Source organism: Eschrichtius robustus, chromosome 3 (assembly GCF_028021215.1).
Source record: "Eschrichtius robustus isolate mEscRob2 chromosome 3, mEscRob2.pri, whole genome shotgun sequence".
In the NCBI taxonomy this organism is placed as follows: Eukaryota; Metazoa; Chordata; class Mammalia; order Artiodactyla; family Eschrichtiidae; genus Eschrichtius; species Eschrichtius robustus.
Window position 1 is genome coordinate 8,188,648 of NC_090826.1, and position 283,704 is coordinate 8,472,351.

Genomic DNA, 283,704 nt, shown 5'->3' on the forward strand with positions numbered 1-283,704 from the left:
GAAGTGGGATGCTCGTCTTCCTGCAAAGCACATGACTGCTCCACACAATGAAGAATCATCCCATATCCCACGTGACTTTTTCCCCCTACCTGACTTTTATATGTCATTCTGGATGTTCATAGGGATGAAAACCTCTTCCAAATTAGCCCCAAACCTAATTAATTCTGTTTTATATGTAAATACAAAGTATTTTTTCCGGTTTTAACGTTCCCTGGATCTATCAAGAATGCAGCCACCTTGTAAATGGAGGATAGATGTGTTACTCTGTCCAGAACATCACTGTTTTGGGAAATCCCATTACAAAGGGCAATGCTGCTTGTGGTATTTGAGTTGACAGTCACTACACACCGTGCCTGGCTGCCTCTTAACAAATTCACAGTAATTCAATGGGTAAGTACAAGCATCTGACAGCTTCATCGTGCCTTTCGTATGGTCGTCTCCAGAAAGTGACATACTGAGATACACACCATTTTGCTGGAAATTATTTTCCTTTATTTCTTCTGAAATACTACATTTGGGGGTATTATGTTGATGAAGGTATGCACATAGGTAAGTTATCAGCTCTGGCTTTCATTTAAGGATAATTAAGAAGACATTATAAAATATGCTATTAAAGAAGAAATATTGGGGCTAATAAGTGAGAAGCAAAAGCGTAAGGCATTAGTAAGAGTATGCTGAGTAGGTCTGAGTCCTCCTTGAGGAAGGGCATAGGAGAAGGAAACAGTTCTTTTTGTTCTGTTTGTTTTCTGTACCTCTCCCTCGCCCTAGGACTTACTTATTGTTATATTTCTTTACTTAATAATTAGCCAATGTATCTCTTAATAGCATTCTATTTTCCTCTAAGATGCTTAAAAAGTAAGTCAAATAAGTCAGTAACTAATTATCTTTTCCCTGCAAGAGAGACTGCATTGTAGATTACAAAACCCGAAGAACAAGCGTGTACAGAAACGGGGAATATAAACCAGAAGTCTCTGCTTTGCACCCAGAGAGACCTGGAGTCATATCTTTTTTTTTTTTTTTAAACATCTTTATTGAAGTATAATTGCTTTACAATGGTATGTTTGTTAGTTTCTGCTTTATAACAAAGTGAATCAGTTATACATATACATATGTTCCCGTATCTCTTCCCTCTTGCATCTCCCTCCCTCCCACCCTCCCCATCCCACCCCCCCCATCCCACCCCTCTAGGTGGTCACAAAGCACCGAGCTGATCTCCCTGTGCTATGCGGCTGCTTCCCACTAGCTATCTATTTTACATTTGGTAGTGTATATATGTCCATGACACTCTCTCACCCTGTCACATCTCACCCCTCCCCCTCCCCATATCCTCAAGTCCATTCTCTAGTAGGTCTGTGTCTTTATTCCCGTCTTGCCACTAGGTTCTTCATGGCCTTTTTTTTTTTTCCCTTAGATTCCATATATACGTGTTAGCATACTGTTATTTGTTTTTCTCTTTCTGACTTACTTCACTCGGTATGACAGACTCTAACTCCATCCACCTCATTACAAATACCTCCATTTCATTTCTTTTTATGGCTGAGTAATATTCCATTGTATACATGTGCCACATCGTCTTTATCCATTCATCTGTCGATGGACATTTAGGTTGCTTCCATGTCCTGGCTATTGTAAATAGAGCTGCAATTAACATTTTGGTACATGACTCTTTTTGAACTATGGTTTTCTCAGGGTATATGCCCAGTAGTGGGATTGCTGGGTCGTATGGTAGTTCTATTTGTAGTTTTTTAAGGAACCTCCATACTGTTCTCCATAGTGGCTGTATCAATTTACATTCCCACCAACAGTGCAAGAGTGTTCCCTTTCCTCCACACCCTCTCCAGCATTTATTGTTTCTAGATTTTTTGATGATGGCCATTCTGACCGGTGTGAGATGATATCTCATTGTAGTTTTGATTTGCATTTCTCTAATGATTAATGATGTTGAGCATTCTTTCATGTGTCTGTTGGCAATCTGTATATCTTCTTTGGAGAAATGTCTATTTAGGTCTTCTGCCCATTTTTGGATTGGGTTGTTCGTTTTTTTGTTATTGAGCTGCATGAGCTGCTTGTAAATCTTGGAGATTAATCCTTTGTCAGTTGCTTCATTTGCAAATATTTTCTCCCATTCTGAGGGTTGTCTTTTGGTCTTGTTTATGGTTTCCTTTGCTGTGCAAAAGCTTTTAAGTTTCATTAGGTCCCATTTGTTTATTTGTGTTCTTATTTCCATTTCTCTAGGAGCTGGGTCAAAAAGAATCTTGCTGTGATGTATGTCATAGAGTGTTCTGCCTATGTTTTCCTCTAAGAGTTTGATAGTGTCTGGCCTTACACTTAGGTCTTTAATCCATTTTGAGTTTATTTTTGTGCATGGTGTCAGGGAGTGTTCTAATTTCATACTGGAGTCATATCTTATGGAGATTGATTTAATGACCTTTTTATACCCCCTGCTGATAAAACACATTAGAAAACTGAAAAGTTTCACAGTGGTAATGCATATAATTTCACAATACTGAATTAGATATTAGAAATGGTGAATTACACTCCGTATGTCCCTATGGTCTGCAAATTTAATACGTGCCTTTAAAACAAATGAAAAAATTCCTTAACTTGAGAAACAAGATTGTGGCCATAATCAACACTCTGATATGTCATCTTCTTTACTGTTATTTGTGTTTAAAATTCTACCGTTCCATCTTTAGAATAAGAATAGTGGGTCTATTACTATGATGGTTGCATAGTTCAACAGACTGAATCGTGAAAGAGATATACCATTTATCTGATGTAGAAGAAAAAAAGAGTAAAAAAAAAAAAAAAGAATAGTGGGTCTGAAATATGACAATTTCTCTTCCCTGCCCTTTACAACTACTGTTAGAGAACATAAGAACTTGCAATTAGAGGAGGTGGGATATTGCTGGTGCAGCTCTATGGTTCAAAATAGGTCAGAGAGCCCATGTGGAGATCTGGAATAGCTTTTCTGGAAAGGGTATGAAGCCTGTCTTTCAGCCTGTTCCAGGAGAACATTCTGGAAGGCAGGGGGTAGAGGAGTATGTAGGGAGCTACAAAGATTAGGCTGAAGGTATTTACTGACACTGACACAAAACCTAAGGTTTTCTTTGGCATATTTCTGGCTGCCAGCTATGTGGGGTCTCGTTTGGCTTGTTTGGGATTCTGCACTTCTCCAGGCAGCGAACTCTTCCTTGCTGAAATGCTCCTCAGAGAATACAAGCTCTGTACCTGCTGGAGGCGCAGGCTAAGTTCCTGATTACAGGTCTGTTGAACAGCTTCCGTCTTCTTTATGTCCCAGTTCAAAGCAACAGCCAATGCTTTAGGGTCCTCCTTGGCAACCAACTGCGGCAAGAGTAAGAACCATTAAGAACCAGCACCTCTGCTGCTCTCGTGATTTTCTTTAGGGGGGTGAGAATCGGCAATATCAGTCTATGTCATGTCTTTATGCTGAACTGCCAGGTCTCCTTCATATTCATTTGTCACAGGCCTTGTCTCACCATACAACACCAACAGGAAAGGACCTCTAGAGAGTAGTTTACTTGGAGCAACAATGAAGTCCTCCGCACACAGGAAATTTAGCCAAGCTCAAGTCAGTACAGCTTCTTTCCCTTCTAGCTACACCAAGGAAGTACTGGGAACAGGGACAAGGGTGAAGCATAAGAAGGAGCACCCAGGGACTTCCCTGGCAGTCCAGTGGTTAAGATTCTGCACTCCCACTGCAGGGGGCACAGGTTCGATCCCTGGTCGGGGAACTAAGATCCCACATGCCACTCGGCATGGCCAAAAATAAAATAAAATAACTGTGAAACAACTGATGAAACAAAAACACAAGGTACAGCAAATCCCCCCCCCAAAAAAAGAAAGAAAGAAGGAACACCCACTTTGACGGGTTCCCTTCATCAAGCCTCCAGTTCCCTGGTCTGAGAGTGCAAGACGATCCCCTCGAGTGGGCCTTTCTCAAGGATATTTTATGTGCTTCTATGGCCTATGGATCTTTTTCAACCACTGACAGATGCATCTCAGAAGCCTGAGTCCTGCTATTCCTCCCTGTCGGGGTCAGACACTTCATTACCTACTTTGGACCAGAAAATAATGTTTGATGATCTGAGGGAGTGCACCCATTTTGTTTAAGATTTGGATTAAATGAGATGTTTGCAAATGCTTTGCATATAATACCGGGCAAATTGACAGCTACGATTCAAGGTCTGCAGAGGTGAAAAAGACCTGATACAAGCCTCTCCTTGCAAAGGTCAGGGTCCCTGGTGCTCGCCCACCTCCAAATCTTGACTAGACAAACTCAGCTCTGGAGCGGGTTTCTCCTTCAGCGCAGTAAGGATCTGGCTCGTAAGTGCAATTTCGGAGGAGCTCTCTCCAATACCCGTGCCAACTGCATCCCTCTCATCACTGAGGCCAGCTTTGGACTCTGCAAAGCAGATGTGAGACAGAGATCAGCACACCATGTACACATACAGCCATACCAACATCCAGCCAGAGCAATCAGCTGGGCAGACAGAAGCCGGTCATCTCAAGATGCCAGCAGCTGTGGCTTCACTGTTTTGACCACATGCTAAGCATCTGGCTCTCTCTCAAGGAGAGGCTCTACTGAGTTCTCAGTGTAACTCCCCCAGCCGATGAATCCTACCTTGCTGCTTCAACAGGATGCTGCCCTCCTTCTCCAAAGCCCGGAGGTAAAGCTCCAAGAGCTGCTTGGACTGACGGGCTTCCTCTCTCTGGTCAAGGACCTGCTGGAGGGTGTTCTGGAGCCCCTGGACTGCGACACGACTTTGGCTGAGTTCCTGAGCCAGCTCTGAACATGGGACATCAATAAGCATCTGACAAACAAATACGGACTTTAAGAAATCGGAAAGTACTTTCTAAACGTGATGTTACAGCTCTCAAATACATCAATTTCGCAGACTCATTTCATCTAGTTCCCAAAGTTACCTAATATGGCTGCCTGAAAGTCAGGAAAGAGGCATGTAATTTTTTCAGTTTTCCTCTGGTGAAAAAATTAGGAAAATATTGCCTTAGTGCCTTATTAAAAACAAAACAAACAGAAATAGAGTCACAGATGTAGAAAACAAACTTATGGTTACTGGGGGGGGAGGGGGAAGAGGGATAAATTGGGAGACTGGCATTGACATATACACACTACTATATACAAAATAGATAACTAATAATGACCTACTGTATAGCACAGGGAACTCTACTCAATACTCCGTAATGACCAATTTGGGAAAAGAATCAAAAAAGAGTGGATATATGTATATGTATAACTGATTCACTTTGCTGTACAGCAGAAACTAAAACAATATTGTAAATAACTATACTCCAAATAAAAATTAAAACAAAACAAAATCCTGATATTAAATAACCCATTGTACATTGTACAGAATATAAAGGAGGAGGTGTATGATCACTTGTACAATGAATCAGTATGAGGCTGTTTCAAGCAAAAGTCTTTCTGATGGTTTTAACCTTAAACATTTTTATTATACATGTTCATACTTTGAACGACTATTTTTCAAATATAAACTACTCAGCTTTTAAATGACGTGTTCAGTCTGTGAAATAAGGGAGACCTCACTTATCATACCCTAGATCTTAAGAAGGCTCAATCTTTTGGCATATACAGCACTAGATTAAAAATAGTCTTCAGGGCTTCCCTGGTGGCACAGTGGTTAAGAATCCGCCTGCCAATTCAGGGGACACGGGTTCGAGCCCTTGTCCGGGAAGATCCCACATGCCGTGGAGCAACTAAGCCCGTGCGCCGCAGCTACTGAGCCCTCATGCCACAACTACTGAAGCCCGTGCACCTACAGCCTGTGCTCTGCAACAAGAGAAGCCACCGCAATGAGAAGCCCGTGCATTGCAACGAAGAGTAACCCCCGCTCGCCACAACTAGAGACAGCCCACGTGCAGCAATGAAGACCCAAGGCAGACAAAAATAAATTTAAAAAAATAATAATTAAAAAATAAAAAAATAATAAAAAATAAAAATAGTCTTCATAAGAGAAAAGATCAAACTGTTGAAATTCTTGGAGAGTAAATCTAACTTCAGCTGCAGATTAGAATATGGAGCTTAATAAGAAATACAATAATAAGCGTTTGCATTTCTTGAGCACTTACCATATATCAGTGAGAAAACTGATGTAAAACTCTTAGGACAGAAAGTGATGAGGAGGGCTGCTCTAGATTGGGAAAGGCCTCTTTGAAGAGGTGACTTTATAAGTTATCCTTAACTTTCATATTGCATCAATTTTCGAACAAGTAGTATTAATATACATTCATAAGGTTCAAAATTCAAGAAGTACAAACCTTACGAGGTAAGTACTAGTATTACCACCACCTTACACAGATGAGGAAAGTGAGGCAAGAGCAGTTAATAACGTCCCCAGGATCAGTCAGTCTTAGTTCTAATCCTCAGGACGCTGTGTAATTGACCCCTGTGCTCCTCCCTTCGCTCCCATCTGTTCTCACTCCCCATGGTCCCCGAGATGGTGGTTCCTTTCCTCTACCTGTCGCGTGGCCGGCCTCTGCAAGCTCCTGTCCTAAGCTTCCCCGTGGAGCCTAGCTGTCAGGGCCAGGCTCACTTACATTCTGGTGTCCCTGTTTCGGTAAGGACGGCTGTGCTCCTTATTCTAGGGGTATCATAATATGCTAGTCTGTTGGGATGGGAAGGGATCTCGTGACGCCTTTCTGTTTCTTTTTTTTTGGCCATGGGGCATGTGGGATCTTAGTTCCCCAACCAGGGATCGAACCTACGCCCCCTGCAGTGGAAGCACAGAGTCTTAACCGCTGGATTGCCAGAGAAGTCCCCCCTTTCTGTTTCATAAAACAGGAAAAACAAGAAAGAAAAAAATCAAGCTTGCTCCTGCCCTCCCTCTGCCTGGAACACTCTGGCCCCAGCCTTTCCATGGCAGGCTTCCTCTTGTCCTTCAGGGTCTCCTCTTGGGACCTGCCAATGTTTCTCAACTAAATTCTATGAATTTATTCTATGCACAAGCATGTGTGCAAAATGACACTGATCTAAGCTTTTTGCAGCACTGACTAGAATAGCAAGACTGGTGACAACCCACATGTCCCCCAGTGGGGGAGTCTCATTAAATAAGTCATGGTACAGGCATGAAACGGAATATTATGCAGTGGTGAAAAAGAGGTGAGGATGTCTTTTATAAACTGATCTGGAATACTTTCCAAATCTTTCTTTAAGACAGAGTAGAGGGCTTCCCTGGTGGCACAGTGGTTAAGAATCTGCCTGCCAATGCAGGGGTCACGGGTTCGAGCCCTGGTCTGGGAGGATCCCACATGCTGTGGAGCAACTAAGCCCGTGTGCCACAACTATTGAGCCTGTGCTCTAGAGCCCAGGAGCCACAGCTACTGAGCCCACGTGCCACAGCTACTGAAGCCCGCATGCCTAGAGCCCATGCTCTGCAACAAGAGAAGCCACCGCAATGAGAAGCCCGCGCACCGCAACGAGGAGTGGCCCCCACTCACCGCAACTAGAGAAGGCCTGCGCTCAGCCACGAAGACCCAACACAGCCAAAAATAAATAAATAAAATAAATAAATTAAAAAAAAAATTAAAACAGTAGAGATGCTTCCACTTGTGTGATATAGGGGAGGAGGTGAAAACACTTATGTATTTGTTTGTATATAAAATATCTCTGGAGAGAAGAGATATGGGAACATATGTATATGTATAACTGATTCACTTTGTTTTAAAGCAGGAACTAACACACCACTGTAAAGCAATTATACTTCAATAAAGATGTTAAAAAAAAAAAGTATTTAAGCAGGTAATTTACTCAACAAATTCTCAGGGAATGTAGATTAAAATGAGCTCTTGGATTAACAAAAATTTAAATGTCCTATAATATGCAATGTTAGTGAGGGTGTGGGTCAGTGGGCGCGCATACACTATTGTGATTATGTAAATCAATAAAGTCTTTTTGAAGGGTTAAAAAAAAAAAAAAAAAATCTCTGGAAAGGGAAACTGACAGATTGGTTGTCTCCAGGAAGGGGAAGTTGGGTGAGTAGAGATGCTTCCACTTGTGTGATATAGGGGAGGAGGTGAAAACACTTATGTATTTGTTTGTATATAAAATATCTCTGGAGAGAAGAGATATGGGAACATATGTATATGTATAACTGATTCACTTTGTTTTAAAGCAGGAACTAACACACCATTGTAAAGCAATTATACTTCAATAAAGATGTTAAAAAAAAAAAAAGTATTTAAGCAGGTAATTTACTCAACAAATTCTCAGGGAATGTAGATTAAAATGAGCTCTTGGATTAACAAAAATTTAAATGTCCTATAATATGCAATGTTAGTGAGGGTGTGGGTCAGTGGGCGCGCATACACTATTGTGATTATGTAAATCAATAAAGTCTTTTTGAAGGGTTAAAAAAAAAAAAAAAAAAAATCTCTGGAAAGGGAAACTGACAGATTGGTTGTCTCCAGGAAGGGGAAGTTGGGTGGCTGGGGGCAGGAGTCAGACTTTTCCTGTATATCCTTTTTTTTCTAAACAGCTTAATTGAGGGATTTCCCTGATGGTCCAGTGGTTAAGACTCCATGCTTCCAATGCAGGGGACATGGCTTCGATTCCTGGTCAGGGAACTAAGATCCCACATGCCCCGTGGCCAAAAAAACCCCCCAAAAACCCAGCTTTATCGGGATATAGTTAATATACTATACAATTCACCCATATAAATAAAGTGTATAATTCAGTGGGTTTCAGTATAATTAGTGGTCTTCTTGTGATAGTGCAATCACCACCACAATCAGTCTTAGAACATATTCACCACCCCAGAAAGAACTGTACCCATTAGTAGTTCCTCCTTATTCCTCCTCAAAACTCCCCACCAACCCCATCCCTAGGCAACCACTAATCTACCTTCTATTTCTACGGACTTGTGTATTCTGGCCATTTCATATAAATGCAATCATAAAATATGTGGCCTTTCATGTCTGGCTTCTTTCACTTAGCATAATGTTTTCAAGTTTTATCCATGTTGTTGCATGTATTAATACTCCATTCCTTTTTATGGCTGAATAATATATTCCATTGTTTGGATATACCACATTTTATTTATCTAGTTACCAGCTGATGGACATTTGGGTTGTTTTACTTTCTGGCTACCTGTGTATCCTTCTATACCTATTAGATTTTGAACCATGTTGAAAGTATTAATATGATTTATTCAAAATAAATATACAAGTTTAAAAAATTACCAAAAGGTCACCTCCTTTAGGAGGTTTCCCATCACCCTTGGCACACCGCCCTGTCTGACATGCTGCTTATTTTGTCTGCCTCCTTCCACCAGGACTTTAGTTCCATTAGAGCAGGGACTGTGTCTGGCTTGTTCACCATTGTACCCCTGTGCACAGAACCATGTCAGGCAGAGGACAAGGGCTCAATAAATATTTTTTTGAGTTAACAATACTATTTTTATCCTAATTCTACTGGAGAGGAAACATAAGCAGAGAGGCTAAGTTACCGGTTCAAAGTCATAGAGATGGAGCTAAGATTTAATCTGCATTCTTTAGCAGTACATCCTTGACCCAGGCCTTGGGCCTAAATGGGTCTAGGTGGGGCCTTGGCGTCTGTGTTTTTAAAAAGCTCCACTGGTGATTCTGATGCAGGGTGAGGGGTGAAAATTTCCTACTGTAGGTGAGAGAATTAGAAAATGAAGAACCTTGGTTGTCATCTAAGAATTACTTAAAAATTAAGAAGCGATGAAATTATTATGGCAGGATGCATGGCAACTAAGGCGCTGGGGGCAGCACAGGCCGGAGGAGCGTGGCTATCGGTTGCGGAGGAGGCTTACTTGGAGGTCCTCCTCGGACAGGAGGACGATGCTGGACAGGTCTGCTTTCAGCTGCCTGGCCACATTCTTCCACTTCAACCCTGCCCCGCTGTCTGTTTCATCTCCGTCAAAGGACTCTTGGGTAATCCAAGCCGTACCTCCATCTGATACATGGGAGAAAATGCCGGTCAGAGTCAGATTAACCGGAAGTGCTGTTTTCACTTCCTCCTCCAACTCAGACCTCGAGGATGTGGGCACACCCTTCCGACAGATCACTTATAATAATTTCGATGGTGAAGGAAGCACCTTTTCTCAGGGATTCATGGGAAAGCCAATCCCCATCTAACCTTAATTTTCCCTCTTGTTCCATCTTACATTTCTTTTTTTTTTTTGGCTGCAGCAGGTTTTAGCTGCAGCACGCGGGGATCTTTGTTTGGCATGAGGGATCATTCGCTGTGGCGTGCGGGCTCCAGAGTGCATGGGCTCTGTAATTTGTGGCACGCGGGCTCTCTAATTGTGGCGTGCAGGCTGTTGCTGTGGTGCGAGGGCTTAGTTGCCCCGTGGCATGTGGGATCTTAGTTCCCCGACCAGGGATCGAACCCACATCCCCTTCATTGGAAGGTGGATTTTTTTACCACTGGACCACCGGGGAAGTCCCCATCTTCCATTTATTTCTGTGTGAAACTGCTCTGTATTCTTTTACGGAAGGAAGCCACTTAAATCCAATGTATGCTTAGGCACACCCAGGATACTGTCACACTTCCCTTTAGGTTGGTTTTTGTGTGTGTGGGTGTGTTCTATTTCTGCATCCCAAATCATTCATCCTCATCGGCACTCCTCCTGTGCTGGGCGATGGGGCTTACCCTCGACTGGAGGAGCTGCAGCCACTGTTTGCTGTCCCTTGGGCCCGCGTACAAAGGTGGCTGGGAAAGCCACTGCTGAAGGGTGACTTCCTCACTTTAGTGGCCTAGGGACTTTCCTCAAGACACTTCTTTAGCTCTTTGATCCTTGCCCGTCAATATTAGTTCCCTTTGTATTTCCAGTGAGGACGATGCTAATGATGGTGATAGGTAATTATTTATTCGTCTTACTGTGTACCAGGTGAGATCTAAATGCTTTCTATCAGTGGCTCTCAGCTGGGAGTGATTTTGCCCATCCCACCCCCAGTAGACGTGTGACAATGTCTAGAGGCATTCTTGCTTGTCCCAGTTAGGGTGAGGAGATGCCGCTGACACCTAGTAGGTAAAGGCCAGCGATGCTGCTGAACGCCCTGCGAGACACAGGACAGCAGCCCCACGACAAAGGATTCCCCGGCCCGAAATGTCAGCAGTACTGTTGAGAAGCCCTGGCTTGATATGTACTATGTTCTAGTATCCTCACAACAACGCTAGGAGACAGGTACTGTAATTATTATCTCAATACGGGGCTGAAACGTTAGATAATCTGCTCAAGGTCACACGGCTAGTAAATGGCAGAGCCAGGATTCAGACCAGACAGTCTGACCCCACCCGCGGCACAGATCTCTCTGCCTTGCTGCGTTTTAGTTGCTGTCGGTCTGTGAGTTATTTGAGAACTGAGCCCATCTCATTCATCTTCATCCCCAGACTCAGCACCACTCTGGTATACAGAAGGTGCTCAGTAAATGTTTGCTGCATAAATGCTTAAACAGCCAGCCAAACAGCAACCAGATGCCTATGCAGTAAAATAAATCATGATGGATGGTATATTGTATACACGGCCAGCATTTCTTACCTGAATTGTTGTAAGCCCACTTCTCATTCCCAGCCAGTGCCACAAACTTAGTATTGGCAGGAAGACACAGGAAGTAATCGTCATCATCCACTATGGTGCCATCCTCTGCCAGGACCAGGGTGACTGGTGCCAGGGACTTGTCAATGGCCAGAATGTCACAAGCTGAGAGGAATAAAATATTGGTAATTGACAAGTATCCATAGGGAAATTACATCTGTCCTTGCACTCTCAATATGTATGCCCCGGGACTTCCCTGGTGGCGCAGTGGTTAAGAATCCGTCTGCCAATGCATGGGACACAGGTTTGAGCCCTGGTCCGAGAAGATCCCACATGCCGCGGAGCAACTAAGCCCATGTGCCACAACTACTGAGCCTGCGCTCTAGAGCCTGCGAGCCACAACTGCTGAGCCCACGTGCCGCAACTACTGAAGCCCACACGCCTAGAGCCTGTGCTCCGCAACAAGAGAAGCCACTGCAATGAGAAGCGCACGCACCGCAGCGAAGAGTAGCCCCCGCTTGCCTCAACTAGAGAAAGCCCCCGCGCAGCAACGAAGACCCAGTACAGCCAAAAATAAATTAAAAAAAAAAAAAGTATGCCCCCAGAGCCTAGAAAAATCCCTGGTAATAATAACTGTAATAACTATAATGATGACCACTAGCACTAATATAACACTTACCATGTCCCTGGTACTGTACTAAGTGCTTTTCAGATACAGCATTTAATTTCATAATAATCCTATAACGTAGACACTATTGTTACTCCCATTTTTACGGATGTCAAGCCCAAGGCTCAGAGAAGTTAAGTAATTTGCCCAAGGTCACACAGTAAGTGGCAGAGCCGGCATTTCAACCCACACAGTCTGGCTCTTGAAAATGTGTTTTTCTTTCAGCTACTCTACACCCACATTAGGAGGCACTTGAGCCTTTACTTGGATGAACAACAAACCAAAGTCTGATTTGATTCCTTGAGAACAAGCAGTCTTTCATTCATTTCCTCAGTGGTCTACTCAAATTCTCCTATGTGTCAAATGTCACAAAGAAAAAAGAGAAAAAGAAAAGAAAATTTTAAAAAAGAAAAGAAAAAAAATGACTTTATGTTATCGCAGTATCCTTCTTTGCAGCCTTACTAACCTATAGAAAAGTGTAAGAGAAGCAGAAGGCAGAAGTTTGTAACAGTAGCTTTTCATCTTTATGATCACTGGGCAAGAGGCTTTGTCCAGGGCAGGTCTGTACCATCCCACTGAGTAATGGCAATGCCTAAAATGCTAATGGGACTAGACTAGGCAGAGAAGTAGCCAAGAGACTACAAAGATCATTGGGCAATGCTGTCTTCCACCCAAATAGAACGGCAAGCCTTGCATAGGCCGAGCTCCAGAAACACAAGCACTTACACAAGCCTCTGTGCCAAATGCAACCAGCCACTGCACTGAAGGGGCACTAAAACTTAAGCAACTTCATGCCAAGCAAAAAATATGTAAACACTTATATGGCAAAAGCCATGTCAGTAAAGCATTTAGAGTGCTTTGGCTGTTCCTGCATCTCTGAAAGCCATCTGTCTGATATCTGTTGGGCTTGGTGACTCTGGGGGAAGCCCTGAACATGCTGACACAGACGTCCACTACATGCCCGGGGATGACACACACGTTTAACCAATACAACTTCTTTGAGTAAGCAATTTACTGCTACAGGCCAGCAACGTGTAAGTCGTTTGAATATATCATCTCCTTCCAGACTCCCAATCCTGTGGAGCAGGGCTGGAAATACACCCACTTTGCTGAAGAACAAACTGGGAATGGAGAGATGGTTAAGTGTAAGGTCAGGCAGCTAGTAACAGTATGCTGCTCAGAGTTTCTGTCAACTCGGTTACTCACAACAGACGTGCCTTGTCTGGCCCTCCCGGATGGTCGGTAACAGCTCCCTCTTTACCGCACAGGTACCTGCCAGAGCTGACTGTATTAACCCGCTCCCACCCCGCCGTAGGCTCAGCTGGGGGCCCCAGTACCACCTTAGGGAGCCTGAGTGGCAGGAATACACTGGACTGGGTTCGATCCAAAATCTGAGTCATCTAAGGCGAAGCACCGAAGTAGAGTCTGTCTTAATTCGCATATTGCTTCTCGTCTGCCTCTCCACCATGTGAATCTCACACAAGATAAATTAAGTTAAAGCGCCTGTAAACGCTATGAAACTGCTAAGTCGCCATACCCACTTGAGTCATCTCTGTTCCAAGGCTCCACTCGAGCGACCAGAAGCCCCAAGTCGCCTCTCCTGACCCCGCCTTGCCCCGCCGGACATCCCCACCTCTCCCCGGGTCCCTTCAGCCCGGGCCCCGGGTCCCTTCAGCCCGGGCCCCGGCCCCCCAAGTCCTCGCCCCCGTCCCGTGCCAACCCTTGCTCCTCAGCTCCTCGAGGCAGGAGGCCGCCACGCCGTGCTGTTCCCGGCCGTGGTTGCGGCACAGGAGACACTGCTTTAGAGCCCGGATCTCGCTGGGTTCTGGAACGCTGGGGCCCCCAGCCACCTCCGTCATCTTCAGGGTCTGACCTGACCGACGCGCGGACGTCAGGGGAGCTGGACGCGGGAGTCCTACCCAACTCCACCCCCCGCGGCATGCCGGGAGATGTAGTTCTCGCTGTAGCAAATCAGGCGTGGGACCAAGGCACGCCGGGAGATGTAGTTCTAGTTGCGGCTAATCCCCTGCGGCCCCGGGGGCATGCCGGGAGCTGTAGTCTGTGGGTTCAAAGCTGACTTAGGTCGCGCAATTCAGACCCCGGAGGTGTTTTTTTTTTTCTGCCTCATATTAAGGAGTTGCATTCGCGCGTTCAAAATGAGGTCAATAGGGATTTATTTTGCATTATGAAGGACACGCCTGTATACTCCCTTGAATTGTTAGAGCACTCCTTTCTATATATATAGATAGATGCAAGATATTAATACATAAAGCAGTGTCATTGTACTGTGTTAATTTGTTTTTCCTTTCCAACCTGAACAGATGTATAAAATGTCCCAACCTTCACGCTGACCTGAAGGAAGTCAGTTTTAAAAATTGCTGAGTGTAGTTTTCAGTCTGGCTGAAAACATAACAGAGAAGCATAAGATACTCGCACATTTCCACTCTTTCGATTCCCTGCTTCAGCTCTCCAAATTGGGTTGGGACCTCGGAACTAAATGCTTAAATAACTAGATTAAACATTAAGGTCTCAAAGAAATCAGAGGGAAAAGGGTAAATGCGAACCACATCACTGTTGAGATTGTTCAGATGCTGCTTGACAACATATTTGTCTTTGTTCTAATACTGTTACTTATGGAAAAGTCTGTGTTTTTCACTCCTGAAAAACTAACATTTAAGATTAAAATAATAATTAAAAAATTATCAGAAAGTTTCCTTGCTTAAAAAGGGGGCATTCTATATAAACAAGGAATAATTATCAGCCCGTATTCATTCAGGGTCAATCTCTTTCATATTTTGTTATTAAAGGAAATCAGATATTATGAGAAAAAGACATGTAAAAGTGTTTGGTAGGACGAATTGTTAACTGAGGCAACCCTTTTGAATACACCATCAATGATCAAAAAACAACTGCAATGGAACTGACTGATAGTTCTAATGTATGCAACCCTTTCGTATAATTTCACAATTAGCTTAAAATCTAACAACTCAACCGCTATAAAGTGATAACGGTTCGTAGAAGCCTCTCCTCTCCAAAAAGCCCCCTCTTCTGAGTTCTCCTAATAGACCTGCATACCGTTATCAGACTCCTAGCTCCAAGGTGTAATTGCGCGCGCGCGCGCGCGCGTGTGTGTATTTGGCCTAGACTTGAGAGCAGGGGTTGAGTCTTGGATCTTTTTATTTCTCGCGGCTACCAAAGTGCCTGGCAAATGGTAGGCACCCAACTGAACCATCAGTTAATTAATTAATTAATTTCCAGGTTTCTTCACATTCATTTATTTATTAAATACTTAGGGTGTCCCTACATGTGCCCAATGCACTGTGAAGATGGGCAGAGATTTAATTCAATAAGTATAATATAGATATAAGAAAGCAAAAAGGACAGGCATCGTTCTTGCTGGAAAGCAGAGACCTAACGGAAAGAGTGAGCGGTGTGGGGGACGTGGGCGTTCCCCTCTCCTCCCCGGGTGTCCCCTATCGACAGCTCAGTTCCGGCTACTTTAGTCTGGGCGAGAGAGCGAGAGCGGGGGCGCTTGGGAGAAGCCTCGCCCAGCGGCGATAGACTAGTCAGGCCTCAGAAAGATGGCGTCCTCGGAGCAGGCAGAGCAGCCAAGCCAGGTAAGGGGAGTGGGGCTGCCCCGCCGTACTGGCGGGGACCCCGCTGGAGGGGGCGCTCGGCGGGTGGCTGGGAGCCCGGTGGGGACTCTGAGCCTCGGAAGCCGGGGGCCCCGACCTCTTGCCCTCTCCGGGGCCCCGCCCCTCCCCAGGTCCTCGCCGCCCGGCCCCTCCCCGCGTGACCCCTCCTTGACCACATTCCCGAGCAGGGGCCGGGGGGCGCCCGAGGGCCCCCACTTGCCGCCTGCCGGTCCCTCGGGTCCCACTTGTGTTTGGCCAGGTCGGTGGCGGGATTCTTGAGAAGCCCCCCAGGCTTGAGCTGCGAGGGCCCCTGCTTGAGGAGAGGGATGAGAGGCTGGATCGTTCCCGGCCCTTCCGTGTCGGGATGGGCCTTATTCCATCAGGGTTCCCTCTCTTTCGCAGCCTCAGCCTCCTGGGTGGCCCCGCTGCCAGCCTCTTCGTCTTTAGTCACCTTTGCGCTTCCCCTGCCAAATTGGAGGGTGGGAAATGTACTTGGACCCTCTCAGTGCGTTGGTAGGAAGGGGACTCACTGTAATCAACCGACGCCACCGAGCTTTTGGCTGGTGATCCGTCTTTGCTGCCCAGAGTTAGGTTTTCTTGGCCAGGGGCTCTAGCTTTTCAGCCACAGACTCAGCCAAATCCCACTCCAGTCGGGGGACCTTGAGGACCAGTGCTCATGCCTGTACGTCTGCTGCCAAGAAGCAGTGGATGCTAAGGCCTCTGTAGGCGTTTGTAGTCCAAAGGTGGGGTGGGCTGAGGTGAGGAGGATGGGGTTAGCGGTACCTTACAATTACGGAGTGTGTGCTGTCATGCGGAGGACAAATTGCGCTTATTATCTCGTTTAATGCTCATTACAGCCCTTATGAAGTACGGGCTGTTAACCGCCATTTTGCAGGGTCTGTAACGTGCCCCAGATCATTTGCCTGATTAAGCCTGGATTTGAACCCGGCTGTGTGTGAGTCCACTAGTTAGCCCTACATGTTTAAGTTTAGTTAAGATTAGACAGAGGAGGAAGAAAATGGTTTCAACCTGGACCTCATCACTCATCTCTCACCTGCTTGAATACACCTGTGGACTTCTCAGCGGCCTCCTGGTATTTCAGTTCCTTCCTTGGAAGAATACGGCTTAGTGTTTCTTATTACTCTTTTATTCTTCATGATAATTCTGTTACAGGAATTGCACATAGAGGAGTTGTGAGTTCCCCAGACCAGCTTCCGTTAGCAGAGTGAATGATTCAGAGAGATGTCCAGATTGTAAAATGTGAACAATAACTAGGGCTGATTCTGGTCTTCTCACTGTCGGAAATTGAGGAGTGTGGGGAGTGTCCTGGTGGTGGGGTGGTTCCTCCTTTCCTGCCTTAACCCACTTAGCTTGCTGAAATGCTGAGGCTCCTCAGAATCTAGGTTTCTCTGAGCTGTTACATGTTAGGAATGCCCATAGGCTGGGATTGAAGGATGCCAGCACATATAATTTGCCAGTGCGGTGAAGGTTACTAAAAATTCTGCCACTCGGAGCCTTTGTAGTGCCCAAGGATTCCTTTGGTTCTGGAAATTGGCCTCTCTGTACACGTGCAAGGGATCTAGGTTCGTTAAGGGGGCTGGGCCAGCACTTGTTTGGTTTTCAACTCTGCTTCTTTGCCCTCCTTTACAAAGCTGATAGAGATGGGATTGCATCAGAAAATGCTGGCAGCTTGGGAAAAAACTTGAATGCTTCACGCCAAATTCTGTCACTGACAATAAGCTGCAAATGCACACTTTTTTTTTAAATTAAAAAAAAAAGTTTTATTTTTGGCTGTGTTGGGTCTTCGTTGCTGCACGCAGTCTTTCTCTAGTGCGGCGAGCGGGGGCTACTTGTCGTTGCGGTGCGCGGGCTTCTCATTGCGGTGGCTTCTCTTCTTGCGGAGCACGGGCTCTAGGCACGCAGGCTTCAGTAGTTGTGACTCACGGGCGCAGGCTCAGTATTGTGGCACATGGGCTTAGTTGCTTCGCGGCATGGGGGATCTTCCCAGGCCAGGGATCAAACCTTTGTCCCCTGCATTGGCAGGCAGATTCTTATCCACTGCACCACCAGGGAAGCCCCAAATGCACACATTTAAAGTAAACCAGCTCTCTTTAGCAGTTGCTTCTCATTTCATTTTCTAGTCCTGATCAGTGGGTTTCCCATTTCTCCAGTAAAGCAGAGTGGAACTGAAAGAACGAACTGTTTGGGTGTTTCCTCCAAACCTGGTTTGTGTCTGAGAAGAATGCATCACACCTGTGGGACTGAGGCAGTATTCTGTCTCATAGAAAGTTTGTTAGTTGGCCGTGTGGCATCAATCTCTCATTTTGAAAGATTAAGGGTAAATAACCAACAATTTCTTTCTTTGAAAGGCAGTGTAGAGCAGTGGTTAAAAGTATGGACTCTGAAGCCATCCCCACTGGGCTAGAATCCTAGCCCCACTACTTACCAGCTGTGTGATCTTGGACAAGTTACTTAACTTCTTTGTTAACTTCTCTGGCCTTAGTTTCCCCATCTGTAAAATAAGAATAATACTAGTGCCTATCTCGTAGCTTTGCTCTGAGGATTAAATGAATTAACGTATTTTAGAACAGTGCCTGACACAGTGTGTTACCTATTATTATTCCATTCAATAAACTCTGGAGTTTCACTTACAAACCATCTAAGCCTTTTCTCAATCCCTATTAAAACATTTTTTGGGGTATGAAATTTCATATGTTGACCACCAGTCCACTGAGGTTGGTTTTTTATTTGCTCGGAAGTAATTTCCTTGAAATTTAAAGGAACACGCTGAATGCTGGTGTTTATCCTAGCTGTCCTTTGTGCCTTTTAGATTTCAGCGATATACTTTCTTTTTCATAATGGTATAGTCTTTTTAGGCTGTCTTCAAAACAGTCTGTTGGAATTGCATTTATTGCTTATCCTGTTTACTCCACATTACTCGGTTTTGTATGGCTAATCTCTTATCAAAGTCCCTTCTAGTCTATACATGTTATGGCCCATAGGAACGGGAAATGTCATCCCTATTTTTGTACTTTCCCATCAGTTTTTCTGTCTTTAGTGAAGGGCAGATGCATGGTTCAATCTGATTGTTTAATGGTTGTTGAATATTGAGAATTATTACGGAATGTAGATTTCTAATCTGTTCAGGTTCACCGGATATAATAAATTTTGGACTGAGAAAACACAGAGGCAGGGAAGGGAGAAGAGTACAGCAAAGATGTTACGGAGTGGAAGAGCATGGCCTTGGATCCTGACAGACTTTGGTTTGAACTCCAGCACTCACTTACTATTGGACTTGTCACTCTACCTCTCTGAACCTCAGTTTTCTTCTCTGTAAAATGGGATTAATAATAATCCCATTTGAGGGTTGACTGAAGTCACAGGTGTTAAGAGTGTGTGGTGCATATTAAGTGCTCAGTGAATGTTGGTTTCCTTCTCCAAGTCTCTGTATGCAGTTTTGGAAGATTATTGAACTCTTGAATAACAGTAGTTCAAACAAGATATTTTTCCCCTCACTCTTTATTTTGAAAAGTTTCCAACCTATAGGAAAGTTGAAAGAATAATACAGAGAACTCCTTTAAAACTCCCATAAAAACTTCACCAAGATACACTGTTTACGTTTTGCTGAATTAGCTTTATCTCAGTCTCTTTATATATATATATATATTTTTTGAAGGATTTGATAGTAAGTTACAGACATCATGATATTTCATCCTAGAATACTTCATCTTGTCTCTCATAAGAGTAAGGTTATTCTCCTACATAACCATAATACCATTATCACACAAGAAGTTTGGTATTGATAAAATATTATTTACTAATACAGACCACATTCCGAATTCTCCAATTTAAAAAAAAAATCAGGATCCAGTGAAGAAATAGGGAGTGCATTGATTTGTCTCTTTAGTATGCTTTAATTTAGAATGACTCCCTAGCCTTTAAAATTTTTTTTTAACTTTTTACTGGTGTTTAACATACACCCGGGAAGTACATCAATTATGTGTCCAGCTTGGTGAATTTTCACAGAGTGAGCACACACTTGTGTAACCAGTACTCAGATCAAGAAATCAAGCATTACTGGGACCTCAGAAGCCTCCTTGGCGTCCCTCCCATTACTAGCGAATCCCCCAAAGTTGCCCCTATCCTGACTTAAGATCCATAGATTAATAGCTTTTTGAGTGACCAAGTCTTTGTGGCCAAAAGCTTTACTGTGGAATTCCAATAGATGTGTTGTGGTCAGTTTTGACATGTATATACCTGTGTAACCACCACCACAATCAAGATCAAAACAATTCCAGTATTCCTGAATGTTCCCTTACCCTGCTTCCCAGTAAATCCTAGCCTTTGGCCTCAGGAATACTGAACTGCTTTTTATCACTATAGATTATATTTGTCTCTCCTAGGATTACATACGAATGTATTCATAATGTAAATATTCTTTTCTGTCTCATTTTTGCTCATAATAATGTTTGTGAAATTTATATTGTATGTCTCAGTAATTCATTACTTTTTATTAGTGGGTAATATTCCATTGTATAGCTATACCACAGTTTGTTGATCTGTTCACCACTTGATGGATTTGGATTATATTAATTACCTATTGCGTAACAGTGTTATTATAAATTTAGCAGCTTAAAGCAGCACACGTTTATTGTCTCACAGTGTCTGTGGGTCAGGAGTCAGGACACAGTTCAGCTGAGTCTCACAAGGCAGCAGTCAAGGTGTCTTCCAGGGCTGTGATCTCATCGGAGTCCTGACTGGGGAAGGATCTGCTTCCTAGCTCATGTGGTTATTGACAGCATTTAGTTCCTTATGGACTTCAGACTGAGGACCTCTTTTTGTGACTGGCTGTCACCCAGGAGCCGCCCTCAGTTTCTTGCCACGTGGGTCTTCCCAGGATGGCCACTTGCTTCCTCAAAGGCAAGTGGACATTACAGTCTTAGATATTGTAACCACATGCATGTAATTACATGCATTCTGTCACTGTTACCATACTCTGTTGGCCAGAAGCAAGTCATAGTTCCTTGCCCACACTCAAGGGGACAACACAAGGGCATGAATACAAGGAGGTGGGGATCATGGCAGTCACCTTAGAGTCTTTTCCCCCCATGATTGGTTCTAGTTTGGGGCTACTATAAATATTCAAGTGTGTTTGTGAAGACATATGTTTTCATTTTTCTTGGTAAATACCTATGAGTGTATTTACTGGGTCACATGATAAGTGTATGTTTAGTTCTATAATAAATTGCTTATGTGTTTTGCAAAGTTGTACTATTTTTCATTCCACCAGCAGTGTATGAGCATTCCAGTTGCCCCACATCCATACCAACACTTGGTATTGTCTGTCTGTTTTTTTTTGTGTGTGTGTGTGTGTGTGTCTCTGTCTGTTTTAATTTTAGCCATTCTAGTGAGTATGTAGTGGTATTTCACTGTGGTTTTAATTTGCATTTCTGTGATGACAAATAACATGAAGCAGCTCTTTTCTTGTGCTTATTGGTAAAGGTTGAGGTTAATTTTTTTTTCCCCATATGGGTATCAGTTATTCCAGCATCATTTGTTGAACAGATTACCCTTTCTCCATTGAATTATCTTGCCATGTTTGTCAAAAATAAAAAAATTGTATTGTACAATTGTATATAAATTGTATATAATAGGTTAATTTCTGGACTCTCTTCTGTTCCATTTATCTATGTTTCTCCTAATGTGAAGGAAATGCAGTTGACTCTTGAACAACACGAGTTTGAACTGCCTGGGTCCACTTATACTTGGATTTCTTTTTCAATAAATACATATTATAGTACTACACAATTCATGGTTGGTTGAATCCATAGATATGGAGGGCTAACTGTAAAGTTATATGTGGATTTTTGACTGTGCGGAGGGTCAGCACCCCTAACCACTGTGTTGTTCAAGGGTCAATCGTACTGTCTTGAATGCTGTAGCCTTATAGTAAATCTTGAAATCAGGTAGTGTAAAGTGTTCTGACTTTATTCTTTTAACAATTTTAAATTGTTAAATTTTTAACAATTTTTAACAATTTTAAACAAAATTGTTTTAGCTTTGGTCCATTGCATCTCTATATAAATTTTAGAATCAGTTTATCAGTTATTACAAAAAAGCTTGCTGGGATTTTTACTGGGATTGTGTGAAATCTATAGATCAGTTGCGGGGAGAATTGACATCTTAACAATATTGATCTTCTGATTCCTTAAAATGACACATGCTGTTAAATTTCTCTCTAAATATTTCATTTTTTTGTATTTATGGATTTTATGTTTAAATTTCATTTTTAATTGTTCAGTGCTAGTATATAGAAATAAAATTGAGTTTGTATGTTGGCCTTATATCTGCGGCCTTGTTAAACTTATTTGTAATTCTAATAGTTTTTTGGGTAGATTCCTTATTTCTCTGTAGATGATTATGTCATCTGCAAGTAAAGACAGCTTTACTTCTTGCTTTCCAATTTGTATGCCCTTTTTTTTTCTTGCTTTATTGCACTGTGCAGGACTTTTAGTACAATGTTAAAAGAAATATTGGGAGTAGACATTCTTGCCTTATTCCTGATCTTAGGGAAAATGCACTTAATCTTTCATGTTTAAATATGATGTTAGCTATAGGTTTTTTAATTTCTAAATTTTTTAAATTTTTTATTTTTGGCTGTGTTGGGTCTTCATTGCTGTGCGTGGGCTTTATCTAGCTGTGGCGAGCAGGGGCTACTCTTTGTTGCGGTGCACAGGCTTCTCATTGCGGTGGCTTCTCTTGTTGTGGAGCACGGACTCTAGGCGCACGGGATTCAGTAGTTGCAGCATGCGGGCTCAGTAGTTGCGGCACGTGGGCTCTAGAGCTCAGGCTCAGTAGCTGTGGCGCACGGGCCTAGTTGCTCCATGGCATGTGGGCCTTTCCCAGACCAGGGATCAAACCCATGTCCCCTGCGTTGGCAGGCGGATTCTTAACCACTGCGCCACCAGGGAAGTCCCAGCCATAGGTTTTTTTGAAGGTCCCCTTTATCTAGTAGAGGGGATTCAATTTTTGTTTTTAATTTGCTTAGTTTTTTTTTTTAATCATATGTGTTTTGAATGTTGTCAGGTGCTCTTTTTGCTGTCTGGCTAGTTGATTCTATTGTTTTCCTCCTTTATTCTGTTAATATGTGATTTACGTTGATTGATTTTTCAAATGTTAGGCCACTCTTGCATTTGTTGGATAAATTCCACTTTGTCATGATGTATTACCCTTTTTATTGATATAATGCTGGATTTGATTTGGCAATATTTTGTTAAGGATTTTCACATTTATGTTTATGAGGGATATTGATTTATAGTTTGTGTGTGTGTGTGTGTGTGTGTGTGTGTGAAATCTATGTCTGGTTTTGTTGTCAAGGTAATGCTGGCCTATCAGAATGAATTGGGAATTTTTACCTATTTTTTTGGCTGTGCCACACGTCTTACAGGGTCTCAGTTCCCAGACTGGGGATTGAACCCGGGCCACGGCAGTGAAAGCCTGGAATCCTAGCCACTAGGCCACCAGGGAACCCCCACCCCCCGACCTTTTTTTTTCTACTGTACTTTCTGAAATAGTTTATTATAAGACTGCTATAATTTTTTTCTTAAATGTTTGATAGAATTCACCAGTGAAGCCACCTGGGCCTAGAGTTTTCTTTTAAAATTTTTGTTGTAAACTTAATTTCTTTTTATTATTTATTTATTTATTTTGGCTGCACCAGGTGTTAGTTGCGGCATGTGGACTTCTTAGTTGCGGCATGCATGCAGGATCTAGTTCCCCGGCCAGGGATTGAACCTGGGCCCCCTTCATTGGGAGCATGGAGTCATACTCAGTGGATCTCCAGGGAAGTCCCTTAATTTCTTTTTAAATTAAGTATTTTAAAATTATGTTTTAAATTATTAATTATGTATTTTACAAACAGATATAAGGCTATTAAGCTTTTCTGTTTTTGTCCTAGGGTCAGCTTTGGCATATTGTGTCTCAAGGAATTTGCAGTCATTTGCAGTTGTCAAATTTGTTTGTAAGGTTTTTCATAATATTCCCTTATCTTTTTTTTTTAATTTTTATTTATTTATCTTATGGCTGCGTTGGGTCTTCGTTGCTTCACGTGGGCTTTCTCTCTAGTTGCAGCGAGCAGGGGCTCATGTTTGTTGCGGTGCGCGGGCTTCTCACTGTGGTGGCTTCTCTTTGTTGCAGGCTGTAGTGTGCGAGCTTCAGTAGTTGAGGCACATGGCTCAGTAGTTGTGGCTCGCGGGCTCTAGAGTGCAGGCTCAGTAGTTATGGCACACGGGCCTAGTTGTTCCGTGGCATGTGGGATGTTCCTGGACCAGGGCTCGAACCTGTGTCCCCTGCATTGGCAGGTGGATTCTTAACCACTGCGCCACCAGGGAAGTCCCTCCCTTATCTTTTAAATGTATATAAAATACACAGAGATTTCCCCTTTTTCATTCCTAATATTGGAAATTAATGTCTTTTTTAATTGATCAGTCTGCATACAGATTTATCAATTTTAGTATTCTTCAGAACACCAGTTTTTATTTCATTGATTTTTCTCTGTTGTTTGTAAGTTTTAAATTTTATTTCTTCCTATTTACTTTGGGTTTCATTTGTTCTTATTTTTCTAGCTTCTTTTCTAAAGTGACTAAGTAAAACTGTAAACTTCCTTCTAAGCACGGCTTTAGTTGCATTCCACAAATTTAGATGTGTTGTGTTTTCATTGTCATTCAGTTCAGAATATTTTCTTACTTCCCCTGTAATTTCTTCTTTGACCCATAGATTATGTAGAAGTCTGTTTAATTTCCAAACATTTGAAATTTTTCCGTATTTTTTTCTGTGATTTCTAGTTTAATCCTATTGTGATCAGAGAACATTTTCTATATGATTTCAAGTCTTGTAAATTTATTTTATGGTCTGTCTTGATGAATTTTCCTTATGAACTTGAAAATACATTTTACCGTTGAACAATATAGGTTTGTACTGTGCCGGCCCACTTAAAAGCTTCTTTGATAAATACATTCTTCATTACTACACTGTTTGCAGTTGGTTGAGTCTGTGGATGGGGAACCTTGGATATGGAGGGTCAACTGTAAAGTTATATGTGGATTTCTGACTGTGTGTGGGTCACTCCCCCTCACTCCCTTGTTCAAGGGTCAACTGTAATGTATATCTTGCTGCTGTTGGGTGAAGTGTTCTGCGAATGTTATTAGGCCATGTTGGTTGATAATATTATTTAGGTCTTCTGTATCCTTACTGACTTTTTGATTAAGGTGAGAAGATTATTAAAGTCCCCAACTATAACTATGGATTTGTCTTTTTATGTTTTAAATTTGGTCTGATTTACTTTATGTGTTTTGAAACTATTATGTGTGCATACTTATACAGGATTATTATGTCTTCTTGATTGACTCCTTTATTTTGGAAATGTCCTTGTTTATCATTGGTAATATCTTTTAGTTTGAAGTTGCCTGAGATTAATATTTCCACTACAGCTTTCTTATGATTAGTGTTTGCATGGTATATCATTTTCCATCCTTTGGCTTTTTAGCTATGTGTGTCTTTTTGTTTAAAATGGGATTCTTGGGCTTCCCTGGTGGCGCAGTGGTTGAGAATCTGCCTGCTAATGCAGGGGAAAACGGGTTCGAGCCCTGGTCTGGGAAGATCCCACATGCCGTGGAGCAACTAGGCCCGTGAGCCACAACTACTGAGCCTGCGTGTCTGGAGCCTGTGCTCCGCAGCAAGAGAGGCCGCGACAGTGAGAGGCCCGCACACCGCGATGAAGAGTGGCCCCCGCTTGCCGCAACTAGAGAAAGCCCTCGCACCGAGACGAAGACCCAACACAGTCAAAAATAAATAAATAAATAAATAAATAAAATAAATTAAAAAAAATAAAATAAAAATAAAAAATAAAATGGGATTCTTATAGGCAATATATAGCTTCATCTTGCATTTTCTCCCCACCCAGTCTGACAATCTCTTCCTTTTAATTGGAGTGTTTTAACTTTTCTTGTGGTACAAGTATACTGTTGACAAATTCTAGCTTTTTTTTTTTCCTTTTGAAAAAATCTTTAATTTGTATTCATTTTTGAAAGATATTTTCATTGGATATAGAATTCTAGGTCGACAGTCATGTTGTATCTGCCCACCCCCCCGCCCCGCCCTCTGTGGGCATTTTAAAGATACTATTTTTTTTTGAAATCTCAGATGGGTGAGTTTTTATGTTTTTTTTTGTTTTTTTTTTTTTTTAAACACAGACACAATGTGCACGTGACCTGTCTATTCATTTTCTTTGTTGTGCAGCCTGGCGTTGGGATTGGCGACTCTGATGGCCAGCGGGGCTGCTCTTTCCACAGTGGCTTTGAGTTCTTGGAGTAATCTCAGCACAGTAAGATTTGTTTCACATCAGCAGCCCTTCAAGCTCCTTGAAGTTGTGAACCAGGAACTTCCGGAAGCCACTGGGCAGCATGAGCTTTGTTTTCTTGTTGCTCCCATAACCAATGTTGGGCATCAAGATCTGGCCCTTGAATTTCCTGCGCACCCTGTTGTCAGTGCTTCTGGATGTCTGCCAGTTCCGCTTAATTTTGACATATTGGTCTGACTGGTGTGGGTTGAACTTCTTGGTCTTTTTGACGATCTTGAGCTTCACGAGGGCTTTGAGGACAGCCATGGTGGCCGCCACCTCTGTAGGCAGCGCCAAGGAAGAGCTAAAGATACTGTTCCATTGTATTTTTTTTGGCTTGCACAGTTGCTGATCAGAAGTCTGAAGTCATTCTTAATTTTGATTAATTTTTTTCTGGCTACTTATAGGATTTTCCCCTTTTCATGAATTTTTAGCATTTGATTATGGTGTACCTTAGTCGCTTTTGTGTTTGTTCTGCTTGGAGTGTGTTGAGCTTCTTGGATCTGTGAGTTTGTAGTTTTCATCAAACTTGGAAATTTTTCAGCCATTATTTCTTCAAATATTTTTCTTTTTTTGGTCTTTTTTCCCCCTCTCTGTCCTTCATTTTGCTCAGTTTCTGTTCCTGTGTTTTCAAGTGCACTTACTTATTTTTCTGCAGTATCTAACCTATTGTCATTACCATTCAGTGAAATTTTTATTTCAGATATGTGTTTTCATCTCTGGAACTTCTACTTTCTTCGTATACCTCACATTTCTCTCCTTACTATGACCATGTTTTCCTTTAAATTCTTTTCTTTTTTATTTATTGAGGTTTACTCGACATAGCACGTTATGCTAATTTCAGGTGTACAGCATGATTTGAGATTTGTATTTTTTAAGTGAGTTAAATTCTTGAATAAAGTTATGACACCTGTCTTAATGCTCTTGTTTGCTAATTTTTCTTATTATTATAGGTCACAGTTTCCTGCGTCTTGACACATGTTGAGATTTTTGATGAGGTACTGGGCGCTATGAATTTTACATCGTGGAGGGTCTGGATTGTGATCTTACTTTCAAGAGTGTTGAGTTTTGTTCTGGTGGGTGATTAAGTTCCTTTCGGTTCGTTCTGATTCTTTCAAGTCCTGATCTAGGGTCGCCTTTATCCTAGGGGTGATCTGACCCCCCCCACCAAGACGTGGCCCTTCCAGGTCTCTACCAAAGGCCCTGATCGAGCAGGGAGAATGCTCCACTCGGGTGCTTGGGGCTCGTGAGACCTGTGAGGGTTCTGGGAACTGTTGAGCTTGCAGCTTCTTCAGCAGTCTTTCTTCAGTCTCGTGGAGTGTCATTCTCTGCATGTACAAATTTTAATATTCAGTAGAGACTTAAGGAAAGCGCTGTGCAGATTTCTGGAGCTTCCTTTCTGCAAAGCCCCCTCCTCTCCGGAACCCTGTCCTGCACCTTTCAGCTGACTTAGCCTCCCTGAACTCCAGTCTGTTTCCTCAGTCTGTTGCTGTGGTCTGCTGGGATTCCCCCCTCCCACCACTGCCCCCGCCCTGGCTCCTTGGTCTGACATGTGCAGAAACCTGGCAGAAGCCAGGGTGGTCTTAGGGCTCATACCATTTGTTTCTGTTCTGTCAGGAATCAAAGTCCTGTACTGCCTGCTGTCCAGCGTCTACAAACAGTGGTGCCATTTATTTTGTTTAGTTTTCTGGTTGTTTACAGCGGGAGGGTGAACCTGGTCCCTATTACTTCATCATAGGGCAGACTCTGTTGGTTCATTTTGAGCAGACGAATGATATAACTTCCATGATCCTCATCTCATCCTGAATGTGGGGTGTTGGTATTATTCCCCTTATTCCCGTGGATGAGGAACTGAGGTTCAGAGAGGTTGACCAGTATACCCGCGGCCCCTCAGTGATTAATGCCAAAGGTCATGCACTTGCCACTATACCAGTGCCTCTCCAACAACATTTGTTGAATTGAATCTTATTCTTCCGAGCAAAGAACTATAGGCCATATCTTGCCTAGGGCATACCCAGAGCTACACAGTCGCTGGCAGGTGTAGGATGAGCGCTCCTAGAACTGAGTGTTCTTCTGGTTGCTCAGATCTGAGCTGTGTGTGCAGTTGATCTTTGCTTTGCATCAGGGTCAGCACGTGGGCACACCTCCTGGCTGGGGAAGGTCAATGCCTGGACAGCAGGAGTGGGAGCGCCTTTTGTCTCTACCAAACTGACGCATTTCTCTCCCTGCCACTGTGCCCTTTTTTTGTTTGCCTGTCTGTTTTTTAAAGCATTCTGATGCTTTTTCTCTTCTTCCTGCCCGCTCTCTGCATTCTGGCCCCTGAGGATCCTGACTGCAGATTGCCTTAGAGCCTACTTCTTCTTCCTCAGCTGGTGATTTCTAAACCTTACTATTACTATTATTATTTTTAAAACCATAAACCACCCTGTCAAGATTTTTCAGGATTAAGTTGGAATTTAATTTGTAGGGATTTGTTTCAGGCTGGAAAATAGACTTGACCACTTAAAGGGGGGTCGATGTAGGGGCAGGTGTTTGAGAAGTATTGGACTTTCACAGAAGCTGGCCTGATGAGACTCATGGACCTGTGTGAGCTTAGTTCAGCTTCTGACAAGCAGTTGCCCGCTCAGGCCTTTGCCCTCTTTTGAAGCAGCGTCATGTAAAAGATGGGAGTCTGTCTTCCTCCTCATTATGAGGAAGCGGAATGGTCAGGATTCTCCCAGGGGTCCTGTTGGTGTTTGGATGGAATAGTTCTTCATTGTGTCCATTGCAGGACATTTAGCCTCCCAAGCCTCTGCCCTCTAAATGCCGATGGGACTCCCTGGTCACTGTGACAGCCAGAAACACCTCCACACATTTTTAAATGCCCCTGCGGGGGTGATTGTGCCCCAGGGTTGAGAACCGTTGGGTCGTGACATTGCTTTGAGAGTGGCCAGGTTTGTGGTTTGGTGTAGGTGAAATGTTCCAGGGAAAGACACTGCTATGGTCCTTTGCTCGCTTCATTTTGGCTTATGTATATCAAGTGGTTCCTTTGGTTTAATTTTTTAAATTAAAAAATTAATTAAGCCCATATTTATTGAGTACAAGTGACATTCTAAGTGCTAAAGATACGCCTTCACTAAGGTGGTAAAGTGCCTGCCTTCAAAGAACTTAAAGGATAGACAGATAATAAACTAGTTATATAATGAAGAATTTCAGATGCTATTATCAAGGAAATCAATGTGCAGAGCAGTAAAGAGGAATGAAGTCTGTCTTGGTCATCAAGACATAGTTTTCTAAAGGACACAGACAGGAGATGGGGATGGTCCATTTTAGATTACAGATATTTCAACATGAGCTGGCGAATCATCTAGAATGTAATCATATTGGGCAATTCCCAGATTGGCGAGAAGTCCTCTGTGAGTTCACTGGTAAGGTCTGACTGACCTCAGAGAGTACCGTGAGTTGGAATACGGGTGCGGAAATGCTTGTTCCTTTCTAAGCAGCCTCCGAGATTGAGTTTGGAGGTTGGGCTTTGGTGTGCTGAGACCCCAGAAGGCTCTGTGAAGCCAAGGTTTGAAGAATTTGGAGAGTGTTGCTGTTTAAATTCCTTGGTGGGGATATGCACACACATGTGTGCTCCTTATACGCCTTGAATATCCCTGGAAGAATATATAAGGAGCCAACATCAGTGCTGTGTCCCCAAGGAAGAGGAGGCTGTTGGGATGAAAGGGAAGCTTCCTTTTAAATTTTTTTAGTATTTAATTTTTTAAAGCAGAATATGTTTACATGGCTCACAGTTTAGAAAGGTACAGAAGGGTATACGATGAAAGGGACTTACTTGGTACTGTATATTGCTTAAAGTTTTTCCTCTGGCAGACATTAGCTATTCAGGGGATGAACTAATTTTAAGGGAAGTTCCTTGGAGATAATGACTCAGTGGTTAGTTGTATCTCAGGAAGAAAGTTTTGGTTTAAATCAGAATCAGGCTTCCTAAATATTAAAGCTGTTTGTGTTAGTTTGGTTCATCTAGTCAAATAACCTACATTATTATTTACGGGGTAGCATTAAGGTTGTTGCTTACTAAAATGTAGTCTAAACAAAACTCGATTATTTTGATTAAGTTGGAGGGCTCAAATCATCTTAGTACCAGTTACTACCTGAGTCATCATGGGCAAGTTATTTAACCTCCCTTGCCTCAGTTTCCTCATCAGCAATAATTTCATACATTTATTATGAGAATGAAATGAAGAAGGAGCTAAATAAATGTTAGCGCTTAGTATTTACCAAATGGAGTGAAGGAAGCCCTCAGGAAGGTAGTGAACTTTATATAACCCATTCAGACCAAATCTGTTCTGCTCTTTATTGCCCATTCATTCATTCAGCAAATATCTATGGAAGGCCTAATCTATGCCTGATACTGTCCTAGGCCCCAGGGATACAGTGATGAGCAAACACAGACAGTTTCTGCCCATGTGGAGTTTATAATCTGGCGAGGGACGCAGACATCGATCGGCTATCACACACTTAAAGTTGCAGTTCTGCCCAGCCCTTGAAGGAGAGGTATACGGTGTGAGTGTACATTAGGGAGATTTGACCGTGTCATGGCTGTCAGAGAAGGAATGCTTCCCCAAAGAAGTGACTTAACTGAAATCTGAAGGATGAATCAGATTGTCAGAGGGATGGGAGGGAATACCTGGTGCAAAGTCCCATTGACAGAGGAAGCAAAGGCCAGTATGTCTGTTCTGCGCAGAGCTGGGGCACGTGGTGCCACGCAGACCTGATATGTAGTCAGAGAAGACGCGTGGCCAAGCTGAGAAGGCTTTTCTATATTAGCGTTGTTGTTGTTTACTGGGGTGGGTCAGTGGATGAGATCGGATTATCGTTTTGAAGTGATAGTCTGTTTGCTGTGTGGAAAATGACTTAGAAGAGAGCCAGCATGGATGTGCGTGAGCTGATTAGAAGGCTATTGCAGTGGTCCAGGCAGGAGGTTTTGGAAGCTTGGACCTAAGTGATGGCAGAAGAAATGGAGAGAAGTGGATGATTGATTCCACGGATATTTAGGAAGGCGTATTGGCAGGACTTGCTCTGGCAAGTGAGGGGAAGAGCTGTCAGGGATGGCCTTTTGGATTCTAGTTTGCATATTTTGGTGGAAGGTTGTGACATTCACCCAGACAGGGAACAGTGGAAGCGGACACATGTGGCGGAGGGAGAGGATTATGAATCTGTTATGGGATTTGTTAAGTCCAAGAGGAGGCAGGAAGGCAGTTGGGTGTAGAACTCAGAGGGGTCTGGGCTAGAGATCTGAACGCATGAGCTTATTGATGCCTGGAACCTTAGGAGGGAGGGACAGTGGGGGAGGGAGGAAGGGAAAGCTTGCTCAGGTTCTCTGAGACTTTTTAGTTAGTTTCTACACTTTCTAGTTAGTTTCATGCTGGCTGACCTTCTTGTCCTGGCAGAAGAAGGGGCTCTTGAGACAGGACTTTGGATGAGGAGATAGAGTCCTTCCAGCAGAGTCCTTGCCGCTGTGCCCTGTGCCCACTGTGTGGTAGCAACTGGGCATGAGGAAATCTTTGGGGACCCTCTGTGGACTGGACTTTTTCCTCTTCCACCTTCTATCCTTTTTCCCAGGAGGCTTGGCACTTGCCATCTGACTAGCTGGGAGGAGTTTGGAGGCTGGCTCCTGAGACCCACAGATTGGCTCATTTGTCTGGATATTATCTGTAGATAATTGGAAATTGGTTTGAACATCAGTAACAGTAAACTAATCATAACTCTCTCAAGCTGCTTGTTTCCTTCTCTTGGAGATTTGTAGATTTCCTCCCAGTCTGTCTGTCTCTGTCTCTGTCTCTCCCTTTCTCTGAATTCTGGCCAGATCAACCAAGGGTTGAAGGTAAGTGCGAGGGTGAGGGGAGAGATCCAGAGAAGGAAACAGACTAGGGCCAGGCAAGTGGGCCACGTGCTGCCTGGCTGTGGGTTGCTCTGTTTATCTGTCAGCTTGTCACTAGCTTATTTACAGAAAGGATTTAAACTCGGCTTTCTTTACTGCTGGGTATTGGTATCCTTAGTGACAGGTGATAAATAGGAACCAGTGTCCATAGTTTGCTGCTTCCTTGGCTCCAAATAGATGCCCAGAGAAAATGCTGAGTGTGGGCAACTGGGGCCCCCTTGTGGCTGAATCTGGTTCTCCACTTTTGCTCTGCTCTCGCTGGTCAGTGTGGCAGGGAGACATGGCAAAAGGGAAGTTTGGCTTTCACTTAAAGCCTTTTGTGGACTTTCCTATTGCTGCGGATTTTGTGATGGTCCCCAGCCCCTGCTGCTCAGCTGCCGGGGCCCTCCTAAGCTAAATGCAGCCTTCTTGAGGTGCCGTGACAGTAAACCCAGAAACAGTCTCTTCGTGTTCACTGGCAAATTCAGGCTCTTCGGGCTGCTTCTTACAGGTAACCCACCACAGAGCACTCTGCGGTATGGAAAACTGGTGAGAAATACGAGAAGTAGTTGTTTGTGTGTGTGGCTCGAGAATGGCACACCTTTGGTTTTTTTGATGTCCATTGGGTGGCACTGCGATCTTACTTTTGTTTTTATTTTTCTTTGCAGCCAAGCTCTACTCCAGGAAGTGAAAATGTGGCGCCTCGAGAGCCGCTGGTAAGAAGCCATGATGTATAGTATAATTTTTTAATAATTAAAATACTGAGTTTCAAGAACGTTATGCTCCTGTAGTTTTGCATCAGTAGTGCCCCTTTAGGAGTAGGTGCTCTGTGGAGACAGCCTGCGAGTGACCTCTGACTTCTGATTCCTCTTCTGGCACTCAGGGATTAGCGAGATCTCCCCTTAGTAAAGCCTGGTCTTTTCTGGAACAGAAAGCATCCACCCCAGGTGTGGTGATGCACGATTTTACTTGTTTGAATCAGTGGTAATTAGTGGGATGCCTGAAACCTTTGGAGGCTGAGCTGGAGTGAGGTTGCTGGGCCTGACCAAGTAGCTGCTTGATTGTCTGAAATAGCCATTCTGCTCCTCAGGGTGAGGGCACTTCAGGTGGCCTTTGAAGAACAGATAAGGGAGAGAGTTCCATTTTTGCCTGGTCAGTAATTAGGTTTGTGATACTCATTTCCAACATTATCTGCTTATACTATTGATAGGGAAAAGGCCTACTAAGTACTGAAGATAATTTTCTTTACAAAGTGCTTTTGCTTTGGTGGTCTGAGTGAGAGCACTGCCCGCCCGCCCACCCACCCCATTTTCATTGTATTTTGCATTTCAAGGCCTGCTGCAAATCCTGATGGCTGGGTATTAAGACCTGTTATGTACAGGGAATTCCCTGGTGGTCCACTGGTTAGGACTCTGCGCTTTCACTGCCGAGGGACCGGGTTCAATCCCTGGTCAGGGAACTAAGATCCCACAAGCCGTACGGTGTGGCCAAAAAAAAAAGAAAAAAAAAAAAGACCTGTACAAACCAGATAAGTTTTATGGAGGGGCCAGCTTTAGGTTTAACTTTTCAGAGCTTTTCCTTTCTTTGAATAGTGATAGCAAGCTTAGGGATGTACCGCCCAGCTTTTGTTTCAGCAGGGCCTGTAGTTTCACCTGTTTTTCTTCCCGCTCCTTCTGGCAGTAGTGGGAGGGGATGACGTGAGGCCCTTAGCTGGTATGCACAAATCTGAATTTTAGTCTGTGCTAAGGCTTTCCAAGGCAGAAGGCAAGTTGGATTTGACTGAGCTGGAGGAAAGCCTGGGTGATACCAGCCCGGCCAGGACTGTTTGAGGGGAGCACTGTTGTCCTGCATGTCACCTGCTTTTTCCAAGTGCAGCTCGCTTCCCACCACTCCCGGGTGGCTTCATTTCTCTCTTTTGGTATTGCCTGGGTCCTTCCTTGCCGTCTCAGTGGTGTAAAAGCCAGAGGAGCCTTCGCTTTGCCAGCCCCTTAGGTAGGGAACTGGTTTCCCGTGGGGCCTGCCTCGGTGCCCCTCGGGCCAAAGTTGTGGATGTGGCTTCGGACTGAAGTTCAAGCTGGACACTCCAGTCCTCTTCAGTCCTTTATTCCTCAGTCTCTTTTCACATTTTTATCTACGGATTTAGCTACTGATCACCAGAAGAGTGGCTGGACCCTCTTTTGGGGCATGATTGTATAAACTTCTGGGCATTCTTTCTAGCAACGAGCCCTGGGCAATTGGCAGCGTCGCTGATTTCTGGGTACTTGGAGCCCTGCAGCCCCTTGGCTCTGCTAGTGTTTCTGCGCACTGCTCTTCTCCTGCTGTACTCTGCATCTGCTTGTTGGTTGGTTGTATTTTTCTTTCTTTCTTTTCTGGGAGGCCCTGAGCAGTCTTCAAACCCTAGTAGCCTGCGATCGTCCAGAGTTCAGACTCATTCTCTCAAGGCTAACTCTACAATAACCTTATATTTAATTAATATTTTTTCCCCCTCTTTACGTACTTGCTGCATAATTGCTCAGAGGAAGGAAAACACATAGCAGCAATTTATATATATATAAAAAAACAATAATTAAAAAAAAAACCCGAAATAAACTCTCATCTCATTTGGGTTGATCCTATGAGTTGTGTAATTAGGGCCCTATTAAAAGGTAGACCCTTCCTCCTTCCCGTCTTTTTTTTTTTATTAATTTTTTTATATTAAACTCCCACAGTCTCTCAGTCATGCCCTTATTGCTTTTGGTCAACCATTTGCAGCAGCCTGATTAAATGAGGGCACCAGCCGAGCTGTATGGTCTTGTGTGAGCTACTTCTGCCTCTTGGGAGTGGCAGTGGGAGGGTGCCAGGCAGAGAAGCCTCCGAGGGCTAGTGACGGCTTGTGTGGCAGGTCGGGGGTAGAGGATGAGCCGCTGTGAACTGGCAGCGGGCCGGAGAGAGTCATAGGGTGCCAGAGAAGTGATGGGCTGGGAGTGCCCACCCACAGAAAGCCCCGAGGCACTCAGCCCAAGTCACACCTTCCCAGGGGAGATTCCTCCGGTGGCCGTGTGTGTTAGCTGTCTCCTGGGTGCTCAGGAGGAACAGACAATTGAAGGATAAAGCTAAGCCTTCTTCCCAAGTAATTTATGTATCTTATTTGGGGAAGAAAATGCATTTGTTACACGCGAAACAATTAGCAAACGGCACAAGGCTGTATATAATTTTAGCAAACGGTACAAAATTGTATATAATTTGGTGCAGAATTGCCTGGCTGGGAGTATAAGAGAGCCCTCATTATTCAGAGAAGGAAGAGTTCTCTGGGGGTAGGGGGTGCTTAGGGATGGTTTCTGTGAAACTTGAAGCCAGGTCTGGAGGAATAGGATAGTCCGGTGTTGAGGGAGCACCGTGCTCAGTTAGTTTTGGTTTTGTTTTTAACTGAGTGGGGTGCATATTTTCCACAAAATTCCTTAATGGAAGCTGCCTGTTCTCTACACTAAAAAGGCTAAGCATGGGATGCTGAAGGCAAATAATCTTGGTCTTTGTTTTCAGAACTAGATGAGCACTTCGGAAGAATTTTTCCCTTTATTAAAAAAGTGAGTTACAACAAAAGAGGCTCTACTGATTAGTCAGTACGGTGCAAGTTTCATTGTTCGGTGGATGTATTTGGGTGTCTGCATCATTGTTTTGCTCTATTTGCTAGGGAAGGAGGGCCTGATTTTCATATCTGTCCTCTCTGGGCTATAAAAACTGGCTTGTGATTTTGAGTTGATAAGTATGGTCTTGTGGTCTCTTACTGACACATTTGTGTTCATAGCCACCCCCTGGTCTTGATTCCAGCCGCATAGTGACACTGCACGTACCTTCTCTTGCCCCTTCAATCCTCCTCCGCTCCCAAAAGAACCAACCCAGCAACTCTGGCCACATTAGTGGGATAATTGCTCTATAATGTCATGATGTCCTCAGGGCTGGTGATTGGTAAACAGACTCATTTTGATGAATTCTGTAAACTCCCAGTTGAAATTCTCTGATTGTTAATGACAAAACTCTTTGCCAGAGTTAAAGCGGCTGATTACTTTTTCTTTATACTTTGTTCACTGAACTTTGCCCCCCAGGGCAAGCTCCAGAGTACTGACCTCTAGCTTCTCCCAGACGTGTTCAGAACCTTCTGTCAGTTTCCCACAGACCCGCGATTTCTCATCACCTGTGTGGGCGCGTGCTCGGGCCGTCACAGAGGTTCTGGGTCGGTCCCGGCACTGCTCCGCCAGGATCAAGTCCTGCCTAGTCAATAGATCTGTAAGAACGGGTGGACAGTTGTCTGTGTGGAGTAACTCGGTTCCTCTCTTGCTTGGACACAGAAACAGGGTTTAAGTAATGTCTTGAGAGTCCTTCTAGTCATATGAGTTTAGGGTATTTGAAGCAGCAAAAAATATGCTCCCTTGTTTCAATACAACAAGCTCCTCAATATTCAGCAATACTATTGCTTACCTACTTTATACAACACTTACGGAATTGGGCTAAACTAGAATTTCAGCGTTTTCCTCTTTGACACCAACTTCTTTCTAATGGATGAATCTTCTCTTCCTCTAACCTGTAGGTATAGGTTTTGTTTTTGTTTTTTGTTTTTTTGTTTGTTTTTTGTTTCTATCCTTTTCCCTGCATCCCTCTACCAAAATAATCCCAAACTACAATTAATGTACCTTTATAAATGATGATGGTAATTCTACTTTATCACCTTCCCTAGGATTAGTATTTTTAGTATGCTAAATTCTTTTTTTTTTTTTAAACATTACATTCCTATGACTTATTTATTCTATAACTGGAAGTTTGTTCCTTTTGACCATTTTCACCCATTTCCCCCACCCTCCCCTGAGTTCCATTTTTTTTTTTTTTTTTTAATTTTTAATTTTTTAGGTTTCACATATCTGAAGTAGGGAAGTATCATGTATCCTCAGGTTTCTCCCTGAGGCTAAGACAGAACCTTGAGGCAGGGAGGGGGTGGTTCTGCATCACATGTTTGATCTCCACCCTTCTGGGGAGCTCATCCACCTTATACCTGGAACACCGAAGATTTTCTCTTTGGTTTTTAAGTCAGTTAACCAGAGGCTGGTAATCAAAAGGCCATTAATATCTTGATGAATTCAGGGAGCTAGTCTGTGAGCTTCTCTTTAGGAGAGCTGTGGCTGGTTGCCTGTCTCCTGGAGACCTCTCGCACGTACTTCTGGCACGGTCTCCCCTATATTTGTATCTTTTGTGGGTCAAGTATTGATACTTGGGTATACTTGTTGGTGGGCTCACTGTGGATAGGTGATTCTTATGTTTTTTCCCCACCAAAACATTTCTGAAGAATGACATTCACACGCTCAATGCACTTCTTTGTGTGTACTCACGTACATATGTGTGTATGTGCATATCCAGAACATGTAACACACATATATTTATTTTACAAAGTTCAAAGCACTTGGTGGGGAAATAAAATGATTTTAATAGTGTATTCATGAAAGTGTTTTACAAGCACAGGGGTAATAAAACTGGCCACTTAAGAGATTTCAGGAAATTGTCATTTTTCCAGGAAAAATAAATAAATGTGGCAAATCTAAAGTATTAAGCATTATTATTTAAAGGGTCTGTAGTGGTTGATTTCTGTGGGTGTAGCAGAGTTAGGTTTGCTGAAGTGAACTGTAATCTCCACCTCTTGTTTCCCACTCAGGGTCTGCCTAGAGGCAGTGACCGGGAGTGATATTATAGGGATAATCCTAAGTATGCTCTGTTTATTTATTTGTAAAAAGTGAATCATCTGCAGATTTGGTACTTATGGTACCAAAGCAGGAGGCACCCCTCACGGCTGCTGTGAGAAACTTGGAACCTAAATCGAGTGTCAGCACCCAGAGGGTGGGGCTGTTGGTGCTCCTCCGTTGGGATGCTGCCGTGCGTCCAGGCTCCGGGTGCTGGGCTGGAGGCCTGGGCACCTAGGTAGGAGGAAACGTTGGCTTTCCTCCTTCCCCACTCCCCTCTCATCACCTGTGGAAAACGCTGCTCTTTTAACACTGGCACCCCTTGTCGGGAGGGTGCCTGAGATTCCCGCCTGTCCTGCAGATGCGGGGAGGAAACTGGAGAGAACTAAATGCTGAAATGCATGGACTTGAGAAAAGCCTCATTCCGTCTCTGGGTGGCTTCTCTGTAATCTCTAGGCTACTTACTGATTTTGAAATTACTGCCTCTTCCTACTCCGTCCTTCCTATTACAGACTGAGAAGGTTTATTGAGTAGACGAGGCGGTGCCCTTTCAGTTCTCTCCTCCTTCAGGTAAATGAAGAGGTTGTGTTTTCAGTTTTAAGGTATCCTTATGATTATTAGATGAATCGAAACTCTTAGGAGTAATAATTAGAGAAATGGAATTTGAGATCGTTATTCAGCTTTGTTTATGTTTTGGGTTTCTGGCTTTCGTGGTGACACTTTATATTTGCTGTCGTTTCTGTAATCAGAGGCCCTGACTGTTGGATAACTGAGCAGTGTCCTCAGTCTGGAGTGGGAACCAGGAAGCTGAGCGCTCAAGTGCCTTTTCTCAGAGCCACAGTGATCAGGGGAGTTGGGTTTTTCATCTTGTCACCAGACTCATTCTTTGAGAAGAGGTTTCATTTTCTCCCTTTCGTCCTGGAGGCACAGTCTCAGAGTTCTACCCGGGCGTTGGCTGGGCATGGGATGTATAGAGCTCTTTTTTGGGCAGAGTGACCTTCTGAAAATGTTTTTCTGTTGTTTTAAATCAGTCATTAAGTTATTTGAAAGAATTTTTACTCAAAAGCTGCTTTTAAAGTGTGACCTAAAGGTGGGTATTCCGTGTGGCAAACTCAGCAAATCCCCTACGAGCCCCCAGTTTGTGAAGCACTGAATGTCATACTTAGGGCAGCCGTGTGCCCTCTGCTTTTGAGGATAATTTCAATTTAAAATGTTTTAGCCCATTGTCAAACCATGCAGACCAATTTGGGTTTGAAAAATCCGCTCTTGTAGTTAACCCCACTCTGCGCTGAGAAGCTGCGGGAAGATAAAGTGGTGCTTTGGAGAAGGACGCGATTGCGGCCCTCCCTCCTTCCCTCCCAGCTCTCCTTTCTTTTATGGTTTGTAGTTATAACCAAGATTTATGCCTGTTGCTCCACAAATCTTCTCTCTGCCATTATGAGTTTGTCTGCACAGTCTAGAGACGGGGCCGACGCTGAGTGATGCTTGAAGTAAATCTGCGTGGGGTGCTCCCTGACCCCGAGGCCGACAGGAGCCGACTCCTGGCCCCCCGGATGGGGCTAGATTGCCCCTGTCGGGGAGAAGACGTGCTGCCACCTCTGTGGCCTCTTGCCTCTGGTGGCGCTGGTGGCCCCGGTCTCCTGCTTGTGCTCACAGAGTCTGCGGGGTGGTGCCCTGGGGTAGCACCAAGAGGCCTTTCTCTGTGTGTCCGCTGTGGTCCAGTCAGGCCATGGCAAGAGCATCTTCAGGGGCAGGGCTGCCTTTTCTAGCTTGGAGGGGAGGAGCTGCTGATAGAATCAGGCACACAAGTTGATCATACGTATATACATGGTTTAGGTTTTCCACAGTTTGCTGAAAATGGGTTTTGATGGAGAAGCGGAAGAGTAAACAGCATTCATTAAACATCTTTCTTTTTCCCTTTCCTCATACCTTCTGTTTGCTGTATTCTTTTCTTTGACTCACATCAGATCTCTTGTGAAATGAAGTGGCAGCACCAATAAATACATATTTTTAAGAAAGTGTCAAGAGCTTTCATTAGAAACTGATTCACTGTCATGGTGCCGGGTGCTCTTGACTGGGCAGCTCCTGGCTGGTCACATCCACACCCACACCCCTTCTGCAGACCAGGAGGGTGTCAGCTTGTCTTGAACCCGTGGGCCAGTTGATTTGTTAGCAAATTAGGCAGTTTTGTTAAATATGCTATAAACAGGTGAAATATAATGTGAACAGAGTGATCTATAAATGTAAACACAAATGTAAAAAGAGGGTTCTGTGAAAACTAAGCTGAATGTTTTGGTAAATGCAAACTGCTAAAAAGATTGCTGTCTTTTTAGGTGTGAGTGGGGAAGATCCTAACAATCTAGAAGTATTCTGTACTTCAGTTTGCTTTGCTAATGTCTTTTAAGGGCTCGCTTTGCTTTAGAAATTGTGAAGGGTGTGTTATGGGTGGAGTTTATGCAAGAAAGACGTCTGGGAACTCCAGTCTGTGGGTCCCACACTCAAAGAAAAGGTCTTGGCTCTACATCAAAAGATTAGCAAATAGACTGCAGGTTTGTTTATAGGTTTTAAGTTAATGTGAAACGTTTAAGGTATGTAGATAGACCCCGTTTTTAATGATTCCCTGCTTTAACTGATTTTTCAGTTAACTGACCAATTGCTAGGTCTGATCACATAGGCCAGGAGGACTTCTGCCGTATGATGTGCTGGCCTCCGTGCTGGTTTCCTTTATTTTTGTTATATTGTTTCATCCCAGCAAACCGGCGAGGATCACTCTTCCTCAGTTTACAGTGAGGAAACAAGCCCACGGCAGTCAGGTTCCCAGAGCTAGTCAGCGGCAGGGCTGGGATGTAAACCCTGGCGCCCGCACTGCTGAGCTCTTCTCTCCGTCAGACTTGAGCAGGGTGGGAGAGCAGGCAGGGGCGGCGTGCCCGCCTCGCAGAGCACAGAAGTCTGGGAGAGGGCTTTGGCTCGTTCAGGTGCTGCCTGGTGAGTCTGTGCTTCCTCTGAAGCCTCTGCCTTCACGCGCTCTGGCTGGTTGGAGTCTTTTGTATGCGTCTTAGCTGTTGAAAAGGCACCTATTAATTTATCAGAGGTGATGTGGGCCTCCTCGTGCGTGGAGGAAGCTTCTGCACCCATGTACCTCACTAATGACAGGCTACGGGATGGAGGCGAGATAATAGGATCTTTCATCTCTGTCTGTGGAGCAAGGTGCTATGTCCCTGGTAGCTTCTAGGGGGCAGCAGCCGCTTATCGTTCCCTCTCCTGCTGGCAGAGGGAAGGGTCCACAATTGAGCGCTCGGCTTTTGACTCCACATAAGAAACCACAGTGTTCAGGATCTTCCGTCTCTGCTTTCTCCGCCCCCTCAGATAAATCCTTTATCTGTGTCCCCATCAACATCCACAAATCCTTCACTGTCAGAATTAAGGCGGCAAAAGTCACTTGCTTTGAAGATAGGAGAATGTCTTCAGGAGAGTAAAATCTTCTTGTCACATCTTACTTGTTGCCAATGATAACCCATGCTAATACTGTTTGGATGCTTTGAAACTTTCCCCTGTGGACACGGGTCTTTATTCTGTTGGGAACACCACTGTCATGTGGTTGATCATCTGTCCTTCCTGTCAGCATGTGCCTTAACTTTCCCCACCCCCACTCCCAAGCCGGGCTTACGGAGGTTTCTCTTCAATTCTAAATGACTCATTTCATAAGCACATTAAGGAGGAAACTCTGGATTTGTCAATCCTTTTAGCCTTTGGGGCCCAAGATGCATATGGCCAGCTTGTGCCTTGTTGAAGTGAATGACTGACTACCCCCATCCCAGAAGCACATATTTCACCGTGGCCCTGACTCTCAGGTCTTCTTCCAGTTGTCTGTCTGAAGCAGGGGACAGCAGGGAGAAGGGCTGGTTGCAGGCAGAACCGGAGTTTTGCGGTACACACGGAGAAGTAAATTGGCCGCCACGTTTCAGCCCTGTGGGGTTCATCTAGGACTAGCTGAGACTTCTCAGTCCTGACTCCACCGTGGGAGGAGCTGGTGACCAGTGCTCCCGGGCTCTGCCTTCTTGCAGGCTTTCATCCGAGGACCCTGAGGACCCCGGCATGCTGGGGAAGGGTGGGAGCTTCCATCCCGGCTCCGAGAGTGGCTTTCCTCAGAGACAGAGGCCCGCCTCCTAACCTCACCTCTCCAGCTTGCTCTCTGTTGTCTCTCTGAAAAATGGCGGTTAATAGAATCTGCTAATGAACAGAAGAAATAACTAGAAATAGTGGCAGATCATTTGACAGCAAAGTGGTTTATAATGTCTGTTTATCAAACGATGATGATTATCATTATTGTTATTTCTATTGGATTTTTGAAGAATTCAGCCTGGTCTCCAGAGCCCCATTTATAAGACTCTTTATTTCTTCCTTTGTACTGTCTAGGAATAACTTTATTCCAGTGAAATCCAGGTCTGTGGTTCCGCACGCCTCCCCAGCCCCTCCCAGCTCCATTTTTCTCCCTTCCTCTCTGCTCAGCTTCCATTACCTCAGCGGGCTCCGGCCGGTGGGGTATCCCCTGCTGACCAGACCGGCAGAGCTAATACCGGCTGGAGGAACGCTGCAGCGTTTGTTTTGGCAGTTCCTGGATTTGGTTTAATGTACAATTGATTTTTTTAATGTATTTAATCACTTTTTTCTTACCTCATAAGGATTAACCTGCACAAACCTCATTTTATCCTAACTGTGGCTTTGGGAGGAAGGAAGAAGAAAATTGAGTTTCTCTAGCTTATTTTATTCTTTCACTTTTTATTTTCTGAATGGCTTTTCCTGCCGAAGCAGCTCAGTAAAATACGATGTATTTTAGTGGCCATTACTTACTCATCACTAACTGGTCTCTCCTGCTTCCCTTTGTCTGTGAACTAAATACAGGGGGTCTAACGATAATTGGTAGCTCTATCACAGACTCGCCAATTATAGATCAACGGGGAAAACAGCCCAGTGATGGTTTGTGGTTGGCACTGGCTGCCTACCCAGCAAACGCGAGTTATCGTTCTGCATCTGCCCCTGAGTTGGGCTTGACCAGATCGGTCCTTTCCTAACTTTGTACCTTGGCTTCCCTAATTGCATCACACGGTCTCCCTGATGTACAGATTTCAACTTCATTTTATCCCTATGTGTGGTTTTCAGGTCCACGTTGTCCTTTCTTAGTTCCTGCCTCTTTGTCATGTCTACACAGTATTAACGCAGAGAGGTTTTGTTTCTGTTTTCTTTGCGGCTCCCTGGTGCCTAGAATGGTTAGGTGGCAGGCTACAGATGAAAGATTCTCTTGAAACCAGCGGTTTTCTGTATAGTTTTGTCTGCCGAGTCCAAGTAAAGGCAAGTCTTTGTGGGTGCCCAGTTCAGCCCCCTTTTTGAGCGTTTATCTGATTTGTATTCCAGCTTATCCACTTTGCTCTGGCACAGGATGGGGAGAAGTTGCGTCTCACTGTTAGGCTGCCAAGCTCTTGTGTAGGGCTGCTAGGTGCTGAAGTGGCAAAGGAGTCCCTGTGCTGTATGGCCAAATTTCCAAGCAGAATACATTTTTCGTTTGTTCGTTTCCTGGGTATTTCGCACCTAGGCCCCTTGCTGAACCCTGTATGCAGTGGGCACACATCCTTATCCCTCAGCTCCCAGCAGGAGGTAGGCACTCAGCACATGCTTGTGGCGTGTGTGTGTGTGCGCGTGCGTGTGTGCGTGCCCGCGCGCGCTCACTTATGTAGATGGTGATGGTGAGCCAAGGGGCTGGAGTGCCCAGTTGCTGCCCGCTGGGAACTTAGGGTGCAGCATTCCCACTGGTACGCAGATGTTCAGTGTACCATTGCCACGTAGGCAACATAAAGCGGGCATTTTATGAAAGGGAACATCAGAGGAAACATTATGGCTGAGACCTTTATAGCCTTTCCATTATTATGGTTTAAATCTTGACAGTCTTTATTCACAGTGACGCTGGGACCAGCAAAGACAGTGCTCACTCCCACCTCCCCGTCCTCTCTCTCCACATCCTGTTCTGTAGCTGTGATAGGCATCGTTAAGTGTGCAGGCAGCAGTGCTGCTTTGTAGTTTGTCTAGAAACAGCCCCTTTTGACTCAGAAGTTGGAAACCAGATGACTCACCATTCTGTTTGTTTTATTGCAACTGTCATTTCATAAAATGCCCTGAAACCTTTAAACTGTAAATGCCAACGAAAGGTTTTCGTCTTTCTGTTTTTATTTTGTTACCTCTTCTGTTATCTGTGATCTTTTCTTTCATGTCTCTCTTTTCTCCTTCCCGTTCATAATTATTTTCCCTTTCATTTGTCTCTCTTTCTCCCCTGCACACCCCCCACCCTCCGCCCACCGCTTTGATGATGATCGTGATGGCATCTGTAGTTGAAGTAGTCTCTGCTAACATCATGATGAGTTCTCTCCAGGTTTACTGCCATCAGATTGAGAGTCTACGCCCCCCAGTTTTTGTGTGTGGTTTAGAAATGGAAACATCCACGTACATTGAATTTTATAAAGTACTCACTGGTTTCAGCTCTAGAGGCTAATGCCATGTCAAAGCGTAACAGGAACTCACTTTTTGTGATACTGCATTTTGCAAAATCGTGGGTCTCTCCACATATCCATTTCCTCCCTTGAATGGGTACCAGGATCACAGTGTGACTAAGATTGCTAGGCTTTCCTAAGACGGCCTGTAGGGTTCCTACACAGAATGTTGATTGCCAGGAGAGGGCCTTGATCTTATTAACCTTTTTCTCTCCTAAGATGGCATTTACCTGGAATTCCTGAAGTAAAAGAGAGCATTCTTACGGCTTAGGTGGGGTGTCAGGATCTAAATTTTTAAGGACTTGAGCTCTCAAACTAGGACTTGTCGGATCTTTCTTCCTGCAGTTTCTGACACTGTGGCACTTGACTGAGTCACCTGATTGATGACTTGAACATCATTGGGTGTTAAACACCTGGCCAGGGAAACAGGGACCCTCTGTGGATTTACTCAAAGGACGGCAGACAGATTGTGGAATTTTAATGAAGGTGGGGTGGGTCCCTGATGTTCATCTGCTTTGGAGCATAACCAAATCCCAGCATTAACTTCAGGAGTATTTGTGGGAAACCTGCACTGGTGTCAGTGGTCATATTCCACATTTATCACATTCATAAATCCTACTGAACTAATTTTAGAAGTAGCTAGTTATAATGAAAAAGAACAATTACTTCAGATGCACAGGAGCCTCTCTTAAATGTTCCTTGTTGTTTTTCTTTTTCTTTTTTTTAAAAGGCCTTTGGTCTATTTGGGCCTTCAGAGTGAGCCATCCTCTGAATTCTGTTGCAGTAAAACTTCTTTCCTATATGTCTCTAAGGAAGGAGAGTATTTTCTATGCTGTGAATGGGGGAAAACATGATATCATTACAGTATTTAATAAATTTGATGGCTGTGAGTTTTAAACATGAGTTCTGTTAATCTGCAGGGCAGCTTTCAACATAGAATGCTGTGTTTTCACCCACTTGGCTCAATGTCTGTTTCTGACACAACCACTATTCCTGCTGCTGGAAAATAGAAAACCACAGGCTGTTAACTTAATACTCTTCCCTTCTGGGGCTAGGGTGGGAGCAGGGCGAGGGCAAAGCGGGGGTTCAAATCAAGATACTCTCACTCCCCGCTGGAGAGAGATGTTCCCTCGTTCCAGCTGACAGTTTGAACAAGGATTCTAGAGTTTCTGGCCATATTAATTAAACCTCAGTGAGGGGTGCCCTGCGCGTTTACTCCTTGGGACCAGGAACAGCCTGCCAAGTGTCTCTTCGCAGGCTCCCTCTGGATTGCCTACCTATGGATGCCTTCTCCCTTCCCGGGCAGGGCCTTTTGGAGGAGCAGGAGGATCATTGAGTGCTTGTAGCCTCTTCATTCCTTGGCTTCTCTGCTGAGCCCTCCAGCAGGGGTGCCAATTCTTCCATTTAGCTGACTATTATATAGCCCTTAAAAGGGAAGGGTTTATTTTAGCTGGCTGCTATAGGGACGTTTCTGTTTTCACTGGCTGCTATATTGACTGGGAAAGGGAAAGGGGCCGTATTGCCGGGAGCTGTCATATTGACTGTTACAGAAAAGATCTGTATTTAAGCAGTACCAGTGCACTGGGATCTCCCAGGCAAGATATTAATGCTAATTCATCTGCTCACCCCCTGCTGTGAGTGTTATTTGTTTAAATCTGTAGATTCCCACAGCGCGTTTATATCCTCACTAGAGTGAGCTCGGCTCCCTGTAATTATTTAACATTATATGCTGATATAAATTGTAACAGTTAAAGAATGGTAATGAGTAGCCAAAAAAGAAAAGAAGAAGAAAAAAGAAAGGAAACGGGGAAAAAAAAGAAAAGAAAAGGAGAAAGTATGTTGAAAACCCATGTAGCGTATACATATTATAAGTTTGTCGTGTATGTGTGTGTGTGTATATATCTATGTGACATTTGAAATGGCAGAGTCAGATTCTGAAACAGCAGTGAACTACGTCTGGCATCTTTTCTCCCACTCCAGGTTGATTTGCACAGTGTGGCCGAGTCCACGTATTGTGCATCTGTGTGTGCGCACGTACGCGCGTGCTCACGTCACCCCCCAGAAGGACTGTACTGACGTGTGCTCTGATGTGCTGTTTGTACACACGTGCATGATTACAGACTGTGTGTGTGTTCCATGTAGTGGCAAGAAATTTATCCATTAGCAATTCAGCTTCTTGATGAGTAGCTGATACTTCCTTCTAGCTTCCATGTTGGCACAGGAACTCTGGGCCCGAGACCCACCCTGGGGAGAGCCAGGGGGAATGCTCAGTTGGGATGAACTCATAGGCCATTGGGTGTCACTGTCGCTCTATTGTCTATAGTTGAAAGAGGGCTGTTACGCTGGGGAAACTGGATTTCAAAAGAAAGTTGTTTTTCTGCCTAAATGGAGGTGTCGTTGGTTTGAGATGTTTGCATTTTTAGATCCCCCTTTAAAAGTAGTTGTTTCGTTGGCTGTTTTTGCCGTGCTAAGCTAGGCATTTTGATTGTTCTTGAAAATTGTGTGCTGACCGTGAGCTCTGTTTGGATATCAGCTGGAGCACACCAGAGGAGGGCTTCCGATGAGCAGAAAAGTTCCACCTTAATTGGAAACCCACTTACCAAGGAGAGAGGACCTGGGCAAGAGCTTTAAAAAGGCGGAAGAGAAATCTCCTTGCACGCCCGAAATTCGGCCGCCCTCCCGGACTCGCGGAGGTGGGAAGAGTGCCGAGCGCTGGTGGCAGAGGAGCCAGGCGCGCCTCTCCCGCTGGCGGCTCCCACGGCGTGGGGCCGTGCCAGGCTTCGCCACAGTTCCTACTGTGTCAGTTTAATAAATGCACTACTTAAAGCATGAAATCACAAAAGAAGAAAGAGAATGCACTTATTCAGACTCTTAATACATTAAAAATAAGGCATTAAAACTCGAACTTTTTTTTTTTTTTCTTCCAGAATCGATAATGAACAGGAAGGGTTGTAGACATTAACAGTCATGGACATTCAAACTCTTATACATAAATTATCTTAGAAAAATGCACATAAGACTTGAATAATGTAAATACATTAATGCATTTAATAATTTAAACATTAAAGCGCAAGCAGGAATTTGAGGCAGAGGCTGTTCTGAGGTAAGGAATTGGTCCTAGAACCAGTGTGTCCTAGGATCGATGGGTGATTTCCCCTTGAGACACCCTGGAAAGAGAGTGCCTGGCCGGCTGGTGTGAGCTCCCATGCCAAGACTCCCTGGACATTCCTGAACTCAGCTACCTCCCTGCTCCTTATTTTTGCATATCCTGACCTTCGTCCTCGATTCTGCGTTTTCTCTGGTCCTGTGCTTCCAATTGTTTGTTCGAAAATTAAATGCTTCCACTTCAAAGAACAATGAACTTTGAGAATGTCTTGGTTGGAAAACCAAACCAAATTAAAAAATCCTTCACCCAGCTCTGGCTGCTTGTGGTTTGGAAACACGGAAGCAGTGGCTCCTACAGTCAGTCGGTCAGTCGTGCTCTCAGGCTGGAGCTCTACTGCAGCACCGAGGGCAGTGGATCCAGGCTGGGATATGCTGATGGATTTGGAGCCAGATCTAGTGGGAAAGCAGAGATGGTGTATGGTGTTAGCCTCTGGGGGTTGGCCATCACGATGGCAGGTCGCCGTGCCAGGAAACAAGACAGGCGCTACGGAGTTAGACTCAGCCATCAGTGATCGTGCCTTGCTTTAATCTGAGGGTTTAACCATTGGATAGACTGATGTTACTGTTTTTTTCCCCTTTCTTCCGAAATTGTATTCGCAACGGCAGAAAGTCACTGGAACGTTAAAGCCCCCTTTCCTGGTAGAATACAGAATGATCAAATTTAGTTTTTGACAACTACACTGTAAAGTCCCCTGGGAAGAACTAAGAAGCTAGGACAACACGACTCAAATTTTCATTGATCGACCCCAGTGATGTTCTCCAGTAGCTCCTTAGCCTCCTTTTATAGCCCAAATCACGAATGAGAAACTGGGAAAACCTCAGACCGGGTGTTACTGGGTACATAGTCTGGCAGCTTTACCTGTAGAAGAGGTATGTTTATTTGGTCAGTAAAACAACTGTTGCCCCACTGGGTTTGCTGTGGGCCTGAGGGACCCTTGAGAAACAGTTATCAGATGGTAGTGACTGAACCAAACCTGTTTTTATTATTGCCAAATCCATTGGCATCTTCTACTGGATCTCAGATCTCCTACCTGAAACTTTACCTGGGGTCATCTTGATTTGACCCAGGCCTTGTCTGTTCCGGCATCTGTGGCTTTGTTTGCAACCATTTCCGGTCTTTGTTATAGCCAAAGACAGCCTCCTTTCCAGCGAACACGGTTACAAGCCAGCTTTTAACCACTTTCAGGAGAGTGGCTATAGGCTGTCCTGGCATGTGCAGCAGATACAGACAGCATTAGGCTGTGCTGCCCAGAGCAGCCAGAAGGAAAACCAGTTCTTTAAAAAGTACTGATCGGGTATTGGCTTAGAAAGGAGTAGTATCAAGAATCAGTGAGGACCACCTGGGAACAGCTCTTGAGGTCAGTATATCGTCCTTGGGATGTGCTCAAATTCTTCTCCAGACCTGTGAACAGTATCCTTAATATCCTGACCCCTTTCCACTTGTTTTGCTTTAAAGAGGCAAGGCTTTTCTTACCAGTTTTATTTCAGCTTTGGGATGCATGTCAATCCCAGGCCTGTTGTGTTCATTTCTTTTCCCGAGTGTTCGAAGCCCAGGCTGCTCCCTCTGTTGCTTGTCCAGCCTTGAACAGTGGCTTCTGCCTGCACCCTCTGCTTTTCATCCCGGCAGAGGGAAGAGAGTAAAATCAGGGGAGCATTCGAACCGGGGAGAACCTCGTTCTCTTTGGATTTTGCTGGTCACACCCAGGAAAGCATCATTCTCTTCCCTTAAGTTCCAAGAAATGTCTTATGGCCTTAACTGCATTATGGGCTTGTGCCAGATCGGGTTGTATGGTGGAGGCGGGGTGGGGGCAACTTCGCGCTCCTGTTGGAGGCGCAGTGCCGGCTTATCCGGCAGAGAGAGCAGATAGCACTGATCAGGGGCCAGTTCACCCCTGTGATACATCCCTTATGCAGATTTCCTCGGAAGAGAGAGGAGTCAGGTTCATTAATTAAAGGAGCCTGGCTCGAGCGCCCTGTAATTATAGGTGCTAGAAATCTGAATTTTAAGAGGTCTGTGCAGCTGCATTTTGAAAAATGCAGGGAGGCACCGAGAAGTACAGGCTGTGGGCAAGAATGTGGCTGAACCAGATTTGGGAGGTTTGGGTTTTGGCAGAATTCCCCTTCAAATTCATATTTATTCGTCCTATCTTTCTATCTTTTTTTTTTTTTTTTTTAAATGGGAAGCTGAAGCTCTGATCTTTTTTTTTTTTTTTTTAATGAAGGTTACACCCTGTGACAGAGAGGCTGGCATTGTCAGAGCATGGAGGGCAGAAAGGAGTTGCCGTAAACTGGAAGATGCTTAGTTTTCAAGGAAGCAAAGGATATCTTTGGGCTCTAGGGATGCAGTGTTTGAAACAATTAAATAATTTTTGTTTTGAAATGAGTGAGGGGAACAGGGAGCAGCAGGTTGGTTTGGATGCAGTCCAGGAAGATGAGTCCCGGGCGCATGTGGGGCTCCAGCGTCTTGGTGCCCACTTCCCTTCCCCAGAACAGTGTCTCCTCTGTCGTAAATCACTTTCTGATGTGAACCCAGAGGTGCAAGCAGACAATTTTAGACCTTTTGGGAAGTCCTGACCTGTCCCTTTTCTTTCTCATTTCCTCAGTTATTGGTAGCGTGACCTTTTGCTCTGGATACTTTCTCCCTCTTCTTTTTTATTTTTCTGTATGATTTATAAGATCTCTTTTTATCTTGTTAAAAACCCTTATTTCAGTCCGTGACTGTTTGCATCTCTGTTAATTAACCATGGCTCATTTGGGATGTGGATAGGAGTGGAGAGAGTTAGGATGAGTAGGGATTCCCTCCTTTCCTTTCCGAGGAAGGAAAGAAAAGACTAGTGGTGAACGGGGGCTCATCAAAGGCCTGTGCGCCTGAACGCTCAGGCAGCTGCCCCCAGCCTCCTCGCCCCTGACTGGCTTTGTCTCCTCGGAGGTATTGTAAGCAGCCTCCCATTTCACAGCTTGGACCCTCTGCCCCTCCTCTGGGGTTTGCGAGGGGCTGAAAAAGATTTTTTTATACAATATATATATATTTTAAAGCATTAAAAAATTTATTTATTTATTTTTGGCTGCGTTGGGTCTGCGTTGCTGCGCGCAGGCTTTTCTCTAGTTGCGGCGAATGGGGGCTGCTCTTCATTGCGGTGCGCGGGCTTCTCACTGCGGCGGCTTCTCTTGTTGCGGAGCACGGGCTCTAGGCGCGCGGGCTTCAGTAGTTGCGGCATGCGGGCTCAGTAGTTGTGGCTCGCGGGCTCTACAGCGCAGGCTCAATAGTTGTGGCGCACGGGCTTAGTTGCTCCGCGGCATGTGGGATCTTCCCGGACCAGGCATCGAACCCATGTCCCCTTCATTGGCAGGCGGATTCTTAACCACTGTGCCACCAGGGAAGTCCCTATATATATTTTAAAGGATACTCCTCTGTACTCTTACATTCTTGTATGTATGTTGGGAAATCTACTAATTGTGAACCCATAAACTGTGGAGGAGAACAAAATCTCAAAGACTGTCATTTGGTGCGTTTACAATATGCAGATTGCAGTTCCAATTAGATTGAAACCTCTATTTAGCAGAGTGGTTTTGTGAAATAAATAACTTTTGAAGAAGGCCTACTATATATAATAAATACATATTTTTCCTTCAGTTGCTGGCATGGAGCTTCCTGCCTTCCAAACACTTGCCCTGAAATGCTGATTCAGAAGCAGGCAGCATCCTTGGGCTCTTTACGGAAGAAATGTTTCTCCTTTGCTTTCCTGGCACAGGGATTTCATCCTTGATTTACAGTGCTCAGCTTGTTAGCGCCAGCGAAGGGGAGCTGGTGTGAAGGTCGTCATGTCTGTTTTGTCCTCTCAGAGAGAGAGTGAGGGGGTGTGTGTTTCTCCCTGTGAGCTTGCGGTGGTAGTGGTGGGGTTCAAGTGCCCCCCCCCCCCCGCTTCTGTGCGAGGGAGTTGGTCAAAACTCTGGTGTCTCTCTTTTTCCACCCTCTGTACTACCTGTCATTCAGCAGGGGGTGAACGATTTTGAAAGCCTGATTCAGAATTTCAGGAAGACTAGTGGCACACCTAGTAGAGAGCTTTCTCCCTACACCCCTTCTCATAATCTTCCCCTTCTCAGGCCAGCTGTGACAAACTGACAGAAAATTAACGGATCGGGTCCTCCTATTAGGCGAGTCCCTATGCTGGAAGCCGCTCTGGCTTTATGCAGGTCCTTTAGCAGCTCCGAGCATGTGGGTGGTGGTGCTCTAAGTGGTCCTAGCAGAGAGGGCAGTGAGTGCTGTGGGAAAAGCAAACAGAATGCTCTTTGGAAGAGAGAGTGCTTAAAAGGGAGAGAGGGGCAGTAAGGTGCCCAGCTTGAAAGCACCTGGTGGAAATACTTGGACTTGCAGGGTTGCGGTCCTGAACACCACCGCCTGTCTCAGGGAGCGGTGAGCTGGATTATAATAGGATGCCTGATTACAAAGAACATTTTGAAGGCCACTTAGTCCCAGGTCAGGCTGTGCATTAAGCGTGCTAATCCTTTGCCGTAACACTGGACTGGAATTTGCAAAATTGGAAGTACGCAGTCTGTTGTGTCTCAGCTTTGGCTTTAAATACTTCTATATGATGCTGCCCTGTGTGGCTTTTTCTCAGCTACCCAACTTCTCTTTCTCCAGTGGAAAGAAAAAATACATCATGGGAATATTTTCGTCTACTCACCAGTGACTTTGAAAACTACTTTTCTACTTCTATTATGCGGTCACTTTTCTCATCTTCATGATTTGAAATATTAACATGTAGATAAATATAGTAACATGTAGGGGCTACACATAGGTTTTGGTCCTAGGGCCTGGCATGTTGGAACAGAAAGAAACACCTAATTGCATCAGAACCACTCTAAGTTCATGTATGTGGAGCCCATCAAGCTGAAAGCATCCAGACAGCATCTGCTGTTATCAAATCACTCATGAGTCCAGCTAATTAAAATAAAGCTTCATTTTTCTGAACCATTGTTTGGCAGGAATTCGAAACGGGTCTAACCCAATTTCTGCGTGTTTATGAGCCTTTATTATATCAGAGGTACTTTTCTGTAAATGTACAGGGCAGCGTTAAATGAATTGATCCACGCAGTATCACTGTAGACGCACTGTGGACTTGCTAATGATTTCCCTTCCAGCTTTCTGGTTTCCAGACGTACTCTTTAAAGCTTTATGTTCTCTTTCTCTATCCTCTCTGCTCTTTGTCCTCCGCTTTTTTTTTTTTTAATCAACTTAAAAAAAAATTTAACCTTTTTTTCTTTGAAAACAGGATACACTTTATATTTGTTCCCTAATGAAGTTTTCTTTTCCATTTCTCTTTGTTTTTCTTTTTCTTCCTCTCTTCCTGTTTTTGCTCTTCTTCTAGGGGTTCGGATTTGCCTCTCTTTATTTCTTGCTGCTTTCTATTCCCTTCTTGTCCCCCTTTCTTAAAAATTTTTTTAAAAAATTTGTTTTATTTATTTATCTTCGGCTGCGTTGGGTCTTCCTTGCTGCGCGCGGGCTTTCTCTAGTTGCAGCGAGCCGGGGCTACTCTTCGTTGCGGTGCACGGGCTTCTCACTGCGGTGGCTTCTCTTGTTGCAGAGCACGGGCTCTAGGCACGTGGGCTTCAGTAGTTGTGGCATGCAGGCTCAGTAGTTGTGGCTCGGGGTCTCTAGAGCGCAGGCTCAGCAGTTATGGCGCACGGGCTTAGTTGCTCCGCGGCATTTGGGATCTTCCCAGACCAGGGCTTGAACCCGTCTCCCCTGCATTGGCAGGCAGATTCCTAACCAGTGTGCCACCAGGGAAGCCCCTTGCCCCTTATTTTTCTCTCTTCTTATCTCTCTTCCCTTTTACGTTTTCTTCAGTGCCTCTCCTCTAACCTTCTCTTTCTCCTTTCTCTCTTCTTTCCACCTCCTCCAATTTTCCCAATAAAAGGTTTATACCTTTGTCTCTACATGCAAGTACAGATTAGGGCAGAAAATGGCTGCCTATGGGGGTAAACGGATCTGGCTGTTGGGAGATGAGGTCAGCCTGTTTTGCTTCTCTGAATTTGCTTGCATACTTTATTTTAGGTTTTAAAAAGTTTTCTTCAAACCACGTCTACTCTACTTTATAGTCTAATAATGCTACTTTGAAGATCAAACGTATTATATAAATGCTAACTAATTACTCCTTGTAACACTTCGGTGAGTCCCTGTGCGGTTATAGTTCCATTTTACAGATGAGGAAGCAGAAACAGGAAAGGTAAGCAACTCTGAAAGTTACTGAAGAAGTTAGTGACTGAGTTAGAATTAAGACCAGGTCATCTTTGGCTTTGATTCTTTTTTTTTAAAAAAATAAATTTATTTATTTATTTTTGGTTGTGTTGGGTCTTCATTGCTGTGCGTGGGCTTTCTCTAGTTGCGGCGAGCGGGGGCTACTCTTCATTGCGGTGCGCGGGCTTCTCATTGTGGTGGCTTCTCTTGTTGCGGAGCACGGGCTCTAGGCGCACAGGCTTCAGTAGTTGTGGCGCACAGGCTTCAGTAGTTGTGGCACGCAGGCTCAGTAGTTGTGGCTCGGGGTCTCTAGAGCGCAGGCTCAGCAGTTATGGCGCACGGGCTTAGTTGCTCCGCGGCATGTGGGATCTTCCCACACCAGGGCTTGAACCCGTCTCCCCTGCATTGGCAGGCGGATTCCTAACCAGTGTGCCACCAGGGAAGTCCCTGGCTTTGATTCTTGATTACCACCTTCTGGGAGTTTACTTTTCTCTCCATGAGGATCATATATCTTAAAGATGAGGGTGAGAGAATAGGAGCCCCTCTGCCCTTCTCTTCATGTACTTTTAGCCTTCTGAAGTTTCATTTGTAGTCTTTAGATGTTAAATGAATTTCTAGGTAATTCCTGGGAAAGAAGGATGCCAAACCACTTATGGGCTGGTAAAAACTCTGTCCATTACAGTCTCAAAGCAGAGCGCTCACTTTCTCTTTCCAGCGGCTTCCAGTAAGTGGGCCCATGTCACACGCGCTGGCCCCGGTGATCATAGCATTGTAGGAAGCACTGCCGTATTTGATTGAATTTAGCCATTCTGGAATGACGTGTGTATGAAGTCGTCTCTTGCATTACTGTGGCCTTTATTATTGCTAATGCATTCTGACATTACAGGTGTAGCCTTGGCTCTCCCAGAAAGGGCAAGGCTGCTCTTACCAAGCTTAAGAGCATGAAACTGTTATACAGTGAAACGGGTGTTCACATTTAGTTAATAAGCAGGGTAAAGGAAATGCTTTTATAGAAAAGATAGCCAAGTGACAGAGGCCTATCCTCATTCCTTACCCAGCATTATTTCAAAAAGTGGATCAGTTAGTAGTATTCTCCTACAGAAAACTAGAGTCAATGGATCGAAGGTTCAGGAAAGCAGATTTCAACTCAGTTTAAAGAAGGACTCCTGAAAATGAATTGATCATCTTTTAAGAGAATGAATTCTCTGTTCATTATCAGCATTTGAGTGGAGGCTCACTGATCATTTGTCAAGGTTGTTGAGGACGGGAGTCCTAGGTCATGTATGGAGCCGGATGGCTTTCCTTGTCCTAGATTGTAACTGCAAAAGCAGCATCTTTGCTTGTTCTTCTTGGTTCTTTAAGTGCCTGGTATGCTGTGTGGACCCAGTGAATGCTTAGTAACTATTCGTTATTTAATCTTTGGCTTCCTGCTTCTTAACTAGCTTGAATAAAAACTGTTTTTGTTCAGGTCAGGGAAGCCACCATCTCTGCCACCCTCCTGGAATAAGTCCTTCTGGAGAGCCACATTTTCCAGATGGCCATCGAGAGCCATATGAAAACAAAACAAAACACTTTAAAACTTTTGGCTGGGAATTACATAAAAAGGGTTATATGCTTTCTCGCTTTATTAGGCAGAGTAGACTATAATTTAATCCTGATGACTCAGTATCATCATTTTAGATGTACATGTTTATATTGTGTTGGAAGTGTAGCTCTGTTTTCAAAACCTGTTGAAATATAGATCTGTTGTGTATTTGCCCCTCCTCTGAATGACTCCATCTGTGCCGAATGACCCCGGACTGATAAACTTTTTGAGTTTTCTGTTTGCTTTTCATAGATGATTCTCTCCTGACATTTGTTGCTAGGCTTTTTTCACTATCTGGTCTTTGGTCTGTGAGTATCTCCTGCTAGCTGGCTCAATTCTCCTTTCTCATGTGCAGTTTTTAATCTTCTGTGATTTGGACACCATTTAACTAAGCTTGTATACGAAATAAATAGTAAGTAGTGTGAATAAATCTTTGCTACGTGTAATATATGTGGAATTTGTCGTTTCTTTTTTGGCAACAGCGATTTCTTCTCTCTTTCCCTCTCTCCTTCCCCTTCTTCGTTGGTTTTCTCCTTTTTTTGATTGGGTGAGATTGGAGAGCCGAGCTCCCAAATGGTTGGTTCTGGTCCTTGACCCTTGCCCATTTCCCTGGCCTAGGTATCATAGGCTGCCTGCTGGAGTCAACTGGAAATTATGAAATGATGCAGCTTGGAGGGTCCAGAAGGCCATCTATTTAAGCCCTTATTTTACAGAAATGAAGGACTCTGAGGCACAGAGCGGGGGTGTGAGGGTCCGGGTTTGAGGGCATAGCGTCAGGGTTGGACTCGGTGTGCAGGTTTCTTGAGACCCGGCCCGCTTTCTGCCCTGCCACTCTGCCACGTTCTGTTCCCTGCCAACTTTGAACATTTATTTGTTTGGCTGCGCCGGGTCTTAGTTGTGGCACGCAGGGTCTTTAGTTGTGGCATGCACATGGGATCTAGTTCCCCGACCAGGGATCAAACCCAGGCCCCCTGCATTGGGAGTTCGGAGTCTTAACCACTGGACCACCAGGGAAGTCCCTGTTCCCTACAAACTTTGAGCAAAATGTGTGTGCATGAGGAAATAGAGCGTTTGTGTGAGGTAAAATCATGGAGGAAAATTCTCTGCTGGCTGTGGGCAGGTTTAGGATTAAAGTACATAAACCAGGGCTTCCCTGGTGGCACAGTGGTTAAGAATCCGCCTGCCAATGCAGGGGACACGGGTTTGAGCCCTGGTGCGGCAAGATCCCACATGCCACGGAGCAGCTAAGCCCGTGCGCCACAACTACTGAGCCCGCGAGCCACAAGTGCTGAGCCCACGCACCACAACTAGTGAAGCCCGCGTGCCTAGAGCCCGTGCTCCGCAGTGAGAAGCCCACACACCGCAACTAAGAGTAGCCCCCGCTCGCCGCAACTAGAGAAAGTCCGCGCGCAGCAACGAAGACCGAACGTGGCCAAAAATAAATAAAATAAATAAATTTATTAAAAAAAAATACACATAAACCAAAAAAGGCTTCTGTTTGTTGCAGTGTTTGGCTGTGTTTGCACTCAAGGCTGATATTGATATTGTAGGAGAAGCTTTAATCCTTTCACTCAAATTTACAAGAAATGCTGTTTCCTTTTAGTTTAAAAAAAAAAAGTCCAAGAGAGCATTTGATTTGAGGAACCAAAAGTCTAGAAAATGTATCCGGGAGTCCTCGTCAATTTGGGGCATAATGAAATATAAAAAATACTCAATAAAAGCTCCTTTATTACTTTAACTGTTTAAATGTGGAGTTTTTAGCCATCAGGTTAATGTTTTGGTATCATTTTTTTATTTGATTGTGAGCACTTTTCCAGGTAGCTCTGCCACTAGAGCGCTAATCAGATTCCCACAGATGAATGGTGCTAGCAGCAGCCTGACATCACCGCATTTTTGCTTCGACATTATTTTATTTGGTTTTCCTGTAAAAGTTAATAACTCTGTGTCCATGTGTTTAAACAGGCAAGAAGAGAGAGAGAAAGGACAGTGAACAGAAAACCATGAGTGATGTCTCAGGAAGCTTTTGCCAAATTGAGGAGATGTAGGGATTTTTGTGATCTCAAAGTCTTTCACCCTAGCACAATTGGGGTGTGGAGAATCAAGATTGCAAAGCAGGATGGTGATTCTTAATCCTTCCGATAACAAAAAGTGAACCTCTCTCTGTTTCCCAGACAGAGCTGGAAGGAATTAGAAATGAGTTCCCATTGATTTAGAGGAGGAAGAGGGTGCTCAATAGGACGGATTTGCTTAATGGTGAAAACTGTTTAAGTTTTGCGTTAATGGTAAGTAAAATACATGCTCATTTTAGGTGACCAAGATTGCTAGGAACATCAGATGGAGGGCAGGAAGACCTTCCTTTTTATCTTCCTGTTAGAGGTAGGAGACCTGTACTGAGAGCCTCATGGCCAAGATGGCTCTGCTGTCTAATAGGCCTTTGTTGAACCGTTTATTTTTAAAAGTGTATTTGTTTATTGGAAGCTGTGGTTGTTGATAATAGGAATGTTTATGGTGTTTAGTGAAAGGTTACTGAATGGTTCAAAGCCATGATGATTACCATTTAATTCTTACTGTGTGCAGCGGATTTTTTTGCTGAGCTAAAAACTTCTAAATTGGGGTTTATCAGAGGAGGCGACTGGACTGATATCTCTTGATTCAGATTCTCTTCCAAATTTACATCTTGGTGCTAAAGACAGTCTGTGGGTACAGATCTGACAATGGGTGCAAGAGTCAGTTCCACAGCCCTTATCGCAGTGCCTCCGAAAGATGTGTAAAAAGCGATGACTCACTCATCGTCCGTGTCAGAGGCTTGTCTTGCTTCTCTGTGCGACACTCGTGTGGATGAGTTACTCCTGGCGTCGGCGAGAGAGGCCTGACCCCTGTTAGACGCCCTTTTTTAGACAGTTTAACTGGCCACCGGCTTACTTCATACGGATGTGACCCCACTTGCTGCCAGAGCTGGTTCCCCTGATCTTACTATCTTGGCGGAGGGTCTGTTCCTGTGCACTCCCAGGGGCCAGTGTGCTTGGTGAAGAGGACGCCTTTCCCCTGAGCGGAGCTGATTTCATTTGACTGTTTGAATAGAAACAGTTTCTAGTTCCTGTTACTGTAAGTTTGAAGATTTTTGAGTGCCAGCTTTCTCTCTATTCTGAATCATACTTTTGGAACTCGTACTTCTGGTTTTTCCCTCAGGCCATAGAAAAATCTAAGACAATAGCAGGAACCAGGACTTGGTGGTCTTCTCTTAGTAGCAGATCTTAATTGTTCGCGTTTTTTCTGCTTTCTAGAGGCTCTGAAGACGATTTAAAGGCCACCCACATTTGTCATTTCCAAGTTTTTTCTTGCTATCTTTTTGGATTCGAGCTGTTTCTGGGCTGTGACTACTACTTTTTTGGTATTCAAATCTATTTTTTTTTAACATTTAGTCTTTCTCCAACTTTCTTGTAGGATGTCTGGTAGGAGTGCCATTTAGCGACTCCTCAAAGTTTTAGGTTTTTGCTCTATGTGGGGGGATGCTAGACAGAATTCCCTGATCCAGAGCTTATCTTCCTTGGAATCCAGGAGCCCACCTTGTTGCCCTCAGAGCAGAAGGTGCTCAGCCATCGTGAAGGGACCCCGCCCTGCACCACCTGGTGGTCATCTATTCAGCGTCTAACCCCCAGTGATACCTTGACACGTGAAGGTGTCACTGTCCGTCTTCGTCCCCTTCCTAATCATCCCACATCTCAATAGTGCATGGTCAGAGAGAGCTTTACCAACCTCTGTCTGGCCTGACTTCAGAAGAAGTGGGAACTGAAGCTTCGTCTGCCGAGCATGCGAAAGTGCTGGAGTTTTGGAGAAGTAACCTTCGGAAAGCGTCAGATTCAACTTGCGGTGGAGAGAGAGGGACTAGGAAGTAGAGGCAGTGGTATCATTAGGAAGGTCCTGGGCACTGTCTGCTACGTATTTTTAGTGTTGGAGTCACCAGCCACCGCCACTGAGTGAGCTCACAGTTCTCCTAGGGAGCATCTTGGACACTGAGTCATTACATTCCTTTGGAGTGATTCAGCTCAACAGCTTGACACCTTCATTAATTTTACAACATGAAGCCTGGGTGCTCTCTGCTTCCTCTTTAACAGTGCAGGGGAATTAGAAGAACATGGAAAATACAAAAGCAAGGGAAACTGGAAAAAGGAGCAGTCAACGCGCTGTTGAAAGGCACCGTGTTAGGAAATCGAACTCCTTGCCTTTTCTTGGTATCTCCTGGGACCGAGCGCCCAACTCTTGCCACACAGTGCTGGCACACGTAAACCTTTTTCTTTTTGTTCCTGGCACGCCCGCCACCCCTCCAACTTGCAGCCAGCTCGTTTGCCTTCTCTGCTGAGGTCACTGCTACCGTGATCCGTGTATAATGGCATTTTCCTCCTCTTTTCAGTATGGAGGCTATTACGGTTTCTTCTCTAAACAGGACTTCAAACAATTTGCTGCCAGTTGGATTTCAAAGCTAAGGAAAAGGCAAATGTCATCCTTTTTTTCTCTCCTCTTTGGGTAACTGCTTTGTTGGTTGCATCAAAAATTAGAGGGGCTGCTATCTAAATTCAGGTGGGGATGCATGGGGACAGGCATTTAAATTTGCTTTTCTTTCTCCCTGAAGGAGAAAATCCTTTTCCTTCTCAGCCTTTCCTAAAAAGGAACTTTGATCTTCTCAACCCAGAAACAAGGGTTTTTATTTCCTCTACGGCCAGCATGTGCACTACAGCGCTTTCCGTGGCGTAGTTACGGTTGCCCTCTGCGTCAGCAGCTCTGCTTGTCAGGCTTTGCTACTCAAGCACCAGCTCCTTTGGGCTGCAAGTTGGCGCCCAAAGTACTCTCCAGAGTCACCCTTGTGTCCCTAAAATCACTGTCACTTGATATTAAGTAGTGCCTGTTGGCTTAAGATGCTTTTTATTTCCACATACATTTCTGGAAGAACTAGTTTAATAAGATAACAAAACAATGACATTCTGACAAGTAGTTCATGCAGTATTTTTAACTAGGGCTAAGAAGAAAAATTTACATGCAGAGATAGTTCACTTGGAAAGGTAGTTTTTGTGCATATGACGTTGCCACTCTTCATAAAGGCTTTTACTACATATATCAATGTGTTTTAAGAGAGACTAGGGTCAGTAATGCATGCTGTGGAATTCATGCAGATTTACACAGTAGACCTTAACAAATATTGTGTGTTCTATCATGTCAACTCGTGCACTTCTACCAGAGATATTTTATTTCTTTAATGTGAAAAACAAAAGGACAGAGGAAAGTAAAACAAAGGAAATTAGGGCCCACAGCTTAATTAGTATAGGGTTGTAACCCAAATCAACAATGGGAAGGATACAATGACAAAACCCAGGAAATTCCAAGTTGAAAGAGAGGCTCTTTCCGTTAACTCCTTGAGCGCCAGGGCACTCGCTAGCTCACTGCTCACCCAGGTGCAGGAGGCTGGCTCAAGTACAATAATTCACTGTCTTTATTTTTGAACTTCCTGGCTTTTGTTGACTTTCCCCTCTCCTTTTCCCCCTCTGATGTAAATGAAACATACCTTTGCGTGTGTGTGTGTGTGTGTGTGTGTGTGTGTGTGTGTTAATTGTAGATAAACGGGCGAAAAGTACCTCTTGATTTTGTAACCCTCAGAGAAGGAGAAAGAGGGGGGAAAAATCCCTGTCACTGTCATCTGTTCATTTTTAATGAGCAATTTTAAAAAATTGAAAATAAAAGAGGAAAATGAATAGGTGTTGAACCAGCCCGTGATATGTAAATGCCAACTAGTAATTACCTAAAACCTCAATTTTCATTCTGTTTCATCTTGCAAAACATTTCATTTTCCCCGAGTGAAAACACTTGGTTCGGGCTCGCGCGACGGCTAGGGGGCACTTTGGCTCCGCGCTGCGGCCGCCTCGGAGCGGCCGGCTCAAGGTTATTCCCCTCTTGCCATTCCAGTGGCTGTGCTCCGAGCGGGCGTGGTGCCCTCCCCCCACTCCCACGAGTCTGGTTTCGGGGAGCCTTGTTCCTCCTTGTCCTTGCAGAGGATCGTATTGAATTTTGGCTGATCGAGCCTTCCTCTGCATATTAACTTTCCCCTCTTACCTGCCTGCTAGACCCTCGGCTTCCCTGAGTTGCATTTCACACTCTGAGAGCAGCTTTCTGCCAGACTCCCTTTCCCCCTTGGAGATTTCAAATGCAGCAGTCTCTATATTCTGTTTATTGCTTCCTCTTCTTCCCTTTTTTTTCTTTTCATTTTGGCGGCTAGGGGCAGCTCTCCTTGACTGCAGCTCTCCTGCCACACTTAGAAGGATGATTCTGACATTTCTTTTGCATACTCAGAGGTTTTCTCTTATTCTGCGTTAGGATCTGACACCTTTTGGATGTACTTGTGCAGCATCTTGGAATGTGGCTTGGGGATGCCGCTGTTTCAGGCGGTTGCCCTCCCCAGCCTGTTCCCTACCTAGAAAGAGGGCAGGTAGAAGTGAGAGACCACGGTGAGCCTGGCTGGGACTGTCAGCCGCAGATAAGAAAGAGTTCTGGATGCAGAAAACCAGAATTATGTTGTCCTAGGACCCTGGATCCGAGAGTACTTTGCCTGGAGTCTCAAGGAACACGGCCTCTTTAGTGAGATATGTAGCTTCATAATTAGCCCGTTGCATTTTTTCACGAGTGCTAGCATCAGTGTTCTACGATGTGTTTCTCTGATTAACGGCTGCTTTGCAACTATTTCCTTGTGCCACCGATGACCATATTTGTCAGGGAACTCCTGACAGAGTACTGATTTCTTACTAAAAGGCAGCATTTCTGTTTGAAGAGGGTTCTCTCGTTCTAGGCACTGCCCGGCTTTTATAGTCAGTCCTTGTTAAACCTCAAGTTGGCTTTGGTCTAACGCTTGTTAACGGGATTCTGGGTATCTATCTACTTCAGAGTACGAGCGTAGGAACCTTTCACGGGCAATTGAATCTTCTCAGACGCGCACGTGTGGCGCTGCAGTGTTGGAATGGGGTTTTGGGCCCGCATGTTGGTCATTTTCTTTTGCCCTCTAGTTGTGATCTGTCTGGGTTAAAAAGGACTTGGCTTTGGTTGTTAGTGTCATTAACTTTTGAATATTTTTAATATTTTAAGATGGCTAATGAATGCTCACATTTTTAGGAGATAGATGTGTATGTAGCACACAGGAGTGCCGGAACTGGTGACATTCCAAATATGTGTCACTGGAGACAGTGCATCAGGTTTACGTGTCAGGTGCAAAGTGCCAAGGCTCCCTCCAACCTCAGGTTCGTTATTAGGCAAGCTCTGTTCTCCCGTCCCCCTTGTGCAGAAAATACAGTGTGCATTCTGGAGATTACAGTGTGCAGGTCTTTTGTAGGAGAGTGGAAAACACCTAGGAAGCATCTCTTCAGCGAGGACTGTCAGGAACCTCGCTTCTTCTCACCAGGGATTACTTACCCTACACAACGCGTTTAACAGCACATAGTTCATCGTAGATAGCCCCTGAGTATCCTGTATTCCACTGATTTATACAGTTACAAATCCTGGTCTCTCAAACACAGATCTCTCTCAATTGGCCAATCATCTTGGATCCAAAGGTGTTTTTCAACCTGAAGTCCCCTCCTTTTTTCTTGGGTTACTGGCAGTCACTCCAGTGTAACCACTGCAAAGGCAAGGATTTACTCCTCTTTGCACCTTGATTTTATCTCTAGCTTTAAGTGATGAACGGTGAAAGTTAACAAATTTCCCTAAAATTGCGGAGTTGATGGTGACAGGGTTGTTTTATTTTGCTTTTTGAGGGAGGGAGGCGGAACAGAGGGTCACAGGAATAGGGGTGATGAGAAACTTTGCTTCTGTTTTCTTCTGAGTTCGTCATCTTTGTTTTTATGAAACCAGCTACTGGTAATTCACCGTGCACTCATTAAGAACTCCCTTAGTGCAAGAGAAGGGGAAAGGAAGGCCAATTCCATATTTATCACGGACTCAACAGCAAGTGGCTTCAACAACGGCATCAGGTGCTTTGCACCAGAATTTTCCCTGGCTTGCTGCACTCCCACAACGTGTGCAATAAAGTTCCCGCCTCCGTTTTACATCTTTGACATTGAGGCGGAAGATTTGGCCTGAATTTGTGTAATTTAGTTGGGCACAAATATAACCCATGAATAGTCACATTCATCTCCTAATTAGAAAATCAAACGATAATACAGGACAGGCAGCAGGCACCCCATCATTTCACCCAACAAAAGCGTGTTGTGTGTATTGGACCTCTGCAGAGGGAAGAGTCAGTTGAATGGCTTCATGAAGTTAATGAAAAGTGTCCAACAATAGTCGAGTGAAAGATGCAAACGGAGGGCACTGTCAGTTATCTGGAGTGTTCAGATCGTTGCAGTATGGGGAAAGGTTTTGGGAAATCTTCTACCGTCTATGTGCGAATCATAGGGCTTGTAAAACTCTATGCTGGACGGGCCCTTTTCCGCCCTGTTGAAGTGCCAGGTCCTTACAAGGAGAGAGGAGAAGAGTAAAGAGTAGCTGAAGAAATAATCAGCGGAAGGAGAGGGGTTTTCATATCTGGGTATCTTTCTTATAAAGCACATTATGTTGAGGCTGTTAGTCTGGCTGCTTCATATTTTTGCATCTGGCGTAGTGATATCGGTGCTGTTAAATATGTGATTTGCCTGTCGCCTGCTTTTTCAGACGAAGATCAAGAGGAACGTAAACAAGCCCCAAATATACTTTATGTAGGTGTTCGGCAGTATTATTTTATATGGCTTGAAATTAGTGAATGGAAACTTTAAAAGAAATTGTTCATATCTTTGCAAGTTTGAAGTGTGCCGGGACTTTGTCAAATTCCCGTTAAAATAAATACGTCAATTTCACCTCCCTTCCAAATTCATTTATCTTGCTTTTTAAAAAGGTGTTTTCTACTTTACCTGATGTTTAAATTGGATTCACTCGTTTATGCTGTTCTTCGCTCTATCCCCCACGTTTTTCTTAAATGAATTACTAATGACAGAGCACTCCATCATTCCCTCTCTACAGCCACTTTAAGGAAAGCATGGTGATCTAAACCTTTTAACCTATTAAAGATGATTTTTCCCAATTGAATCAGACCCACCACAGGTGTAATAACTAATCATTTAAACTACACCTGCTATTATGTATTTTTAAGCCATTATGCGTGTTGGATAGATGATAATTCATGTTTATTGCATTGTCCGATGGATCCGTTTTGCCTACACTAGGCTGATTAATGTATTTAAAGAAATAAGAGATGCAATTTTTTTAAAAAATTGATGGAATGCGCCAAGCACTGCATTGAGTGCACCATTAAACCCATCAGAACTTTGCTCTCTGACCAGAAATGCATATACCAAGGACTGTATTAAAAAAGCAAGGTGAAACCTGTGCATTTTAGTGGCGGGATTCTGTTATCTTTCTCTGTCATGGAAAATTTTGGAAGGAGGAAGGAAAGGTTTACGCTTCTACCGGTGAATGTCAGGAGCTGTGCTCTCAGCATCTCTGGCTTAAGACCTGCTTGTCCACAGTTCCTCTGACACCTGGGACACGTACCAGGGCGTGTGGAGCCTGCCGCACGATGCAAATGCCGTCATTGTCTTGTGCATCGAAGGTGTATTTTTTCTCCAGGTGAAGAACGATTAACCCCGAGGCATCTGAGCTGTGCAGATTGGCCTTGACTCCGTGGGGCCTGGGTGGTGTAACTGTGGCTAGGCCTCTCCTCCTCTTGTTTTTCTCCTTCGCTACTTCCCCTTCGCTCTTATCCCCTTTCCGTTTTCTTTCGCTTTCCTTTCTGTTCCATCTCCTCTGCGCGTCCATCTGCCTTCTTCTTCTCCTCCTCTCCCGTTCCCTCCTTCGCCCCACTCCCTTTCCTTTTTCTCTCTTCTTTCTTTCCCCGTTCCCATCTCTTCGTTAGAACACATCTGTTTTGTTGATGTTTGTCAGATTTTTCTTGATTTCGGTGCAACCTGAGGAGATCTGGTCGAGGGGCTCGGGGGTGCGTATATAGTTTTGGGGTTCTAAAATCTTGAACATCGATTTTTCTCTAGTCCAGAACTGGTTGGTTGTCACTGCAGTTCATGATGGTGGGTAATACACTCACAGTGTTGGACAGAGTCTAACCAGTCTCAAGGAGCACTCGTGTGTCTTATCACTGACAGGCCCAAATCTGCCAGTCTGGGTACCTGAGTCCGTCCTTGAGGGAGAGGGTCTGAGGCCAGCCTCCCATGGAGGGATCCCAGGGAAAGTATATAAGGGAATTGTCCCGAAGTTTCTTCTTTCTGCTTTATCCTGTCTTTTGTTACCAGAGAGGTCTGTCTGGTCTCAAGGTGAAATTCATATAAAATATGAAGAGGAGATTTGTGACTGGTGTTCCGTTTATAGTCACGGTACTTTCTGTTTGAATCTCTGTTCAACTGCTGCCCTTAGTTTGAGGGATCTTAGGAAACTTCCTTATATTTGGCCCCTTAGAAATTTTTTCTTTCAACAACTTATGAGTGAGCTGCAGGGCCTGTTGACTTTACCTGTACCTTGAGACTACATCATTCTTTTGGTTTTGATGAGATAAATAATGCCAGTCATTTACAATGACCCCTTTCCTATCGGGGGCAGGTTGGCATTTCTCACCCGTTGGACTTAGTGTCCAGGGTGGAGAGCAGACAGGCGGCGTGCAAGCACACGCTTCGTGTGTGCTGAGTGGTGTGAAGGTTAATACCATCAACAGTTTTCCTTCCATCCCCTACGTGGCTCATTCGTAGGTAGGAAGATTTCATTAAATAATAGCATTACCAGAGGTAGGCAGATAATCTGTCGGTCTGCCAGCTTGTAGCCACGAAGCCCCAAACTTTGTCCTTTGAGGGCTCTTCAGAATTCAGCTCCATTGCATAAGAGGGACCAGTGTGAGTGGCTCTGTGCGTTGGGTCTTACAGAAGCCTTCCCAGCCAGGGTACGCTCAGCGCTTTGCCAGTCTCTGTCTCTACAGCATGGTCTCTTCCTTTCAGACGCTAGCAGCGTAGCTGGGGAAGCAGCCTGGACATAAGAAGACAGCGCAACTGTGTCTTCAGTTACATGGTGCATACTGTAAGCACTGAAGAATTTAAGAGCGTGGGGAGACCAGAGATGGCTTGCTTATTTAGGGAAGGCTTCGAGGAGTGACCGCAGCCTGTGGAAGGGCTGTGCTGCTGCCGCCGTGTGTGTGATGTTTACACAGGTAGAGGCAGGAAAGGGAGGCCTTCGAGAAAAAGGGCACGGTGTGGGCACAGGTGTAGTGACGTGCGTAAGCATGGTCAGGGGAGGGCTGCCTGCGGAGGAGTGTGAAGAATCAGCTCGAACAGGGAGAACGGGAAAAGATTACTGCGGCTCTTAAAAGCTAGGCCGAGGGGATTAGATTTGATAGAACCAGTTACAGGAAGCCGATGAAGGTAGGGAACCAACATAGTCTTTTATTTAAGCAGATTTTAAATGTGAGAAATAAGTGGTTAATTTGACCACAGTATTGTGCTTATTTCTATGGACCTGGGATAAACTTGTAGGATTTTTAATCTTGAAATGCAGACTACTGACGTTTACTTTTCTTCTCTGTTTTATCTCCCCTACCAGATTGCCACGGCAGTGAAGTTTCTACAGAATTCTCGGGTCCGCCATAGCCCACTTGCAACCAGGAGAGCATTCCTTAAGAAGAAAGGTACAGGTTCCCCGTGGCCTTGCACAGTGGCCTGCACAGAGGGGCTGGGGGCAGGGCGGATGGAAGCCACAGTATTGATGAATGATCTCCTATAGCTGTCCCACTGTTGTATGGGTGGGGGTGAGGGGAGCCCCCCGGTGGGGATGCAGCTTCTTCCCTTACAGTAGAGCAGAGGTGATAGGATTCAAATAATTGTGAGCACCAGACGTAGGCCAACAACTTAGCCCAGGACAGCCCGGCACAGGCAGCGTTCAGCAGCAGAAGAGGTCCATGGATAAGCCTGGGGAGGACTCCTGCTTTCTGGTCTGTTCTCCTGATAGTGAATGACTGGCTTTAGGTTAGGAGGTCAGCTGCTTCAGTAAAGAATGAGGAAGAAAGAAATGAAGGACGAGGGAGGTGAGATGACTACACAAGGTCAGGTTAAGGTCAAGCTTGGGGTCAGTCTGATGTACGGATTGAAGTGGTAAATTACTGGTTTTATGGTATTTCTGTAAGCAGGGATTAAATGGATCTTGACAAATTCAATATTGTCCGAAGCAGACAGAATCTATTTTGGTTTTATTGAAATTTAGGACATGTTTCTTTTTTTGCGAAATATAAAAAAAACCCCAAATCAAACAAAAAAAGAAATCTGACTTTTCATTCTTTGAACGTTTAATTTTCTGGAAAGCTAGGAAGTTGTTTAAAGGCCCTTAAACACCGTGAGGGAGGGAAGTGAGTTTTCTCCACCCCCACTGAACAAAACTCTTTTTCCTTAAGGAACTGGAATGTCGGCCTCCAAATTCTGGGTTTTGAGCTTTAAGTCATTAGTGGCTGGAATAGAAGACAGTGTGGTTTGGTGGTATTTCTTAGGTCTGCCCCACGGTATCCCACTGAAGTGATGCCGCAGAACCCGGTCCCAGGGCTGCGCTGGCAGGGTTTGGGCAGAATCAGCCCAAGCATTTCATTCACAGGCAGCTGTTTAGAGGCAGCCTCAAGGCCGGTCCCTGTGACTGAGCTGATGATGAGGGGCGCTGGGCCCTTCGTGGCGGCGTGTTGCTTGCCCCCATCGGTAGGAGATTATTAAAATTTGGAGTGCGTTGGCCGGCCCCCTCCACTCTGCAGCCATCATGCCGTAAAAGAGTTTTTCCTTGAAATATGTGTACCTATGGGGAGTAATTAATCATAAAAGCTTAGGGATTTCAGCTCTCTCATCAAAGCACTGAAGCTGGGGAAAGCTGAGCCTAAAAGCTGTGCTGATTACCCGGGGTAACCTGAGACAAAATCTATGGTTGCCGAGAGATCCTTCGCCCCAGTATATTGTGCAATATTATAACTGCCTGATCTTCTCTTCCACTGACAATGACCAGTTATTCCTCATTTTCTCTCAAACACAGCTGGGTTAGAATTTCATTTGCAGAAGGTATTTAGAGCAATTTAGAGACAAATGTCTCTGGTGTTTGCTCGGCACTTCCCCACTGCAGGCTTTGCTGAGCAGTTTGAGTATCAGGAGCTCCATCTAATCTGTTTAATTTTAATAAATCCCTGACTGGGAGAGGGAGAGAAAAAAAGAAAGAGAGAGAAACTCTGGGCCAAATAATACTTCTTTTGGCTTAGTTGGCTAATAATTACTGTAGAAACTGTTCTGTACAGTTATTATTTGTTGCTCCTTAAAAACAAAAACAAAAAAACAGCAATCAATTAATTAATTCAACTAAGAGTGTTTACGCTGCACTGAGAACAGGACAGACAAGGTCCCTGCCCTCTCAGAGCTTCAGTTCTACCAGGGGAAGGCAGACGCAGCCAGTGCTGTGTGGGAATGGGTTGCACTTCTCAGTGGGGTGATTAGAAGGTGTCCCTCGGGCAGGGTGACATGGGAGCGAAGACCTGAAGGAGATGGGTATCTGTTGGTACAGAGCGGGCAGAATTCCTTCCCGACCCTTAATGTGGTCTAGAGTTTTTAGAATTCTAGGCAGCAGGAAACTGGAGAGACATCCTACCTTTCTTCTTCTAAAGAGAGTTTACCCCACACTCAAACCTGGAGTCACTGGACTTAATCACCCATCTCCATTATCCTCTAAAACGCTGCTTCAGTCAGTAATCATCTGCTTCCGAGTTGCATCCCAATAGGGTAAGTTCTAGCAGGGCCTTTCCTGGGCAGAGAATTCCAAGGTTTGATCGGCATCTGGGGAAGAAGAGCCCTCTGTGGATTTAAACTTCACTTTTCACATTTCCGGCAGTTCCTGGGGTCAGGCATACACGATCCCGGAGCTTGGCACCATCGCTGATGGGTTGAGGGAGGAGGGGCTGTTGTGAAGGAGCGCGTCTGCCCTGTCCCTGACAGCAGTTGGGAAGGAAAGGGAGTTGGCTCACTGGTCTTTGGGGGTACGGAGCGTGTCTTGAGGGGAGGGACCAAGGTTCTGGCATCCTCCGGTCCCGTCTCCCCACAGGACCCGTTGCAGTGGTGGGTTGGAGCGCTGCCTTCGGGCGAGCTCACAGCTACTGTAGTCTCGGCTTTTCCTAGCAAATGTCACTTCGGGGAATTGCATTGGAGCACTGTCTTGAATTATAATCTCGACTTTCTTTCTTTCTTTCTTTTTTTTTTTTTTTTTTAATAAACATCTCTTTCCTGAAAAGGCAAATCCAATTTTGTTTTTCTTTTAATATTATTTAATATTTAATATAGAAATTGAGGCCCCTGTAGTGCATGTCAGTTCAGTGGAAAATGAGGGTTACTTTAGGCGCATCAGCTGAGTTTGTTTTATTGTGAAGCTGCAGCCCCGAGCAGGGGCCTCGTCCCCTCTGTTACTGACAGGTTAAATGTGAGCCCTCTGAGTTTGGGGCTGGGGAGGCCGGGGGCAGTGGATGGGATAGGGGTGGAAGAGCATTGGTTTGCAAGGGTCTTTTGTGTTCGTGTTTTTTTGTTTTTGTTTCTTTGAGATCTCTTTTGGATGCTTTAAAGTCTGAACATGGAGTCATTAATGAGAAACATGACGTTATTAGAATCATTTATCATTTTCTTTGAAGCTTCTACTGCCAGTTTGTGTAATTTACAACATTTCTTTCTTTTATCGGGAATTTTTTGGATGCAAGAGCAAAGCAGCTGTTCACCTTCAGAGTATTAGAATAAGTGTTTTTGTTTTCCTTCCAGCCGCTTGATTCTGCAGATGACATCAACTGCAGAGTCAACCACACATGAAGATAAATGGCCCGTGTGTGGGGTGTAAGCCCTCATAGAACTGGTCTATATATAGAAGCAGTTCTTGCCAGGCAGGGATCACATCTGGGGCTTTAAGCAGGAGGCGATCCAGGAGGTTGGAGTAACTTAAAAACAGCAGTAGGGTCAGTCCGGAAAGCTAGAGGCTTGGACATTGTTGTCAGTAGGCTTATGTTGACTTGACACCCTGTCCGACCACAAAATGCAGGAGGCAGTCTGCTTTGCAGACACGTTTGGCAGGCTGGGTATAAGGTGGGTAGAAACGATGCCTGTTCGTGTCGGGTAAAGAGGTAGATGAGGTGGGGAGAAGACAGAGTCGTCTGTTAGCCCCCTGTAATACATCTGTTGCCAAACGGGATTCTAGAAAAAAGCTGAGCATCATCTGCTTTTTTGTGTAATTCTGCATGGTAGGGCCTGGGTGGTGCTGGCTCACCCTTTGGCTTATTGTGCCCTTCTCAATGTATAAGTAAAGGGCTGTATTCTCCCTCATCTAGTAAGTAGTCCGGGGTGGAGGGAGGGTGAAGGAAAACAAAACAAATAAAACACACCACCATGCTTTCTTATTCTAAAAGGTGAAACAAGATCTTATCTGTCTTCTGTTCCTGGAAGCGGAACCCCCCGTAGCAAAACTGCCTCCTTGCTGGAAATGAGCTTGAGGAAGAAACCTGATGGTCTTCACCTTGGTAGTGGGGTAGAGGTGAAGGGCTTCTGTCACTGGAGTATTTTAAGGGGGAGTGAATTCTTACACAGATTTCAATTTAACTCTCTTTTATTACTTTTCTTTTTTATCATTTACGTCCATTTCATGAGGTAGTTTGCATGTCCTTGAATGGAATCTCGTTACCGTGAAAGCTTTTTTAGCATTGATTTCATAACAGTCTTAATTTAATAGCTCCATCATTACTGAGTAGCTCTGGGAGTGGGGCCTTGGCTTTCCAGGTCACTGACCTTTTAATTACAGACCTTGTTCTGATGGCCAGGTTATCGACTGGACAGCTCCCAGCTTGTGCCCCCAGGATGAAAACGAAAATAACTGTGTTTCCTCCCCCATCTCCAGGAAAAAAAATTGTAACCTCGTGTGTTTCTAAAATTAATTTTCTCCTTCAGCTTTGCTTTATAATTAATTCTTTAATGTGTCTTAGTAAAGCCAGAGTATTTTTATAACGCTGTTTTTTCTAGAGCTTGGGTCCAGCGGGTAGCGGGGAGGGGGCGGGGAAGGGGGACGAAGAGCTTGCCAGCCACCACCCCATGCTTGATCGGGCCGTTTCCTCGTCCTCGGAAACTCCTGCGGCTGAGCTGGAAAGAACAGTGTCAGCTCTGTGAGGGGCTGTGGGGCCCTTCTGATTCTTTGTTAAAGAGATGTGGATTGTGGCATCAAGATGTGGATTCACTCCTGTATTTGCGGGAGTAATTGAGCCTTGTGTATCATGGACATTTTAAAGAGACGTTCCCGTTCTGAGAAGAGAACAGGGTTGGATGAGTTTTCTTACTGTGTCTTAGCTGTCTGCTAGTTTTGGGTGACTGGAGGGAACTGGGACCCTCCACGCGGGGTTTCTGCTCAGTTAGGAGCTTGGGTCGATCTAGGTTCTCTCTCACTGATGATGAAGAGGGAGAGAAAAAGGGAAGGACTGTGGCCTGTAAGTAGGATGACCATCGGTTCTGGTTTACCCAGGACTGTTCTGGTTTTAACACTGGAATTCCTACGTCCTGGGCAGCCCCTCAGGCCATACAAGCCTTACTCAGGAGTGAGAGCTACCGAGAGAGACAAAGCAGGTGTTTTTGGAAGCCGGGGGAAGAAGTCCACTAGCAGTTGGTCCCCGCGAGTTCAGCCTGCCGTCGTCGAGTGGCATCTTCCTCAAACGTTGCCCGCTCGCGCTCCCCCGGCCCGGCCCGGCCCGGCCCTGCCCTGACGTGGGTCCAGTGCAGAGGGTCTCTGGCGGGGGGGGGGGGGGGGGGGGGGCGTGCCCTGCAGGCGAGGGAGGGCTGCCGGAGCCGGCGCAGACAGGGCTGTGTGTGGCAGCCGCACGCGTTCCTGAGGATGATTGAGCATCTCCATCCATCTGTTGTGAACGGAAGTCTTCCTTCCCTGCCAGTCTTGCATCTGCATATCCGTCACCTGCTGTTCTGGACCAGCCTATTCATCACACTGACTGGTGTTCCCCCCATCAATTTTCCTGCTCCCCTTGTTATCCAAACTTGTCTTAACTCCACAGATTTTTCTCAGCATCCAGGATGAGAGCTAGAGCAGCCAGACTAGCTGAACATCGTGGCTTCCCCATTCAGAGGGGGAGCTGGTAGCACTTGCCTCCTGCCAGACGGCTGAGTCAAGTGGGTTTCTACACTTCACCCTGCGATGAGGGGACAGTAGCACTGAGGAGATTGGAGGGGGAACCAGCTCTTTTAGATTTACTGAGTTGTTTTGAGATTTTCTCTGAAAATGAAGAATGACTCTTCCTTGCTTAACTTTTGTGCCTGGAACGATATTACAAAGAAAAGCAAAGCGACACCGTCATGTACAGTAGTATCATTTTTAAAGGTTTGTTTTTTTTTTTTGAAAAGGTGAGATATGTACATGGTTCCAAAAATTCAAACAGTGAAGAAGAAGTCTTCCTGTCATCTCTCCCTCCTGTCTCCCCCACCATCCTCTGTCTCAGAGGATGCTGCTATGAACAGTTTTTGTGTATCATTCCAAAGACCTATCCATATAAGAGCACGTTAATATTTATTAACATAAACACCTTTCAAATACAGTGGTAGCATATTTCACATTTTAGCTTGTGCTTGCCATTGTATCTTGGCACTCATTCCACATTAATACATACAGATTTGCTTCATTCTTATCAGTGGCTGTGTAGTATTCCATTGTATTCCTGTATCATAATTAATGTTTGAGTCAGTCCCAAGTTAGTGGACATTCAGGTTGATTCCTGACTTTTGTTGTTTCAAACAATGCCTCAGTGAATATTCTTGCATATACGTTTTCTTAAAATTTCAGGAGATCATGTTCCCCACCCCCCAAGAAAATAAAACTGTTTTCTAATATAAACATGACTATAGGTAGACAGAAATTAATAAGAGAAAAAAAAACAGTGTAACAAATTATTATTAACACTTAGCACAGATTTGGATTCTGAGGGGACATTCTGGTCACTGGTTACATGAAAAATGCTTTCTTTCTAGAAGAATCCTTTTTTAATCCCATTTTTTGAAGGGATATGGGCTCATAAATTTAATTTTTGATTCAAAATAAACATTCAAAGAAATGGAAAGCTTCAGAAACTTGAAAGTTAGCACCTGTTTTCAAATGAAGTACAGTTCATCAGTATCCATGGGGGATTGGTTCCAGGACCTCCAGGGATATCAAAATCCAAGGATACTCACGTCTCTCATATAAAATGACATAGTATTTGCATATACCCTACACACATCCTCCCATATACTTTAAATCATCTCTAATTTTACTTATAATGCCCAGTACAATGTAAATGATGTAGTTGCCTGTGTTCGGCAAATTCAAGTTTTGTTTTTTGGAACTTTCTGGAATTTTTTTCTCGAATACTTTTGATCCATGGTTGGTTGAATCTGTGGATGTGAAACTGGACACGGAGGGCTGACTGTCATCCCTCAGTATCCAAGCAGGGATTGGTTCCAGGATCTGCCAGGGATACCAGAATCCATGGAAGATCAAGTCCTGTAGTCTGCCCTCTGTATCCAGGTTCAGCATCCGTGGATTCAGCCCTCCTCAGGTTGTGTAGTACTCTAGTATGTATTGACAAAAATACGCATGTAAGTAGACTTGCGCAGTTCAAACCCGTGTTGCTCAAGGGTCCACTGTATGGCTTAGTTTTCTTTTGTCGTAGTTGGATGTGTGTGGGTCCTGGGCCATAGGTTAGGTGGTCAGCCTTTATTCAGTGCCTGGCGTGTGCAGAGTACTCTTTATTACATTAGGGCTTCATGAAAGGAAAATGAGGTACTTGTTTTACAGACGAGAAGCTCCTTGGGAGGTGGGAATGGATGCTGAGTGCTTATCAACCCTCTCCATGTCTGTCCATGAAACATAGCAGTACCTCAGAAGTCAGCAAAATCTGATGAGGGAGCCATGGAGCATAAAGGTCGGTAGGCCCGTGAGCTCCTCAAGGGGGGCGACCACGTCTCACCCTCCTGGTGTCCTCAGCAGTGACACAGCAGCCTGGGTCAGGGGCTCATGAACGAGGGGTTAAGTGACTGGGTGACGAGAGTTAGAAGACACTTACTGGGGAAAGTTTCAAAAGGACGTCAGTTTTCCCTAAGTCTACAGTTTGTTTATTTTGTTCAATCCTACATACCTGTAAAATGGTTTCAGAATTGCTATCCCATAGGCCTTTACCCAATACTCTAGTGTTTATATAAACAGTGTTTGTATGCAGTTCTTTTGTCTTTAGTCTTATTGAATCCAGCGAAAACACTCTTTTTTCGAAGTTACTTAGGTCAGCAGAGCTCAGTTTTGACCTAGACATCGAGGGAGGCAGTGGGTATAGATGGTCAGAGAGGAGCGGGAAGGGCATCGTTAGCGACGGGAGGCTCACGCAGAGACATGTGTGCAGTTAGCTGGGTTGGCCCATGGGGTCCTCGAAAAAGAAGAGAACCGAGGTTGGTGAGATGGGCAGTGAGCGAGGAGCCAGTGTTAGAACTCAGTATTATAAATAACAGTTGAGAACACTTTCTGAACCGGTTGAAACTCTGTGAAACTCTATTTGAGGACGTTACTCTGGGCTCTGTATTTAAACTGAATTGGCCTGCCGATAATAAGACCAGCTACAAGGAAGGTCCTGCCAAGTCCTTTGTTAGGTGTGGAGGGTAGCGGTAGAAATGGAAATAGAAGTGACAACATTTTTATGTAGAGAACTTCGTGGTTTACAAAACACATACATTAGTTAATTTCTTCTTCACTGTAATCTCCGTGATTATAGGCAGGTTAACAGATATTTGTTGAATGAATGAATACATGATTTAAATCTCCCATTTTACAGATGAGGAAACTGAGGCACAGAAAGGTTAAGTAGTGCAAATTAATGGCAGAAATAGAACTAGGACCAAGTCCTCTGACTAGAGTTCTTTGAACTATACAATCTGCTTTCTGGAAAGTAAGGACAGAACCACAGACATGGTAGAAAAAAGGAGTAAGCCACGCTCAGTAGTAGATGGGATGTTTGAGGTGAAGGAGATGGGACTGAAGGTGACCCTCAGGGTTGTTATATTGTGTTAAGAGGCTTTATTGATGTGTAACTGACATACAATAAACTATACATATTTGATTTGTACAATTAAAAAAACTTGACCTATGTATATGTACCTGTGAAACCATTGCTGTAATCAAGAAAATGAATGCACTGGGACTTCCCAGGCGGTCCAGTGGTTAAGACTCCGCGCTTCCACTGCAGGGGGTGCGGGTTCGATCCCTGGTCAGCGACCTAAGATCTTGCATGCCACGTGGTGTGGGGAAAAAAAAAAAAAAAAAAGGACATACTCATCACCCCCCAGATGTTTCCTCATGCTCCTTTGTTTTCTTCTTCCCCCTGCCCCCCAATAACCCTGGTTCCCAGGCAAACACTGATCTGCTTTCTTTCACTGTAGATTAGCTTGCATTTTCTAGAATTTTATATAAATGGACTTGTGTGGTGTGTATCCCCTTTTTGGTCTGGCTTTTTTTTACTCAGCATGATTATTTTGAGATTCATCCATGTTAGTACATGTGTTAGTGGTTCATTCCTTTTTCTTGCTGAATAGCATCCCCTTGTTTGGGTATCCTACAATTTGTCCATTCACCTGTTGATGGACATTTGAGTTGTTTCCAGTTTTTAGCTATCAAAAGTTAAACCTGCTATTAACATTTCTGTATAAATCTTTGTAGGGACATATAATTCCTTTTCTCTTGGGCCAGTACTGAGGGGCAGACTGTCTGGATCATATGGCAGTTATATGTTTAACTCTTTAAGAAACTTCCAAACTGTTTTCAAAAGTGGTTATTCCGTCTTACGGTCTCACCAGTGGTGGATGAGCATACCTAGCGTTTTGAGCCTGGAGAAGAGGAAGCTGCACGTGTTATACTTGTAATTTGTTTTCAATATTAATACCACATGGCTTTGGAAGCATTCTTTTGGAGTGACTAAATAATAGGTCAGGTTTGAAATACTTCAGCTTGGGATGTAATAGGGCATAGACTGCCTGGGTTCAAATCCCAGCTGCACCACTTTCTCACTGTGTGGCCCTGGGTGAAATATTTAACCTCACTGTGCTGTGGTTTCTTTATCTGTAAAGTGGGGTTAATGATAGTATTTACTGTAAAAGCTTATTGTGAGAATTAGATGAAAATAATGTGAAAAGTGCTTAGCAGAGTGCCGGGCACTAAAGTAAGGGCTTAATTACCACTGACAGTGATCAACAGTGTATGTCCTCTTAGAAGGTATATTCTTAATAGGCCATAATCATTTTGCTGTAATGTTATGTTAAAAAGGTAAACTTGTTGGTATCATAAAAATTCATGCAACAGGAGCCTCTAGGAATTCTGAGCAGAGAGGAATTTAATGTAAGAAGTTAGGCATTTACTCCCTTATGAAAGGGCCGGAGGAGTGGACACAAGGCCGGGCCTCCAGGAGTGACTTGCAGAACCCTGAAGGACTAAATTGCTGGGAAAGCTGCTCCCTCTGCTCAGCCAGGAAGGTAGGGAATTTAGGAGGCCACCGCTGGAGCTTCTGAGTTCAAGAGCACTCCCTTTTTGCTGTGTTCCAGAGATCAGGAAGTCACTGCTGCCACCACTGCAGTCATTGTGTCCTGACATCCGTAAAAACAGCGACAGGACTTTGGAATATGAACTTGGCTTCTACCTCTGACAGAATTGCCTCTTGACCCTCATGAACGAAGCTGGAGGCTAGAGATTGGACACTGTAGTAGGAAACCTTGGTGTTTGCAGTATTTGCTTGACAATGTCCTGGTGTTTGCAACCTCAGATGCAGCGGGTACAGGTCTTTTGCCTCATTTCCACTTTCTGAATCACCTGTGAGTGCACCTAACTCCCAGCCAGAGTTCGAGTAGCCGAGGAGTCTGGGAAGTGTTGCTGTTAGTGTTCCAACCTCTGGTATCAGAAGTCCCACTAGAAAGAGGCGGGAGTGGATGCCGAGTGCGATCAGAGGAACCCATAGGAGAAAAAAGGTTCACAAATGCAACATAATTGCCCCCAAACAGGGTGCCAGCACATTCATATCACAAGCCTCTTTCTCACTGAAGGCTTAACTTGGTATTTTTCAAGCCGTTTCGATAACAGCCTACAAAATGAGGGAAGCGTTCATTTTGCTGCACACCATGCTAACAGAAAGAGTCAGCCAAAAGAGAGTTCGTGCTTTCAGTCTGGAAGCAGGTGGCAGTGGTTTATGTGTAAATATGAAGTATTTCATTCAACACAGAGCAAACTGTGTATATGTAGGAGGAAAGGACACTTTTTTAGTTAACTGTTTTTGTTGCTTTCGAGAAGAGCTGGGCCTTTAATTGTTAAGAAAAGCAGTAGTGATGTATCTCCAGTTTGTCCCAGACATAAATATTGACGTGTTCTGTATCACCACTGGCCTTCTGAGATGATTTTAAGAATACTTATCCCTCCTTTCTGGCCTCACTTGGGGATGCGAGTTCTTCTAATGAGATTTGTCTGCTAAGGGTAGGCAAGGGAGTTTTCACCAGAGGGACTACGTGAGACGTGGGTCTGTTGGAGCTGCTGGAAAATGTTGGAAGTAGGGAGGGACTTCTGAAACTTGGCATAAGGTAGAACTTAAGGCCATCTACTGAAACATATTTTATGTTGATTGGACTATAATTAGAAAGATTTTTAATTAACTTTGGATAGTATTCATTCACTAATCCATTGTTACATTAACATTTTTGAGTCTATGCCTTATAAAAATAAATTTGCTGCTGCTGTGTGTGTGTATTAGAGTATGTGATTTGTGGAGCATAAGTTAGCATTAGCGTGCTTTTATTTTAAATGTGTGTGTGTGTGTATTAGAGTATCTGATTTGTGGAGCATAAGTTAGCGTGCTTTTATTTTAAATGTACTTTTCATTGTAGGCTTGCTGGGTTGGTCAGTCAACAGCTTTATGTTCTTTCTATTTTTGGAGTAGAGGTAACTCACTAAAGGTCTTCAGTAAGTAGAGCGATGGGGCTCTCGTTCTCTCTCTCTTTCTCTCTCTTTTTACACACACATGCACACACACACCAGCTTATATTTAAATTGCGCTGAGAACTGAATGACTACTGATTTTTCCATTCCAACTTTAAACAGACCTGTGTTTGGTTTCTAAAACATTCTGATAGGAGCTGGTCTTCTCAGATCTCACCCCTTTCATCAGTCAGAAGACTTGGGAATGCTCTAGTCTCTTACTGTTAATTATTCTTTTTAGTTTTAAAGCCCTTTAAAGTAATCTTTCTGTAATTAGATTGTTGAGTAGATTGTCTTTAGCAGTATGGTGGTCTTTAAATTTTGTGTAGATATTCAGTTTGTTAAATGATTGCAAAGGCTTTCATTCATAAAGTTGAAGTTTACCTTATCATGGCATTTCAGGGGAAAAAAATCATGACCCCCGGTGATAAATTAAATATCACAACCACGTAAATGTCATCTTTTCAGTGAAACCTACAGTGCATAGGAACTGGGACTCTCTTGCACTCTGTTTTTGGCTTCAAGCTGGATCTGTACTCTTAACCAACAAGAAAAATATTTTGCCACCGACAGTGGTGAACCTGTGAAGCTGAAGAACAAAGCCATACCCTCTCCTGCTTTGTGAGTCACAAACAGAATTGTCAATTAAATTATTCTAATTGCAAAATTTGGGGTCTTGGCCGAAAGAACACAGGTTGAGTTTGAAGAAGAGGCAGTTTAAAAAATCAGTTTAACTTTTACAAACGGAGCTAATTTGTACAGAATGTAATTGGAAGAGAGTAAATACGGAGTTTCATGATGACCTCTTTTGAGTTCATTTCTGGTATTTACTTATTTTTTTTCCGAAGGCTGTCCTTTACACAGTCCTGGAAAGAGGAGACTAAGTACTAAAATAGAAATAACAGAAAATAGCACTGTTCTCTGGAAGCCCTTAATACCTGATTTTGAAAGAGTTTTACCATTCATTCGTTCATCCATCCAAGTATTTATTGAGTGCATATTTTTTACTGTGCTGGTCCTGGGACTGAAACTATAATGGTAAATAAAGCAGCATTCTGGGGTGGAGACAGACTCCCCCAGAAATGTGAAATGTGCAAAACTGTTACAAGTAAGCAAGGTGCTATGACAGAGAATATTGGGAGGGCTGAGGAAGGCTTGCTTTGGGGGGGGGGGGTTGCTGAAACTAGAATGTGAAGAACAAAAGCAGAGGGACAGCCAGCTCAAAGACGCCAAGGAAGGAAAGGAGGTTGACTTGATTCAGGAACCCATGGTGGGACTGTAGTGAGTGAAAAGAAGAGGGACCTCTCAGCAGCTTCCATCTGGAGATGCCATTGGAAAAAAAAAAAGGTTCTGTTGGAGTTTCATATCCCCCAATCTGGAATCTTTCATATCATCAGTTACCAAGTTCAGCTGTATTCACCATGCATTCCTAGTCTACTCTCTGCTGAGCGCTATGCTAAGTGCAACTGGGACACAAGTGGTCCATGCCCTCAGAGAACTTGGTGATGAGACAGTAGGAACTACTTAGTAATACAGTTACTGTAATTTATAAGCAAGCCTGGGATGCTAGATACAGACTGTATAATAACCACCAGCATATGTATTCTGCTTTATAATTTAAAAGCATTTTCACATGCATTTGCTCATTTAATCTTCACAGTAACCAAGTTATTTCCTCAAAAAATGTGCATGTGAGCGTGGAGATTTACAGAAGTCCACCAGATTTGAGGAACGGGTCTCTGTCATCACCGAGTCGTTGAATTTCAATGCACCGTCTGCTCATGTGGACCAGGGTGCTCTCCCTGAAGAATCATATTATTAAAAATGAAATTATTTTGCCCACGCCATTTCATATACGTTTCTATTATCAGGAATAGAAGATGAATTTAATTTTAGTTTTATTTAGTTCTGGAGGTTTTCTTCTTCCTGCCTTCCACGAGGGCACGACCCAGAGAGCCCATCCTGATGTTTGAGAAGAGGAAGGCTCGCACTTGCGGAGGACGGTTCTGTTAGAGAATGCCGTTGACTCTGGTGTTCTGTACGGGGCCTTTTATCAGGACAGGAAAGGGTAAATAGGGCTATCTCTGCACCGGCGGAGAGGTCGAATGGTGGTTACATTACACAATCTTCTAGAGCATCTTGCAGCAAATACATGGGTTATATTAAAAATTGCAGTCATATCATTTTTTATAGTAAATTGCTGACCTTATGCAGTAGAATCAGCTTTATTGAATTTCGCCAAAAATGCGTTTATAATTCTGCCATACACACGTGATATTCATGTCCTTGCTGTCCATGTGGAAATGTCCCTTTTTACGATGTTAACCAGATTAAGTCGACTGTCTCCTGAGCTGCCGAGCCCCACCTTTAAGATCCACTCGCAGGAGCCGGACCTCCACGGGGCAGCGCTCGCCTCGCTCAGTTCGGATGTCAGCGCACAGAACGCTGGAGTCTGGCACGTTAGGAAGCCTTGCCCCAGTGGCACAGGTTTGGCCTTGAGATTATTTCCAGGTGGTTCCAGGGCAGTTAATGTATATCGTGTATGCTGAATGCTCACAAGGCCTTACCATAATTACTGTTTGTTTTGAGGGAATGGTAGGTATTTGTTTAAAAGGATTTCATGCTGAACCAAGAGTATACAGGTACAGTTAGTTCTCAGCTATTCACTTGTGAATATTCATTGCAAAAGTTTAATCTTAAACCAGTTTTCCTTTAATTCTCTGTAGCTCTCTGCTCCCTCTCCAACCAGTGTGGGATCACGAGGCAAACTAATTTTAACGTTAGTCTAACAGAAGCACAATCAGGAAGTTGTAATGCACATTTAAAATGAAACGTCAGAGTTCTTAAGTTATCTGCTTTTTAGAATCATTTGCTTTGGAGTTTATCTCTCCTTTTCATATATCTATTATCTACATACCTATACATGTGTTTGTATAAATTGCTGGTTCCCAGACAATTTTGCATACAAGAGGCAATATGATACAGTGGAAAAATCATGCATCCATCCATTTACTGACCATTTATTAAATGTACATTTTCTTCATGTCCCAACATTTATGCTAACACTGAAATTACAAAAATAAAGTTTAACATTAGAAGTCTAGTGAGATTCCATGGTATGCAAACAAGTGTAGGATGGGTGATAAAATGTTACAGGTGCTGTAATAGGTATTGGTATGGAGGCCCAGAAGAGGGAGTGATCAGTTTCGTGGTGGGTGAGGAGGACTAGCAGGGAAGGGTTAAAAAACGAGGAGGTTACCCTTACAGGAGTCCTCCCAGGGGGTTAGTAGTCTTCAGGCTTTGGGGAGTGGTGGTGACTTTAATCCATGCCAGGGTGGGATGGGAACGTAATCTCCAAGGAAGAAGTGATCCGGAGAATCAGGAAGGAGGCTGGTAAGTTGGAGAGGTAGGCAAGGGTCAGAACTTACATGTGTTAACGCAAGGGTTTGGATTTTATTGTGTGGACAGTGGGGAAGCCATTGAAGAGTTTTATGTGGCGTAGTAACGGATCCTATTTGTGTTTCAGGAAGCTTGCTCTTCGGGTAGGGTGGGCAGTTAGGAGTTCACCGCAAGAATCCAGGTGAGAAGGGCAGTTGTGGGGATGGAGAGGATGATGAATTAGGGAGAGTGAGGAAGTAGAATCTGCAGGAATTGGTGGCTGAATGGAATCAAGGAGTGAAGGAGAGAAAGGAATCCGGGCCTGGGGAGCTGGCCTGGAGGAGAGCAAGTGAAGGCCCGGGAAGAGTGCTGGACCCAGAGTCAGATGGCATGAGGGAAGGAGGCCTGGAAGGGAAGTCCTCTAGACCCCTGTGATGTGGCCAGGGATCCTGCGGCCGGAGCACCACAGTCAGTCTGTGTCACTGTCATCGTCAAGCTATGCAGTGTAGGTGCCCTGGCTCTCAGAGTTGCTTCCACAGGGTGACTGGCAGGCTTACTCTCTCCACATAGACATTGTTCAGTGGTTTCACTGAAATCTGAGGCTCTCTAAAGAAAGAGAAGATGGCATTTGTGAAGCAAGTGTTACTTTATCTGGAAGTGGCTTCTCGGTGAGAAGCCTGTCACTGCTTCCTGGTGAAACCTGCCTCTCCTGCCAAGAAGAGGTTCCCACTGAATTGGACCGTGGTCGTCGTGGGCTGCTGCTCCCACTTGCCCCTGAAAACATCCTCCCGAAAGCCCCTTCTCCCCCCCGTCACCTACTCCTTGTTTGCTCTTCTCTGAGTTCGTCCATTTCTCTCATGTTTGTATGTATTCCCTCTGATCTTTTCGTTCGTGACAGGTGGCTTTGCTGATGTGGCCTCCAGGGGCTCCCCGCACACTGGATGACATGGTGGTTACAATGACCTGACCCTGCAGGCGCCTTGGTTTTCTGGTAGCAGGTGGCCTTCTCGGTACCTTAACTCTTACAGATCGATGAGTCAGAGGGGTAGAAAGGTGTGGAGCTAAGGCAGAGAGCCCAGCGGTCAGAAGCTCCAGCAGGAGTGAGGGTGAAAAAGATCTGGTCAGTACATGAAACGACTTCCTGGGAGATGATACTAATTTCCAGGTCACCTGTAAGAGGGATGGAGGAGAGTGTTTTGCTTCTTCAGGCTCCTCCTCTGGCGCTGGTCCAGCTCTCCGATAGGGCTCTCAGGCACTGTAGGTGGAGAAGTCTTCCTTCCCAAGGGCTGCGGCGTTAGACGCCCTTGCAGCTCCATCCGGTTCCATGCCTGGGGCCAAAGTCTACTTGTGTTGGCACTGAATTGTGATCTGCAGTTTCGAAAAGCATGTAGGTTGTATACTTTTAAGTATATCTGAAAGCAGATTTCTTCTCTGTAGGCGCCTTGCTCATTTGTCTAGCCTTTCCACGGAAAACAGCCTCCTTGCTTGATTTGGGGCTGCTTTAAAGCACATGCTGGGCATCTCTGGGTCTCACCCCTCCCGCCTCCTCATTAAAACCACCTGCAGGACTGACCGCCTCCCCCAACAACTTACACCAGCCCTACCTCGTCTCTCATTGACCATTTCTGTCTGAGACCCTCGCTATAGCAGTTCGCTTTGGTGGCTTTCGCCTCTTCCTTCTGCTTTTTTTTTTTTTTTAATTAAAAACTGTAAATAAATATTAAATTTAAAAAATTTTAAATGAATGGTTTGGACCTTTGGTATTGTTATCCATTCACCTCTGGTAGAGTCTTGAAGACATTGACCTAAAGAGCCTTCCTCCTTCCTCCTTCCCTATGTACATAGTGGGGAGAAGGATGGGGAAAATTACAGAGAAAAACATGTTAAAAATGATTTTCAGTGTAAAACAAGACAGGGAAAAATCAATCTTTAAGGAAACCCCAAAAAAGCACCTCTCATTACAGTAATTAAACGGCAGCATTTAACCTATCAGAATATGCTGTATGTGTGAGACAAGCCAGGGAGCTGTGTGTTTGAAATTAGAGCTCTAATCCTCAGGGAAGAGAATAGTTAAATAATTTGTTTTCGAGGTGCGAGAGCAGAGCTGGGAAGGTGTGAGTGTGTGCCTGTGCGTGTGCGTGTGTATGTGTGTGTGCGTGCGCTTGTGCTCGTGTGGGTGCAGGGCTGGGGCTGTGTTTACCGGGAATACCCTGGAGGTCGATATTTATCAGCACCTGTGTGCTGTCAAGAAGCACACAAGCTGCCGTTGCCCGTTCATTAGGTTTTCAGAAGAGCCCGGCGTCACCTGTGGCTGGGCATTGCATCAGAACAGTAGAACTTGCTTCATTCTGGCCCTCTGGGACTCACAGGAATAGATTTGAGAGACAGACGGAGAAAGAGAGACACAGGAATTAGGGGAAGGAAGAAAGCGGAATAATTTTCGAGAATGCACGGCACAGACTCTCCAGGACAAAGCATTACAGCTTGTTGGGCTGGCACTTGGGAAGGGTGGACATTTCGCAGAGCACTGGGCAAAAGGGATGGCTTACAGGCAACCTTCTCCATACAGGGGTCCCCTGCCAGTGTTCACTGCTGTTGGCAGGGTCCCTTTTGTGCCGTGAGGCAGTGTTGGGGTTTATGTGAATGACAGAGATTGGCACTGTGTCCTGTCTGCCCGCTTTAGTGGCTTAACCTCTGTCTTTCTGTACCCCTGGCTGGCGTATGGGGCATTGTTCATGCCCTGCCCCTCTGGAAGCTGCTGCAATTCTCTCTAGATATTCTCAGAGCTTGGCGGCTGCAGTCAGAATTCCACAGGACAGGCTGCCGCGTGGCAGAGGGGAGCCTGCCCATCTGTTCCTGCACCCCTCATTAGGGGATGTGCTCTTTGGTGACCTGGGGTGTGGGGGAGTGCTGAGACACATGTGATCCTTTTAGGCTCCCAGTCTCTGTGGTCCCTGTGACAGCAGGAAGGGTTTCTATTATACTAATAAGGAGCCCTGGGGATGCCGGTTACAGTGTGATAATCGTCCCCTTGGAGGGCCAGAGGCGTGGTGTGCACTAACCTCATCCTGGGGGAGTGCTGATGAAACCTGGACTCTGCCTCAGCGCCTGAGTCGGGGCCGGGGGAGCGGGGGAGGTTGTGCCAGTGTTTCTCCTGGTTCATTATTACCAGGCTTGCTTGTCTTTGGGGGCATTTCATCAAAACTTTAGTTTTCCTTAAGAACTTAAAGAGCTGATGAGCCTGATGGAAAATTTTCTGTAATAGCTCAGTACAGCAGCACCCTTCACAGATACCAGCCGATTTATCCTCAGAGAGCCCTGGGGGCAGTGGAGGGGATGATAGTGGTTCTGGTGTTTTTTATCCCCATTTTATAGACTGAGAGACTGAGTCACCTGGAAGAGACTGTGACTTGGGCCAGAGGGAAGGCGCAAATCTGGAAGCTGAGGTTTAGAGCTCCCTACCTTTTGGCTTCTGTTGGAACTACCTTAAGTCATTTAGGAAATCACCCTGGGTTTTGCCTTCCCATCCTTTTTGTTTTTTCCACTTGCTGCTGTGTCTTAGACATAACTTCATATCCATAAGTATAGATCTCTATCATCAGTTTTGATCACTGCCAGGTATTCTGCTGAGAGTATATACCATAATTTATTTTAACCCATCCCCGTGATGGACATCTGAGTTATTTTCACTTTTCACCATTATAACAACACTTCTCTAATATCCTTGAGAAATGGGTATTTTCTTACTTTTTGGGATTACCTTTATAGGGTAAAATCCTTTGAGTTGGAAAAGAAAATGGGCTTGTTTTCATTTTCCTGTGCTTTGCTGAACAGCCCCCTAAAGAGGCTGCCGCAGCTTCCAGCCTCAGCACCTAAGGTCAGTGCTCTGAGCGTGAGTTCCAGCTCCATGGTGTCCCGCCGGCCGGCTTTCAGGATTTCATCTTTCAGTTAAGCAGTGAAACTTCCCGACCTCAAGAGCTTAGAGATACTTGCCTGTTTGTTTCTTTTATCGTTTTAGTTTTCTTTTATGGAATTTGTTTTGTTGTTAGTAGAGCAACAGGGAATATAAGAGTTTTTTCCTCGGGACCAACCTGGTTGTTGTAGTATTCATTGAACAATCTATGTCTTCCCCTACCCATTTCACCTGTCACCCTTGTCATGTACTAGACTCTTAAAAATACTGATGTGTGATCAAGGACATTCTTTGATATACTTTTTGTTTGTTTTGCTAATACTGCAGTGTCTATTACTAGAGAGATTTGTGACACATTTTATCTGTTACTATAAGTTGTACTCTTTCTTCATTGTTCTTTTTTAGAATATTCCTGGCTTTTCTGGCTCTTGTATACTTTAAAACTCATTTTTAGAATCACTTTTATCACATCTCCTCTTGTCCTTCTTGATCCCACCCTACCCCTACCCAAGGCCAATTAAAAATAAAATCCTTTTGAAATTTTGATTATGATTCAAAATAGAAATGACTTTGGAAAGAATTGCCATCTTTGCAGTGTGTTAGTCTTTCCCTCCATGAATGTGGTGTATCTTTAAAGTAAAACCTGTTCTTCATTGGTGACATTTTACAAAGTTCTTGCATAGTTGCTGTGCATTTCCTTTATTTTTTTTATATTTAAATATTTTTATTTAAAAATTATTTTAAAATATTTATTTTTAAAAATATGTATTTATTTATTCAGCTGTGCTGGGTCTTAGTTGCGGCATGTGGGATCTTTTCTCTTTTTTTTTTTTTTTAGTTGCAGCATGCAGGATCTTTAGTTGCGGCGCATGCTGGATCTAGTTCCCTGACCAGGGGTCGAACCCTAGTGCCCTGCATTGGGAGCACGGAGTCTTAACCACTGGGCCACCAGGGAAGTCCCTAAAATTTAAAAAAGTTTTTTAAATTAATTTTTTTATTGGCGTATAGTTGATTTACAGTGTTGTGTTAGTTTCTGCTGTACAGCAAAGTGAGTCAGTTTTACATACACATATATCCACTCTTTTTTAGATTCTATTCCCAAATAGGGCCTTACAGAGTATTGGATAGAGTTTTCTGTGCTATTCATTAGGTTCTTATTAGTTATCTCTTCCACATAAAGTAGTCTGTATATGTCAATCCCAATCTCCCAATTTATCCCTCCCCCACCTTTTCCCCCTGGTAACCACAAGTTCACATTTCCTTCAATTCTAAGTATTTTTTATTTATTATTGTTGCTGTGGGACCTTGACTTTCATTATATTTTCTAACAGATCTTTGCTAATATTTAGGAAAGCTATTGATGTCTTTGTTTTTAAAAGTCATCACTGTATTCTCTTTAGCAGTCCTAATTGTTCTTATCAGATCTTTTAGGTCTTCTCAATAGTATATCATGTGAAAAATAGTAATATTTCTCACTTCCAGTGTTACATGACTTTATAATTATTTTGGCTGGGCCTTCCAGAACAGTATTAATTGAATACGTGTGCCCAAGGAGTAAAATGGGTCTGATTTCATTACCTCCTTCTCTTCAAAGCATTAATTTAGACGTGAAGGGCATAGGAATAGAAAAGAAATAGAAGAGAAATAATCATCATGATCCCTAGACTTTTCAAAGCTCTTGTTCTCCATGGGACTCTCTTTTTCACCTGTACTGGCCAGTATTTATTCTTTGCTCTAAATTGTTTGACATGCTCGTAGTGGCTTTGTATCAGAGGAGAAAGTCAACGTTATTTCTGTTTTTTCAGGCAGAAGAGCTGACAGTGGACGTGGCTTCCAGAAGTCACTTGGCCAGTTTAGCTTAATGAGTAGATGTGGAGAGTCACTGCTCCTCATGTGAAACAAAGCCCCACCAGGGAGCGGAATGTAGGGGCACTGGTTCATCATCGGAGCTGCCATGTTTGCTCGCACCGCTGCAGCCCTTCCTACAAACCGTGTACGGTCTGAGTAGGAAAGGGCACATTTTTGCCTGAAAGAGCACATAAAACGTGAATACTGTGGGACATCAAAGTAACTGTTTGTTCTACAGAAGTGGATACCTCCCCGTCTCAAGGACAGGTATACTAACGGCAGCCTCTGTGTCCTCAGGACACAGATTATGTGACAACGGAGCAGTGGCGTGTTGCGGGTAGGGCATGGGTGTTTGAAGTCTCGCCGCGTCTGGTCCCCTCTGTGCATTGCCACCAGATCGTAAGATCCGAGCTCTGCTTTTAGCTCGTCTCTTCCCCGCACAGAAACTTGGGGTAGTTTTTCATTTCTTACAGGATAAAGTCTTGACTGCTTGTACTCTTTCCAACCTCATTTTTATCTCCATCTTTTTATTTTGAACAACTTCAAATTTACAGAAAAATTGAATGGTGCAGTGAGCACCCAGATACCTTTCTCCAGTTTCTCAGTTGTTAACATTTTGCCACATTTGCTTTCTCTGTCTGTCTCTCACTGTCTTACACACACACACACACACACACACTTCAGATATCATGCAATGTGGTATCTGAAACCATATCAGTAAACTTGGATATCCTGTTGCATTAAAATCCCTTGGTCTGTCTTGCACTTTGAGTGTATATTTTACTCGTGTAATTTTGTGAAGTCCTGCATTGATTTTAGGAAAATATCAGTTCACTAAGGTATGCACGGCTTCCAAATGTGCACATACTATACAAGATAGAAAAAAAACACCCTCAGTATCACCACAATCTCATCAGAATTCTTTAAGTATTGGGAAACTGCCTAGCTCACAGTGGTGGATACATGTTTTCCAAAATTCTAATTTCATTTGAAAGTTCTAATTTTATTACGACAAATACTGTCAGTATGTTTTCCTTGAAAGAATAGGCTCACTTTGTTCGGTTTTGAGGAAATATCTTCCAAATACAAAAGTCTGACTTATCACAGTTTCTCTGCCCCTCGTTCAAGTAAAACTGGTATCCAAGGAAAAAGCAGCTAGGTCAGCTCAACTCAAAACAGTCGCCCAAGTGCTTGTCTGGGTGTGTGTATGGGCCCACCACTGTACTTCAGCACACAGTGGAAGTACTTTATTCTGTCACACAGAATATTAAGAAGATGCATACTCAAGTGGCAAAGTTTAATAAAATTAATCATTTTTACTCTTTCATCAAAGACAATCTTAAGTGAAATGGGCTTTTTTTAAACTGCAAGTGCACAGGAACAGGAAATACAGTGAGAAGCCAGTAGTTTTCCCTACCACCGCTTTTACACTATCACTGTAAATGTCCACACAGTGAAAAAGGCAAATAATGTCTCACTGCTGGCTTAGAGAACAAATTAGTGGTTACTGGGGGGTGGGGAGGGGTGAGGAGCAATAAAGGGGTGGGGGAGTGGGAGGTACAAACTGTTGGGTGTAAGATAGCCTACAAGGATGTATTGCACAACAGGGGAATACAGCCAGTATTTTGTGATAACTGTAAATGGAGTGTAACCTTAAAAAAAAAGTGTGATAACCCTCTGAAGTAAAGAGTATATAGTGATACTCAAAAGAAAGGAAGAGCAAGAGACAGAAGAGGGAAGGTAAGAAAGCTCTTCTTTAAAGATACTGATAATAAATGCTTAAGAAATCATAAAATTAGAAAAATCATAATATTTAAAAATGCCAAAGACATAGTTGATTCAAGCAAGGATCTCCAGTGGATGCTAAAACCACTGAATGAAAGGTTGTTGATTAACAAGATAATATGATCTCAAAGAAGCACTTCTCAGATTACTTATTAATTACAAAGTGGGGAGTAAACCTTTACAATGGAGAGATCTGGCAGTCACCTCATCAACAATAAGAAGAATCTGACATTTCTCACCTTCTGATATGATGCAGTAATAAGTACACAGCATTACTTATCAAGCATTCTCACCAAAAATGTTTACTCTTAATCTTATCAAGAGGAAACAGTGAAACAAATCCAAAATGTATGGTATTCTATAAAACAACTGACCTGACCTCCTCAAAAAAGTCGATGACAAGTAAGACAAGAAAAGGCAAGAGGACAACTGTATGCTAACACATATATATGGAATCCAAAAAAAAAAAAATATTCTGAAGAACCTGGAGGCAGGACAGGAATAAAGATGCAGACATACAGAGTGGACTTAAGGACACGGGGAGGGGGAAGGGTAAGCTGGGACGAGGTGAGAGAGTGGCAGTGACATAAACATACTACCAAATGTAAAATAGGTAGCTAGTGGGAAGCAGCCGAATAGCACAGGGAGAATCAGCTCGGTGCTTTGTGACCACCTGGAGGGGTGGGATAGGGAGGGTGGGAGGGAGGGGATATGGGGATATATGTATACGTATAAATGATTCACTTTGTTATACAGCAGCAACTAATACAACAATGTAGAACAATTATACTCCAATAAAGATGTTAAAAAAAATAATAAAAGGTGTAAAGAGTGTAAAAAAAAAAGGAAAGAGGACGGTTGTAGGTAAAAGACACAACAATGAAATGCCCTGCATGAGCCCAAATTGGTCCCCTGATTACAGGCTACTAGAGAAATTTGGGGACAACTGGGGAATTTTAAGTATAGAATATATTTATCAGATGACTTATGGACTTAGTGTTAATTTTTCTCAGGTGGGATAGTGTGGTGTTGTTATGTGGGAGAATATCCTATCTTAAGAGACATATGTTGAAGTAACTAGGGTTGAAGTGTCATGATACTTGCAACCTATTTACAAAACAGAAATAGAGTCACAGATGTAGAAAACAAACTTATAGTTACCAAGGGGGTAAGGGTGGGGGGAGGGATAAATTGGTAGATTGGGATTGACATATACACAGTACTGTATATAAAATAGATAACTAATAAGAACCTACGGTACAGCACAGGGAACTCTACTCAATACTCTGTAATGACCTGTGTGGGAAAAGAATCTAAAAAAGAGTGGATATATGTATATGTATAACTGATTCACTTTGCTGTACAGCAGAAACTAACACAACATTGTAAATCAACTATACTCTAAATAAAAATTAATTAAAAAAATAAACCCCCATAATTAAAGTTCTTTGGGGTCTTTAATACTTTCTAAGACTGTGAAGGGGTTTGAGAACCACTGCCCTAGAGATTACAGTATGCATCCTCCCCCCCCCCCCCCACCACCTTTTTTTTTACGGAAGCACAGTTGATTTACAATGTTGTGTTAGTTTCTGATGTATAATAAAGTGATTCAGTTATACGTACATATATTCTTTTTCGTATTCTTTTCCATTTTGGTTTACTACAGGATGTTGAATATAGTTCCCTATGCTATACAGTAGGACATTGTTGTTTATCTATTTAATATATAGTAGTGTGTATCTGCTAATCTCAAACTCCTAATTTATCCCTCCCCCACCCCCTTTTGCCTTTGGTAACTGTAAGTTTGTGGGGGTTTTATGAGTTTTTTAAAATTAATTAATTAATTTTTATTTTTGGCTGCGTTGGGTCTTCGTTGCTGCACCCGGGCTCTCTCTAGTTGCGGCGAGCGGGGGCCACTCTTCATCGCGGTGCGCGGATTTCTCCTTGCGGTGGCCTCTCCTGTTGCAGAGCACAGGCTCCAGGCGTGCGGGCTCAGTAGTTGTGGCACATGGGCTTAGTTGGTCCGCGGCATGTGGGATCCTCCCGCACCAGGGCTTGAACCTGTGTCCCCTGCACTGGCAGGCGGATTCTCAACCACTGCGCCACCAGGGAAGCCCCATAATTTTTTTTTTTATGTCTGTGTGTCTGTTTCTGTTTTGTAAATAAGTTCATTCATATCATATTTTAGATTCCACATATAAGTGATATCATATGGTATTTGTTTTTCTCTTTCTGACTTATTGCATTATTTCATTCTTTTTTTATGGCTGAGTAGTATTCCATTGTGCATATATATCACATCTTTTTTTTAATGTGTTTTTAAAATAAATTTATTTATCTTTTATTAATTTTGGCTGCATCAGGTCTTTGTTGCTGCGTGCGGGCTTTCTCTAGTTGCAGCGAGCAGGGGCTACTCTTCATTGCGGTGTGTGGTCTTCTCATTGTGGTGGCTTCTCTTGCTGTGGAGCAGGGGCTCTAGGCACGCAGGCTTTGGTAGATGTGGCTCGTGGGCTCTAGAGCTCAGGCTCAGTAGTTGTGGTGCACGGGCTTAGTTGCTCTGTGGCATGTGGGATCTTCCTGGACCAGGGCTCGAACCTGTGTCCCCTGCATTAGCAGGCAGATTCTTAACCACTGCGCCACCAGGGAAGTCCCACATACCACATCTTCTTTATCCATTCATCTGTCGATGGACATTTAGGTTATTTCCATGTCTTGGCTATTGTAAATAGTGCTACTATGAACATTGGGCTGTGTGTATCTTTTCAAATTATAGTTTTCTCCGGATATATGCCCAACAGTGGGATTGTTGGATCATATGGCAACTCAATTTTTAGTTTTTTGAGAAACCTCCGTACTGTTCTCCATAGTGGCTGCACCAATTTACATTCCTACCAACAGTGTAGAATGGTTCTCTTTTCTCCACACCCCCTCCAGCATTAATTATTTGTAGACTTTTTAATGATGGCCATTCTGACTGATGTGAGGTGGTACCTCATTGTACTTTTAATTTGCATTTCCCTAATAAGCATATAGTATGCATTTTTTGACTTACATAGTCTTCTATAAGTGAGGATCTTATCACTTTCCAACAGTGCTAGCACCTTAGAATACTTCAGTTCCCTTTACCTGCTTCCTGTCGTTTGTGTTACTGTCGGATTTTATGCAGTTTAGTACCAAATAGATTTCAAACCCTGCAAGGCATTATTATTATTTTATGTAGTCAGTATTTCTTTTAATTTGTTCTTTCCTTTGCTCCTTGTACCTTCCTGCATGTTCCACACTTCCAGCAAGGATCATTTTCCTTCTGTCTGAAAAACTCCTTTAGTATTTCATTTAGTACAGGTCAGCTATTGATGAATTCTCTGATTTTGTTTGTCTGAAAATGACTTCATTTCACTTTCTAAAGGGCTTTTATATTCTGAAATGATCCTTTTAATACTTAATAATATTTTAAAGTAATTTGCAAGAGTAGTGCAAAGAATTCTCATATACCTTTCACCCAGATTACTGAAATGTTAACATTAGCTTCCTCATATACTCTCTCTCTTTCTCCCCACTTTTCCCTCCCTCCTCCTGTCCCTCACTTCCCCCTCCCCCTCTCCTCCCTCCATGTACACTTTTCACACACACCTGTGTGTGTGTGTGTGTGTGTGTGTGTGTGTGTATCAAAATCAGGAAAATAAGTTGATAAAATTCTATTATGTAATCTATAGACCTTACTCAAATTTAGTCAGTTGTCCTAGTAATGTCCTTTATAGCAAAAAACAAATTTTTTTTCCAGTCCACAATCCAGCCCGTCCTTGTATGAGTTGCATATGGTTTTTGTATCTCTTTAGCCTCTTTTAACTTGGAACTTTCTTTGTCTTTTATGACCTTGACATTTTTGTAGGATATAGGCTAGCTTTGTACCTTACCTCAGTTTGGATTTGTCTGCTGTTTCCCCATGGCTAGATTTAGTTCATGTATTTTTCGTAGGAATACCGCAAAAGTGATACTGTCTTTCTCAGTGCATTGTATCAGGAGGCACAGGACATTGATTTGTTCCACTGTTGGTGATTTCACTTTGGTCTGTTGGTTGAGGTGGTATCTCTCAGGTTTCTCCACTCTAAAGTTATACTTTTCCCTTTGTAATTACTAAGTGTCTTTTGAAGAGATACTTTGAAACTATATAAATATCCTGTTTTTCATCAACTTTCACTCACTATTTTTAGGATCCATTAATGATTCTTAATTATTAGGAAGGTTGCTGAATCCTCATATCAGTTGCCTTGTATCAGTTATGATGAAGCTTGCTGAATGCTGATTTTCTAATGCTTTCACTTTTGAAATATACTCTTACTGGCATAGAATTCTAGATTGGCAGTTATTTTCTTTCAGCACTTTAACTATGTTATTTCATTATTTTCTGGCTTCCATTGTCATTCATCAGTCTTACTATTGCTCCTTTGAAGTTAATATGTCTTTTTCTTCTCTGGCTGCTTTAAAATTTTTTTCCTCTCAGTTTTTTTTAAGCAGTTTTACTATGATTTTCCCTAAGGTGGTTTTCTTCGCATTTATCTTGCTTGAGTTTCATAGAGCCTTTGAATATGTGGCTTGATTGCCTTTTGTTTTATAAAGTTATTGACCATTATGTCTTTTGTCTTTCTATTGTTTCTGTCTTGCTCCTTTTCACTTCTCTTTCTTGGACTCCAATTTTAATTACATTAGAGCATTTCCGCATGTTTCATATATCTTTTGTGCTCTATGCTGTATTGTCCATCCTTCTTCTCTTCTTTCTCTTTACTGAACTGTATTCTAGTTACTAATACTCTCTTCTGCTATGTCCAGTTTGATGTTAAACCTATCTACTGAGTTCTTCATTTGAATTAGCGCATTTTACGGTGATGGAGTTTCCATTTGATTCCTTTGGATCTGCTCTGTTTGGTTTGTCACTTTGTGTACCAGTGTCACACTATCTTATGTTTTATTATCTGTTAGAGTTAATCTTCCCTCATCGTCTTTTCAGTTATTCAGAATTTTCTTGGCTCTTCTTGTTCGTTACTTTCTGTATAATTTTCAAAACTAGCCTGCCCGGTTAAAAAAGAAAAATAAAGACTGTTGGCGCTTTAAAAATTGGAATCACATTATGTTTATATATTGATTCAAGACAGATGACATCTTTATAATATTGACACTTCCTGTATAAGAATAAGGTAATCCTTTCCAATTATTCAGGTTTTCTTTAGTATTCCTTGGTATCTTTATACAGATCTTGCCCATTTATTTTGAAATTTCTATCTTGATATTTTGTCTTTTGTTGCTACTTTGAATAGTATCTATTATTTAATTATGTCTTTCATCTAGTTTTTAAATTCAAAGGTGATTTTTATATATTAATTTTGAATGTAAGCACCTAGCAGAATACTTACATTGCTTATAATAAGTTTTTTTTTTCCTTTTTTCAGTTAATTCATATTAGTTTTCCAGGTACTATTTGGAAATAATATTTTTACCTCTTCTTTTCGACTGTTTCTATCTCTTCTTTTCTTGTCCAATGGCATTAGCTAATACCTCCAGAAAAGTGATAAATAAATGTGATGCTTTTGTGAGCATCCTTGCTTTGCTGTAAGTGACATGCTTTTATGAATCCCTGTTAAACATGGTGTCAGGGCTTCCCTGGTGGCGCAGTGGTTAAGAATCCACCTGCCAACGCAGGGGACACAGGTTTGAGCCCAGGTCTGGGACGATCCCGCATGCCGCGGAGCAACTAAGCCCATGTGCCACAACTACTGAGCCTGCGCTCTAGAGCCCATGAGCCACAACTACTGAGCCTGTGAACTACAACTACTGAGCCCATGAGCCACAACTACTGAAGCCCACGTGCCTAGAGCCCGTGCTCTGCAACAAGAGAAGCCACCACAGTGAGAAGCCCGTGCACCGCAAGGAAGAGTAGTAGCCCCCGCTCGCCACAACTAGAGAAAGCCCGCACGCAGCAACAAAGACCCAACATAACCAAAAATAAATAAATAAAATAAATAAATTTGTAAAAAAAAACCACAACATGATGTCAGCTTTGGAGGGTGATGCTAAGTCACATATATACAAGTGCTTACCCCCCTCTGTCTCTCCTTCTCTTTCTCTCCCCCCTCTTCTCCCCTCCTTTCCTCTCCCTCCTTACCACTACCCCCCCCCCCCATCATATTAAGGAAATATTCAGCTTTTTTTTTTTTTTTAACTATTTGAGGGATGGGGCAGATTGCTTAGTGTTCTGTGTACTTGCCACTTATTAATTTTCAGACTTCCTGCCAGAGCTGCAAAATTTCCCTCAGTACAGTCAAAAATATCAAGTAACTTATTTTTTTTTTTCTTGGTGCCTTTTGCCCTCCTGCTCCAGTCTGAACTTTTTGCTTTTTAGGTGTGCTGTATAGCCGTCATCCTTTCACTACTATTCTGGGTAGTCCTTTTTTCTTTCCCCTGTGATTGATTTCCTGTTTTCTGGCTTCTTTTCATTGTTCTTTCTTGGATTGCTTCTTTGGTTTGGTGGAACAGATCCCTCAAGAAGCTTCCTAAGGTGTGCATGAGGGGTAAACTTTTCTAGATCTAGCATCTCTGAAGATGTTCTTAATTTACCTACATATGTCATTTTTAGGTTGGCTGGGTTTAGAATTCTAGATTGGAAATAATACTTCTTCAGAATTTTGAGGGTATGGTCTATTGTCTTCTAATCTTTTAGTGTTGCTGCTGAGAAGTCTGATGCCATTCAGATTCCTGATCCTTTCTATGTGAACTGTTTATTTTCCTTTGAAAACTTTACTTCTCATCTTTTTTAAAAAATTTATTTATTTATTTTATTTTTGGCTGCGTCAGGTCCCAGTTGTGGTTAGCGGAATCTTTGTTGCGGCATGCGGGATTCTCCGCTGCGGCGTGTGGGCTTAGTTGCCCCGCAGCATGTGGGATCTTAGTTCCCCAACCAGGGATCGAACCCACGTACCCTGCAATGGAAGGCAGATTCTTAACTAGTGGACCACCAGGGAAGTCCCTACTTCTCATCTTTATTCTACATATTCTGAGATTTCACAGTGATGTGCATCAGGGAGGTTTTCTTTTTTTTTTTCCCCCCCATTCAGTGTTGGGCACTTGGTAGACCCTTTCATTAGAAAATCCATATCCTTCAGTTTTGTATTATTTTAAAAATAATTTCCTCTCCTTTGTGCTCTATGTTCTGTTTTCCTAGAACTCCTGGTAGTTGGATGTTGTGTCCTGGGTTGACCCTCAAATATTTAAAAAACTTTTTCTTTCCTGTTTTCCATCTTTTTGTCTCTTTTTGCCCTACTTCGTGGACAGTCCCTTCCAATAGTTATCCTCTGAAAATTTTATCTTCCAGTAGTTCTCTTGAAAGCTTTTTTCTGCTGAGATATTTAATTTACAGTAAATTGTGATGTCTTTTTCTCAGAATGTTCCTTTTCTTCTAGCATTCTGTTCTTGTTTTTTGAATGCAACATCTTTTTTTCTCTGAGAATATTATTATTTTCTTCTGTTTTCTAAGTAATTTCTGTTTCCTCTGAGTTCTTTTTTATTGTGTTCTTGGAGCTCCGATTGTCATTTCAAGGTTTCCCTCAAATGTCTGGTGTTCCTTGGCTGTCTGTTATTTAAGAGAGAGGCCTTAAAAAACTGATTGGAAGGTCTCTGGGCATGAATCCCTTTTAGCATGTTAATGTAGGATGAGTTAAAATCAGGATCAGAGCTATGTGTTCAAGCTGCCATGTCCAACTGGAGGTCTCCTTAAAAGGAAATTTCAAGAGCAATTTTGACTATAAAAATTTCACTGTATGTATAACTTTAGAGTCTCCAGCTATGGTGTGATTCCATGTTATGTTCAAGATATTCATTGCTTCTAGATGGTGGGCATGTAGGTGATTTTTCTCATCTGGTTCTTTTCAACTTTATTTAAATGGTTGTTTTCAATTTCTGAATATTGCTTTCATAATCAGAAAAATATCAAAAGGGGTGAGTTTTATCTGTGCTCCATCTCTCAACCACCATCAATCTGTAGGATATTTGGGAAAAAATGAAGTAGAACATGGAGTTTTCAGTTAATTTAGTGCAGTCAGGTGGCTAGATACTGGATATAAGTTAAAGAGATTTTACTCAGCTGTTTCCTTAGATCGAGAATTTTCTGAAATTAAGAGCTGACAGGCCGAACTTGTTAATAAACTGCTCACTGGATTCCGTGAGGACAAGAGTGATGCTTTAATCCTGTTCACTGATTTATCTCCAACTCCAGCACAATGTTTGACTTAGTAGGCTCTCTATAATTATATGTTGATGAATAAATACATTAACAGAATGTGCCACTGCTCTGAAAAATGTTACTGGAGTAATCAGATACTTATGTGAGAAAAATTAACTTTGACCCTTACCTCACAACATATATAAACGAGAAAGGTAAATCTATAAAGCTTCTAGGAAAACACAGCAGAATATCTTCATGACCATGTGGTAAGCAAAGATTTCTTAATTAGGCCATAAAGCTCCCTACCATAAAAGGAAAAAAAAGGTTACATCGAAATAAAAAAAACCTTCTATTCATGAAAAGATAACAGAAAGTGAAAGGACAAACCTTATACTGGAAGAAGTTATTCATAATATAGGTATCTGAAAGAAGTCTTATATCTAGAATATATAAAGAATGAAAGCCGGAAGAAAAAGCCAAATAACCTAATTTTTTTAAGTGTACAAAAAACTTAAACAGGTATTTTAATAAAGAACATTTCTTAATGGTTAATGAGCATATAAAAAGATTCCTAACATCATTACTCATCAGAGTAATCTAATTTAAAACCACAGCAAGTCACCACTATGTACCCACCAGAATGGCTAAAACTAAAAAGACTGAGAATACCAAGTGTTGACGTGAATGTGGAGCAGCTGTGACCGTCATACATTGCTGGTGGGAGTGCAGCCACGTTGAAAAAATGGTTTGGCACTTTCCACAAAAGTTAAATATGTGCTTGTTCTATGCCCTAGCAATTCCATTACTAGATATAGACCCAAAGGCAATGAGTGTATATAACCAGGAAAAAAAACATGCAAGAATGTATGTTGCAGTTTTATTTAAAATAGCCAAAACCAGGGGGAAATGTCGATCAACAGAAGAATGGGTAATTCATGGTATAGACACACAATGGAATATTACATAGAAAGAAAAAGATACATTACCAGTCTGTACAGCTACACGGATGAATCTTAAAGAATTCTGTTAAGGAAGCCAGATGTAAAAGAATACATACATTTATATGAAGTTCAAGAACAGGTAAAACTAATGTTGATGATCAGAGTCACAGTGGTTATTTTGAGGGTGTAGATGGGAAGGGATGCTTTATGGGGTGCTGGGAAATGTTTTGAATCTCAATCTGAGTGGTGGTTACGCAGTGTATTCATATGTACAAATTCTTCAAGCTATATACTTAAAGTTTATTATCTCACAATTAAAAAAAACTAGGGTGTATCACTATTATACTAGAGGTAAATAGGATTTAGAACTTTTAAGCCGCATTCAGAGGGAAGAAAAAATGATCAGATCAGCAAAGGTCAGGAAAGGAAAAACAAACTATAAAACTAGGGGCAGTGAACACAATAAATACTCATAGGATTAAAAAAAAAACCCTTATTAAAAGACAGATCCCAGACTCAGTAAAACCTGAGGAAAAAACAAAGGCCAGCTTTATGCTGTTTATAAGAGATACACCTAAACCAAAACAACATAGGAACGTTGAAAACGGGATGAGCAAGGTGTATCAAGCAAATGCAAACCAAAAGGAACAGAGTTGGCAGTATTCATATTAGGCAGATTAGAAATTCCAGGTTAGAAAGTATTAAGAATGCAGGGTCAATTTATACCATTACAAAGTTCATTCCATCTAGAAGACATAATAATGAAACTTTATGCACTTAAAAATATTCTAAGTATATAAGACAAAAGCTATTAGAAATATAAGAAGAATTTAAAACCACATAGTTGAAGATACTAACACACTACAGAATTTAATAAAAGGCAAAAAGTAAATAAGAATATGAAATAACTGGGTGACATCATTAATAAACATTCCATATATAAATATATAAAATCTTAAATAAAACAGGGAATATTCAGTTTTTCAGTACCCATGATACATTTATAAAAAGTCATATAAATTGGCCACAAAGAAAAATCTCAATAAAGTCCAAAAGGCAGAAATCATGTTAACTCCCCTTCTATGATCATAAGGCAGTAAAACTAAAATTTACAATAAGAAGCCCTACAAGAAAAATTTGGCCACTTGGAAAATTTAAAACACTCTTCTACAAAATTCCTTTCCTCTACTTTGTTTGGATTTTTCTGATGTTCTTCTAGCTTCTTGAGATGAGTACTTAATTTATTTTCTTTCTTTCTTATTTTTTATTTATAGGAATTAGGGAAAAATGGCAAATAGCACTGTCTGATATTCCCTCAAAATAGAATCCTGAAGTGAAGTATTAAATCACAGGGTATGATCTTTTTAAGACTCTGGTTATGTAGCATTAGTTTTCCGAATAGCCATACTAATTCCTTTACCAGGGTCTGAAAGTATCTGTCTCAATATACTAAATGTGTCTGGTCTCTAAAAAGCAACAAAACAGCAATAAGACCACTTTCTCAGATTGTTTTAATTTGCATTTATTTGATTAATAACAAAATTGAACCTTTAAAATATGTCTATTTCTTCTTAGAAATGTTTATCCAATCCTTTATTTTCCACTGGGCTATTAGTGCTCTCTACTTACTGATTTTTAAATGCCCTTTATATATTAAGAATATTAATTCTTTGTCATGTTTGTAAACATTTTCCCCATTGTTCCTTGCCTTTTATGTTTTTTAATATATAAAAGTGATTATTTTCACATAATCAATTCTATCAATCTTCTGATATTTCCTCTATTATTTTTATGAAAGAGATTCCTTCCTTATAATTATTAAACAATAATAATTACAGTAACAACAATACCAACAGCTAACATTTGTGGGGGGCTGATTATGTGTCAGGCAGTGAGCTAAGTGCCCTTATTTTATTAATCACAAAACCTTTTGGGGTAGGTATTTTTTTTATCATCTTCTTGCATTTGAGAAAGAAACTAGGTTCTTTCTCAAGAGAGATTTAATAGTTTGCCCACAAATACAAACCCAGTGGTAAGTTAATATTCACCCACATTTTATTTTAATTTTGATGGTTTATGTTTTTGTATTTAACTCTTTAATCCTGAAATTAAAGAAGTGATATGAAGTGAAATTCCTTTCATTATCACTTTCCCCAAAACAGTCCTTCAAATAAATAAATAATTTTCCCCTTCTCTTTGTTTTGCTTCCTTAATATAACAGTATATATAACAAGTTCCCTTTCAGGGATATCTATTTTGGTTTTGTTTTGGTTTTTTTGACCTATATGTTCTTACACTATATGCCACAGTGTTTTAATTGCTGTATCTTTTTTTAGAAAATAAATTTATTTATTTATTTATTTATTTTTGGCTGTGTTGGGTCTTCGTTTCTGTGCGAGGGCTTTCTCCAGTTGCGGCAAGCGGGGGCCACTCTTCATCGCGGTGCGCGGGCCTCTCACTGTCGCGGCATCTCCCTTTGCGGAGCACAGGCTCCAGACGCGCAGGCTCAGTAGTTGTGGCTCACGGGCCTAGCCGCTCTGCGGCATGTGGGATCTTCCTGGACCGGGGCACGAACCCGTGTGCCCTGCATTGGCAGGCGGATTCTTAACCACTGCGCCACCAGGGAAGCCCCAATTGCTATATCTTTATCATCAATTTTAATATGTACAAGAACAAGGCTCACTTTATCATTCTCTTTCAAAATCATTCTGATTTAGAGTTCTGGCTTTCAGTATTGACTGACTAGCTTGTATAAGACTAATATTCCCACCAATAACAAATGTAAATTCTGGGCGGAATATTTTAAAACATTGTTTGAAGGCACAGGAGAACAACCAGCAGCTTAGAGTTTGAGTCTTATCAAGTTAGAGGGGTAGGGACTTCCCTGGTGGCGCAGTGGTTAAGAATCCGCCTGTCAGTACAGGGGACACAGGTTCCTTCCCCGGTCTGGGAAGATCCCACATGCTGTGGAGCAACTAAGCATGTGTACCACAACTACTGAAGCCCGCGTGCCTAAAGCCTGTGCTCTGCAACAAGAGAAGCCCGCGCACCACAACGAAGAGTAGCCCCCGCTCGCCACAACTAGAGAAAGCCCACATGCAACAACGAAGACCCAACGCAGCCAAAAAAAAAAAAGAGGGGGTATTGGTAAACACCTTGGGCTTTCCTTTGAAATCCCAGAAGGACTACCCCTTAGAAGCAAACACTACATTGTATGACTGTGACATTTTTCCTAGGACTGAGCACAAAAAAAGAAAGAAGGCACAAAACTGAACCTGCCCCAGATCAAGGTGATCTGCCAGTAATTTAACTGCCTACTGTAATAAACCTCAGTGCTTTAGAAGGAGAAAACAAAATTCAGAGCCTCTATAGCCTGTTGTCCACAACGTCCAGTATAAAATAAAAACTTACTAGATATGTGAAGATGAAGAAACAGGAACCTGTGACTGTTTCGGAGTGAAAAGTCAATCATAGAAGTAGACTCACAGGCAAAAAGAACTTTAAAATAACAATGAAAAATTATGTTAAAAATACGTTAAAAAATGGATGAAAGGGTGAAGAGGTGGGGAGTTGCTATAGAAATATGGAAGATGTAAATAGAATGAAGTGGAAATCTTAGAACTGAAGAATATCAGACCTGTCACTGCACTTTCACTGGATGGGATTAACAGCAGATTGGGCACAAGAGAAGAAAGGATCAATGATCTTGAAGACAGGTTGATAGAAATCACCCAAACTAAAGTACATAGAGGAAAAAAGATTGAAAAAATAGGACCAGTGCCTCAGTCACCTGTGACGCAATATCAAGTTGCTTAACATATGGGTAATTGCAGTCCCGTAAGTTGAGAAGAATGAGGCAGAAAAGAAATTCAAAGAACGTTGACTGAAAATTTTCCAATTTTGATTAAAACATACCCACACACAGAGCAACCCAGGAAGCACGGCCAAACCCAAGCAGGATAAATACAAAGAAAATTACATCTAGGTATATCATAGTGAAACTGCTGGATGCTAAAGGTAAAGAAGGGGATTTCACTGGTGGCGCAGTGGTTAAGAATCCGCCTGCCAATGCAGGGGACACGGGTTCGAGTCCTGGTCCGGGAAGATCCCACATGCCGTGGAGCAACTAAGCCCGAGTGCCACAACCACTGAGCCTGCCCTCTAGAGCCCGTGAGCCACAGCTACTGAGCCCATGCGCTGCAACTACTGAAGCCTGCGCGCTCTAGGGCCCGCGTGCCACAACTACTGAGCGCGCGTGCTGCAACTACAGAAGCCCACGCACCTAGAGCCCGTGGTCCCCAGCAAGAGAAGCCACTGTAATGAGAAGCCCACGCACTGCAGCAAAGAGTAGCCCCCACTCGCCACAACTAGAGGAAGCCTGTGCGCAGCAACGAAGACCCAACGCAGCCAAAAATAAAATAAAAAAGATAAAAGGAACAGTGATCAGAATGATGGCTGACTTAACAGTCAGAAGGCATGTAGCCCAGTAAACGATGGAATGATATCTTCAAAATGCTGAAAGAAAAAACTGTCAACAGAATTCTGCACACAGTGAAAATATCAATCAAACATGAAGAAGAAGTATATTTTTAGGTGAAAGTTGAGAGAAGTTGTTGCCAGCAGACATGTATTGTGATAAATGTCAGTAGAAGACCTTCACACTGAAGAGAAAATAATACCAGATGGAAATTTGGATCTTGAAGGAATAAAGAGCATGGGGAATATTAAATACGGTAGTAGCTATAAAACACTGTTTTAATTTTTATTCTTAAATTATGTAAAAGCAATAACAACAAGATATTGCTGGATTTATAACACACACACATATGTATTTGTGATGAACATTAAAACACACAAAGACAGAAGAGAATGTAAATGAAATTGATTCTTAATAAAATGTATTAATGCATACAATTTGGCACATATAATATGTATAGTGTTAAGGTTCTTAATATGTAAAGAGGTGCGGTATTTTTTTTTAAATTTATTTTATTTATTTATTTTTGTCTGCGTTGGGTCTTCTTTGCTGCACGCAGGCTTTCTCTAGTTGTGGCGAGTGGGGGCTACTCTTGGTTACGGTGCACAGGCTTCTCATTGCGGTGGCTTCTCTCGTTGCGGAGCACAGGCTCTAGGTGCGCGGGCTTCAGTAGTTCTGGCACGCGGGCTCAGTAGTTGTGGCTCGCAGGCTCTAGAGCGCAGGCTCAGTAATCGTGGCGCACGAGCTTAGTTGCTCCGCGGCATGTGGGGTCTTCCTGGACCAGGGCTCAAACCCGTGTCCCCTGCATTGGCAGGTGGATTCTTAACCACTGCGCCACCAGGGAAGCCCAAGGGGTGCAGTGTTAATTCAGAGTAGACTCTGATAAGTTAAGGATGCATACTATAATCCCTAGAGGAACGAGTTTAAAAAAAAATACAAAGAAAGATATCTAAATATCTAGTAGAGGAGACAGAATGAGCTACCAGACATTCCTTATTATTCTTATTTGTTCATTCTTATGGGCTTATACAAGATAAGCTTTTAAAACTTTTGAGAAAATTTAAAATAATTGGGATTTTTACTGGAATTGTGTCAAACTTTTCAAATTAGTTTGAGAGGGCTTTCCCCCTTATTTCCATATCCTTTTATTTCTCTTTCCAAGATTTTCTTTCTATACATCTAACATACTTTAAGATTATTCATAGTAATTTTGTTTCATAGTAAATTTGTTGCTACTGTGAAAGGAATTTCTTTTCATTTTACTTTTAAATTCTTACTAATGCATAGAAGTGCTACTGAATTTTATTATTATTAATTTTTTAATTTAAAAAAATTTTTTTAATTTATTTTTTTATACAGCAGGTTCTTATTAGTTATCCATTTTATACATATCAGTATATACATGTCAGTCTCAATCTCCCAATTCATCACACCACCACCCCACCCCCCCACCACTTCCCCCTCTTGGTGTCCATACGTTTGTTCTCTACATCTGTGTCTCAATTTCTGCCCTGCAAACCAGTTCATCTGTACCATTTTTCTAGGTTCCACATATGTGCATTAATATACAATATTTGTTTTTCTCCTTCTGACTTACTTCACTCTGTATGACAGTCTCTAGATCCATCCATGTCTTTACAAATGACTCAGTTTCGTTCCTTTTTATGGCTGAGTACTATTCCATTGTATATATGTACCACATCTTCTTTATCCATTCGTCTGTCGATGGGCGTTTAGGTTGCTTCCATGTCCTGGCTATTGTAAATAGTGCTGCAATGAACATTGGGGTGCATGTGTCTTTTTGAATTATGGTTTTCTCTGGGTATATGCCCAGTAGTGAGATTGCTGGGTCATATGGTAATTCTATTTTCAGTTTTTTAAGGAACCTCCATACTGTTCTCCATAGTGGTTGTATCAATTTACATTCCCACCAACAGTGCAGTAGGGTTCCCTTTTCTCCACACCCTCTCCAGCATTTGTTGTTTGTAGATTTTCTGATGATGCCCATTCTAACTGGTGTGAGGTCATATACCTCACTGTAGTTTTGATTTGCATTTCCCTAATAATTAGTGACGTTGAGCATCTTTTCATGTGCTTCTTGGCCATCTGTATGCCTTCTTTGGAGAAATGTCTATTTAGGTCTTCTGCCCATTTTCTGATTGGGTTGTTTGTTTTTTTAATATTGAGCTGCATGAGCTGTTTATATATTTTGGAGATTAATCCTTTGTCCGTTGATTCATTTGCAAATATTTTCTCCCATTCTGAGGGTTGTCTTTTCGTCTTGTTTGTAGTTTGCTTTGCAAAAGCTTTTAAGTTTCGTTAGGTCCCATTTGCTTATTTTTGTTTTTATTTCCATTACTCTAGGAGGTAGATCAAAAAAGATCTTGCTGTGATTTATGTCAAAGAGTGTTTTTCCTATGTTTTCCTCTAAGAGTTTTGTAGTGTCTGGTCTTACATTTAGGTCTCTAATCCATTTTGAGTTTATTTTCGTGTATGGTGTTAGGGAGTGTTCTAATTTCATTCTTTTACATATAGCTGTCCAGTTTTCCCAGCACCACTTATTGAAGAGACTGTCTTTTCTCCATTGTATATCTTTGCCTCCTTTGTCATAGATTAGTTAACCATAGGTGCGTGGGTTTATCTCTGGGCTTTCTATCCTGATCCTGTTCCATTGATCTATATTTCTGTTTTTGTGCCAGTACCATATTGTCTTGATTACTGTAGCTTTGTAGTATAGTCTGAAGTCAGGGAGTCTGATTCCTTCAGCTCCGTTTTTTTCCCTCAAGACCGCTTTGGCTATTCGGGGTATTTTGTGTCTCCATACAGATTGTAAGACTTTTTGTTCTAGTTCTGTAAAAAATGCCATTGGTAGTTTGTTAGGGATTGCATTGAGTCTGTAGATTGCTTTGGGTAATATAGTCATTTTTACAGTATTGATTCTTCCAATCCAAGAACATGGTCTATCTCTCCATCTCTTTGTATCATCTTTAATTTCTTTCATCAGTGTCTGATAGTTTTCTGCATATAGGTCTTTTGTCTCCTTAGGTAGGTTTATTCCTAGGTATTTTATTCTTTTTGTTGCAATGGTAAATGGGAGTGTTTCCTTAATTTCTCTTTCAGATTTTTCATCATTAGTGTATAGGAATGCAAGAGATTTCTGTGCATTAACTTTGTATCCTGCAACTTTACCAAATTTGTTGATTAGCTCTAGTAGTTTTCTGGTGGCAGTTTTAGGATTCTCTATGTATAGTAGTATCATGTCATCTGCAAACAGTGACAGTTTTACTTCTTCTTTTCCAATTTGTATTCCTTTTATTTCTTTTTCTTCTCTGATTGCTGTGGCTAGGACTTCCAAAACCATGTTGAATAATAGTGGTGAGAGTGGACATCCTTGTCCTGTTCCTGATCTTAGAGGAAATGCTTTCAGTTTTTCACTATTGAGAATGATGTTTGCTGTGGGTTTGTCATATATGGCCTTTATTATATTGAGGTAGGTTCCCTCTATGCCCACTTTCTGGAGAGTTTGTATCATAAATGGGTGTTGAATTTTGTCAAAAGCTTTTTCTGCATCTACTGAGATGATCATATGGTTTTTATTCTTCAATTTGTTGATATGGTGTATCACATTGATTGATTTGCATATATTGAAGAATCCTTGCATCCCTGGGATAAATCCCACTTGATCATGGTGTATAATCCTTTTAATGTGTTGTTGGATTCTGTTTGCTAGTATTTTTTTTTAATTTATTTATTTATTTATTTCAATTAATTAATTAATTTTTATTTTTGGCTGTGTTGGGTCTTTGTTCCTGTGCGAGGGCGGGCTTTCTCTAGTTGCGGCAAGCGGGGGCCACCCCTCGTCGCGGCACGTGGGCCTCTCACTATCGCGGCCTCTCCTGTTGTGGAGCACAGGCTCCAGACGCGCAGGCTCAGCAATTGTGGCTCATGGGCCCAGTCGCTCCGCGGCACGTGGGATCTTCCCAGACCAGGGCCCGAACCCGTGTCCCCTGCATCGGCAGGCAGACTCTCAACCACTGCACCACCAGGGAAGCCCTGTTTGCTAGTATTTTGTTGAGGATTTTTGCATCTTTATTCATCAGTGATAGCGGTCTGTAATTTTCTTTTTTTGTAGTATCTTTGTCTGGTTTTGGTATCAGGGTGATGGTGGCCTCATAGAATGAGTTTGGGAGTGTTCCTTCCTCTGCAATTTTTTGGAAGAGTTTTTGAAGGATGGGTGTTAGCTCTTCTCTAAATGTTTGATAGAATTCACCTGTGAAGCCATCTGGTCCTGGACTTTTGTTTGTTGGAAGATTTTTAATCACAGTTTCAGTTTCATTACTTGTCATTGGTCTGTTCATATTTTCTGTTTCTTCCTGGTTCAGTCTTGGAAGGTTATACCTAAGAATTTGTCCATTTCTTCCAGGTTGTCCATTTTATTGGCATAGAGTTGATTGTAGTAGTCTCTTAGGATGCTTTGTATTTCTGTGGTGTCTGTTGTAACTTCTCCCTTTTCATTTCTAATTTTATTGATTTGAGTCCTCTCCCTCCTTTTCTTGATGAGTCTATCTAATGGTTTATCAATTTTGTGTATCTTCTCAAAGAACCAGCTTTTAGTTTTATTGATCTTTGCTATTTTCTTTGTTTCTATTTTATTTATTTTTGATCTGATCTTTATGATTTCTTTCCTTCTACTAACTTTGGGTTTTGTTTGTTCTTGTTTCTCTAGTTCCTTTAGGTGTAAGGTTAGATTGTTAATTTGAGATGTTTGTTGTTTCTTGAGGTAGGATTGTATTGCTATAAACTTCCCTCTCAGAACTGCTTTTTCTGCATCCCATAGGTTTTGGATCGTCGTGTTTTCATTGTCATTTGTCTCTAAGTATTTTTTGATTTCCTCTTTGATTTCTTCAGTGATCTCTTGGTTATTTAGTAATGTAGTGTTTAGCCTCCATGTGTTTGTGTTTTTTACATTTTTTTCCCCCTGTAATTGATTTCTAATCTCATAGCATTGTTGTTAGAAAAGATGCTTGATTTGATTTCAGTTTTCTTAAATTTACTGTGGCTTGATTTGTGACCCAAGATGTGATCTGTCCTGGAGAATGTTCCGTGCACACTTGAGAAGAAAGTGTAATCTGCTGTGTTTGGATGGAATGTCCTATAAATATCAGTTAAATCTATCTGGTCTGTTGTGTCATTGAAAGCTTGTGTTTCCTTATTAATTTTCTGTCTGGATGATGTGTCCATTGGTGTAAGTGAGGTGTTGAAGTCCCCCACTATTATTGTGTTACTGTCGATTTCCTCTTTTATAGCTGTTAGCGGTTGCCTTATGTATTGAGGTGCTCCTATGTTGGGTGCATATGTATTTATAATTGTTATCTCTTCTCCTTGGATTGATCCCTTGATCATTATGTAGTGTCCTTCCTTGTCTCTTGTAACATTCTTTATTTTAAAGTCTATTTTATCTGATATGAGTATTGCTACTCCAGCTTTCTCTTGATTTCCATTTGCATGGAATATCTTTTTCCATCCACACACTTTCAGTCTGTATGTGTCCCTTGGTCTAAAGTGGATCTCTTGTAGACAGCATATATATGGGTCTTGTTTTTGTATCCATTCAGCAAGCCTGTGTCTTTGGTTGGAGCATTTAATCCATTCATGTTTAGGGTAATTATCAATATGTATGTTCCTATTACCATTTTCTTAATTGTTTTGGGTTTGTTTTTGTAGGTCCTTTTCTTCTCTTGTGCTTCCTGCCTAGAGAGGTTCCTTTAGCATTTGTTGTAGAGCTGGTTTGGTGGTGCTGAATTCTCTTAGCTTTTGCTTGTCTGTAAAGCTTTTGCTTGTCTGCAAAGCTTTTGATTTCTCCATCGAATCTGAATGAGATCCTTGCCGGGTAGAGTAATCTTGGTTGTAAGTTCTTCCCTTTCATCACTTTAAGTATATCATGCCACTCTCTTCTGGCGTGTAGAGTTTCTGCTGAGAAATCAGCTGTTAACTTTATGGGAGTTCCCTTGGATGTTATTTGTCGTTTTTCCCTTGCTGCTTTCAATAATTTTTCTTTGTCTTTAATTTTTGCCACTTTGATTACTATGTGTCTCGGCATGTTTCTCCTTGGGTCTATGTTGTATGGGACTCTCTGCGCTTCCTGGACTTGGGTGGCTATTTCCTTTCCCATGTTAGGGGAGTTTTCGACTATAATCTCTTCAAATATATTCTCGGGTCCTTTCTGTCTCTCTTCTCCTTCTGGGACCCCTATAATGCAAATGTTGTTGTGTTTAATGTTGTCCCAAAGGTCTCTTAGGTTGTCTTCATTTCTTTTCATTCTTTTTTCTTTATTCTGTTCTGCCGCAGTGAATTCCACCATTCTGTCTTCCAGGTCACTTATCCGTTCTTCTGCCTCAGTTATTCTGCTATTGATTCCTCCTAGTGTAGTTTTGATTTCAGTTATTTTATTGGTCATCTCTGTTTGTTTGTTCTTTAATTCTTCTAGGTCTTTGTTAATCATTTCTTGCATCTTCTCCATCTTTGCCTCCATTCTTTTTCCGAGGTCCTGGATCATCTTCACTATCATTATTCTGAATTCTTTTTCTGGAAGGTTGCCTATCTCTACTTCGTTTAGTTGTTTTTCTGGGGTTTTATCTTGTTCCTTCATCTGGTACATAGCCCTCTGCCTTTTCATCTTGTCTGTCTTTCTGTGAATGTGGCTTTTGTTCCACAGGCTGCAGGATTGTAGTTCTTCTTGCTTCTGCTGTCTGCCCTGTGGTGGATGAGGCTATCTAAGAGGTTTGTGCAAGTTCCCTGATTGGAGAGACTGGTGGTGGGTAGAGCTGGCTGTTGCTCTGGTGGGCAGAGCTCAGTAAAACTTTAATCCGTTTGTCTGCTGATGGGTGGGACTGGGTTCTCTCCCTGTTGGTTGTTTGACCTGAGGCCACCCAACACTGGAGCCTACCCGGGCTCTTGGGTGGGGTGAATGGCGGACTCTGGAGGGCTCTTGCCAAGGAGTGCTTCCCAGAACTTCTGCTGCCAGTGTCCTTGTTCTCACGGTGATACACAGCCACCCCCCGCCTCTGCAGGAGACCCTCCAACACTAGCAGGTAGGTCTGGTTCAGTCTCCTGTGGGGTCACTGCTCCTTCCCCTGGGTCCTGATGCATGCACTACTTTGTGTGTGCCCTCCAAGAATGGAGTCTCTGTTTCCCCCAGTCCTGTCGAAGTCCTGCAGTCAAATCCCGCTAGCCTTCAAAGTCTGATTCTCTGGGAATTCCTCCTCCTGTTGCCAGACACCCCAGGTTGGGAAGCCTGACATGGGGCTCAGCACCTTCACTCCAGCGGGTGGACTTCTGTTGTATAAGTGTTCTCCAGTTTGTGAGTCACCCACCCAGCAATTATGGGATTTGATTTTATTGTGATTGTACCCCTCCTACCATCTCATTGTGGTTTCACCTTTGTCTTTGGATGTGGGGTATCGTTTTTGGTGAGTTCCGGTGTCTTCCTGTCGATGATTGTTCAGCAGTTAGTTGTGATTCCGGTGCTCTTGCGAGAGGGAGTGAGTGCACGTCCTTCTACTCCGCCATCTTGAACCAATCTCTGAATTTTAAAAAATATGTATCTAGCCATCTCATTAAACTTTCTTGTGGTTTTAATTGATTTTTCTAGATATATAGTCATATTGTCTACAGTTGATTATTTTGTGACCTTCTTTCTAGTTCTTAGACATTTCAATTTTATGTCCTGCCTTATTGCATGGGATAGAACTTCAGAAATAATATTAAATGTTAATGGTAAAAGTGATAATGAGTTTTATGATAAATAAGTCTTTTTTAAAAGAAAGAAAAGGTTGTCACCAATTGTTACAAGTGCCTCTTTAGAGTTACTAAAAATCTGCAGTCTGCTAAAAACGAGTACGCTTTATTGACACTTAAACAGTGAACAGATACTCAGTGCGTGCCCATTTCAAGTCAGTCAGTGTTTCAGGCTTCGGGGGAAACTGCAATGAATAAGGCAGACAGTGATGTTCAGCAACATTAGAAAACCGTACGAGACAAAAGAAAGGTTACAAAGCCATCTGTGTTTGACAACCAGAGAAATATTAGATAGATAGTAATCACTGTAGAAAAATGCTTCTGGCTGGGGTGATCAGAGAAAGCTCTGGTGGTGGAAGAGATAACCCAGAACAACTGACAAGCTCCGAGAAGCCCTGGGAGAAAGCTACTGCAGTGGGTGGAGCCCCAGGGGCAGAAGACTGGAGAGTGCAAAGCATGTCATGGGCTGAAGAACAAAATAGTGTGCCTTAGCACAGGGTGAATATATGGCAACAGTTTGTACGCTCTTTTCTGGGGCTCCTTGGAGGTTCTAAAGAGATGCTTCAGGGGCAAAGAGGGGATCAAGAAGGTGGGACTCTGGGTTTTCTCCGTGCTCTACCTGGCTCTCCCAAAACCTTAGCAGCATTACTTTTATGTGTTTTGGATATCAGGTTTCTATTTATTTATTCTTTCTACATAGTTTTATTGAACATCTGCCAAGTACCAATAGAACCTGAGCACTGTTCTAGGTACTGGGAATATAGCAGTGCAGAAAATCACCCCAAATCCCTGTCTACATTGAGCTTACATTCTAATGTCAGGGAAGAAGAGAGACAGCAATAAGTAGAATAAAAGGTAAATCGAGGAACTTCCCTGGTGGTCCAGTGGTTAAGACTCCGCGCTTCCAATTTAGGGGGCCTGGGTTTGATCCCTGGTCAGGGAGCTAGATCCCGCATGCCGCAACTAAGACCCGGTGCAGCCAAAGAAATAAATAAACATTTAGCAAACAACAACAAAAGGGAAATCGAATCTAAGTGGAATAAGAGCAATAGCGAGTTCTTGGACGGTTGCAATTTTAAATGGAGCGCTTTGGAAAGGCCCTACTAAAATGAAATGTGAGTAAAAACTTGAGGAAAATGAGGAAGCAAGCCATGCAGATTTCTGGGGAGAAAGAGTTCTGTGAAAAGGGAAGCATTTGTGCAAAAGCCTAAGGAAGGAGCGTGTCTGGCAAATTCTAGGAACAGAAAGGAGGCTCGTGTGTAGGCAAGGTGGGTGGGTCATGGTGAGAGGTAAGGTCACAGCATTGACAGGAAGTGAGTATTGATCCATGTGAGAACTTCGGTTTTACTTTTAGTAAAATGAGAAATCATCAGAGGGTTTTAAGCAGAGGAGGGATATAATCTGATTTAAGCTTTAACAGGATCACCCTGGATGCCCGTGTTAAGAATGGACAGTTGGAGAGCCAGGGTCGGAGCTGGGAGAAGTCCTCAGATCCCTGGATGTTATTTGGAAGTAAATCATCGGAATATCCTGATTTGTTAGATCTGGAGCCTAAAAGAGAAGCAGAAATTAAGGATAACTCCAAGGTTTTTGGTGTTGTGACTAGAAGGATGGAGTTACCATTAACTAGGAATGGAGCAGTTTGGTGGAGCAAGATTAGGAGCTCAGTGTTAGACATACTAACCTTGAGATCGCTAGTAGACGTCCAGGTGGAGGTGTCAGGTGGACACATGGATTAGTATGAGGAGAGGTCTGAGTTACAGGTATAAATTTGACAATGTTCACTCCCTGATTTTGATAATTATACTGTGATTATGTACGAGCATGTACTCCCCCCTCCCCAAATCAGGAAAGGAATACTGAAATATTTAGGGGAAAGGGGGCATCATGTCTGTAACTTAATCTCAAACAGTTCAGGGAAAATAATTATATAGACAGATTGATAGAGAGCGATAGTACAAAGTAATAAATTTAAGATTTGAAGAATCTGGGTGAAAGGTATGAGAGTTCTTTCTACTATTCTTGCACCTTTTCTCTAAGTCTGACATTATTTCACAATAGAACACTTTTCAAAAGTGAAGGATACATTTCTAGATGAACAAAACTGAGAGAATTCATTGCCAGCACACCTGCACTGAAAGAAACACTAATGGAGTTTTCAGTCAGAAAGAAAATGATTCTACATGAAGACACAAATACAGGAAGGGCAAAGAGAAATGAATATAGGCTGGTGAAAGGGCAAAAAGAAATGAATATAGGCTGTGTAAAATAATGTAAAATAATGTTTAAAATACATGTATGATTGAAATGTATGGCAATAACACAAAAGGTGGTAGGAGGGAGTGAAAGTGTTCTGAGTGTTAGAATTGTTGGTGAAGTGGTAAATTTCTCATTTATATGGAACTTCAGTAAGTCAAGGATGTACGGTGATATCTAGGGCACTGCTTCTTACACATCTTAGTCTCAGGACCCCCTTTTTTTTTTTTTTAATAGTAAGATTGATTTTTTTTTAAAAATTTACTTATTTATTTATTTTTGGCTGTGTTGGGTCTTCGTTTCTGTGCGAGGGCTTTCTCTAGTTGCGGCGAGCGGGGGCCACTCTTCATCGCGGTGCGCGGGCCTCTCGTGTTGCAGAGCACAGGCTCCGGACGCGCAGGCTCAGTAGTTGTGGCTCACGGGCCTAGTTGCTCCGTGGCATGTGGGATCTTCCCAGACCAGGGCTCGAACCCGTGTCCCCTGCATTGGCAGGCAGATTCTCAACCACTGCGCCACCAGGGAAGCCCAGGACCCCTTTTTACTCTTAAAAATTGAGGGTCCCCCATCAAATACCACAGTAATTATCACTGCAGACAAGATCATCTACTGACGTGCTAAAATTAGAGGGTGAAAGTTCGAAGAGAAATAGCCAGGTATCTCCCGCCTCCAAGCTATCTAACAACTAGAAAAGGGAAGGTAGTAACTTGATGGTGGAGAAATCCATCAAAACCCACCTCGACTACAAGCTAGTAGAGGGAAAAACTGAATTTTAAAAGGTTGGCAAGAAGAGAAAAAAGAGGACATTAAACAGGTCAAAAGGAAAACGAATTGTAAGATAAAAGATATAAACTTTAAAATTTTAGTATTTACATTAAATGTAAATAGACTAAATACTCCATTAAGAGCAGAGTTTGTCAAGATTGGATTAAAAAAAAAAACCAAACAACTAAGCTCCATTCATCAAACACACCTTTAATGAAAAGACAAAGGATTAAAAGTAAAATGATGGGGAAAGATACCATGCAAACACTAACCAAAAGTAACCTGATACTAATATCAGACAAGATAGACTTAAACGTGGAGTGAGAAATAAAGAAATTTCAGAATGGTCAACCACCAGGAAGATTTAACATTTCTACGTATGTATGTCCGTAGTAACGTAGTTTCAATATACACAAAGCAAAAATGGACAGACTGAAAGGAGAACTAGACAAATCTATCATAATGGAAAGTTTTAAAACATCATCCTCAATAATTGGTAGTACAAACAGACGAAACAATCAAGATTCTAACAATATAATTAAACTTTCCATATTATATATAGGTAAATATACCATATTTGTATGGTTGTATATAAATATTATACACACATATATATAAAAGACACTGTACCCAACCAATAAAGGCAGTAAATATAAAAAAAAAAATGTTCAACCTCATTAGTCAACAGAGAAATGCAAATTAAAATCAGAATGAGATAACACTTTACACCCACCAGAATGGCTAAAATTGAAAAAACTGAAGAGCTTTGGTGTTGGATGTACTCTTAGTCTAACTGTGAGTTGGTGTAACCACTTTGGAAACTGTTGGCAGTATCTGTTAAAGCTGATAATATGCATACCCCATATGGTCCAGCAGTTCCCCTCTAAAATATAGGTATAAGGATCTTGATAGCAGCACTAATTATAGATTGTTCAAAACTGGAAACAAATAGATAAATTGTGGTTCATTCTTATCCTATATAAGAATACTACACAGTAGTTAGAGTGAAAGAACCATGGTTGTGTGCAACAGCGTGGATGAATCTCTCAAGCATAATGCTGAGTGAAAGAAGCCCTTTGTAAAGGACTGCTTCCTGTGTTATTCTATTTATATAAAGCTCCAAAATAAGTGAACTTGACCTGTGGTATTAGAAGTTAAGTGGCCACTGGGAGGGAACAAGAGGAATGCACCTGAAGGTGTTCTAGTTTTGATCTGAGTGGTAGTTACATGGATGTCTCACTGTGTGAAAATTCATTAAGCTGTACACTTAACATTTGCATGCTTTTCTGTATGTTTATAGAACACCAAGAAATGTTTATTTAAAACTACAGTGAGGCCATCTTTTTACCTTTCAGAATGACAAAGATAAAAAGCTTTGATAAGATCACGTAGGCAAAGTTGTGGGAAACAGACACGCACACACTGGTGGGAATGTAAGGGGAAATAACCTCTAAGAAGGGCAGTTTGTCAGTATTTATCAAAATTTAAACTGCACCTGTCTGAGTCTACTTCCAGGGACACACTTGCAACGTGTACAAATGGCACATACAAGGCCTTGTACTGGGGCTTTGTTTATAACAGTAAAAGTTCAATAAGGGACTAGTTAAGTTGTGGTACATCCATATGATGGAATACCTTATAGCTGTTAAATAGAGTGGGAGGGCTCTATAGATACTAGTAGCATGGAATGCTCTCTAAGATATAGTAATTAAAAATAGCAAGGTGTAGAGTAGTATTTATACCATGCTATTATTTGTATTATAAATATATATGTGTACACATAAATACACACATACGCATGTATAATATATAAAATATATGAATATATGAAAGCACTTTCATACTCATGGACTACCTTTAGAAGATATATAAGAAACTAGTAGCAGTGGTGGCCTCTGGAAGATATAACTAGGTGGCCTGGTTACAGGAGTGGGAAGGAGACTTAACTTTTCACTCTTTTGCATTTTAGAATACAGAATTGTACTATGGGAATATATCTACTAAATATTAATTTTTAAAAGAATGTCCAAAACCCCTTAGGAAGATGTGATGCAGGGGACTGGTGTATTACCTTTCAGTAAGGCCACTGTAGCCACAGTTTCCTTCACAGTGAACTAGACCTTTGGTTTGACACCAGATGACATGGCTGGCTTTGCATAGGGGTGCCAAGATGTATGGGGAGAAAACACCCTGCAGCAGGGTGCTCAGACTGCCAGGGTGTGTGGGGATGAGCTGATGAGCGGACAGTAAATTCAGACCTCCTGTCTCATGCTTACTTGAAGATACAACACTCGTTGAATGACAGTGTAGACCCCTCTCCACCGCTGATAGTGTAATTTTTCCTTCACTTCTTCCTTCTGAACGTGTATAAGTTGAATTCAGATTAAGTTAAAAAGGATGCAAAACTGCTTCCTTTTGTGCTTTTTAAAAAATGTATTATAATTGAGATCATGCTATGAATGAATATAACAACACCTGCTTTTTTGTCTTAATGTATCAAAAGCATTTTCCCATGCCATCAAAAATTGTTCATATGACTGTGAGCAGTTGAATAATATTACATTACTGAAATATGTCATAATTTGTCTAATCATTCCTCTTTGGACATTTACGTTGTTTACATTTTTTGCTGTTATTCAAAATATGGTGACAAGCCATCTTCGTATATTAGTCTTACACTACGTTATGTTATTATTTCTTAGGAGTAAAATTGTCAAAGGGTATGAACATTTTTAAATACTCTTGAGATAGAGTGCCGAATTGTCTTCTGGGAACTGCTCAGTTTGCTCTTCCACAGCACCCTTGCCAGCTTTGGGTATTCTCATGCAAAAATCATTTTTAATTTGAAAAAATTCAGTCTTAATAACTTGACCAATACATGTGAGTGATATGCTAGAGGTCAGGGATATCAGTGTCCCTTTCAACTGGAGCAGAGATTTGGACTGTTTCCTCTTGAGTTGTGTGGAGTTGTGAGGAAGAACTTGGGCTCTGAAGCCTGCTCCCCGCCCGTGGCACCAGGACCTTCGGGGAGTGGCTTTACTGTCCGTGCGCCTCGCTTCCCCATCTGCGAGGCGGGGAGAATAAAGCACTGTTGCCACTTGTGGCCACTTGGGTTATGAGCTGCATGGGTCCACGATGCCACAAACACAGTGACGTGGGGCCTGGAGTTGTGCATCTCCATGGCCCTGCACAGGGTAGTGTTGGGATTCAAAGAGTTAAAAATGTAAAAAGCTCCTCAGGAATTCCCTATCCCGTGGTGGTTAGGGTGGTTAGGACGCTTTCACTGTCGGGGCCCGGGTTCAGTCCCTGGTCACAGAACTAAGTTCCTGCAAGCTGCACGGCACAGCCAAAAAAAAGTGAAAAGCTCCTAAAACGCTTTGACACTTGGTTTTAGTCAGTTTTGGCTGTCAGTATGGTTGGAGAGTGGCAATATGAGTGATTTTTAAATTTTCTCTATGCTTTCCTTTATTTTCCATGTTTTCTGTAGTTGACATGCTATTTTTATCAATAGATAGATATATCTGTGTATTATATATCATATGTCTACATATCATAATATTACATGTGTTATATTGTACTTCGAAGATAGACAAAGTACTCATCCGATGGGAGAAATTGCGGGGTGGAGAGGGAAGCTGCCATTTAACAGGTCGGGAAGATGAGGTCTTGGCTCTCTCACATTGCCTAGCAAAATAAGCACTCAAATATTTATAGATATGGTTGAGTACTTAATATTTATCTCTACACTTATAATGTTGACAATAGCAACCAATACGAGATTCATTGGAGCTACACAAATTGGAGCGGTGACAAAATAATGTATTGACCTATTAGAACATAACATGTTTTAATGTGTTCATATCAGATTAATATGAGGACTTAAAAAAAAATCTGATAGCTGCACGGTAATTTAAAACTTCAAGAAGTAAGTTGAATGCCAGATAACAAACCTTCTGATCATATGTTTAAGATTCAAGATGTAAAAGAAAACCCCACACGAACATTGAACTTTTGTAGCATTCAGCTAAGTGACAAGGAGTGTACCTTGGTGCATGGAACTCTTGTGATGGGGTTTTCTTTAAGGAACAAAAATCTCCACCTAGGTTTGCGTCCTACAGTAGGGTTGTTTCCCAAATCAGGCTGTTTCAAGTAACATATGAAACGGCGTATGGCTGTCCCTACCATCCCAAAGCAAATGTTTGTTTTGTTGCAGTGATGGAAACATTTCCATTGGTGAAGCAAATATTTAGAGCTGAAAGAAACATTTGGGCAGCCAGGATGTGTCAAAATAGAACAGATGCCTGCCTTTTAAAAACACAATTAAAAAAAAAAAAAAAAAAGCCACCTTGTACTTGGCTGCTGGGGGTACAGCCACAGTGGGTTAAGCAAGAAATTAGATACTGCGGATGTCATTCTAATCCCAGCTCCTGGGTGCGTCTCTGCACCTATTTCTGTCTTGGTTTTTCTCTTCCAGAAAATGGGGATAACCATTCTAAGTGATTTTGTTCACAATTAAGGGTTTTTTTTTCTCCTTCCACTTATTTTCTTTGTTGTTAAAAATTAATTTATTCTTTTGAATCAGAAATATGTTCACATGGGACACAGTTCATAAGAATATACAGTGAAAAGTCTGCCTTCAGTCTGTGTCCCCAGCTACCAGTCTCCTCTCCATCTGGGACCAGCATTACCTGTTTCTTGTCTGTCTTTATTTTATGCATGTACACACAACTACATAGATGTGTTTGTGTGTGTGCATACATAGATTCTTTTATTTAACACAGATGTCCCATGTACCCTTCACCTAGTTTTCCCCATGTTCCATACATATGTCCTTTTCGTTTTTCCTCGTCTTTGAGGTGGTTGGTTCTAAGAGTTTGCTTATTTAAAATGTGCTGTGTCAGGTAGCAGAGTGGGGAGCAGGCATGTCAGGCCGCTCTCTCGTGATCCCTCCAGAGCAGTAAAAAGAGCCCTGTGTTGGGAGTCCGGTTCTGCTCCTGGGCTCACCATGGCTGTGAGTAAAGTCACTGCCCCTCTCCATGTTCTCTTCTCTTGATCTGTAAAACAGAAGGAAAGGGAAACAAAAAGAACCGGAGATAGACTAGATGAGCTTCAACTTTTCTTTCAGATCTGAATTACTTTGGTTGTCAAAGGTGAATTTTTCTTTTTCTTTAAAAAAATCTTCACTGCCTCTTCTAAAAGGAGCAACTTTCAAGTATAGTTAAAGGTATTTATTTACTTGCCTTTCCCACATATGTACAACCATACGTTTGGCTTTCCTGGCCTTTGGCGTTCAAGTAGCAGTGATCCTGATTATCCTACTCCTCCGTCTTTAAGACACAGTTCCTTTCCCTAGGGCTTGTTCACTGCACTGTGGGAAGGGCTGACTTCCCCGCCTGTTGCCAAGGACCCTGCAGGGTTAGAGCTGCTGTCCGGGACAGCCGGCAGCAATGTTTGTCGTGCCTTGGAATTGATGATCAAATATGAGGAGCAACTCCTCTTTGTTTTTGTTTTTAATTTAGCAGAGAAGGATTAAAAGAAAAAAAAAAAAAAACCTTTAGACTATAGATGTAAAAATAGACATCACAGATGCTGATTGGAAACCCTCCCAGTCTTTCACATGAGAGATCTCAATTTGTGTTACAGAGAGGGGCAGCTCACTTCTGTCTTGTTCACCAGTTATACTACTCCCCAGAGAAGCTCAATAAATTTTATAGGGAAGTTTCCTCCTTATGCGGAAGGAGCTAAGCTCAATGAGTGTGGCTGAAATAATTTAGGGCTCCAAGGGAGTCCGTCTACCTTGTAGAGTAACGTATTGGAAGTAAATGTGCAAAAACTTTTGATCTTGGTTGATTTGGCCATGTCATTGATAGTGCTGGGCCCTGGCTTCTATGACCCTATCCTGTCTGATTTGGAATAAAACTTGCATTTAGTTCTCTGCTAAGATCGTCCTTCTGCATGCTTCACTGGTAGTGGCTGCGGAGCTTGCCTGCTGATGTTCTGCCGTTTTCACCACTAACCCTTTGAAACCTGCGAACTTGGACTTGGCTGAGTTTACATCTCTCTTCTGCCTCTCTGAGCGGCACAGAGATCCTCTCCCACTGACATTAGGAAAGCAGAGCTGCCTTCCCTTTTAGACTGACGGTGGACCAAGCCTGGCTGGTTGCTCAGTCTCTAAGCTAACAGTGCAGTACATTTTGCGCTGGCTTTTTACTCGGTGATTTATACTCAACCTGGCTGGGTGATATCCAGTGTCCTTTTGTCTTTGTGTTTATTTTTCTTGCACATTTAATGTATTTAAAGGATATAGTGTCTTTATGGTCCCCTGGGATAAGGAGGGATTGGTGCAAGTTTTAATGAGAGGTTCCCAGCTCTCTGTGTTGAGATGAGAATTAAATTCTTGATTAGATATCTTTCTTTCCTTAGGTGGCATGAGGCAGTGTTTTGCTGCCTTTTTAAAATTTTTATTTATTTATTTATTTATTTATTTATTTATTTATTGGCTGCGTTGGGTCTTCGTTGCTGCCCGCGGGCTCTCTCTAGTTGTGGCGAGCGGGGGTCTACGCTTCGTTGCCGTGTGCAGGCTTCTCATCGCGGTGGCTTCTCTTGTTGCGCAGCACGGGCTTCAGTAGTTGTAAGGATGGGCTTAGTTGCTCTGCGGCATGTGGGATCTTCCCGGACCAGGGCTCGAACCCGTGTCCCCTGCATTGGCAGGCGGACTCTTAACCACTGTGCCACCAGGGAAGTCCCTGCTGCTTTTTGAAATAGCATTTCTGCCTAACGATTTTTAGAAGGATACTGAGAGGACATTCTGTTTCAGGGCATCATTAACAACTTTCTCTCCTGTTGTTTGAACTTCCTTATTTAAGGAGCGGGGAGAGTGTCAAGTCTTGTTCTTGAATTTACATATCAACATCAAGATGGTGGGAACCGGGACCCACCATCAGATCAATTTTTATAAAAACTCATTCAGCGTGATGATATTTGGAACTGGTTTTCTCAAAAACTGTTTTTGCTGCTTGGGAATAGTCAGTCAGCAGAGAAGAAAGCATTTGGCTTATTTGCTTAATATTTTAACCAAGTGAATTAGGTTGGGGGGCTGGGGGGAGGGGACAAGAAAGTGGGTGGGGGAGGCCCCATAAACAAGGTGATATATAATATTTTTTTTGTTCTCCTTTTAAATAAATACCGATCAGCTTTATGTTCAGAGACAATAGGAGCCGTTGGCTTAAATTTGCAGTTTACTGTATTTATGGCTGTAATATCAAGGTGCTGCCGTCGTAATTTCATGCCCCAATGAGAAGAGCAAGGTCGAAGCAAATGCTTCCATCGGCATCTGCTAACACACTAACTCATAAACAAGGCCCGGCTGGATCAGGTGGCACGGAATAATACAGGCTAATGAAATACAGCACAGCTTTCCATTACTGTTAGTTTTTACAGTGTCGTCATTACGTGTAATTTATGTTTAAAAAATTCAATTTTATACAAGGCACTGGGAAATAGGGGTCTACAGGTCATCCAACGACTTTCAGAGGCTCAGAGAGTCCTTATTGTACTCCACTGTTCCAACAAAATGTTAATAAAATAAAATAAAAATACTTTTTCCCTTTCTCCTCCCCTAACCTTTTCTGAGAGAGTTGACTTTTCTTTTAATTTGGGGAGTATTTTTAGCCAGCTGTCTTCTCTGCCTCGTCTCCTCCCAGAGTGCCTGGGTAGATAACTAGCTGTGTTCCGAGAGAGGTGACCCCTGCTCAGTCTCCCTGCGTCCCAGATGAATCTCCCAAGTCCTGTAAATAGAGGGACTGCGACGGGGCGGGGGTGGAAGACGGCCGAGTGGCCAGCCCGTAACTGCTGCCCGTCGCCACTGGCCCTCTGGCCCTGTTCCGTAGTTCCCGTCAGACTCCATATTTTTATTATAATACTCGGACTGGGCCGGAAGGTGCTGTCGGGCGTTCATCACCTTGCTTATATCCAAACTATTCCTAACCCTGCTGTCCTGGTGGTTGTTTGACCTGAGGGATACAGAGAACACTGCTGTCTGCTGTCATCTCTCTTCTTCCCCTGCATGGAGCCAGGCCCTGGGGCAGTGCCCAGCGGTCACTGGAGAGAGCGTTGAGGCTCCTTATTCTGAGAAGCCCTCGCACCGCCAGCCCCACAGAAAAAAGCCAGTCCTTCCCGGTGCCCGGTTTGTCTGAGCTGAGTGGTGGGAAAGGACCCAGCGGCACTGTGAGCCAGTTGGCTGCAGCTCACACAGTCAACCGGTTTGGTTTTGTTTGCATTTTAATAGAAATCTTTAAACAATTTTGTTTATCTTCTGAAGGATAAAAATAAGCAGGTGTGGCAGCCCCGAGGCCGTTGACTTCAGCTGCTGCAGCAGTAACACGGGGCTTTATTAATCAATAGAATGTAGCTCTCTTGTTTCTGTTCTTTTAAAAGAATCCCACCCTGGAGAAAGTGATGGAAGAGAAGTCCTTGGCCCAGCATCTACACAGGGGCAGTCTCCTGGGAAAGGGAACTGTTTGGAGAAGTAGATTCCAGAGAACCGAGGGAACTAGCAGTCCGTCCTGGCTCTGGGTCTTCGTCTGCACTCATCTGCACGGCTCCCTTTGAATTGAGCGCCGCTTTGCAGATCAGGCAGCTGTGGTCTTCAAGGTGAAATGAGAGAGGCAGGCATCCTGCTCCTCTGCTCACCTTGGACAAGTCCCCTCGTCCGTTTCTCCTCCTCTTGAGTAAAGCTAGTGAGTGGATGGAATAACCGAGCAGGGCTTTCTTAGTTTTGCTCTCTGTCAAGAACATAGTTTAATTGTCAATGTCATGGACTGGGGGAGGGGCTGGTAGCTCCTGGAATCACCAAGTAGCAGAGGTGAAGTTACTGAGAGAACATCTAAATGCAAAGTGCTAGTGCTAAAAGAAAATTTTAGGCTTTATTAAAATTGGCTAATTCTTCCAAAGGCAGCAGCTAAAGGACATGTGAGGCAGGGATGGGAGGGGAGGAGGTTTGCCTGCCACAGGACAGTGACACCCTTTCCTCCCGTCTCTTCTCTGCTCAGCCCTTGCTCAGTCCCTCTGCGGTTAGATTATTCCTTGCAGATAGCAATCAACTGGAAGGAAGTGTGTGTGTCTAATTTGCATGAGATTATTTAAAACAAAAAAAAAAAAGGTCTGCATTAGTCAGGGTGATGGTAAACAACGCAAAGAGCTGCCTTTTATAATATAGCCTGTGCCTCAGCTTTCAGAGCCAAATATAATTCACTTACAACTGGCAGTTTCCTTTATTATTCCTTTTAACCTTTTGGATTCTGCAAGGTCTCAATCTAAGTTCTCCACTGTTTATCTCACTGGTGGTGGGTGGGAACCTGGCTGTCTTATGTGTGGGCCCTACGGCAGTACCCCAACCCTGAAGGCAGTACCCCATCCCTGAAGGCAGTACCCCATCCCTAAGGCAGTACCCCATCCCTAAGGCAGTACCCCCATCCTTGAAGGCAGTACCCCATCCCTACGGCAGTACCCCATCCCTACGGCAGTACCCCATCCCTAAGGCAGTACCCCATCCCTATGGCAGTACCCCATCCCTAAGGCAGTACCCCATCCCTACGGCAGTACCCCATCCCTACGGCAGTACCCCATCCCTGAAGGCAGTACCCCATCCCTGAAGGCAGTACCCCATCCCTACGGCAGTACCCCATCCCTAAGGCAGTACCCCATCCCTGAAGGCAGTACCCCATCCCTGAAGGCAGTACCCCATCCCTACGGCAGTACCCCATCCCTAAGGCAGTACCCCATCCCTGAAGGCAGTACCCCATCCCTAAGGCAGTACCCCATCCCTACGGCAGTACCCCATCCCTAAGGCAGTACCCCATCCCTGAAGGCAGGGTCCTTTCAGCGCCAGGAGCTGGTGACAGGGTGGATACCTGCTATGTTCTGAGAGGAATGACACTCCACCCCACCTCAGGCTCTGTGAGTCCCAGATGAATCACTTGAGTCTTGTAGAGTCAATCTTCCCGAAGCTGGGGACACTCCAGAGGAAAAGGCCACTAAGGGAAGCGTAGGCACCAGTCTGTGAGAGGCCTCTGGATTTATTTGATTAGAATATTAGAAGGAGATGAGGTCGCTCTACCCTTGTCACTCTGGTAGTGTTCAAAAAGTTGTCCAGGTGTCATTTGCAAATAGGACCCAGGTGTTAGGTTCCTGTGTTGTCTTGGGATAGCCCCACAACAGCATTCACTGGCTCTTACCTATGGATGGGGTGCCGGTATGTGGCGGGGGCTGGGGGAAGACAAGTTAGTCCTCATATTTTCTTTAACAAGACTGAAGACTTCAGGCATCATTTTGATGTGTTGTAACTGTGCTGTAGCGGGCAGTCACCGGGCTGGGGTTTCATCTGGCATCGCCAGGCTTTTACTAGTATGATTTGAGGCATAGTTTTCACCCTCCTTAGCCCTCAGTTTTTTGGTTTTTGCTTTTTAATCTGTTAAATAAGGGCAACGGCTAGGGATAATGGCCCAGCTCTGAAATTATCTTATTCAGTGAGATCATTAAAATGCTTATTTTTTTAAAAAAGAAGAAAAATGATTCATTTTCTGTAACTAAATCAAAATCCTGACTCTCCAGAGAACTAGGGATATCAGAATCCCAGCCAGTGTAAGTTTAGAGCATCAAATGATAAGGTCTGTATAAAACAAGAGCTTGGAAGGAAGTGCTGATGCCCTTCAAACCGGGGCTTCACCAGTGGGCTTGGCTGCAATAGTGCAAGGAGCATGTTTTATTAGGAAAACAGGCTTCGTGAGAGCTCAGGGCCAGAGGGCAGGACAGTGGTCAGGGAGTCCTGTCCCTTTAGCCAGCTCCAGCTCTCAGGGCTGCAGCACAGCCTGTAACTTACTGTATATTTCCCCAGCGTTAAACATTATTGTACTTGTTTATATTTGAAAGAGCCAAAAGGGAAAATGAGAATGCAACCGAATGCTCCTTTTGGGAAAATTATCCTCATTTGCAGCCAGTGGCTGACAAGGCACACGAACCACCAGGTTTATGAAGTCCCATTGTGTACCAGTGACCAGCAGCTCGTGCTGACGCCGCATGTGCCACTGTCTTCTTTCGTGGCTGATTATGACTGGTTAAAACCGTGTCTTTCCTACTAGAACTCTGAAAGGGGTTCCCCTTTCTACCAAGAAGGAGTGACTGGCAGTCAGTACCGGGGCTGGAGCCTGGGAGGTGTTTGCTCAGCGAAGCGTGTTCTCTGTGTTTGCCCGGCTCGTCTGTCTGTCCTGCCCCTGTCCTTGGGAGGTGACATCACAGTAAAGCGGTCCTTTTGCAGCAAGCTGGGGGCTTAGGGAGGAGGAACGTCCCCTGGCTAGCCCCACGTATTCAAATTCAGCTCTTGTATTTGAAGGTGCCAAGCACCAGTAAATGATCCTCTTTGCCCCCTGCCAGCCTCTCCTCTGCCCCGTCAGTCTGTTGAGAGGATGGTGCGCTTACTCCGGCGACCCAGCAGCACTGAGACTCCACGGAGGTGTGGCCTCGCCCGCCACTGGCGGGCTCTGTCGTGTGCTGAGGGCAAAGAGGGAAAGGGATGCAGTGTTAAGTGGGGAGGGACCTCGAGTGCTCGGTGCAGAGAGGAGAAGAGAGGGTCCAGGGCCATTTAGAATAGTTCAGGAATTCTCCCTTGACCACTTGTGGTGGGGCATGAGGAGTTTGAGGGGCGGCTGCAGCCAACTCACACGCCAGCGTGGTGTGGGGCAGCGCTGTGCTTAGAGCATTAATGGGCTCCGCCGGCTAGCCCCTTGGCACAGAGCTCGAGGCACCATGCTTCGGGAGATGCTGACCCTCAGAGCCTCCTCGCACTTCACCTCCCCCAGGGACAGACAGACCATGCTGCGGGCCTCTGATGGAGAGCCGCCGGCCCGATGTGGAAGAGCTCTCGGCTCTAGTTTAAAAGTTCTGTGTTGTGGCTGGACTGGATGTCGGGATTCCCAGAACAGCTCGGGCCGGCCAGAGTGCTCTTTTGCAAAGACTAGCAGTGACCTCCCACCTGCTTCTCCCAGTCGCAGCGCTTGGAGCGCTTTTGTGCACACGGTTGCTTCCCCTGCGACACAGAGCTGCCGTGTGGGGAAGTCTCTCTCACACCTGTGCGCCACTCCTTGTGCAGATGCTCTGGATTGCTCAGTGCCCTCATCCTCTTCCCCCAGAGCCGGCGTCCCTGGTCTGCCTCCGACCTGTTGAAATATTCCAGCTGTGCACCCGCTGGAAATGTCGTCTTCCTGGGTTTTTCACTTGGCTTTTATTCCTCCTTGGGCAAAGCCTCTCCACATGTCATAGCCACTGCAGATGGCGCCCTGAAATTTCCTGATGTCCCAAGTGCACGGTGGTTTAGAGTGTTGGGAGGATTTTTAAAAAAAAAAGGAAAAAGAAAAACTAGCCAAAGGCGATATAGGCAGCCTATGATAGTCTAGAGTAATAATCATCTGAAAGTTTCGGCCTGGCCTTGTTTTGATCTGTTTTCTTGTTTTATTTTCTTCTTTACATTCTATATCCCATTCATACTAATCACAGTCAGTCCTGATTTTTCTTTTTATTTCTGCATTTGTCATAAAATAAAGCAAATTATTCCCGTCTTCAGAAACGATCTAGACTAATTAGTCGTCTCACCCAATAATTAGTTTTTCATTTCCCTGTCTGTTTTCATGCATTATTGTTAGTTTTTTCCCCTCTTTTTTTTTTTTTTTAACACCATTACAGATTAAAATGAGCCACATTTGCAGTTGATGGTATCTGTTTTCGGGGGAAGAATGGAGAGACTTCAAAAGCAGCAATAAACTCAAGGATAAATTAAGGAAATTGAATGAGCCACATTTGGAAGCAGTGTTGAGGCTAATATTCTGGCGCTTAAGGTTAAATTGCAGCTGAGAGAGGTTCCAGAGAATCCGAAATCGGGGAAGCAACTTACCAGGGTGCTAGGCATCCTGTGACTCTAAGGTCTTTTCTCAAATGATTTCGCTGCAGCCGTGGACAGTGGCAAAAGGTACTCACCTGCAGTTATGTCCTCTTCTCCCCCAGGGCTGACGGATGAAGAGATTGATTTGGCTTTCCAGCAGTCGGGCACGGCTGCCGATGAGCCTGCGTCCTTGGGCCCAGCCACACAGGTGGTGCCTGTCCAGCCCCCTCACCTCATTGCGCAGCCGTATAGTAAGTCACCCGCTCAAACTCTGGCTTTAACCTTGCCTGGGATTCAGGACTCCGGCCAAAGGGCAGCGCTTCACGTCTCCCAGGCTCAGCAAGCGTGACGGCGGGGGGTGGTGGGGGGAGCTGGGAGTAGGAGATGGCGCTTGGGTTTTTCCAAAAGAGTGTGACACACCCAAATCCTCTTCTAGACGAACTTTTAAGTATGTGACAAAGGTTTAAGACACAAGGTACCAGAATAAATGAGTTTATTGTATTGTTTCAAGTATTTTGGTTTCAAGCAGGAATCTGTAAAAGTCTTTATTGGTTCAGTTTCCGTTTTCTTGTATCAGTGCTTTTTGCATGTTACTGTTTCACTAATAAGAACATAAACATCTGATTTACGGGTGCATTCTTGTTTGGGCACTGAAATAACTTGTCTCCTAGTTTTATCTTTTAAAGTTAATATTAGTAGATTTAGGCTAGCCTTCCTTGCCCCACCCTCCTTTTCTTCCTTCCTTCCTTCCTTCCTTCCTTCCTTCCTTCCTTGTCCTGGCTATACCATGTATATTTATGTAGTGGCAGTCTGTTAGAGAATTTCACATTAAATGTGAAGGTCCTTTTTGAATGCAGCTTTTAATTATTACATGAGAACATGACCCATGAGAGGTTTTTGTTGTTTTTAAATGGAAGCTACTTTTAGCAATAAAGCTTCTTTAAGCTAGTAATAAATGTACACTTCCAAAATATAGGCAGAACTCCTTCTTTAAGTCACTTATGAAAAACCTAAAAAGGTTAAAATTGACTCCAAAGCAATGGAAAATTGCTCAGTTTTGTGTGTTTAACATAAGACTTCAGCCTTGGATCTGCTGTCTTTCAAAATGCCTTTTCTGTAATTGTCTTCATTTTAATGGTCTATCTCGGAAGTTTTCTTTTTTTCAGAACATGATTTTAAAGTGTCAGATATCAGATTTTAAAAGGCGCAATTTAAAATGCCAGACTTGTTTTGATCCCCACCACGTGGCCTGGAACTGCCTTCTGGCCCCCACTTCGCCGTCCTTCCCACAGCTAGGGAAGTGCAGTCGTCCGTATAGACAGCGCGGGGGCCAGGCAATAGGTTAGAATCTGCTTTGTGTGTCACAGGTCTCGTTTAGATATCACCTTTCTTTTGCTCTCTGGAAAAGGCTGAATGGGTGAGGCCAAGTAGCACGAACTCAAGTTGATCTCATCCGTGGTCGCCTTGTCTAACAAACCACTGGTGTCGTGTGACCTCTGAGACCAGTGCTCAGTGATGAGCCTTGTACTGGGGCTCCTGAGTCAGTGGCAGCTATTTGTCAGCCTGGGACTCATTCTCCGTCCTGGCTGACATTCTTTTCGATCCATTGTGTTGCTTTGGGTCACTAAACATAGTCTCTGTGTTTCTTTTAAACCAAAGGCTAAGTCTCCACACTTTTTCTTCAGTTGTGTCCTTGGGCCCAGGGTTCGATGGGATTTGTTGAGGATGGGCAGTGGCAGCTGGGGTGCAGAATTTTCTAAAATGCACATCTGTTCTGTTCCAGCTGTTTCCTCCATGGCTTAATACCAAACAGGTCTCTCCGCTACTTGGAAACTTCTTGCTCAGCACAAATTGTTCTGTTGGTCACAGAGTTGGCCTAAAGCATCGTGCGTTTGCCTACTTTCAGTGGGCACAGAGGGTTAAACTGCTGGTCTTTCTGAAGAGGCAAAAGAATGGGGCTGGGAGGGGCGATTCAGTCATTTAAATCACTCTCCTGCCCAGATGTCTCTGAGAAGAAGCATTACGAGTTTAGGTATTTAGGTAGGAGTATTTTTAAGAGTCTCCCAGCCCTAAAAATAAAATACATCTTCTTAGAGACAGACTCCTTCCTGCTTTGACGCTAGTATAAAAACAATGGTAATGGTAATTTTAAATACCTGGAGTTTTTTAGTTGTCACCCTTGAGCTTCATTCTTCTTGTACCGTTACCCCGCTCCTCTCAGCTTGGGGGTGACTCTACCTCTTCACTTCTGTACTTTTGCCAAGAGGTGTCAAAACTACTCCAAAAAAAAAAAGAAGCTTGATTTTGATTAATATAGAGAAACAAGACTTTGCCTGACTGATAATAAAACTGATAAATGACATTTGAATTACTTGTAGCGGTAATTTATTACATAAAATATCTTTTATTTGACATGCGATTAGTTGCTGGAAGCATCACTCAATCTGACTAGTTTAAACATGCTCTAAAATGAACCCCAGTAAAAACCAGGGCTGTCTGCTGCTGGCGTTATGAAATATACTAATCCTGGAGTGAGGGAAAAATCTGACTTTAAGTATTTAAATGATTAATTGGGTTTATATATATTTTTTTACCTTTCTAACCCCCTTAATTACAAGCAAACTCAGGGGAGTTTCTGAACTAGGTGTGCAATCTGCATGCTTATCACTGAGGCATTGCCTGCGTCCTGGGAGGGATTTATGGCCTCCATTCATGTGTGTTCCTGCAGATTTTACATCTGGAGCTCGGGCAGCCCTTTCCTTCCCATTTCTTGGCTTTTTAAGGACATTCCATCTCTGAGCCCAAGCCTAGAAAATGGGATTTTCTGGGCTCAGCCCCAAATACTCATGTCTCCAGGGAGCGTGGCTTTTCCGAGACCACCCCTGGGAGGCCAGTGCTCGGGGATCGCCACCTCTGGACTTGCCCGCCCTCCTGCTTGGTGGCAGGTGTCCCGCTCGGTGCCTCTTTTGATATCTCTGCTTTTTGGTGAATGTGGTTGACCTTGAGATGTTAGTGAATGCCAGCGTCAGCAAAGAGAACATGGAGACCTACCAGAAATGGTACCAGTTCATCACTGTTTATTAAGAACCTGCTATATGCTCAGTACTACAGTGTCATGAGAGATTCAAAACATGATCTTTAAGAATCTTACAGGCTCTCTGGGAGAGATAAGATAAACTCTTAAGAAAAAGATAATAATATAAGACATTGTGATTTAATGCCAAAATTAATTATACAGACAAGAAACTCCACAGGAATACAGAAAAGAGAAAAATTAATGTGGGCTCGAGAAGTCAGAGAAGGCTTTGTGAAAGTGGGAGGAGGTTGACACCAGGGGAAGCTTGGTGTCACCTGGTGTGAGAATAAACCAGAGTTGTCAGGGCTTAAAAGAAAGTCGGGTAGAGCTCAGGAAAAGTCAGGCCAGGATGCAAGAGGAAATTTGACATCTTCTGTTTCTCCTTTTGGTTTCTTTTTGTTCGGCTTTGAAGCAGGAGTCAGCGTGCGTGTCTATGTGCAGAGCCTAACACAGTCCTGAACATGAAGTCCTTGTAAATGCTTGACTGATTCATTCATTCTAAGATGACTTTTCTTCTTTTCCTTTCAGAGAGACAAGAAAGCAAGGTAGCTTTGAAATACAGGCAAGGCCAGTGTGAATTTTGTACGATAATAATTTTTCTTAGGCTTAAATATTCCACCCCCCCCACTGTCTTTGGTAAACAATTTAGGCTTTTTCAAAGACTGACCTACAGCTTCAGCTGCCTCTTCTTAAAAAAGGATGTAAATGTCTGAGGTTGGTGAAAGGCTTTGACATTTCATTAGAAATCCTGAGAGAGTGTTGTGTGTTCTTTCTCAGTTTGTTTCTCTTCTGGCCCTGTTTAGTAACATAAACTTTCCCTTGATTGTCTTAGGTCCCTGAGGGAGCATTGATCACTGAATGCCTGCTGTGTGCCAGGCACTGTGCCGGACCCCTGGGATGGGACGATTAAGGCCTGGCTGGTCTCTCTCTCCAGCCCTCCTGTCCAGTAGGAAAGACAGTTAAGGGAACACAGCAGTGCTATGAGGGCAGCCCAGGATGGTGGCACAGACAAGGTGAAGGGGCGCCTCAGAGAGCAGGAGATGCCTAACTGGACCTGGGGCATGATCGGTGCAGTGACCAGACAGGATGGACTGGAGCATCCAAGCTAAAGCAAAGCCACATGGACGTGAAACCATGTGATGGTTAGAGTGGCTGCAACATGGGATAGGAGTGTCAGAAGAGACGACCCGAGGGAGGTGGCCGCCAGGTCATCACCCTGACGGAGGACAGTCAAAATCACATGGCTTTTTTACTTTGAAATGCATTGTGTAATTATTTTTGAGGCTGTATTACCTATTTGACTGTATTATTCTTGGACTAATATTAAAATTATTTGTACCATCGGAGCAGATGCTGCGTGGGGAATTAGAGAAGACACGCTGGGTGTGTGCTGGATGCAACAGGTGTCCAGATGTTCTGCCCGTAACTCCCTTTCAAATGCCTCCATTCCAACTGGGGTGGAGGTTCCCCTTGCCTTGATCAGCCCCTGCTCGCCACCACACTACACTGAAATGTTTACTCACTTCCTATTAAACTGTGAGTTTCTTGAGCTCAGAGGTTTTTTTTTTAATCTATGGCCCGAGGTTCTGACTTAGCAGGTTTTCCAGAAACACTTGTTGAATGAATAAATGATGGCGGACGTGTGCTTGAGAATTGCAAGGCTGCCGAGTAATACCATCAGCTCTTGGGGTTGATACCCAGGTAGCCAGTCAGTGAGGCCTCCTGTGTGCTCTGTGCGGAGCAGGCCGCAGAAGTAGAGGACAGGCCTTGCCTCAGGAAGGCCCGGTTTAATGTAGAGGGAAGCCCCATGCTTGGGGCAGGGCAGCAAAGGCTAACCCATGCCATCTTGTATGGTGTGAATGGTGAGAGCTTTCTGGAGTTAAGAACAAAGCAACCCCCAGGGTGCTGATCTCAGGCCAGGCCTTCTGGAGGAAGCAGGTCCATGGAGGCACCTAGAAGCTGGGGGTGGGGAGGGTGTAAGTGACTCCGGAGGTGAGTGTGAACGGAGGTGGCGCTGTGAACAGCCTTTCTGTTCCCACCAAGAACTAAACGGGGAAGAATCTCTCCCGTTTCTCTCTCTCTCTCTCTTCCGTTTCTCTGTCGGTTTAGCACACAAATCTCACTTTTTGCTACATGGAAGTTACTGGTTTGTATATGAAGGAAACATTTCTCTAATTTTGAGGCAATGGTATTTTTCTTCTTTTGTCCATGTGACTGGTTTGGAATAGCAGCTCGTCAAGGGCCAGCACCTGTCCGTTTTGTTTGCTTTGTGGAATGCCCAGTGTGATGCCCTGTGGATGCCGAATAAATGCCACGTGTGGATGTTGAAGAGGGCAGGCGTTACAGTCGGAGTGGAGACATCCTTACCTTGGATTTCTGGGACCGTTGGAAGAGCCTTTGGTGTGGGTGGTGTCTGGGATCATGGCTGTGCTGAGTGCAGCCTGTGCTGGTTGTGTAAGATTCTGCAACAGATAAGAGTGGTTTAAACAAAACAAAGGACTCTTTTTCTAAGTAAACATAGGCAGTCCAGGCTGCTGTACTGGCCCTGTGGTCCTCAGGGACCCCTGCGTCCCTCACACCTGGCTGGCGTCCAGCTTGTGTTCCAGTGTGACTGCTCTAGCACCAGCTGTCCTCTCTGCTGTCCAACAAGCAAGAACAGGGAGAAGGAAGGAAAAGGGCAAGTCACCTTCTAAGGACACCTCCTGGAAATCGCCCACATCCCTTCCCCTTTCTCCCCATTGGCTGGAACTCAACCACGCGGCCATACCTGTCTGCAAGAAGGCTGAGAAATGCAGTCCTTGTTCTGGTGGGCGTGTTCCCAGCTTTTATATCCCATAGAAAGTTTGAGTTGGAATTAACACTAAATTCAGGATAATGGTTACCTCTGAGTGAAGAGGAAGATGTGGCTAGTTTCCATGGTATTTGGAAAGTTTTAACCGGTAAAGTAGGTGGGTTTAGGATTGCATCTTATTATCATGTTTCGTAACTTATCTAAATGTTATATTCTTTTGTAAGTATCAAATAATACAGGGTACCTTTAAAAAGTTGAATTAGAAATCTTACCTCTTGCTTCTTCCCTTGGTCTCAGCTGCTTAACTGAGCAGAGAGAGAACTTAGAACCCACCCTGCTGGGTACTGTTCTCTGTCCCTGCTGACTTTTAGCTCTCTCTCTTTTTAAAAAAAAAAAAAAATCTGAACAGACTTAAAAAAAAACAACAACAAAAAACAGCTTTATTGAGGTATATGTTACATAAAGTAATGCATCCATTTTAGTTGTACAATTTGAGTTTTAACAAGTGTACGCTGCCCTGTAGCCATCAATACTGTAGAACATTTCTGGCACCCCAGAAGATTCCCCGTGACCTGTTCCCAGCCAGTGCCAACCTGCCCTGACGCTGGGGCAACTCCTGGTCTGCTTTCTGTTGCTGCCCATTAGACTTATCTTTCCTGGGGTTTTGCATGAATGGAATCATACAGTATGTCCCCTCTCATGCCTGGTTTCTTTCGCTCAGCATCATGTTTTTGAGCTCCATCCAAGTTGTGCATATCAGAAGTTGCCTCCTTTTTATCACAGAGCCGTATTCCATGGTTAGGACGCACTGTGGTTTGTTTATCCATTTACCAGTTGATGGGCTTCCGGCTTTGGGCTGTTTCCAGTATTGAGCTGTTACGAATAAAGCTCTTTTAAACATTTGTGTACAAGTCTGTGTCTGTTTTTATTTCTCTTGCGTAAATGTCTAGGAGTGGAATTGCTAGGTCAGAGGTTAAGTGTAAGTTTCACCTTATAAGAAACTGCCAACCTGTCTTTCAAAGTGGTTGTACCATTTTACATTCCCATCCGCAGCGCACGAGTTCTGGTTGCTGCGTATCCTCACTAACGGTTGGTATTCTCAGTCTTTTTTAAATTTTAGCAGCTTTAATGTGTGTGTAGTGGAAACTCAGTCGTTCACGTTTCTGTGAAGACTAATAATGTTGAGCATCTTTTTATGTGCCTATTGCCCATTTACATATCTTCTTTTGTGAAGTGTCTGTTCCAATCTTTGTCCTTTTTAAATTGTCGTCTTATTATTGAGTTGGAAGAGTTCTTATATATTCTAGATTCAAGTTCTTTGTCAGGTGTATGCATGGTTAATATTTCCTCCCAGTCTGTGGCTAGCTTTTTCTTTTGCTTTACGTTGCCTTTTGAAAAACAAAAGATTTAAAAATTGATGACATCCATTTATCTTTTTTTTTTCTTTTTTTTAACAATTCACGGTTTTTGTGTCCTACCTGTGAAGCCTTTGCTTACCCCAAGGTTGGAGAGATTTTCTCCTGTGTTTTCTTCTTGAAGTTTTATAGCGTTAGCTTTTATGTTGAGATCTGTGACTCACTGTCAGTTAACTTTTGTGTGTGGTGTAATGTGAAGGTCAAGGTTCATTTTTCCCTAATGGCTGTCCCCTTGTGCCACCACCAGATGTTCAAAAGATTATCCTGTCCCCAGTGAGTTATGTGTCCCTTTATCAAAATGCAATTGTTTATATATACATGGGTCTGTTTCTAGCCTTATTTAAAAAAATTTTTTAACCTGTTGAAGTATATTTTACATACTATAAAACCCGCCCATTTCAAGTGTCCAATCAAATGATTTTTAGTAACTTTACTGAACGATGCACTCATCTGTCAGTTTTAGAGCACTTTCATTCTCCAAATAAGATCCTTTGTGCTCATTTACTGTTAGTCTTACCTCCAGCTCCAGGCAACCACTAAGCTACTTTCCACCACTGTGAATTTACCTTTGCTGGGCATTTCAGGTAAATGGAATCATACAGTATGTGATCCCTTGTACCTTCCTTCTTTCACTTAGCATGTTTTTGAGGTTCTCCATGTTGTATCATGTAGCACTACTTCCTTCCTTTTTATTGTTGACTAGTATTCCATTGTGTGGATGGACCACATTTTGTCTGACAGTTCACCAGTTGGTGGACATTTAGGTTGTTTCCAGTTTTGGCCACAGGACTCATGCTGCTGAGGGCGTGTGTGGGCAAGTGTGTGGACGTACGTTCTCATTCCTCCTGGGTAGCCATCTAGGAGTGCGATTGCTCACTCATTTCTGGCTTCTTAATTTTTTTCTTATCAGCTTTTTTTTTTTAATTTTTTTTTATTTTTGGGTCTTCGTTGCTGCATGCAGGCTTTCTCTAGTTGCAGCGAGCGGGGGCTACTCTTCATAGCAGTGCGCGGGCTTCTCATTGCAGTGGCTTCTCTTGTTGCGGAGCACGGGCTCTAGGTGCGTGGGCTTCAGTAGTTGTGGCACACGGGCTCAGTAGTTGTGGCTCGCAGGCTCTAGAGCACAGGCTCAGTAGCTGCGGTGCATGGGCTTAGTTGCTCCGCGGCATGTGGGATCTTCCCGGACCAGGGCTTGAACCCGTGACCCCTGCATTGGTAGGCGGATTCTTAACCACTGCACCACCAGGGAAGCCCTCTAATCAGCTTTTTTGAAGTATAATTTATACACAATAAGATTAATCCATTTTAAGTGTACACTTTGATGAGTTGTACGTACTGTAACTCAACTCGTGTAACCAATACTATAGTTTCATGTACTATAACGAAAGACTAAAATTTCATGTGAATGGAATCATACAGCGCATAGTCTTTTGTATCTTAACGTAATGCTTTTGAGATTGATCCAGGTAGAAAATATTTTAGACTTTGTGAACTACACGTTTCTGTCACATATACCCCCCCGCCCCCCATCCTTTAAAAATATGAAAACCATTCTGAGCTCACAGCTGAAAAAAAAGCAGGATGAGGTGGGACTTGGCCAACTGGGCAGAGTTTGCTAACTCCCGTGACTCCGATGTATGGTTATTTCACAGTTTGTTTATCCATTGACCATTGGTGGCTGTTTGGGTTGTTGCCAGTTTGGGGCTATTATGAATAATGCTTCTATGACATTCGTGTACAATGAGTCTTTGTGTGCACAGATATTTCCTTTCTTTTAGGTAAATACTTGAGAGTGGAATGCCTTAGTCACATGTTAGGTGTATGTTTAACTTTGTAAGATATTGTAAACCTGTTTTCCAAAATGGTTGTGGCATTTCATTTTTTTAAAACTTTTTTTCTATATTATTCTTTTAAAAAAATTTATTTTTATTTTTATTTTTTGGCTGCGCCACGAGGCATGTGGGATCCCAGTTCCCCAACCAGGGATCGAACCCTCTCCCGCTGCAGTGGAAGTGCGGAGTCTTAACCACTGGACCACCAGGGAAGTCTCCTGGTTGTGCCATTTTACATTCCCGTCAGCAATGTGTGAGAATTTCAGTAGCTCCACATCCTTGTCAACATTTGGTATTCTCAGTTTTTAAGTTTAACCAGTCTAATGTGTAGGTAATAGAATCTCATTGTACTTTTAATTTGTGTTTCTCTAATGACTAGTGATGTCAAGCATATTTTCATGTGTTTATTGGCCATTCATGTATCTTTTGTGAAGTGTCACTTTAAAAAATCACCTTGTTTGTCTTTTTATTATTGAGTTGTAAAAGGTCTTTATATATTCTGGTTACAGGTCCTTTATCAGATATATGTTTTGTAGATGTTTTCTCCCAGCTTATGGAGATATTTTCTTGACAGTGCCTTTTGAAAAGCAGCAGCTTAAAATTTTGATGATGTCCATTTTATCATTTTTTTTCCTTTTATGGTTCATGCTTTTTTTTGTTTTGTTTTGTTTTTTAAAGATTTTTTGATGTGGACCATTTTTTTTAGGTCTTTATTGAATTTGTTACAATATTGCTTCTTTTTTATGTTTTGGTTTTTTGGCCTGGAGGCATGTGGGATCTTAGCTCCCAACCAGGGATCGAACCCGCACCCCCTGCATTGGAAGGCGAAGTCTTAGCCACTGGACTGCCAGTGAAGTCCCTGGTACATGCTTTTTGTATCTTAGGATGTGTTTGCCTACCCCAAGGTTGCAAAGACTTTTCTTCTGTGTTTTCTGTTTTCTTACAGTTTTTTCTTTTTTGTTTAGGTGTATGATCTATTTTGAGTTAAGTTTTATGTATGGTGTAAGGAAAGGGTCAAGGTTCATTTTTTACCCCCCTACAGATATCCAGTTGTCCCAGCACAATTGTTGTGAAGATTATCCTTTTCTCATAGAACTGCCTTGGCTTCTTTGTCAAAAATCAGTTGACCACACAAGCGTGGGTCCATTTCTGGACTCTTCTGAATTCTTACAGTTTAATTAGAGCTCATATTTTTTAGTCTGTGAGTGAGGATATGGATATGCCTCTCAGTGTCCTTCCTGCCTAAAGATGACACTGCTGTTAGCATTGCAGCCCATGAGAAGTGGAAAAGATCGTCTTTCACAGGACGTTCATGTGAAGACAGGCCTTGGGTTTTCAGATGTGACTTCTGTTGGGCTGCTGTGGTGCCTTTGCCTTCCAGGCTGCCCAGGTGCTTCTGTTCAGAGCGGAGCTGCTCTGTTACTAGTTGCTGTGCTCTGGGTCGGTTTGTCTTTCTGGCCGCTGCCAGCCATCCATCCACAGCTCAGCCTGTGGTACCTTTCAGCTGGTCACCAGTCGGGAGACAGCTTCTCCTGTGCATTTAGCCTGGCAGTCCTTTGCTGTAACAAGCACTGATCTGGCGGACTGGCTTTATTCCAGTACCTCACTGTGAATGCGCCTCTCTTATCATTCAGTTTTCAGCGTGCCTTGCGAACAAAGCTGATGGGATGATTTGAGAAGCTGCTGCTGTGTGGAGTCACGACTCCAGCCTTGAAGAGCCTGGAGGGGACCACAGCTAGGCTTGCCCAGTGCCTGCCACTGCCCTGCCCTGTGCTCAGGCTGCCAGCCTCCCCAGGGACTTGATAACGTCTCCCTGTCGTCAGCCAGTACATCACTGGATCCAGATTGTCTCAGCAGGATGATTTCATGACAGCTTTCAGCTCTCTTTTGTTGATGACTCTTTACTGGATTGTGGGATTTCCTTGGTGTCCGAGAGTCCCTGAGTCGGTGGTTTCATGCTGTGTTGTGTGCGCGATTCCCGCTCCACATGTGTGTCCTTATTTGGTGATGTCTGTTCTCGCCTGCTAGGTGAGACTCTCTTGGTAGACTGAGATACAGGTAAAGGAACTGAGTAATGTTGGTTTAGTTGGTGTTCAGTGAAGGGTTAGGGAGCCCTGGGGTTCAGCTTTCCTGCCCCTGAGGCGGCTGCCATACACCATGGATTCACCGGAAGCCCTAGCCTTTTGGGCAGGCAGGCCCTGTGGACACTGTCAGAGCCCAGGCTAGTTGATGGAGTCCTTGGGAGGGTGAGGAAGGCGTTGAGTTCCGAAGAACCTGACGCTCTTCTCCCTACAGTAGTCTGACCTCTGACGTCGTTGCAGCCTCAGACATGAAGGCAGTCCCAGAAATGCTCAGCTGTGCAGGATGACAAATGCTGCCGCAGTCGACTGCCTGTTCATCCTCAGGAGAGGCCAGCCATGAGGTGCTGGTGAAGTGCTGGGCCTTTCGGCGAGTTGGCGAGTCAAGCCCATTGGGCGAGTGCTGGAGACAATTGGAATCTGAATGACAGTAAAAAAATATCATTGTCCCTGGGTACTTCATCTTTTGTTTTTTATTTTTTGGGGATTTCAGTAAATTTTTATTTAAGTGGCCAGAAGTATAGAGAGTGGTACTTCAGTAGAGTTCTACTATTTAAAGGTCCTTTGATGATAAATGTGTAACAGTGGAAAGTGTGCTAGTTTGGGATTCAGAAGACCCAGGTTCTAAGTTGGCACGAACTACCTGTTACCTTACAGGCATATACATAATATCTCAGAGTCTTTGTTCCCCATCTGTCCATTGAGAGATTTGGGCTAGAAAATCTTTAAGACCCTTGATAAATCTGATGAAACTTGAGTTGTCTTTCTTTTCTACCTCATCGAGATAGGCAAGTGACAAGATGTAGAGAGATTATTCCGAGCACTGAGTTGCCACAATTATTAGCAGCACAAGAGAAGTCAAAAAAGCTATCCTGTGAGTGAGATTACTGATTCTCTTCATGCAGTGATGCTGACAGGTAGGCCTGGGTAAACGGTGTGAGTTCACAAACTTGTTTATTTACCTTGTTGTTCCTAAGCCTGTGGAGAAATGTAGGCAGGCACCCAAGGCAACGCATTCTGTATGTCACAATTTCAAGGCACCCTTTTTTGCTTAAACCCTTCTCTGTATATTCTAAGTCATTTTTCTCTGCCCATACACCTCCCAAACTTCACTCAAGTTCTTCCTTTTCTCCTGTCCTAAGAATGTCAAAATTATTGAGTCTTTTCATTTTTATTGTGCTGGTGTCTCTGAGAAACTCACTGACAGACACCTGTTATGACTGATGTATTAATGTTCACTGCCCCTGGGTTCTTTAAATCTAGCAAAGCTCTGCCACCTTCAGTCAGATGGTCTGTGCTTGATGAGAAGAGAAAACCGTCTTTGGGACCATCTGGTGGTGGTGTGGAACCAGGCCTCTTGCCAGCTTGGCCCCCAGTCTGCCTTGTCTGCAGGTGGGCGTCTTTGTCAGGCTAGAGGCTCTGAAGCTTTTGAAAAGCTCATTCATTCCACTTCCCTTCCTTTTGAGCTGGAGCAGAAGAGCAGCTGGCCCTATTTTCCGCCCTTGACTGTATTTTCTGGACATTCAGGAGCATAGTGACAAGAGGCTGTAGCTCCGAGGTGCCCTGGGTTCCCTCATTGGGGGTCTGAACTGGACTTGGAAAAAAATTGGCCCCAGGGTGGGCAGCAGGGAGGGCTCCAGGTGGTCGTCGTGGCTGGGGTCTGAGCTAGTTTGGGGTCATGCCGAGTGCTTTCTCAGTTGCCCTGGTCTGTACCCCTTGAAAGGCGTGCAGTGGATAAGAGTTATCTCCGTCTTAGTTTTTCTCTTTTTTCATTTTGCCACAAGACAGGATTGTATCACACATCTCCAAAACGAGTAAAATGGCATTTCAGCTTCTTGTCTTTATAGACTCTCTGAACTTTAGGAAAGATCATTCTGGTCCCTTTTCATTAATAATGAAAACCAGGGGGCAATAAAATGTTCTTAACGCGAGCACGGCAGAAACAAGGAGCAGTGTGGGGGTGAAGGTGCGGCCGGCAGGGAGCCACAGGTGTTTCTTGGTGCTTGAGGAGGTCAGGCTCCGGAGAGGGGGGAGCAGCTGTAGGAGGGGTCCTGGTTCTTGGACCCCTGACCTGCCAGCATCTGCTCAGCCTTGGCTCTGGTACCCGGAACGAGGGGCTGCACTTCTCAAGGCATGCACTGTGTGTTTGCAGGAAAGAAGAAGGATGCAGCAAACTTTGGGTTCTGGTCCAGTTTTCAGCCCAGTTGCAACTGTTTTCCTGTAAGATATTTAGTGGGTATTTGAGAAGTCACTGGTGAGTAGAACTTTCTGGACACGTGCCCATTTTGAATACTTTCTCTGGGGAGTTTTGCAGCACAGATGGACGTTCTGGGTGTGGATTGAAGCCCCACGGAACAGCGTGGGGCTTCAATCCACAGCGACTCTTTTGAAAAGTGGCAAGGTTACTCTGTCTTCGCTTTTTCCTCCTAAAAATGAACTTGCACCAGACGTTGGAATCAAGGCACTCAGAGCAGAGCAGGCTGAGCCGAGAGAGGTGCCTGCTTGGGACCTGGAGCCTCCTGGCTTCTCAGGGTCACAGTGAAAGGTCTACCTCAGTGGTCTCAGAGTTTTCCATTTCACGATCAGCGGTCTCTTCTCTATGTCGCTCCGCATCGGATGGGGGTGTTCACTGCAGGTCAAAGCAGCAGAGCTCCCTTCTGGAGACAGTGTGTAGACGTGAACCCTGAGTGTCACTGTGCAACCCTGGAGAGGAGTGGGGAGTCTTGGCTCGTCGTGACCCAAACCCCAGAACCCGTAAAAGAATAGATCGATAAGTTTACGTAAACATGAAAACACTCTATGCCACAAAAAGCAGACCATAAGCAGAGTCAAAAGAAAAATATACTAGGAAGAATTTTTACAACTCCTTTCACAGACAGAGGGCTAATTGCGCTGTTGTATAAGAAGTTTCCATGAATTGAGGAAGGAAATTAATAAAGAAATTGAGTAGAAAAGTAGGGAACATACAGTATACCAAAAAGGAGATGCAGATGAAAAGATTGCTCAGCCCTCACTTGTAATCAGGTAAATGCACATGAAAGCTAGAGGGAGGGACTGTTGTTTTGCTCTAGTACTGGCAGAAATCTGTGCGTGTGCTTAACCCATTATGTTGGGGTGGCTGTGAGGAAACAGGTGGGCATGAACTGGTTCAGCCCCCGTGGCGGACAGTTTGGCAGGCTATCTCAGACTGCTCTGGCCCAGCCTCCTAGGAGTTCACGTTTACAGATGGACTTGCACATGTACGTGAGATGCCATATGTACACGCTCACTGATGGCAGCATTGTGTGAAATAGGAAAAGACTGGAAATCATCTAAATGTCCATCAATAGGGAATTGGTTTAATGGAATATTATGCAGCTTTAGCAAAAAAGAAGAATGAGAAATAGGGGAAAAGAGAAGGAAAATAGTGCCTATGTGTGTTGCCTCACACTTGCATAAAAGTTCTCTGCAGGATAAAGAAGAAACTGTTAACACAGTGGTTCTTGGTGGTGGAGGAAGCCTCTCTGCAGTAGACTGACGTGTGCTGCGTGATGTTTAGACCATGTGCGTGTATTACCTATTCAGAAACTGTGCGCTCAAGAAGGGAGTTGATCACAGTCTGTGCAGGAGACTCTGGGCTGGGCCACATTGGGAAAGTCGCGTGGAATCCACAGGCGGGGGCAGGGTCAGGTGGCCAGGGGGAGACGCTCTTCCAGGCTCTCCCATCACCGTCGTCCCTGCCTCCTGAGAGCCCCCTTCAGCAGCTCAGGGAGGAGGGAGCATGCTCCTCGCCCCCTTGGAGGTCTTTGCCACTTGGATCCCCGATCAGACTGCATGCCAGCAGCCCCTCCTCCCCATGTGCTCACATCCTGCCAAGGACTTTAAGAACCGCCCCTCTCCTGCGCTCCTTTGGTCATGAAGCGCCAGGACGTGGCCGGTACCTGCAGGCCCAGGGGAGGGGGGCGGCTGGAGCCACAGGTGTCCGTCTCGGAGGAGATGAGGCGCTGGCCGCGTGTGGAGTGCGGTGGCTCTTCCTCCCTCACCTTCTCTCCGAGACCCACTTCCAGATCCCAGGTCCTTGTCGCAGCAGCGTGCCTCGGGCGGGTGCCTTCTGGGTCACTGTCCTGGCACCTGGTCTGAGCGCACAGACTGGTGGTGTCCTGCACCACTGATGGCTCTGGAAACAGTGGCCCATGCACCACCACCACCCCCCGCCGCCCCCTGCCCAGTGACTGGTCCCTTGAGAGGAGGCAGCTGGGTGGCCTGGACGTGGCTGCTCCAGGTGGACGTTCCAGGTGGAGCTCGTGCTTTCCCATGTGCCTGACAGAATTGCTGGGCGTCACATCAGATTATGGGCCTGAAAGCACTTGTAAACAGTTCATGGGGAAGGTTATGAAGTAGAAAACTCTCCTCTCCTCCTCTGGAACTAGAAGTTCATTCAGGGGTTGGAGGGGACTTTGTGTTCCGAAGGGCCTGATCCTACATGAAGACCGGCTGCCCGTGTCCGGATCCCCTGAGACGGTCCGTCCTGGGCTCAGTCCCTCTTGCCTTTGGAGGCCCCTTGCGGTAGCTTCTCCCTGCTTTCTTGCCTCCGCGGCCTCCCACCTGTAGCCGCCCTCGGTGCTCCCTGATGTTCTCCCAAAACACAGAGCTGACCACGTCACTCCCTGATTCAGAGCCTTCAGTGACCCCGCTGCTTGTGAAACGACGGCCAGGTTCCTTGGGTGCGCTCACTGCCAGGCCAGCCTTTCCCACCTTCCCCCCACCCCACTCCCCCCACCGCTCCCCTCTCTGCTCTTGCTGTCTCTTGGCCAGCAGTAGCCCCCTCACCCTGGGTGAAGCCCAGGGGCTCCCCCGTCTGCTTGAGCACAGGTCAGCCCCAGCCTTTGCACTTCCTCGTCCCCTGCCTGGAGCGCCGTGCCCGGGACCGCACAGGCCTCGGCGTCCTCCTCCACCGAGGCCCTGCCATCCGCGCTCTCCTGGTCCTGTTCGGTGTTCTCGATCCCTGTCTGGAGCCACCTCGTTCGGTCGTTGGTAGGCTGTCTCCTCTCCACCAGGCTCAATGTGAGAGCAGAACAGAACAGGGCAGGGGTCTCGTCACCACTGTAACCTGTGCCTACGACACTGTCGTGCACCCTGTTGGGGCTTCATAAGGTTGAATGAACAGGTGATGCAGCCTTTGCCCTGGCTCTGAGGTGGCTCCAGGCTCACATAGGAGGGCGTGTGGACGTGTATTCGTGCACACCTAGGTGTGCTCATGGCAGCCTCACTGGATCCTCTATTCCTCGAGAGTGGAGCCCGTGCCCTAGGTCTTCAGATCGCCTCTGCCGCCCACCCCCCACCCCGGGCCTCAGCCCCTCTAGACACCAGCCCACGGCAGCTGCACAGTCCAGGGGCCTGGGAGGAGGAGGGGGACGCAGCCCAGCCGCATCCGGACGCTCACCCCCCACCTGAGCACGAGACACACCCCCCGACTGAGATGAGGAGCCTGAATCCACGTGCTCTCCTGCCTCAGGGGGGGCGCCGGTGCCTCTTCTCCTGACGTGCCTTTTCCCCCGACCTTAGGCCCTGCGGGTTCCCGGTGGAGAGATTACAGCGCCTTGGCCATCATCATGGCAGGGATAGCGTTTGGCTTTCACCAGCTCTACAAGGTAAGCTAAGCTGCCCCTCCCTGCACCCCCTTGGCGCTGCCCTGAGCCCGGGGGCAGCAGCGGGCCTGCCTGCAGAGGCCGAGCGCCCTGATGATCTCGCTCGCTGAGGGGCGTCCAGGTAAAGTCCTGGTCCTGCTCCCACCCGGATGGGTGCGCTTGGCTGGTTCAGACCCGCCTCATCGACTGGACTCGGCATCTCCCCTCCAAGTCCCTGCTGCACAGGGTGACGAGGCCCGTCGATCCACGAGCCACATCAGGTACTTAGAACAGTGCCTGGCACGTACTGAGCAGGCCAGACCTTTTTGAGAGACAGAATGACGTGCGGTTAAGAGCATGGACGCTGGAGCCCCGCTGCCTGTGTTGCGCCCTGGCTCTGCCACTTGGCAGCTGTGTGACCGCAGGCTCAGCGGTCCCGTGTGTGAAATGGGGACAATAGTATCTACCTTACGAGGCTGTTGTGATGCTGAAAGGAGTCAGAGCTCCTCTGGAAAGTGCTCTGCGCCCAGCACACAGGAAGCGCTCTGCACGCCCTTGAGAATCTCAGTACGAACGTATTTACAGGATCTGCCTTTTCCCCCTATGTATTGTGTTGGCATCCATGTAAACCTAGGGTTTTTCATGGACTTCGTAGTCAACCCTCAGGATCCCAGAGTTCATTGCTTACAACGGAGCTGCAGGCATGAAGTAACGTTTACTTCCTTGATACCAGCTACTAATCAGATACTAATTACCAGCTACTAACTTTGATTTGAAGCAAGTTGAGTCTTTTTTAGAAGATGCAGAGCCAAGGTAGGTCCCCAGAGACAAAAGGTAAAAGAGTGGCTGGAGGACTTACTCTCTGCTGGTCCTGGAAAGAGAAGCCCCTTTCCTTCTGAGGCCACCTGCGACTCCATCTCTGATTTGGAGATTTTTAAAAAAGAATCTGAATGACTATCCAGCCTCATGTTGTAACTTTTTTTTTTTTTTTTTTGGCCACGCCACGCAAATCCTAGTTCCTAGTTCCTAGTTCCTAGATCCTAGTTCCCTGACCAGGGATCAAACCCGTGCCCACTACAGTGGAAGCGTGGAGTCCTAACCACTAGACTGCCAGGGAAGTCCTCCCATGTTTAACTTTTAGCACGTGAAACATGTTTCAGCATTGCACTCTGGGATTCTTAATTTTTCACTTAAGTGCAAAAGCTAATGACAGAGTTGTAGCAGAATACAATCTTTTCAGTGTAACATTTATTCTTGAAGTTGGAAATCTCCACGTTAGAAATCCAGAAGCAAGATGTTCTGGGTCCTGGACTTCTCCCTCTGACGCCATTGTGGGCTGAAAGCCTATTTCCAACCACTGACTGCATACAGTCACCAAGAAGAAGAATACGCTAAGACAGGATTCTCACATCAATGTCCCAGCTCTACTAAGCGGTACCTGATAGTCACATGGCTGCCCTTGGACGGCCTGTGATCTGGTGGAGACAGAAAGCATAGCTCCCCTTGGAGCAAAGCAGAGATATCCTCAGTTGTTTCCACGAAGCTCTGATCTTTAGTCTCTGCTTTAAAAAAAGAAGAGACATTGAAAGATCAGTCACGATGGTGACAAGAGAATTTAAAAAACACCTGCTAAATTAAAAAACAAAAAGGAGAGGTAAGCTGTTATCTTGTTTTATAAATATGTAAAGATTTAGGCTGGGGTAGTGTATGTGTTCCTTTCCTTGGCATTTTTGATCTTAGAAATGGAATTTTTAGTCCATTACACGTATAAGAATTTCTTGACTTTTATACTTAGGAAATTTTCAACCTGGAACGTAAGGCTCCATTTTATGAGTTTCGGCTCAGCTGTGGGTAATAACTCACACGATGGTTGAAAAGCACTTTGCAAAATAGAAAATGCTTCTATATGTATGCTAAATAGTGATCTTCACTTAGGAGTTGCTCTTGAAATGAGTTCTCTGACAGGCCCCTTGTGAGAGACCTCCTTTCCCTTCCCCAGTACAGAAGCCTTAATGGAGAAGCTGCTGTCTTTTCCTGTCTGGGGCCCGAAAGGAGTAAGAACCAAAGTCTCCTTTGGTCACACCTGCCAGTTACTACACCTGCGAAGCCTGCACTGTGTCACCCCTGGTGCCACCCCAGTAAAGTTGGTGACTGGTCTCACGCTCCTAAGATGGGAGGCGCCACGTCCTGAGCTTTTGGAGTTTGGAGCCCATGTTCTTTCGTCCAGCTCTCCCAGCGGGCACCTTGCCGCCCACCTCTGTCCCTTCACACCTCCAAGCAGGCAGTCAGTTACCAGCTGTGCCCCTTCTGCCTTCTTCCTGACGGTTCCGAGATTCTCAGAACATTCGAGATTGCCCTGCAGCGTCAGCTTCCTTTTTCCCCCACGGTCAGTTTCTCCTGGTTCTGCCCCTTGCTCCCCCTTCTGCCCCATGTCTCAGTTCTGGGAGAGTCTGGCTGCATTTAACTCTTATCTGAAGGAAGCTTGTTCTGAGGATTCAGGGCTTTTCGAAGAAGAACGGGTGTGACCTCCTTAGGCAGCCTCGGAATACCCGTATTATTATCCCCTCCTAGTGAAAGAGCCAAAGGTCCCACAAATCTGTTGTGGATTTTGATCTTGTTTCTTGAATAATTTTTTTTGTTTATTTTTACTCGTTTGTTTCCGAATGGAGAATTCATTCACGTGGTTCAAAATGTTAAAGGTTCAGAAAAGTGTACAGCAAACTTCCCTCCCACTCCCCACTGGAAGCCACCAGTGGTATCACTTTCTTGTATAACCTTTTGCATTTTTATGATATACAACTTTTAAAGTAGAATTTTGAGTATTTTTGGACACAGAAGTATTGTATATAGCACCATTTAAAAATCTAAAGGAACCAAAAAGTGCTCCATCATAGTGGGTCAAATTGACTTTTTGTGTCCCTGTTCCCTGGTTCTGGTCCTGATTCAGACAGAGTTGTTTTTTTGTTTTTTTTTGTTTGTTTGTTTTGTTTTTTTTTTTTTTTGTATGTGGTTATAATCACGGCCTCGTAATTTTCGGATGTCTTGTTCATTTACGGTGTTGGCGTAGGGTTTCCGAAACCCAGGGTTGATGGAGAGAAAGTTGGTTGGCCGGAGAGAAAGTTGGTCGGCAGAATCTGAGAGACTGTTGAAGAGTATCCCAAGTACGTAGCCATTCCTCACGCGCACCGTGCTTCTTGCAGAAGTACCTGCTCCCCCTCGTCGTGGGCGGCCGGGAGGACAGGAAGCAACTGGAGAGGATGGAGGCGAGTCTCTCCGAGCTGAGTGGCAGCGTGGCACAGACAGGTGAAGATTAATGGCCCCATCAAGTCACCCCTCAAAGCCTTCTCCGAGCAGCCCCTTCTTTGCCCCCTCCCCTCTCCCCTCCGTCTCCACTTTATGTGGTGACTTCATTTATCTGCTCTGAGAATCTGTTCACATTTGCAAATGAAGCCGCCGTCATTTCGGTTTAATTTGAAATTGCTTGTTTACTGTCGGCGCGGCCTCAATTAATTATGTTTTTACGGAAAGGCTCCCAACCTCAGAATATTAATAAGGGGAATAAAATGACAGCCTTTCTAAGGGCTGTAAAGTTCATTTTTAATTTCTGCTTCTATGAGGTTTTCAGGGGGGTTTTCAGCAATTTTCCCCCTTCCCTCTAAGAATCCAACACAGGGTCAAGAGAGGCTGTAATTACTGCGGCTCCAGGGACCCCGGCCACCTCCTCTGTCATCGACTCCACGGGGCTCACGTTCATTGCCCGGTGCCCCAGTGATGGCCCAGATTAGCTGGGACCTGTCGCGCCAGAGGTGGTTTTCTCCTTTATAAACTTGTTTACTAGATGGAGCCTCTGCATCTAAAAACTCTGGCAAACTAGAGAGCCGCCTGTCCCAGGAAGGAGTCTGTCCCTCGGGGGCATGTTTGTGAAGCCCTCGGAAACCTTCTGGAACACGTGCCCTGCTGGCATGTCTCCTTGGAGGCTGACGGTGGACCGGGAGCTCCAGCAGCCTCTGGGTTGGGTGGGGAGGGCAGGAAGGAGCAGTGAGGAAATGGGATTTGCAGTTTCTAACCACTCCGGGATGTTGTGGACTGAGCCGTCTCTCTCCCAGGACTGGAGACTTTCCGTGAGTTCTGCAGTGGCGTGGGGAGGCCCGGGAGATGGGGGATGGGATGCAGGCAGGATGGAAGTTGCAAGAGCCAAGCGAATCATAAACATATAATTAGAGGGGAGAGGTTTTGGACAGGTACACTGTTGACCACGGACAACTACACAATAGAAAGATAAAGTAGAAATACTAGAGGTTAGATACAGTGCAGGTAGATGCCCCAGAGTGCAGATGAATTATATGGATTGCACGGGCCGGGGGGGCGGGGGGAATGTCTGCAGATAAATTAGATGCAGCAGCTTATAGGTGTGTGGACAGAAGGAAGAATCTGTATCATTTAACAGAGATGCAACTGCTCTTTCCTCCCAGTGACTCAGTTACAGATGACTTTAGCCTCTGTCCAGGAGCTGCTGATTCAGCAGCAGCAGAAGGTCCAGGAGCTCGCCCACGAACTGGCCACAGCCAAGGTACTTGTCCCTGACCCTCTGGTCCCTCTAGGTCCGGGTCTGCCCTGCACGGCTCTTCACTCCCGTCCTTTGTGCCCAGTTCACTGCGCCCGCTGGGGTCTGATGTTGTCTCTTCTGACACCGGTGACCCTGCCCTTGTAGAGACAGGAGGCGGTCACCGTGTGGGTGGTGTGGCATTCAGTGACAGAGGCTGTCCTTTCTGTCTCCGTGTCACCTCCCAACAGGAGGGAGGAAAAGCAGCTCTGTGCCTGTGGCCCTCCCGTGGCAGCACACGCCCCAGATCTGGTGGTAGCCGGTGTCGACACGGGATGGTCTCCACCGCAAGTTAGGTCAGAGATCCCGGAGTTGCCAAGAACGATTGCAGGGAACAGGGTGGGAGGAGTGTGCCCAGACCCTGGGCTGAAATGCTGCCGTGGGTGGGTTCTCCAAACCCCGGCCTCGGGATCCGGTAACCCCCAGAGGAGTGTAGACGCACCTGGGGTCGACTGAGGTGGCTTCCTTGCCTCACTTCGCACATCTGGAGCTGTCTTGGCAACATCAGACCCTAGGATCAGACCACCGGGGTTCAGGCTCTCCTGTGCCCCGTGCTACCCGTGTGACCGCAGACAAGCGACTTGCTGTCCCCTGTCTGTAAGAGGGAGCTGTACCGCACCTCCCTCGTTGCCTGTCCCCACTGAGGACAGAGCCTGGCTCCCGTCAGCCCCAGGATCGCAGGCTTTGGGTCTGGGTTCTGTGCGTGTGTGATAGGGTGTTCCCGAGACAGACTGGGCCCGGGAGACAGTGGTCCAGTGGCTCCAGGGCGTCCACTGCCCTCCCCACTCCATCCCCGCCTCCCAGGTTGCTTTCTGGCTGCTTCCACGCAGCCGTGCTGTAAAGGATCTCACTCCGAGCAGCTCTCCCGGAGGAAGCCCCACCCCAGTGCGCGACTCCGTGTGAGCCAGCGCTCCTGTGAAGGGGGTCCCCGAGAGTCCTCTCGTGCGGTACCCCACCCACAGAGGCCAGTGGCCACCGCCAGCCACCGCGCACGCTCCCCGCAGTCGGGCAGGCGGCCCATAAAGCAGCCGAGGAGGCAGTCACGGCCTGCGACCACCTCTCCTCCATTGTCTTTTGGAGTGGCAGCCTGCCAGTGGCCAGAAGCCTTTCCAGAAATTGGAAAACTGTTTTCAGACCTTAAGCATTAAGATTAAGACCACATGTTGCATTTCAGGAGGGGAGGGGGGCCCGGGGTAGCGTTTGGTGGTTGAGCGCCGCCTCTGAGGGTGTCTCGTGCTTGTTTTTCTGATGCCCCCCGCCCGCCCCCAGCCCCTTTCATTCTCTGCTGTGCTGAAGCCGTGCTCACTGGTGTCTAAACCCATCTGTGTGAAGGCTTCGGTTACCCCGTAAACCAAAGACTCAGAGCTGTGTTTTCTCAGCTGTAATGTAAGTTTTTATATCTGGCTTCCAAACCCCTACTGCAGCACTGTAAAAAATTAAAAAGAAGAGCATTCAGTAATTAAAAAACCTACATAAAACTGAAGGCTGGGAGTTTTCTACAACTGTTTTTTAGAGACTGGCTAAAAAGCCCCAGATGTCAGATTTTATTTCTAAATCCTGGCATCTGGCACCATATGCGTTTGGAAATTTGAGTCCTTTGTAGGCCGGTGAGTGGAAATTGCTCCCTTGTTAATGGGCTGCTGTAGCTTTCAAGGTCTCAGAGAGGCCAGAGCAGTGGCTCCCGGGTCTGCGCTGTCTGGTGGTCTGGAGTGGGGACCCCGAGGGGATGTGTGTGAGGGCGGCCGAGCGCCTGTGTGCGCTCGTTCCGAGGCTGCCCGGGGTCTCTTTCCTGAGGCCTGCAGCCCCCGCGGAGGGGGCTTCCCACTGCAGAGCCGGGCCGGGCTGCCGGCCGAGGTAGGACCCACAGCAGCCCTCACCCCACCTTAGAGCCCCACAGGCTGGTGGGAATGTGGGGGGCCCCTCCGTGCTGCCAGCCTGGGGCTCCCCACGCTCTCCTGAGCTCAGGGCCTGGGTGTTCTGTGGCAGGCGGCGGGGGCCTTGTACCCGGAGGCAGAGGCCCACGCACCCGAGGCCGTCACACCTGGGACTGGCCCGTAAACACTTCGCAGGCAGCTTGACCGAGGCAGCTGCCGCTTGGGGGACCTCCTCTCCATCTGTCCCAGCAAGATTGCCAAACAAAGGTGTGGTCGTCTGAAGTTTATATAGAAAGCAGTGTCAAAGGGGAAGGTGTGCGGGGAAGGATGGCGTTTGTCTGAGGTTCCCGTGGCTGCTTCCCCTGTGGGCCCTCCTCCAGGACGTCTTCGTTCTCTCTGCTGAACCTTCAGGGTCATCCCAAAGGACAGCTGCAGATGGGCGGCCTGGCCCTCGGCTCCTGGCTGTGCAGACAGCGGCGCTCAGTGCGTGGCCTGACGTTACAGCTGCGTGGGGAAGGGTATCCTGGGTGAAGCCTGCCTTCTGGGCATGATTGAGAGTAGAGCTGGGGGATGGGGGCCAGGCAGGTGCTCAGGCGTCTCCCTTGACCCTCCAAGGTGGCTCCAGGTACCAGGCTCCTGGTACCTGTGGTTGAGGTGGCTGCCTGTCCCAGCCCCAGAGCTTCGTGTGTGTGTGTGTGTGTGTGTGTGTGTGTGTGTGTGTGTGATCTCTCTGCAGGGAGAGGGACTTAGGTGGAGGGAGTAGTTGTTGTAGAGATGGAATTTATTTATCTTAATAGTTTTGTTTTAATGGAATGTTTCAAATACACCTGGAAATGGCGGGGCCGAACAGCAAGCCCACGTGTTCTGGCTACACAGCTGTAGCCGCTGCCTCGGGCCCATCCTGCTGTACCCCTACCCGCAGGTGATTTTGAAGCACATCCCAGACAGCATATCATTTCATACTTCAGACACTTCAGTGTGTATCTATAAAAGATAAGGGCTCTTTTGTTGTTGATGTTTTATTTTACATAACCGGGATGCCACTATCACACCTGAATGCATGTCATGATTCCCTAATATAGTCAGCTATCCAAATAGACTTGTGGGAATGTTTGTTCTAAGGGAGTCGTCACTTAAACAGAGATCCAGGCAGGCAGACCCCTGAATGGGCCGCAGCAGAACCGAACCGAGGGGGTTCCCGGCTGGCATGCAGGACACGGAATCCCCCCGGGGTCCTCCTTGCCACCCCAGCAGTCTGAGCTTCAAGGGGTGGGAGGAGGTGCCGCTCTGATCCTCTGTCCCCTGTGTGACTTTCAGGCCACCACTTCCACCAACTGGATCCTGGAGTCCCAGAACATCAGTGAACTCAAGTCGGAAATTAACTCCTTGAAAGGGCTTCTTTTAAATCGGTAGGAGCTGAAAAGGCGCGGGCTTCTGTTCTGCTCTCTGACTTCGACTTGGGGGAGGGAGCTCTTGGGGCCCATCCAGCCGCCACCCATTGGGGGCGGTGGGGGGGGGCACGTCTCCCTGGGGGGCCCCTGTGCGTCCCACCCCAGATTGAGCTGCGTGATTCAGGCATTGAGTTTGGGAATCTCCTGCGCTTCCACCTTCCCTTCCCGGTAGGCCCCTCCCTCTCCGCTCTTGGGGTGACAGTCTGTAGTGCCCACGAGTTTTGAGATACAGTCACTTGGTCCTGTCAAGACCCAGTCAAGGGCAGCTGGAGCCAGAAGCAGGGCCTTGAGCAGAGGAGAGAATCCTCACCCCTCCAGATAGGGCCATCTCCTCCGCTGTCCTCAGCCCCGGCTGGACCTCCCAGTGACAGCTTGGTCCCAGAGAAGGTCCCCCCAGAGGGCCAGGCCAGGGGTCTCTGTTCCGGCTCAGTTTGAAGAGCCCTACGATTCAAGGCAGAGGCAGACGCAGTGCCTGCCTCCCCACGCCCCGGCTCCTGTGGTCTCACTCTGCTGTCCCTCCACAGGGACAGCACCAGCGCAGCCCTGACGGGAGGGTGACCAGCTTGTCCGGGCTTGCCCGGGCCCGTCTGTTTTTAAAACTGAAAGTCCTGTGTCCTGGGCCGCCCCTCCTGCAGGGCGCCCTGGGGTTTAGTGGGGGCTGAGCCAGGCGGCGGCCTTCACTCCAGGTCAGTGATGGGGGCTGGCAGCGTCTTGTGGTCCCAACCAGAGGACCTAGTTCTCCAAGCCACCCACTTCCAGGCTGTCTGTGGGGAAAAGAGCGTGGCCTTAAGAGAGGCACGGCTGAGCTTGGGGCACCAGAGGGCTATCCGCTGGGGACACGGTGAGCGCCGAGGCCCTGACTGTGCGCTCCGCGTGGCAGGGTCTGAGGTGGAAGGTCTGTCCGGGGCCAGAGCTGGTGGTCTGGTGGGCAGCCCAGGAGGCAGCAGGCCTTTGTCCTCCCAGCTCAGGCAGGGGTGATCCCGCCTGTCCTCGAGCTTGGTTTCCAAGCCCTTGCCAAGCGGACCTGACTTCCCAGGTCTGGGCTGGGCTGGCTGCTGGCCCAGGACGCAGGGCAGGGACGCAGGAGTGGGAGGGAGAACTGGCTCTTCTGTCAAGTGTGGAGCTCGGAGGTTTTCTAGAAAAGTGCTAGGTCACCAGCATTACCCTTCTGGTTCTGACGTCTCTGACCCCGAGACCAGTGGCCAGGCTCTCCCCCACCCCCTGCCTTTGCCCAGGCCACAGGCAAGTGAGAGTGGAGGCCCAGGGGTCTTGGCTTCCCAGGCTTCTGGCTCCCCACCGTTGCTCGCTGCCTCCCCCAGGGCTGGAGGCTGGGACAGTGCTGTAAGGGTGGGAGGGAACGGGCGCCAGGGTGTGGCAGGGCCCCGAGAGCCAAGTGTCCAGCAGCTGCCAGAGAGGGCGGGCCTGGCCCCAGGCAGAGGGGACCCCAGGAGGCACCCTGAGTGGACCGGGGGCTCTGCAGGCAGCCCGGGAGCCTCTGGCTTCCGTCTCAGCCACTCCCACCTCAACAGGCCAAGAGGCCTTGTTTCCAGAGGAGGGGGAGGGAGGGGAGGTGGGAGTGGGCGGCGGAGCTCCAGCCTGTCCCCTGGCCCTGTCCCCTGCTCAGTGGCCCTGGGGTGGCTGCTCAGCCTCCGTGAGCGCTCTGGGTCGGGAGGGGGCGGCTCTGCTGAGGGTGACCCTGCCGTCTTCTCCCTCCTCGGCCAGGAGGCAGTTCCCCCCTTCCCCGTCGGCCCCGAAGATCCCCTCCTGGCAGATCCCGGTCAAGTCGCCGTCACCCTCCAGCCCCGCGGCCGTGAACCACCACAGCAGCAGTGACATCTCGCCCGTCAGCAACGAGTCCACGTCGTCCTCGCCCGTGAAGGAGGGCCACAGTCCCGAGGGCTCCACGGCCACGTACCACCTGCTGGGCCCCCAGGAGGAGGGCGAGGGGGTGGTGGACGTCAAGGGCCAGGTGCGGATGGAGGTGCAGGGAGAGGAGGAGAAGAGGGAGGACGAGGAGGACGAGGAGGACGAGGACGTGAGCCGCGTGGACGAGGAGGGCTGCCTGGGGGTGCAGAGGGAGGACCGCCGGGGCGGGGACGGGCAGATCAACGAGCAGGTGGAGAAGCTGCGGCGGCCCGAGGGCGCCAGCAACGAGAGTGAGCGGGACTAGGCGGCCGGGGCCGGGGTCCCGGGGTTGTGGTCCAGGTGCAGGGCGTGGCCTGGAGCCGGGCGGGGGCAGGGCTGCCGCAGCCTCGCTGGCCTGGGCGGCGTGAGGGCCGAAGCCTGTCCACCCGGCCCGCCGCAGACAGACAGGCCTCTGACCTTGTTCTCATGTCAGGCCGAGGGCTCCGAACTCTCCGGGCTCAAGCCCCCCCAGCCCCCTCCCAGACAGACGTCCCATCCAGGGGTGTCTGCTGGGCATCTTAGCCAGCCTAACGCCGTGCATGACAAGAGGTAGTTTTATTACCTGACTCCTGACCCTCTAGAGGAGGAGCCGCGGGGCCTGGCGTCTGCCATCCCTTCCCTCTGCCCCGGCTCCCTCACTGCTTCTCGCCAGTGACCAAGGGGGCCGCGCTCTCGTGATCCCAAAAGCAGCGGCCCTGTGCTCCCACTCTGGGCGAGGGCCCCCCGGGCCCCCCAGCCAGTCCCTGCCCGGACGATGCCACCCTCGTGCTCCCGTCACAGCCGCAGCCCGGTCGTCTGCCACCCACGACATCACGCTGCTCCTGACCATTCGCTTGCCGCATCGTGGCTCAGCTACTGCCGTGGCGAGTTGTGGTCCCACCTCCACTAGGAGCCAGGCACAGGGCCTTCCTGTCTGTCCCCTGCCCCGCCCTGCCCCCCAAACACGTGTTCTTTTGTGTGATAAGGTATAGGTTTCAGAATATAAGATACGATGTATATAATTGTAATAAATATGAGTTGCCACTATTTAATTCCTGCCTGTGGCTCCCTGTCTGCTCATGGCATCCCGTGCCCAGGGGTGGATCTCGGTCAAGGCCGCGCCAGGTGGGCCCGGGGAGGGGACGTGGGGGCGGCGCCCGGCAGCCCTGCGGTGGGCCTGATGGGGGCAGAACCTGCTTCCCTCGGCCAGTCTCTCCCCTAAGGCAGGTGTCGCAGCCGCTCACCCACAGCTGGAGGGTTTCGTCCTTGGTCCCGAGTGGCTGCCGGAGGGCGACGTTCTGATCCAGGAGGAGAGGGACCTCACGCTACTGTATATAGACCTGGTGTGGAGTGTGATGAGCTCACCTTCCTTAAATGGATGCATGTGCTCCCAGGAGAGTGTGTCTCCTTCCCTCGTCCTCCCCCGTCTCGTCTCCCTCTCACCCTCCCTGTCTCCCTTTACCCTTCACACAGCATTTAGCTAAACCCAGAAAAACAGCACGGGACGCTCCTTCCGGGAGCACTCGGGTCCCTCGAGCCCCCAGTGCTGTGGCCTGGTGTGCGGGGGTCAGAGGGCCCGGCCCCGTCCGGTGCCTCGTGTAGACAGGGGCTTTGGAGACAAAGTGCAGGCACCCCGGCCGCCGTGGAGGTGGAGCTGCAGCGGGTATGTACCCTCCGGGGAGGCCCCGGCCTCCTGACCGCAGCGCCGGCCTCCCACCCGCCCGGCCCTGGGGAGGGAGGAAGCCGCTGGCCGAGGGTGAGAGACTTGGCATGGGGGCTGTTTTGTCTCAGAAAACATTACCCCTCCTACCCAGGCCCCTTTTTCGGGCTCCCGCGGTAAACTCCTTCCTGGCGCTCAGGCAGGGGGCCCTCGCCCTGACTCTCTGAGTGTCCAGCCCTCCGGCCTGGTTTCCCAGGTTTTGTCTTTGATGCTCATAACCTCACGTGATGTCCCGGCTCGTGCTCCCTAGGGGCAAGCAGAGACGCCCCCCCCCCCACCCCCGTTGAGTCACCTCTGCCTCTTGCCATCACCGAAGAAGCCAGGTCTCCATCCCCAGGGGCTCCCAGCCTGGTCTGGACGAGGGGCCCAGCGTCTGGGAGCCCGGCAGGCAGACGGACCTGGGATGACAAGCAGAGGGCTGGTGGCTCGGTTGGAAGCACCCCTGGGCCTCGGGGGCCGGAGACGGGGTTTCCCCGCTCTGCCCTCCTCGGGGAGTGGAAGCCCGGGTCCCGCGTGGGCCGTCTCGGGGTCTCCCCCTCTACTTGGTGACCATTTCTCGTGGCCTCTAACTTTGCAGAGGTCCCTCCTGCAGTGGGACCAGACGGGGGGAGGGGGGCAGAGGGCAGATAGCCTGGGACGGAGACGCAGCCAGAGCTGCTGGCGCGGGGCAGCGGGCACTCGGGGGACCTTGTGGGGTGTGTCTTCCCCAACCTGGGGGGTCGGTTGTCTCGCAGGTCCCCGGACTCACTGCGGGAGAAAGGGACGAAAACCTGGGCCCGGGGGCCTTTTGCCCTGCGGGTCCTGAGCGCCCGATTTCAGCTTTTGAGGACAGAGAGTCTGGCGTGATTTCAGGGAGGGAGAAACCCCTCCCCAAAACGGCGTGAGTGCTGCCTAATAAAGGCAGCTGCTGGACGGAGGGAAAACAGCCCTTTGAAAAAAAAGCCTTTCATTAGAAAAATAATGCATTTCATCCAAATAAGGTAAAAATATTTGGAATGGGGCAGAAGTGAGCAGCAGGCAGCGCCTGTCGGGCCCTTTCTGGAAGGGAGAAGATTATTAAACTCAATTACAAAGTATTTTTGTAGAGTCTTTTAAGAAAGAACTCGCCCAGTGCGCAGAGGCTGCAGGACGGCCCTCTGGCCCCCGAGGTCTCCCAGCTGGCCCCGGGAGGTTCGTGGGCTCTGCCTTGGGCAGGGTCCTTCCTCAGGCAGCCCCGGCTCCCCGGCGCTTTGCAACGCGCCCGGAGTGGAGCGGGCGAGGCTGCTGCCCGGCCGGGTCGGCCTCCTTCCGCAGGAGCCGGGCAGCCGGTGTCCTGGGACACCCTGGCGGGGAAGGGCAGCGTTGTGGGTCGGGGGAAAGGGATGCTGAGTTTTGTACATGTTCTCTGTTTTCATACCATGGGAGCACACATCAGCTGTTGAAAACATCCAATCGCTGTTGAAGGGGTTAGAGGATACAGAATTCCTCTCCCACCTCCACTCGGTTCACAGGTGTGCACACGGTCGTCTCTCTCTGTCTCTCTCTCTCTCTCTCTAATAAAAACGGGAAGTTCCTCTTCAGTGTTGTGTGACTTGCTTGTCTCACTGAAAGTAAAGCGTGTGTCCTCGGGGGCTCACACCAGGTGGGAGGAGAGGGGCTCTCTAGAAGGCGCCTCTCCTGGCCTCCCCCTGTGCTCAGCCAGGACAGCGAGGTGCCGGTTCTCGGCCTGGCCCAGGACCTCCCTCTCCTCTGGTGACTGTCCCTTCCTGCCCCAGGCTCAGCTTCTACCCCAGCCTCAGCCCCGCCTCACACCGCCTCTGCCCCAGACCCAGACAGGTTCTGCCCAAGGCGGAGGAAGAGCAGGCGGGAGACTGGCCGACAACCGGTTGATTCTCAGGACTTTACTTAATCCTTAGTGTTTCTTCGTCTGTTTGCTTAAAGTTGCTTCTGCCAAGGCACCCAGAGAAGAGGGTCGGAGTCTCCGCACAAAGCAGGCAAGAAGGCGCCAGTGAAACGCCACAGGTTGCCGTGGCTCCAGCTCACCTGAGGGTGGACCCAGTCCTGGCTGACCCCTCCCTGTCCGGGCACCTCCCTGGCCCCTGCTCCTTCACGCTGCACAGGTGTTTCCCACCCCGGGGATCGGCCACCCCCCGCCAGGGACAGACACCTCCAGGGTGCCCGCGGTGCTGGTGGGTGACCGCCACGTTCTCCACCGAGAGCTGGCATGTCCTCCACCACCACCCCCAACCCCACCCCCCCCCCCCACCCCCGCTTCCCAGCCCCGCCCTGGGCTCCAGGCACGCGCTCGAACTCAGAGAGGAGTTTAAATCTCCAGCCGTGTTGTGTCGGGTGCTTTTCCCTGAATAGTGAACAAACCTTAATAGTTTACTTCCATCAAGCACTTTAAAGCTCATACTGCTCTGGAAGAGGAGAGGAGATTTTATTATCATTTCATGAGGATGCCTGCAGCCTTTCCTTGCCCAACAGATCCTGGGAGGATCTTCTTTATAGTGAAGGGGTCACATTTTAAAACACATCTTGGAAACTCAGGTGCCCAGCCCTCCACGTCCCGGCCCGGCAGCTCTGGGAGGATGTTTCCAGGGCATTAGTTCCAGGGTGCCCTGTAGATCCAGGGTGTGGCAGCCGGACCTCAGGGAGGCTCTGGGCAGGGCCTTGGGGCCCTTTGATAGGGAAGAAGCCTTGGACTCTCCGAGGTCCCGGTGTCTCCCCCGAGTGGCGTGGGTGCAGGGCTCACAGGAAGAGAAGCCTCTGGGTCTGGCCCTGCGCTGGCTGTGCACCCTGGGAGGCGCTTCCTGTCTGCCCCCACCCTGCAGAGGGTGGGGCGGCTCCTCCCGGCGAGGGTGGCACAGGCCTGGCCCTGTTCGTTCCCGGCAAGGTCCCCAGGACTCCAGCTGGTCCGAGGGGCCCTGCTTCCTGGAGGCCTTCCTGGGGGCAGCAGCACTTCCACTACCCCTGTGCCCTGAGCCAAGGCCACCTCTCGTGGAGGCGAGCAGAACGACAGGCTGTCTGTGCCCGGGGCGACGGGACACGCGGGCCACGCCGCCCGGAGGGCACTGCCCTGGTGCGGTGGGTCCAGGTGGGCTGTGAATGCCGAGGCCCGACTCCCTTGGGTGACTCAGTTGCTGGTAGCACCTAAGCCGGGCCAGGTGTGTGGGAGGTGGGCAGGCGACTGAGCTCAGCGCGAGCCTGTGCGCGGGTTCGGGCTCTTTCCCAGAGGTTACAAAACTCTTGAATTTGCCCCAGTTGGGGTGTAGGAGCGTCACACCACCACAGCTAATTAAATTCCGGAATGAAAACATGTTTTACTGCGATTCCTACCGAGCCCAACAAGCCACAGGGAGCAAGCACGGTGCGGCCTGGGCCCACTCCGCACCCCTGGGGCGGGCCCCGCCCTCCTGGGGTCACAGTGGGCTCGGGGGACATGGTCTCAGTGGGCAGTGCCTGGGACTGAGAGCTACGGGCTGGCCTGCGCGCAGCCTGCTTACGTGTCACAGGCCCGTGTCTCCCCGAGGCACGGCTGAGGGCTGCCCTGAGACCCAGCGCCCCCTTCCCTGGGCCCCGTCTTGTCCTGAGCCGAGCCTGGAAGCTGGCCCTGCCCTCAGCTAGGCTGGGCCTCCTGTTGACCACGTATGGGTCCGCTGAGGTCCATCCGGCCCCAGAAGGCCTGGGGGCCGCTGGGGAGGGGGCAGTCTTGGGGGGTCTCCCCGGCCCCGCAGCAGTGCCCAGAGGGAGCTCTGTGTTAGCACCACCCACCCAGCCGGCGGCGGCGGCGGCGGCGGCGGCGGCGGGCTGCGCTCTGGGCCTGGCTCCTTGCCTCCCCTCGGGCCCTGCGGGAGGGCCTGGGAAGCTCCAGTAATGGTTTTAATTTGTTGAACTTGTGTTTTATCCCATAAATTAGTCACTGTTTTATTTAACAGAATCGAGATATCCACAAACAATAGGCGAGTTCCAACTTGAACATTTTAATGAGACAGAAAAAAGTATATATGTTCGCGTCTGTTACAAACGTATTTATGTAAATAGCCTGTGGGCCGCGTGCCAGGAGGAAAGAAGAAAGGGAAGGGCCCTCTGTGCTGGGGGGGCCTGGGTTAGAAAAGAGGCTTTTGTGGTGGAAATGACGTTGAGCAGGGCCCCGTAGTGGTGCAGCCCCTGCACCGCTCGCTCCCCCTGCTGTCCCGGTGGTGACACCTGGGGCGCCGCTGGTGGGACTTCACCTCCCCAGGAAAAAGGGGTGTGCTCCTTGCAGGGATGTGACATCCACTGAGAATCTCCACGAGGCGGAGGAGCGTGCAGGGCCTGGCACACACATCTCCTCCCCAAGGCCCTGGGCCACCTGGCCACCTGGAAGGAGGTTAGCTCAGGGCAAGGCTGCCAAGATGGCACAGATGAGGAGGTTTACTGAGGAGGGGGGTGGTCACCATCTAGAAGCGTCAGGGCAGATGTGCGGCCTGCACTCTGGACGTTGCCTGGCCGTAGCGCTCTAGCCACCCATGCTTCTGAGGGAGCCCCAGCCGTGGTGCCACCGGGGTCGCCAACTCAGGCAGGCCTGGGGCTGGTGGCTACGGACCCAGGAATTGGCCCCCGCTGGCTCTGCCCCTGCGTGCTCCGGGCAGGAGCCGAGCCAGCATCCGGATCGGATCCGGGTACGCGCCGTTCCCAGCCCGGGCAGGTCCCTGCAGGAAGGAGGAAGGAGCCGAGGGAGGAGGCAGAGGGATGACCCTTGCCAAGCGCCTGCCCAGTAGCCCTGGCTGCGCTGGGAGAGAGCCGGCCAGGCTGGGGGCCTCTGGAGCCCTTGCCGGAGGCCTGAGGCGTCTGTGCCAGGCATCTCCTGAGCCTCCGTGGGGCCTTCAGGCGGGGCTGGGGCGGGAGGCCGGGCGGGGCCCAAGCCCCCCACCATCTGTTCTCGGCAGCCCTGGAGGACGCGGCCCCCTCCCAGGGGTGAGCCCAGTCTGCCCCCTTCCCTGCCAGGGCTGAAGGGTGACCGACACCCTCCTCCCCTCCCTGCCTTGGCACATGGAGCCCGGCTGGCCACGGTGGCCGTGCCACCCTGCACAGCTGGGTCCCCGCCAGCCGCTCGGGACTGACTTTAAAAATAAAAGATAACTTGATAGATTTTTTTTTTCCAGTTTTTATTGAGTGAAAATGTCAAACCTTGCATCAGTCATGCAAAAAAAAAAAAAATCAAATAAATAAAACACATATATTAAATTTCTAATAGCACTAAATTCAAGTGGAAAAATATTCAGTTCTTAATAACCAGGTGCCGAGGAGACCAGATTCAAGTAATCAGAGCACACGCTGTTCAGTTCGGTTTTCACGTTCTGCGTTTTCGTCTCAAAACCTCTCTATATATCTCTATATATCTATATATGTATATACATATAGATATATACACACACATATGTGCATACATATTATTTTATATTTATATATATACACATACATAGTTATAAAACATTAAAAAGAGCATTGGTGGATCAAGCATTGTTTTCCCCACGGAAAGAAAATAAAACAAAAATTACACATTAAAATTCAAAATGAGCTAGCAATGGCTTATCGTCCTAGTGTGCAATATGAAGGTTACAAAAGGCTAGACTTCGCACTGTCGGCATCTTCTTTTTTTTTTTTTTTTGTTTGATTTTGCTACATTGAAAAAAAATTTTTTTTTTTTTTTTCCTTTACAAAACTCCTTCCACAGACTCCCCGGTTCTGTGGTCGGGCACAAAGTCTGGGCGAATGCTCAGCAGCAGCACGTGGTGCCCACAGAATTCAGGAGGCTCTGGTAGGGGCTGTTCTAGAAAACCATTTGTTTCCTGTTGAATCAGGTACACTCCTTCTGACCACTCCTCCCTCCTGCTCCCTCTCCAGTTCAGATGGTCCTGGCTTTCTGGCTGTGGGCAGCCAAGAGGACAAAAAAAAAAAAAAAAAAAAAAAAAAAAAGAAGAAAGACAAAAAAGAAAAAAGAAAAGAAAAAACCACTGCCCCCTGCAGCTGGTCAGGCTCCCCTTGGAGACCTCTGGGGAGGAGGCTCTGGGAGACGGCCCCTCCCCCAGGCTGGGCCTCGCGCTCTCCCTGTGGCCATGTCACAGGGCCCAACCTGAGACAGGGCTGGTGGCCCGGCCTGGAGTGAAGATGAACAGGAGTGGCCTTGGGCAGCCTGCCCTCCGTCCCTGTCGCCCTCAGAGCCATTGGCCGGGCACGTACCTGCCAGGTGGGCCCCGGCTCTGGGCTCGGTGACCTCATCGCTGAGGGAGGGTGGCAGGGGTGGGGGGCTGGGATTTGCAAAAGGAACCAAATCAGGGTGGGTTGCACCAGCAAAGAAGTATCCCAAAGAAAATAATAAACTGGGAAGAAAAAGCCCTATAAAGCCACACGCATAACACCAATAGAGAAAAAACTCAAATGTTAAATTAACTACAAACTTGTATCAGTAATAACAGTCCTTTTTTCTTGTCTCTACGAAATTCAAGTTAAAAGTTGGAATCACGCAGCTCCCATCAGTGCTAGTGTAAAGACGGACAGCCTCAAACTGGTAAGGCCTCTAAACGCTAAACAAAACCCCACGTGAGCAATTGCACTCGGGTCTCCAACCTCAGGGCTGGTCCGGAGGCGGTCTGCGCTCTAGCCGCCCGCCTGCTTTTTTTTTTTTTTTTCTTCTTTTGTTCTATGTAGAATAATAACCTTTACAGGAAAAATACTGTACAACTTTCTCGTATTTTTTTCCATGTTGACTATTAAAGCCCCAAACAGTCGCATCCTTCCTGTTCTCACCACCTGGGTGGCAGAGACGCCCTGCGGGCCCAGCAGCCCAGCACCAGCGAGCAGACGCACCCCTTCCCAGGCCGCAGCCCTCGGGACGGACACCCCGACCAGGCCCCGCGCTGGGGGCAGAGTGACCCGGAGCTCCCCGCTCTGCCGAGTCCAGGAGGTTCCCTCCGCGGTCCCTGTAGTGTCGCCCGCCGGACGCCGCCTGCCCCGCCCTCCCCCAGGGCCGGGAGGGAGGGTCTTAGCTGCACGAATGGGAGGCCCTGCCAGGTGCCACAGGTGCCGGCCCGCCTCCGGTGGTGAGGGGCGGGGGTCGCGGCGACTCCCGGTGCCCGTCCCAGCCCTGAGCAATGAGGAATCCCAACGGCGCGCTCGGGGGGCCCGGGGTCCGGCGCGGGGAGGGCGCGTGGGGCAGCCGCCCGGGGTCGCCGCCCTCCTCGCCCTCCGGGCCTCCTGCCCCTCGTTCCCACCCCGGACAAGAGCACCTTCTATTTCCCTGAAGAAGATCCCCGAACTGCGGCTGAGGAGGGTCCCGGGCAGCCTCCGTCCTTCCGGCCGCCCAGCTGCCGCGCGGGCGGGGCGGGAGGGCGCGGGGGGCAGCCCCGGAGCACCAGAGGGAGGCCCCCCGCCTCTGTCCTGAGACGGACTCGGGGTCCGGAAGCACCGGCGGGGCGGCCCCGGGCCCGGAGCGCCTCCCGACGCCGGGGCGCGGCGAACACCTAGCTCTGTACAAGGGAAGCTTTACATATAAATACCGTTTCTTACAAAATTGATACTAATAATAACAATAGGATAAAGCGGCAAGATCCCGAGGGCGCCGGGCGCGGCCGGCCCCCCACGCGCCACGGGCCCCGCGGCTACGGGGAGGCGGCGGCGGCAGGCGCGGGGCCGGGGGGCGCGGGGGCGCCGAGGGCCGCCAGCTCCAGGCTCCGCGCCCCCGGCCCCGCCGCCGCCGCCTCGGAGAGCGACTCCTCCGAGTCGGTGCGCAGGTCCTCGTCGTCGTCGTCGTCCTCGTCGTCGTCGTCCTCGTCGTCGTCGTCCTCGTCGTCGTCCGCCTCCTCCTCGTTCAGCTCCAGCTCCTCCTCGTCGTCCTCCTGCGACGACTCGCCGGCCGCGGGGCCGGGCGCGGCGGGGCCGGCGCGGGGCCCGGGGGCGTCGGGCGGGCGGGGGTCGCCCGCGTCGTCCGGCCCCCGCCCCGGGCCGGGCAGGAAGAGCAGGGCCGCGGCGGGCTCGGCGCCGGGCGGGGGCGCGCCGTCCAGGCTGGCGGCCGGGCCGGGCGCGGGGCCCTCGGCGCCGGGGGAGGCGGCGGCGGGCGGCTCGCCGCGCTCCTGCTTCTCGTGCTTGCGCTTGTGCGAGTCCATCTGCGACATGCCCACGACCGTGTGGCGGCAGCCGGGGTAGGTGCAGTGGAAGTGCGAGCACTTGAGCTTGTACTTGCAGTCGGGCACGGCGCAGTCGGCGCTCGAGCTGAACTGGCAGAAGCCCGCCGCGCTGATCACGTCCTGCTTGCCGTGGTGCTTGCGGTGCGCCGTGACCTTGGTGCTGTCGGTGCAGCGGAAGCGGCAGCGCAGGCAGTGGAAGTGCGTGCTGGTGCCCGAGAAAGGGCAGTCGGCGAAGTGGCAGCTGAGCGAGGCCTTGAAGCGCTTGAAGTCGTCCAGCACGAGGTTGTCCACGCGGTCGTGGTGCTGCGCGTGCTTGTACATGTGCGTGCGCCCGCAGAACTTGTAGCCGCAGTTCTCGCGCGTGCAGTGGTAGTGGGTGACCTTGAGGGAGAACTGGCAGGCCGCGTCCTTGCAGTCCTCGTAGAGGTCGAAGCGCCGGAAGCCCTCCAGCATCATGCCCTCGTCCAGCATCTTGCGCGAGGAGGCCGTCTTGCGCCGCTTGCCAAACGGTGACATGTCCTCAATGATCCAGAAGCGCTTTTTGGCCCCGGAGGCTGTCGGCATGGAGATGGTGTTCCCTGGGGAGGGGGGCTTGGTCAGCGCCCACGTGCGCACCCTACCCAGGATTACACCCACGCGATGTCCCCGATCTCGGCGCGGTGGGCGGGGGGGGCGGGGGGGACTGCCCTCGGGGACAGCTCCGCTTCCCGTCGCTCTGGGGGCCTCTCCCGAGACCACCACCCCCCCCCCCAGGATAGCTGGGGAGCCCCAGGCTTCCCCCTTCGTCATCCGCATCTGCAGGCTGACCGCACCGGCCCGCCCTGGTGGGTGGCGGAGCAAGCAGCTCTGGGGGATGTGGGTGGGAAGTGAGGACACGTCCTGGCGCTAATTGAAGCTGAAGGGGGAATCTAGGTCGGCAGGGTGTAATTACCCAAGTTGGACGGGGGCCAGGACACCATCACGCACCCGCCTCTAATGAGGGACAGGCCGGCTCCTTCTCCCCGCCGGCTAACCAGTTTCCCGGGCTGCCGGCCTGTCTGCGCCTGGGACCAGCCTACTCGCAACAGGGATGCAGAGCGCCCTGGGGCTGTTTGGGGCTGTTAACTCCCCGCCCCGAGGCACACCTTCTCCTTGGTACCAGAGGGTTCTTTCAGGTCTTGGGGTGTCCCGCCCCCAGTGGACTGGGAGAGGGCAGCTCTGCTGCAGGGCCAGGACTGGAGCCGGGGCTCGGCCTGCGGATGGGCTCCATCTGTGCCCTCCCCCTCCTGGTCCCAACTGCTTCCCTGGGCTTAGGATGCCCCGTTGCCGGGGCCGCTTAATCTACTGCGTGGTTGTGCTTCCCGTTACTCCTTGTCTGCACAGGCAGCCGGGGAAGGGGTGGCCGTCCCGGGACTCCCTGCTCCACGCCCCAGGCCTAGCCCTCCCCAGAATGCAGGGTGGGCACCCTCCGGGCTTCTCCCACGCGCTGACCCTCCCGGCCCTCCCAGAACCTGCCGAGAAGGCTCAGCCCAGGCACCAGCCCCTTCCATCTGGGGAACAGACCCAGTCCCCGCCTCAGCAGGTGGAGAGAACAAGGACTGTGAGGGGCTGGGGTAGCCAGCAGGGGGCAAGGAAGGGTCTGGGGCCTGGGGATCCGGGTGGGTGAGGAGTGGCTGCTTTGGGCCGGAGGTCACAGGGCTCTGGCTGGTTATGCCAGCGACAGAACAGGGGCTGAATTCCCTGAGGAGGAACCCCCTGCCTTGCTCCCTGCCATTCCCCTGGGCTGGCCCAGTGCCTGGCAGTCGGGCAGAACGTGAGGTAAGAATGCATGGAGGAAGAGGCAGAGCCAAGGTGGTGATGGCACCAAAGGGCAGGGGAGGGCAGGTCCCGTGCCTGCCAGGCGGCAGGTACAGGGTGGGGCTGGGAGGCACCTCTGCCGTGGAGCACTGCCCGCGGCCTGGGCCTCTTCCTGCTTGGCTCCAGGGCTGGGGGCTCAGGCTGGTGTCAGGATCCTGCAAACCTGGGCGGGTCCCAGGCACCAGCAGCTTTCCCAAGAACCCCTCTGCCCCTCTCTCGTGCTGGGCCCCGGGTGACGTCCTCAGAGCAGGAGGACAGGCTCTGCCTTGCCGCAGGGTTAGGGGGGTGGGGCGGGCACGGCCGTCGTGGGGTTCTGGCCAGTCGCTGAGCTGGGGTGAACCCCAGGGAGCCCTGGCAGCGATGTTCTGGCCTGCCCAGTGCTGGGCAGGAGCCGAGAGGCACTGTCCTCGGGACAGGGACCAGGCTCTCTGGTCTTGGCGGGTGCTGCGCTGTGAGGGGTGCAGAGTGGCCGTGTCCTTGACCCAGCAGGCCACAGAAAAGGGTCAGATCCTGGACCGTGGCCTCGAGGCTCGGCCAGGGTGACAGGCAGCGGTGGAGAAGGCACGTGTGAGTTACCTGCGGCGTCCTGAACTAGGGGGGCGTCACTTTTTACTGGAGTTGGAGTGGCAGTGACGGGCGGGAAGCTGGGCGGGCTGCTGATGGGGTGGGCCAGGCCCCGGGTGGCTCCGAGAGTAGCACTGAGCAGAGAGTATGAGAGACAGGGTGGAGAAAAGAGGCATGGGAGGGAGGGGAGGGGCGCCCGGAGCGCGGCCGGAGAGAAGGATGGGGTCAGTGGGGGCTGCGGAGCCACGCGGGCGGCCTCGTCACCAGCGGCGGCAGGAGGAGGAGGAGGAGGAGGAGGAGCCGGGCAGCCTGGAGAGGGTGGAGAAAAGCAGAAAAAAAAAAAAACCAAAACAAAGAACAAACAAAAAAGAACCAAAATGAGAAACCCAATGGCAGAAGCAAGTATGATATGAAAATACGTGGACAGAGGAGGAGCAGACAGACGCCACGAAGAAGAGAGGGGAGGAGGTGGCAGAGCAGAGCGAATGGGAGGGAGAGGCGGTGCAGGGAGAGGCCACGGCGGGCTGGGGAGGGCCTGCGGCAGAGCCCAGCCTGCGGAGGACCCCACTCTGGGGCCCAGGGACCGTGCTGGGGACAACGGCAGAGCGGCCAGAAGAGGGCCCGGGGCTGGGCGGGGCCCACCTGCCCCTCGGGCTGGGGGCTGTGCTGCTTTATTCTGTAGCTCACAGCTCAAGCCCGGGTTCTCTCCTGGAAACGGAAGCCGAGGGCAGAGTGCTGGGGAGACGGGCAGGGTGGCAGCAGGCGGGGACCCACGTCCCCCAGACCAGCCAGCTCTGCCACGGCCTGGCCCGTCCTCCTTTGAGGCCACTTGAACATGAACCTCCTGTCCTAAGCCAGACCCAGCATTGCTGGGCCTCGGAGGGAGGGGCCTGTCCCAGGCTGGGCGCTCCCGGGCCCCCGCTGTCCCTTCCTGGCCGCCCGCTCACCTGCTGCGGTGCTCTCGTTGCCCACAGGGGTGCTGGAACAGCTTCGGTCCACGGTGGAGGACTCAGAGGACATGGCGCCCGGGCTGCAGCCAGTGTAATCCATGTACTCGTCCGTCTCGGTGTCCATCAAGCTCGGGGGGCCCTGAAAGGAAGTGGGGGCCCTGAGGAAGCTGGGCTGGGGGCTGTGCTGCCCACAGGGGCAGGCTGTCGCTTTGGGCGGCCTGGCCCACCACCCGGAAGCAAGAGCGGGACACGAGCGATGGCCTCTTGCCACCCCGGGTCGGGGAGCAGCAGCCTGCCCGCCGGGCTCACCTGGGAGGAGGGCACGCGATCGAAGTTCTTCCCCAGCATCCTCCTCATGTGCTTCCGGGCGTGGGAGGTCATCTGGTGCTTGAGGAGGAAGGAGAACTGGCAGCCCTCCCGGATGCAGTGGAAGTGGCTGTTCACCTGGTTGTACTTGCAGCCTGTGGACACAGCCCCACTCGGCCGTGAGCCTCCGCCGCCGGCCAGCGCTCACGGCACCCCCTGCGTGTCGGGCACTGTTCTGGGCACGGGCCTACGTGGCCAACCAGGCAAATGGCTTCTGGGGAAAGGGCGCGTCCCCTGTGGTGGTGTTCCCCTGAGGAGGGCTTCTAGCACCCTCTCACCCCAACCCCAGAAAGTCCCAGGCCCACTGGCTGTCCAAAGCCTGGCTCTCGCCTCCAGCCTGCACGCACGGGACAACAGCAGGCTGGGCCCAGGCCCCCGGGCAGGGGACCCTAATGACCTGTCCACTAGGTCAGCCACCTCCCAGCAAGCCACCTGTCCCCACATCTCCTCTGGGGAGCCCAGGCGCTGCCTGCCCCCAGACCTGTCAAGATGGCTGCGAGCCGGCTGGCCCTCTGCCCTGCCCCGCCCCGCCCCACCTCGGCTTTGCTCTGGGCGGAGAACAAATAGAGCGAGCCGGACTGAAACGGTATCAGCAGAGGGCAGGTGAAGGCCTGCCCGTTGCCATGGCACCTGAGCCGGCCAGGTGTCTTATATCATCCCCCAGCTTTGTTTGGCCCCAGCTACCACCCAAAACACCCAAACTGAGTAAATAACGGCAACTGTGGAATACCCTGACACCTGTAAACTGAGCCCAGGGACAGCACAGGCCACCGAGGGTTGACATCTGTTGCCGTGATTACCAGCCCTCTCTCAGGCCATTAATGATTTCTGAATTAATTCTTGACGGAAAGGTTTGTTCCCGTTCTTTTCTGGCAGTTGACTTTTGACTGCCTCATCCTCCCCCTATGCAATGGCCGTCGGCTGCAGGCAGCGGCCCCACCTCTTCTCCCCCTGGACCCTGCTGCCATGACCACCTGAATCACAGCAGGCCTTGCATGCAGCCCAGGTGTCTGCACCCGGCCTGCCTGCCTCCCACCTGCCTTCCAGCTTCCGGTCTCCTCGCGGGCAGACTCCTGCCCCACATCTGCAGGCCCGTGAACGCCTGGCTCCATCCTGAGGCGGGAGGATGGGCTCTGCCCTCTCTCTGCTGGTCCTGGAGCCCCCTCCCCACAGCATCCCCAGGGCAAGCTGGGGCCAGCGAGCTCCTCGGGGTGGCCTTGTTCCAGGGCTGGGGGGCAGCTTCCCTGCCAAGGGCTCAGCTCTCAGCAGCAGAGTTAACTCTGAGGCACCTGCCCCTGAGCTCAAGGCCACTTCCTTGCCCCGTGGCCACCTCCTTCCAGGTCACCCCAGGTCACAGATGCTGTGGGCTGAGCCCACAATGTACGTGCTTCTCCCACCAGATCCCCAGCACCAAGCACAGTGCCGGCCACGGTGGACGCTCAGAAAAGACCGTAGCTGCCACTTCTACCCACCCCTCACCTCCTGCAATAGCACAGAGCCTGGCACACGGCTGCTCCTCCATTAACGTCTGCTGAGTGAATGAATGAACAAATGAACAAACCACGGTCCATTTGGGATAAAACCCTAGTAGCTTCAGGTGCTCCTAAGACTCACCTGCAAGGCTCTCTTGAAAAGAAAAGGAAAAAGAACCAGCCCTGGGTGCCAGAGACGAGGCTCTGGGCATTTTCACTGGGGTGGGTGCAGTGCTGGGCGTCACCCTCACCCCTTTTCCTAGGCTCTTAGGGTTTTGACTGTTCTCCTGGTTTGACAATGCCTGGCCTGTGATATCGTGACATTTTCAAAAAACAAAACATGGAGCCTGATGTGCGGGGACAAGAAGTGGGTCCCAGGGCCTCAGGCGCCAGAGCCGCAGCCCTGCCACCTGCTGTAGGTTCCCTACCCCCAGCCCTGGCCTTCGGTACCTAGCCTGCCGCACTCCTCACGCTTGGTGAAGTACTTGAATCCGTTGGCTGCCCGCCGCTCAGCTTTCTCATGCTTCTTTAGGTGCCACGGCAGCTTGGTGGTGATGTTGGTCACAAAGCAGCAGCCGGTCCTGAGACAGTGGTAGTGCCCGCGCATCCGGAACTCGCAGTGCTGCAGGGAGGGACAGGAGTCAGGGCCAGGCAGGCGACTTCCGTTAAGCTCCCACCTGCTCCAGGCCTCTAGAGGGCTGTGGCAGGCGTGCGTCCTTCCACGCTCAGAATCAGCAAACACAACTGTGTAAAGACCTTTCACGTGTTAAAAAGCAGTAAGTCCCTTCTGTCATTTGATTAAAACATCCCACCTGGTATTGTTTCCGCCTCTTTCTAAACCCACACCCAGCGCAGACATCACTAATCTATCTGAGCACTCTTGTCTGTGTGCCCAGACCTAGGCAGACGTCACTAATCTATCCTAGCACTCTTCTCCGTGTGCCCAGATGGAGGCTCAGACTGCTTCCCAATGCACTCTGCCAGGCAGCCCCTACAAGTCTCGGGAGTAGCCTTTATAATGAATCTGACCTGCCCTTCCTGTCTGGGGCATGGACAGTTCAATCTCTTTATCTGTCTAATGGGCCTATTTTAAAATCCTAGGCCTCTGGGGAAAGGGAGCATAGCTGTTCCAGGACGCGCAGAAGGATGCCAAGTGCACGGTGGCTGCCCAGCATACAGTCATCACTGAGGGTTAGGATGAAATGACCTCGCCAACTGAGCACCAAGCTGAACTCCTGCCCAGGGGTCTCCAGGGACCTAGGGGCAGACGGTGTCCTTCCCAGACTCTGGAGGAGGCCACTTACAAAAGGGCGTGAGACACGGAGCCTCGGCCAGGAGGAGCTGGCCCGGAGCCCTGCGCCTCGCTGCCCCCTACCCTAGGCCCCACCCTGCCCGCACGTTGCTGACCTGGTTGGGACAGAGGCACTGCAGGGAGTAGTACGCAAACTGGTCTCGCACGTTCACCAGGTTGTTGTTGGGATTGATGTGGTCCAGGCAGTGGGACTCGGCCTTGCCGGAGGTTTTGCAGACGTACTTGCAGTTCCCAAAGAGACAGTGGAAGTGGAACTTGTTGGCATACTTGCAGTCCGTTGCGAGGCAAGGATCGCTGGAATGAAACCACGGCCCAGAAGGTCATTGGCATTCCTGGTGCCCTCCCCGCCGGTGTCCTGACATTTGCTCATGTTGGGGTTCCGCTCCCCACTCCCCTGTGGTGTAATCAAGAGGAATGGCCCCTGGGCTGCCCTCCTGCTCAACAGGCCCATTCGGCCAGAGACTACAGATCCCAGCATGCAGTCTTGCCTTCTTTTTAGAGCTCTGATGGCGCCGAAGGGACTGCGGTATGCAGGCTGCCCAGAGCACTGCATGCTGGGACACGTAGTTTCCGTGGCCACACCCCAGGATTACAGATAAGGATGGCCGCAATCACTTCGTGGATATGAAAATGAGCGATGGTGCTGCCGGGCCTGGCTGATGTGGCATGGGCAGTGCCCTGGCTGTGGCCGATTGACAGGGTGCAGATGGGTGGGCAGCCCTACCGGGAGGCTTTGCCACCACGAGGCCTTGGCCAGTGGGAACGTGTGCCTGGCGTCAGGTCCTGCTGAGGCTCAGCTGCTGGGGCTTCCAGGGTCAGCTCGGGGCTCGGGGCTGCCACCCACTCAGAGAACCTCACAAGCCAGCTGAGTGGTGGGGCGGCTGGGGGTGGGGAGGGGTGCTGGGTGAGCCCCCATGGCTGGCCTGCCCCGAGCAGCAGCCCCGGCTCCAGAGCTCTGCCTTCCAGGCTCCAGGCAGGTGCGGAGGGGCTGCACCGGCTTCTGCCCTGGCCGACAACACGGCCGCCCCCGACATCCACACTGGACCTGGGGTGGGAACTCCGACCAAGGCCAGGATGCTGAGCGGGCTGCCACTTTGGGGAGGCGAACAGAGGAAGGGAAGCTGGGAAAGGGAGAGAGAGGAAGCACAGGTCCCCTTCCACGCCGTGGGCCCAGCCCCAGGTGCTCAGAGAGGGAGGACAGCTGCCACTCAGGCGGTGTGTGTTCACGTCCAATTTATTACTTTTATTGAGAACAGGAAGCCGCACATATCATGATACAGAGTCACCGTTCTCGCCGCAGGGAGACACCACCATCCAGCGAGGAAGGTCCCTTCCACCCCTGAGAGCTCAGACCATTGTGCAGGTGTGGGGGGGGGGGGCGGCCCAGAGGAGGGCCTAGCCCCCTCGCCGCCCACCTATGACTTTGCTTGCCCTGCAGAGACTCAGCCACGGGTGTGAGCCACAGAGACCAACAAGGGGACCCGGAGGGAGACGCAGCCCGCCTTGCCGGGCGAGGACCACCACTCCCAGCCCACCCAGGCTGGTCCTCGCAGCGCCTCCACTGGCCTCTCTGGAACAGTGGCCACTACCTCCACCATCTCCCCCCACCCCGGCCACCTGCTCCGGGAACAGGCAGTGAGGTCTGAGCAGCAGCAACTTTGGCTAGAAGGACATCACCCAGTGACCGTGTCCCAGAGGGGCTACTGCAGGGGGAGGAGCAGGGCCTCCTCAGCTGCCCTTACTAGCACCTACTCCCGAGACACACGGGGGACACAGGACTCCCGGCTCATCGAGGGACTCACTTCTCCTGGAACTGGAGGAATCCGGGTTTGACCTGGGGCTTGGCGTTTTCTAGAGAAGTCGTTGCCAAGGGCGAAGTGGGCAGGTGAGGCACTGACGCTGGAATCTGAGGCATCTGGGGTATGGTGGAAGCCAGCTGCTTCCAGGCGAGCAGGGTGGGGCTGGAGGGCACAGCGGCCAGGCTGGGAGTGGGCCCCTCGAGAGAGGAAGCCGTGGCCGTGGTGATGGGAGGCGCTGGAGGGGATGAGGGGGCCAAGGAAGGTTTGGTCTCAGCAGCCGAGGCCGGGAAGGAAGCCTCCGCATTTCCTTTCACTGCTCCTCCCTCTGTCCGGAAGTGGAAGCTACGAGAGACAGGAGAGGGATCTCAGGTGGGGGAGGAGAGGGCCCTTCCCTGGCACACCTGCCTGCCTGCCTGCCTGCCTATGTATGACCCCATCACAAGCCTAGGGTCCCAGTGTCCCCACCGCATCTTCAGTGCCAGGTGCCAGAGGCCTCCCACCAGGAGGGAAGGACTGAGAACACACTGCTATGTCCTCTGATCTTGAACTTGGGCTCCTGGCTCTGCCCTAACTACACCTTCCTACTCGTGACCTTCCTGATGTGCTGTCCCTAGCCTCTCCCTACTCGGGAGGGGTTGGGTACAGCAGGTCCTGGCTCATGAAGCCCGTCCTTCCAGAACCTGCTCCGACATTTAAAGGGGGGTCTCAGACCAGCAGCTGGGGCTGCCTAAGCAGTGAGAAGAGCCTGACCCGGGGCTTAGAGAGCGGTGAAGATCTGCTGTAAATGTTTACCAGTTCTGGGTTCAATTACAGTAGGCGGCTGAGCTCGCTGCTCAACGAATTGTACAAATTAATTTCATTATTTTTAGGTCAAAGAGAATCTACAAATGCAGTACTGTGGCTTGGAAAAGCCTTCACTTAGGGACCCTGCTGGGGTCAGAGCTGGGTCTCTCCAGCTGCCTCTGCAGGAGCATCTGTGGGAGGGAGGGCTGACGGCTGCATGGGCCCGGCGGGGAGAAGCAGCTCTTACTCAAGGCGGGGCCTGGGTGGGCTCAGAGGACCCGGCTGGGGGCTGAGCCAGTGGGAGATGAGGAAGCCTGCCTTTTGCCAGGCAGCACCTCCTGAGAAGCCAGCTCAGCTTCTGAGGTCTCGTGGGAACCGCACACGGGTCCTGCTTGGAAGGCTGCTAGAGGCCTGTGCACCCCCCAGCCCCACCCCGGCCCACCCAGCCCCGAGCCAGGCTGGGACAAGTGGGGCTGGGCTTAAACGGGCCCCCCCGGACCCCCACTCACTTGGCGTGCTTGATGGCCCCGTCCAGGGTGCTGAAAAGCGCGCCGCACTCCTCCACCACGCAGTGGAAGTGGGCCTTGTGGAGGAAGTCACACTGGGCGTCGCAGAAGTCCTTGGTGCCAAACCTGGCAGAGGGGCCGGCTACTCAGAGGAGACCCTGGCGCTCTGGCGAGGCTGGGGGAACAGCCTCGTGGGGGGAACACGTGCCCCCGGGACGAGTGGGCGTGGCCCTTCCCTCCCCCTTTGCTCACACGGCAAGCCCCTCACCTGCGAAGGTAGACCTTCCAGGGCTCTGACAGCTTCTCCTGAACCAGCGCCTTCACGGCCTTGCCCAGGAAGGGCGAGGACTCCCAGGCGGGGCTCCCCTCCGCTTCTGTCTTGATGTTCAACAGGCTGCCGAGGTTGGGATTGCCCTGAGACATCTGCGAGGAGGACAGGCCCGTGCTTCAGGCTGGGGACCTCAGGACACCTGACCCGACTGCCCTGGGAGGAGTGGCAGCTCTGGGCCGCTCGGGCCTCTCCAAACTGACCAGAGCATCGCGGTGCTGGCAGCCGGGAGGAGAGGAGGCCCGACCCCACACGGCTCTGGCTACGGAAGAGCCCTCACTGAATGGACGCTGCCGCGGGCGGCCTGCGGCGCTGCCCCGGCCCCGTGGAGCTGCCGGGGCTCTGCCACACAAACCCCGTGCTGCTAGGAGCCATCACTCAATCTGAGGCCGAGGCTCAGGGCACACACTCCAGCCCAGCTTTCCCCAGACTAAGCGGCTCCCTGGTTATTCTCCTGCCAGGTTTTCAAAAGAAGTGCAGGAGGAGGAGGCATGGGGGGAACCCGCATGAATTCCTTGAGAACAAGAGAAGGCACACAAAGGAGGAGCAGAGAGGGAGGGAAGGAGGCTCGAGGGGTGAGACCAAGGCAGGCTCGCTGCTGCTGGCAGAGGAGGGGGCGGGGGAGTCCGCGGAAAGGCTCGACCCACGTGGGGTGTGGGTCTCCGACAGGAAGGAACAAGGGGGTGCAGGGAGCAGTGACCCAAGAACGGAAAAGAGGAGCAAGAGAGCGAGCAGGGAAGGGCGGAAGGCAGAGGGCATGCGCACCGAAGGGGCAGAGGCCCGTGGGAGGCCATGGGCCCAGCAGGAACCCCAGTCCGTGAGGTCCGGCCTGGGCCCAGCTCCCTCCTCAATAGTCACTTGTGTACGGTAACCTAATTAATCTTGCTGTAGTCAAATTTATCATGTGAAGGGGGAAAATATATTTGCGATGGTGTATAATTTACAAAGACCCTGCATTATTTAAAATAAATATTCTGGAGCGACCTCTGCTGAAGGCGTCCGAGACCATTACTCAACCCGAGAAGTGGAAATTGATGCTTTGCTCCCACTTTGGTCTCCCCCTCCACCTTTATAAACAAACAAAAATATATATAAAATTAATAAAATTAGTAACCAAGAGTGAAAGAAGTTAGAGGGCTCCGGAAAAGCTTTTGGAGCCCTCCATGTGAAGGGAAAAAAAGGGTGTCAGAGGCTGGAATATATTTCTTCAGCCAGTTCATTAAATTAATTTGTAAGCAGTGGCTCTGAAATTATATCCGATGAAAAATGGCCTCAAAATTTAAATGGTACAAACTCATCTTATTAGAGGCAAAACATTAAAAAACAAACACATCCCCCCCACCCCCCCCAGCACAGCTTTAATTTCTCTGGGTGGGGGAATGGGAGGCGTGTGATGGATGGTTCTTACCTTATTCATAAGCGAGGATAAAAGAGATGAATTTGCCGGGACTGCGTGGCCATTTGATTCATTACTGGAACACACAAACCAAGGGGCTTTAGCTCAGACAGTACGTGGGACCGGGCCCAGAGACTCACCCCTCCCAGCTGGCCCCTGGGGCTCTGGCCCCGCCTGCTACATCTGCCTGGGCAGGAGGATGACCCCTTGTCAGGAGGGGTTGGCCCCTGGCCCCATGGAGTCTGGCTCTGAGGGTGCTGTCCCCAGAGCCTCCTGCAGAGGGGCAGAGCTGGGAGGCCTGGGCCTCGCCTCACCTGGGCTCCTTCAGAGTCAGGTCTAAACTGCGGTCCTGGGAGGCCTCGTGGGGACCTGGGGCGCCAGCACTCTCAGCGGGCTCCTGCTTCACCGGGGCTGGGGGGAACCTGGCAGGGGTGGCCTGCTGCCCATTTCCTATGGGGGAGGCGGGAGGGAAGATGGTGTTAGAGGGACTGAGGGCTTCATATGGGCACAAACCGGAGCCCCCCGAAGTGAGGGTAGCGGGCCGGGTGGGCTGGGGCCCCTGGGGAGCCCTGGCTGCTGGTCAGCGGTTCTCCCCACTGACATGATCGCTTGTGACGCTTCCCCCTGTGTGGCAATTCTTCAAGTGATAATTATTGCAAAATTATGTCAAAGTTGTCCTGGCTCAGGGCCTCCTGGAGGAGAAGGGCGGGAGGATGGGGAGGGGGCTGGGACGGGGGCGGGGGCCCTTCCTCTTCTCCACCAACTGTCACAGTCAATTTGTGGAGCTGCCGCTTAGGCTTTTATTAAAGACTCTGTTAATGCAGAGGGAAAGTGGCAGATCGAGACTGGGAGCTGCGCCCCCTCCGCGGGTCCCGTCCCCACTGTTGCCGGGGCGACAGCCCTGCCTTCCACTGAGCATGCCCAGGAGGGGCATCTGCTGTGTCAGGGCTATGGAAGCTGACAGCCAATCAGAGCGGTTCAAACTATGTGACCTCGCCCGTCAAGCTGTCCAGGGCAGGGATATGAGGCCCACCCTGGCCAGGCTGGGCTGGACGAGGTGGGTGGGGGAAGCTGGCGGGGTGTAGGCATGGCGGGGAAAGGCCGGAGCTGAGCGGGCAGAGGATTCGGGAGGCCAAGCAGAACAGGGCAAAAGAAGTTGCTGACAGGAACATGTCCACCGAGCCTTTCCCCACAATCCCCAAGTGACTGAAATATTAATCTGCCCCAAGGCGCTGCAGCTGACGGAGAGCTGCTTCACAGACAGCAAGCGGCATTTTATTAAAAAATAAAGGAAAATGGCCCCCTTCCCTTCACTTGACCTTTCTTTTCGGGGAAGGAGCTTTTTCTAAAGAAAAGAAAGTACTTGACAGTCTGGCCACGGAGCCCAGCGTGGTCCCAGCCTGCAGGCACCTCGCCTGACACCCACACTTGGAGTGGAAGGTGTGTCACAGCTGATAGGAGTGTCCCACTGAGAACATGATATTCAGTTTTCAGAATTCAGAGTCCACATTCCAGGAGCTCCCCAAAGCCACTTGCCCAGGGTCCCTAGGGAAACAGGGCTCTGACCCTCCTGCCAAGCACTGGTCTCTCTGGGGGCACTGCGCAGAGCCCTGGGTGGGCTGCGGGGACCCTCAGTCTTGGCGGGTCTCGAGACAGTCTCACAGAGGAGCAGGGCTCCCGGGCTCAGAAGCCAGCTGTTGAGGTCCAAGTCTCGACTTGGCCACCTCCCAGGGGGTATACCTGGGGACAGACTATGCCCCACACTGTTCCATCAGCTCCACAAGGCAGGAGTGTTTGTCTCTCTTCTTCCCTGCCGTATCCCCAGCACTGGCTTGGTGCCTGGCCTGCCAGCAAGCTGCCCTCAGTGAGCACCAGTGGTTGATAAGTGAATGAAGGAAGGAAGGAAGGAAGGAAGGAAGGAAGAAGGAAGGAAGTGAGCCACATCCCAGATTTGAGCCGAACTCTTCTTAAGAATTTGACTAATGCTAATTACCCGGATGGGGGAGAACAGAGGGAGAGGAGTGAGGGAAACAGAAAAGCCAAAAAAAACCCAGAGAAAAAGAGTAAAAAATGTTCTCAAGAGCAGAAAACTTGGGAGAAAGGAGAACCTCTCTCCACGATGAGCCAGAGGAAGGACACAGATGTGACCTGGCGACTCCGACATGGCAGCCAGTGGCCGGGTCTGGCTCAAGTGAAAGAAATTCCAGTTGAAATCCAGGTCCTGGGCCACGCTAGCCAATTTCAAGCACTCAACAGCCATGTGACCAGTGGCTACCATACTGGACAGCGTGGAACAGAACGTTTCCACTACCACAGAAAGTGCGACTGGAAAGCGCTGATGGACAGGGAGACCCTGGGAGGGCATCCTTGGCCTTGACGGGCTGTCCAGGCACGAATCCCCTGAGCATCCCTGTACTGCGGCCACCTTGCCACTCGGCTGGACTCACACGCCCTCCCAGTCACCTGGAAGAGGTCCCAGGGAAGCCTGGGGCTCTGGGACTGCTCCCACTAGGGGCTGGGAGCCCCTACTAGCCCAGGGCGACACGGCAGGGTCGGGGGGAGCTAGCGGTTGCCCCGGGATGCACAGGTACCCCGTGAGGCCGGGATTACTGCTTCCCCTTCACAGATTGAAAAAAACAGAAACAAGAGTTGCCTGGGGTGGGTGGGCCAGAAAGAGGGGCCCCGAATAGGAAATAAAGAGGATGGAGGCAGAGACCAGGCAAAGAAGGGGGCAGGGGTCTCGGGGGGCAGGGAACAGAAGACACTTCTGCCAAACACCCGCTGCTCGGCTCTGCACCGAGGCCAGAGAGCTCCTGGGGTTGGAGAGGTGCTCGCTTCCCAGGCAGGGCCCAGCCTGCTCACCTGGGTCAAAGGTGGCAGAGGGCTTGAGGGCGGCCGCAGCCAGCCTGGCCATCATGGGCGAGATGAGGCCCTTGCTCGCAGAGATCCTCTCCATGATGGAGGCAGGGGGCACCGGGACAGAGGCAGCTGCTGCTGCGGCCGAGTCGCCAGCTCCCGAGGCAGCCAGGGCGGGCGTGTCGGGGGTTACTGAGGCTGCTGTCCCTGATGACATGGTACCCATGAGGCCGGGGGCACCCACAGGCAGGGAGGTGTTGCCCCGGCCCGGAAGGATGGGGAAGTAGGGCGCGGCGCTGGGCAGGCCCGAGTTGGAGAGGGCCAGCGCCAGGGGGATGGATCCAGGCAGGCCCTGGGCCAGCAGCCCCGAGATCTTGCTGTTGGGAGGCTTGGTGGCACTGGGCCCAGCCTCAGAGGTGGCAGTGGCGGTGACCAGGGAGGCGGAGGATTGCTGGCTGGTGGGGGAGGCGCTGAGGCTGGAGTTCTTGCTGCTCAGGGCAGAGAAGTCAACCAGGTCGTCGTTGCTGGACTCCTCGTGCTCCGTGTCCTTGGCGCCCAGCAGCGAGGGCGGCAGCCCCAGCATGCCCGAGCCCGAGGCGCGGATGTGCCGGCGCTCGTGCTTGCGCTTGTGGGAGGTCATCTGGCTGGTGGAGGTGAAGGTGAAGCCGCAGCCGGCGCGGATGCAGTGGAAGTGGTTGGTGGCCTTGCTGTACACACAGCCCTCGTACTTGCACTCCTCGTACTTGTAGAACTTCTTGAAGCCATCCTTGGCGTAGGCGTCGTCCTTGATGTGGTAGCTCTTGTGCTTCTCGATGTCACACTTGTTCTTAAAGGTGAATGTGCAGCCGGGGCGCCTGGCAGGACATCGGGAGGCTGTCATGGGGCCTCACGGGGCCAGGGGGAGGCCCTGCCCTGCTCCCACGGTGGCCCTGGGAGGGATGGGCCTCTGGATGGAAGACCAGGCCAGAAACTAAGGCGGGGCCTCTGAGCAGCCCTCTGCTGCTGTTCCCACTCCCCTGAGGAGGCAGGGCCCCGAGCCACCCACGGGCCTGGGGCCCTGCCTGCCGTCCCTCCCCGGGCCAGGAGGCCTCCCCGGCTGCCTCCCGCTCACCTGCAGTGGAAGTGCGTGGTCTTCTGCCCGTAGAACTGGCAGTCGGCCGTGCCGCAGTCCTCGGTGGCTCGGAAGCGCTGGAAGCCGTCGTTGATGAGCTGGGTGTTCTTCTTATGGAAGTTCTCGTGGGTCATCACGTCCGACGTGCTCGTGTACACCTTGTTACAGCCCACCTGCAGGGGCCAGAGTGGCAGTCAGGGGAACCGAGGCCAGGCGCCCCGGCCAGGTCAGAGCGGCTGTGCTGCTGGGTGCAGCTGAGCCTGCCCGGGGGAGCTTCTGCACCTGTAACTGCCCTTAACCTCGGGGCACCGAGGTTAAGGTAGGACGACCCCTCAGGCCCCCAGGGCCCGGTCCGTGCTGGGCGTGGGTTGTCCTCAGAGAGCCCTGGATACGTCCCCACACAGGCGTGGGAGTCCCGTCCTGCAGGAGGTGGCTTGGGGGTCCCCAGTCTGTGGCTCTACCTCTAAAGCCCCCGGGGGTGAGCAGGGCTGGACCCTGGGGCCTGGCGGTCACCTGTAGGCCGGGGACTTGTTTGGCAAACAGTTTCTGGCACAGGGCCTTCCCTACCCCACCCTGGCTGGGCCAAGGCAGGCAACGTTGCCATATTGAGTAAAAACCAGTGGAATCTGAACACTCTCGAGGGCTGGACCGTGCCAGTGTCTGCACCATCTCAGAGCCCAGAGAGCGAGCCCCCCTCTCCTCCTGGCCCAGGTTGTTTCACGGAGGCCATAACAACCCCCTGACAAATACCGGGGGAGGCGCAGGGCTGCTATTTGCAAACCAAAGTCGCTCCCCCTGGACCTGACACCTTGAAAAAGCCCAGACTCTGCGTGGCATTAAAGCAAAGAATTAAACAAAAACCTCCTCAGGAACCCTTTGCAATGCTGCTCTTGGTGTTAAAGGCTGAAAAATGTCGGTCTGTATAAACAGCTCGCTGAATTTCACCCGCACCAAGTATGGCCATGGGGAAGGCCCCACCCTGGCCCACCGGACACTGCCCAAGCCTGAGCCCCTGGGACTCTCTCCTCTGGCCGTCCAGCCCTGGGAAGGGACACAGGGAGCGGCCCTGCCCGAGGCAGGCCTGCCTCCGGGGGTGGGGGAGGGTGGAGGGCGGGGCACCTGCATGCAGTGGTAGTGGGTGCTCTTCCCGTTGAGGTGGCAGCCGTGGTAGTAGACGCTGCAGTCGTCCAGCGGGCTGAAGCGCATGAAGCCGTGCTGCAGGGAATTGTCCCGCTTCTTGTGCATGTTGTAGTGCCGGATCACGTCCTGCTTGCTCGTGAACCTCTGCCGGGAGAGGGCCTGGTGGGCAGGAGGCTGGGCCTGGCCCCAGGGCCCTCCGGTCTCCTTATAAGTCATCCTGTTGGGTCGAGGCAGCCCAGACTGCCCCAGGGCCAGCACCCTGGACTTTGGAGGGAACAGTTCCAAAGGTTCCAGAGCCACAGACCCTTCCCTGACCTCCCCGTAGTCTCCCCATCGGCAGGCCCAGAAGCAGAGAAGATAAATCGGGCCAGGCCTTTCAGGGAGGAGCTCTGATAGGTGACAACTCGTTGTGTCTACTGCCACCTGTGAGCTCTGCCAAGCTGGGCTCCCTGGTGAGACGGAGGCAGTGGCCTCCTGCACAACACCCGCACCCACCTCCCGCCTCTCGTTCACTTGCTCTGCACCTACCAGAGGGTGGCTTTGAACGTAAGGGCCGATCTGTCTGAACCTCAACACAACCATCTATAAAATGGGGCAGTAATACCAGCCTCTTAAGGACACTGGGAAGACTCGATTAGATAAGGTACGCAGGCTGTCTGCACAGTCCTTGGTGCGTGGTAGACTCAGCGAATGGGAGCTTGAATTATTACCACTGGGGACGCAGGTGGCTCCAGACCCTATCAGATGCCTGTGGGCAGCAATCTGGGAACGAGAACAGGCTGGGAGCTTTTCTGGGCTCTCTGCCTGCCCAAGTCAAATTCAGGTGGCCCAAGCAGAACCGAGTAAACTCGTCCTGCTTTCAAGAGGCCCCTCCGCTGCTGTGCCAGCCCGCAGGAGCGGGGCAGGTGCCCGTGGGACATACCTGGTAGTTGCACTCGGGGTCGAGGCAGTGGTAGTGTTCGCGGTACTGGTAGGCGCAGTGGATGTGGCCACAGTGCTGACTGCCTGAGAACCTGCAGGGAAGAGGGGGTGGACTCAGGCCTCTCTGGATGCCAGCTCCAGGGTCCTCGGCCTGAGCGGCTGAGCAGAGTCCGTGCCCGTGCTCCAGGGAACTGCTGCTGTGGTTCAGGGGCCCTGGGTGGACACGTGGAGGGGCAGAGGTGGTCTGCTGGGGTGAAGGAGCAGAGGCTGAGAAGGCTAGGGCGAGTGACGGGGCCGCTGGGAATCCCAGACCCACTGAGCTGCAGACCCAGCCTTATCTGCCCCGGGAGGGAGTGCCAGGTGGGGCACAGAGTCCTGGCACCAAGATGGGAGGAGGAAGCTAGCTGCCAAGCCAGAAGCCAGAGCAGGGTCAGGGGAAGAGACCTGGGGTGGGATGGGATGGGGTGGGATGCTGAAGGCACGAGCCCCCGAGGTGGCCCAGTTGCCGTTTCTGCAGGTGCTGCCCGCCCACCCCTGACTCAGTGCTGGGCCAGGTGCTGGGGACTCCAGCTGCGCCAGCCCAGGGCTCTGTTGCTAAGAGGTGTTAAAGGGCTCTCTCTGTTCTGGGCTTTCCTGACACTTGAAACAGTCCAAGAGTCATGAATTTTTAAAGCGCAGCATCTGTTTGGCTTCCCGTGGCAGGGAGCGCGCTCTCCGGCCAGCTCCGTAGCCAGGAGCTCCGTGCTGCCTGGCCACCACCTGCCCTTCCAGAGTACCCCAGGCCTTCTCCAGGCCCCGATGCTGCCAGGGCGGGGGTCTCACAGCCTGGACGATGGCCACGGGGGACAGCACCCCGTGACAACTGTGGACCAGGTGGTGGGCTCAGCCCGCCTGCCCCAGTGCGCTGCGCATGGTGTGGGGCAGCGGGAGGGAAGCCCCTCATGAGGGGAGAAACTCTTGCAAATAAATATCTAAGCTGAAGCTGCCAAAAGGGCCGTCTGCTGAGGCACTAATAACAATGGCAATAATAATAATAAAGAGAGCAGAGCAAAGCTGAAAAGACAGGGAGGGAGACACAGAGAGCGACGGCAAAACTATGGGAGATCAACAGAAAGACGGCTGCCAGGGCACAGCCCCGGCCTTGTGCTGCGTCCCCAGGGGCTGGCCGCTGGGGGCCTGAGCGGGGCGGGGAGCGGGTGGAATCTGAAGGTTCTTCACATGCCAATCCCACTGCCTTCAGGATGTAAAGGGGCAGGTCTGGAGTTAGGTGGTGAGGGGGGAGCACACTGAGGCCACCCGCCCACATCCCTTCTCATCCCCAACCGTTCCACAGGGGCCTGCAACCCCACCTGCCCCACCCCCACCCGGCCCCAAGTGGAGCCCTTGTTAAAAATTTTTTTAAAATGTTTATTTTATTTATTTATTTATTAAATTTATTTATTTTTTGCTGTGTCGGGTCTTCGTGGCTGCGCACGGGCTTTCTCTAGTTGTGGTGAGCGGGGGCTACTCTGTTGTGGTGCGCGGGCTTCTCACTGTGGTGGCTTCTCTTGTTGCGGAGCACGGGCTCTAGAGCGCAGGCTCAGTAGTTGTGGCACACGGGCTCAGTAGTTGTGGCTCGCGGGCTTTAGAGCGCAGGCTCAGTAGTTGTGGCGTGTGGGCTTAGTTGCTCCGCGGCATGTGGGATCTTCCCGGACCAGGGCTTGAACCCATTCCCCCTGCATTGGCGGGCGGATTCTTAACCACTGTGCCACCAGGGAAGCCCCCAGTGAGCTGTGGAGGGGGGGCCTGCACTCACCTGTGGCCGGGCCCTGCCTTCGGGCCCTTTCAGGTACCCCAGTCCTGCCTGGGGTACAAGCTGCTTAAGGGCATGTGGCCTGGACCACATCAAGGGGGCGGGGGCTCTGAGATGGGGCAGAGGGCAGGCCTGGGGAGGGTTTGGAAGCAGGAATGCATGGGGGCGGGGAGGCAGCAGGCACCTTGGTACTAGTGGTCACATGGACGTATGGTCCCATGGTCCCCAGGCATTCCTGCCCCCACCCACCTTCTCTCCATGGCAGTCTCCTCCCCAGGGGCCTACCTGGCAATATATTTCTGGTAAATGTTTACATCTTCAGTGACAGCTGGTTTATCTGTGGGCAATCCGTTCCTGGTGAGAGACACACAGGGCACAGCTGATTAGCAGACGAGGTGGTCTCATGCCCCAAGAGTGTCTGGGGGCAGCTCCCTGCCCTGGGGCCCTGGCCCTTCTCTCGCTCACTGTGTAGTGTTCCGGGCACTTAGGGTGGGACTGGAAAAGTCCTTCGGCAGAAAACTAGCACAGGTTCAATTAGCCCACCTTTGGCAAGGGCTGGGCCGTCCTCAGCTGGCAGGGCTGGAGGGCCCTACCTTGGGCGTGGATCTGACCTAGAGTCCAACAGCATAGGAAGCCTGGGAAGCTGGGGCCTGGCCGCCTTGCACACAGAGAGTCAGGATGCTGCTGGCTGAAGAGGGGTACCAGGTACCACTGGGGAAGACGCCAGGGGAAAGGGCAAGAACAGCACCAAGCAAGTGTGGCTGGGTGGTCGGAAAGGCCTCCCCGACGCCGAGGGCAGCTCCCTAGATCTACTCCCAGGTTTCTGGACCCGCCTCCAGGAGGGATGGTTGAGGGGAAGGGTCTCACTCAGCCCCACACGTTGATCCATCAATTATTTTGCCATTGTCTAGGGCTTTGCGCTGGGTGTGCCCACCCCACCCCAGCCTCCTACCTTCTCTTGCTGCCTTCCCCATGGCGCAGGCTCTGAACCTGGGAGCCCTGGCCACCAGCCTGGAACCCAGAACCCCCAGCCCGGAGTAGGGCTTTCCCAGCCAACCATAAGCCCGCAACTGGCCCTCATGGTGGCAGGCAGAGAAAGCCTGTCACGGGCACATGGGGGTTACAGTACCCTGTGGCATGTGTGTTAGCAGATGAGCACGTGCACAGAAGTACAGGCAGACCCTGGAGATACTGCAGGTTCACTTCCAGACCACCGCCATAAAGTGAATATCGCAATAAAGCGAGTCACACGAATTTTTTTGGTTTCCCAGAGCGTAGAAAAGTTACGTTTACACTATACTGTAGTCTATTAAGTGTGCAATAGCATTATGTCTGAAAAAGCAATGCATATGCCTTAAATAAAAAACGCTTTATTGCTAAAAAATGCTGACCGTCATCCGACAGTGCAGGGTTGCCACAAACCTTCAATCTGTAAAAATACGCAATATCTTCGAAGCGCAATAAAACAAGGTGTGCCTGTACCCGCTGTGAGAGCGTGTGTGCGCACAGCAAGATGTATAGTGTGCGGGTCCATGAACTGAGTCTGAGCGATTATGTAGGCAGAGGAGTGTGTGTGCGTGCGCGTGCGTGTGTGTGTGTGCGTGCGCGCGTGCGCGGAAGCATGTGTGTGAGAATCTGGGTGCACAGTGGATGTGCATAAGGTGTGGGTGTGTGTGTCCATAAGTGTGAGCTTCAGAGGCAGGAAGTGGGCCTCCGGGCCACTCCAGTCCCGAGTGCAGGGCTGGCAGTGAGGGTGGTGCACGCCTTACTTGACAGTGGAGACGGTCCCCGTGGTGATGGAGTCTGTTTTGGAGAAGGTTGACTTCAGGTACTCGGGAGTGTTGAAAGGCAGGGAGGCAGGTGGCTCAGGGCCTGGCCCGGGGGCACTGGGAGCAGTGGGCACGCTGGCGAGGGGTGCAGGAGCCAGGCTGGGGGTGGGCGGAACCTTGGCGGGGCCCGGCTTCTGGATGGCCCGGACGTCGTACTTGGAGGGGCGCCCCACCTTGCCCGTCTTGAAGGCGATGGCCCCTCCCATGTCGGGGCTGCCCTCCCCGGGTTTGAAGAGGTGCAGGTACTTGACGTTCTCCAGGTCGTACTTAGACGGCTTCTTGTAGGCGCTCCCGTTCTGGGGCCGCAGGTTCTCACCCGTCTTCAGTTTCTGGATGAAGAAGTCGTACTTGGAGGCACGGGCCACCAGGCCCTGCATGGGGACACTGCTGTGTGAGGGCAGGGGCAGGATGGTGGCCTTGGTCTCCAGGTGCGCGGTGCTACTGGGCAGCCGCAGGCCAGGCAGTGAGCCCAGGGCCTCTTTGCCGGCCCGCCCCTCGGCTGTGGTGCCGTGGGCCGGCCAGGACAGCTGCTCGCCAGCCTTGAGCTTGCGGATGTACTCCTCATACTTGGAGAACCGCGCCCGCTTGCTGAGGGCGTCCTCGGAGGCGGGCAGCACGGAGGAGGTGGCCGCCTCGGGTGTGGAGCCCGCGTGCAGCTTCTCGAAGCTGATCTTCCTGGCCAGCTCGTCCCTCGTGTTCTGGTCGTCATAGCCAAACATGCCAAGGAACTCGGTCATGGTGGAGGCCGCGTAGTCCCGCAGCGAGGAGGCCTCGCCTACGGCAGGGAGGAGAGGGGCTGTCACCTCTGGGAGGGAGCAGGGTAGCCAAGGGACAGGACCCGCCCCCCCCCTCACACACACCCGCCCCCCGCCGCCCTGCCCACAGAGGGAGGGGGCCGGCCTGGGGAAGGGGTGGAGCGGGACATGATCTATGGACATTTGGCTCACTTGTTAGGTTTTACGACTCTTAAATTAATTTGTTTAAAAAAAAAGTAATTAATACTGGGGTAAAATAAAACGAGTTCATCAATGCCAGGAAAATCAATTTCCTAAATGTTCTGGCCGATGGCTTTTCAGTACATTAAACAAAGTTTCATAAATGTCTCCGCTCTCTCGCCTTGGCCTAATATGAAGGAGAAGTCATTTTACTGGAAGTAAGGCCAGATCCCAACCTGCCTCCCAGGGTGGGGGTGGGAATGGGGGCTGGGGACAGGTAGGGCTCTGAGCCAGTGGCTGGGCCGTCAGGAGGGACCCCAGGGGCTGAGGGAGCCACTGGGGATGGGGTCAGGGGTGGGCCTGGCTGAGCCTGCCTGGAGGACCCTCCCTGGCCCCCACAAATGGACACACAGGCCCCTTATCCCTGGGAGGATGAGAGGCTCGCCCCAAGCCTCCTCAGGACCTGTCCCCTTGGCCCTTCCCGGCCCCCCAGGCTGCTGATGGCCCTCCCTGCCACCTTCTGGTCACTTGTGCTCGCGCACGAGGGTGGGCCACCCCGAGGAGAGTCAAGGCCGTAGAGGCAGTGGCTGAGGGCGGCCCATCTATCGCCCCGCTGTGTCCACAGCGGGGCACAAGGAGAATCCCCCGAAGCAATCTCCCCACAGGGACACGCATGCACGCGTGCACACTCGAGCTCGCAGCCCTAGCGACCTTCCCCGCCCACACACACACACGTGTACACAAACCACCCCAAACTCCACAGCCAGCTCCCCAAGATGAGTCTCAGGGTGGCGGGGGCAAGATGACCCCATTCTGCCTGGGGCTGTTCACTGGAGACAAACCCCTTCCGCACACAACCTTCCGCCACAATAGGCCTGCGACTCCCCAGCACGCGCCTTCCTGCACACAACACTCGCTGAACACCGACTGTGCGCTACACCCTGAATCAGGAGTGGGTACACACAGGTGGGTGGGACTCACCCGGGCCCCAGGGCACATGCGTGTTCTCTCCACTCATGTCTGAGCCTGCACACCCAGGCACACAGAGCGGCAGGACCCCAGGCTGGGGCTCCTAAAAGCACGGCCAGGGGAAGGCGTGGCCGAAGCAGGGGTGGGCGGACCAGGACCCAACAGGGCAGCCGATGAGGGCTTTCCTCCCACCCCTACCTGGAAGTGGTCTGAGAGCGGGGCTGGGCTCTGGCACAAGAGAGAACCTAGCAGCATGTAGAAAGAGCCTCTGAGCTCCTGGGAGGACAGGGAGAAGGGCAGTCCTGCGGGGACCGGGACGCGCCAGGTGAGGACAGGACAGTCACGGGCAGCACCTGGCACACAAGGTGGGCAGAGTGACTCAAGGAACCGACGGACAGCTGTTCCTCTGGGCGGGATGGCCGGTGGGCTGCTGTCCTGACCTCAAGCTACTTGGGGTTGGGGACCCAGTCTGGGAGGAGTGGGCCCTGGCTGCTAGATTCAGTGGCTCAGGGACCAGGGAAAGGGGCTAAAAATAGCTGGAGGCAGCTGAGCCCTCACTATATATGGCAGAGAAACAGAAGGCTTTGAAGGGCAGGCGGCTTAGAGCAGGGAGGGGGCCAGGCAGGGGTCCCAGGGGCAGCCCAGAGGCCTGCATTCCCAAGCCCACGGTGGGCAGCCTGGGCTCCGGTTGCCTGGCTCCAGTGCCCGGGCTGAGCAGGCCGCCCTGGGTGTCAGCCTGCAGTCCCACTGGGCCTCAAACCCGAGGGGTGAGGCCTGCAGCCACGAGGCCACTGGCAGTTCTAGCCCTGCCTCCTGCCATCCTAGCTCTCCGCTCCCCCGGGAGGTGCTGGGGCGCTGAAGGGACAGTGGGCCTTGTCCCTGTCCCTCCCCTCTCCTCAGGCCCAGCGCAATCACCTTGTGTCTGGGAACGGCAAGGGCTTTTCCTATCAGAGGAAACTGAAGGTCACACTTTTCCTCATTGATCTTGCAATGTTTGTTAATTACTCTGTCACTGATGTGGCGAAGGATAATTAAACAGCTCTGTTTATATCTTATATGCATAATTATGTGGCTGCGCAGGGCTCCGCGCGCAGGGAGGAGATGCGCCCCTCGCTGCAGGGGAAGGGGATCGGGAAGCGGGCAGGGAAGGCTCGGGACACCAGGCACAGGCTGGGAATGAGGCTGGGGAGCTGAAAAAAGACCCCAGGCCCAGAGTTCCAGTCCTAGCGGAGACACCCTCCCACCCAGAACCTAGGCCCTCCCTCCCCAGGGCAGAAGGAGCTCTGCATCGAAGGACAAGCAGACACCGGAAGAGCCAGCTCTTAGCCATCTCGTGGGAAAGAGGTCAGCCAGGGGACCGCGTCTGGGGCAGGTGGGTGTAACGGGATATGCCGGCTGGGTGTTGCTCCCCACACGCATGTCCAGGTACTGCGCCCCCCAACAGGCTCCTCCCTAGGCAGGTGCGTGTGGACAGTCGTCTACTCACACGCCGTCCGTCCGTCCGTCCGTCCATCCACCCATCCATCCATCAGCCTGTCCACCAGTCCATCCGTCCATCCACTGCTTCCTGAAGACCTACTGTGTGTTTCGCAGCCCACCCCAGCCCGGCTCGCACGTCTGGGAAGCTGCCTTCTCAGGCCTGTCCCTCCTCACCCCTGCTGCCCTTCCTCAGGGGTCCTCCCTGGGTCTGAGTGAGGGGTCACTATTTGGAGCAAGAGTGAGGGAAGCGGGCATGCGCTGTGGACACACCACTCCTTCCCCGCCGGGCCGCCCTCCTTGTGGGGTTATGTCCCGCCCGGGGCTCAGACACCCACCTGAAGCCTGCTTGGCACTGGGGCCGCTATCAGCCTTGGAGGCTGCCCCGTCCGCGTCCTTCTCCTCGACGACGCTGCCATCCTTGGGGGGCTCGTCGCCGTGGTCTTCCTCGTCGCTGCAGCCCTGGGGCTGCACCATGTAGACACCCTCGGGTGGCAGCTCCAGACCCTCCCGGGCGATCCGCCCCAGCACGGGCGGGGGTGTCGGCTCCTCGCTGTACTCCCCGTTCACCCACTTCTCGATCACCGCCCGCCTCTTGTCCTCTTCGCTGCTGGGGGCCCGGGCCACCCCCGACTCAGGGCCACTGCGCTCTTTGTCCCGGGGCCGCAGTGGGCTGCCCTCGGCATGGGCGCCGGCCTCCGCTCCCTTCTCCACCACCACCTGGCGGCTCAGCTTGGCGCAGATGGCGTTGAGCTTCAGGCCGCCTTTGCGTTTGGCCGCCATCGCGGGCTTGCCTGCAGGCGGGTCGGGGCACCGGGTGCCTTCAGCTGCAGGGATGGAGGAGAGGGGTCAGAGGCGTGTGTGCCAGGCCTGGCCACCCACCTCGACAGCCGGGGTGGACGCTCTGCCCCCACGTCCCCCAAGCCAGAGGTCTCCCCAGTGACGGTTCCACTGCCCCGCCCCAAGGCCAGGGTGCGTTTGTCCCCTCACTAGAACGTGAGATCTATCCTCAGAGCCTGGCTATGGCATACTAGGGGGTTCAGAGATATTCTGTAAACGAGCAAACGAATGAATGAACGAATGACTCTTCAAAAGCAAGGGGCAGTCTTCTTCCCAGCACCTGGCTTCTGGAAGCATTTCCCCCCCTTGTTTGGCCCCAGGAGGCAGGACAGATATGCCACAGGACCTGGCTCCGCCTTCTCTGCCTCAGCCAGCTCCTGCTGCCCTGGAAGGCCTGGCTGGTCCCATGAGGCCCACTTTCCAGCCCTGAGAAGCTGGGACAGGTTGGGATTCCTCAGATCCCCAGCGGGAAACCCAGAGGCTGCAGTTACAGGGCCTAATCCCTCAACACGACAGCCCAACGCAACCGGCCGGGAACTGTATCCTAGGCTGCCCCAGCGCTAGCCACCTCCCTCACGGCTGCTGAGCGGGGGCGCCCAGGGTCCTGCGGGGTAAATGGCAAGACCACTAACCATACAGCCTGGCACCCGCCACAAAGGCCAACAAAAGCGGACACACCTCCACCTGTTTACTTGTACATCCTGTCTGTCCACCCATCCACGTAATGAGCTCCTACTGTGTGCCAGACCCCGAGGTGGTACCAGGGGCAGGGCGGTGGCCATGGCAGACCGTCTTGGCTCACACTCCCTCTGCGTGCACAGGGAGCCCCACCGAATGCTCTCAAGGCAGGGCTCCTCCGTGCGGCCCTCAATAGAGAGGTGGGCATGGCCGAGTCTCCACACAGCTCAGAAGGCTAAGCAAGGGGACTCCTCCCAGATCCATGGTCAGAAGGGGCTTCACTACAATGGATCGAGACCCTAAAAACCCACACGCCTGGAACGCACTGAGAGGCTTACTCAGACAGGGACGGCCACACCTGTGCCAGGACCTCATCTACAAGCAGACTTGGTTTGTACACACAGATGGTTGCCCCCCGATACAGACAATGCCCAGCGGCCCCAGACCCTTGCCTCGCAGCCAGCTGCCCAGGGATCCCAGCCCAGCCCAGCCCAGCCCAGCCCAGTTCTCCCAGTCCTGCAGCCCTGGCTCTGCCGGGCCCCACCCTCACCCCTAGCTGGATGCCCACTCTGCCCACGTTTGTCCGCATCTCCAAGTCTGTGCTGCCCACACCCAAAACTCCAAGCATCATCATGGGTTCCTTCTCAAAGCTCAGCGATGGGGCCCCTCATCATGCCATCCCACCCGGCCTCAGGGCCAGCCGCCAGGCTCCGTGACACCAAGTTTCCTCCAGCAGGCCTATGGGGAGCTGGCCTCACCTGGCCCCCTTTGTCCCCGGCCCTGGTGGAGAAGGGAAGGGTGGGAGTGCGGAGCCTGCTCTATTTTTACCGGGAGGTAAGCAGCCAAGTGTGTATGGCAGACGGCAAATGAATCTATAAATATTTATCCCAAGGAAGAGGGAAGCAGAAGCTCCCAGGGCTGCACTTGCTGCTGGTGACACCCCCTCCCTGGGCCCCCACCCATCCTGGAGCCTCCTGGCACTTGGGCCCACCCAGCCCCGCCCACCCGCTCCTGATCTCGGCTGTGTGCCTGCCTCAGTCCCTCACGGGCCCCCACCAGCTGCAATGCAGCTGTGCACCCAGGGCCCACCCCCCGCCCGCAGGCCCCTTTGCTCCGCCCATGCCCCCTACACCTGCCCTCCAGCTGCTGCTCTGCCCCAGCCCACCTGCCTTCCAGATGTTGCCCTCCCTCTGACTCTACTGCTGGTCCCAGGGGTGGCGGTGGAGAAGGGGTGTGGGCCTGGGGTGCAGGGCAGGAGGCAAAAGCAGGCCTTACTCAAAAGTGCAAACGCGTGTGAGTCTGGGGCTGCGAGCTGGGGTGTGTGTGTAAGAGCTGAGGTCCAAGGTGCCTGCCCGCCCGCCTTCCGGCCCACCCTGTGGGGCCTTCTCCCCTCCCCCTCCATCAGGGCCCTGGGACCTGCAGACTACCCCCCTCGTGGTCTGACCCCAGGCTCCCATCCATGTAAACATTCCCTTGACTTTCTTCCCTAAAATATAAACGCCGTGGCCAGGCCTCAATGGGAGGAAGCCATCCGTCCCCGGCCCTGTCACTGCCCCTTTCATCTCCTTCCCGCCACCAGCCTGCCCGCTGCTCTATTTACACTGGACACTTCCTCTGGGAACAATACTGCCCAGGAGGCAGGCTTGGGCCGGAGGGTGGGAAGGCGCGGGGACTGCCGTACCGCTCACCCAGGGCCGGGCTCCAGAGAGGAGGCGAGGGGCGGGGCGGCTGCAGGGAGCCCAGCCAGGCCTGGGGAGAGGAGCGGGTCAGTATCTGCACGCAGGCAGCCAGCCCAGGGCTCCCCCAGCCTCCTGCCTCGGGCCCCAGTGATGCCGGATGGGCCAGGGCGAACCCTGGGAGGTGGCACAGCACCATGGTATGGCCTGGCTTTTGGGGTCAGACAGTCGTGAGTTCACAGCCTGGCTCCGGGCCCTCACTAGCCCTGGGCCCTGGTCGAGCTTTCTCCCCGTGAAAAGGGCTGCAGGACTGTAAGATGAGAGAGGGTGCTTGTCTGTGCCAAGCACAGGGCCTGACAGTCAAGGACCTGGGGAAAGGCAGCTGAGCCCTGGGAGGGGACAAACAGGCAAGTGTGGTGCCACATCTGGGCACGAGATCCCTAGACCAGGAAACCACACCTGGCCCAGCAGAGGCAGAAGCGACAGGAGAGGCTGGAGGGCTGGGCCGCGGGCAGGCTGCCTACTCAGCAACAAATGGGCCCTCACCGGCTCCCACAGTCTGAGCCTCCCCTCCCAGGGCTCCAAATGCAACAAGCCCCCAGCAGGCAGGCAGCTCTGTCTCCAAGCTGAGTGGGTCCTGCTCAGGGTGGAGAAAGGGAGGGGCGAGAACTGGACTGTCCCTGCACCTGCTGGACGCTAGCTCACAATCTCTCACCATGATCCCGTGAGGCAGGTACTGTCGTCGTCCCATTTGACAGAGGAGGAGACTGATCCTGGAGCCGTGAAGACACTCCAGAGCCCGAGCTCATGAAGGCCGGGGCTCAGCAAGATGCAGGGCCGCCACCATGTCCCCACGAAGGCTCCAGGCAGGCTCCAGGAAGTCCCAGGCCTCCCTGCCCACCTCCTCCTCACCCTCACTCCCGGTTCCCATAACACGGAGCCCCCTAAAGTGTTAACTGTGATGGGTAAAATGGTGCAGCAGATTGCTACAATAAATAATTTACTGATATTTATAAATATGCAAATCAGCCAGCTTCAGAAATCGAATGAAGGGAGGGCCTCGGGAGAAGGGCCCGCTACGGCAGGAATCTCATCACTCCCTCCAAAGGCTGGGGAAGGCCAGGGCTCCTGCCAGTTCTGAGGGAGAGAGGGGGGCTCCTGTAGCTGCACCTGGGCTCCTCATCCCTGATCCCTGGGGACTACGGGGGTGGCTGGAACGGCCACTTCCTCGCCTGGTCAGGGCCAGGTCCTCCCCTGCCCTGGGCAGCCTGGGCTCAAGGGGACGAGAAGCTCCAGTGCCCACTGCCCACGGCTGGGTACCTCCGAGTCACTCGTCCTGCCTTGGGGGTGGGGGTTGGTCCCCAGGGGCTGGGCAGGCCTGGCAGCCCCTCCCCACCGGTGAGTAATGTGTTTTGGGGCCGGGCGGACTGTCAGCTACCAAGCTCCGGGTGCTTTATGGGCTCTGCCTGGCGGCTCTGAACTCCCTGGTAGGAAATAAAGTTCTCCCTGCGCGTCCCTTCTAAACATTTCACTCAGTGGAAACGGTGTTTAAGAAAAATGAGGACATATTTCTTCCTAAGGATGCAGTGTCCCCTTTGGGCGGCCTAATGCCCGCTGTATATCAAGAAGTGGCGAGGCAGGGGCCAGGCACCCGTCCCCTCGGGTTGGGGTGGTCTGGGCCCTCCTGCCTGCTGCCAGGCGGCTCGGGGGCCATGGGCACCGCTGGGCCACTCTGGTGGCCGCCCTGGCCCACACTGCCTAGAGCAATATGGCAGCTGGCACCCTCTGAGCACCACCCCTGTGCTGGGGACAGTGCTGGGCAACTCAGAGCATCGCCTCAGTGGTCCCCCCGCATCCCCGCCTCAGTGGTCCCCCCGCATCCCCGCCTCAGTGGTCCCCCAGCATCCCCGCCTCAGTGGTCCCCCAGCATCCCCGCCTCAGTGGTCCCCCCGCATCCCCCCCTCAGTGGTCCCCCCGCATCCCCGCCTCAGTGGTCCCCCAGCATCCCCGCCTCAGTGGTCCCCCAGCATCCCCGCCTCAGTGGTCCCCCAGCATCCCCGCCTCAGTGGCCCCCCAGCATCCCCGCCTCAGTGGTCCCCCAGCATCCCCGCCTCAGTGGTCCCCCAGCATCCCCATACGGCCGCTGTCCTATCCCTGTTTCTGGGTGAGAAAGCAGAGCTCACAGAGGTTGTCAACTGTCACGGTCACCCAGAGAGTGTGCCAGAGCCGGACTCCCACTGGGCTCCGATGTCTCACCATCTGAGACCCCACACATACCTCCCACAGCCTCCCAGCGAGGGTGGCAGCAATGTTGGAGCTTCCCTGCAGCCCCTAAGAACTTGAACCTGACAGGCCACAAGCCCCAGTGCTGGGGTGCTGAGCCTATGTTCAGGCTCTGGGCTGAATTCTGAGGATATGAAATGAGCAAGCGGACTGTCCTGGTTCCTGCCATGACGGACTGTTCACTTTAGACGAGGGGGCAGACGTTCAAGTCATTACAAACGTGATCACTGCGGTGAAAAGTCTCGGTACCACAGGAGCGGCGAGTCTGGGAAGCAAGGCAGGGTTCCTAGAGACATCTGCTCCGGCCCTGCTCCCCACGAGCTCCCTCAGGGGCCCCCCTGCCCCCTCCCCCTCCCCCACCACACAGCCCATCTCCATCTTAACAGCTCCCGCCCCATCTCCCCAGACAGGACCTGTCCCCGAGAAGAGGGGTGTCCTTCCCTCTTGGGCCCAATCCCATGCCTCGTTTTTGCAGGTGGGAGGAGTGGCCACTGCCTCTCAGGGCTCTCAGCTGGGTCCCCTGGTCCCCAACAGCTCCAAGTCGGGAAGTGGGGGGCCCAGCCGCTGGGCCCTCCTTGCCCCACTTTGTTTATTTATTTATTATGATTTTTTAGTCCAGTTAAAAGGTTTACTATCCAGACGCGTCTAAGTGGCCTCACTTAGCGTAAGTAACTCTATAAATCAGGAACTGTTAGCATCCACCGCACAGGCTGGCTATCAATCTCCCCCAGGTCACAGCCAAACAGGAAGGGGAGAAAAGAAGAGTTACCACCCAGGGGAGACTTAAAACACACACACACACACACACACACACACAGTGCACACACAGACCATGCGCGCGCACACACGCTTGGGCGTCTCTGTATTGATACAATCATATTATATTCACACGTGCACACGACGAGCGGCCCGGAAACCGGCTGTGCTGTGTGTGTCATGACAACAACGCATAAATGCGACTCCTGCAGCCTGAAGGGGACACAGCCTGAGGGAGGGGTGAACCCCCCGGGGCCGGGCTCTCCGTGCCTGAGCTGCCCTGCCCAGGCAAGCAGCTCTGGAGGGCGGCAAGGAGGCTCTGCTGGGTCCCCTCCCCTCCTGTGGCCCCTGCCTCTGCCAAACCCCAAGGGACCAAGCTTTCCCCTTTTGTGCGCCAGGGGCAGGGAGGTGGAGCCCAGGGACGGGGCAGGGAGGCTGTCAGCTGCAGGCCACTGACAGGTCCTCACCCACCGTGCCCAAGGCTGGGCACACCCCAGACACACAGCACAGGACTCCAGAAGGGCAGCACCAACCAGAGGAGCAACCGGCTGCTGTGCAGAGCCCTGGAGGGTGCCCAGGCAAGGCGGCCTTTCCGCAGCGGCCTCAGGAATGCCTCACCTTCTCTTAGAGTAGGTGTGGCTGGATGCACACAGAGCTTGGACACAGGCTCCCACCCCGTCCCCAGAGAGGCCCCGGTCCTAGAAGGCCCCACTAGGAACTGGGGTGGAGAGGCCTCTCCTGGCATCCCCTGGGGGTCCCCAAGGCCAGGCCAGGCAGCCCGAGGGTGGAAGACCCGCCCAGGCCCACCTCCTCTCCCACCTCGCCCAGAGGCCTCCCCGGCTCACCCGCCCGCCTGCCCGCTGCATCTCCCCATGAACTCTATTTCTCTTTCCTCTCTGAAAACAACTGAGCTGTAAATACTGTTTAACCTTCTCCCCCACCCCCACCCGCACCCCCTCCCCTCCGCACTATAAAAACACAAATATGCCATAACTCAGCCGGCCCGGCCGCCCAGCCTCCAACATGCCCTGCGCCCGGGCCTCTCAGGAAGGTCATTACAAACGACTTTCCGATTCACTGCTCCTGAAATAATTTTGTGTATTAAAACCTGAATCTGCACTTTCTGGGGCTGAAAGCCTCGCTTAATTATGGCGGGTGTCCTTGGGACGGACAGTGATCCTTCACTCGCCAGCCCGCGCTCCAGCCCTCCGCCCGCCAGCCCGCCCCCCTCCCTGGGCCCAATCTGTTTTCAAAGTGTGTCTGTCCTTTATTAAATTGTTTTCTTTTCCACATTATCAGTTGCCATGGAGACCTCATCTCTCGGATTATTTGAATTTCATTATATCTATTGATTTGGGAGCATTTCATCTTTTTTATTGTTTTTCTGTCAATTTTCAAAACGAATAACCATCTAATTTGCGTCAGTGCTGATTATGTTTGTCCCTCAATAGAGGTCGGCAGCTGCGCTGGGGAAACAAATCAATGAAAAACCATCATAAAACTCCCCACTCCAGTCTCCAGGATGTGTGGGTGACATTCCACGCCTGCGAGAGACACTCATCAGCTCCAAGCTCGGCTACGGTGGTGGCAGCTCCGCTCCACGTCCGCCTCCTCTGGCCTTAATATTTAATTCCGCGATTTGGGGCATTATTAGTGGTGTTTTTATTAGTGCGTGTGCATGTGAGTGTTCGGTGGTGGGCTGGCTGTTTCACTAATTTGTGGGTGAGGCAGGGAAACCCCGGAGGAGGGCAGGGCGGACGGTGTTGGGGGTGTAGTGGGAAGCGGAGGAAAGGGGGGACGCCCTGGGGAGCGGATGGGGCTCGGGACCGGGAGGTCCACAACGAGGGGCTGGAAAAGGGGGGACACAGAAGGGGGACCGAGCGAAGGGGAGGAAAAGAGGGAATTCAGATTGCTCACTTTGTTGGTTTTTTTTAAATAATTTATGCAATTTTAAGCATTTATGTATAAATTTTTTAATAAGCCACCCTGGAGCAGGATGGCCATTAACATCCCAACGTCCTTCTGTCCAATGGGCTGGCGGAGAAGATCAATTTCTGAGAGTACTTTCCCTTTTTTATGACATGATAAAATGCTTTTAAAGCAACTTACACAAATACGGAAAATTTTTTTCTTTTTTCCCCGTCCCCTCTCCCATCCCCTAACAGCCTTCTTATCCACCAGGGAGGGGGGTGTGCGCGCACGCACACTTGTGCTCGAGCTCTCTCTCTCCTTCGGGGGAGGGGGCTGGAGGGGAGGCTGGCCGGGAGAGAGCCCCAGTTCTAACTGGAACTGGCCGCCTGTCCTTCTAACAAGGGCATAAACTTTCATTACCCATGCACGCAGTCAAAGACAATTTAGGGAAACGCGCTGCTCGGAAAAGGAAAACCTCAGCGATTCGTGGCCCACGCTGCCGCTGCCATCTGGGGGGCTGCTGCCCTCTCCAGCGTGAGGGAGCGGGACCCTGAACCTCTGGCCCTGCCCGGAAGGAAGCGCGGAGGGGCCCTCGTGGGATGCAGCCAAAGAGGGAGAGGAGGGACCAGACGGAGCCCTGGGAGCACCCAGCCTTGGGCAGGGGCCAGGCCCCCTGGGTCGTGCTCTCCCCCGACACCCCTTCGCTAACCCCAGCCGGGCGTGGGCCCTTGAGGGCAAGCACAGGACTCGTCATTTCTGCCACCCAGTGCTGTCGCGGAGCAGAAGCTCAGCTCTGTGGATGGATGGTCAGACAGAGGGACCAAATGAAGATGAAGTAGGAAACAGGGCCCAGATGGCCTGGGGTCTGTGCAGGAGACCCACAGGTGCTGCGGAAAGGCTCCCTCTCCAGGGGTCACCTGCTTTGGAAGTGGGTCTGGGGCAGGAGTACCTCTGGGTGTAAAGGATCGGGGGCACCAGAGCGAGAGGGGGTGGCCTGGCCACCATCATCCCAACCCTGGACTCGAGCCCCTAACGCCCTGAGATGGAGCCAAGCCCTTGTGAGGAAGAGGGTAACGGCCCGTGCCCGGACTTGGGGACAATCCTTATTTCCATGTCCCCTTCACCTCGTAGACCCTCCTCCTGAGAGGGGTGGGGGGGTAGGTGGGGGGGCCTGAGGGGTGAGCCCTGTCCCAGGGCTGAGGGGGATGATCCTGGTTCCCAGGGTGGGCCCTTCCCTGCCACTACGGGACAGCGTCCAGCCTGCTGAGACCACGCCTGGGCAGCTGGACTTTGGCAGCTTCCAAATAAGACAAACTGACATTAGGAACTTGGCCGCCCTCTTAAAAACCTCCCACTTTAAGCAAGTTACATCTCTGCCCCAGACAGCAGTGTCCTCACCTGAGATGCAGGGTTGTTGAAAGGAGGACATGGGGTGACATGTCTGGCACAGAGCCGTGCAGCATGGGGCCTGCCACCGTACTGGATGGTGCCCGTGGACAGGGTCCCCGCCCTCGGGAGCAGGAAGTGCTGGTGCGGTCAGGGCAGAGTCCAGCCCTGCACGGCCCTGCCTTTGCCCGGGGACCTGGGAACCCTCAGCGTCCTCCTGCTTCCCCACCTGCCACAAAGCCCTACTTTCTCCTTGGGCCCTCCCACCCTGGAGCCCCTGAGCCTCTCTCAGGACGCATCCCACCCTCTGGGCGAGCCTGAACGTGGGCAGCCCAGGAAGGGCCCCACGGTGTCCTAGACGCTCAGCGGCACCAGCACGGGAGCACCCTGGTAAGGCCAGGCCACCCCCAGCCCGCGTGGGACGCAAGCGGAACAGGGCTGCGCCCACCCTCCTCCTCTTCGGTGCGCAGCCCACCCCCACCCCCCAACTGTCATTAAAATAACAAGTTTCTGTTACAATCTAAACATTCCCACATCGCATAAAGGGTTATATTACACCCGAGTCACTCCCGGGCCCGTGTTTGCACAGAAAAGCTCACGGCAGGTCCCCCCTCCTGACGAAGTGACTTATTAAAGTTTAAACAGTAATTAACAGAACAATAAAAATAAAGGGATGTTTGGGGAGTCATAGCGCACACAGGGTTTTTGGCAGTGCCAGCAGTTTTTCAGTGCCCTGCGCTGGCAGCAAAATGCGACTGTGAAGCCAGGGGGCACGGAGGACCGGGCCAGCGTTGGGTTGGGGAGACTCCAGGCCTAGAGGGTGAGAAACTGAGGGCAGACGGGAAGGAGGGGATGAGGTCCGGGAAGCCCTTCTGGAGTCTGTACGGGGCCACCAGCCCCACTGGGATCCGGGGTAGCAGGGTGGGCACGGTGGGAGCAGGAGAGGAGGTCTGACACTGGCAGGAAATCCGCCGGGCCAGGCTGTGGAGGCTCTGCGATGCCAGAGCCTAGCTTGGCCCCAGGCACTTTCTGGGAGCCCAGTGGCCTGGTCACATCCAGCCAACTCCGGCATGGACCTGACTGGGGGAGGCACCGGGTACCCAGGCACCATGAGCATCACTAGACCCTGCGGTTAATGATTCCTGGGCCTGGACCCCAGCCACTCTGGGCTTCTCTCCCAGTGGGGCAAGTACCTCTCCCTGCTCCCGTGGCCGGGGCAGTGCAGTGTACACCCCTGAGAACTCTCCTGAAGCCACTGGCCCCTACTAAGCATGAGTTAGGACTCAGGGGACAAGTCTGCCTCTCCATCCTCTGGGAGGGGGAGACCAGATGGCCCAACTAATGCTGGGCCCCACCTGAAGGGAGGAAGCACCCGGCTCACTAGGCCGAGGTGGGCCCCACTGGTGGAGTCCTCCTTTGCAAAGGTCCACAGGGAGCCGGGCCTGAGGGGCTGGCCTAAGGCCAGGACGCCCTGCAACTAGCAGGCCAGGCCACTCATCCTTCGCCTCTCCTGTTCTCCCTGCACAAGTTCTACCCAGAGGCTCAGACACCTGGGCTGGGTGCACGGGGGGTGGGGAGGGGTGGGGGGAGGCAGGGAGGGGCCTCGGAGAAAGGAGGGGCTCCACCTGGATGAGGCCAGCGCGCTCAGTACTCTTCCCTCAAAGCCTTGGGGGCTGGAGAAGAAAGGACAGCAGAAATGCTTAGTGGCAAAACAATGCACGTGTTTTATCTCATGCCAGCCAGGTGAAGGGCACCAAGGTACCACCGGGCTGGCCCTAGACTTACCAGCTCCCCAAGCTGCCCTCTCACTTCTCCTTCTCCCAGACTCCCTGGGCCCCAGATGTCATAGGCTACGTTGGTGGGGTGCTCTCCCAGGGCCGTCCTCTGACCTTGCAACCCAGAAGCCATGGCCAGCCTTGCTGCCCTCGCCTGTCCTTCCTCTCCAAGGAGAGCCTCTGTAAAATCAATGTTCTCTCCTCACCACAGAACATTAGTTCCCAAAAGTGTTTTTTCAGTATAGCATCCCCAACTCAGGCTCTCCCAAGTAGGGCAGAGCAAAGGGTGCGACACGGGGACACCGCGAGGAACATGACGGTGCCCTCCACCTTCCTCTTGGCCTTCTCCATCTCTCTCAGTGCCAACCTGCCCGGGCCTGCCTGGGGATCCTAGTTCTGCCATAGCCTCCCTCTACCCTGGTGCCTGCCGTTGGCAGCCTGGCCCAGTGTCAAGTCCAGAAGCCAGCCCCTGGCCCAGGCAAGCAGCCCCACCAGATCCCTGGCACAGGTTGCCCTGCTCTTTCCTCCACATCACAGCTGCAGGGGCTGACGTGAGCAGCTGCAAGCCACGCGTGGAGGTGAGACGCTGGGCTGAGGCCAGAGGCTCTCTCTAACCTCGTGTCTCCTAGGATCTGGTTCCTGGGCAGCTGGTGGGCACAGAGGGCAGGAACTCGCTTTGGCTGGGCCTCCATGGTGCCCGCCCATGCCACTGCCTCTCAGCAAGGCCCCTGCAGGCACAGCCGGCCCGGAGAGCACAAGGCCCCAAGGACCTGGGATCTGGGCACAAACTTTGCTCCAAAGACGTGGAGAAGAGCCAGCAGCTTTCCTTTCCCTCTTTTCCAGGCAGAGCTCTTTGGGGCTCCACCCCCTGCCCCAAGATGAGGGACCCTCGGTGAGGGGAGGGTAGAGGGTCAGGCAGAGAGAGCTCAGGAAGGGGGCAGGCGATGCTTCCCAAGCACCCAGCTGCTCTGCTCAGGAGCCAGGCTGCGAAGAACGACAGGAGCTCCAACCCCCTCGCCAGAGGAGGCTGACGGAGTCGCCCAGCGCCCAAGGTTGGGGGGGTGGGCAGGGAAGGTGTGCTGGGGGTTGGGAGGACTGGCGGAAGGCGGGGCCCCAGGGAGGGCAGGTGGGGACAGAGGCCTTCTAACTGGTATGCTCTAAGGTGGGCAAACTGGGAGCAGGCTGCTCATCCTAATCTGCTGTTTCCAGAACCCCCAACTTCTCCCCTGCCCCCATGGCACGGCAAGGAACTCTGGCTGGACAAGGAGTTCCTGAGGGTGGCAGCTACAGATTTGTACAGAACTTTAGAACTGGAAGGGGTTTGAGGCCCGAGAGGTGGAGAGACTTGTCGAAAGCCCAGGTCACTCACATGTGAGGACCAAACAAATCCAGAGGCCCATTTCCTGACCTAGGCCCTGTCATGACCAGCAGATCAAATTGCTCCACGTCTGTGTTTTAAAAGGGAATTTTCTGTGACCTTGGAGACCGCTCCAGGGCCCATCAGCCCCAAACACCCCACGGATTCCCTGCTGGAGAGGCTTCAAGCCCCACATTTGCCCACCTGGGCAAGGACCCCAAATGGTTCTGAACCAGCACCCCTAGGGTGCAGGGCCTGGAATTCAGGCTCCTCAACTCTCCCAGGGAAGCACAAGTGGCATGTGGCTCTATGACCTGGCTAACCCCCGGAAATGGGTAGGACACGTGGGTGGTTGACCATGTGGGAGGGAGTGCCTGGGCACATGGAGGGCACTCCGGTGTTGGCGGGAGGGGCTTCCTCTTTCAGGGACTGAGACCCCCAGAACTTGTGAGCTGTGCTCTGAAGGGAAGACAGGGCAAGCGCTATTCTGGGATTGGAGGAAGGGCATGGGAGAGGCAGGCCCCGGGCAGGTAAGCACAGCCTCCAGGAGCCCCAGGAAAGAAGGCGGGGATGGCAGCAGGTGGCAGAGAGGTGCTATGGATGACACGCCACCCCACCCTCCCTACAGCCCATCTCCACAATCCCCTTGCTGAGGCCAATGACGATGACATGAGGGGCCTAATTTAGGAGTACTTTTAAAACTGTGGCCCTGGTGGAGGGGTTTAGCAGTTGTCAGCCATCTGGAGTAAGGAATTACTGTCACCTCCCTGATCCTATAGTCCCTAAACCCAAAGCTGGCTACGGCTCAAGGGGGGAGGCAGCAGGTGGGTGGGGGACGGACGGGGCCCATTCCAGGGCGGGGCTTCCCACAGGCCAGGAAGCACCTTCCCTCACCCTCAGAGGGGGCCTGGGGCCGGGGGAGGGGGCCGGAGAGCCCGGTGTCCTCTGTGCCCACGCGGGCTCTCCCACCCGCTCACGCACGCTCACTCCCTGGGCCATGCCAGCTCGCGCAGGGGCCGTCAGGTAAATTAGATCTGAAAGCTGACAATTTCTGACCATATTTCCTTGATTATTTCAAACAAATGCACAGCAGCCGCTGTAAGGAGATTAAAGTGACATAAACGTCCCGAGTGGGAGGGGGGAGGGCAGAGGATTCAGGTCACCCCCATCCGTCCCCCGCCTGACAGACGCTATATCGCTATCCAATCCAATAAAAAATCCCCCCCTTTTGCTTTAATTAATTTTACAGCTAGCTTGCTTAATTACTTTCAATCAAAATCCTCCTGCCATCGCAAAATTAGAGATGGTTGAGCTCCATTAGCCTAAATTCTTCATTTCCATATAGAAAAGAGGCTGTCTGCATAGCCAGCCTGGGCCCCTGGCAGGACAGACGCCCATGTGCCCGCCCGCTGCCAGCCAGCCCACTCCTGGCTTCCGCTCCATGGCTATCTCTGGCCTGTGCATTTCCCCTCATTCTCCTCCGTCCTTGCTCCTTGGGCTGAAAGAGGTGAGGTCTAGAAGGGGTACACTCCCCCGCTGCCCCCAACTCTTCCCCTGATTCGTGCAGGGACTGCAGAGCTGGGCTGGACTGCCAGGGTTGGGCTGCCCCTGGCAAAAGGAGGGGCGATCCTGGGATCCTGCTACCCTGCTAAGGGGCCTCTGCTGCACCCAACCCAGGGTAGACAGTTCTCCTGGGCTCTCTGCCTCATCCCTCCGCACGAGGCAGAGCTCCCAGCAGAGCAGGACCACTTCTAACCTTGGACTTAGGCCCAGTAGGTAAAGACCCCTGGAACCAACATCCTCCAGGGTCACCTCTCTGCTGTTTCCTGGCTGAAGTCGCTCACTATCAGAGCGACTCCAGAGCCAGCTGTCTTGATGGTGCTAACAGGCAACATGGCGGCCCCCACAGACTCCCGTGTTCTCCAGGGGGCCCCACGTGGGCCCCTGCTCATCCTCCCGTATCCCCGGTTCCCAGCCTGCAACAGCTGCTCTGCTCCTCCACCCCCGGCCTGGGTTGGGTGGGTGGCAGGTCTGGGCTCTGTCCACATCCTGTGCCTGCACCAGCTCCCTTCTCTCCCCTCCGCCTCCTCCTCCTCACAGCCCCCAACCTCAACTCCGGAAGCTCCACTTCAGGTTTTCCAGGCTACAGCCCTGAGTGTCACCACAGGGTCCAGCCCAACCTGGGCTCCAGCTGATTAAGGATCTGCAACAGGATGTAAGGATTACAGTAAAACCTGGCCCCGGATCTACAGGGGCAGAGGGCCAAGTCCGGGCTCTGGGACTCCCCTTGCCTCCCCTTTCGGCACGCCCCCTCCCTCTGAGATGCTGAGGGCCAAGAAAGGCTGGGCCTCTGGGCCCTTCACGGGATCTTGGCTGGACGCTGGGAATTGGATGACAAGGGGTAGCATGTGGGACTCGGGCCAAGTCTGGCAGGAAGGCAGGACTGGGATGGGGTGAGGAAGGGGATTTGGGGCTGAGACCTGCCCTAGACCCTCTACGGGGACAGGAAGCCAACCTGGTCCTCCCTCTCAGGGGACCCGCATGGAGGTGGGGTGTCCTGGGTCTGACTTCTGGAAGCTCTCAGGGAGGCCCTTCCAGGCGGCAGGCTTTAGGGCTGCCCCATCGCTATGGCTGAAGGATTCTGGGGTTGGGTGAGGTAGCTGGACCTGGACCTGAACCTGGAGCCAGTCTTCCTGGACACCAGGGACCCACGGTCAGTCTGCAGGCTCCTCGAGGATCTTGCGCTAAGGGTTATTTAACCCAAGTCCTCCTCTTCCTGGGTCAGTTGAGTTTCTCAAATATATCCCAAGTACCTTATGGGCACGGTCCCTGCTGGCCCTAGGGATCCAGAGAGAACGGTTTCAGGTATCAGGGAGCTCAGATTCTGATGGGGAAGACACACCAGCTCCAAAGCATTCCCCACACCACTGAGGGCACAGAGGGGAGGCCAACTGTGAGTTCCAGGAAGGCTTCCTGGTGTCCAGGCCCAGGCTATGCCTGGGAGGCCAGCAGGTGCAGAAGGAAAGGGGGGCGGCTCCGCTGGGCTCCTGCTCCTCCAGCCACTCTTCCCTCCACGCAGGGCTGCATCCTCTCTCCTGCCCTCTCCTCCGTGAGTCATCAGCAGAGTAGGCTAGGGAGCCCAGGAAAGGCAGGAGCAGCCCCAGGCCTCGGGGGCACTTACAGACTTCCTGGTCACTCTCCCTCCCCCTGGGGCGGAGCTGAGCTGAATTCTGGCTCTGCCCCTGATGCACCATGCCTGGCACAGACAGCCGAGTAGGTAGAAGAGTGGTTGGCAGAGCAAGTTCCGGGTCAGCTGCCCAGAGCTCGAAGGGGCACGGCCACAGTGGGGTGGTGAGGTCCCCCCCATCTCTGGCCTGCCAGCCAGCACCTGTGGTGCAGGAGCACCTGCCTCTCGCCCCATTCACTCCTTCAACTCAGGAAACACTCCTTCGATTTGGAACCGGCTACCCTTCCTCCTATGCATCCCTCAGGGGTCCTGGTTGAAATTTTACTTCTTCCGGGAAGCCCTGCAAAGTGCAGGGCCCCCTTCCTCTGCCCTCTCATCACACCCTGCTCCATTACACAGCACTTCTGTAAAAACTTGGTTAATGACCCCCCTATTTCGCTAAACTGCAAGATCTGCGGGACGGGACCACTGTTTTAGCACAGCGCCTGACCCAATAAATATTTACTGAACAGATACAGAAAACTAAGTGCTTCTCAAGTTCATTAGGGGTAGAGCTGGGATTGGGGGTGTGGCCTGACTTCTGTGCCAAGCCCTGTGGAGCTCCAGGACCTTTCCTATCTGCGAGGGTAGGACTGGGTGGGACTGAGTCTGAAACCCCTTCTCTTGGGTCTCTGGCCCTCTTGAGCCTCAGGCTCACCTCCAAATGCCCTTCGCAGGGCTCTGCCTGGAGAACAAAAGAGGCCCCAGTTGTTCCCACATTTCTCTGGGAGAGGAACAACTGTTGCCGGCCAGGCCCTTGTTGAATAAATCCAGCAACTGTTTGTAGTACAGTGCAATTCTCTCCCGCTACTCCTGTCTCTGTCCCAAAAAAGGAGAAAAGGAAATTGAAAAAAAGATGGGGGAAAAATCCCATCCCAAGCCCCACGATCTCCCTTCCCCCGCTATCAAGTCCGCCTGAAAACGTTAACACACAGAGGGCATGGGGACAGCCACCTGCCATTGCAGACAACTGGGACAGCCGCAGCAAAGGGTGAGGCTGTGAGATCAGGACCCAAAAAAAGGAGGTGAGGGAGTGAAGGATGGGGGGGGGGGGCATGGGGCAACAGGATAGATCAAAGAAAATGGAGAGACTTTGGACGGCAGTGAATGCCCAGCCCAGCAGTCGCGGGAAAGGGCCCTGAGGACGAGTGGAGGGAGAGGCCAGAGACCTGCAGAGACACCCAGAACCAGAGGGCCCAGGAAGGCTCCAGGAGGCCAGGCTGAATGGGGAGGCCGGAGGTTTCTGTGGGAGCAGCAGGTACAGTGAGGGGAGGCGAGGGAGGGGAAGAGAAGTTGACTGGGTAAGAGGGAGAGAGGTCTATTAAAAACCTCTCAGTGCATAACACAAAATGTCAGGGTTTATAGCTTCATTCTAGGCATTGCCGGGACTGAGAACCCTGCACAGAAATGTCACCGCTTGTCATGTTTAATCACCTGCTGTTTGTTAACACCTTCCCTGCAAGGAGCCTGTCTCAATCTGCCCCTGGGCCCCCAAGGGACCAGGAAACAGAAAACATCCCCATCTCCTTCTTGGTCCCGCCTCAGGGTCTCAAGGGAGGAGCTCCATTTGCCATCCATCTGAAGGTCTCCCAGGAGCCCCAGAGTGACCCTTCCTATCAGGCAGGCCAAGGAAAGGGACCCATATGGTCCTAGCAAGGGGCTAGGACCTCTGGCCGGGGATGGTATGTTTCAAGTGGCCAGAGCCCAGGGTGCTGCCAGGCTGACTACCTTTCTCCTGCTCCTTCCACCTGCCTTTCTAGGGCTGCCTGTCCATTCTGTCTAATCCACTCCTGTGCCCCCACCCTGGGTGGAAGAGAAGATAAATAAAAGAGGGCCTGCTCAGAATCCCTGCAGCCTGGAATTCACCAATCTGTCTGCTTGAACAGCAACTGCCACATAACATCTAACATTCAAAGCCACCATCCTTCCACTTACAATCCTGGATCACACCATCTGTGGTTTTGGCTTGGCTCTCTCTCGGAGCACGCTTTGCTAGGTTGTTTAGACTAGGAATTCTGAGTCCTACTGCCCCATAACTCCTCCCTCTGGGGTGGGAGGGTGGAGTAGGCCACTCAAGCAGCACGTGTCTTCCCAAGAACACCTGGCTGTTCCCCACCCCTGAAAGCACGGTATGGTTAACACCAGGCAAAGGGCTGGGTCCTCTCTCAGGTGACACCTACACAAACTCAACACAGCTCCCAGACGCAAACCCCATGCAGGGACAGCTGTCTGCAGAGCAGCAAGTTGATCCTGTACGGTTCCCGAGGTAGCCCCGTTACTTCTAGAAGCAGTGAGGGCCAGTGGTGAGCTGAGCTGCAAGGGTCTCCCGATCTTTCCTTCCAACAAAATCCATGCTTACACAGAAACATATCTGACAAACATGCATCCCAGGAGAACGCCCGTTCATTTAGACTTTCTTCCTGAAGAACGCTTTGTCCAGTCCATTCCCATTTCAATAGAAACAAGTCAGAATGTTTTTCAACTCCCCTTTGATACTTCCCTGAAAACAGATGGGAGCACCCCTTTCTCAGGAGATAGGCAATAATGAATGCTTTTAGAGGAAGCTTCCTCCAAAAAGTTCAAAACGCATTTGCATCAACAATTGCCTTTTACCTCGCAGGGAAGGCCCGGGGATGCGTCCACGTGTTACAGCTGGGATATAGGTGGAGCCCAGAGATGGGGATGTGGGCCAGGCAGCACAGTCAATAACCAGGGCTGAAAGTGGCCTCCACTCCATGCTGCCACTGGAACGGTCCTTGGGGAAGCCCTACTCTGGGTCTGTCTCCCTGCACTTGGGAACAAATCCCTAAGTGTCTCTGGGCCTCCCGTTTCCCCACTGGTGAAACGGGACAACTCCCTGTGTCTTTCTCTGAGGGAACCGATGAGAAGAAATGGATAGTAGGTGTGGTGTGCCTGGAGTCTCTTGGAAGGAGGGCACTGGGTAAACTCACGGGGTTTCTGCCGTCATGATTCTGCACGTTGCACCCCATCCACTACGGGGGGAGGGGGCTCAGTGTTAACAGGGTGGGGAGGAGTGGGGCCTCAGCTGCAAGACCTTTCCTATGCCCAGCAGAGGTTTTCAGGCAGTGGCCTGTCGTGCCTGGGGAGGTGTGTGTGCACACCCGCTCGAGTCCACATGCACCTGGCTGAACGCAGCCCACGGAGCCGGAGCCAGGTGGTTTTCGGTGGCGCCAGTTGTTAAGTAACCCATCCTAGACTGAGACTATTCTAGTTCAGGTGCTCAGGCTCGCCAGGACCCTGAGGGAGGGGCTGTGTCAATAAGCCCATCCTTCTGCCTCTAGGCCTGAGGGGGTTCACGGGACATGGGTCTTTCCAGTCCTGGGCAAACCAGGGCGGGTGGTCACTACATCGCTGACTATATGGAGTGACAGCTGGAAACTGCTCCCGAAGCCCCTCCTTCTTGGGTGTCAAGAGAAGCGCTCCACCTCCTGGGTGCACTGCCCACGTGGGGCGGGAGGTCAGACTGGAGCCCCTCCCACCTTGGGGATTTGAAAAGCTGGTCCCCGTCATTGAAGGGGACCCTGAGCATACATGGAACGTGTCCTCCCAACTCAGCAGGCCAGGGCGGAGCCCCAGAGGAGCCAGGAAGCAGGGCCTGGCCTGAGGTTCAGGGGAGCGCCCTGGTCCAGAACTGTTTTGTCCAAGCCACTTGGATTTATCAGATGAGCACGGCCTCCCGGCCAGGCCCCCTGGTATAATCCTTTCATTAATTTACTATTCGATGGGAAATTACTCCTTACCCAGGAATATAAGTTTTCATCTTATTTTAAGTTAGATTCTTAAAGCAATTACCCAGGCATCTGGCGATGACTTCACCGCTGCGGCCGGGCCCTGGAGAGGAGCAGGGCAGCCCTGAAGCTGCACAGACCCCTTGTTCCCGGCCCCGCAGGGGAGTTCAAGGAGAACCGGGAGCCCCTAAACAACTGTCCTGGGTCCTGGGAGGAAAGTCGGGGGCACACCGTCATCTCTGCTATTTGCTGTTTGTGAAAACACTCCTCTCCAGCACCACCTGCCCCATGAGCCTACCGGTGACAGTTGCTGAAAGCCTCAGCAGCTGGTGCCGTGGGAGCATTTTCTATTTTTAATTGTTTGATCGGAATATTAACTCATTTAGGTCTGTTCCCAAGACACACTTCCCAGCCAGGGGGTTTCCCCCATTCCCCAGACCTTCTTCTATCCCTGTCCAGTCAGAAATCAACTTTGAAATTAATAACTGGAAACACAGACCTCTGCAAGTTTGCAAAGGATCAACACACCGGAGAGAGAAAGAAAGATGGTCCTCGCCGGCCACAGGGTGGTCCCGAGCCATCCTCTGAGCCACCAGGCAGGGGAGGTGGCTCAAGCACCCAAATGCCCCGCTGCTCCCACCTGACCCCGCTTTTCCTGGCCAGCCTCTCCCTCTCCCCTCCGGTCAGCCCCGCTGACCCAGTCTGCTCACTTGTCAACCTCGAGGGTGGGGACGCTCAGGAGGCTCCCAGGGAGGGGGCGCCGGGAGGGAGGCACGCGGCCCTGGGCTCAGAGGGGCCGGGCCAGAGGCTGACTTTCCTTTCAGCTTCCACTTCCAAGAGGGAGGGAGAGAGGGCAGCCTCTCCACGGAGCCACAGGAGAACCTGCCAGCCAGCCCTCCCCGGGAGCAACACCAAGGGCTCCAGGCCCAGCCCCGATGGGAGAGTCACCCTGCTCAGCCCGAGCTAAGCGTCGCTCCCCGTGCTGCTGGGGACAAACCTAACCCTGGTGGCCCCCGTACCCGTCCTCGGAAGGCCCCCGACCCAGCACTGGGGCCACTTGGCCTCTTCGCCCTCCATGCCCTTGGCCCCCCTGCCATGCTCTTCCCTCTCAAGGTCACAGGGCTGTCCACACCAGGAATATTTACTCACCAGACTGGCCCTGTTAGCAGCACTCACCACAAATATGCTTTCTGATAAAGTTGGCAGAAAAAAGTTCTAGAGCTGGAAACAGTGTCAGAAAACATCCCCCACCCGCACAGTGTGAGGCTGCGAACAGGTCACACAACCAGCCGGCCAGAGTCCTGGGGGAGGCTTTTGTCGCTCTGGCTCTCACTTTTCTCCTTCCTGTTTTACTTCCCAACATACAGCCTGTTGCCAGGGGACCAAGGGCTGGGGATGGCTCTAAGCTCATACTGGGTCTTGGCCCCCAAAGGGCGCAGCCCAGAGGCAGGGGCGTGGGGAGCGGCCCTCTTTCCTCCTGCCAGGAGCTCTCTCAGTGGCCTCTGGAGGACAAGGCCGGGTGGCCTCTTACCTCTGCTTCTCTCTGGGCCGTCTCACCTCGCTGAGCCCCCTTCCCACCCGCCCGCCCTTCCTCTGTGCACATGGGCTTTAATGTTTTTATTACCTGTTTGACTCACTGCCTTATTGCTTCTCCCCTTAATGGGGCCGTAACCGTGGAAACAAGGAATAAACGGCCACCAGAAAATGAGATGATTAAACAGGTCACCCTGGCAAAACAAACTCAGCCAAGGAACCTCTGGGGGTGGGGAGGGTAGGCTCCTCCTCCCCTCACCCTTGGCCAGAAGGCTTGGACCAGACCCTGGACCAACGTCCCCGTCCCTGGAACTGGGGCAGATGCAGTGGGGCGCCCCCTGCCGGGCAGTGGGACACCTGGTCAATCCCTCCCCAGGCTCCCCTATCTCCCAGGCAGCCCTCCTGGCTGGCCTTGGGCCTTGAGCTCTTTGGCTGAGGGGTGGCAAGGAGGAAGGCACGGGCCTAGAGGGAGGTGAAGAGCAATGCCAAGGAGAAGATGCACTCCCTGGTGACACAAAGTTCTAGAATTCGCTCCCTGCTGGGCTTCCTGGATGCCTCCTCCTGTTTTCTCACTGGGCTGGAGTCCCCCACCCGATGCATCTCCTACTCTCACACAGTATATTCCCCGCCGCGCGCCCCACCCCCACCCCCGCCCCGCCGCCTCCAGGGGCCCCTTAGTTCATGGAGAAAGCCCTATACTAAAAGGCCAGCGCATGTCAAGGTTCAACTCGGGAAGCTTTCCTCTGGGAATCCCTGGTCTTTGGAGCCACACAATGTGTCTGTGTGGCTCCAAAGCCACATCCTGGACCAACCTGCTCCCACAAAGCCTCAGGTCAGAAGGCTACAAGAGAGGGCCCTCTTGACTTCAGGAAGGACTCCTTGGCCCCTTGGCACTGGCCAAGACTGTGGGTCCAGAAGAGCCCCCAGGAGGCAGCCCGTGGGAAGCTCTAAGAACAGACCCCACAGCCCGATCAGGAGCAGCCCAAACACCAGGCCAGGGGGCAGAGGTCCAAAGCCCTGGCAACGTGGGGTGGGCCTTAGTACGGGCCATCCCTTCCTTCTGGCCTCACTCCCTGCACTGCGTCTACCCAGCTGGGGGGGTCCTGGGACTGTAAGCAGGACCTAGAAAGGGTGAGCAAGCCACAGCGAGGTCCGCTGCGGGGAGACGGCGACGGGCCAGGGAGGAGATAGAGGGAAGTCCTGGACCACCCACTGGCTACTGCCCCCGCCCCCTCCAGGGCAGCAGACTGCGTGTGCAAGTGTGACCCCACGGCAAGACCCACCGCCCCCAAACCCAGTCACGGTTAGCAGCTAATGGGGCCCCCCCATCAACCACTCACGCCTACCTTCATCCTTATGCCCACTTTCCCCCTTCGTGTCATCCCTCATCCCAGCCCCACTCCTTCCTGTAAACCAGGCGTAGAAAGCTCTCGAGGAGCGAAGGCCCAGGTCCCAAGGGAATCACCAAATGTTTCCTGCCTGCCTCCTGCTGCCCCCACTAAGAAGCTGGCGAGGCAGTTGGCAAAGAGGCACATCAGTCCATCAATTCCACCAGCACTAACAGTGGGAAGGCGCGAGACCAGCCCTGTACCGCGCACTGGGAGGAGATGTGAACGCAGAGCTAACTCTAATAATGGTCACCATTACAAAAAGCAGTAGCAGAAGAAAGCAGGGTTCCCGGCCTTGGTCTCTTGGGGCAAGGTGCAGAAGCCCGAGTGCCGCCCTGACACACCAATGTCATGGGTATAACCAGATGCTCAGAGCAGCAGGTCCCCAGCCAACCTCTGATCTCTTGTCTCTTTCCAGGGGCCAACTGGGTGTGAGGTGGCAAAGGGGGAGGGGCAAGAAGGTAGGCAGGAGGGTCTGGCTTTAGGGAGCTGGGCGGCCTGGGCCAGAAGAGGCAGAAAACTGTGGTTGCACAATGGGAAGCAGCCGGGGTGGTGGGTGGGCTGTGGGGTGGAGGAGGGAGAGGAGGACAAGGCAAAAGAGAGAAGAGGCTGGTGGAAGTCTAGAAGGTGTGGGTGATACAGGAAACATCGTTTGTCTATCTCTATCTGTTCCAATACCTCCCATCCTCTGTCAAGTTCAAAGGCCACTCCTTCACAAAGCTCCCTGGGCTCTTGGCCCCAGCACTCCCACCTGGTGTGACAGATAAACGCACCTGTCTCCCTCCACCAGGCAGACCCCAGAAACCTGGGAAGGACCAGGCGGCCTTCATTTCTGCAGCTCCTACAGCGGGTGCTCCCCAGTGCTTACTGAATTGCAGGCCTCACTACTTGCATGGGATTTCCTCCCCTTCAGGGCACGACATGTCCTGATGTGTCTGGGGTATGAGGATGCTATGCTGTGGTCAGGCAGCCAGAGGGGTGAATGCTGGACCACCAAGTTGTCCACGTTTTCCAGTCAATCCCAGAGAAGCAGTCTCCTCTCCTCTGCTCGCTGGGACCACCAGCCTTCCTCCCCCTCTTCTTCCCTGGCTCCTTGCTCTTCCTGCTGTACTCTGGCCCAGCTACCCCGGAACAGCTGCTGCTTGCCGTGGGGACCCACAGGCTGTAATTACTACAGAGCAACTTCCTTCCCCCCTGAAGATGAGGAGGAGGAGAAGGAAAAGGAGGAGCAAGAGGAGACGTGGTAGCAGCCAGGGTGGTCGAGGTTTAAAAACCAGCTCAGGGAGGGTGGTGTAAAGGACAAGCCTTGGGGCCTGGGGTGGGGGAGTGAGGGTGGGGAGCAGGGGTAAAGAAATGGCCTGACTCTTCTGAGAACGGTGGGCCAGGCAGAGGAGGCTGACGGAGCGGGCAGGCGCATCACTAACCTGGCAGGGTCCGGGAAGAGGAGGAGCCTGGGCCCAGAGCCTCCTGGCTCCCACCCAATCCTCTGCCCAGGGACTTGAGCCAGGGGCAGCAGCTTTAATGAGGAGATGCTGCTGCCGTGACTCAGCCCTCCAAAGGTGCCTCCATTTATTTTATTTTTCCATCATAAAAACCCAAGCTGCAACTCAGCCAGATTCCCTGGCTCTGGGGGATGGGGGAACACCAGCAGTGATGGCGAAGCCCTCAGAGAGGTCTGACTAACTGGACCCAGGGCCCTTCTTAGGCAGGAGAGTTAATGGGTTCCCCTGGTTGGTCCCCAAGGGAAAAAGGGCCCGGGGTGGGGTCCCTCTAGGGATCTTTCAGACCTGCCCTCACTGCCTCTGCCTCCTGTTGGAGAATGGCTACTCCAGGCCTTATATCTAGAGTTTTGCTCTGATTATCTTATAACCAGTGCCAGGGCTGGTTCAAGGGGCCACTTCGCAATCCAGAGCTGCCTGTCTCGAATGCTTTCTTCCACAGAGAAGGTCCAAATGTGTGCTTCTCACCTCGTCCACTCAACCCGTCCCCCAAGATGCCCCACTGAACGCTCTCAGTAAAATCAGGTTGGGAGCTGGAGAAGCAGAGACCTTAAAGGTCATCTGATGCTCACGCCCCTCCAAACGTCACAGCCAGCCTCTGTCTGAATGGTACCAGGAAACTCGCGAGTTTGGAGACAGCCCATTCTGTCCTTGGCTCTGACTGCTCCTTCCTGCCAAGATGGCACCGAAGCACCTACCCCCTGCAGCAGACTGGCAAAACCGGTGCCCAACCTGACCGTAGGGACTGGCCCCAGCTTAGACTGGTTGAGTGGGTGTACCTGGCCAAGTAAAGGCTCGAGGAAGAAAAATTGAGGACAACCTGCTCTGGCCCAAACTCAGCATGGACTCTCTTCCTCCAGAAACAGCACAAGAACCTTCCCAGGCCCCACTGTGACCAGAGCCAACAAGATTCCTAGAAGCCTCCACTCCTGGCAAGGCCCTGGCCTAGAACCGGTGGCTCACAGCAGTCCTGAGAGTCTGGAGGTGGGCTGACACTCAGAGCAGCAACTTTGGGTTGGGGAAGGCAAATTCTTTGCTCTCTGGGGTCAGCTACTGCCTGGAAGAAGCCTGCGGCCTTTCCTCTCCCCTCCTCGAGACTGTGTGTCCGCGAAGCACGTGGCCAGCATGTGGACATCCCACTCCAAGAACCAGGCTACTAAGCCAACATGTCTCAGCTCCCTTGACCCCATCGTTCCTGGCCTCGTCCACAGCCGAGGCTGGGGGCCAGGATAAATGTGGGGTGGGGGTGGGGGGGTGGTCTGTATGCAATGCAAGGGGGTCCAGGCCTGGAGTCCCGGCAGAGCTTATCCCAGGGAAAAAGCAGCAGGCCGGGCGCAGTGAGCAGCACTGACCCCTCCCCCTGACTCACCTCGACAACACAGCTACAGCCACAGTGCCAAGTGGGCAGTGGTGCCCCTCACGGCTCCCCCTGTGGTCCCTGGTCAGCCCTTTGAACTTGCTCTCTTGCCTGTTTGGCCCTTTACCTGGCAGAGCCTACCTTGGATCCTCTGATGGACAGCTCTAGCCCTGGACAGCCCCTCCCCCTCTCCTCAAGACCTCCCCAGCGAGAGCGGGGGCAATTACAACCAGATCCTTAAGAATCAAGGGCAAGTTCCTTCTCAAAGCTCTACTGCTGTTTCAAAGCCATTTTTCGCCCTGGCCTCCAGTTTTTTTCAGGGCCTAGGAATCAGCCTAGCGGGGTCTAATGCTGGGGAGCTTCCCAACTGCAGCATGGATTTACCTGTGTCTGAAAGCTTCCTCCCTCCTCCCCTCCCCCTCCTGACTCCCTCCCCCAGGGAAATCACTCTAAAAGGGCCTAATGGAACTATGTCCTCCTCTCTTCCTCTCTCTCCTCCCTCCCTCCCTTTCTTTCTCTTTCCTTTGCATTTGTGGAATTTATTCCCAAACTCTCCTAATCTTCCGTACACAACCATTTGATTTGCATAACCCAACCCCCTCTCATAAAAACTGGCTGCTAGTTTAATTAAAAAATGTAAATTTGCTGTCATCTCGGGGCCTGGTGAATTAGGACGACATCGGCATTTTTTATTGCTAAAGACGTCCAGATTGATCCAGCCCTTGGCTGAACTATGGTGGAAGAAAAGGGGTCCACATGGCCCCTGAGGGTCTTGAGGTCCTGCTGTCCCCTCCTGAGAAGCCCTGGTTCTCCCACCACTGAACTACTTACGGCTGCAGTGCTTCAGAACCTAGACCTGGAGTGATGTTAACCCACAATCCAACGCTTACTGGGTCCCTGGTGCCAGCAACCCTTTGGGGCCTGTGTCTCCAGCCTTGTACTGTGCTAGAGAGGCCCTCGGCAGAAGCTGCCTGTGGTCCCCCAAAAGAAGAGAGCCCCTCATCACATCAGCGATGAGTCCAGGCCAGAAACGAGGCCCCTGGCCCTGGCTGTGTGCAGAAGTACATCCCAGAGGTTGAGGAAAGATGAGCATGCAGTGAGCCCAGAGACAGGCTCAGAGGGGGATCTCAGAGCTCCCACCTGCTTCCCTTTTTTTGTGAAGAGGGGAAAAAGTGCTTTTCTTCTGAAGTTCTGAGATTAAGGGAAACTTTCAAGTTCGAAGAAAAGGCTGAGATGGTATCACCAGATGACTTCTCCAGGAAACAGTCAGACCTTTGACACCCTGGACCTCCCCTCACTGAGTGGCCAGAGTCCAGGCCTGGGTCCTGCTGGGAGGGCCCTGCTCCAGCTACGGGAGGGACCAGCTGACCACAGGGGCCCTTCTAACTTCTAGGAAAAGTTTCCAGAGCCTGTCCCTAGAGGGCTGGGAGAAGTAAGTGCTGGGAAAGATGCTACAAGAGGTTCTGCCACCTGCAGGCCCAGGAGGCCCTGTCTCCAGTCAGGGACACCCTACGGAAGGGCTTTGGAGTCGTGCCCCGACAGCAGGTGGATATAGGGCAGGAGGATGGACTCCAGCTCCACTTGGCATCTGGGTTAGAAGGAGGAAGCTGAGGGCCCGACTTCCAGCCGAGTAATGCCTAGGTCCCCTGTGCCTGCCCACAAGCAGAGGCTCACCTGCCCCAGGTAGGGGGTGGTGCGTTACCACCACTGGTCCATCTATAAGGTCTGCTTCTTAGCTGGGATGGGGGGGGGGGCCCATTTCTGAAGAAAGGGGGTGGGGCCTGAGAGGGAGGCGATGAGACACCTGATTAGAGGTGGGGGGGGCTGCTTCTCTGTGGGAGTGAAGGGCAGGGAGGGGCAGGGTGGCAGCAGTGGCCTTAGACACCTTAACCACTTTGCCCAGCAGGGGTTGTTGCACCCTTCCTGGGCACAGAGGTCCCCAGGACCTCCACATCGAATTCTCCAAGATCACACCTGGCTGGACATAGTCTTAATATTCCTTCCCCAACAAACACACTTCCCTCCTTCCCAAAGCCACTGCCATGTCCTGTCACCCATCCTGGGCCCCCTAGTGCTGCCTCCTGCCCTCTCTGCCCACTCCCTTTTGACTTCAGGAGGTCAAATGTCAGCCCATGGATCCCAAGGGGCAATGCCATGAACTTGGGCAGTTATAAACAACCACTCTAACAGCCACCCATACCACCTTCTATAAATGAAACAGAAGGGTTCAGAGATCAATCTCAATGAATTATGAACCTGTTTATCACTGACTTCTTTTAAAGACATTTAGCAAGAAGACAGCCTAGGATGAGGGTCCTGGTCAAAATACCATTTCAGTACAGAGGGCTAAGGGAAAGCCTGAAGAACGTAAAGTAAACCTCACTCTGGACTCAGATTGGAACCTCAGATGGGAAGAGAAGAGAAATGTTGAATACAATTAGATTAAAACCAATAAAACACCAAAATCTCAGGATAAACTCTGCTCCAGGCCAGCACTATGCTACGTGGGACCCTAACCTAGGCGCCATGCTAGGCCCCCCAAAACCCATACGTCCAAATTCAGTAGTTTGTCTGGTCTACCCTCTCCCAGGGTAGGGGCTAAGGGGGATGGGAGAGAGTCCTGGGCCCCTCACTTTGAACTGATAACAGCCGCCTCATCCCACGGATTCTCAGGTGAAAAATACTCATTAGCCATAATAAGCAGCTTGATCATCCGACACAGCCTTGTCCCACATAAATTAAATTCCTTTACCTTGAGAGAGTCGCCCCGAAACCAGACTAACCGCCTTTCCCAACAGGACGCTGCTTTCAAAAACTAAACCATCCCCCACTAAAAAAATAAAAACACACACCCCACAGCCAGACACACAGAGATCTTTGCTGGGGAAGAAAAAAAAAAAAAAAAAAAAAACAGAAAAAACACGCAGCCGTTCAAAAAACACGGAGAACAAAAAACAAAAACCCCACGAAAACCCCCTAAATCCTCTCTCTGGGTGCCCCCCAGCTCCCTCTCCCCTAGGTTCTTTCACAATGACAAGCATCAAATTAGTCACAGTCACTAAGCAAGTAACAAATAATAACAATAATATCATCGGAAGCCTCACAATCCAGAAACCAAGGCAAGAAGCGCAGCCCGCACCAGACCCTCTCCAGACCAGCCCACCCCCCCACCCCGCCCCGCTCAGCTGCTACCTCATTGGGCTAAAAATAATAACTTCCGTAAAAGAACCGAAAGAAAAGTGAAAGAGCCACCCCTGGTTCCCACCGGCCGGTACCTGTACCAAGATCCATTCTCCTCTCTTTGGTCCCAAACTCTTCGAGGAACGCCAAAAAAAGAAGAGGAAAGAAAAGAAATCTGTTTAGTCTCTCGCAGTGCCCCCCGCTACCCACCCCAGCTCTCCCCCTCCGCTCTCCGCACCCTCCCCCCATCGAGGGGCGGTCAAGTCCCCGGGCCTGGGGGAGAAATGAGAAGGGAGACCCGGAGGGAGAGCGAAAGTTTCTCCCTCCCGCCCCTCTCTCTCTGGCGCTCCGGCACTGCACACTCAAAGCAGCTCTTCTCTGCTCTCGAGTTTATTAAACTAAAAGAGAAACTATTTATAGACGCGCGCCGGGTCGGGGGGCCCGGCCGGCCCCCGAGGCCGAGGGGCGCCCCCGCCCGCGCCCGGCCCCGCTCCCGCCGCCCCCGCGCCAGGGTCTGAGCCCCGCGGCGGCGCCCCCTGCCCTCCCCCGCCCCACTCCCGTACTCACCATAGTCGGAGAGTCGAAAGCCGAATTCACTTAAATAATCAACTTTCATAATACTTAATTAATGCCTAATTGCGACTGATTACTCCCCGAATAACAAGTTGTTTTAAAGCCCTGATGTCATTGCTCCTGACGGTAACACTCAGGGTAACAGTTTGGCAGGAGGGAGCGGGCGGGCGGGCCGGCGGGAGCGGCCGGGGGCGCTGCCAGGCGCCGAGGTGATTGGCAGGGCGGCCGCGGCACCGCCTCCTCCCGGCCCGGCCCGCACCGCCCCGGCAGGTGAAAGAGCAGAGCTCGGCCCGCTCGCGCGCGCGCCCGCCCGCGGGAGGCTGGAGTGAATGGGCTCGCGCTCGCCCGCCCCGCGCCCGCTCCTTCACGCGCGCCTCCGTCTCTTCACTCCCGCGCGCGCGCTCCTCACACGCGCGCCCTCGCCCCGCGCCCGCTCCCTCACGCTCGTGCGCGCGGCCTCAGCGCACCGGCCCGGGCGGCCCGCCTTATTGGCTCAGCGACTGCCCAAACCTTAGACTTCGGAGGAGGGAGGCGGGGACTCGGCGCCCGGGGACGGGAGGGAGGGGGAGGCGGGAGGGGGAGGCGGGAGGGGGGCGCGGCGGTCCGAGAGGACCCGGCGGCCCGCGCTCGCGCCCCCGCGCCAACTCTGGCCGGACGCCGGCGGGCGGGCGCGCGCTCACACGCTCTCCTCGGCGCTCCGGCCCCGCGAGCGCGACTCGATGGCGGCCGCGCGCGGACTCACTCCCCGGCGCCGGCCGGCCGAGGGCTCGCGCCGCGCGCAGCCGAGCAAACTTTTCCGCGCCGGCGGGCGCAGGTGTGAGCGCCGCGGGGTTGCGCCCACCGAGCCGCGCGCCCTGGTGCGCCCCCCCGGGCTCTGGGTGCTGGGGTACCAGGCGTTTTGTTTCCTCCCCATCCCTGAATCTCTTCCTGTTGCTGTTGGTGGTGGTGTTTTTTAGCTCTGAGGAGGAAAGACTCTGGGGCCTTGGGCCTGGGCGTCCCGGGGAACACTCGCATCGGCCTCGCGCTGTTCCGCACACCGTGCCCGCCGCAGGCTTCACGAGTGCGGGGACCCCCAGGGCTCCGCCACTTTGGTTTGGCTTCGCCTTTAAATGCGCCCTGGCTCCCCCGCCCCCACCCCGATTGCGGGTGGACCCCGGCTGCGCGCCACATCACTGCTCTCCAGGCCGTCCTCCTCCCGCTGCCCCGCAGTTCCGCCCCCAGGCCCGCAGTGGGGACGGCACCTCCTTCCTCCCTCACCCTGCCTTGGCCGCCTGTCCTCCGAGGGCCCCCACCACGGACCCGCGCTGTCACTTGGGCTGCCAACCGGCCCTCTTGCCTCTGCCACCTCCCATGCGGGGCCCTGGCAGACAGGGCACAGACAACCCTCAACCAAGGAGCCAGCGTCCTGCCACCTGCCCCTCTGACATCGCCGCATTTCCTGTCTGCCAGTTTATCGCTGGACCAGGGCAACTTCTTCTCTCCTTGCCCTCCTTTCCCCTCAGAGAAAGCACTTTGGTGTATCTTTCGGTCCCCAGATGTCCCTGCTGCAGCCAGATATGTTGAGATTCCTTAAATTTTAGTCATCTAAGTTACCCACTGGGTGGGGGGCAAGGAAGGAGGCAGGTAGGCGAGCAGGAAGGTGGGCAGTTTTGCTTGTGAAGTACCTGGCTCTCACTGTCCCCAGCTCTCCCTCTGTCCCTTCTGCAGCCCCCCTGCTGCCTTCCTCCCCTCTCCTGTTTCAGGGGAGGCCACACTGCCTTCAATGAGGGGAGGGGACCAGAACCCAGGCTTTCTTTTCTCTGGTCTTTGGGCAGCATTCAGCAAAACGGCGCTGGACTATTTTTGCAATATTTCTATTTTGCAAAGGGAAGGGCCCAGGGAGGCCTTGGGGCAAGTCAGGGAGTTAACAATCTACTCTTTTTCCCACGTTCCCCTTATTTTTCTTCTCCCTTTATTTACTTATTTACTTTTTAAATTGCACTTTAGTTCCAAATGGCCTCACAGGGAGATTAGCATCCCTCCTCCCCCATTCGACTGCTCTCCCTGTTGCCTTCTTGGCAACCCCCATTCCTGCTTGTCACACAACCCTCTACCCTTCAGACCTGCCCCATGCCTATGGAGGACGAGTAGCTGGAGAGGCCCAGGAGCTCTGAGTGTCCCCCAGCCCTAAAACCCTGAACAAGGGAGCAGAGCTCCTTAAACAAACCAAGCCCTGTGCTCCCCAGAGGCTGGTACAACTGCTGTCACTGGGCAACCAGGCAGCAAGGACCATGAGCTTCTCCCCAGGTGGGGTCTCAGAGAGGGCACTGCGGTGTCCAGGACTGCTCTGGGGTACACACATGCCGCTGGGTTCTCCCACCCATGACTCCCCAAAGCAAGGCTTACAGCTTTGGGTTGTAACAGCAGTCAGTCAAACCCAAATCCCAATCCTGAAGTGTCTGCTTCCCCATCTGAGCAACTGGGATGTAGAAGGAGGCCTGAAGACATAGGGGTAGAAGGGTGATTTCTGGGTGCGTCTGAAGTGTGCACGTATGGGGAGCTCCCTGCATATGTGACCCACACAGCCTACGGGCTCCCTATGAATGTCCTTCTGGGCTTCTGCTGATGGTGGTCAGGGCATGGGAGGGCATGCCTTCCTGTCACTCACGCAGGGCCAACAGGATTGGCTGCACAATAACCTGGGGGCCTCTGGTGGACAAAGGCTGGAGAGGAATGGCTGAAGGGATAGAACTGAGAGAGCCGGAAGGAAGGCGGAACAGGCAGGGCGGGCGAGAGGGGCTCGCCAAGCACAGCCAGTGGTAGAGGGAGGCGTGAGCTGCCCGGAGAGCCTCAGCTCTGCCAAGACAATGGCCACCATCAGCCACTGCAGGCTTAAGAGGCTCTGCCCAAGAGCGAGGGGCCTTCCTGAGAGGCACAGAAAATGAGACCATCTTAGCATGTTATGATTTGACATCTGAGAAGGCTGAGGCCGTGTCATGGAGGGGTCCCCCGATTTCTCTTTCTCTCCGTGTGTGTACTCTTACCAAGGCCCAGGACCCTGGCACCTCTGAGCCTGTGGCCCATTTTGCCTTGTGAACCCTGATGTGGTAACACCTCTTCGACCCTGAGGCCAGGCCACAGCTTCTGTGCCTCGGGCCCGGGGAATGGAAAGCCCAGTGCCACAATTCCTCCTGGTCTCAGGCCCTGGGCCCAGAGCCACCAGCTCCTCCTCTCACACCCCGCCTCCAAGGGAAAACGTGGAGCCCTGCCCAGCAATGCCACCCACCAGGCCCCTCACACGGGTCCAGGGGAAACCGTCCGCTGTCCCAGGACAACCTTCCCTCACTGGCTCCCGGCGCCCTCGCATCCCCAGTTTGCCCACTCATTCTCTCTCCCTCCCGAGCCCGGGGCCTTCTCACTCACCAGCCTACTTACACACCAGGTATCTCATGCTTTATCTGCTCTCATTTTGAATTTGTAACTTTCACATAAACTTGAACAAAGCTCCTTTTGTTCCTGCACCCCACCCCGGGATCCCAATAAACTGGTTCCCTCTGAGGCGACTGGGCCAGGACACAGGAGCCTTGGCCAGACGACTGCGGGTGCATGTGAGCAAGCATGTTCGCACCTGCGGGGGAGTCTGTGTGCCTGCGTGTGAGTGCACTCCCCAGGCGGGCGGCGGGAGGAGTCACGGGGAGCCTTGAGTGAGCGAAGTGTGGATGGGAAGGATGGTGGGGATGGAGGGCAGAGCCCAGATGCCATGGCACGGGGATGGCATAGCCTGCCAGTAGGGCACGAGAGGTCATGGGCCCCCGATGGGTGGGTATCGGGGCAGGGGGTGAACGGGGATGAAGAGGAAACAAAGAGCAGAGAGGCACAGCAAAGTGGGTGGCGGAGCGACGGGCTGAGGCCGGGCTCGGGCTAAGTGTAAGGCAGATACAGGGATCGCATTATGGCGGTCTAGGGGCTGGCACGGCCGCACGCTCAGCCCCGTAATCCTGTTAGCCAGCAATCTCCATTCCGAAAGAGCTTCATTTCTTTGTGAATATTTGTAAACTAGATATCTAATGGAAAATTATAGGAAAATTATAGTGAAATTCATGACAGAGAAATCCGATTATCCCTAATTCAATTATGCCATCTTAGCCCACACAGCACATTTCCCATTTTTTTCCCATAAATACCGATGCCAGGGGTCCCGGTAATCAAATAAAATTGAAAATCATCTTCCCATTAAATTCAATTAGCCGCAATTTCTAAAGCCTATCAGAGATTTTAATTACTAAATTATAAAATTCTCCAATGCTAAATTGAAACCAAAAAAATTGCACATCCTTATATTTCAGAGAAAAAAAAGGGGGGCCAGCAAAATCCTCGGAAAATGCCCTACTCTCTGTGCCCGGCTCCAAAGCAGGTTCCCCACCTGGAGGGACAGCACACCGCTGCCTACTTGCCAGGTTGAGGACGAAGCCAGGGGGGCGGAGGAGAGGGCCCTGTCAGGGGAGGGGCTGAGTCATATTAATTTAACAGAGGGGCAAAGCACACCTCCAACCCCAAGCAGCTGGAGCTGGGCTGGCCCCTGGAGAGGACCCGCGTCCTCACTGGCTGTCCTGGCTCCTGAGATGCCCTCAACTTTGTCCCCCACGGAGAGTGAGGTCTATAACTGCTACCTTCTTGGCCCGTGGACATGGCTCGGGCCCAGGTCACAGCTTGGCCTCAGGGCAGCAGACCAGAGGCAGCCGGCTTCTTACTCAGTTGCCGGCTCTCTGACCACCCAGCCGGGCCCCCAGATGGCCTGGGCTGGGTCAGAGGTGGCAGTAGGACGGAACCCCATGTTGAGGGTGGCCAGACATCATGGGAGGGTTCCGTGGCGCCGAGCCTTCTCCAGAGCATTCCCAGGAGCCATGGGTCCCGGCTGTGCACCAGCCTCCTGAGAGAAGAGCTGGGGATGGACATGGCCCAAATTTGGCCTCTCCCTGTACTTCCAGCTCATTCCTTGTTCTTACCCTCTTCTGGGAAGCCGACCGGCTGAACTGGCCAGAAGGAATACCCTTGCCCCGCGGGAGAGCTCACTCTTTCGCCCCCATCTCCTTTTAGGGAAGTGTTGGCCATAACCCCAACGGTAGCCCCTCCTCTCTCACCGGCGCCCCCCCCCCCGCCCCCGCAGGCCACTTACCCAACTCTAAAGCCTGCTCTAGGAGTCAGAAGAGCCTGGGGAGGTGGCACCGGTGGTAGCATAAAGGGACCTTAGATCTGAAACCCAAGGTGGGTGGCTGGGTGGGCAGCTGCTGGGCCCGGCAGTTTCAGGGCAGCCAGGAGCTGAGCTGCCGGCAGCCAAGCTGCCAGCAGCCCAGCACCCAGGGAGCAGGGAGCAGGTTTAATTTGCCAGGCAGTCAGGAGTGCCAGCAGGGGAGGCACCCGCAAACAAAACAAAAACAAAAAAGTTAATTATCTTTGGCTTTTTCTTAATAAATATCCAAACTGGCCCGGCCGGATCCTCCGCTTTGGAGGGAGAGAGAAGAAGGAGGAAAAAACCCCAAACCAAATCCAACAGACTCATTCTCTACCTTTCCCTTTGTCTCTCATCCTTGTATTTCTCTCTTATCAGAGGCAGTAACAGTTTCACATTAATTCCCAAATTTTGCAAGTGCAAGAGTGTGGTCACAAAAAGTTGTTTTGTTTTGTTTTTTAAAGTTTTGGGGTGGGAAAGTGGGCATGTGAAGAAGAAAGAGGCAGGCAGGAGCAAAAAAGGCGAGAAGAAGCAGGACAGAAGCAGAGGGAGTGAGAAAAAGACAGAAGGAAAGAGAGAGAAGAAAAAACAGAGAAAGTGTGATGCGGGGAACTGAGCTCATTGCATTGCCCCCAGGGACACGGCCCAGCCTGTGGCCCCAACCTGGGCAGGGACCTTTTCTGGAATGTTATGTTGGCATTTTATTTCGGTTGCAATTATCAGCTACAGGAGATAATGGGGATTTTTCATCTTAAAGCTCCAAACCACCTAGGTCTCATTGGCCACTTGGTCTCCCCTGCTGCTGCGAGTTCGTGTGCCAGCCCTCCCTTCCAGGAGCTTGGCTGGGGAAGAGGGGAGGTTGGCTGTCCTTCTGAGGCGTGTGACTTTTTCTATGTGGAATCCCAAGTATACCTGGGGAGAGAGATGCGTGTTGCCACCTGGGCCTACGTGTTTGGATGTTGCTCATACACGCCTGAGCCCATGCTGTTAGAAACATCTGGTAGGGCACGTGGTGGGGGGTAGGCAGCCAGGACATCGGGCAGTCCCTCACGGAGCACGGGCACTGGAGTCCCACTACCTGGGTTCAAACCCTAGCTCTATCTCTCGCCAGCTGTGCAACCTCAATCAAGTCACTGAACCTCTCTGAGCCTCCATTTTCTCAGCATCACAGTCAATAATAATTAGTGATTGCCGAGGACTGAGGGTAGGGGAGAATGGAGAGTGACTGCTAATGAGTACGGGCTTTCCTTCTGGGGTGATGGAGATAGTCTAAAATTAGATAGTGGTGATGGTGGCACAACCTTGGGAATATACTAAAAACCACTGAACTGTACACTTGGTATGTGAATTATGTCTCAATAAAGTGGTTATAAAAAAGTGGGGATAAAGAGGGGGAATGATAACAGCACTTACTGCATCGAGCTGTCATAAGGGCATACAGAGCACATAGCCTGGCACAGAGTAACACTCACTAAGGATTCACGAGTAGTCACTCATATGGATTTGTGGAGGATGGGCTGGCATCCTGGGGCCTGGACTGGTATCCATGAACTCATACTGCTGGGGCTTACAAATGTCTACCTGGGGCCTTGGGGCAGGGCCAGCAGGTTGTCAAGCAGCTGAGCTGCCCGCCCCCAATACTTGGTTGGGGCTCCTGGGTGACTGCTCCCTGGCAGGGATGGGAGAGTGCATGGCCCTCCTCCTGCCTCCCCGCCCGCGTCCCTGGAGAGGAGGCTGCCCACCGTGGCAGGCAGACTCTGTGCTCACTCTCCCCGTCTCACAGAGCACTCATATTTTCCATGTGCAGCAGACCGTGAATTCACCTTCATACTAGTTACAGGGTTATTTAGCTTCTCCTGACACTGACAATCACCAAACTTTAATTCGCTGCTCGGTTTCTCCCTGCTGCGCCCTCTGCCCACCCCCAAAATCACTGGGAGAGGATGGGAAGAACGTAGGTCTGGCCCCCTCTTGCCAAAGCCTGCCCTTCGGAGTGATGGAGCGATGGGAGGAGGGGGGTTGGTCAGAAGGAGAAGATGATGGGCAGAGGGTGGAGAGAGAGAGCAGTACGAGACAGAAGAAGTATCACCAGGGCTAAGGGGAGCTTCCATCCTGCTCCTCTGGCCTGACACTAATGTATTCAACCTGACGTCCATCCCGTTATGAATGAAGACTCAGCTGACTGGGCTGCGGGTCTGAGGGCTGGCAGCCCTGGCCAGGACCTCCGGGGCCAGGACTCACTGAGATCCCAGGACCAGGCAGCTGGCATGGGCCGGCTCCTCTGCCTGATGCTGGACGAGCAGGTGCCCATCTGGGAACTCACCAGAGGGAGCCCATTCTTACCAACCTGAGAAGCCAGCTCTCATTTCCTCCCACCTCTCCCGTGCCAGTCTCCTGTCAGGCCAAGCCCTCCTGCCCTGTAGAGGTTTCTCTCTGGCTTACAGCCCTGTTGCCGGGATCACGTCTCTCTTCCTTTGATAAAGCCAGGGGGGTCTGCTCAAAGCTACTGACAAGCATCAGATGAGAAACAGAGACTGAGACATCGCCCACCAAGGATCCCAATCACACAATCCTGGGACCAGTGTAGGAGCCAGGGCCCAAATGTGGCCACGAGCCTGCTTCCTGGCCCAGTGGGAGGGGCCGCTGCTGCCCTGAGCACCCAGGCCAGCCCCAGCAGGGTCTTCGTCTCTCTTCCCTTGCCTTCGACAGATCCCCTTCTTTCTGTCTCCTCTGCACTCCCACACCTTTCCAGGAGTGGGCCCAGCTTCCAGAAGATCCAAAGAGGCCTCTGGTTAGCTCAGGGGCCAGGCAAGCCCAGAGATCTCAGACTCTTCCTCTCAGCTACTCTCCACCTCCTGAAGTGGTCACCATCACCTTTCCCCAAAGCCTCCCGGGCAAGCGAGGTTTCCTCTGAGGACCATCTGGTGGAAACAGGGGACTCTCTTATTCGCCAAATCCAAGCTGGCTCCATCAGCCACTCATTGGGCGGAGAGTCCCAGGAGCAGAGAGACTCACAAGGCAAGGACCTGGGGGGCTCGCAAAAGCAGAGGCAGGGCCGGGGGCAGAGCCAGGAGGGGAGAGGCAGGGAAATCCACTGGTGGGTCCAAGCTCTGCCTGCTTCCTCCCAGCCCTAGTCCACTGCCCCACCCCTGCTGGCAGGGGAAGTGGCCATGGTGGCCTGGGCAAGAGAGATGTCAACGGGAGCGATGGCAGAGATGGGAGAAGGGGCTTGTTGACTGCAAACTGTCCATTATGGCTCAGATTATAAGCATATTGCGCAGGGCTCTCTGCACGATGCCGAGGAAATCCAATACGCTGAAAGGTTAATGCAATCAATTAGGGTGACAAGGAAGTAAAGTAAAGCCTTCGGAGTAGATGAAAAGGAGAGAGAGGGAGGAAGAAAGAGCGCCATGGAGTTGGGGGTGGCAGTACGGGCGGTGGGAAGGTGAGGAGGAAGAGAAACTAATGGGATGCAGAGAGAAGGCTTGGAGGGGAAAACAGATCTACAAAGGGCCAGGAGCCCGCGAAAAGAGGACAGTAAGAGAGACGGCAGCAGAAGCAGCAGGAAAGGGCAACTAGTGAGCTGTGCGGGGACCCGGCTCCCAGCCCGTCTCAGACCCCTGACTGCTGCGCAGCTTCAATTTCCTTCCCGCTCCCCCCTTCCCCCTCCCTGCCAGCCTTTCCTCTAGGGCTTGGAGCCTGGCTCCCAGATTAGCTCACAGCGCTAGTAATGTGCAGCCTTGGTCCCTGCCCCTGTACTGAGCGTGTGCCCACCATGTAACGTCCAGGGCCTTCTCCACAGAACTGCAGACTGGGTCCCAACTGCCCCAGAATGGGCCCAAGTTCAGACCCGGACCCTTCCCTTGGCTTGCTTTGCTCTCAGCAGACCCCACAGCTTTCCCCTACGCATCCTAGTTCGTACTTGCAACAAGCCTGCAAAGCAGAGAGCGTGGTGGTCAGGGCTCCGTTTTACAGATAGAGAAACTGGTGCTCGAGAGGTTATGCGACTTCCCAGGGCCCTGCAGCAGACATGGAGGACCCGGGACCGACCTGAGAACTCCAGTGACTCCCCGTCCACCACCCGTGCGGCGTTTTCTTCCACGGCCCTCGCTCAAGCGAGGAGCCTCAGCTTCTCCAAGGTGAGGGACTCAGTGGTCCCGGGGCAGGGGTGGGGGACTGCATGGAACCTGCCTAGGGATGACTGCTGGCTCCTACATGCATGGTGGAGACCCAGGCTCTGGCAGGTGAAAAAGAATGAAGGAAGGAGGGAACGCAGGCGCTGCCTACCTGTCAGGCCCCGGGCTAGACACCTTCGGCCCCATTAACTCACTCGCTTGTCCCAATAACCCTGCAAAGTAGACATTCTGCTCACCTTGCAGAAGAGGAAACTGTGGATCTGAGAACTTGCTAAAGGCTACAGGATGGAGACACAAGGCTCCTGGATGCTGGGAGCAAGAGATCTGAGGAGATAGTGGCTGTCAAGGAGAGGACAAGCCGGGACTTCCAGGTAGGTGGGACTGAGCAGGAGATGAGGTCCTACAAAGAGCAGAGAAAGAAAGGGCAGCCCCAAAGGGACCAGGAGTGCAAGCGGCCCCGCAACCTCAGGGACAGGCCTGGGCCCCTCAGAGCAAGACACGAGCACAGAGCAGGATGATGGTTGCACAGCACTGTGAACGTACTTAATGCCAGGGAACTGCACACTTAAAAATGGTTACAATGGTAAATTTCATGGTGTGTATATTTTACCACTGGGGAAAAAAAAAAAAAAAGAGCAGAGGGCAGGAGCCAGAAACCCCAGAGGGAGAGACAATAAACTTTTCCTATAAAGGGCCAGATAAATATCCTAGGCTTTTCAGGCCAAACATGCTCTGTTGTAGCTACTCAGCTCTGCCATCATAGAGTGAAAGCAGCCATAACTGATATGCAGATGAGCGGGTGTGGCTGTGTTCCAATAAAACTTTATTTACAAAAACAGGCAGTGGGCCAAATTTGGCCCTCTGGTCATACTTTGCCAAGCCTTGCTCCAGAGAATGGAAGCACCTGGGGCTGACTTTCAGGACAGAAGTAGCCAATCTGAACCTTGCCAAGAAGTGGAAGGACGGGCTGGGCAGAGGGCTCAGGAGGAAATCAGGTTCTCGTTACCAGCAGAGGGTGGAGAAAAAGAAGGGAAAGAGAACAAGGGCTGGATGGGAAACAGATGTCTAGGAACCGGTCCATCCCAGCTCCCAGCATCCTAAGCCCTCCACTGTGCTTCAGAGCCTCAGAGATGATATGAAGGGGCGGAGAGTTGAAGCTCTCAACATGCTAGGAGTCTTGATGCCAGGAGAGAGGTGTTGCGCTCTGGCTAAGAGAGGACGGGAGTGGGGCAGCAGCAGGGTCGGGCTGGCCAGAAGGGATGCCAGGGGAGAGGAAGGCGAGGAGAGAGGCCCGGGGAGCAGAGCTGTAACCAGGGTGGTGCTGGCGGCAAAGGGAGGAATCCACAGGCCCCAGTGAGAGCGCAGGGCGCGGGCCGGGCCTGCCCTACACCGGCCGCCTCTGATCACGTTTTCAGGGCCACTGCCCGCCGGCACAGACAATGCTGGGGGAGCCTTTGAAGTCCGAAAGGGATGCCGCGGTGGGAGCCTCGCGAATCTCCTCCCTTCCCCCATCCTCCCGGGGGAGGGGGCCAGCAGGACAAAACCCAGAGCCGGTCACAGCCGGGCCCCCGAAATGCGTGAGACAAAGGGAAAACAAACAGGTTTGGAGCCAGGCGCACGGTGCCGTGTCTGTCCCCCGCCCCGCCGAGCACGGATGATGGATGGCTGCAGCCAGCCAGCTCGCCCGCCGGGCAGGCCCCGCTATTTACATAACACTGGCGTTCCACCGGTCACCTCTGACACGGCGCTGCCTGGGGCCGAGGCCCGGTGGCCCCGAGGTTCCTCGAGCCACCCGAGAACTGAGACAGCCTGTGAAGGCCCGGCCAGGCCAGGGGAGCCCAGTGCCCGGGGAAGGGAAGGGCAGCAGCCTGGTCTGGGCTCAGGGCCTGGGGCCTCCTCCCTGCCAGCCTCCCACGGAAGAAGGAGGGCCGGGAGCTTCCCAGGAGAGAGGACTTCTAGGGCTTTCAAGTCCACGCGGTTCCCCAAGCACGAGCTACAAGCAGAGCTTCCAGGGAGAGCTGGCAGCAGCCACAGCGGGCAGACAGCACTGCGGAGAGCTGGGCACGGTACTGCCGGGCGGCTGAGCCCTGGCACCACAGATGCCCCTTTGCCTCATGCTGCCTTGAACACATTCCACGCCCAGAGTCAGCGATCCACGGGTCCCCAGCCCATTTCCAGCCTAAGAATGAATCTGAGACTCTTCTACCGGGGTCATCTTTTCCTGCCAGGTTCAAATGGGCAGTGTGGTTCCAATTCCCTGTCTCCATCTTCCAGACCCACCCTGGGGGCTCGGCACGACTGGGCCCAGCCCAGGGTGACACGTGTACCAGGCGCGTGGTCACCACGGGGGGGAAGGACCCACGGATCAGGGAAGGGCTCAGGCCTTACCTTGTAGCGGGTCCTAGAGGCTCCTCTCTCGCAGTGGGGGCGTCACTTCATCCTGGGGAGGGACAGAGAAGAGCCTCTTAGCCTTTCAAGGCAGGACGCGTACAACTCCCCAGTGTGTGCCCAAGGGCTCCCTGCCACCCCCAGGCCAAGGGGCTGATGCTTCAGGGTGGCCAAGGGTGTCAAAAATTCAGATGCGCGGAGTGGGCCCTGATTTTGGCCCACCTGAAAGGACGTGCCGACCAAAATTTGAAAAAACTCAGAAAGCAGCAGGGGCTGATCACAGTGGAAATATGGTCCTCAGGACACCCCTAACCAAAGAGAGGAAAGTCAGAGCATACTGCACACACCTCCGTGGAGGCAGAGATGCGGGTGTGCGGGTCGGGGTGCTCCCCTGGAGCTGCAGTGGTTGAGCAGCAGGGCCTGGGGACGATGACAGGCTACAGCAGCGCCCATCCCTCACTCTCTTCCCTTGGCCCCTGAAAATCTACAGCAGATGGGTGACTGAGGGGCAAGGGTGGACCAGGGGCCAGGGCACCAGGAGGCCTCAACTCCCAGGAATAGGCTGCAGACAGCACCTTCCACCCTGGGGTCCTACTGATGAGTCACAAGCCATGCCGGGGGCCCACGCAGGGAGAGGGAAAATGGCCCAGCAAGGTAGGGGGTCTTTAGCCAACACGTGACTCAGCCCAGCTTGCCAGGCCCAGGCCCTCCTGCCCAGCGCGTTGAGTCTGGGGAGCCAGGTTCAAATGGGACAGACGCCTCGTGTGGACAGAAAACCCAAGGAGCCCTCTGCCTGCTGACCTGGGCCCACCTGCCCTTGCCCGAGCCAGGCCGGGCCACCCCACCCCACTCCCACCCCGTGGGCCTTCAGAACTCCACCCATACTCGGGAAGGGTTTTCTGTTTATTAGGGTTTTTTTCTCCCTACTCCCTCCTTTGTGGCTTATCAATGATGCAAGAGGAATAACACCAATTTCCTTAGGCTGTGTAATCCCCAAATCAGATTGGGGGGATTGCGAGAGGTGAGGTGACCTTGTACAGGGCTCCGGGAATGCCACCCAGTTCTGCCGCCCGCCCTCCCATTCCCAGGGCATATTTAGACAGATAATGCTAATTGTACTTGACGCATCCTCCTAAGGAGGGCTGGGTCCTCTGCCAGCTTTCGCTGCCTTTGCTGGGCTGCCTGGGCGGAGGGTGCCCACTGAGGCAGAGCCCACCCTGCTGGACACCGGGCTCTGGTGGGCATCGAGCCGTTGGGGGGGTTACCCCATGGGCCTCTGATGCCCATCTGACCCAGATGGTAGGAAGCTAAGATTCTGCAGAGAGCTGGGCGGACAGAGAGACGGGGCAGCAGAGAGGAAAGGGGAGCCCTGCTGAGATGGAAGAGGGGGCCGAGGTGGGGAGAGTGGAAAAAACAAGCAGTCGGAGAGGAGAGCTGGATGAAGTGGAGGCCAAGCAGGGCTGGGCCACGGGGCAAGGGAGAGAGACCCTGGGCCTCCGCTGAGAGGCGCTGGGCAGGCTTGGCTGTCAGAGCTCACAGCCCAGCCAGCCCGCCCCGGGGCCCAGCAGGCCGTCATCGCTGTCCGGTCCATCCCACACCCGCCCGCCTGATATCTCTCAAGGCACCCCGGCCAGCCTCCCTTGAACCTCCAAAGCCCCCCAACTCCACAACTCCAGTATCTCCCTTCCACCACCTTTTTCTCCCCTCCCATCCTCCCCAGCAACTGTGCATTTATTAATTCATGAGGCACTAATTAGTTCTTTGTTTAATTTTGTGTTAAACAGACTGACCGGAATGATAACGACTCGCAGTGCGGTGTTGCCGTCCCCAACCACCCCTGTTTTCTGACAACAAGGGAGCGCGGGAGACGGGAGCGCTGAACCCAAATCCCTCAGCAGTTGCACTTCATTAAGTCAAAATGTGACAAGAAGCTTAGAGAGCAACTTGCAGATCTGATCACACAGAACAATCGGGGAGGAAACTTTCCAGGAGTTGGCTGGGGGTGGAGGAGGGATGGGGAGGGGCAGAGCTGCTTACCGTGCGGGGACCAGGATGTGAACCGGGGTCCTGCCCCTCACCTGGCCCTGGGGCAGGCGGCCTGGCGGACGGGAGCAGGGAGGCTTTCTCTGGGTGGGATCTGGGACACTGGGTGGATTCTGGAACCCCCGTGGGGACCTGAGAAGTTCAGCTTTCTCTCTCCATCCTGCCTGGGCATCTTCCCCTGTCACTCTCTGCCTCTCAGTGTTCCCGCTTTTTGGTTCTGGCCTGTGTGAATGAGTGACTGGGCACAGCCAGGGCCTGGCAGAGAACCAGAAAGCTGCTGCAGTTAAGGAAGGATTCTGCAAGGCCGGGGTGGGGGGAAATACAGAGGAGACCAGGAGCCCCAACACTTAGGAAGGCTGAAGTTAAGTGCAACCCTTCCAGGCTAAGAAACAGAAGTAACGTGCTCAGGGATCCCGGCCAACACAGCCACTCTCCGCCAGCCGTCCACCCATCCACCCATCCTGCACTCATCCAACGTTCTTCAACCTAAGTGCTCTGACCAGAAAACGGAGGGCCAAGAGGTGGAGTTCTATGCAGAGGTCCACGGTAAGTCAGAAACAGAGCCAGGTCTGTTTGGCTTCCGGGCTGTAGTGGCTGACTGTAGGCAGGCAGCTGAGCTAACAGTGACCACAAGCCTTGCTGCCCGCTCCCTCCTGTCTATGTGACAAAGCAAGACCTTGGCCCAGACGTGTCAAGCTGCTAACCCCATAGGTCCACAGGGAGGCATCGGAACTAAGCCCTGTCCCCGTCTAAAGACAGGGCCCCTGCTCTCCTTTTACCGGACCCTAATCTCGGAAGATGTGGACAATGTCTTACATAAATGAGAACAAGGAGGGGGATAGGAGGAGGAGAATAAGGACAAAGCACACAGAGAAAGTTGACAGACGAGAGCCCAAGAGCCGGATTGTGTGTGAAGATCCTCCTGCCTTCTTCCCATTGGCCACTGCGCCAGCCCAGGTGTCGCCTGACCCACCCGCTGAGAGCCGGGGCCTGAGGCAGAGTCTGCAGGTCAGCCTTGCCCTTGCCTTCCCCCGGCCGGTTCGGTTCGGAAGTGCAGTGGTCTCTCACCCGAGCCTGGCAGCCCTGGGCTGGCTTCTGTTCATTTGCTGTCAGGCTGCCTAAGCAAACCAATTAAAACTAATCATTAATTATAAAAGAGAGCAAGAAGAGTAGAAGAGAGGGGAGAGGGTGAAAGGGCGAGGTGGAAAGGAGGAGAGGGAAAGTGGGGTAGAGAGGGAAGACGCGGAGGGCCTGCAGGGAGCTCGGAGTGGGGGACCGTGGGCCTGGGAGCTGGAGGGGACCAGAGGCACAGGAGGTGCTGGAGTTGAGGGAGGGCAGGGAGGGCGCCAAAGATGGTAGGGAGGGGGCTGCCACGGGCCGGGGTTGGGGGTGGAGGGAAAGGCTGGAGAGGAGGGAAGGGGGAGAGGGAAGGGTGAAGAAGCTGCTGTGACCAGCGTACCAGGACCCGAAGAGGCCTCATCCGCCTGCAGTCCCCTCTGGCTGGAGCCACCGACCATCCGGGACGTGGCTTCCGAGCGTCTCACCCCGGGCTCCCCGGTTCCATATTTATGAGGCTCAGCTGATTACGCAGCACCGGGCCAGGCTCCTCAGCCCTGCCGCCCCTACCTGCTCCCCAGCCCTCGCAGGCCACAGAGGGGAGGTTCGGGGCAGCTGTCGCGGCCCATCTACCCCGCCCCCCCACGCTGTCTCCTGCCCCCTCCGGCACCCGCACACACCCCGTCCGTCTCCAGGCCGGGCCCTTTCACAGGGCTGAGGCCGTGTCAGCGGGCAGCTTGAGGAGGGGGGCAGCACAGACAACAAGGGGCAGTGTCATGGAAACGGGCACTTTCCCCAAGAAATATTCTGTTTGGCCTCCTTCCTGCATTGAGGAGCTGTCAGGAGCCTGAGTGAGAGCCAAACCACCCCGGGACCAGGCGTGACAAAACCTATTTTCTGCCTCAAATTTGATTGATTAAAAAACTTTTTAGGAAAACCATGTTAAAGGAGTGAAGAAAAAAAAAAAGAGAGAGAGTGAGAAGGAGAAAGACAGAGAAAGAAAGAGAGAGAAAGAGAGAGAGAGAGAGGAACGAGGAGGAAAGAAAGAAAGAGAATGAAAGTGCTGCGGGCGCAGGGCCACGGGCAGGGGCCGCGCTGTTGCCCCGGCAATGACGCCAGGGCCGGCGTGTCAGCCCGGTGGCCGCCGCAGAACCAGGCACAACGGAAAGGTCAAAGGAAGCCCCAAACTTCTACACAGTGGTTAGCAGGACAATGAGGGGCCGAGGGCACGCACGATCCAGCAGGTGCCGGATCCGGAGGAGGCGGCGGCCGGGGCAGGTTGTCCATCCGTGTAGGGGAAGGAGCCCAACAGCCGCAGGCAGGCCGGGGACAGCCGGGGGTCAGCGCCAGGCCTCCGGATTGGCTCTGAGGAGGCGGGCAGTGGTCTGCAAACACAGTCTGGGCTGAAATTTGGCCAGGCTCCTTAAAACCCTGTACAGGGTCAAGAGGAAGGATCTAGTAGTCTGGGGGCAGGAAAGGGGTTTTCCCACATTGTTCTCGGAAGTCCTGGCTCATAGAGGTACCCAGCTGACGCGCCCGTCCCGCGGGGGCTGAAGCCTCTGCTGGTCCAACACCTCTAGCTTGCTCTCTCGGTCTCACACCTTCCCTGCCCAGGCCCTTAGTTCCTTTATTACTGGATGCTGCCCTGTGTGGTCCTCACGCCTGGCTTGCCCTCTCTCTTTTCCCATCTCAGAAACTGAGACAGGCCCCGCCATGAGCTAGGACTGTGATGGAAGGCCGTGCCTTACTCTCTCAGGGTTGCAGGAGAAGGGCCAGCCTCCCCACCTTTCCTGAGCCCCCGCAGGGGGAAGAAACTCCTCCATCTCCCAGAGGCCTTGCCTGACCACTCCAGGCGGAGGTGGCTCAGATCTTTCTGGTGGGACCCATCCTGTCCCCAGAAAGACGGGTCCAGGTGAGCGGCTGGGTTTGCTCTTCCCCGTCTAAGGGCCTTGGAGGTCAAGGTGAGGAAGAGATCTGACGAAGATGTCGGCAAGAAGGTTTCTCTGGGGTGCTGGGAGCGGTGCGTCCAATGCGGTCTTTGCAGCTCAGGGCTCAATGTGGGTGAGGCGGTGCCTCCTTGGACAGACGGCGCGTTCCACCAGACAGATGTACGGAAAGACAACACCTGCTTCGGGCCCTGCCCAGCCCTCCTCCAGGTCATTGGCTTAGATCTCTCCCTGTCCCGGCTCCACAGTGATCGTCAGGACGTACACTGAGTATGTCCTGGGCACATGACACTGTGCTAGGCCCAAGGAAGATAAAATACACAGCTTACACGAGAAACAGCAGAGGAGGTGAGACCCAGGTCTGAATCCTGCCTCTGCCACTTACCCTCCATGGTGTCTGCCGGGGCAGGCTGCTTAACCTCTCTTGGCCTCAGCTTCTTCAACTGAAGGGGGGGGCGCGGTATGAGCCCCACCTCAAATGCATTTCATTCAGTAATTTTTCTTCAACACCTACTATATGCTGGGTACTGTCCTAGACCTGGAGAACACTGGTAACCAGAGACAGTCCTCACGGAGCTTCCTTCTGCAGTTGTTGTGAAGACCCGCTGAAATAACACACAGCACCGTGGTCTGTCACACAGTAAGTGCTCAACAAATATTACCTGTTACTAGCTTTCAGGGGCCCTGCCTTTAATAAACTGGGGAGAGGTCCAGCAATTCCACTCCTAGGTATATACCCGAAAGATTGGAAAACAGGGACTCAAACAAAAACTTGTACACGAATGTTCGTAGCAACTCCACTCACAACAGCCAAAAGGTGAACACAACGCAGATGAACGGATAAACAACACGGGGTCCCCACAAAACGGAATATTATTTGCCCGTGAAAAGGAATGGAGTTCTCATACAGGTTACAACATGGATGAACCTTGAAAACATTACGCTAAGTGAGAGAAGGCAGACGCAAAAGACCACATATTATACGATTCCCTTTATATGAAACATTCAGAATAGGCAAATCCATAGAGACAGAACACAGATTAGTGGTTGTCAGCAGACGGGGGAAATAGGGAGTGACTTCTAATGGGTATAGAGTTTCTGTTCGGGGTGATGAAAAACTTCTGGAACCAGATATTGGTGATGGTTGCACAACACTGTGGATGTACTTAATGCCACTGAATTGTACAGTTTAAAATGGTTACAACAGTAAATTTTATGTTATGTGCATTTTACCACAATAAAGTAAAGTGATATAGCTGAAGAAGAAGGAGGAGGAGGAGGAAGAGGAAGAGAAGGAGAAGAGGCAGCAGCAGCAGGCGAGGAGAAGGCTATTCCCAAGTGGCAGCTCAGCATGAGTATTAGACAAGCCAAGCAAGGGGGCGGAAGGTGAATCATCCTAATTTCAGACGGGTCCCCTCTCCTTCCTGTCCTCAAGAGCGGCGTGCACTCCCGCCCGAGGCGTTCCTAGGCCTCACAGATGCGCTGAAGAAAAAGACAACATGGGAAGGCTAGGGTGCCTCCAGAGATGGGGGCACACATCACTCAAGAGCCCACGACGCCGTCTCCCCAGCGCTGCCGTTCCTCTGCGCACACATGGCCTGGCTCCTCTCGCGTGTGAATCCCAACACGCACGGCCCACTCCATCCATCTCTCCGCCGGGCTCCCCAGACAACCTGTGCTGCTGCCCAGCATCTTAGTGCAACACGCTGCCCCCCACGTGGGGAAAGAGGGTCTGAGTCAATGACTTCCCCACCCACAGGGCTCTCAGGCTCCCCAAGGATGGGGAGTTCCACCTTGCAGGAAAAGCTGAGGATAACCAGGGAGCCAGGCCCTTGGGACAGCCCTCCCAGCCCTCAGCCTGCCCTCCTAGCTGCTCCGAATGCGTGTGCGCACAGAAACCCCTGCCTTGGCCCGGGAACTGTCAGGAGATCAACAAACAAAAGCTGCTTCTTGACAAGGAGTCATTTATATTTTAGCTTCGTTCCATTATCCTAACGAATCCTTCATCAGCAGATGCAATATTAACAGCAGAAAATCAGCTCATTACATCCGGGGGGATTTCATCAAGACGGCAATCATGTATGCAGCTCCCCAAGCCTTCAAGAGGCCAGTATGGCTGTTATTTATTTATTTTGTTACTTATTTATTTAATTTTTTGGGTTCTTTCCACATAATTGCACCGCATCTCAAATCTTTAATAAATAATTTGTAGGTCCTGAACTGCAGACAGCTTTGCTCTCTGCCATGAGAGCCTGCATTAGCCAAAATATTTACCAATATTTGAAAGCCATTAGAATCAGGAGGGAAGTGGGGAGGGGTACTCTGTTCTTCTAGAAACAGCCTGCTCTGGGGCTACGGTGCTAGGCCCTCACTCCAGTCCCCCAAGCCGGTCTCTTGGTATGGCGAGCAGGCCTGTGTTGCTTCCCTGGGCTCACTTAGTTTCAGCAGGGGATTCCTGGGAGCTCTTCGAGAGGGATGCGGCCATCTCCAAGGGTTCCTGCGGGCCTCTCATGGCTGACGTGGGCTGGTTGCTGGAAGGGACCCCCTTGGTGAAGGGGCAGGAAGCTTCCACATGCTGAGCTGGAGCAGTCTGTCGGGATGACACTCCCTGGGTTTGCCCGACCAGCAAAGGGAGCTCAGCGAGGGAAATCTTCATTGTGCTACAGCAGGACCTGGCTCTGCTGTGGCGGAGCGTGAAGAAAAGTCTGACCCGGGAATTCCCTGGTGGTCCAGTGGTTAGGACTTGGCGCTTTCACTGCCATGGGCCTGGGTTCAATCTCTGGTCAGGAAACTAAGATCCCGCAAGCCGCGCAGCGAGGCCAAAAAAAACAAAGAAAGAAAAAAAAAAAGTCTGACCCATCCCTCTCGGCTCCCCAAGGTTATGCCTCCCACTTCAAAGGAAAGGAAGGTTTAGTGGACCCAGAAGGCAGACTTAGTGGGCCCATTCTACAGACAAGAAAACTGAGGCTCAACAAAGTGACGCTTTCTTCCCAAGGCAACACAGCTAGGAAAAGGCCCAGAACCAGGATTTAGACTCAGAGGTGGCTCTGCTGGGCCTCCATTCTTTCCACTAGGCCAGAGACTTCCAGTGACACAGCCGAGCCTTCCAAAGGCTCCTGGCTCTGACCCACGAGCCTGGAGTGGCCACTAGGGCCGACGGGCACCCCCTGCCACCACCACTGGGCTGGCCATGCTTTCACAGGTTTTTCCCAGCAGGGGCTGGATTTCTGCCCAGCCAGGAATGTGCTCCCAGGATGTCAATTCTAATCTCCCCCGCGCTCTGACAGAATTAAGCTCCAGTTTGTCGGACAACATCCCAAAGTTTCAGAAATCCAGGGCAGACTCTCTAATCAGGCTGCAGGACAAAGGTCTGGCCTGACCCTGTCACTTCCATTTACTCCTCCTGTCTGTCTCCCAGCTGCTGCCTTTCTGCAGCTTCCTCCACCCTCTGCCCTTCCCTGGCCAGCTCAGCCTCCACCCTCTCCTCCAAGTTCCCCTGTTTCTCCGCCCTGAATTTCCCCTCTCTGAGCAGCTGGGCTAATCCTGTTGCTCCACTATCTAAAGCCGAGGAATTCCTATGAGACTGACCTGCCGCTAGCGCTAGGCCTGCTGGCCTCACCTTGGCTGGGGCTCCCTCTGGTTCTCCACCTCTAGGGAGCGCACAGGCTCAGACCTCCTTGGCTCGGGAGAGGGTGCGAAGTTATTCTCAAACTCTGCTTACCCTTGCCTTCGGTCAGCCTGACTTTGGGCCCCCTAACTGCCCCTGAAGCATTCTCTGGCCTTGCCCAGCTTCCATCCTGTTTGAGGGGTCAGCTCGTGGGCTCTGGAAAGCCCTGGCCCTTCGGCCATGCTTGGGGACACCCCTCTGGGCAGAGACCTCCCTTCCTCAACAGAGCCTGGGGGGCCCCAAGAGGAACACTGGGTGGAGGGACAGCAGAAGCAGCCCTGAACATGGGGTGGGCAGGGCCTGCGGTGAGAACCCCAAGCCCTGGCTCTGCCGGGCTGTGGAGCCATTAGAAAGGGGTGAGGAGCGCGGGAGCTGGGCAGCTGGGCCAGGAGAAGCACTCCTGTGCAGCCAGCCAGAGGACAGGCCCCCAGGACGCCGGGGAAGCAGAGGGGCCTCCTTCTCCACTACTCACCACGCCCAACACCCAGCTTCCCTTCTACACGGCTCTCAGGTGGACCCAGAGCGCTGACGCCTGACTCAGTTTCCAGAGGAAATCATATGCACAAGCTGGTCGGAAGAGGCAAAACCTTACAGCACGTTCAGAGGGGCGTGGATGGGGGACCGTGAGCTTAAATCTGTTTGGTTCACATCAAAAGCCTCCTGGGGGAACAGAGGGCACGGGGAGCAGTGTGGACAGTCAAGGGGAACAGCAAGGGCTGCTGCACTTGAGCCTGTGCGCTGACCAGAGGCCAGATCAGGGGATGGGGCTCCTCCAGACAAAGCAGGGGCAGGAGTACACACACGGGGTGCAGAGAGAAGGCTCAAGGCGGACAACAGAAATGGGAATGTCGTTCTCCTCTTTTGTTGACCCTCCAGAGGCACAAGAAACCTAGAGTGGCCAGGGTAGGGGCACTCCCCCAGAGCCGCCCAACTGGCAGGAAAGTCCTGGAATGTGGCAGGTAGGCAGGGCCATGCCACAGCTCCTCAGCTGCCCCTGTGACCTGGGTGGAGACCTCACCCTGGGCACGGAGCTCTGTCCTACACAGGCTGTCTCACGCCCTCCCCTCCCCGGCTTCCTTGGCCACGGCCATGTTGTACGGAGTGGGGATCACCTTCCTCAGAGCTGCAATGAGGGGCAGCTCCTTACTCCCTGACGGTCCCTCCTGCATCCCCCCACCCCCCCATCCCAAGGCTGGCCCTGCCTTCAACAGCACAGCCAGCCGGGAAACCTGAAGGATTCACCTAGAGCCTTGGGTGAGCTGGGCTGGGGGAGGGACAGGAGCAGGAGATAAATGACACGTCTCTGTAACCAGCCCTTTCTCTAGAAGGTTGAAAATAATTATTGTCTTTTTTACTTAATAACAGAAAAATCTACAAAGGTCACCGGTGGAGAGTAGAAGAAGGCCTGCCTATCAGTCCTTGCAAGTAAGTCCCTGAAGTTTCAGCGCACCCGCCCCACTCCCGACAACTCCACAATCCCCCCAAACTCCCAACTTTGCTTTCCTGCCCTTCCTTCTGCCTCGTCTTTCCTTTCTTGCTGTGCTGGGTGTTGGTGAGATGTTGGGTTTTTTTCTTTTTTGCAATTTATCAGCAGATTGTGTGGAGCTGAGTGGTGTGAGCCTCACCCTGCTAAATAAAGCTTTGGTATTTCTGATAAAGCCATCAAATTCCTTATCACACTGACACAAAGTGCATTTAAAGAGACAGACACCCTGTCCCTCCCTTCCCACCAGCCCCTGCCCCCTCCACTCAGTTCAGATTTCCAGCTGCTCAGGCTCTTGTGGATCAGACACCAAATACGGCTCTGGAGGATGTGGGGAGTGGGGGAAACCAAGGGGCGGGCTGCCCTCTCCAACTCCCACCCACCCACGTCAGAGCCGCTGGCACCCTGACCAGGGCCTCAGGTCCACAGGGGTGTGGCATGTGCTTCCTGCCCCAACTCAGAACCAGAGGGAGCAATCAGTAGACACACCCCGCAACAGGGGATGTCCTCACAAACAGCACAGTCCTGTGTTAGGACAACACCCGGCAGCTGCAGGAGGAGCCCCCAGTAAACTGCTGGGCCTACAGGGCTGCTCACTGCTGTGAACACATCTGGTGGCTTCAGCCACTGCAGTGTCCACACGGGGTACAAGGACGGGGCCGAGAGGGGCCACTGATGCCCACACAACCCGGGGCCGACCAATGTTCCCATCATGCTTGACCACGGGTTCAGCAAAGCCCTGACTCCTCACACGGCCCTGCAAGGTGGGCGGAACTATCACCCCATTGGACAGATGAGGAAATCAAGGTTGGCCTGAGGCCACAGAGCCAGCGGCAGGCCCAGCTGAGGCTCCAGCCCAGGCTGGCCAACAGCTCTGCTGAAAGACTCTTTCCTTAATTGATTGCAGAGCTCATGCCCACCTCCCCATACAAAGACAGGCCTTCCTGTGTCCCAGTGCCCCCTCCCCCTTCCCCGGCCCTAGCTCGTCAGTCCAGCCCCTGGGCCCACACACAGCCTGTTGGTTGAGGAATCAAATTTATTATTTTTAATTATTTTGATTTATCAAAGCAGCAGCTACAATCATATTAAACCAACTTGGCTTCTTGGCATTAAACAGATACAGCTGCCCAAGGACCCTCCCACACTCTATAAATGCCAGGCCTGTCTGTGTGCTTCCCAAGGAGGGCACCCGGGGCACCTTCTCCAAGGACCCCAAATTTGAGGACCACTAGGCCTCCCACCTGCCCTGCCAGAAGCACATGCAGCCAAAGTCGCCGAGGTCCAGAGAATGGGAAGGAACACGCTGGGGCCAAGCTGTCAGATGCTTTGGGAAACAGTCACCTCCGTCCCCCAGCCCGGGAGACCCTTCCAGATTCCTGACCCACTGGGGAGTCACACGCCCCTCAGCTGGCATTTGCGGGGGCCTATTCTATCCCAGGCCTGCAACTGGGAACTCAACATAGATGAGCCAGATCACTCCTCAGACCCTGCCCACAGGAATGACTGCCCCCTTTTTGCAAGGGAAGAAACTGAGGTTCACAGAAGGGAGGTGACCTGCCCAAGGTGCACAGCTAGAAACACAGCCAGGCTGGAATCCAAACTGATTCATTTTGAATGAAAACTCCTTTCGACCATACCCCTCTGCTTTCCCCTTAGATCCGGGAATAGTGTTCCTGCCCAAGTGCCGTGGCTACTGGAAGAAGGTGGCAGAAGAGAAAGGACCCTGAAGTTCAAGGTGATGGCCCTGTGGGGCAGTAGCACCAAACCAACAGGTTTCCACAGAATGCCCAGGCCCATCCCAGGGCATAAGGTGGCCCACCTGCAGGGCATGGGGCGGGGGGGGGGGGCACAGGTGAGCAGATGCACAGCTCAGCCAGGGAGTTGGGCCATGCCCTAGGGTACAGCCCAATCCCTATACATCCAGGAGCCTGTGGCACTGCAAGACAAGGACCAGCATTACAACCAAAATTCTAAGCCAAAATGCACACAAAGAGCATGGGGGATTCTGGCAGGTCTGGAAGGGGCACCTCCAGGGTCCAACAGCCCACAGAACACACTGGAGTCAGCTCCCCGCCCCTCAAGGAAAGGCAAATCTTGGGAACATGGGCAGGGCTTCTTGGTGGGGTGAGAGGAGGCAGCAGTGCAGAGACAGAGTCTCAATACAAGTCCTCTGACTTCATGGCCAAGAATTATAGCTGGCTGCCACCAAACCAGGAGCCAGACTCCCGCTGGTCCCCACGGCCCGGAGACCCCGCAATCTGGTGTGAAGAGCTTGGCTCTGACTGCAAGTTCTGAACCCTGATGGGCATTGATAGGCACGTCATCTGGCCTCCCTGAGGTCGAGTTTCCTTATCCATCAAATGTATGCAAAGATAGTACCGATCTCGGAAGACTGGGGTGAGGATCTGTGGACGCAATGAGTGCAAAGCTCTTAGCAAAGTGTCTACACATTTTCTGTGTGCAAAAAGTGGTGGCAGTTGTCATCATCATCGTCACCATCATCACCAGCATCACCTAAATACCTCTCTAATTGGGATACGGCACCTGGGATTGTGCCTTTGGAGCTGGTGATGGCAGAGAGACTGAGGAAGCTCAGAAATGTCTAGAAGAGGCCTTGCCCGGCACACCGGCTAAAGCAGCTGACGAGGGCCTAGAGTTCAAGGCAGGAGGGGAAACCAGGATGACTTGTGACAGTCACATTTGCCTATCAAAAGTATACATTCACTCAGCTTTCCATGGGGACTCATGCCCTAATATGGGCCCAGCAGCTTTCTGGGTTATTTTGAGTGTGTGTGATAATGACTCCAGGCTTTGTGTCTGCTGCCCCCAGAAAACCTTCCATCTGGGGAAAGGGATGACGGCTGGCAAAGACTGAGAGGGGCACAGGGAAGTCCAAGGTCAGAGAGTGTGCAGAAAGTAGGCACAGATGGGTAAGCCGAGGGGAAAGGAAGAGCAGGAGGCGGGAAGAGTGGGCTGACCCAGGGGTCAAGCTGAGAGAGGAGGGACAGAGAGCTGGGCAAAGCCAGCCAGAGCTCCAGGACACAGGTGGGCACTGGACCACTCCCAGCAGGACAGCAGTGGGGCCTGCAGCCCGTCTCGTCGCCCACAACGCCAGTGGGGACCCCTTTAGTACAAGGGCCAAGCTGGGCTCCTGGGCCCTGGGCAACCACTCGATGCCTGGGGGCCCCTGGCTCCTGGATTTATTTACATATAAATGATCTTCTGCCCAAGCTTGGCCCATCAACTCCAGGCTGCACAGGGTTAACTCCAGATGGAAGGGCTGGCTGGCTTTGCCTTCACTCTACCTCAATTTCTACTGCTCCCATCACCTACCTCCCCCACCCCCTGATCTTAGGAAAAAAAACCCATCAAAATAACTATTTTATGTCTCCAAATATGCAGATCATTTTCTTTAATGAAAGATGCTTGACGTCTCCGATCCAATTAATATGCAAATGCAGGAGAGGATTTATTTGTGACATTCTGTCTGGGTGAGAGAAAACAAAAAAGGCCTGTTAACCAAAACACTAATTGCTGTGACTGATTGTCACATATCATCATTTTCCTAGGATCTCCTCCATCCCCAGCTCTCAGGGAGCCTGAAACCAGGACTCACCCACGAGGCATCAAGGAGAAACAGGGCGACCAGCTACCTGGAGGCGTGGCCCCTCCCACCAGAACTGTGCCTGGGGCCAATGAGGGTGGAGGCTCTGACTGGTTTTGGTCCCACAGGGGTGGTCCCGACCATCTACAGAACTTACCAGTTCATCTCCCTTCCTGCAACGCACTTCACCACTTAGGCGCCGATGTCCAGACCGGAAGGGAAGAGGCCTGGTCTCTACTGGATCTGATAGGCCAGGGGAGGCCTCAGCTCGCACACCTTCCTGCCCCGTTCCAGGCCAACTGCTTTTTTGCCGCCTGCTCCTACCTGCTAGGAGGTGGAGGCCCGCCAGTGTTCCAAGAAGGAGAGAAAGCCTCTTTGGGTGCTGCTGGCTACTGCCCTCCACTCCCTCCTCCCTCACTTCTCCTGCTGTTTCATCTTGAGGTCCTCGCAGCACTTGTTGAGAGAAGCCACCTGGGGAAACTGAGGCATGGCATGGCATCCTCTCCTTAAGACGACACAGGGACTCTATGGACATGTTTGAAGACGACCAGGGACCCCTTGCAGCTGGGCAGATACCTGCATGTCACCCCCAGGCCCCATGACTGCACTGAAGAGGGAGGGTCAGCTGTCACAGCCTCATCTCCCTGAGCAGCTCAGACCCCTCAGTAGGACCACGGGGTCTCCTGTAGGGAGGCAGGGGAGGGGAGTGAGTGTTGACGGATATCTTTGTTCCCAAAAGCCAAGGGGGAACTGGAAAAGATATGTTTCGCTCAAGATACCGGGCATAGGACAAGAGGGTTCTGGGTGCCACACAGCTCCAAACTCAAGGCCAAGGGGCAGAAGAAGATCTGCTAAAGCAGCTTTCTTTTCCACACAGGGGCCAGCGGACAAGAGGAGACTAGAAGGTACAGACTTAGGGTCCTAGTAGCTTGGAAGGCTGATCCCTTACCACTTGAGCACAAACATTCTGGGCGCTCAAAGAAGGCCTCTCTACCTCCCTGTCTCCCCCGTGGAACTCCCCAGAGATTCCAGACACTGAAAACTGGGGGCTGGGGAACCAGTGTGGCAAGGCCAAGGAGCCACGGGGGTCCCTGAGCTCCTCTGTGGGTGCTGGGCCCAGCTGAGGGCACAGTGAGGGCTCTGCATCTTTCAGGAAAAGTCACTGAAGGTCAGCGAAGCAACAGCGATCTAGTGAACACCAGTGCACATCAGCCCAGGGGCCAGAGGCTGCCCCCAGCAGGGCCATGGTGGTGGCGGGAAGGTGGCCTCATCCCACTGACTCCCATCTCAGATGTCCCCAGTCTCCTGCCCTGGCCCAGCTGTCTCCCTCTGGCAGCCCCACCACGGCCTCCAGGGAGAGCTGGCGCCAGGGCAGCACAGGGCAGACACTCTCCCCCCCAGAAGGCCTGCCCCCGCACCCCGGGAACAGGCTCAACAGGATGCCATGCGGGGGAGCTTGGAAGCCTTCTGGGAAGAGTGCAGCCCTGGCCCCAGTCCCGCCGGGAAGGAGGTGAGCCGGGTCCGCCACTCCGTCTGCGGCTCACCTGACTCGCGCCCACAGCGGCTGAGCACCAATGGGGTGTGTGTGGGTGCAGACGGGAGGCGAGCATCATGGCGCCAGGAGCCAAAGGGGGAAGGGTGGGCGGCTGGGGAGTGGCAGCAGGTTGGCTGGCCAGCTGAGCGGTGCTCCGGCTGTAAGCTCCAGGTGTGAAGGCCCCACCCCCAGGGTGGGACCAGAAGAGGGGTCCTCATGGAACACTGAGCCTGTCTTACGCAGCCTGGAAGTACCCACTTTCCCCAGCCTTCCTCGCCACCGTTAGCCAATGAGAGCAGGCAAGCCTTGCTCTTACTTGGCTTGTGCCCACCTGTGGGCACTCACAAGCACAACCTATGGGGCACTGGGGTTCAGGGAACACTGAGATGGTCCCAGTGTGCCATGATTTTGAGCCCCTTTAGAACCAACCCATCTGTACACTAAATCTCCCATAAAGCAGAGGAGTAAGTGGCTGTGGCTCTGAGTGGTCTATCAAAGCCAGATGCCCGCCCTCACCCCACTACCTCCTCCTCCCCCTGGTGCCAGCCTGGGGCAGCACAGGGTGGCCCGGGCTATGGGAGGCGTGGTGAGCAAGGTCGGGTGGGGTGAGACCAGCTTCCTAGCACTGGGCAGAGAGGCCCTGCGCTTTGCAGGGGCCCCTTCACAGCTTAGAGGAAAGGCCCGGACCCCAGGGCATCATATTGGAGCCTCCCTACCTCCTTCAGTCTTCCTTGGCCCTCCTTCCCCGTGGTACGGCTCCTCCAGGACCAGATGCCTAGAGAACACCTCCCATTGATGCATTTCCACCTAATTCCCTCCCACAACCTGGCTGCTCTCACAGTCAGCTTTACTCTGGCCATCTCAGGTGGCACTGCCTCAGCGTCATGCACCCCAACCCCAAAGCCCTCCTTCCCCTGGACCCTGGGGTTCTCCCTAAGTCCAAGCCACACGAGCACGGGTCAGCCCCCAACTCACACCCAACCTTGCACCTGCCCAAGTCTCTCCGTTCATTCCAGTTCTGGGTGGGGAAAAATCTAGAATCTGTTTCCCAAATCCAGGACCTCGGAGCTCTTTCTCCACGGGGTACTTTCAGAGAGCTGGAAGAGTTCCCCCATCTTTGCAGAAAGGGGTGTAATGTTAACGCCACACCGGCTTTAAAAATACCCCAGCATACAATCCACACACAGGGTTAGAGCAAAGGCCACGTGGTCAGCGCCGGACTATAAATAACCAGCCAATCACATCCCAGAGCCACAGCCCCTCCCCAGCACCAAGAACCTTTCTGAGGAAATCAAAGTGAGCACAACTGTTACCAAGTCACTACTAAAATATTTACCAGCCTGGCGAGGTGCCGAAGGTGCTTGGCACTGAGTGTTTGCTTATTTACAAGGCTGTTTTAAAGGGTAGAAAGCAAAATAAGGTAACCTGAGCTATTAAACCAAGGGGGCCAGGTGGTACCTACCAGCTGTCAGCTGTCCCAGGCACACAGGGAGCTGGAACAGCACTGGTGTAGATTCCCCCCAAAATGGGTCAGAAAAGGGAACAGACAGGCCTTGGTGCTCTGGATTATCCCAACCAGCAGGGGCGGGGGCTCGGGCAGCGGGAGCAGAGAGAGTGCCACAAGTTAGAGGTCCTTCTCCTCCAGCTGCCCCTGGCCTCCTGCATCCTCACTCAGAGGGGCAACCTGGGACACCGCCCTAATCCAGAGGTGGGGGCCTCTGGTAGGGAGAGGGGAGGCACAGAGGAAGGCAGGCCCCCAAGGATGACGTTAGGGGACACACGGGACCTGAGAAAGAGAATGCACTCGAGTGTTCTTTTCGTCCTCCTCTTCCTCTTTCTTCGAAGTTCCCTTGTGGTTTGAATTTTTGATTTTCTCAACTTTAGCAGATTGAAGTTGAAATAACCTACAGATTACTTAATGTGCTGTAAATCTGGGGGAAGTCAGGAGTAATGGGGACCACATGTTGGCAGGAGGAAGCCCACCGACGGCTGAGGGGAGGCGGCCCCCTCAGACACGCAGGTGGCTGTCCCAGGCAGGGACACTGATGCCCATGTTCCCCTGGAAGGAGGGGGCTTGGGCTCCCCCAGGGGAAGGGGTAGGATTCCCAGCTGGCCAGGGAGCCCTGGATGGACACAGCGAGAAAGTGTTAAGACGGTGGACGGACCAAGTCGCCGCCCGGGGCAGCCTGGTGACCGCGGACGGGGGCAGCCAAGTAGGCCGTGTGCCAGGCGCCTGCCAGGCCCCTCAGCCGCGCCAACGCCGCAGCGCTGGCCCTGCTCCCCTCTGGCCTCGCGCTGCATGTGTGTGGCTGTCAGCTGAGCTCCCACCTCCCTTCTCCCCCCTCCCGCCCTCCCTCTTCAGCAGATTTCTCTCAAGTACTAAGCCATATGGTTCCAGTTAAGCTCCATATTTTTCCTTGTCGATTGAAGAGACACACTTTCCTCTTTGCCAGACAGTTTGCAGATTGCTCTGTTGGCTCAATTTCTTATTGGATTTCTCAAAAAACCTGACATTTTAAATTAATTTATAGCCACAACAAAAAGAGTTCAGAATTTTAATGGTGTTGTAAGTAATTTTTAGGTAATCCACTCCAGATTTTGATATTAACCTTTGAAACTGGAGTTCATTCAGCTACTATGTTACAATAGCCAGTCAGATTCCAGGCCTGGGGGAGGCCAGGCTGGGGTAGGAGGCAAAAGCAGTGTTCCGGGGACCCCATTCTGCCAGGAAACCCCAAAAGGGCGGTGCCTGGGGAATCCTGGACCGGTGAGTGACAGTGACAATGGGGTGGGGAGGGGATGGCAGGGGCTCCGTAAGACAGCAGGGCAGGTGCTGGAGAGTAAATGTGGCGGCAAGGGGGCCTGCTGAACATTCTAGAAGGACAGGCAGGACTCAGCAGAGGGCAGCATCCCCAGGTCCATCAGCAGCAACAGCAGGGCTCAGGGTATGCGTGAGGCTCCACCTCAGCGCGCCAGGAAATAACAATGATAATAGTAATAATAACGACGACAGCTAACATTTGCTGAGCACTCACCGTATGTCAGGCAATGTATGGAGTGCTGTACACGCATTATCTCACTGACACCTCAAAACCACCTATGGGGGACTTCCCTGGTGGCGCAGTGGATAAGACTCCGAGCTCCCAACGCAGGGGGCCCAGGTTCGATGCCTGGTCAGGGAACTAGATCCCACATGCATACCGCAGCTAAGAGTTCGCGTGCCACAACTAAGGAGCCCGCCTGCCGCAACTAAGACCCGGAGCGACCAAATAAATAAATAAATAAATGTGTAAACGTAAATGAAAAAAACCCCCAAAAAACCCCACCTATGGGGTAGCTACTATCACCACGACTACTAATACTAATCATATTAATTGTTAACATTTTTTGAGGGCTTACCCTGTCCCAGGTATTAAACGGTAACAGAAACCATGTAAAGAAGATACACTATTCTTATCCTCATTTTACTTAGGAGGAAATGAGGCTCAGAGAGGTGAAGTCAGGTCCCTGGCTCGCCTCACACCTTGTTTCTCCTTTCACAAAATGCTACAAAAGATTTACTGCCATCATGGTCCTTCTGGCTGGAGCTAGAGGGAGGTGGTGTGGTCCTCCGGGCTGGCCAGGCCAGGGCCTGCCGAGGATGCCACCTCTTCCCTGTGCTGCCTTGGGCTCGGCTGAAGGCTGCACGCCAATCCGGACAGAGGAAACTCCGGGCGTGGGGAGCGAAGCCCTCGCCAGCGTCTTTACTAGGCTCTGGCACTAAGCGGCCCCTGCCTGGGTACCGTGCCAGCTTACTACAGCAGCAGAGTGTTAGCATTCCTTTCCTGCAGGAGCTTCCAGGGCACCCAGGAAAGGAGATGCAGAGATGGGGCCCCGGCCAAGGCCGTCCCAGTCCCTGGAGGGTCCTCACTCCAGCAGGGATCCAGGGCTCTGAAGGGAGGCCAGAGAGAGGCTGGACAGGGCTGCCCTGAAACCAGGGGCTGTCCTTGGCCTTCTCCTCATCTTGGGGGCAAAGGATTCTGGGGGTTAGTCAGCCCCTGCCAACCCACTGAGATGTCACGTTAAATGGCACCGGGTGGGGCCTCAGGCCAGATTCTCTGCCATCGAAGCAGGGACAAAGGAGAGAGTAGATGGCCGGGAGGAGGACTGGAGCGTCACCAGAAAGGTTTTGACTTGAATCGCTTTGGAAGTGAACAGAGCCTCCGAGCACGCGAGTGAGAAGGACTGAGGGCTGAGTGAGGGCAGCGGGGGCACCTGTGGGAGCCAACGTCAAGCCTGCGGCCTGTTAGGGAGGGCGGAGCAGGAAGAGCACGGGCGGAGGGAGGAAGGGGCCAGCAGCAGCTCTGGGCCGGGCAAAGCTGGGCAACCAGGGTGTAAGGCAGAGAAGTGGCTGCAAGACCACGACCCCATGTCTTTCAAGCCTGGTCTACAGCCCTCAGGACAGGAAGTGGCCCAGGGAAATGCCTACTCTGGCTGGGTCATCCGTCCATCTATCCATTCACAACTATCTGCCGTTTGCTATTCTGGGTATCAGGTTCATGCAAGGCCTTGCAAGTCCAGAAGAAAATCCAGCCTCCCAGAAACTCACAGACTCAAGAATCTCAGCCCCTTTATCCCCAGGGCCTGGTGATGCAGCACGGCCCAACAGTGTCCGGGATGACGCGGTCCCAGTGCCCGCTCTCTGAAAGGTTCTGCTCTAGGGTCCCCTTCTTTACTCCCCTCAGGCCTCAAGTCGGATTTCTTGACTCCATGAGTGAGACAAACCTCCCCCAAGGTGCTGGGAACCATGATGGGAACTCTGTCCCCCCCGACACTTCCATGGAGAAAAGGAGCCTGAGCTCTCAATTTCAGGTGCCCGCAGCTCTGAGCAATGAGGGCTGGGCCGAGAAGCTGGCCTTCACCTCCTTCCTGATCCGAGCTCTCAGGAGGGCCTGGCAGCAGCTGCCAGGCTGCCCGCTGCCATGCCCAGACCGTGCCCGTGCCCAGACCGTGCAGACCTCAGAACCTGTGGAGCCTCTGGCTAGCGGCCAGACACCATGTATGAGTGCCAGGGGGTGGGGGGCACGCTCAGGCTTTCCATGCCCCCGGCACCATGCCAACATGTGGAAGGTTGAACTCACCCCTGGCGGGATGCCACGTGCCCAGGGAGTGGGCATCTGCTGGCACGGCATCGTATGAAGAACGAGGGGTTCCGCCATCGCCTGTCACTCTGGGCTCCCCCTGACACGTCACGGGGGTACATCCACTCCTGCCCTGCATGGCGTGGTGCATGGGGGCCCTCAAATGTCCCCGTGGCACCATGCCCACCACATACCGCGGGCCATCCCCACTGGCACCGGGCTGCACGTGGAAGGACCCAGACACTCTCCTGGACTCCAGCCAGGCTCTGAATGGCTCTCCCCGCTGGCTTGAGGCCATGAACTGGGCATCTCTGGGTTTGGGCCCATGGTACCATCTATTCACTATAACAGCCCATAGGACTTCCCTCCCTCCCACTCTGCCCACAGACAACCACGTTCCATCATTTTATGGACCACAGGCAAACGCCAGAAGCCTTCGCAAAATGAGTTGCAACGTGCAAACTATATGTAAAAATTAAAATGAACATCCTTCCCCTCCGGTCACTGGGACAATCCCATCCGACTGATTAAATTTTCATTTGTGTTCCAATTGATGAAGCAAACCCCAGAAACTTTCTGAATTGTTTCCCTCCCCAGTTGTCTACTGGCCTCTCGCTCTCTTTCCCAGTCTTTCTTTCTTGGCTTTTTTTTATTTTTTATTTTTTATTTCCCCCTCTTGGTCAGGTTAAAGCGCTCCTGAGGGGTGATTGACGGGGGTTGCCATGGACACCCTGGCTTGAAAAAAAGCCTCGTTAGTTGCCAACTCTGTGTGTTGTTGTTTTACAACTGTGACCGACCGTCACATGAGAGGGGGGACAGCTGGGGGCCGGGCAGCACAAAGGGGAATGGCTTTTTAATGGAGTGCCTGGCCGGCGCTTGAAGACTCAATAAAGAGTAGCTGGTGAGTCCCCTCGCTGGGCCCGGCCCAGCACACGGGGGCCGGAGGCCCTTTGTTCCTCGGGAGCTGGGATGGGAAAGTTGGGAAACCAGCCGCTGAGAGGTGAAAACAAGAGGCCTTCCCCCACCGCTCACCGGACAGCTATTTTCTCTCACTCTCAGGGTGCCCGGATCGAGGGGACAAAACCCAGTGTCTTGGACAGGCTGCCATGCTGGGGGGCCGGGAGGCAGCTGGGGGAGCGGAGTGGGGAAGCAGAGGGAGGCGGCAGGCCCGCCTCTGGCTCCTGCCCCTCCACGGCCCTCAGCATGAAGGCAGGTGGCCGATAGGAAACTGGGCCGTGCAGGGCGGGGGCAGCCAGAGCCCAAGCTCAGGACGGGCCGAGCCCTGATGGAGCCAGAGGCTGCGGGAGGGTTTTCTGGGGGAGGACAAGGCTCTGCAGGAGAGACTCACGCCACGGGCCAGGAGGAGGCTGGTGCCCACAGAAACGGGCTGCCGGGTGGTTCCTGCCCCTCTCCCAGGCTGCCCATGAGGAAGGACCCCACTGCTGTCTCGCCCCATGGCAGCTCCTGACGGGCCCTGCACCCAGACAGAGGCCAGAGGAGCCAGGAGGAGGTGCTGAACGAGGCCAAGAACTTAGCCCTTTCTGAGGACAGAAACCGAGTGCCAGAGCAAAGGCTTTTCTCTGGCCCTGACCAGAGAGAGAGTGAGGAAAAGAGTGTAGCGGTTCTCAAAGTGTGGTCTGCGGGCCTCTGGGGTTCCCGAGACCCTTTCGTAATACTACTAAGATGCAATTTGCCTTTTTTGCTGTGGTGACATTGGCATTGATGGTGGAAAAGCAATGGTGGGTTAAACGGCTGGCACCCTAGCACAGATCACAGCGCAGCGCTGGCAATCACCGCGTTCTTCAGTGCCATACACTTCCAGTTAAAAAAAAAAAAAAGCCATATTCACTTAAGAATGTTCTTGATGAAGCTATAAAAATTGTTAATTTTTATGAAATCTTGACCCCTGAGTACGTGTCTTTTTAATATTCTGAGGGATGAAAAGGGAAGTACACAGAAAGCACTCGTGCTGCATCCCACAGTCTAACGCTTCTCTCCAGGAAAGCACTTGGGTGACTGGGCTGAGGCTGAACTGGCTGCTCTCTTCACAGAGCCCATCTTTACTCGAAGGAGCGACTGACAGAAAAACTACGGTTTTTCAGATTTGAGTATTCGGCAGACATCTTCTCAAAAGTGAACAAAGTAAGACTGTCACTTCGCGGGGGTAAAAAACTGACAATATTTGTTGCCAGTGCTAAGCTGAGCTTTCAAGTGAAAATCAGACTTTTGGAAAAATATTTGCCACTGTGACTCTGACAGCATCCTAAAAACTGAACAACTGACAGCGTCCTGAAACTGAACAACTTTTCTGATGAGACAGGTGATGACAGTAATGAACATCATTTTTTAAAAATTAATTAATTAATTTATTTATTTTTGGCTGTGTTGGGTCTTCGTTTCTGTGCGAGGGCTTTCTCTAGTTGTGGCAAGCGGGGGCCACTCTTCATCGCGGTGCGTGGGCCTCTCACTATCGCAGCCTCTCTTGTTGCGGAGCACAGGCTCCAGACGCGCAGGCGCAGTAGCTGTGGCTCACGGGCCTAGTTGCTCCGCGGCATGTGGGATCTTCCCAGACCAGGGCTCGAACCCGTGTCCCCTGCATTGGCAGGCAGATTCTCAACCACTGCGCCACCAGGGAAGCCCCATCATTTTTTTTTTAAATGTCGTGTAATGAAATGTGTCAACATTTGGAAGATCTGCCTTCCTCAGTGAACCAGTATTTTCCAAATGACCCATGCAAGAGGTTACAAAATATCACGCATGCGGGAATGATTCATTCAAAGTGCAAGACAGACCAATGGGTTTTCACGTAAGAGTACACAAGTTCACTGATGTGGTCTCAGATCCCACACTGCAGCTAACCTTTGAGAAACTATCACTTGGCGAGTTTTAGCGTAGTATCAGAGGAGAATATCCACAATTATCTGCAAAGGCTATTAAAATAGTCCTCTCTTACCCAACTACACATCTGTGGGAAACTGGATTTTCTTCATAGGCTAATGTAGACAATACATCAGCAAGGACTGAATGCAGAAGCACATCTGAGAGTCCAGCTGTCCTCCGTTAAGTCAGACATTAAAGAAACTTGCAAATATATAAAGCGATGCCACTCTTCTCACTAAAATCTTGTTTTGGAAAATGCAGATATTCTCATGAAAATATGTTCTTAATGTTAACATGTAATGGATTTATCACTGTTATCTTTTTTTTACCGTTTTAAAAATTCAAGCATAGGGCTTCCCTGGTGGCGCAGTGGTTAAGAATCTGCCTGCCAGTGTAGGGGACAGGGGTTCGAGCCCTGGCCTGGGAAGATCCCACATGCTGAGGAGCAACTAAGCCTGTGCACCACAACTACTGAGCCTGCGCTCTAGAGCTTGCGAGCCACAACTACTGAAGCCTGCACCCCTAGAGCCCGTGCTCCACAATAAGAGAAGCCACTGCAACGAGAAGCCTGCGCACCACAATGAAGAGTAGCCCCCGCTCGCCGCAACCAGAGAAAGCCCGCACACAGCAACGAAGGCCCAAAGCAGCCAAAAAAATAAATAAATAAATAAATAAAATAAATAAATTTATTAAAAAAAAAAATTCAAGTATAGTTAATTTACAACGTTGTGTTCCTTTCAGGTGTACAGCAAAGTGATTCAGCTATATATATATGTATATATATATACACACACACACATACACACACACACACACACACACATATATACACATCTATTCTTTCTCAGATTCTTTTCCATTATAGGTTATTACAAGATACTGAATATAGTTCCCTATGCTGCAAGTCCTTGTTATTTCATTATCTTTAAATGAATTAACATTGATAAATACATTTTCTAAAATTTCTGGGTTTTAATTTCTAATATGGAAAGTATCGATCGCAATAACCCACATACGCCAAAGCTCTTTGGAATCCTCAGTACTTTTTAAGAGTGTAAAGGGGTGCTGGACCAACAGTTTGAGAACCACTGGCTTGGGGCAGTGGGAACAGAGAGAAAGAGGGCAGAGAATATGCCATTGTCGGGCTCTATGGAGCAGGGCTCGGCAGGGATAAGTCTCTGCCCTCGCAGCTGGCCTTGGACTGGGTGAGGGCTGCCTGCTCAGCACTGCCAAGACATTTGAGGAGAATTACACATCACACCCTATGGCGAGAGATGTAACAGCGGGCAGGATGGTGACTGGAGAAGGCAAAGGCTGAGGCAGGGTGAAAAGGTATTGGCAAATATTGAAGGAACCACCCAGAGGCCCTGGAGGAGCAGAGGGAGAGTGAGAGAAGGAGGCCAGTTTCGCCCTTGGCTTGAGAGGCCCTAGCCCCGTGGGGTGGCAGCCCAGAGAGGTAGGCGAGGTCATGGGGGCCTGAGCCCCACTGCCCCATCAGAACGTAAAGAGGAGCTGGTGGAGGGGATGCCCAAGAATTTAGAGCCGAACAGGGATTCTTGCCACCAGTGTGCAATTCACAAGATGCTCTGGGCCCCTTCCCAGGGACATGTTAATTATCTTCCCCCACTGGTCCCCGTGGGCAACCAGGCTGGAAATCAGCAAAGGCCGGCTCCAACTCACTTTGCTCTGTTCTGCCTGGGAAAACCAGTGGTCCTCAGCCCCAAGCTTGGCTCTAGTGCAGAGATGTGGAATTTTCCAGGAAAACTTCAAAATCATCACTGAGAGGGGAAGACATTTGAAAACTATCTTGAAGAGGAGAAAGAAAAGAAAGGGCAGGCCAGGCTTCCCAGGGATGCCTAGGACCCCAGGGCTGGGGAGGCGAAAGCGGAAGCTATGTGTTTTCATCTCATGCACAGAGTCCCCAGAACAGCACTCAAACTTGACCTGGGGCCCCAGGTCATCCTTTCCTCCTGGGATTTGAAGCTCAGGGACCCCCAGGCCCTGTGGCTTCTGCTGAGAGCAGCATCTAAGAGGGCACCTCTGGACGTCCAACCAGCCGAATGTCTACATCGAGTCCCTACCACCTGACACCCCAAGTGGAGGCTCAGGGTGCAGCACCCTACCAGACACACCTGCACGCCTTCCTACCCCACAGACTGCACCGAGAGCCGGCTTTGTACAGGCACCAAATTACATGCTAGGAGTCCATCAGGGACGATGGCAGAAGCCCTCCGCCCTCACTGGTCTCTGCTCTTAGAGAAGTAACTGGGGACAGTGAGACAGGTGCTAGGACTGTGAAGCTGTGTGGACACAGAGAGAGAACGCTAACTCAGTCTTGGGCAATCTGGGAAGGCTGTTGGGAGGAGGTGGCATCTGGAGAACCTAGTAGAAGAGACAGTACAGTATAGGCAGTCGGAGCCTGGGCTCCAGGGACAGACTTGGGTTTGAATCCTACTTCTTAGCTCTGTGATCCTGAACGTTGGCCCCCTCCTCTATAAATCAGAGATGTTGTTAGTATCTGCCTCATAGGGTTGCTGAGGGATTAAGTAAAATAATGCAGGTAAAGAGCATGACATGGGGCCTGGCACGTACTAAACACTCAATAAGTGTTGTATTTATGACCATGCAAAGCTATATTCTCACTCCTGACAGGTCCACCCTGGTCAGACCCCCCAGACCAGCCCGTACCGGGTGGAGCTGCCGGCCCAATGCAGAAGCACTGATAGACCCCTGGCCCTATCAGCCTCAGCCCTGACCCTCTCCACGTATATAGGGAAGAGGGGGAGGGACACCCCCAGAGCCTAGTCCAGCAGACGACAGGCAGAGGCGGCGCTGCCCACCTCTCCTGAGCCTGTGGGGTGCTGAGCACGACTCAGTGCTGATCTTGAGCAGTATCTTCCAGCACAGAAACTCCAAGTCACCTGCCTGGGAAGAAGCAGGGGAAGAAATCCCAAGGCCATGCCCTCCCCTGGAAAAAAAAAATTCTAGGAAACAAAATACAACGACATCTTTTTATTTTGTTTTTTTTCGGTAATTATACTAAAGATGAAAAACTCATAATAAACATCTCCCAGTCCCCACCTGCTAACAGTAATTATAATAGACTCAACAATAAATGGTAAAGCAGGGCAGAGCTGCATCTCGGGAATTCTCTAGGGCATGTGGATTAGCTAGGAAAGCCTGAATGATTAAAATACACTAATTAAAATTTTGTGTTCCTTGGTAACTCGTCTGCCTGGGCCCCTGGTGTTGGCAAAATGGGAATTAACGTGACAAAAGCAACACAGAGGGTTTTTGTTTTAAATAAAGAAAAAAAGAGAGAGAGAGAGAGAGAGAGAGAGGGAGAGGGAAGACCTATATAAACAAGTTAGACACCAGGAGAAAAGAAAGACGAGGTGGTTTTCTCTCTTTTTCTAACTGGAGCACCAGAATGCTTGGGACAGGAAAGTGTAAGAGAGAGGGTCCGGGTCTTGGAGGGGAGGCCCTTTGCCTGCCCTGGGGTCCTGTGGGGGGCAAGGGGAGCATGTGTCCAGGAGTTACTGTTTAAAAATAATTACTGGAGAGAAGAGGATGGGAGGGGGAGAAGTGGGGGGCAGCAGGCGCCCACCCAGTCCGGCTTTCCAAGGGCATTCCTCCAGGGCGGGCCACATACCCCCAACTCCCCGCCCCACGGCCAACGGGACCCTGGGAGGACGCAAGGGAGCTTCTACCCCATTGCAGTTGCACAAAAGAAATTGAACACTTTTGAGTTGCCCTTAGCAACCTAATTGCATCAGTACATTGCACACAGGAGCCAAAGTAACTGAATTTTGATGAAAAGACGGCGGTAATTTACGGCATCACAAAATTAGTTGTCATGGCGACGGGTTAATTACATCTCAAATTAACAATGCAAGTGTGGTGAAATTAAATATAAATCATATTTTCTGCATAAATTATAGGGGTTGATTAGACCGGGGCTCTGGGAGAGAGAAAGGTTGAGCCGCCACGGGCCCCAAGCTGCATTCTGAGCTGACGAGAGAGGCGCCTGCAAGCTCGGGCGCGGATGGGGAGCTCTTGGAGGGGACGGGGGACCAGCGGAGTCAGGCACCAGGGCTGCCGGGGCTGCCTCCCTCTGTTCCCGCTGCCACTCTCAGGCTCAGCTGGCTCCACGCAGCGCCAGGGCTGTCCCCAAAGTTTGCTTCTGTTTGGATCAAACTTCGGATGGGGGAGGGGGCGGGCACGCAAGAAGGAGGGACGGCGGCTGGTGCCTCTTAGCTTAGTGCCAGGGACAGAAGTTCTACCTTCACCCATCCCAAGTGACTCCCGGCTTCTGTGCCCTGAGCCCTCAGAGAACCCACCACAGATGGCCGGCTTAACCCTGCTCTCTTCAGTTAAATGGGGTCAAACGGTTTCTGAGTCACAGGCATCTGCCTACCAGGGGACAGGCCCCCTGCCACATGACAGGCAAACAGCACATGGTCAGGGCTGCACCAGGTGGGCAGGGTGCATTGTAGGTGCCCAGGGTACCCAGGGGCAGCAGCTTACGGCCTCGGGTGGCGGCAGGCACATCTGGCTGAAGGATGAGCTTTTCCGGCTAGCCAGCTCCGATCAGGCAACTACACTACTGACCTCACTCCCTCTTAGCCAGGGGCAAGACACTGTGAACGTGCCTTCCTTGAATGAGGAAGAATTGCAGAGAGCCAAAGGCCAAAGAGACCCCACAGAGCACTATGTCTGGGCCCTCTGGGGCTCTGCCTGGCACTACCCTGCCCAAGTCATGGGAATACTGAAGAGGCCACAGCTGGAAAGTGGAACGTGCCCCAAATGCCCTAGCCCTGGTCCCACCCACCCGTCGCTGATGGGCAGTGCTGGCAGTACTCCTAGGCCCTGACATGGAGCACTGCTGGACCAAATTCAGCTTGGTCAGGCCAGGCAGCCTCACCAGAATGCCCAGTCAATAAATGCTTCAGAAGCATGCCTCTCTCCTCACGCTCCTGGCCCTGTTTCTCGGGTTCTGGAGAACACAGAGGAGAACCCCATTTGCTACCCGGACACAGGTATCATGAGGCAATATACCAGGAGTTACAAACTTTAGTGAGCAGCGAATCACCGGAGAAGGTCACTAAACCTGTAGGGTCCACAGGCCCCTGCTTCGGAGATTCTGATTCTGGATCTGGAGGGACCCAGAATCCAAGTTCTTAACCTGCTCCACCAGGGAATCTGATGCAGGCAGTCCCAGGCCCACACTTAGGAAGCACCAGCAACTCTGTTATTAGTCCCATTTTGCAGATGAGGGAACTGAGTCCCAGGGAGGTTAAGTCACTTTTGAAGACAGGGCAGAGCTGAGATTCAAAGCCACCTCTGAGTTGTTACCCATCCTGTGCAATGCCTTCTCAAGGCTGTGTCAGGCACCTTGCCAGGCCACGTGGGAAATAGGGACCATGAACCACAAACTGGTCCCTGAGGACTACACGGCCTAGTGGTGACACAGAGTGTCAAGCAAACAGCAAGGGCCAGCATGCCCAATACATCACTAAGGGAGAGGGACATGGGAGCACGGGAGCAAAGGTGGGGACAAAGGAAGGGCGGGGGCCAGTATGCACCGGCAGCCAGCCCAGGGTAGGAGGCGCTCCCTCAGGGTCCCTGGGCCGGCTGAGTGTCCAGCAGGGCTGTGCCACACTTCACCTGGCCCAGGTGGGAGGAATTTCCTGAAAGGCTTCTGCAGAGAGATGGGGCGAAGGAAGGAAGAGAAGGCCCTTGGTGGTCCCCCTGACCACGGAGGTGCATGTACAGCTCATGAATATTTTAGTGGCCATTTATTTATCCCTGCACCATCCAGCTGCTGGGGCCACAGACCCAAGGTGGATAAATATAGCCCCTGGGCGATCAATGAGGCATCCGCTCCACATCGCCCCCCAGCTCCCCCCGAGCCACATCCATTAGGCCCCTTGTTCCCACAACCTGCTGGCTGGGCACCTTGTCCTGCTCAATTGGTTTCCGATTTTCATTAGCGGTGGAGGCACAGCCCCGCTCCAAGCCTGGGCGTCCCCCTCACCCTCCCTGCTTGGGCTGGGCATGGAGCCCGAGGCTGCCGTCAGCCTGGAGGGGCCTTTTCAGAGAGCCCAGCTGACCAGAGCAGTGAAGTAGAGATGTGCAGAGCCCAGCAGCCAGACCTCACTTCCCTGGCTGGCCACTGCGCAACGCAGAGGGAGGTGGGGTTTCCCTAGGACTCCGCCCCCCATACCAGGGCCAGCCGGCAAAGGCGACTTCGTTACAGAACACTGGGGCTCTCCTTTGCTCACCTGGAGATTTCTGGGGGCCTCCAACGCCTGACACCTGGGGGAAGGGTGCCAGAGAGGGAGTTCCATTGGCTGTAGCGTTGGGGTTCCCGAGGCTGCCACAAGGGGACCCCTGTTCCCCTGGGCTGGAAGTTACGTACAGGCCACCCTGGCCTCCTGGCCTCCAGGGCCAGGCCTGGCTCCAACCTACCATCCAAAGGAACAAGAGTGAGCTGCCGCACTCTCTTTTAGGGCCTCAGATCAGACTGGAAGGCGTGACCAGTTCCCGGCCTCTGCTCCTCCTGCCAGGCTGAGGACATCTCAAGCAGGCTGGGGCTCAGTACCTGGGGGCACTGTGTCCAGCCAGGCAGTGACTCCAGGGGCAGTCTCAGCCCTGACAGGGGTCCTGCCCCGCCCCCCTCACTCATTTAACAAATAGTTCCTAAACCCCACCACGTGCCAGACATTGTCCCAGGGGTACAGCTGTGAAAGAGGCAAAGCCACCCAAATGCCCTGCCTTCAGGAGGTTTAGCCTTGGCGGGGGTGGGGACAAATAACTAAACAACTAAAGAGTTCTAGAGGACAATAAAACAAGGGACATAATAGAGAGTTACAGAGGAGAGAGGTGGGGCTACTTCAGCAACCTCTGAGGAGGTGACATTTGAACCAGAGATAAGTGAATGGGCCTTCCGGCTGAGGAAGGTGGGAGGGGGGTGGGGAAGGTCTCAGTTCCAGGAGCTGACGCAGGGGAAGATGCCAGAAGGAGTACCCACAGACCCCCTTCCTTTGGTGCCAGGTGGCCAAGGGTTCAGGCCAGCGGCTAGCAGGACAGTGCCCCTTGGCAGGCTGGTACAGCATCAACATGGCCTGCTGAGGGGTAGGAGAGGAGAAAGGACAATGGCTGGCAGAGGACCAAGGGCACGAGGCCACCTGCCTGCTGGCTGTGAACACAGGCCCCTCCTCCAGGGCCACTGCCAGGACACAAGGGAGCCCAGCCAGGCCTGCATGGGGTCCTGCCTGCCCTGGGAGCTGCAGGGCCATGGGGTGACCAAGGGCCAAGTCTGTCTTCAGCCCCTTGACTCCGCCATGAGCCAGCTCCAGAGACTAGGGCCTTGACTCTCCCGTCCATGTCCATTCACAGCGAGGACACAGAGGGTGGGGTGGAAGGTGAGAAGAAAAGATCAGGCATAAATCCCAGAGGGAGATGAAGAGGGAGGCAGGCCTGTGCCTTTAAAAGAATTTTCATTTAAAGGCTCTTCTCTCTTCCACCATTTCAGTGATCTATATGCAAATATGCTAATGAATGCAAATTAAGACACCACTTTTAGTCCCAATTTAATAGAAAGCATTAAAATACCATTTTTTTTTTCCAAAAAACTCCATATGCATGAAGGAAGGATTTTTTTTTTTTTTTTTTTTTTTTTACTTTTCACTAAAGTCACATTCCTGCAGCTATTTTATGCTGTCAAAATGTTCTCAACAAGGGGAGATTTGACTGGCTTCTCTGAGAGCCAGTCATAGGAAGCTCAGGCTCTGCTTCTCGTTGAGTTTTTCTTTTTCTTTTCTTTTTTAATTTTGGGGGGAGAGGAAAGAAAGACAGAAAAAAACAACAACAAAACAGGACACCCAAGAGTCTTTCGAAGGGCGCTTTTATTTTCAGGCCAGGCACCGATCCCCTCTGTGTAAAGTGTGTGTCAAACCTACAGCTGCGGGAGATGCATGCGATCTGGTTGGGTGTGCTTGTGGTCACTCCTGCTCTCTGGAGCGGGTGCAGACGAAGCACACGGGGCCATTCTGTGTGTGCCACTGGCGGGAACATCCTCCCGGGGGCCTGAACCGCCTGGGAGGACAGTGCCCTTGGTGAGGGTGCAGGAGGGCAGGCGGGCACCAGAGCGGGGGGTGGGGGGGGTGGAGGTGGGCGCGTGGCTGGCATGGCCAGTGTGTCCCATTTCAGCACCCAGCCGCACATTGAGGGCTGTCTATTTTCACTGCATTCGCTGCTCTGTAATTAAACTCACTGCTCCCACTTGGGCTAACAGACCTTTTCCAGAGGGCGCCCCCCACCCCTACTGGGCCCATTCCCCCTTCTCCCAGCATTCGTGGCCACTCTGTCTTCCCACAGACCCTTCAGGAGACTTCAAATCTTGGATCTGAATGCAGGGCCTTTGTCAGAACAATGGCGCCAGCCCTTGAACTGCGCTGCAGCCCACCCCTCCCCTTCCTCAGGGCCCTCTCTTCGGGGTTACAGTTCCTCATTAGACCTCAGTACTCCAGCACATGCATTTTGCCAGCTCCTCCACTGTTCCCGGCCTTTCCTTCCTGGCTGAAGCTAGTCAGGGCCTGACCTCCGGGAAGCTGCAAGGTGCTCTGATCCCAGCCGGGTTCCTCCCAAAAGGGTGACAGGCCTCTCACAGGGAGAAAGGGGCAGGGCAAAGGCAATCCTGCCACGTGGGTGTTGCCTTCGTGGGCAAGGCTCAGCCCCGGGTCACAGCGAGTTGCTGTTTTACAGTCAGGGTGAACACCGACCACCGCCAGCTTACGGGGAAGGGCCTAGGAGCTTGTCATGTGTTGGTTCATTTACTCTTCTCAGTGACTGCACAGACGAGAATGACCAATTCCAAGTCACAAATACAGAGAAGCAAGGCTCAGAGAGGTGAGGCCACTGGCTCCAAGTCTCACAGAAACGGTTGCCGAGGGGCAGAGTGAGGTCTGTGTGTCTTCCACACTCCCAGAACGAGCTGGAAGTCAGGGGGCTGCGCCGCCCACCCCAGTTTGCCCCCCCACCATGCATGAGGAACCCCAGCTGCCCCACTCGGGGCTTCAGCTCCCCATCCGTAGAATGGGAGAGGGCGGGCACAGCCATCCACGGCTCCTTCTGGCTCCATCTGTTCCCGACTGTGAAACAGATGGAAGAGAAACAAGGGTGGGGTGGGGGTCTCCCTGAGCCGGGCAGGGAGGCAGACTGGCTCCCCAGGGCTGCCCCACACTGCGGTAGAGGCCCTGCAGGCAATGGCCAGGAGGTCAAGCAGAGCTCAGGCAAGCGGGGAGACAAATTGAATATTGGGGGTAGAAGGTAATTAAAGAAATCAGAAAAGTACTTAGGTTGGGCCTTAAGGAACGAGAGCAGAAGCCCCACTCCACGGAACTGTTCAGAGGAAAAAGAGCAAAGACAAGAAGAGAGAAGACCCGCTGGCGTGGGCCCCGAGGCTGGCAGTGGGTGGAGGGTGGGGACTTGGGACAGACACGAGGGGCACAAGCTCCGACTCCCGTCCGAGGCCTGGAGCTCGGGCTCAGGGTGGCAGGAAGGGGCTTTGCACACACGTTTCTCCAGCGAAAATGCAAAGGCAGGAGAGGAGAGCAATGCTGGGCTGGCAGGACAGGGCTCATCTAGCAGAGCCCATGGTGGAAAAAGGGAGATTTAGATATTTACGGGAAATACATTTGTTGGTGCCAAATGCCTGGTTTTACTGTCGGGGGGAAAAAAACAAACCCAACCACCGAAACTCGTCCTCAACTGAGAATCCGCACGGAGGCAAACGATTTCCCCATCAAACCAGTTTTATTGGATATAAATATCTAATTATTCGTACCAGGCCCTGGAATGCCAGACATTTTGCAGCTTTTACAACATGTGTAGGAGTCTTTATAAATGACATATATACACACATACACAAACATATATATAGTTATATATTAACAAATCTGATTTGAATTTCATCTGAATTATTTTTTGCTTAGTGGGTAGTTGTTTTTTTTACAAACCCAGAAAAGCTAGAATGTTTTCCGTGCTGCTCACACCCTCTTTCTGCGGGGGCATTTTATGAGCCTTAATGTGCCTGACCCAGAAAGCTCCGGGGAAAGGGACCCCCCCCCCCGTACCACTCTGCAGTGACCCACACGTTCCCCCCACCCCCCAGGGCCATTCGGAAATGCACACGTACTCGCTCACAGCACTTTACAACCACAGGACCCACGGCTGCACATCAATACCTCACACGTGACACAAACATGAGGTCCCAAACAGACACACAGAAGTACTGACTTTTCGAACGTAAAGCACATATTCCCGGGGCCAGCGTCCACAAGCCATGGATGACGACAAAGCGCTGGGCAGAGGGGGCGGGAAGGTGGGAGGGGGAGGAGGAGAGAGGGGAAGTTGTCTTATGGGGAATAACGTGGATCAGCCTGTCATCTGGAGACCCATCTTCATCTAGAATTAATGCACTAAAGTTCTTTTGTTTTTCCTCTAAATGGTTTTAAAGAGACAGTGGATTCTCAGCCCAGACATGGCGGCTCGGTGCGCAGCTGGTCCACCCTCCGCAAGGGGAAGGAATGGGCAGCCGATTCTAGCCAGGCTGAGTCCGTTACCTGCCCACCCCTGCCCCTGCCCCTGCCCCAACCTACGGCCACTGTGCTTTCTCCCAACTCTCCCAACTTTCCAACTCGGTGGAAAGAAGTTTAAAAAATCTCTGGCTTTCACGGCTCCTGACCCAAAGGCTGTGTTAGACAGAGTGAAGAATGCGAAAGCCCTTGGCTGGGCAGGATGAGGGGCGGGAGAGGAAGAGGAGTGGGTGGGCAAGGACTCGAGACCTCTGAGCAAGGTGCTAGGGCTCGCGCCGCGGGGTGCAGGCTGGCAGCAGCCCCCTGGAGGCAGTGCTAAGACAGCGGTGCAGTGAGCCCCGCAAAGGCCTGAGTTCCCCAAACGGGAGCCCCCAGGCTGCTGAAGCTGAGGGCACGGGGGTGGGGGGGGGGACCGGGGGAAAGGAGCTTGGAACCAGACAATCCAGGAGGCCCCTCGGGGGAAATCAGGGTCAGGGGAAGCTGTCCCTTGAGGCCCAAGGGCCGAAGGAACCATTCTAGTTAGAGTGGTATTTGGAGAGACTCTAGCCAGGGGCTGGCTGTCCGCACGAGAAGGAAAACCAACCACATGTCCAAATGCCCCCCACCCAGACCTACAGATTCACAGGGAGAAAGGGCTCGAGATTAAGGAGGGCCCCGGGCCTCCGCCGAGAACCTTCTAAGAATGCCCACACATCCTCTGCTCAGAGACCCGCACTCAGGGGGATGGGCTGGGGGCCGGGGGAGCTGAGAACAAACAGCAGCAACAGGAACAGAGTTGAGCCATTTCAATTATTCATATGCCAGATGGATTCTTTTCCTGCCTTTTTTTTCCTATAAAAATAAGCAGGGAGGGAGAAGGTCTTATGACCGTCTCCAAAATGGGAGAAGGAAGGGGAAACGGAAGAAAAAAATAGAAATCAGGCCCCCCATTCGTACCCACCCCCTGCCCTGGAGACCCCCGATCTCCTGACAGGAGGGCAGGAGGGACGGAATGCCCTCTGTTGGGCAAGGACCAGAGGTGTCATTTAGTTTCTCTATGAGCAGAGAGCAAGAAGCAAGGAAAATTGTCGAAGAAAGGGAGGGTGAGAGAGAGACAGAAGCACGGAGCATGGGGTGGAGGGGGGAGGCAGGCAGAAGAGGGTTCCGACCTTCTGTGAAGGATATAAAAAATCCAGCTGCCTCAGGGGACACCCAACTATCTAGCATATTGCTGTTAAAATGTCTGCAAAATTTAATACACTTGGCATGCCATCTAATCAGTCCTTGGAAACTCGGGCACTCTCTCCCTCCTATGATCAAAGCGCCTCAGAACTTCCACCTATGGGATTCCCACCCCCACCTGTCCCCCCCATTTTAGATAAAGTTGATTCCCCCCCCTTATAAAAACAGCTGCTGTGGCTTTTAGGACACATTTCATCCTGAAGTTCACCCAAGGTCTAGAATCTAGAAGGAAGCAGAACAGCAGGGAGAGCCGGGGGTGGGGTGCTAGCTCCAGGACTTTGGTACCCAGGTTTCTTCTCCTTCTTAGCAGGAGGGATGAAGGGCAGGCATGCACTGACAAGGTCCGTGGTCCCGAGATGGGCAGGCAAAGGCTGCTCCTTCCAGGGAAGCTGGCGAGAGTCTGACAGCTCTTATTTAAATAGCTGCCCAGCACACAGAGAGCTGTGTCCTCACCAGAATGCAGACATATGCCAGTGTACCCATGGACACACGCCCAGCCATGTGCTCCATCAAGCCACCCCATTGTCGGGAAACTTCTGTGAACCCCACAAGATTCCGAGGCTACTCCAAGTCCCCAACAGCCAGCTAGGAAGTTTCCAGGTTAGCCCAATGATGGCTGCCTGACCTTCTACCCCAAACACAGCAATCAGAGCCCTGCATGACCTGGATACTTGGGCAGGTCACCTGACGCTTAAACTTGACAGAGACCTTGTAGAATTCCTGAATGGGACTGGAAGGATTGATCCCCCCAAATCTGCACCCTCCACCCAAGGAGAGCTCTTGCTAAATCCTCTCTGTCCTTTTTTTTGATTTCCTCACCTCTGACTGACCTTAAGTCTCAGGTGGCCTTAAATAGGCCTGGAGGACCCTAAGAGGCTCAGGGAACCCCACAAAGCCTGTGTCATGCTAAGGTACAGCGTTTCCTCAACAGGCCAAGACCGGGGAGGACCTGAGCACTGCATCTGCAGGGAAAAGCCGCAGAGGCCAGGGACACAGAACACAGGTGGCCCCTATGTAACTTCCCTGCCCCTCACCACGCAGGTGGGAACAGAGGCAAACAGGTGAAGGGGATTCAAGGGGGTGTGGGCAGGGCCAGCTTGCTGGGCGGGCAATCCACGCAGTCACACAGGGCCCCACGCTCAGAAGGGCACGTGCTTGGTTCAATGTCCTACAGCTGCCATCGTAAAATTCTTAATTTTAGAAGGAGGGGCCCTGCACTTTTATTTTGCACTGGGTCCCGCAAATTATGCAGCTGGTTCCGGGTGTGGGTTTTGGAAGATCAGAGGACCTGGGTTTGAATCCCAAGGCTCTATCCCCTAGAAGCCAAGTGACATCAGAAAAGCCACTAATTATCTCTGGTTGCAGGGAGCCTCGTCTATAAAGTGGGGGTGATCACGCTGCTCTCAGGGTGGCTGGGAGGACCAGGAGGGTAAAGCGGGGAGAGAGCTTGGGGAACACGATTACACGCCCCTATTCAAATACAAGGCGTGCTGACCGGCAGGGGAAAGCACGGCCTGTTGGCGTTGGTGGTTGCTTCCCACACCCCAGGGATGACCTACTCCACTGTGGCAAGAGGTCTCCTTCCAGAGCAGCATAGCAGGGGAGCCTCTGGTGGGCCCAGCCCTGCTGTCCCCGTTCACAGGTGAAGAAACCGGGACAGAGTCAGCAGCTGACCTGCCTGTTGTCACAGAGCTGCCTCCAGGCAGGGCGATGCTGAGGACATACTGTTCCTGCTGTCCAGGCTCGGCCTTGGCCGCAGGACACTTGAGATGGGGACAGCGAGAAGGAGGTAGGATTTGGAAAAGGGACGAAGGAAAGGCCTCTTTACACTTCGTCACACACACGCGCGCATACACACATACACACGGCAAAATTAAAGCTGAGAACTTGGCTAAAAAGAAAACTCCTACCCCTGCTCCGTTGAAACTTATTTTAGGGCAGGAGGTAATTGCCAAGGACCCAAATAAAAAGCCAACCGCAGGCTGTAAGTGGCTCCAAGTCTTTAATTAGACCCCAAGAAAAAACAGTGGCGAAAAGAAAATGAAAGTAGGCGAAGGCTCCCGGAGGAAGGAATATGCATGTGGTCTCCTCCCTCCCCTCAAGTCCAGTGGCTTCAAATGAAGGCTACCCTTGCCTGTGACGGGCATCAGAGCGTGCCCTGAACAGGCAGGCACTGCCCACTGTGGGGGCTGGCACGGAGCCAAGAGGGCACTGTACACCCCGAGCAAGGGCCAGCCCTGGTCCTGGGTCCTTCTCCCAGGGCCTCCCTATGCTCCAGCCCATGGAGGCTGGCCTGGGGTCAGAGCGCCGTGGGCCAAGGGGAAAGTGAGCTACCAGCCCTGCCAGCCCTGCGGTCAAGGCAGCAAGGAAAGGAGAAAGCTTTGGGTGTGGAGTGGACTCTGCCCCACTCAGAGATCTGCCCATCGAGCCACAAGGCCCAGCTCCTTGGCCGCTGACCAACCTTCCCACTCAGTAGCACTTTCCCCACTCCCTGGAGCTGTCTTCAGGCTGCGACCCCTCTCCCCAGCCCCTCTCCTGGGCCCGTGTGGAGTTGGGTGGCTCTGAGATCCTGTGGGCAAAGCAGGCTTCTCCCCGCAGGGACCCTCCTAACCAGAGGTGCGCTCTCAGAAATCCTCTGGGTGACAAGTGCCATGTGGCAGAAACCCCCAGCCGCTGTGCCATTCCACCAAGGCAAGGAAAGCAAGGAGGCACCAGCCACTCCATGACCCCCTCCCAAGTCCCCATCCGGCCTCTGGCCTTTGAAGAACACAGGCGACCTTGGACTAAGGGTGGGGCTGGGAAGAAAAGGATACGCCATGCTTGGGAAGGTGGCGGCCAGCAGAGGGTGGGTGTCCAAGCTCTTGCCTCTCATACAAACAGAACCCAGTGGGCCAATCAAATCCCACAGGTGGGGGGAACTTGCTAAGTGCCAAGACCAGCATGTGCCAGATGTGGCGGAAGCAATGGCTTCCACTGATGTTATAACAAAGGCCAGGTCCCAGGGGCAGAAGGGAGGCATTCCACCCAGAGTCTGCGAAGGAGCCCAGGAGGAGAACACATCCCAGCCCACGTGAAGGAGGGAGCAGACGCTGGCGTCCCGGTCCTTGCCTTCTCACGGTGGCAGGATGGTGACGTGGGCTCACAACCAAAGCCCAGTGCGCTACAAGTGGGCACAATCAAGTGGGGGAGAGGGAGACCCTGCCTCACCGCAGCTGGCATCAGAGGCAGCAGGGGCAACCACGCTGCAGACCCCTGTCCTGCTCCCCACAGCTGCCTGGAACCGGAGGTGTCACACCCACACGTGGCTCCCCTTGAGAACGGGCACTCGCTGAGAGTGGGGTACACTGTGCTTCCCTTTCACAGGCTCTCCTCTGCTCCTGCCCCTTCGAAGCCGAGCACAGGAGGACAGGCTCCGGAATGCCCACTGAGTGGACTGGCCTCCCAGCCAGAGTGGCAGGCCGTGCCCTGCTGTATTATACATTGTATTCTTTAGCCATTTCCTCTCCCCTTTCTCAAACAGAACTTTAACACAACAGATTAGGAGTAGGTCTAACAGCAATAGGGGGGCAGCTACCCCTCATTCAGCATCTAAGGGTCCCAGGCCCTGTCGCAGGCACTCTAGAGATGACATCCCTGCAAAGAAGGTACTACCGTGCCCATTTCACAGGGGAGGACGCTGAGGCTAAGCGTGGTGAAGTGACGGCCACACATCTACACAACGGTGGGCCTGACTGCAACTCAGGTCGGCCTGGTTCCAAAGTCTGTCTCTCTCCATCACACATTTCTCCCAACTAGTTCTCCCGTCTGACCACTAGATCTAGGCAGGGGCAGGCCCGGCTGACCTCTTTTCCCCTGTTGCTCTGTACTGGGTTCTCTGGGCGCCGGTTTAATGTACGCCAAGTGTAATGTAGGTGACAAGCATGACCCCATTCCCAGCCACCTGCCATGCCCTGCTCGGATGTCCGAGGCCTGCACGGCCACAGCAAGCTGGAAGGTCTTCCCAGGAGGAGGAGCAGGAGTGAATCCGACCTTCCGAGGCAGTCCCAGTTATCATGTCAGTCAGGAAGGGCCTCCCTGCCCACTCCCCTCCCGCTTGCTTTGCTCTGCGGGGGGTGGTCAGACTTCCATCCACTGGGATAAGTGGAATTCCTCTTGGATGAGGAGCCCTGTGGCTTCTGCTCACCAACTTCCTTCCCAGCTTGGGAATGTGTTGAGAGCAGCAGTCCAGGCCCCCGGCAGAGGCTGCAGGAGTCCTGCTAATTAATTAGCTCTCCATCCTCCCCAGGTGCTCACCGGACACAACCAGATGATCCCAGCGACGCGCCCTCTACCGCCATCCTCCCCTTGGAACCACACGGCATCTTCCCCTCAGGCTCCCCTCCGTTTTTCCCTTCTGTGTTGCAAAACCCCGAGAGATCCCCTTCTCCCCTTCTGCCAGGCCTGGGCCCAGATAGCCCCAGATGGGCAGGGAGGACAATGAGAACCCTGGTTCAGGTCTGCAGGACTGAGAGTTCTAGGTGGGGCCGAAGTTCAGACAGGTTCCAGTTTCTCCTCCTGCCTTCAGTCAGTTCAGTTAGGGAGCTGGAGTGGGATCGGTGCGGGTGGGACCCAGGCCCACTGGGGCCTCTACAGCACCACGGACATTCCACTGGCTTTCTGTTGGCACCTCTAGGTCCGAGGAGGGGTGGTGGCCTGCAAGGTGCATGGCTGTGCCCTCTAGACGGCCAGCCTGTGCAGGCACACTGGGCCCAGGCAGGGGTGCAGAGTAACAGAGCAGTGGGGTCCCAAGGGCAAGGAGTCGGAGTCAAGCAAGGCTGGAGCCGCAGCTGAGAAGCCCTGGAAGGTCCGAGGCCGGGGAGGCGGGATGGCCCTCTGCAACAGGTCCTGCTTCGGGGGAGACTGCACAAGGACTGGAGCCCAGCATCGCTCGGCAGCCCGTGCCCCGGTGCCAGCAGCTGTGTGACGTGGGCTCTAGCTGGTGACCCTGCTTCTCTTTTCTGGGCGTCAGTTTTCCCACATTAAAAATGAGCCTGAGCTGGATGATCCTTGGGGTGGCCGGGAGCTGGTGCACGTGGTGTGATGGGCAGAAGGCCTGCGCACAGTTACGCTCAGGACACGTCCGCTGAGATCATGACTGTTGTTGTTATTTTCATAAGCATCACTCTTTTTGATTCAAAATATTCTGTAAGCTTCCTTTCAGACAGCACTCCAAAGTAATGGGGAAGATCTGAGCTTACAGCCCAGAAAGCCACATTTCCTGAATTTTTTATGCCCAGAATCAAAACTAGTGAGGAGAGGGTAATGATGATTTGATCAGAAGCTGTGAGGGGTTTGGCCGGGTTTCGTGAGCCCGAGTGACCCAGGACTGGCCCGCCCAGGATCCAAGAGGCACTGACCTCAGAGCTGCCAGGAGAATGCAGACAGGTGACCGGCTCTTCTGGGCCCATCTTCGCGGGGATGATCTTTGGGGTGAAGCATCTTTATCTGGGGCAGCAAGGGTTAATGCAGGGCTGGGAGAGGCCAGGCAGCACTCCCAGTTTATTAATAAGCTATTTATCACCAGCTTTGCTTTTAATGCCATTTGGGCTTAATGTCGTTAATGAAATATAAATACCCAGGCTAACGATGTCGGTCAGAGGCAGCAGGGGCAGCAGACGGCTTGCGAAACAGGGCCAAACCGCGGGGCACGCTGGGGAAGAGGCTGAGAGCTCGGGAAGCGGAAGAGGTTCCCCCTGGCTCGGCACCCCTAGTCGCCTTCTGCTCCCACCACAAGACTCCCCAGCTGGCTGTGCCGGGAAAGGCTGGGAAGAGGGCAGCCCGGGGCTGGGGGAGAAGAGGCCTCCCTACACAGGATGCTGTTAACTCCTAGAGGACTGAGCGGGAGCCAGAGCTCGCACCTCAGGGGCAGTGCCCACCTGGCATCAGGCCCCTTGGCTGCAGGAGCTGGACTACCACCAGCTGGCAGCAGGCCCCTCTCGCCGCCCTGACTTCTCTGACCCTGGCAATGGAGCCCGGGTGAGAGAGGTCATGAGAGGGAGCAGTAAGGATGCCATCACATTTTCCAATAAAGATGCCCCCCCACCCCTGGAGTGACATCCTAGGCAGCCTGGTCCCAGTGGATGGCACACCCTCCCTAAGAAGCTGGCAAGGGGCTGCTTGGCAGCCTTCAGGGTAGCTCAGAGAGGTGGGCAGACGGGTATTTCTGGTCAGTGCCCCGAGGCCTCACAACATGGAGGTGGCCCCGCAGGGCAGGCTGTTGTCCCTGACCTCGTGCCTGACCTGGCCTGGCCCCCTCCCACACAGGGAGCCATCCCTCCGGCCTCTCCCTGGGCTCAGAGCAGATGCCCTTAGCGGACGACCACCTAACCCAGATGACCCCAGGAACTTCAGGCCTCGACCTCAGGAGACGCCACGGACTGTTCCCAGACGACAGCCTCACCTGGCGGAAGTGGCCCTGGGACTTGCTCCCCAGCCCGGGGACCACAGTGCCTTTGGAGGGAACTTGGAGTCCACTCAGCCAAGGGCTACCTGGGCCCAGACAGAGGTGGGAGACTTTGGCAGGTGGCTGACCTTCGTTTCATCCTCCTCTCCCAGTACCGTGGTGAGGGGGTCCTTGTGCCCCAGCCCCACCCTGCTTGCCAAGCCCCCAAGCAGCCCCCCAAGGGCGCTGCCTCTTCCAGAGGGAGCTCCAGGCTGTTCCAGGGAGGGAGTCCCACAGCCTCTGGCCCTAGGTGCTCAGGGTTGCCTGAGAAAACGCAGGACCACTGGCAAACTCTGAATTTCAGATAAACGGCGAATACTTTTTTTAGTGTAAGTATGTCCAAAACACTGCATGGAACATACTTACACTGAAAATGATTTGCTGTTTGTCTGAAACTCAAATTTCACCGGGCATCCTGTATTTTTATTCGCTAAATCTGGCAATGCTCTCCCACTCCTCAGCAGGTAGCACCTGGCTGGCGGGGACGGTTTCTGGTGGGTGACCAGGACTGCAAGGGGCAGCGAGGGAGAGCAGAGATCCCCGCCGTCTCGGGACAGCAGTCTCCTTTCAAGGGGCCCTGTTCGTAACTGTCCCCCACTTGCCCTCTCCCCTCACTGGTCACTACTGCACTGCCCAACACCATGGCTCACCTGTGGGGGTCCCCTCTCCCCACACCCCTCAAAGTCACCTCCATGTCCCCAAGGAGTACAGGACTCATTTGCTGGGGCTTGGTGGAGCTCGGCTCAGCGGCTAATCCCCTGGGTGGCTCCTGTCAGATTATTAATTAGCTAAAGCAGATCGGTCCTGGAACAACATGCGCTTGGACTTCAGATAAAGCAGCCAGGGAAGCCGGGCCGGGGGCGGCTTAAAGTGACAAGACCCCGTTTCTGAACTGCTCCCCGAGGTGGGGCTGTGCCGGCCGGCAGGGCTGGGGCAGGGTGATTGCTGACAGCCCCTCTGCGCTCCTCATGTCCGCTCAGGAGAGCACCTCGGAGGGGGCTCGGGGGTTCGTGAAGACGCACCTGGACAGGGGCGCAGACGGCCCGTGAGAGCAGGAGCCAGCCACAGTGGGTCTTGCTTTTTAATAAAGAGCTTGTGCCTAAGCAGATCATGTCACTCAGAATTCTTCAAAAAGCTTCTTATTCCACTCGGGGCAAAAGCCTGAGTTCTCACGATGGCTCCAAGGCCTGCAGGATCTGGGGGCGCCCCCGCCCGGCCCCCTTGACCTCACACGACATCTCCCCAACTCCAGCCACACCAGCCTCCCTGCTGTCCTCCAACGTGCCAGGGGTGCTGTCGCCTCTGGGAGCTCACACTTGCTGTTCCCCAACGGGAACCCTCTTCTCCCAGATATTAATTAGGGTGGCTCGCTCCCTCCCTTCCTTCTGTCCTTACCCAAATGTCACCATCCCACGGACGCCCTCCCCAGACGCCACACCGAAGCTGACAAGCCATCCACCGCCACACACACTCCCTATTCTATTCTATTCCCCAAACGTGCTTCAATTTTCTCCCCGACACACGTCCCATCCAACATCTACTTTATTTCTTTATCTCATTTATCATTTGCCTCCCTCCACGAAAATGCTAATGCCACGAGGACAGGAATTCTTGCCTTGCTGGTTCACTGCTGCAGTTCCGACACGGTTTGTAGTGTCATCAAGCATCAGTAATGCTTGACAAATAGACGAAAACGAAAAATGAATGACCGGAGGTTAGAGGTCAGGATCTGGACCACCACCTCTTCTGGCTCTGAGTCCCATGTGGCTGAGCCCTGGCCGACCTCAGTGGGCTCCTCAGACACCCATCTTCCCCCCCACGACCCTATTCGAGCCCACCCTTCCCTGGCTCTGCAGCACACCAAGTGTTACTTGTATCCTGGTCCTAGCATCCCCTAGATGCATTTCCAGGTTCTGGGCCTCCCAGGGATGTCCTAGGGGACCCATCTCCTCGTCACCCCAACCCTGCGCTACCAGCTGGGACTGCTACTCTCTCTGCCCAGGAAACAGCACGGGGTGGGACGACGGTGACGAGGGGGAACACCAGGGCTCCCAGCTGCTGCCCGGGCCCAGCTCTGCTGCCGGCAAACTCCTGGGCTTGGATTGTTTTGACTTGAGTCGGTGAAGCTGAAATATTGAGTCACAACGGCCCTAAACTTCATTACCAGCTCTCAACACAGATTACTAAGGGAAAAAAGTTGCTTTTAATTGCTTTTCCCGATTAGCATTTCTGGAGAAGAAACTAGTGATTAATTACACCTTCCCTCCCCTCAACCGCCCAGGGCCACAGAGGTCCCAAGCCCAGGCTACCAGAAGAAGGCTCAGGGTCAGAAAAGGCTCCTGCTCCTGAAGGGCCAAGAAACCAAACTAAAGTGGGTGGTGAGCAGAAGGTGGGGACCATCCCCAAGGCTGATTTAACAGAGAACCAGCAGCTGACGGTGTGGGGAGGCCCGGGGGGGCAGCTGAAGGACTTTCTCCCGGACCAGGACTATATCTGGGTGGATTCTGGAATCAGAGAGGCCAGGGACACCGGGGGAAGACAACGGGGGAACCTGAAGATGTGCAAGAGAAGACGACGCATTCCCAGCCACTGGGACTCCCCTTGTGTGCAAAACCTGCCGTCGCTTCTCCAACGCCAGCGTGTTCTCCCTGTGGAGGCTCCAAGGTCACAGGACGGAGGCAGCGCTGAGTGCTTCTCCCCTCGTCCACGAGATGTTAACCCTCCCAAAGCCATGGGCCGCTGTCCCCTTTGGAGCGAGCACATCACCCTGGGTAGCTCCAGGCGGGCAGGCGCTGCCAGCCTTGCCCAATCCCTCACCCCTTGGGTCTGCGCCTGGTGGAACCCAGGGGCTTCCGACGCTGCTAGGAAGGCGGGAGGCACAAGGGAGAACTGGGGAAGGAGGCCCAAGGCAGGGATGTCGGCAACACCAGGCAGAATCTTCACACAGATTAGAAGCCAGAAGGATCAGTAACTCTTCCCACACCACCTCCCCATCACGTCTCTGCCCAGTACAAAGTGGCTGCGACCTTGGAGTCCACTGATCCAGGGTGTCACCCGGTGGCGGGGTGGAGGACAGGGGCCCCCGCTCCCTTCAGCCAGCACCTCCCTCTCCAGATCCCGCCCGTCCACGCCTCCACTGCAGCTGCAGGCTCTGGAGCGGCCAGCCCCACACCAGATCAAAGCCCTGGAGGACGGAGTTAGAACTGTCCAGTCCAGTTAGGAGTGAAGGCCATGGATCTAGTGCAGGCCATGGAGGCAGAAAGCAGAAGAGCCTCCCATGCATGCACGGACACACAGGCCTGCCCACCCAGACGCACCCTCCCCCAGGGCTCAGCTCAGTGTTCTGATGCCGGCAGACACACCCAGGAAGACTGGCTGACACCCCCTTGGAGCCAGAGGCACCAGCTGCGCGCCTGGGACATCCCCATCACCCCCCGCACGACGTCATCGCCAGCCCGCCCCTCTGCTCCCTCCCGTCACTCCCCCTGGAGGTCAGGCCTCCAGAGCCTTCCTGGAGGGCTGAGCTGGCCCATATTGCTGCGAATATGTTGCCAGCACGGGCAAGTCCTCACTGGGGCCTCCACAGCCGCCCGTGACAGCTTCACACTCACTCCAGCCAGGCTCTGGTTGCTGTCTGGGCTACGCAGCGCCCACCCAGGGGGGTCAGGGATGGCTTGGCTGTTAACAGCATCGCTGCTGGGACTGCCTGCCTTGTCCTGGCCCAAGCAGATGATACCAGGACCCAGGAGAGTGGAGCCTCAGCTCAGGATCCCTGGAAAAAGGGACAGTGGCCTAAGTCAAGTCTGATGAGGTACCTACGGCAATTCACACTGTGAACTGTGGAAAGACTTTCCATGTGGAAAGACGGCCAGGATCCCTGCCCATGAGCTGGGGCTGGACACTGTGCTGGCCGTCTGGAAATGAGGGGGTCTTAGACAAACCCATTTTTCAGCTCTCAAAGCTGATCAACTGAGGTTCTGTGCACCCAGGCACAGAGATCACATTTAAAGCCACAGTGAGAGGAACTATATGAGCTTCTAGGCCCAACCTCAGACCCAGCACAGAACCCGTGGAGCAAAGGCACAAAACAGGCTTCAGTGCAGCACCTTAGGGCCAAAGGACAGTGAGCTGGAAAGTCCCTGCTGAAATCGGTGCCAGATACAAGCAGGCCTTGGGCCTTCCCTCCACATGGTGCTGACCCAGGGGCGCCTAATGCACTCCAGCAAGCTTTCTTAGCAACCAGCACAGCACCCAGGGTGGTGCTTCTCCCCTTGGCACTGTCAGGTGAGAGAGGAGACACAGGGCCAGGCATCGGGGGCTTGGAATGCCAGAGTCACCCTGGGGTCTTGTCTCTTCTTCCCCCATTCAATCCATCAGCAAGACTACTTCACTCTCCCTTTAAACACACATGGACCCTGCCCCCTTCTCCCCATTTCCCCCTTCTGTCTCAGCCACTTTTACTGATGTCAAATGGAGGAGAGGAACAACAACAACAACAAAAACCTGTCTGTGGGACATTCCCAGGTGAAGAGAAAGGTTCCACTTGGTTCCTAAAATCACCAAAAGCCCCGTCCCAGAATTTAACCCGGTGGCTGAGTTCAGACTCTCACGCTGGCAGCTGCCTCCTCGTCTCTGCCCGTGCTGCCGCCAATCCGTTCTCCCCACGGCAGCCCCAGCCATCTTTTTAAAACAAAATCAGATCACTTCACCTCCCTGCTTGAAACCCTCCAGCAGCTGCCTGTCACCCAAAGAATAAAGTCCCAACTTCCCCTGGCACATCACGTCCTACATACCCCAGCCCCACCCCATCCACCTCCCAGCACTGGGGCCTCTCTCTGTCCACTGAGCTCCCTGAGCTCTCGGCCTCAGCTCCTCCAGACTAGTCCTCCCCTGCTGAAATATTCCACCGCTCTTCGGATGGCTGTCCACTTCCTATCCTTCCATCTCAGCTAACTGTCGCCTCCTCCAAGGAGCCTCCTCTGACTGCCCAGTCACTTCCCAACACCTCATCCATTTCCATTCCGCACGAATGATTTCCTTGTTGCTTTCTGTGGGTTTGTTTGTTGTCCGCTTACCCAACCAGAACTCCATGAGAGCCGGTCGTCTTGTCACTCTGTTCCTAGTGATCGGAAGACACCAGGCCCTCCGTAACTGTTGAATAAACATAACCAGATCTTCTGTGGCGTAGCCAGAAGTAGGGAGAATCTGAGTCAGACAGGATCAGGCCTGCAGACCAGGCCTGAGCACAGACTTGCCCCAAGCCCACACTCTGGTGTGGTGAGGCAGGCCACCTCTGAGGCCATGGGTCACCCCTGCCACACAGGACCCTAGCCTGTGACCAAAGGGCCGGGTGAGTGAGAAGGGGCTCAGCCATGACATTCCCACTTGGAGCCCTCTGAGTTCCCAAGCTTCATTATCAAGCCCGAGATGGCTGGTGCCAGGATGCGGGAGTCCCAGAGGACTCGTGGAGCCCATACCCCATGCCGGGTGCAAATCCCAGCTGGCACGGCCCCTGGGAGTCAACAGTGAGTGGAAACTTCAGAAAGGGAAAAACTAATGGGCGTGTTTTGCCGAGGGAATGAAGAAAACAAAAAGCCTGCCACTGAGGACAGAACCGGCAAACAGTGCCCCCTGGAAAGGGGTTCCACAGGCACTCTGGCAACCTGCTCGCGCACAGGGTACAGGGAGCCGGGGAGACCATCCAGAGGCTCAAAGACGCGTGGGCTTGCCATCCTAAGACCCGTGATCCTCAAGGAAGTAGAGTCGAGCAAGAAGAGCCCAGGAAGGAGCAGAGAAGTACAGGTGCCGGTGCAGACCCAGCCAGAGGGCTGCACAGCCAACGGTCTACACGGCCCCATCGCCATCAGGGGACAACAGCCGTAAATCTTAAATGTGGATGGACCAACTCCCAGACGGTGATCGCATTCTGGACACCAGGAAGAAGAGTCTCAGACACACGATTGCTCCACCACAACAACCAGAGGCCACATTTACATCTGATTTGCAAATCTCTAGGCCTTATCCAGGGTTTCTGCTAGTTCCCGAGGTGGCATGGCCCGAAATGACCAAGACTGCAGCTCTGGGGACCACTCAAACCCCAGTGGGCACCAAGGCACCCATCTCTGCAAGTACTTCCTCCCTGCAAGTTCAAAGTCCAGAGTTGCAGCACTTGGCCACTGGAGGGAGGGGCAGGACATGTCTGCCCTTGGCGCCCATGGGAGGGAGAGCACAGGTGGGTGAGCTGGGGCTGCGGACTCCAGCCTGGCACACACAAGAGAAGCAGCCCCCAGCCCTGCCCTCCCAGCCACGCTCTAGGCCCTCAGCCTCAGCCCCCACCCTAAGACGCTGTCCATCAACTTTACCAACGCCCAACCCCTCTGGGCCAGTTCCCTCCGGATCTTAAGAGAATACTGACTAATGATCAATACGTGGTAAGTCACCTGTTGTGTGTCAACTCTCCACCCCAAGAACTGCCAAGTTTGACACCTGCAGGTAAATATCTGACAGTACCAGACCTATAGACTACCCACCCCAGGCGTAAGTACCTGCCTTAAGCAAGGGCTACTTCTGAGCCGGGGTCAAAAGATACCTGTGGCCTCTTCTCTAAGGAGGGTCCTGCCTGGGCTGGCGCGCCACCAGGAGAGCCCCAACAAGTCATGCATGAGCTCAGAGCAGAGCAGGAGCCGCTGGACACACAGACAGGCTGGACTTACCGTTCCCAGAGGTGATGTTCATAAATGACCTGACACGTAGCTCCAGGAGTAGTGTCTGCCAGGGCACAGGCCTCACCCGGAGTACCTGCACGCTGCTGGCACCATTCAATGTCATACAATGGTAATGCTGGGAGAATTCTTCAGGGTCAGTTATTCCAACCTCTTTATTTTACAGGTGGGGAAACAGAGGTCCAGAGGGGAAAAAGCAGTGAGTCGACAGCAGAGCCAAGGCCAAAATGCAGATATCCTGTTCCTAGGCCCCGGCTCTTTTCTCGAATTTGCAAATTCTCACTTTCACTTGGGGTGGCTAAGCTACCACCGCTGAGAAAGGCCTACGCAGTCCCTCCCCTAAGAAGGAAGCCCTGACCTGGTCAATCACAGCTCCCACCCACGTTTCCCAGTGGCATCTTGGGAGTGGGGAGCAGCTACCTTTGCATCCCAAGAAGCCGGGGTCCGAAGTCCATTCCAACACACACCACAAGAGTTGCAGGACCCCCTTCTACAGGATGGGTCGACGCCGTAACAGCGGGAAAGGCAGGTGGGCTGGAGAGGGTCTTTGCCTTCACTCAGCGAGGTCTGTTTACCTACCAAAAGGAGAAAGGAAAACAGATTATTAGGCTACCACTGAGACCCACAAAGCTACTCAGAGAGAAGGACAATGGAGGGTAAGGTTCGGACACCTTGCCCGGCAACAGGCCAGCAAGGTAAGAGATTCTTGGACCTTGCCTACCAATCTGCAGATGGCATTGCCGTGGTACATGCCATGCCTGACCCTACAACAAATGCACCCTTTGCACAATTATTAGCCAACTGCTATGCAGTCGTCGCACCTAGTAAAAGAATCAAACAGGTAGAAACAAAAATAGGCCAATCAGGTGCCACCCCAGGTAACAACAGAGTGATCACACCCTAGATTTGGCACCTGAGGGTGAAAGGTCAGCCTGACAGTGAATTAAGCTGACACTGGAAACCAGATCAGACCCACGCAACCAAACTAACCCTTGACCTCCCCAACCTCCTGCTCCCTCCAGACTTTCCCTCCACCAGCTCCCAGCTGCTCCCATGACCCCCTGATGGCCTTATGGAAGTCTCTAAAAATGGAATCAACAGGTGTCCCCGGAGCTACCAGGATGGTGATTTTGGCTACTTCTCTTTCTTTCCCCCTCCCCACTCTGGTACTGTGACCTTACATCTCATAAAAAAGAAAAGAGGGGGAGATTCCATTGTGATAGGTGTTGAGCCAAAAAAATGTGGCCAAAGAAAGTTGGTGCCCTGCTACCGGCAACCTTTGTGTCAATTTAAGCAAATATTGTGGTGTTTCCATGGTGATTCCTGTTTTGAATATCCACTACACTCACTTTTTAAAGGGCTTTTCCTGTTTGCGTTTCAACTTCAAACCTGTAAATATTTTCAGCCTTTTTAGAAAAATTAGCCCACGTGCATGCAGACACAGACACACCGCCACCAACCTCGGCACACCAACCTCCCAGGCCTGGAGTCCCAGCCTCATGGATGTGAGAGTGGGGTGCAGGAACCCCGAGGGCGCTGTCCGTCTGCTCGCACACCCACCCTGCGTACAAGGCTGGCATGAGGGAAGGTGGCGGCTGAAATGCCAGTCCTTTCCTTCCCCCTCTGCCAGGGCACTGCAGTACCCACAGCGCCTGGTCTGTGTATTCCCAAAGCCTGTGAGTGGGCTCGGCCCCGATTCCACAGTGTGGCACGGTGTGGGCAGCTGCCTGGCAGGTTCTCCCACTTGGCCCAGCCCCTGGATCCCCTGGGGCCTCCCTGGAGTGCATGAACCCCTCCTCTCTTGCCTCCCAAGGTTGGGCCATGAGTGGAAGGGGGAGTTGGTGCTTCAAAGGCAAGAGCTTCCAGCATCAGCTCCACCCTACCTCCGCTCTGGGCAGTGCCACCGAGACCAGCTCCCCGGGAGAAGCATCGGGGAGGGCCTGCAACAGTGGTCCCGGGCTTGGAGCAGCCCAGGTCCCACCCCAACCTTTAGCACCATACAGGGTTAACAGCGGGTTTCCTGGTTTCCATGGATTCCTGCCAGGCCCCTAATGTGAGTTTCGTGTGATTTGGGGGAAGTGGATTTCCTTTGTTTTCCAGTTTGGGAATATTTTTTTCTTTAAAAAAGAGGAAAAAACACTTTAATGGGAACTTCAGGGCCACTGGGAGACTCACTCCTCTGGGCTCTGACACTCCCCTGACTGTTGGTCCAGAATCCCCAAAGCCCGGGGCAGCCCACCCACCGACCAAACATCTCTGAGCTGGAGGAAGGGGTGCCTCTGACCACCTACAGATCCCCACCCCCAGAACACACTTCTGCTGGGGGCGGGGTGCTCCACTCCCATATCCCATCAGAATGACCGCTACCCTACCTGACAGCCAGCTGCTTATACAGCCGGCTGACACTCCCCCCGCTTCCAGGCATACACGTTTCCCCAGAGAAAAGGCAAAGAGCTAGAAAGACCAGAGTCTGACCACACATAAATGGTGAACATGAATGATACCAGGGTCTTATGTCCTGGTCAGAAGGGGGTTCCAGTTACAGGGGAAGAGGGTCTTCCAGACCCTGGTGGGGTCCTTGTCCGGCCTCTGCCAGCTGACGAGGGGCCTGCCCAAGGCAGAGGAACCTTCTCAGCTTTGGCATCAAGGACAACTGAATAAAGGGTGTGTCCAGGCCTCCTCCTCCTCCTCCTCTGTCCTCCTCACTCCTGCCATCTTCCAGCCCTGCCAGGGTGCGGCCTTGCTCCAGGACTGTCCCCAACCAAGCAGCCTGACCCAGTTACCCAACCGGGGCGCAGGCCACAGGGCCTGTCGTGGACAGGGCCCTCCCACAGCACAGGCCCCAGGGCCACGGCAGCAGCAAGAATCCTGGTCAGTAGGTGCACAGCCCAAAGGACGGAGCTCTCTGGCCAGCAGCTCTGGGGTGAAGGGGTGAGAAGCCAGGTGCAGGCACGGAAGTAACACTGGGCCAAGAATCAGAAGATAGGGGTCTGAGTCCCAGTTCTGCCGCTTAAGTCACTGTAGGCCCTGGGACAAGCCATGTACTCTCCCCAGGGCCCATCTCCTCGCCCGTCCAGTGGAGATAACACCTTCTTCCCTCCTACCTAGCAGACATGGGGGATCAACAAGAGACGTGAAAGGCGATAAGAGTGTTCCAGAAACGCTCTCGACTAGCAGCACCCTCTTCTTCCAAGTCTCTTCAAGGTAACCTTCCAGAATCTACCCCAAGCAGGCCCATATGCCCCTCTACTCTGCTCCTCATGCAGCCTTCCCTGTGGCATTTAAATCCATACTGGACTAAAGTCATTTGTTCACAAGTCTGTCTCCACCATTGATTTTTAACTCCTCAAGGGCAGAGACCAGGTCTTAATTATCGTTGCGTCCCCGGCATTTAGCACAACAGCTGGCCCACAGTGCGCAGTGTGTTTGTGAAACTGAACTAGTCCCTGATTTCATGTCAGAATCAGATGGGCCTGGCTCAGCTTCATCCCTCTCCTCTGACAGAAAACTTCATCACCTATTTTCACGCTCCCTTCTGTTTAGCTTCCCTAAGCCCCAACCTGTGTCCTGGGCTCTCCCGACTCCTCCATCAACACCGTGAATTAATAACTTTCAGGTTCAAGGAGACCGCTTGGTTACTTGACCCTTCTCCAGCTGATTCCAGTAAGAATTGACTGAGCACCTACTATGTGCCAGAGAACATGCTGGGAGTGGAGGGCACACCCTCTGCCAATAGGCTTATGTGAGAAGTAATGATATTCTTTTTCTGGACGCCTTCTATTCGCCAAGCAACATGCTGAGTGCTGTATGATCTCATTGAATCTTTACAACACAAAGTAGGAAGGATTATGATCCCTGTGGCTAGATTAGGGAGGGCAGGCACAGAGATACGAAGGGACTTGCCAAAGGTCACACAACTCGCAAGTGCTGGACCCAGGCCTGGACTCGGGCTGACAGAGACTCCAAGGCCCAACTCACTTGAAAGTTCCTCTTCATCCCCACCCATGACCTCAGCACCCACCCACACCCCATGCTGTTTCCCCTCCTGAATCTCAGTTCTCCTGACCTCCAAACAGGTCTCCATCAAATCCCCCAGAGCCACCCAAAAGCACTCAGAGATCACAACCAGAGGGAAGGCAAAGGCCAGGCTTAGGCGCTTCCTTCCGGCTGGGCGGCAGGTTGGAGGGAGGTGAGGCCTACGGTGACGCACCTGGTGAGCAGGAGGAACCCCTGGATCCACCTGGTAAACAGGGTCCCAGCTGTGGGCGTGACCTCCTGGCGAAAGAGGGGGCTGAGCCACCCAACGCTGTCACCTGATGGGATAAGGACAAGGCAGCCAGTCGGGAGAGGGCCACTCTAAGTCAGGAGTCCCTGTGGGCACGGGACAACTTCTATTTCTTCTCTCCAGACAAAGGGTAAGCTAAGTGGCTTTACCCGGGGGGTGGGTGGGTACACAGAGATTTCGGCTACCTCCCCCAAAGCGGTACCTCCTACTGCAATGAACACCTGCCTCAGAGATGCAGGACTGAGAAGCAGGGCCACAAGATCCCCTGCTTTTCACTGGATGAATGTGCAATGGGCACCCATCATCTCCCCAAAGGCGAGAAGACACTGGGGGGGTGGCAGGAAAAGATCTATACCCGAGAGGATAAAGGGGTGGAAGATCAGGCTGGGCGGGGAGAGGACAGAGCCCTAATGAGCAGATTTCATAAACCACCTGGAGTGAAAACAAAAGCGCAGACGTGCACATTGCCCAACTTCAGGGCTGTATGGAAAAGGGAAAAAAAAAAACAACAATAAAAAAATCCACATCTTAATACAAAAATCCTACATGATGTGTCGTGGCACGAAAGTGTTTTTCACTGCATTTTTCATCTGTGATCTCACACAGCCTACGATGGGTACGCCCAACGCAGCAGGTATTTGATGGTACACAAACAGGGCAAACACATACACAACCAAAGCAAGGACAGCAAATATTCAAATTGGTCCAAGCTGGCATCTCATGGCTTCAAGTGGCCTCTGGAGATGGCTACGGTGGCTCCGAGAATGGGCCCCTTTAGATTCCTGAGAGAGGAATAAATGGGGCAAGAACACAGCTCAAATGGAAAGAAACATGTGGAGTTGTGAATTCTCAGAACTCCACCAGCGGAACTCCGGGCCAGCTGGTTATGTGGCTTTCTGCACTTACGGTGCTGCCCTGCTGCCAACAGGGGCCAGAGAGGGAACCCACACACCAGAGGCCCCTCCTGTGTGTCACTCACCCCACAGTTACTGTCTGTCTCCTTTTTGCCCCACCCCTCCCCCTTTTTAATTGTTGGATGAGTTTACAGAGCTGTGTGCCAAAAACAATCAACTCTAGGGAACGGAGTTATACAGAAAAGGGCGTGTCACCAGAGGGAGACGGATATCCATGGAAACCACCACCTTTTCACAGTAGCCTAGGTAAAGCCAGTGGGAGGGGGGCAGTGTGGGCGTGGGGTCATAAGCTCCACCCAGAACAGGGCCCCGCTTAATGCTGGGGTCACTGAGGAGCTGAGGGAGCCACGTCTAGTACAGAGGGTCAGGAAGTAGGGTCAGCCAGAGACCACCACCAAGGGCAGGGCTGTTGGAACTCAAGTGTGCACACACACACACTCGTGTGCACACACATGCCACCCCACCAGATCACTGGGACAGCAGTGGTTTAGTGCTTTAGTGTACAAGCTTGGGAGCCAGGCTGCCAGGTATGAGCTGCCATTTACAAGCTGTGTGACCCTGGGCAGACTACTTTAACTTCTCTGTGCCTCAGTCTCCCCATCAATAAAATGGAGATAATAATAGTACCTCCTGCATACAGTTATGAGGATAAAATAATGTATTATGTGTAGCATGCTGAGAAAAGTAACTGGCACATAGTACGTGCTATAAGTACTTAATAAATAAAATCAATCAAAAGGGCTAAATGAAGAGAACGGGGGAAAGGTTTCCAGCCTCTGCCCCTGTAGAGGAGGAAAATAATAATAGTTCACATTTATTAAGTACTATGTACCAAGGACCTTAATACATTAATGCATGTAATCATCACAAGAATCCAATGAGACAGTTTATTACCCCAATTGGACAGTTGAGGAACTAAGACTCATAGAGGGATGTGACCCACGCAAGGTCACACACCGGGAAGTGATTTGAACCCAGGCCTGCCTGACACCTGCGCAACACGCTGCTTGGCAAGGAGAGGGAGAGGGAAGCCGGTGGGGAGGAAGCAAGGGAGGGATGATGAGCTTCCAGGAGGTTCTCTTTCCAGACTGGACTTAGATGCACAGCAGTGCAACCCAGATGCGTTTTTCCCAAGCTTACAAAGGAAAACGGAAATCCTCCAAGCCAGTGACTGCCGATGGAAGGAACAAGAAGTAGGGGAAAGCTGAGATGGCCAACAGGCTCAGGTATCCACATTCCTCAGGAGGTCCTGTCCCAGTCCTGACCCCAGGAGACAAAAGATGCTCTCCAGAATCAGGAGGTCCTGGAGGGGAAGCAGCAGAGTTTGGGGCCCACCTCCCATCACTGAAGGCCCAAAGCCTGGGAAAGGTCCTACTTCTGGGTCAGAATCCTGTGAACAACCCAAGCGTCTGCCTTCTAAGAACTTAGGCAGATTCCTGCAGGGGACAGGGCACAGGCGAGGAGAGCCTAGGCCTCCCCTGTGGCGAGGCCGGGCCCACGGAGGCCCAGGAGGCCTGGGAGGCTGAGAGCTGCAGTCAGAGGCTGTCCACCCTGAGCCGTCTGGTTCTCACCCTGCTCGGAGACAGAGGTCACACAGGCTTGGTGGCTCAGCCCTTTCTGCCATCGACCACCCAAACTCATTCAGATATTTCCTCTCTCCCTTGCT

General features: G+C 50.7%; 3 protein-coding genes and 1 non-coding gene across 9 annotated transcripts; 2 read left to right on the top strand and 2 right to left on the bottom strand.

Annotated features, from left to right (window-relative positions):
• Positions 1–2,172: 2,172 nt before the first annotated feature.
• Positions 2,173–14,147, bottom strand: DFFA (DNA fragmentation factor subunit alpha). The gene is made up of 6 exons (XM_068538861.1): positions 13,952–14,147; positions 11,568–11,729; positions 9,837–9,979; positions 4,646–4,835; positions 4,278–4,426; positions 2,173–3,345 (listed from the first exon to the last, which is right to left on the bottom strand). The coding sequence occupies exons 1-6, from the start codon at positions 14,088–14,090 to the stop codon at positions 3,133–3,135; spliced, it is 996 nt and encodes a 331-aa protein (XP_068394962.1). The 5' UTR covers positions 14,091–14,147; the 3' UTR covers positions 2,173–3,132.
• On the top strand, positions 2,716–2,784 carry LOC137763224 (small nucleolar RNA SNORD77). Its single transcript, XR_011073777.1, has one exon. It is a non-coding gene; the product is annotated as a small nucleolar RNA SNORD77 (small nucleolar RNA).
• Positions 14,148–15,752: 1,605 nt separating the features above from the next.
• On the top strand, positions 15,753–154,425 carry PEX14 (peroxisomal biogenesis factor 14). Of its 6 annotated transcripts, none has more exons than XM_068538862.1 (11): positions 15,798–15,848; positions 26,163–26,247; positions 27,216–27,338; positions 32,836–32,883; positions 67,001–67,085; positions 126,889–127,017; positions 143,500–143,585; positions 146,762–146,864; positions 148,034–148,131; positions 151,356–151,447; positions 153,212–154,425. In XM_068538862.1, the coding sequence occupies exons 2-11, from the start codon at positions 26,188–26,190 to the stop codon at positions 153,657–153,659; spliced, it is 1,272 nt and encodes a 423-aa protein (XP_068394963.1). In that variant the 5' UTR covers positions 15,798–15,848; positions 26,163–26,187; the 3' UTR covers positions 153,660–154,425. The 6 variants fall into 6 exon arrangements, with proteins under 6 accessions (XP_068394968.1, XP_068394965.1, XP_068394963.1 ...); XM_068538863.1 differs by having other exon boundaries at positions 27,216–27,260; XM_068538864.1 differs by lacking the exon at positions 26,163–26,247 and having other exon boundaries at positions 15,764–15,848; positions 27,216–27,260.
• A 17,113-nt stretch (positions 154,426–171,538) lies between these two features.
• Positions 171,539–188,403, bottom strand: CASZ1 (castor zinc finger 1). Its single transcript, XM_068537720.1, has 12 exons — positions 187,920–188,403; positions 184,142–184,976; positions 182,658–182,726; positions 180,582–180,672; positions 179,639–179,803; positions 178,520–178,692; positions 177,415–178,262; positions 174,867–175,002; positions 174,565–174,628; positions 173,097–173,251; positions 172,832–172,954; positions 171,539–171,881 (listed from the first exon to the last, which is right to left on the bottom strand). The coding sequence occupies exons 1-12, from the start codon at positions 188,362–188,364 to the stop codon at positions 171,539–171,541; spliced, it is 3,447 nt and encodes a 1,148-aa protein (XP_068393821.1). The 5' UTR covers positions 188,365–188,403.
• Between the last annotated feature and the right edge of the window lie 95,301 nt (positions 188,404–283,704).

Excerpts from the sequence above, each read along its gene's own strand:
- CASZ1 (XM_068537720.1), bottom strand. The coding sequence starts at position 188,364 with ATGGCGGCCAAACGCAAAGGCGGCCTGAAGCTCAACGCCATCTGCGCC. Across the intron at positions 182,727-184,141 it reads GGGACCGTCTCCACTGTCAA|GAACGGATTGCCCACAGATA; the intron begins GTAAGGCGTGCA and ends GTCTCTCACCAG. Across the intron at positions 173,252-174,564 it reads TATCCTCGCTTATGAATAAG|ATGTCTCAGGGCAATCCCAA; the intron begins GTAAGAACCATC and ends TCCTCCTCGCAG.
- DFFA (XM_068538861.1), bottom strand. The coding sequence starts at position 14,090 with ATGACGGAGGTGGCTGGGGGCCCCAGCGTTCCAGAACCCAGCGAGATC. Across the intron at positions 11,730-13,951 it reads CGAGGAGCTGAGGAGCAAGG|CTTGTGACATTCTGGCCATT; the intron begins GTTGGCACGGGA and ends TATTCCTCTCAG. Across the intron at positions 4,427-4,645 it reads CATCCTGTTGAAGCAGCAAG|AGTCCAAAGCTGGCCTCAGT; the intron begins GTAGGATTCATC and ends TCTGCTTTGCAG.
- PEX14 (XM_068538862.1), top strand. The coding sequence starts at position 26,188 with ATGGCCAGCGGGGCTGCTCTTTCCACAGTGGCTTTGAGTTCTTGGAGT. Across the intron at positions 32,884-67,000 it reads TGGCGCCTCGAGAGCCGCTG|ATTGCCACGGCAGTGAAGTT; the intron begins GTAAGAAGCCAT and ends CTCCCCTACCAG. Across the intron at positions 151,448-153,211 it reads AAAGGGCTTCTTTTAAATCG|GAGGCAGTTCCCCCCTTCCC; the intron begins GTAGGAGCTGAA and ends CTCCTCGGCCAG.